Source organism: Danio rerio, chromosome 6 (assembly GCF_049306965.1).
Source record: "Danio rerio strain Tuebingen ecotype United States chromosome 6, GRCz12tu, whole genome shotgun sequence".
Classification (NCBI taxonomy): domain Eukaryota; kingdom Metazoa; phylum Chordata; class Actinopteri; order Cypriniformes; family Danionidae; genus Danio; species Danio rerio.
The window spans coordinates 31,909,056-32,197,413 of NC_133181.1; the positions used below are offsets into that span (position 1 = coordinate 31,909,056).

At 36.6% G+C, this 288,358-nt stretch overlaps 4 protein-coding genes and 1 long non-coding RNA gene across 30 annotated transcripts in view; 3 read left to right on the forward strand and 2 right to left on the reverse strand.

Moving 5' to 3' along the window:
* mrpl47 (mitochondrial ribosomal protein L47) overlaps window positions 1–693 on the reverse strand; it is a 5,026-nt gene extending 4,333 nt beyond the window's left edge. For 2 of the 3 annotated variants that reach the window (XR_012407367.1, XR_012407366.1), the window contains exons 1-3: window positions 520–653; window positions 283–413; window positions 63–123 (exon numbers count right to left, since the gene is read on the reverse strand). Coding sequence is in view for 1 of the 3 variants with exons in the window: in NM_001326393.1 (NP_001313322.1) it covers window positions 63–123; window positions 283–413; window positions 520–644 (317 nt within the window). In the remaining 2 variants the exon portion in view is untranslated. 3 annotated transcript variants of the gene reach the window in all.
* Window positions 1–7,511, forward strand: part of ndufb5 (NADH:ubiquinone oxidoreductase subunit B5) — a 7,570-nt gene extending 59 nt beyond the window's left edge. Inside the window, exons 1-7 of one of the 2 annotated variants that reach the window (XM_073953420.1) lie at window positions 1–226; window positions 1,056–1,253; window positions 1,646–1,731; window positions 1,847–1,913; window positions 2,001–2,062; window positions 2,186–2,292; window positions 7,266–7,511. The exon at window positions 1–226 is cut by the window's left edge and continues 59 nt beyond it. In XM_073953420.1, the coding sequence (XP_073809521.1) occupies window positions 148–226; window positions 1,056–1,253; window positions 1,646–1,731; window positions 1,847–1,913; window positions 2,001–2,062; window positions 2,186–2,292; window positions 7,266–7,386 (720 nt within the window). In that variant the 5' untranslated portion in view covers window positions 1–147 and the 3' untranslated portion in view covers window positions 7,387–7,511. Of the gene's footprint in view, window positions 227–1,055; window positions 1,254–1,645; window positions 1,732–1,846; window positions 1,914–2,000; window positions 2,063–2,185; window positions 2,293–7,265 lie in introns of those variants that run through there. The other variant, NM_001105596.1, reaches the window with a different exon arrangement.
* Window positions 7,512–8,826: 1,315 nt separating this feature from the next.
* On the forward strand, window positions 8,827–66,992 carry usp13 (ubiquitin specific peptidase 13). Of its 4 annotated transcripts, none has more exons than XM_005165930.6 (21): window positions 8,827–8,966; window positions 12,340–12,465; window positions 16,480–16,540; window positions 21,333–21,454; window positions 23,771–23,913; window positions 26,975–27,159; window positions 28,466–28,560; window positions 29,700–29,890; window positions 30,397–30,468; window positions 30,722–30,815; window positions 32,426–32,551; window positions 38,770–38,923; window positions 39,349–39,523; window positions 41,409–41,497; window positions 43,474–43,596; window positions 45,440–45,466; window positions 45,675–45,818; window positions 56,691–56,857; window positions 59,917–60,109; window positions 62,467–62,551; window positions 64,138–66,992. In XM_005165930.6, exons 1-21 carry the CDS (start codon window positions 8,856–8,858, stop codon window positions 64,232–64,234), a joined length of 2,580 nt encoding a protein of 859 aa, XP_005165987.1. In that variant the 5' UTR covers window positions 8,827–8,855; the 3' UTR covers window positions 64,235–66,992.
* Window positions 66,993–70,808: 3,816 nt separating this feature from the next.
* pex5la (peroxisomal biogenesis factor 5-like a) lies at window positions 70,809–210,076 on the reverse strand. Of its 20 annotated transcripts, none has more exons than XM_073954188.1 (17): window positions 209,702–210,076; window positions 165,971–166,050; window positions 145,753–145,857; window positions 133,782–133,893; window positions 117,505–117,699; window positions 117,169–117,286; window positions 115,999–116,092; window positions 115,779–115,808; window positions 111,364–111,459; window positions 95,887–96,003; window positions 95,654–95,797; window positions 92,312–92,382; window positions 86,313–86,519; window positions 82,881–83,046; window positions 78,300–78,457; window positions 75,603–75,800; window positions 70,809–75,504 (listed from the first exon to the last, which is right to left on the reverse strand). In XM_073954188.1, exons 3-17 carry the CDS (start codon window positions 145,819–145,821, stop codon window positions 75,486–75,488), a joined length of 1,794 nt encoding a protein of 597 aa, XP_073810289.1. In that variant the 5' UTR covers window positions 145,822–145,857; window positions 165,971–166,050; window positions 209,702–210,076; the 3' UTR covers window positions 70,809–75,485. The 20 variants fall into 20 exon arrangements, 12 of the variants coding, with proteins under 12 accessions (XP_073810289.1, XP_073810288.1, XP_021332824.2 ...); XM_073954187.1 differs by having other exon boundaries at window positions 117,169–117,289; XM_021477149.2 differs by lacking the exon at window positions 165,971–166,050.
* Window positions 210,069–234,619, forward strand: LOC141386294 (uncharacterized). Its single transcript, XR_012407995.1, has 3 exons — window positions 210,069–210,309; window positions 231,973–232,049; window positions 232,147–234,619. It is a non-coding gene; the product is annotated as an uncharacterized lncRNA (long non-coding RNA).
* The last annotated feature ends 53,739 nt before the right edge of the window (window positions 234,620–288,358 follow it).

Sequence of the window (288,358 nt, forward strand, 5' to 3'; positions counted from 1 at the left end):
GGCCAATAAGCATAACTGTTGTCTGCTTAAGTCTTCAGACTGTAAAAATCCTACTCAATTACCAAAGTTTATGCAAATCTTCGTTACTTTTCACCCTTAGCTGTTTTGCAGTCCATGGAGCACCTATGATAAAACAACAACAAATGTATGACAACATTATTACCACAATCAAGCGATGATGGAAGATTACTACTACTAACGTCACTGTATGTCTCCCAAGTGCAAGGTATGGACCCTGAAGTATGAGAAACAGCTAACTGATAGAAACGTAGGATTTGATACCTGATTTTACGGTTTCTTCACCCCAGTTTTCTGGCAAGTCAAAAAATTCATCCAGCCCTTTTCTGACACACGTTGTGTGGAGAGATCGGCTATTCAAAGAACTTCTGAACCACCACGAGTCAGCCACTTGTCTAAATTGCCAAAAACATGAAAACAGATATTAGTAACGTACTAAATCATGCTCATTTATGCACCGTCAACGACGCACTGATATATACAACCAGCAAAACAAAGTACCTTTGATGACACGGTTGAAATGTGGACGTCGCAAATTGTGGCTTTGCGTGAGCAGACACTGTGACAAAACGCTGAAATTGTCTACAGACAGCAGCAGTCAGGCGGCTTGTTACGGCCGCCGCCATCTTGACAATGTCAAACAAAACGATGAGCGGAAGCGAGCAGCGCCACCCCGTGGACAGAAAGATGTATTCGACATATTTCTTCACATGCACGTAACTTAACTATTTAACATAAAATTAAAAATTGCTTGTAACCATGGACGCTTTACATTTAAATTAATATTTCTTTGGTTTTTTAGTTTTTTATTTGACAAAAAAATCAATGAATACACTTAATTCACCAAGAATAACACAATAAAGTTTAAATCAAAACTCTACTTATTGTTGAAATTCAATAACTGCTCATGTAGATTCTTTATAATAAATGTTATCTTTAAATGTCTCATTCATAACATAAATCATTTAAATCGTTTTATTTTGTAAACCAGCGTTTGAAGAGTCGTCTTTTATTTTGAATTTTTATCTTGCCCTCAGTATCAATGGCGAACATGACTTCACTCTGCGGACAATCAGCCAATCAGAGAAGCCGGTGTTCACGCACTCCCTCAACAGTCATGGTGGGCATGAGCATATTCCGCTCAGCGGCTGCTTTTACAGCCCGATTAAACCCGCTGAAACGAACATCTCAGTCTTCAAATCTGCTTTCCAGGGCCGTTGCACGTTCAGAACAAGGTAAAGAATAGTCACTATTTCTAAACGCAACGATGTGTCCCTCTGTGACTATCATTCCTAGCAGTGACCTTGCTTAGCATGTCAAGAGTACAACAAGCTGGCCTCAAAATAATCCCAACTTTATCCTTTACCGTCGTTTTTAGATAGACATAAAGTTAATATGTTTGTCAAACAAAAGTATTAATATTCTTGTTTGTATAAGTACATGCAACGTAAGAAATCAGACAAGCATAAAACTTGACTATTGTTTTGTATGCAACATTTTTATTTATTTTTTTCATTACAATGCTAATAACTGTACGCGGTTTTAATTCGGGTTAACTGTAAAACTCTGTATAATTGCTCTTTTATTTCATTTGTACATATATTTAACATATTCTATTGTTTTTCAGTGGTTGTCCGTCATGGAAGCCATGGTAAACGGATGTTTATGATCCAGCCCTCATCCTTCTATGATAAAAGGTTTCTTAAACTCCTGGTAAAGCCTTTTAAAATTACTCTACTTTAGTTGCAAATTATTAGGAATGCTGAACATTCTTAGTCAAATAACACATTTCCGTTCTTTTTGTTTATCTCTTGCTTCATTACTGCAGAAGTTTTATGTCCTTCTCACTGGCATCCCCATGGCAGTGTTTGTGACGAGTGTTAATGTTTTCATTGGTAAGTTTCTGATGTTTCTTGACAGTTTTAATTTTTATTGCTTACATGCTGACATAACTTGATTGCTTTATACATTGCATCAAACAGGAGATTGTGAGTTAGCAGAGACTCCTGAAGGCTATGAACCAGAGCACTGGGAATACTACAAGGTACTTTGCTTATACACTGTTAATGCCTGCAAAAATAGCATATTATTAATTGTAAAAATTTGTGTTGCTGTTGTAATGGGCCATGTCTTGTTATTCATTGGTTGTCTGCATTGCCTTTGATAGCATCCAATCACCCGCTGGATTGCTCGTTACGTTTATGACAGCCCAGTAAAGGATTACGAGAAAATGTTGGCACTTATCCAGATGGAAACAGAGAAGGCTGAAATGAGGTAAGATCACATTAACATCTAATTAATTGCAAATTGTTTTAATGTTGTATTTTTGTTAGCATTTTATAAGAAATATTCATTTGATAACTTACAAGGTAACATAAATATGATTTACCTTTTTTTTAAAGGTTTTTTTTTTCACAAAATTTACATATGAAGTGTTCATGTTTGATATCATTTAATGAACTGTCAATGAACGGATAATTTTTTCCTTAAAACAAAGATTAATGCGCACTGTAATAATGTCACCTCTATTGTTAGTTAAAGTTGATGTTAGTAAAGTTATCATAACATAAGGACTCATGTTTTTGGGTCCAAGCCTCTACACCCTCTTTATAGCTGTTATTAGCATTGTTTATTTATTCATATCATGCATTTGATTTAAGCTTTTAAAATGGCCCTGTTTAAACCGGATACTTAGACATATATTTATCAAACCGATTACAATGATGTGCAACACTAAATACTGGTGTAAATGGAGTCTAAATTATTTTGAGCCACTTTTGATCACTTTAAGATGTAATTAAATTTAAACTAGAGCAGGGGTTCTCAACTGGATTGGCCAATGGACCCACATTTTTACATGGACATCAAGCCGTGACCAAATTTTTAGGAACTATAATCCAATTTTGGAAATCATAATTAATTTGTATTTTTGGTTAACATACACAAGTAGTGACAGATAAATCAAAATCACCAAGACTTACAAATAAACAATATTTTTATTGCTGTCATTTAACAAAATGTATCGAAGTATACAAATATTACAAAGTAAAAACAACAAATACTGTAAACAGTGGTTAGGGTAAGGAAAGGTTCAGTTACTATGAACTGTTAATAAAACATGTTGTCTGGTTTCTAAATGTCGTTTTAATGTAGAAGGTTTCATGCTCTCTTATGAGAGCACCTCACTACATATGACTTTTGTCATCAATATATGTAAATCCATACTTTACATATTCGGGGTCGTACTTGTGCTTCGACATATGTTGCTATAATTAAATGAAATTTCACATGTCAAATGGTAGGGTTGTCGCGCACGCATTTCAAAATAACAGTCTAGTAAAAGCAAAATAAGTAAAAAATTAAACTTCTGTTGTTTTTTTGACCACACACTCCACGACCCACTAAAAATGTGGGTCGTGACCCACCAGTTGAGAAACACTGAACTAGAGTCACCTATGCTACTCTTTACCAGTTCATTCACTGAGCTTGTAGTGTGTGGTAAAATAAGAGAAAATGGATTTGGCAATATAAAAACACAAATTATGTATTAAAATGGATTAATGACTGGTGGAAACACCATTGAGTATTGGCTGACCACTTGCGCTTGGATCACCTAAAATTCGTGTTAATACAGTGTTAAAAAAATGCAGGGTCTGAGCTCGTGGTGTCTTGTATATTGATAATGATATTAATGACTCTTGAAAGATTAAAAACTGTTCATCTGAGATGTCTGTTTGAAATATATAGTTGGCATCATGGTTTTCACATTAGTGTACAGTAGTCAACATTTGAAGTGGATCAATAAGCTTTTCATCATTGTCCTACAAAAAGAATGGGTGTTGTTGAATGGTTTTAGGGCAACTTTGATGAAAGGTTTAGATCTACTTTGAATGTTGACTACTGTATATTAGCACTATTAGTTGGTTTGGGTTGATGGAGTGCCTGGATGCAGTAATGCGTTAACAGGAGAATAGAGGTAATTCATGTATGGCCTGGACAAAAAATCGATTTTATCGATTAACCTGAATGTATAGTTTCCATCAGTTTGTTTCAGTGTAAATTGGTTCTCACTCTAACATCCGCCAATGCTCCTCTGGGCTCTCGTAGTTTCCCCCAGTGTCATTCATTTCATGGAGTTGTTTTGGAAACAAACATCCCGCTGCAAAATGCATTTAAAGACTGTTCCTAGAAAAGGTAGCAGTGCGACCTTGGACTTTTGCTCGTTAAACTGTAGAAGCAGGAGACCCGTCGACAGAACTTAAACCCTCTCCTCTTTCAATGAAGTCGCCGGTGTGTAAGCATTTTGGATTTCCAGTGAGTTATGTTGACAACGTTCGTGTTGTCGACAAAAAAAAACACAGTTTTGCAAGCTCTGCTATGTACGTATTACGTACGGTTCGTCCGATAGACAACACCGGCATTGCGATCCTCCGCCCGCCCCCGTTGCAAATCCGCTCGCGAAAAGTACACACTCAGGCCCTGTTTACACTGTCTTTGTTTTTAAATGGCATTTTAGAACGACAACGATTTAACATCCACAGTGGCATGTAGCATTTCTGAGCAGCCCTCCTTCCTCTCTACCTCTGAAAATGCACATCACGTGACCACACAGACACAGACGCACACACAGCGGGTCCAGGCAGTCAGAGGACTGCTTTAATCTTTTACTCATGCCTAGTTCACACTAGAGGATTTTAAGCCTGATTTGAGCCCGATTTGGAAGTTAACGAGCTCGCCGACAGATCGGGCTATGATCGGGAAGAAATCTGCGGGCGCTCGGCGCTCTTTATGTGTGAACTACTGAACAACGCATCAACGAGGCTCGCTGACGCTTCGCTGACACCTCGCAGACGGAAATCCAACATTTAGCATGCTAAATATTCCAGAGCAGTCGGCCGACTCAACCCCACGTGTGGTCAGATGTAGTGACGAGCTGCAGCCAATGAGAGAGCATATCAGCATGAGCTGAATGCCTGTGTGTTCAGGAGCTCAGCAGAAACATCTTTGATTGGTCAGAATGGGCATCGGTGCACTCGCTTCATTCTGTGTTAACACAGACATGAGGGTAGGATATATTAACAGTGGAACTAGAATTCTGTAACTATTAGAATTACCATACTGCTCATTCTGATCGTTCTCATGTGAAACGCCATATTGTCACAACATATTTACATTCAAAGCTATTATTGAGATATTAAAATTAAGCGTTGAATGTCTGGCATCATATTTAATGACACCATTACCCTAAAAATATAATCTTTTTTTGGTAATACAGCCTATAAATATGTAGTTAAGATACTAAAACACTTAAAGGTCTTAGCTTTTATTTTAATTTTCTAACAGGAGCTATTTCACAGCAAAGAATATGCTGTTTTGAAAGATATCTGAAGTAAATTGATGTTTTTGCCATCAGAAAGTTTTGTTTATGTTAGCAGGAAATTGCTAGGCAAGAAAATGCACACATATTTAAAGTCACAGTGAAAAGTATCAGACATGCATGCAGTCATTTTAACCAATATGGTAATTTAAGGCAGAAATGCTCAGTTCTTTACTGTTTTGTAATAAAAAAAAATAACAGTGTCAGAAAGAAATACACTGATAGTTAGAAAACGGCAGGGTGTTATAAATATGTTAGTTTTATTTCAAAGAGTTATACAATTACAAAAATTAAAAACTCTCTGTGTATCTATCCACTGGAACCTTGCAGATGAGTGATTAATCCGCTGATGAATTAGCTGATTTGAGATGTTTTTAAATTCTTTCTCCAAAGCTTGAAACGTTGTCAGTGATGTAATCAGCACACAAGCAGCCAATAGTGTTCAGCTTTTTCTGATGACTCCTCCCTCAAATTTTCATTGGCTGTGGTTTGGTAGCTTGAATGAGCTGATGGGGAATGAGTTGTTGTCAGATCATGTAGTGTGTGACCCCCCCTCTTGTGGATCATTCACAGAGTGTTGCGTAGTGTGAACACCACAGAGATTAAAAGACACAAAGTCAAGTCATGTAGTGTGAACAGTACAGCGATCTGCTGATGTTTAAAATCCTGTAGTGTGAACTAGGCTTCACTTGTACTTAATCATTTTAGCGAACACCTCAGATACTGTTGGCTGGTTCCTGTTAGTTTTGCCTCTTTTTTTACCGAAGCCATTATAACGACACAGATCACTGCCTATTCACGAGTTCCGCAGAAAAAGTGATTGACAGGTGGTAATTATTTGTGTAACTTGCCTTTATTCATTTACTGTATGATTTGTTTATGGGTAAAACAAAGACCATGCAGGTCAGGTAGTTTAAACAGTAGGCTACAAATAATTAATTGGTCATCAATTAATTAATTATTCATAATCAAAAAATCGAATCGAATCGTGCCTTTAGAATCGAAAATGTAATCGAATCGAGGATTTGGAGGATCTTGACACCCTTATTAAAAGTGCAGAAATATTTTGTAAATATATATAAATGAAATAGAAAATGCTTTATTAAAAAACTTTTGAGGCACAATCTACAATATCCGTAAATAAAATTCAAAATCTAAACATTGTATTGCAAGCCTTTTCATCATTTTTTAAATGTATTTTTTCCCCTCACTGAATATTATTAGCTGATGAACATCAATGTAAGAAGAACAAGTCAACTAGTGACTTGGTTCATCCCAGTTCATGTACTTATGCACTATTATTTAATATAGCGGTATAAGACTTCCATGTTGAATGACAAAATAACCATATAAAGCTCAAATATGATTGAGTGGTTAAACGCATTGGGAAAAACATCATCTTTACGAATGGTTGATTGATTCATCGAATTAACAGAAGAAATATCATGGTCACTTTGAGGTGGCTAAAGCAAGGATTTAAATTAATAATACACATGCTATGATCTTCCACCTTTTTACATTTTTTAAATGTGATTTTTGGCATATTTGTGAGTGTATTTGTCCATTAAAGAGAAACATGACATGCAAAAGACAACTTAGTTTGCAGACTGAAGTGATTCACACTATACACAATGCAAGTTGATTCTGAGCGTGAGGTGCCATCAGGTAAAGAAAATATCATCATTTCATTAATAAATCATGTAGAAGGTTAAAAGAAAAGAGAGACCTCTTCTGTAGGGTAAACATATGGAAGAATCAATAAGAAAATGTACAATTACAGAACACTTAAATTGTTGTAGAATGTCAATCTTGTTTTGTTGTAGCATAGTTTGAACTCTTTTTGTTTTTTCTTTCGATATGTTTGTTGCAGGAAAATGCACAATGAAGTTCGCCAACACATGAGAGAAAAAGGAGATGGACCCTGGTTCCAAATTCCTACGATTGATAAGGAGCTCATCGACAACAGCATCAAGTCAACCCCTGATAATTAGGAGGGTTCATGTAGACCTGTCCAAAATATTCAGGCATTATACAATGTATAATGTTATGTTATTATTAGAAATGTCTTTTCCTTTTTCTTTGCCTCGGGCACTAATAAACTAATTATTATAAGTGACTGCTATTGTGTATTGTTTAAGTTGTTGCCGTTTACCCCAAAACGGAAATTCTGTCATCGCTATTCATTTTAATCTGTTCAGTACAGAGTTTATCGCAGTATGGCAGCAGACCAACTGGAAACCTATACAGACATTGTTTATTGATCTTGGATATGGAATGAAATGCTAATGAGTCCACTTATGGTCATTTTTTTTTGTGAAAGAGTAACCTATTTTTAAATATTTAATTAGTTTGCTTTTACAGCCAAGCACACACGAGAAAAAATGGAATCAAAGTATTACTAAAATATTTGTTTTAATACAAATGTTCAAAATTGGAGTAAAAAAAAAATTAAAGCATTCACATGATTGCAAATAAACAAATAGCCACTAAACATTTTGGGATTATTTTCTCTCTCTCTTTTTTTTTTTTTCTTTTGCAGTCAGGTCCCACTAGAATCAGAAGCCACCTTCCATAATACCCATTATTATAGTAATGTGCTCATTCATTGGAATAATTTTGTTTGGTTCATAAACTCTTCCAATCAGTGAAGAAAATAAAACGGCTAACACTTGATGTTGTCTAAAACATCAATTTCAACATGTGTTTTACATAATATGTCACTCATTACCGAATTGTGGGTTTTTTTTAAGCATTATTCATAAATTTTCCTTAAACTGGAAATTTGACAGCAAATGTATAATTTACAATACACTCAATCAATTATTGATTTGAAATTATGCAAAATGATAAATACGAAAAATTGATGTGTCATGCAACTCTTCATATATTTTTTTTGTTTTGGAAAAAGTAGGTTTAACTTGGAGACGCAAAATGTAGGCTACCCTCTCTTTTATAATCACCCATATGTAGGTTATACCATAGCATAGGTTGATAACTAAATATCGTTGACACAAACTGTAAAATTGATCATACAATTAATTTCTTTCATGGAAAACTATAAAAAATAAATTACATCAAAAACAAACAAACAACAAAACAAAACAAGCAATTAAACAGCACTACAGCTTGACGCATGTGGCGCTATTTTGATTTCTAAAATAAACGCATCAAACGCAGTGTGTGCAGTTCTGAAAACGCCACCGTTTGGCGTCAGGGTGAATAATGTCAAATACCGAATATTTCTCGAAGGGGACACCCATTGTTTTCCCACTCCTGCACACCCCCCTCCACCCACCTTCATCTTTGCATGTCCCAATGTTTTCGTCGTCACATCCCAGTGTCGGTCCATGAGGAATGTCGGGTCTGTGTGATTTAAAAATAGCCCGATCTCCTCTTCAGCCTGACACGCTGCTCCGCCGAGGCTGAGGCTCACAGTGGTGCGAGCAGCAGGAATGTGAAGATGGCTACAGATCTGGGAGAGCTGCTGGTCCCGTACATGCCCACCATTAGAGTACCGAGGACAGGAGACAGGGTTTTCAAGAGCGAGTGCGCTTTTTCCTACGACTCTCCTGTGAGTATCGCGTCAAATACTTCCATGCATGAGCGTTAAACAACAACTGGCGTCCCTCAAACACGTGAAAAAACTGCATTATAACGATTAGAAGAGAGAAACTGGGGATCATCAGCCACCATTCTCCCGCTAAACTTATGTGACAGCCTTCAGAATTAAATAAATAACCCACGGGTGTTTACATCTTACAGCGGGAGCAGGTTCGCCTCATATAAATGGCGTTATACCGTACGAGATTCTCATACATAATGGTAATTAGCTACATAAACACTGAAAGTCTGCTAAACCGCTGGATTACGTTATTTTTTGTCATGTTTTGAAGGCGTGTCAGAGCAATAGTTTTGCATTCGACATCCTCCCATCCACATGTAGTCGCCTAGTGTACTTGTTGAGAGATAGTTTACCCAAACAGCAAAATTTTGTCTATCATTTTCTTGTTTCCAACCTTTATGGGCTTTCTTCTGTTAAACACAAGAAATAGCTGGGCTATATTTTGAAGAATGTTTGAAACCTGTAACCACTGACTTCCATTGTATTGTTTCCTACAATAAAAGTCAGTGGTTACACGTTTTCGTCATTAAATATTGTCTTTTGTGTTAAATCCAAGAAAGAAACTCATAAAGGTTTGAAACTACTTGAGGGTGAGTAAATAGTGAGTACATTTTAATTTATCCTATATTTATTTTTATTTTTGAATTTTAATAATCCTTTATGTCTGTACATTATTACACATCATTTTTTTTGTTATTAAGGGACAACGCCAGATAAAGCTTGATTAATAAATGTAAAAACTGAGATTTCCTAAATGTAAATTCAAAAGCACATAAGCATGTCCCACACACAACCTATAAAAAGAATCCAGGTCATCTTGGGTTGTTGTACTGGAGTGAACACACACTGTCCACAAATTATGTGTAATAGCATATAATTTGTAGAACGCTATGAACTTTTTCATAAATGTGTACAACTGTCTCTCAGCTGTAAAAGTTTTAAAGGTGACTCAGCTGTTTGGAGTTCATCATGTCAGACTAAAAGACAGGTTATTTTTACACACTATCTGTTGAAGCTCGTGTGTCACTAGGAGCAAGTGACAGGTTTTTCAGTCTGGTGGCCCCTCAACACCCTAACCAACACACACCGCCACTTTATCACAGTGTTTTGATTCAGAATTTTCTCAGAAAGGTTTGACTATTATTTATGATTGTTTTATATTGTGTAAAAGTAAGATTGTAAAATGAACAAAACTTTCGTTGACTAAGCAAAATAACATAAACAAAACATAACACAAAAAAACAAACCATATGCCGTTATATTATTATGTGAATAATCTTAATAACCACCCAAAAGTGGCTGCATATAACAAGAAAAGCAATGCTGTTGCAATATAGACTACATGTGTAAAGGCTTTTAATGCTTCTGGTCACCAGTGCTCTTTCATTTGATCAAAAATATAATAAAAATGTATATTGTGAACTATATTATAATTTGAAACAATTGTTTCTGTGTAAACTTAGTTTAAAATGTAATTTAATTTCTGTTATTCAATATTGAGCTTTCAGTATCAAAACTCCAGTCTTCAGTGTCATTCTAATATTTTTGCTTGCCGTTATGAATTGTTAAGGTTCTTCTTATTATCTGTTATTGTTTCATAATTTGGTAAAATTATTTTTACTTTTTAGCATTCTTTGATGAATAGAAAGTAAAAAAAATAAAAAAATAACAGGATTTATTTAAAAGAAAATGTTTGGTAATATGTGACATTTACGCACTTTGATTAATATTATGAGTTAATTGTAATTGTATGGCATTATAGCACAGTTTGTATGAAAATATGAAGTAGTAGAACTGTTTTGAACACTGATAATAATCATGAACAAATCATCATATTAATAAGTGAATGCTTTGTGAGCTGAAGAGATTTCTTTCAGAAACAGTTTACCAATCTTTATGTAGGTAGCATAAACCTGATGAAGCATTATTATCATGTCCAACAACAGAATTGGAGAACTTTCAGAAACTTTGTTATTGCAGTAGTAATTTAAAGGCATACTTCCCCCAAAACTGACAATTATTTTATCAGTAACTCAGCATTCACTTATCACAACCTGTTTGAGGTTGAACACAAAACATTTTGATATTTTGAAAAATGTTCTGGAAACCAGAAAATCGTTGACTTCCATATAATTTTTTTTTCTTGACTAACTCTTTGAATCCTTAAGTAAAAGGCACACATGTTTGGACACTGTTGAACACTTTTGTCTTTTTATAACCCATAATTGTATGTTAATGTCCATATTTTGTATTTCCAATACATGTCAGATACATGACAAATTTCAGTGCAGTTTGTGAAAAGAAGGTGTCTTGCTCTTTGAGATTTTGCCCTATAATAGCGGTTATATATTCACACAGTGTGTCTGTTAATGTAACTAAATAATAAAACACTTTGGCACACATTTTGTTGCTTTAGAATTAAAAGGTTCTGTCCTCGTTCTGAATTATTTTAAGATATTGAGCTTCAAAGTTTTTGCATTCCATATAGCAAACAATATGTGTGTAACGGTTCTCTTTCATACAAAAATATGACAGAGACCCCAAAAGTGCACTAAATGTAAATTATCAAAGTTCTCTTAAATTTGCAAGTTGGGGTAAAACAAACAGGTCAAATGCAGGTTGAGTCTTCTAATTCTAAAAAGTCATTCTCTGCTTGGATTTAAAAGGTTCTGTCTGTCAGATAATTAATTGAAGCTTTACTTTTTAAGAAATACAATCAGCCTGCTTATTAATTTAATAATAATAAAAACAAAATTGGTGTTGTAACAATATGTTGATGTTTGAGAGTTGCTCTCTAAAACATTTATTTAATGTTTATTTGTTGTTCAAATTAAGCATATAAGGATGTGTTTAATATGTCATCCAGTGCAGCTGTTAATTTAATTTAATTAAAATGAATGACATAGTTTATATGAATTATTGAATTATATTTATTTATTTGCTCTTCAAAGCTTCAAGGCAAATTTAAAGACTTTAAAAGAAAACAGACAATGAACAAATGAGTTTAATTCATGATTCATGATTGGTCTTCGTGCTTGCATTCGAAATGCTGTTGGCTCACAGAAGTGCTGAATGGTCTCACAGAGAGCTAAAGGCTCTACCCTATAGAGCCAAGCTAGAGTTCGACTTTGTAGATAAAACCTTTTTTATTTTTTAAACAAAAAGTCTTAAAATGTAAACAACATATACAAAAACAGCACGTAAATAAGTTGCCATTTAATAAGAATCTATGAATAACTCAATTTTGACAAAAATGTCAGATAGAACCTGATAATTCTAAACAATTTGACTTAACTTTATTCTGGTTTCATTATTTCTCTAGGAATCAGAAGGTGGTCTGTATGTGTGTATGAACTCATTCCTGGGTTTTGGAAGAGAACACGTGGAGAGACATTACCGTAAAACTGGACAGAGTGTGTACATGCACTTAAAGCGGCATGTGAAAGAGGTAAGAACATCAACATATGGCTTGTTATGCACTATAAAAGGAAGTATACACTCAAGCAAAAGTGGTTTAAGGTTTAATATAGGTCAAATCTTGATGAAGAACTTTTATTGGGCTGTTGTTTACTGTAATTTTGACTCACATCGTTGCTAATTCAGTGCATGCATAATGTTCATTACTGATAACAACAAAACTGGAAACATTAATATAAATTAAAAATCTTATCTTGCAAATTTTCTTTTTTTCAGAACAAGCAAGAGTCTTGTTAGGTCAAGGTTGAAACTGCGGGAAGTAGATTAAAATATTTTGAGCTAAAACAAATCTACAAAACAAAATTTACATTCATAGCATAAAGCGTTTTAAATATTATTGATTTGATTTATTTGACATGGACATTTACACTGTACCATTACACTGGACATCCATATGTATTTGTTTAAGTGCAAACTAATCAAAATTACAGTACATTTAAAAAAAACTTGGGCTGTGTAGGTTGAAAAGCAGCAACTAATGCTTATTTCGATTTTCAATCATTATTTCTTTATTCAGATTTTCTTTAAATATGAATATATATTTTAGTAATATATAAATACATTATTATAAAAATATGATTACACCTGTGTGAGTAGACTTTGTGATTAAACACTATTTCAAATGGGTTTCTTGTTTCTATTTTTATTTGAAAGTCACTGGACTACAAATGAAACTCTAAAAATAAAAGCACAGACAGAATTTTAAACAGCTGTGTTAAATAGGAGGAACACACATTTACTGAATTTATTATATTTATATTGCATAATTTTCATTTGGCCTAATTCAGTTACATGCATCACATGTGCAATGCACCCCCTCCCCCCAACCACAGTGTTTATATGAAAGTCATTGTAGGTTATTATTTAGTTTTTGGTATTACTGATTAGCTGTTGCTGCCTTAAATAGATAGTTCACCCAAAAATGAAAATATCCTGTTAATTTACTCACCCACAAGTCATCCAAGGTGACTTTTTTATTTTCAGTAGAACATTAAAAAAGATTTTAAGCTGAATTTGTGGTCCTTGGTGATTTTTATAATGTTAGTGAATGGTTCAATTAGATAAAAAATAAAAACATTCAAACGACTCCAAATCAATAGCCATGTCTCCTGATGACACGCTGAGGGCTTGTAAAGCGAAATGATTAGTCTTGGTAGGAAACCAAGGACCATGGATTGTTCTAAAAATCTTCTATGATCGTCTACTGAAGAAATAAAGTCAACTGACGGTTGGATGACTTCTGGGTGATTAAATTAAGAGGAAATGATCATTGTGGGGTGAACAATTTCTTTAATATTGACAGTAGCTTATTAAAATCACTTTTTTTTAGATTTGTTTCCCCACACTTCTTTCACAAACTTCCAAAAATGCTGACAAATTCAATTTAGCAGGCTGGGGCTGACTTTTGGATTTGAAAGCAGCTTAGAGTATGGAAGTGACCTGAGAGCAGGTGTAATGTTAAGGTTTAAGGTGTTAGCTGCGGCAGAACAAATTTATATGCTGAAAATGCTTGTTGTGTAAGATGCTGTTTAACGTCCAGCACATTATATTTATATTTTATAAAAAGAAATCACTCTTCATAAAGATATTTCAGAGGTGTTTTTACCTGCATCTTTCTTGAGTTTTAAAGATAAGGTATATTTGTGTACTGGATTGCATCATGATAAAGAAATATTTGGCCATTTACAGGGAATACAGTCAATTTGTTTTGTGCTTTTACAAATTGAGGGAACTATAAGATTTTTTTTCACATATTGATGTTTATAAAATATTTTTTTTGTTAGGGCTGTACAATATATCATTTTAGCATCGATATCACTGTGTAATCATTCACAATAGTCACATCGCAGGATATGCAATGTTGAGTCTATATTATAGTTTATAATTTGTATATGATACTGAGTCCTGTGACCATATTATGACTTAGGCTTAATAAGTTGTGGCATTTGTAAATATAATATTGAATAATTTATTGAATATTTTTTTATTTTATTGTTCAGTTACTGTACCTGAATACTGTTAAAGTCAGAAAAATGATAGAACACTCTTTATTAATTTCTTAATTAATAAAGAACTCTATTTTAGTATATTTATGATTGTTTTATATTGTGTAAATGTAAAATAGATTTTTTTTGTAGAATGAACAAAACTTTCTGATTTAAATAACATAACAAAATAACTTATGCATAAACAAAGCATAATGCAAACAAGCCATATGCCGTTATATGTTTACGTGAATAATCTAACCCAAAAGTGGCTGCTTATAACATTAAAAGCAATGCTGTTGCAATATAGATAATCTATTAATTATTTTTTTTATTTTAATTGTGTTTATATATATACAGTTGATGTCAGAATTGTTGCCCCCCCTCCATATTTGAATTTGTTTTCCTTTTTAAATATTTCCCAAACGATAAGCAAAGAAGCTTTATATGTGATAATATCTTTTCTTCTGAAGAAAGTCTTATTTGTTTTACTTTGGCTAGAATAAAAGCAGTTTTTAATAAAAAAAAACATTTTTAGGTCAAACTTATTAGCCCCTTTAATCGATATTTTTTTCGATAGTCTAGTTTTTGTTTCAATACTTTGCCTAATTACCCTAACCTGTCTAGTTAAGCGTATTCACCTTGTTAAGCCTTTAAATGTCACTTTATGCTGTATTGAAATGTCTTGTAAATATTCTAGTCAAATATTATTTACTGTCATCATAGCAAAGAGAAAATAAATCAGTTATTAGAAATGAGTTATTAAAACTATATGTAGAAATGTGCTAAAAAAGTTCTATCCCTTAAACATAAATTGGGAAAAAAATAACCGGGGGCTAATAATTGAGGGGGGCTAATAAATCTGACTTCAACTGTATAAATAAATAAATGTTGATTGTTTATTTGATTTTATGCAGATGCTCTCCCCTAAAAATCATCATAATCAATTTAAAATGATTGATTCTTTTCAATTTGAGATATTTAAGTCATCTGGTAAAATTGTATTTACATTGCAAATACATCGCATAATAACAAAATACTGCAATGTTAGATTTTTTCCAATATCGTGCAGCCCTATTTATTAAACTCAGAAAACTTGTTAAATAAGAAAAGCATCTGCTTTAATCTTCTAAATAACTTTTGTTGAAATAAAATATGGGTGACAATGTTTCATCATTACTGAGTGAATCAGATATGATCATGTAATAAGAATGAAACAACATGCTTATTCTGACTTGTACGTATTTAAATTTAAAAAAGAATAAAATATCACAACATATTTAGTAATATTATTGTGTTTAAAAGATACCAGCGATTTAAACTTAGCCAAAGATTTAAACTTAACACAAAGTCTCTTTTATTGTCATCAAATGATTTCTGTTCTAAATATGCCAGACCAGATTTTTTTATAAACTTTTATACCAAATGATATCTTAGTGGGTGTCTTTTAAAAAATTACTAAAATGTATCATTACTTTTTTTACTCTGTAAAAATTAAATATTTATAATTATAATGCAATAAAGAAGCTAAAGCTCTTTTTACACTTCTGTTGTTTTGATGCTTAAATTACCCATTTCATCTTTGACCAAAATATATAGCATGGCAAATAAAAACACACACAATTTAAAACATAGTTTTGATTTTGTTTGCCACTAGTTATGTGCTTAATGTAATATGAATTGATTTGAAATCATCATGCTGCTATTTGCATGTCTGGATCTGCAGAAACAGCTGGCCCTGTTCTCCTTCTGTTCTACTTGGGGTTACATGAGTGTGTCAGCATTACCAACGTAGCCCTATTTACTCCACAGTCAACTGATTTTACCATCATAGTCTTTGCACGGAACAATCAGTCTCTCCTCTCTAAAGCTTTCATGTGTGCATGAATTGAATCCAGTCCAATCCCAACATATTTTAGCATTTGTTTGTGCTACATAGAAACGTTTTTAAGGTTGCATATTACTTTATTACCCATGTTGTTTCTTGATGTTCATTACAGAAAGCCACAGGTGCTGCAGGGGGTGCCATACCAAGAAGGAGGAATGGAAAAGTATTTTTAGGTAAGTCTGTTTTAAAGTAAAACACCTAACTCAGTCCTTTTGGTATAAGTCTCAGATTTGTATGTTTAGCAGCCTCAGTCATTACCGTCCGGGGCTATATTAATCTAATTTATTTGTATACGCAGTTAGTAACCATTCTAAATCTAAAGTGCCACATGCTTGCCCTGGCCTAATCTTCTGCTATGGAGGGTTGGTTTACAGTGGCTGGCTGTGCCTGTCAGCTGCTGTGCCCTATCAAGCCCTCATGCTGACACACTTCTGCCATTGGCGGTGTGACGTAGCAGTTAGAGGAACTGACAGCCTTGAATTCTTATGCGTCCAATCAATATAAACGCCTCCTTTCTTTGTTTGAGGACGATACGTCAGAGCAGATGCCAGTCATTTTGTGAACCTGCAATGCTTTGCCAATTGTGTCATTTGGACAACTCTGTCTGAAGGATAGTATGTCTGCCCTGATCACTGTGGCTTGGAGCACAAACAAATATAATTGGATGTTTACTTCATGCAGTCACTTAATTAAACCGGCAATGTTTCACACTAAATGCACAGTTAACAAAAAAAAAAGAAAATTTATAATTGAGGCTGCACAATACTGAAAACGTTTAGTCTGCCTGCGATTATATATTGTGATATGTATTCAATTTCCGCAGATGGCTTAAATAGCTCTATTTTAAAAGACTTACTTCATTTGAATTGATTGGGGTAATTTTGTAGCAGTGGATTGAATCATGCATTAAATAAAATAAACAAACTGCAAGCACAGATAAATACTAATCGAGGGTTTCTGGGAAGTTGAACAGTATTCAGGTACAGAAACCCAGCAATCGAATGTAAAATATTAGTTTTCATTGTATGAGTAATTAATTATTAGTGAATTAAAGTTACGAATAGTAGTTTTTGTACCTAAATGCTTTTGTCATTCTTGAAATTCTAACATATTCACAGCTCTCAACACCACACCACATGCACATGAGAAATGTTTACTCCATTATGGTTAAACTCAGCAGAAACCCCATACATCCATGAACTGTGGCGCTGATCAATAATAAAAAAATTGTGATATATTTTTATATACTCACCCTCTGAAGTGTGTTTGAATTATACGTTGATTATCAGGAGGGTCAGCTTTTTTCGATATTGTTAGTTTGTGTAATACGTACACTACCTGTCAAAAGTTTGGGGTCAGTATGATTTTTAAATGTTTAAAATAAGCTTATCCTGCTCACCAAAGCTGCATTTATTTAACCAAAAATACAGTACAAACTTTGAAATGTTATTGCACTATAAATTAACTGTTCAAAAGTAGTTTATACTTAAATTTAATAACTCTTCCAGGGATTTTAAAGATGATTTTTCAGCTTCATTTCTCTAGTCTTTCGAGTCACATGGTCCTTCAGAAATCACTCTAATATAAATTATTGTTATTATAATAATAATAATTATTATTAATGGTAATATAATAAAAGCAATAATGACTGGACTAATATTTTCATTTGAAATACATACAATAAGTAATAAATAAGTATTTAACCTATCAACAATTTTGTTTTACATTTAATAAATGATTTAAAATAATTGATTTAAAATAATTTTCTTTAAAAATAAACATGAAAAAAAAAAACATGACCCAAAATTTTTGACTGGTAGTATATATATATATATATATATATATATATATATATATATATATATATATATATATATATATATATATATATATATATATATATATATATATATATATATATATATATATATATATATATATATATATATATATATATATATATATATATATATATGTGTGTGTGTACCTATATATATATATATATATATATAGTGTACCTATATATATATATATATATATATATATATATATATATATATATACCTTTCATAATCAAACTTATCTTCGTGTGTTTCAGTGTTTTGAGGAATAGGGAGTGAATAATAAATAAAGGGTGACAAGTTTGCATTTCTGTACCAGTAAATGGTTGATTATGAAAGATTGCACTTTTTGTTTGACTGTTTTACTGTCTTTTTAAATCCAAATCATGAGTCTATATTTAACTTACTTTAAGGCTTTAAACACCTATTTTAAAAGAAAAGTAGCTTATGAACACTTACGTGTCCACCACAGGCTAGATCTGCTGTAATTCACACCTAGCCTCTCAGGCCATCCAAGATGTGGGTGATTTCATTTTTAATCTTCAGCTGATCATTGAAGATGGTTTTTAATTGAAACTTTATTTTTTGGTGATGGTGATTTTTCATTATAATGTTTCTGGCTTTATGCATACTCTATTTATATTATGTATGTACCATTTTGATTCTAGATGATATAGGAGAGGTCAAGCAAGGTCCACTTGTGATTAAAGGACTTTAGAGTTATTTTACAGTATTTACTGAACCATTCATAATGTCATTTAGCAGTAAGTTAATCAAATAATTTCTAATGAAACTGTTATTAAGCCAGTAACACAAGCTGTTGCATTACCGTGGTTAAAAAATTAATTTCTATTACTTCACAAATGCATGTTATTCGAGCAAAATTTGAACAAAACCACAGATAAACAGATTTGTGTGGTGTTAATATTTGTAATGTCTATTTAATATAGTTGCATATGGGCTTGTTCTTTAGGCTTAGTTCATAAATCTTTCAAGTTTGTGTTGTTATTTAAAATGGTCAGATTATTTTCTACCTAAAATATTTGGATTTATTTAGGTTTTGTCATAATTATAATTGTCATCATTTGAATAAGTTGAGGATTGTATTGTAGTAGTAACTGTCACATGGATCTCTGCAATCTTTTATAATTCATACCATTATAATGGTTTTGTTTGTTCCTCTTTCACTCAATTCTGATTCTGTCTAGTTGTTTTGTATTGTGCACTTAAAGAAGAGGTTTACAAATCCATGTAAAAAACAAGGTTACTTGTGGTACAGGACAGATTTCAGATATACAGATTTCCAACATTTGATGAATAAAAGGTAATGATACTGCCAATAATGCTCAGTTTATTGTACAGGCTCATTATTTCATGTCATAAGCCCTCTGTGTATTATCAGGAGCCACACTAATTAATGTTGTATTACCATTATAGGTTTTTTGCTTCTAAAAGTCCTCTTTGGTTTGAGAATATTTGGTGAACTCTTTTCATATGGTGAGGCAACAGCATTCATATAGTATTAGGGGTTGGGATTTTAATATTTGTTTATTTACATTTAGAAGTCTAGTGTATGTTTTTTTTATACAAGTGCAATCATGTGAAACAAATGACCAAAATCAATCAAGGAAATAAAAGACTTGGGGTTCAAAAATGCGATCAAAAGATGTTGTTTGATTAAGACAGTTAGTCTGCATGGTGGATGAAGATGATGTTTTTAATAGCAAGGGCCGCAATGAAAACAAGCCGAGAGCTTTATTGTGTTTTTATCCTCTACGTTTTTTTTTTTTTCAAAACGTATGGGATACTTGTATTTTTGTACGGTTTTTCCAAAATCTGTCAAATAAAAAAATTCGAATCAATCGAAGAAAATTTTAAGAATCACCAATGACCTCATTTTTTTTTTGCTACAAGTTTTCTTTAATGTTCTACTGAAGAAAAACCGTTGCTAAACTTACTTGTCATGGCATCTATATAATGCTGCTCTCTGGTGATTTGAAGTGCTTTTTTAAATTACGATTTGTAAGTCACTTTGGATAAAAGTATCTGGTAAATGTAAAATGTAATGTTAAAATGTACATTCTTGAATGGCCTGAGAGTAAAGGCCGGTTTATACTTCTGCGTCAAGTGATCGTCATGACCCACAGCTTCTGCATGCTGTTTGTGTTGCTCTGCAATAACACTTCTGAATAACTAACTGGCATTTGGCTTTTACGTTCTTCTGTGTCAAGTTTCCTCACGGGTGTTTTGTTTTTTCTGAATGCTGCCTTAATGTAAAAGTAGCTTAAACTCGCTCATTCAGAGGCAGAACCGGCAGACGTGCAACAACTTTAATCATAAGGTAAACACAAAATGTCTGGAGCTTCTTCATGGCACTCAGCACTTTTAAACACTCGCTCAATTGGGCTCACGCTGTCAGCATCGTCCACACTCGTCACAGCTACCAAGCCAACCAATCACAAAGCTTGCGCTATGCGTCGTTGCAACATGTAGTTACATTTTAATAGAGGTGTGCGTCAGCGTTGCCGTCAGGCAAAAAGCTGTGCCGGACCATACATGTGCGCTTGATGCAGAAGTATAAATCAGCCCTAACACACTGTAAAAAGCTATTGGTTGACTTCACTTAAAAAGTTTCTTTAAAATTAAGTAAATCAACTATGTGCAAAATAAAAAAGTTCAGTCAACTTTAAGGGATAGTTCATCAAATAATTTAAATGCCTACAAGTTTGATTATTTTTATTCTGTTGAACACAAAAAAAAAAATATGTTGAAGAAAGCTGGAAACCTGTAAGCCATTGACTAGTAAATTTGCATGATTTCAGTACTCTTCTCCTATACATTTTGTGTCTGAGAGGCTCAAATGCCTTTGTCAGCTGCAAAAAACATCAAATATCCACATCTTTTAATTGCTATTTTGTTCACTGCGTGTCATCAGGAAATCCTAATAGGTGTTTTTAAATGACAAAAAGGGAAATGCTAAGTTTTATTTGATTGTGTACATTTTGTGCAATACCATTATCGGTTTCTTAATACATTTTTTGATCATTCTAAGCACTTGTTGTGAGTGTGGTTATCTCATCAGCTCCATAATACAAATAACTCTCTTTGCCTCCTTTTTCTGAAGATTTAGAGCTTAACCGTGATTTTAACGGGGATGATTATGAGTATGAAGATGAAGCCAAGCTTGTCATATTTCCAGACCACTATGAGATCCCTCTACCAAATATTGAGGAGTTGCCTGCACTGGTTAGTGAAAGTGTGTGCTCATGCACCATTTGTGCCCTGCATGCCAAAGGCCTGATCTGCCATTTCAGTTTCAGTGCTTGCTTGTCATTACATTTTATTCTGTCAGCAGATGACCTTATAGTTTATGTGCTTACTGTTCATCTTTCTCATTGTGTGCTGTGATGTCATGTTGTGTTGCAGTGATTTAAGTTTTCTTTTTTACGCTCACTTCTAATGTGTTGTACACTAGTAAAAACAGCTTTAATTTCAAAACAAGTTTATTTCCAATTAGATCTGAATTACTGTAAGCAGTATAGTTTAAAGGAAAATGTTCAGTTTTATCTGGCTGTTTATGTTGTATTGTGAGAAATGTATGCATTCATTCAATTTATTTTCGGCTTAGTCCCTTTATTAATCTGGGGTCGCCACAGCAGAATGACCCACCAACTTATCCAGCATAGGCTTTGCGCAGCGGATGTCCTTCCAGCCACAACCCATCACTGGAAACATCCATACACACACACACACACACACACACACACACCATGGTCAATTTAACCATACCCAATTCACCTGTACCACATGTCTTTGGACTTGTGGGAGAAACGGGAGCACACGGAGGAAACCCACACGAACATGGTGAAAACATGCAAACTCTACACACAAATGCCAACTGACCCAGCCGAGGTTCGAACCAGCAACCTTCTTGCTGTGAGGCAAACATGCTACCTACTGCACCACCGCGTCGCCATTTTGAGAAATGTTTTTGAAAATAATAAGAGCAATATGAGCTTTTTTTTTGTAAACAGAATTTTGTTATGATTTCTAGAGAGTAAAGTGGGGTAAAAGCTGACATAATACAGATTTAAAATAAAAAAGAATAAATATTACAGAATTAAAACAATTTAAACAAATAATTGTAGAATGTAAATAATTGAAATACACACTACAATTTGAGAAGATTAAAATTTTCTCAAAGTTAGAAAAGTGGCTAATAGCTCACATCAAACGTTTATATTTGTTATAATTGATTGAACATTACAAAATGCAAAGTTATAGAAAATTTACTTGAAATACACACTACAGGTAAGTTTTATAAAAAATAGTGATTTTCTCTAAATAAACAGTACTTTAAAGTCTGCATTATTCATTTTAAATTAAATGTATATTTTTATTCAGCATGGTTACATTATATTAATCAAAAATGCAAAAAATATTTAACAATTTTCTATTGTCTACCAAGTGTTTTTTTCACCATGATTCTATAAACAATATAAATGATCGCTACAAATGATTAAAATAAAATTGTAATTGTTTTCAACAATAATAACAAAATGTGTTTATTTGACAACTAAATCAGAATATTGCAACAATTTTTAAATGAATATGTGACATTTAATCCCCAATAGTAACAGCTGAAAATTCCCCTCTGCCACGCAGGAATCAATTTATTTTTTTAATATATTGCAGTACAAAATTGTTTACAATATTACTTCTTTAATGTATTCATGCTGTACAACTTTACTTATTCCAATTATATACCCAGTATCACACAAATACGCATTTTTGTTTTTGTAGACACTTGTAGTGTATAGTTACATTGCTTCTTTATTATATATTACTTAAATAGTCCGATGATGTATTTGGATGAATCCTGAATCCTGTCTTGTGAATGTAACTGTAAAAAAGTCTTGTTAATGTAGTTACAGTTGCAATCAGAAGTATTAAACTCACTTTGAATTTGTTTATCCTTTTTAAATATTAAATATCTTTTTGAAATATATAAATATAGTTTTTAAATTTTAAAGGTATAATTAATATTACTAAACTTTAAGCAGAATTTTCAAAGTATGTCTGATAATACTTTTTCTTCTGGAGTAAATTTTTAAAAACAATTTTAAGGACAAAATTATTAGCCCCTTCAAGCTATATATTTTTGATAGTCTACAGAACAAACCATCATTATACAATAACTTGCCTAATTACCCTAACAAGCCCAGTTAATCTAAATAACCTAGTTAAGCATTTAAATGTCACTTTAAGCTGTTTAAAAGTGTCTTAAAAATATGTAGTCAAATGTTATCTACTGTCATCATAGCAAAAATAAAATAAATTAGATATTAGAAATTAGTCATTAAAACTATTATGTTTAGAAATGTGCTGGAAAAATCTTCTCTTCGATAAACAGATATTGGGGAAAAAATAAACAGGGGCTAACAATTCAGAGGGGCTAATAATTCTGATTGCAACTGTAACTACATCCCTCATTAAGCTGTAATATCACATTAAGCAATGGATCAGCTGTAATATGATGTTCACATGTGCTTTAACTTTCAGGTGACAATAGCCTGTGACGCCGTCCTCAATGCTCCATCTCCATACAAAAAGCAGGAATCAGATTCATGGGAAGAGGAGATCCAAGTTTCTAGACATGCTAGAAGTCTAAGACAGCTTGATAATGGCGTTCGAATTCCTCCCAGGTTGGTCACAAGGGAACTCATATGAAGTCATATGGACTAACACTTTAGAGTCGAGACTGCTGGTGCTTTCTCCAGGTCACGGTTAAATCTGATATGTCTGCTATCCTCGCCAAGTGGAATAATATCAAAACAAGCTATTGATGTTTGATGAAGTGCTGGAACTTATTAATACACACAGTAAAATGCATTGACATCTATGAGGCAATATGCACTGTTTGTTAACTACATTAAAGAGTAGTATGGATTTAAAACAAAATCCCAGCAGGATACTTTGAATTTTTATTGGTCTGATTGGATATTGTATAATCTGTATGTCTTACTGTTGATCCATTAAAAAAAGAACTTCAAGCTATTAAACCATTGAGAAAGTCTATTTTGATGCCATACAATGTCTTTTTTAATAGTAATACTTTAGACCAGCCTCAAGACCATTTTTTGAATGTCTCTGTCTTATTCAGTCTGTTCAGTCTTGGTATCAGACTTGGAGAACTCAATAGTTTAAGACCAAACAAGACCACAGCTTTAGGCATATTAATGAACTGCAAAAGACTGTGATTTAACAAATAATAATTTGGGATTACATTAATAAATTCATTAAAGTTACTTTAACATATTGCATTACAATAACTTACATCAATAATAATTGTAATCTTGTTTTTATATGACAAAATGTGATCAAATGAAAAAATATCACTCCTTTTTTTTCTCCAACAAATATGTACATGATTGCAAAAGATAAGAAGTTAGACGTAGGGCCCTATCATACACCCGCCGCAATGAGGCACAAGACGTGTTTGGTGCGTTTTTTTGCTATTTTCAGGCCAGCGCAACCCTAATTATCCCATTTTGTGCCACATTGTTTAAATAGCAAATCCATTTGCACCACTATGTGGACTCATGGGTGTTCTGGTCTATGAAGAAGGCGTGTTAAGGCACACTGTTAGCACGTTGCTATTTTGAGGAACTGCCTCGCCATGTAGCTGAAAGCAGGTTTAAAGTCCTGCGCAGAGCACGTTAGTTGTGCGCCTCACTTACGCATTGCTTAATACACGCAGCATGTAGTGCAATACATAAATATCTTAACAAATGAAAAAGAATTAAGGGATTAAAATATTTCAGAAATTATTACTTTCTACATAAATGTAAAAAACACCGCCTCCATGCTTTCTTCGTCTCTGTGTTTTTTTTTTCAGTTTATTCACAACAACTTGCTTTTGTATAAAGTTATTATTATTATTGTTATTATTATTTTTATTTGCATATTTATATTTGTTTTTTAATAAAAACAAGCTGAGATTTATCCACCTGTTTTTGCTGGGATTTAGAACTGAATTTAGAAATAGTTTTGAAACAAATCATTGCCTTTAACAAACAAAATTAAATATGTAGGCTAATGGATGTCTTCAGTGAAGTGCGTACAACACTGTTTCCTTATCCACGAAAGAGAGAAAAAGAAAGAGAAAGTAAAGATGTCGTTTGGAAGAGGCTCGTTCTTTTTCCTCGCGCTGCAGATGGTCTGTTTAACGGTTTTCCTGCAAGTGAAGCATTCAGTTTTTCCAATTACAAAGACTGCCATGTGAACAGCAAATGCGCCATGGCGCGATGCAACTGACTCTTAAAGGGAATGAGAGATGAGACTCTGATTGGTTTATTCTCAAAACACACCCATACCTCATTAAGAAAATAAGCCAAACCCTGTTAGACCATGCGCTGAAGCATAGAGCGTATTTTTCTTTCCTTAAAATAGCAAAAGTGGATTCAGACATGCCCTTAATGCTTTTGCATTATGTGCTTGAGACTTTGCACCTAGATCGTTAAGTTCCTATATAAATCAAATTTGATCAAATAAATAATTTTTATTCGACTCAGATATTAGCTGATTTAATACACTCTTTTCTCTCAGGACAAAATAAAAACCTTGAACTTGTCATAGCATTTATATACTGCAGCTCTCTGTTTATAAGGAGTGCTTTTTTATTCTCATGTGTAAGTTGCTTTGGATAAAAGCATCTACTCAATGAGTAAAGCACTATAGCACTTATTCATTGTTGCTCTTATAGTTGTGTAAATTGCTTCCTTGTCCTCATTTGTAAGTCGCTTTGGATAAAAGCGTCTGCTAAATGACTAAATGTAAATGTAAATGTAAAGGTAAATAGTGGATGCTAATATTGTCAAAATTGTAAAGCTTTTTTCAGTGTCTCATACACATACAGATACAGATGCCAATATCTAAAGAGCAGAGTGTGTAATATAATGATATATAAAAATATTACTGATTAATAAGGCTTATGGATCAGTTAGCAAGATTTGTTAAATAAACACTTGGGTAACACTTTATAATAATGACACTTTATGCATCATTTGTTAAGCATTAGCGAATAGTTAATTAACCATTTATAAAGCATTAATAATAGACATTAGTAAGCAGTTCATTACTACAGCTACAAATGCTGTGTTCTTGACTTAACATCACATGCATAATACTAAGTTAAGTATTGCATTATTTACAAAGCGGTTATTTATTTAGTGTTTTATAAGATAATTTAGAATGAGTAAGTAAATGATTAATAAACTATTGAAATTAACATTTATATATTTTATTTTTCCAACCATAAATTATTAGTTACTTACGTATGTAGGTTAATAAATACTTTATTAACACAACTTTATTAATGCAGCAGTTTTGTGACCTAATCTAAAGTGAGGACTATTCATGCTTTAGAAATATATATATATTTTTGTAAAAAAATCTCATGTTAATGTTTTAATATAATATTTTAACTTTTTTTCATTTACAGCAATCACATTTTTTGCAATAGTTAATAAAAAAGTAAAGGAGATTACATTTTTTAATTATCAAAAAAATAGCAGCCAGTTGATTGGTCTAGCCAATTTATTTGTTGATGTGTTGAGTTAATCAGACATTGTCTGCACGAACGGAATGCAGCATGTAGTCTGTGGATTATAGAGTAACAAAGCCTCACCTGCATCACCTGAACTGCAATACGAGCAGTTTCTGTCCTGTCTCACCATGTCTTCAATATGCTTTATGTCCTATTAGCGGATGGAAGTGTGCCAAGTGTGAAATGAGAGAGAACCTGTGGCTAAACCTGACGGATGGCTCTGTCCTCTGTGGGAAATGGTTCTTTGATGGGAGCGGAGGGAACGGACATGCCCTTGAGCACTACAGAGAAAGCAACTTCCCCCTGGCAGTTAAACTCAACACAATCACCCCAGATGGAGCAGGTAACTGTCTCTTCATGTCTGGTTTGTCTTTTTGGAAATATGTTGACCTACATATATAACACGCACACATATACTCACCGGCCACTTTATTAGGCACACCTTACTAGTACCAGGTTGGATCCCCTTTTGCTTTTAGAACTGCCTTAATATTTTGTGGCATAGATTCAACAGGGTACTGGAAATAATCCTATAGGATTTTGGTCCATATTGACATGATAGCATCACGCAGTTGCTGCAGATTTGTTGGCTGCACATCCATGATGTGAATCTTTTGTTCCACCAAAGGTGCACTAGTAGATTGAGATTTGGTGACTGTGGAGGCCATTTGGGTACAGTGAACTCATTGTCATTTTCAAGAAACCAGTCTTGAAATGCTTCATACTTTATGACACGGCATTTAATCCTTTTGGAAGTAGCCATCAGAAGATGGGCACAATGTTTTCATAAAGCGATGGACTTGGTTTGCAACAATACTCAGGTAGGCTGTGGCGTTGACACGATGCTCAGTTGGTAGTAATGGGCACAAAGTGTGCCAAGAAAATATCCCCCATACCATTACACCACTACCACCAGCCTGAACTGTTGATACAAGGCAGTTTGAAATTCTGACCCTACCATCCAAATGTCGCAGTAGAAATCGAGACTCATCAGACCAGGCAAAATTTTTCCAATCTTCTGTTGACCAATTTTGGTGAGCCTTAGCAAATTGTAGCCTTAGTTTCCTGTTCTTATCTGACAGGAGTGGCACTCGGTGTGGTCTCCTGCTGCTGTAGCCCATCCGCCTTAAGGTTTGACATGTTGTGCTTTTCAGAGATGATTTTCTGCATACCTCGGGAGTGGTTATTTGAGTTACTGTTGCCTTTCTATCAGCTGGAGCTAGTCTGGCCATACTCCTCTGACCTCTGGCATCAACAAGGCGTTTGCGCCCACAGAACTGTCGCTCACTGGATATTTTCTCTTTTTCGGATCATTCTCTGTAAACCCTAAAGAAGGTTGTGCGTGAAGATCTCAGTAGATCAGCAGTTTCTGAAATACTCATCTGGCACCAACAACCATGCCACATTCAAAGTCTCTTAAATCCCTTTTCTGCTCCATTCTGATGCTCAGTTTGAATCACCTTGACCGTGTCTACATGCCTAAATGCATTGAATTGCTGCCATGTGATTGGCTTATTAGACATTTACATTAACAAGCAGTTGGACCTAATAAAGTGGCTGGTGAGTGTATATTAAAAATTAGCAAAAACTGCTAATTCTTTCATCATTTACTCACCTTTTGTTTGTTTCTGTTTTTTTTTTTTTTGCAGATATTTATTCCTTTGATGAAGAAGAAGCAGTACTTGATCCTCACATATCTGAACATTTATTACATTTCGGAATTGATATGCTACAAATGCAAAGGGTATGTTTTATTTTTTTATTTACAAATTGTTCAAAATCAAATGATATTTAAAACTATCTAACTATGTAAAGATACGTAAAGAGTATTAATCACAATTTTTAAAAGTTCTTAAATGTAAATTTTTATTTTAATAACTGGTTATTCTTTTGATCATTCCTTTGCGTAATTGCTTAACTGGATAATAATCCAAGTGGTATTAATTATTAACATTTACACATTTTTTTAAAAACAGTTCATTAAAAGTTCATTTTTAAAATGTTGATCCACAGTCTGTTTACTGTTATCTTTAATACAGTGAAACCTGAAGGCTAAGACTACAAATATGTCAAATGTAACTATGCTATGGTATATATTATGTGTAGAGTTGGGTAGATTACACCTGATTACAAGTACTTTCATTTTAAAATCTTATTACATAATCCGGAATGCATATAATCTGTTACTATCCAGCACTGATTATGAAGCTCTGATAAAATATGAACATAAGCCAGTAAAGTATACTTGCAATGTACTGTTTCCTTTTTTAAAATGATTGTGAACATTTTTACAGACAATCTCACATTTTCACTGAATCACAGGATTTTTATTAACATAGCTCATATTGACATGAGCAGAGTGTATGAGAATGTACAAAATGATATTACAAATTTATAGTTCAGTTATTAACTAGGCACTATTTCAGTAAAAGAGGTTGTGTCAGTTATATTATGTGTGTATTATTTATACACATGTTTTGCAATTAATAAAAAATGGAACTATAATCTAACAAAACAACTTAAGATTAAGGTCCAAAAATTAGTACACCCAGTTAAATAATTTGGGAAAAAATCTTAAATAAAAAATGTATAAACAGAAGAAAAATAACATAAAAATATTACATTTAGTTGTAGTTTGTAAATTTTCATTTGCTTATTCCTAAAGATGACCAAACAATTTTTAATAGAAATAACTGTTTGATAAAATTGATTTATTTAAATGCACCAAAATTACTGACTAAGTATAATAAATTAATACAAATTATACATATTCAAAAATGCATGTTCTCATTTATGCTCAGCAGGTGTGTGTAGTGATAAAGCAAAATCAAGCTACGTTCTCTGTTTTCAACCTTTTGGATTGTTCTTGTGCTTACCTTCCAGACAGAGAATGGCCATCATACAGACAACCACGTTCAACCGCGTATCAGTGACTGGGAAGTGATTCAGGAGGCAGGTCTAAAGTTAAAGCCTGTCTATGGTTCAGGATATACAGGCATCAAAAACCTGGGCAACAGCTGCTACCTGAGCACCACTATGCAAGTGCTTTTCAGTATTCCAGAGTTCCAGAGAGCGTGAGTACATTCAAGCTTCCTACATACTCCTACCATTGTGTTAAGTTTCATTTATGACAAAACCTGCTTTACTACAGTTTGATTTGTGTGTGTGTGTGTGTGTGTGTGTGTGTGTGTGTGCATGTTTGTGTGAAATATCGGGAGACAAATTTGTATAATAAAAAGTTTATGACACTGATAGACAAGGAGAAAGTGACTTATGAGGACATTACCCATGTCTATATTTTTCAATAGGCTTATAAATCATAAACAATGATATTTTTATTTTATTTGAGAAAGTAAAAATGCTCACAGTTTGCTGTGAGGGTTGGGTTTAGGGATAGGGTGATGGAAAATACAGTTCGTACAGAATAAAAATAATGTAAACAGACAGAATGTCCTCACAATTTACAAAAACAAGCATGTGTGTGTGCCAGACTCTAAACCATATTCAATCTATGGTTTTTACACAATGAATTTAGTATGGATGTGCCTTTCTCGACAATATGTTATTGCATTTATTGTAGGTATGCTGGGAACCTACAGAGAATATTTGACTACTCACCCCTCGATCCAACTCAGGATTTCAACACACAGATGTAGGTGTTTTTGTCATGTAATTTTTATTGTCATTTTACATTTATTTATTTATTTATTTATATTTTTTATTTTTAAAACTTCAATTTTTTTAAATTTCGCCTATAGTACTGTATAACATATTGCAATATTATGCCAAACTTTATTACCAGTAATATAAGTTTGATTGATAATATTTTGAAATGTTAACAGCATTTGATATCTATCTTAAGTTTGCGTGATTCATACATGGCATCTAAATTGGTTATTTTCAAGGGCAAAACTTGGGCATGGACTTCTCTCAGGCCAATACTCTAAACCTCCAATGAAATCAGAACTTATTGAACAGGTGATGAAAGAAGAACACAAGGTATTTGACTTGGTCTGTCTTGTTGATATTTGGCTTAATTAAGTTGGCTCGTCTGTGGTTACAATTACAAGATTAGCAGTTGCAGCCTTTGGCATGTTTTTTTTTTTTTTTTTTTGCATTTTTACACATATGACAGTCAGACAATCTTAAGGCCAATTTACACCAGGAATGGGCCGGTATGAGGTTTTGACAGTATGATAACCTTGGATAAAAATATCACGGTTTCACAGTACTGTAATTTCTGCTCAAAAATATATTATTTTAAGTGTCTGGGTAAAAAAATCCTACTTTTTTTCCACGTTGAACACAATATATTTTATTTTGAGAATCATTTAAGATATTTTGGAACAGTAAACATTTCTGGCTAAATAATTCAATTGAATCATTGACTTCTGCTGCTTTTTTTTTTCACAATTTAAAACAACGCCATCTTTGGATTTGTTTTCTGCTGGAGATACTGTTCTACTTAAGCACGGGTGTCAAACTCAGTTCCAAAAGGGCCGCAGCTCTGCACAGTTTAGTTCCAACCCTAATTAAACAAACCTGAGCAAACTAATTAAGTCCTTCAGGCTTGTTTGAAACCTACAGGTAAATGTGTTGGAGCAGGGTTGGAACTAAACTGTGCAGGGCTTCGGCCCTCCAGGAATTGAGTTTGACACCCCTGTACTAAAGATACTGTCCTAAAAAAACTAGAAAAAAAATGGAAATAAAAAATCTTACAAATACCTTGGGAACGGTATGGCAGAAAACTTTTTTTAACCGTAGTATACTTTGAAAACGGTTATTTACACTGCACCCAATAGCAACAGACAAGTGTTTTCACTGATTCAACTGGTTCTTACTGGGTTGTGTTTATGGTGTTTATGGTGTCTGACAGTTCAGTGTAAATTTGCTTTTATGGTTCTTGCATACGGACAATTATTTGAATTAACCTGGATGCCAATCATTAGGAATTTGAAGTGAAAACAGCATACAATAAAGTTGAGTAACGTTTATGGATGTTATGCAAACAAGCAATAACACAATGTGGCACCTACCTATGAAAGCTTTGTACTGCTGGAGATTAAAAAAAAAGCTTTACTCATAAGCTTACATCACACAATTTTCAGTTTATATATCATAGCTGTGAGACATAGGCTAATTGCTAAAAAGCCAAGGCATTTTTTTCCCATGCAATTCTGCATTGAGATATATATGAAGAAAAGAAAGTTCTGTTCTGATTTTATAGTTTGTGGATTTATTTTATAGAATTGTCTGCTTATATGGAATTTGTGTGTTTCTTACAAGTTTGAGTTTATATCTTAAAGTTAAAATTGTTGTAAGTTTATAATTAAACCACAAATTAAAAATTCTGAGGAAAAATCAGGATCGAGAGACCATGTTCACTCACAATTACATATTATGTTTTTGTATCTTGCATTGACTTTTTATTTTATCTTCATGCTGTATTTAAAAACAAAAGTTAGAGTTTTTCCTAAAGTTAGAGTTTTAAGAGTGGCCGTTTAAGAGTGTTTAAGTATGCCACTCAACAGATTTAGTGATGCCATTTTACAGTGCAATTGGTGACCCTGAGCCTAGATGTATCATGTTGTTTTCTTCTTCTGCAGCAGCAGCAGCAAAGGGGGATTTCACCTAAGATGTTCAAAGCGCTGGTCAGTAAAGGACATCCAGAGTTCTCCTCAAATCGACAACAAGATGCCCATGAATTCCTCTTGCACTTAATTAACCTGGTTGAGGTACGAATGCGCTTCTTTTGTTAAAATACAATGTTTTCTTGACCATCGTGATTATTTTGCATTTTTTAAAAATAATTTACCTGAGAAATGAAAAATCCTTCATATTCACCCACATGCCGCTCCAAACCCGTATGATTGTGTGTTAAAAGAGCAGCTTGAACATTTTTTGGTAAACAATTTCTTCTTTTGCTTGTCTCTTTTTGGAGAGACGTTTTCAGAGGGTTTCTAGGGTTTGGTTGGAATTTCCCCAGACATGTTTGTGGACTTTGAGTCTTGTCAGCAGGCTCTGGTTTCAGGAGACACATTCGACTGCACTCTGCTGGCAGACACACACTTGAAGTGACTTTCTCAACTGAGCTAAAATTAGACCCCCCATATCAGTTACACAGGACAGATAATGCTTCCTGTTACCCTCTGACTTGGTCTGTGGCCAGAATGAAAGCCATTGCTTGACACTTTTCCATGCCTGAAAAACAAACAACAGCAGAAGCTATGCCCTTAAACTGTTATATTCTAAGCTATAGTGTTGAAGTTTTCGAGAAACCCAATTCTCAGCATATTTACTGAATGTACACACTGATTAGATTGTTCAAAATGACTGCTGTATGGCAGGTGCTTGGAGAGGAGGGGAGGGGATGGAAAATATAAGTGCTTGATGACATCAGCTCAATAGTAAAGTTTTCTAGGATGTAAGCAACATAGATGATTGTGGATGAAACAGAGTTTAGTAGAAATTATTTTCATACCGAATTTTGGGATTGATAAGTTTTTAAGGTTTCCAAAAGAATTCGTTTTTGATTATTTGTTTCATATTGTGAAAGATTATTATTGTTTTAAAATGCAGTTTATTTTTGTGATATCAAAGCTTAATTTTCAGCATTCGAAAGAAAACAATTCTCTAATTATCAATCTAATGATCTAATAGTGAATCTGATGATTTAGCCCTATATGTTTTTCAGGATTATTTGATGATTAAACGGTCTTCCCCTTGTTAAGTCGTGACATATCGGTGACGGATGGAGTACCAAGCCGTTACTTATTTGAAGTGAGAAAATATTCGTCTATGGCCACTTTTTAGTCCTATCACACATTGCAGTGAATTTTCTATAAAATCATGGTGTACACAACAGTCTCTGGACTTGCTGCATCACAAATACCAAAATTTTAACAATTAAAAAACAATAATTAATCACTTTCTGGCCATCGGATATTAGGCATGAATTTATACATTGTGATCTTGATTTTCGAAAGTATTACATCGCTTTGTAAATGTTTATTATTACCATTTGGTGGGTCTCCCCATACAGTTTGATGTTGCGCTTGGACCCAAAAGTCATTTCGCGTGACGTCACACTTAACAAGCGGATACTTTTTCTGAAGGGGTGTTCATAAGACTATCATGACACCTTTAAAATATGATGTGATAGGTCATGAATGTGAAGCAGATTCTTTGTATGCATGCAACTGTCATTAAGGGTGCTTTTACACTAGCACTTTTGGTCTGCACCCAGGTTCGTTTGACGTCAGAGAACTCGGGTGCATACCCATGAACTGTACCTGAGTCCACCTGAAAGAGGTGGGCTGAAGTACGGTTCATGTAAACTCTAGTCTGGTTTATTTCTGGTATGAATGCAATCGTACCAAATAACAGAAGTGAACCGCCGACAGTGCAACAAACAAATTGTTTTCATAACGTTCGTTTGTGTGTGTGTATGTGTTTGTCTATGTATCACATAATGTACTTTGGTGCCAAGCAGGATAATGTCTGCTTGTCTCCTCCATTAACAGCTTCTGCGGACATCGCGTTATGTTCTGAACATTTATAAAATTTTTGTGCCGGATGGACGCGAGTCACTTTCTGTATGTCCAAAACCAAAAGATACAGTAAAAGCAGAACGACTGCGATGTGTGGAGGTCTTTCCATTTTGGCGCTTTGCTTTTGTGGTTGTCACCTAGCAACAGCTGTACACACAACAGCAGCTCCATGACGCAAACGTACCGGGGTTCAGAAGTAAAAAAACAGTGTGAACACAAACCAGCCGAGAAGGTGGTAAGAGGCGACGATCGAACTTGGGTTTGGACCAGGCAATTGAACCAAGTGTGAAAGCATCCTATTCGCTCAGTTGTCATTTTATATGCAAGGGTGACATTGTTTGAGGTGCTTTGTTATGACACCGTGGCAAATCAAAATACATCACAACCTGTCTTTGTCAAGACAGTTTTGGTGTTTTGATATTATCAAAACACCAAAACTTATCATAAATCTGTCATAAACATAATTGTCATGAGGCCATTATAATTGTGTCATGAATATTTTTCTGATTACTTTTTTCAGAGAAAAAGAATATGTCATCGTTTAAAATTTCTCAGTAAAAGTGTCAATACTAATTTTAGAACAGTGCCATTAATATTTAATTACATTTTAATGCCAAATTCAATTTTTACCACTGTAGTTGAGGTCAACAAAAACTTTAATAACTCTGTTGTAAAATTCATGACTTAATTATAATGGTCTCATGACAGTCAAGTTTATGACAGATTAATACCATTATTTAAGATATAACATGATTCATGTTTTCTTGGTAATGTTGAATTGTGATGAAAAAGACAAAGGCAGGTTATGATGTATTTGTCTATGTCAAGTTATTAAAAAAGCATGTAAAACAATGCACTTAAAATAACTTATGATTATGATATTGATTATAAAGGTTTCATAACAGTCTTATGAACACTTCCATCAAAATAAAGTTTTACCAAATAGGCAATAAATTATTATTATTTTTTAAATATGAATCATTTGTAAACATTTAATTCCTAAAAATATAACTTTTGATCAGTTTAATACATCCTTGCTGAATAAGTGTACTAATTAAAAAAATATTTTATTGACCTAATTAAAAAAAAAAATAGTGATGTGATAATACATCATTCATTACCATTGTAGCTGGATATAGTGTTAGAACAGACACTAGAGACCAAAATTTCAAAGACACAATTGACACTTTTAAGCAAGCACACAGGAATCATTTTTAATAGAACAAACCATTGAAAAAAGACAAAAGAAGAAAAAGTTTCAGTTTAAATTTTTTTTTACTGGTTATACAGAGCTTGACATGTTTATATTTTGTTTTGATGCGATACTACGAATCAAACCCTAATCTTTGGTGACATTTGCTTTGTTCTTGAAAGTACACATAAACTAAGAAGGTCAACTACATAAAACCAAGACAGAGCTATAGTCTCCTGAAATGTTTAGTGCTCAGAAATGTCGACTGGTTTATTTGTAGCAGTGCCTTCTGTGAAATAGCATCAGTCGTGTGAACAGTGAAGGGACCTTACAGTGCATTTCTGCATCCTCAGCAGGTTTGTTCTCTGCTCAGTGGTCTCTGGTGTCTCAGTCTTGGTATATTAAGGCTGGTATATTTCTGTATGAACCCAAAATAGCAAAACTGCTGTTCAATGACCTCGATGATCTTAATTAAATGCCAACTCTGTGTTGTACCTAAATATGTTTAAATGTTAATATATTGTTGAATTAGTTTTGCTATTTGTTTTTGTAGAACTGTTATCTATATGACCGTTATTCCGTTTTTGTATCTTTTTTTTTGCTTATAGCCATTGCAAAACCTGCATTACCGTCTTTGTTCTGAATGTAAGGGAAAATTATGAAGAATTTTGATAATCAAACAGTTTCAGTCTTCAGTGAAAGTGCAACTATACAACTGTATGGTTAGTTAAAATCATTCTTAAAAAGATCTTCAATTAAAAGTTTAATTAAAAGTTCACTTAAAGAAAGAAAGTCAGGTTTGAAACAACATTAGTGTAAGTTGTGACCCAATTTTATTTTATGTGGAAAATTTTGGGCAATTGTGTTTCTGTAATGTCCCAGCAGGCACATAAAGTCAACGTGTTGTCAGATTGATGTTGTACTTGTACCCCAAGATCATAGGGACATTACATTTAGTTTGGAAATGAAAATCAGGTTGACATCAGAACCCATCGTTGTCCAGGCCAACGTCCAACCTAAATTCAACTAAATATCAATGTCTAATGATGTCTCAGCTTAATAAATTTAGGTCAGGGGTCTCAAACTCGCGGCCCGCGGGCCATTTGCGGCCCTCAGTGCAATATTTTGTGGCCCGCGCCGACCACTGTACTCTGACAGAATCAGCGGAGCGGGGAGAGAGAGCGCTCCCCGCTCCGCTGATTCTATCCGTACACAGCGCGCTTGTCACTCAATGCGCGTTGTCGCGCGCGTTCTGATCAGCTGTGTTGTCACGCGCGTACTCAAGAGCGGTGTTATCGCGCACCTACTGAAGGGCGGGACCGAGGGTGTGTCGCGTCGCGGGGGCACTTTTGATCATTTTGGAAGGGCACTTTCTATGCAAGACTAAAAAGGGCATGTGCTCTGCACAGGTTGAGCCCTATGTGTGCACGTGCCTGCCCTGCATCTTGTGTTGATATTATAGGTAGATACAGACTGGTACAGACTGATGTGACTGGAGTGGGGTGGGGGTGTTTTATTTATACATATATACGCCTTTTTTTTAGGCGAGGGAATGGAAGTTTTGAGTGAGTTTCCCCACTTTTTTCCCTAGGACTTCAATAAGTCAAAGTGCAGGTCTAGACTTGATGATCATCTTCAAGCCATATTGAGGGTCTCAACTGCTCCCGCTCTAAAGCCAAATGTGGTTCAGAGTTGTGAGAAGAAGCGCTGTCAAGTCTCTGGCAGCAAGAAGTAGGCAAAAGATGCCATGTTCAGAAGAACTGTTCATAATCTTCACTCAATGTTCTATTAATGTTCAGGACACTTCATGTTCAGAAGAAATAATTAAAACTGTTAATAATGACATTTGAGGACTTTTTTTTGTGAAATCCCTTATGCGGCCCAGCCTCACCCAGACTTTGCCTCCTGCGGCCCCCAGGTAAATTGAGTTTGAGACCCCTGATTTAGGTTGATATTCCTGACAAATAAGTGTCAGTATTTAACGTCAATAGGAGGTTTAAAGAGGGGTGTCAAACTCTGTTCCTGGTTGGCCACAGACCTGCACAGTGTTTTTCCAACCCTGCTTCAACACTAAAGCTGCGGTCACACTGGACTTTTTTCACCCATAGACTTCCATTCATACGCATGCAAATGCGTCAGACCGGAAATGCAAGTTTGTGCGTCAAGTTTCGCAGTTTACTGCGTTGCAAAGTTCAAGCTTGTTGAACTCTGACCTGCGAATTCACATCACTTGACGGCGTGAGACCAATCAAGGATCAAAACATGACCTCTCTGGACAGAAATTTAAAACATAGACAAATCTCTCACTTTTTTAAAAAATCTAATCACCTTGTTTAATCCGGCCCCTTTTCGCAGCGCTGTACAACATGATTTCGCATGCTCAAACTCTAGTGTGACCACAGCTTTAGTTACTTGCAAGTTTCAAACAAGCCTGGAGGACTCAATTAGTTTGATCAGGTGTGTTTAATTAGAGTTAGAGCTAAACCGAGCTGCGACCCTTCAGGAACTGAGTTTGGCACCTGTGGTTTAAGGTGTTGACGTTGAATTATGGTCACTTTCCAACACAACCTAAAATCAACCAAATATCAACATCATTAGACTTCGTTAATGTCAAAATATAATGACGTCCAATAACGTCAAAATAATATACAAAAACGTCAATATAATAAAATATTATCCTTAGACGCTGGCTAGACATTGAGTTTTGGTCACGTGATATCACAACCTAAATCTAACTTAATATTAATGTCTTATGACATTGTGTGCTTGCTAAGGTATTGAGCATTGTCCATCTTTAAATGTTTTTAGAGCTTAATATGTGCCTTTAATGGAGCAGGAAAAATCAAAGGTATACTGTAGTTCACCCAAAAATTTTTTAATTCTGTCATTATTTACCCATTCTCCACTCATTCAAAACCTGTTTGAGTTTACTTTTCTTTTGTTGATCACAAAGGAAGATATAATGAAGAATTCTGGAGAAAAAAAAACACCTATCGACTTGTGTGTTTATTTTATTCCTCTGATTATTTTTCTAAATATCTTGTTTTGTGGTTAACCGAAGAAAGAGATCCATAAAAGTTTAGAACCGCTTGAGGGTAGGGAAGTTTTATTTTTGGGTGAACTATACATTTAAGTGTAATGCTACCCACTTTGTTTCAAAGCCAATAATGGAGAACTTTCTATAGGTGATATTGTGTTTTGCTCTTTCCAGAGGAACAATTCAGGCTCTGAGAACCCCAGCGACGTGTTCAGATTTATTGTGGAGGAGCGAACACAGTGCTGTCAGTCGCAGAAGGTGCGATACACACAGCGAGTGGACTACCTTATGCAGCTTCCTGTGCCTTTAGAGGCAGCCAGCAACAGAGGTAATGACTTCAAAAAATTAAAAGAGCCGTTCCTACCTGATTCAACTGTGAACATTTTAAACCAAATGCAGTTAGGTCATTTATGGAAAATATTATTATTGACTTGAATAAAAACTTTAAAGTTAAAATGAAAGTTTAGCCAAAAATTTAACTTGGGTCATCATTTACTCACCATTGACTTGTTCCAAATCTGTTGTTCAAAAAAATATTTTAAAGAATGTTGCAAACTAATAGATAGTTTTTCTATGGATGTCAATAGTTACAGATATTCTAAAATATCTTATTTTTGTGTTTAACTGATTACAAGTCAAGGGTGACTATATGATGACAGAATTTTTAGGTGAACTATCACTTTTAATATCAATGAATCCAGTGTGAATGTAGACCTGATGGTGTTTTATCAACATATGGTTTTGTTTGTACAGAGGAGCTAATAGCATATGAGGGTAAACGGAAGGAAGCCGAGGAGAACATGCGGCCCCTTCCAGAGGTGGTGAGAGCCAGAGTGCCCTTCACTGCCTGTCTGCAAGCCTTCACTGAGCCGGAGAATGTGCCAGACTTCTGGAGCTCTGCGCTGCAGGCCAAATCAGCCGGAGTGAAGTAAGCAAGGTTCTGGTTTTCAGACCTTCAAATGACTCACAATTAATTCTCTTGAATTTAGAAGAAAATCAAAGTGTTTAGTTCAACAATAATTTTTATGATACTCAATATTTAAATTACATAATGCTATACATTATATGTCCATGATTTGGAGCAGTGGTGTAATGGTACATGTATTGAGATAGAAATAAACTTTTTTATCAATAATAATTTGAACATAAATATAAAATAAATAAATAAAAATAAATAAATGTAATATTTAATAATATTAAATTTATTATTATAATTATATTAATAATTTTGTAGACTAAGAGCCTGATCTTGGGATTTAGTAATTTATGCATGAATAATACAAGACACACCACCTGTCAATAACTGCAAAAAGTTTTGTGTTTCATTCTAATGAGAATTTCAGCTATTTCTAGAAATCTGGATAATTTGACTCAGCTCAGTAAGAAGAAACCGCTTCTTAGTTTAGTATCATCTCTGGCTTTTATACCCAGCAGGCACCTTGATAACAAAACATTATAAAAAAACAGGTAAAAAACAAATTGATTGGATGTCAATTTACTTCCTTGATGTCAAAATTACATCAAATTGACATCTAACATTAATGTCAAAAAACATGTCAAAATCTAGTAAAGGGGTATTATTTTTCCTGACACCATCATTAGATGTCTATTTGATCTCATTTTGACCTCAGGGCAGTTTGCATGCATTATAGGGAAAAATCCAGTATACATTTGTAATTGTAGTTTTCGGATGACTAAATTTTCAATGTGTGGATGTCCAATGGGCATCAAGCTTTTTAAATGTTTTTTGCATTTGCATTTTTGATATCAAGGGTATTCTTTTATCTGGTTTATCAACATAAATAAAAAAATAATAATATTCATAATTACATAAAACACCATGTAAGAAAACTTGTAAGCTTGTAATAATATTTTCTCATTGGAGTGGTATTAGTAGGTTTGTCTTTGCATAATTATGTTGTATGTGTATACATACAGAAGGAGCCCCGTAGTCACACACCTATTGCACATAGAGCTGCAGGTCATTGATCTTTTAATCATAGCAGCTGAAATAAATAGCAGATTGTAAAAGAGAATAAGAGCTACTTAGGAACTTTGTTTTGCTCGTTAAATCAAAAGGACAATTTCCTTATATAAAATTTGATTAATATGACAATTATAAATATTGAAATCTAAATGTAATGCTAATACACACTAAATTGACATCACGCAATACTAATATAAATTTCTGAACCAAGTATAACAATTCGCACAGATCTAAAAATAATTTTTACAGTTTAATGTGATATAAGCTCGATTTGACTATCTTTAAGTTTAATAACATATTTAGCATCATTTATTGTATTTTTCCCCACAAACGAGCTAGATGTAGTTCTTGTTTAAATGACATTTTCCTGTGAAAGTACTTTTTGGGTCTAACTGTCAACATGTAAAATCACAAAGTACAGTATCTACACCAGAACTGTGACTGACAGCCAACACACACAGCAAATATTAGATTCACCCACGCTGCAGAGACATGCTGATGCTCAATCCATAGGAAGAGTGTAATTCCGCAAATAACTGCAATTTCCCATTTCAAAGTCAACAGAGATACTGACAGAGACAAAACTTTCTGACTTCATCTTAAAGAGTTTAAAGAAGTATATGACAGCAATAAAATGTACAGACTGAATGAGGAGGACAGTGACTGCTAATCCATTGAAATATCAATAATATTATATTCAATTAAGTGTATAATTCTTTTACTGTGAGTTGTTAGTTTGTCTATACTTTTTCTTCATCACTTTTAGCCAGTAATGTAAATATGGTGAATACCTGCACTAAAAGATTTTATTTTTCTCTCTCTTCAGGACTTCTCGTTTTGCAACTTTCCCAGAGTACATGATCGTGCAGCTAAAGAAGTTCACATTTGGTGTCGATTGGGTGCCTAAAAAGTTAGGTGTGTGCATAAACATGCTCTTGATTTGCTGTTGTGTTTTAATTTCTCATTGTTGTAGTCAGGGTGCGAATTATAAATTGACCATCGAGGGTAGTTTCTTTGTTAGTGTTAGTTTATGTAAAGCATCCTTCAGTAAACCAAATTTATATACTTAATTTAATAACATATAATTTATTAATCATCTTATCTGTTTTTAGTGTTTTGACTTTGAGTGTATTCTGACTCTGATAGGCTATTTCAGCAGATGTGTGATTCTAAAAGATGGCCTATTTTTGATATAAAACACACAATGACAAGTTTGTAATCCTGCATTAATAAACGCATGACAATGAAGGATTACACTTATTATTTCACTGTTAACATTCATGTGTGAGCAGGTATGTTAAAATAGAAACAATGCATCTAATTTTAGTTTGCTTTTAGGCTATATGTAGATGCAAACACCTGTTTCACAAGAAAAGTGTCTTGTGAATAGGCATAGGACGATAATCGGTTTCAAGGTTTACCGCGGTTTGAAAAAGTTAAGATTTTAAAACCAATAACATTTTCTGTTATACCGTTCCTTCTGTATATATAAGTGTTTGTTGTTGTTTTTTAACATGTTTTTTTGACTATTTTATTTAGTTTTGTTTAGCTTATAAACTACCATCCAAGCATGCTATGGACCTACACAGTGCAGAGGCTTACTTTATATCCAAAGAAAAGAAAGATCTACTTATCACGAGGCCTTTTCAAGTTGTAAAGAAATCTGTTTTTGTAAATAATGAAGACAGCTGAAGTCAATTCATTTAAATTCTTTAGTCTAACATGTTTACTGTTCAAAAATTGTATAAGTATATCCTAAAATAAAATATATTGTGTTTAATAGGGGGAAAAGTAGTTTTTTTTAACCTATACATTTAAAAAGAGCATATTTTAGAGCAGTAATTACAATACCATGAAACCGTGATATTTTTAGCCAAGGTTATCATACTGTCAGAATCTTATACCCTGCATGCCTACTTGTGAACACTTATGGTGTCTATTGGTGCTCTAAATCCAGCAGTTTCAGACTGCTGAATGAACATTTTCTCGCATAGGCTGCCTGGGGTGATTATGTATTCACAATGATATGAACCATTGCAGGGGTGGTCAAAGGTATATTTATAGTATCTGTTATTTGAATTAAATATTTATATAAATATTATTATTATAGGTATAGAGCAGAGCAAAATCAGTTTATCACTATTTAAAGAGCTGTTCTTTTATACATCTTTTGAGTCCTTAGAGGGAATTAAACTTTAATAAGGGAGGTCAACTCCCAACAAACCCCCTGTAATTTGCACCCTAGTTGTAGTTAAATCTACACTTTGTTATACTCATGTATGCACAAAATGTTGGATCAGTAGATGTTTGATTCCATGTGATTCTGGCTCCTGTTGAAGCAGATTTATTGATATGTCATGTTGTCATTTGTCAGCTGTGTCAGCCTATCACATGCCTTGTCTTGTGCAATTCACACCATCACATGTTATGCATGTTGAGCAATGGTCGTGATTGCTTGCATCAAAATAATATCAGTTTGCAAGGTGTGGTTTGCTCAGCAGAAGCTCTTCTGTTGTCCAGCAGAGGGTAGTCTAACACTGCTTTTGAACATGACAAATCTGGAGATTAGAGACCTGATTTCACATTCATTCATTCATTCATTTTCTTTTCGGCTTAGATATTTATTAATTAGGGGTCACCACAGTGGAATGAACTGCCAACTTATCCAGCATATGTTTTACGCAGCGAAAGCTATTCCAGCCGCAACCCATCACTGGGAAACACCCATACACACTCTTTTACACACATACACTGCAGTTAATTGAGCTTATTTAATTCACCCATAGTGCATGTCTTTGGACTGTGGAGGAAACTGGAGCCACATTTCACATCTAGTTATTTTACTATTTCATGCTCTCTTTTTCTTTTCTTGTGTTTTTTTTTTGTTACAGATATGTCAGTAGATGTACCTGATTTCTTGGATCTGAATCGCCTTAGAGCCACAGGTCTACAGGCTGGAGAAGAGGAATTGCCTGATCTTACACCTCCCATTGTCATTCCTGAAGACACCCGAGGTGAGAACCTGTAGACTTGAAGCCTGTGCTTTGGTTACGTTTTGAGCTGAAAAAAAGAAGCAATTTCATTCAGTAAGGATATATTAAATCTATCAAATATGCAAGTAAAGACTTGGCAATATGGCAGAATGTTGGCAAAAATGTGTGTTTTAAATATGATTAATAAATAACATAAGAGATTTGCCTTTCATTTAGTCAGTTGAGAGAAAAGTTTAATTTACCCCATTCACTTTTTTTATTTGCAAGTAAGTTACTATGTGAAATCTAAAATTTTGAATGTATGCGTGATAAACATGAGTTTTTTATGTCTTCTTGAACGCTCCCCAGTCTATTCATCTTATTTCAAATTTTGTTGAATTGTTTAACACCTTTGCCTCAACGTCTAATGAGAAATGTAAACTGGCTTGGGAGGATGAACTTGGAACTGACATATCAGAGAACTATGGTATAAGTGTCTGACTACAGTACAGTCCTGTTCAGTAAACAGTAGGCACCAGTTCTAAGTTCAAAGTTATGCGTCGTCAGCACTATACCAAAACCAAATTACACAAAAATTTTCCCTCTATTTCACCTACAGTATGTGTGACAAGTGTCAAATTACAGAGGACACCACAGCTCTTTTGTTTTGGTTTTGCCTTGATTTGTTCAGTTTTTGGACAAACATTTCTGATTTTTACTCCAAGGCCTATAATATTTCCCTCCAACCAGACACACAGCTTGCTATTTTTGGTGTTTCATAACACTCCTTCACCAACATCTGCAACAAGCTCTTACTCTAGGCTTGACTGTGGCCAGGGGGCTAATACTAAAAAACTGGAAATCTCCTTTACCTCCTTCTTTTCGAACCTGGTTAATGGATATGGCCTCCGTTATCCACTTGGAAAGGCTCAGATTTATCAGGTCCATTTCCCACAAAAAAAATGTTGTGCTACCTGGGAACTCTTTCTTGGATACTTAGACCTGAAATGTGTTCTATCCAAATCCAGCATCTTTCATGGAAACTGACCGGCACACTACCTTATAGGACTTTTTGATGTCTACATACTGTGTAACACTACATTTTGTATCCCCAACAGCTGAACCCTCATGTAGGGCAATTCCTATATTTACCTGCAAATTGTGTATACTCTGAGACAATATTGCTTGTTTTTTCTGTTGTACTTAAAAAAACCTTAAAATAGAAGAATAAAAAAATAAAGAACATAAATATTGAATAGACTTTAAATCAATACATTTTAAATAGAAAAATATATATTCAGAGTAAATATAACAACAACGCAAAATTGACATTAATCAAAAAGGCAGCCTTGGTAAGAAATTTCTTTTTAAAAACAGCACAAAATTACTGAATCCAAATGTCAGAATGTAAAATAAAAACAATAATAATAAGATTACGTTTTATTTTTAAGTATTTTAAATTACAGTTAAAATAATTAGTACAATAAACTTGCTTAAATACACTAAACTTCAACATTTCTATATAAAGTGATTCAGAAAGCAGAGGAATTGTACTATTTGGTTATACAAATATATTTACTTATAAACTCAAGAACACTACATTTATCAAGTCAATTGCAAATGCTTAAGTAAAGCATAGTGTTGAGTCAATTTATTTAGCATTTAGTATTAAGTCAAGTTATTAAATTCCTTATTGCACAACTTTGTTGCTTTTCAGACAACGTAATTAGAAAAGTAATTGATATATAATTTAAATCATGTAATTAGTGATGAATTACTTTTTAAGTTGCTCACCTTACACAGATGTAATGTAATATGGAAACAAAATAGCATATTTAACCTTCCCTTTTCCTTAGTACTAATTCGTTCTTGTTTTTGCATACAGACAGTTCAACAAACAACTCTTTGGAATGTAAGTATCACTCTTTAAATATGCAGAATTCATTACATACGTGTAAATTGTATGAATGTGCTACATACCTATTCCATGAACAATATTAAAAGGATCTCTTAAAAGAGTCAGTTAGGTTCTACAATAATTGACTTTAAACATAATCAGCATCTGCAATGTTAGTTATGAGTTTTTGAGTTGTTAATTTGAATCTTTAATTGTTCTTCAGCTCCAGAAATAGATGAATCATCTGTGATGCAGCTGGCAGAGATGGGCTTTCCTTTGGAAGCCTGTCGGAAGGCTGTGTACTATACTGGGAATATGGGAGCAGAGATGGCCTTTAACTGGATAATAGCACACATGGAGGAGCCAGGTAGGACAGCGTATCTTGACTGAACCGACATGTTTTGAACAAAGGCATATCTTTTTATATTCTTAGCTTATTCCATATTTGAACATTACTTATAGAGAGACACTGTACTAAGTTTTTTCATGCACCTGTTAGTTTAGAAATGTTGGGCTTTTTTTTATATCTGAAAACGTTTTTTTATATCTGAAAAACACTTTGAAGTGTTTCTTTTGTCACACTTTATAGCTTTTTTGTTTGTATAATTCAATTACAATGCACAATTTAAAAAAACATTTTTTTTAAAAGATTTTCCTTCTTGCTTCATCCTTATCATCCTGAACTGAAGCAGCTAACATTTATTTACAATGAGGAAGGGTAGATGGTTGCTGAATAACTGCTCAGAGATTTCTGCTGCTGTCTGGGCTATCACTGCTTTTCTACACCTCCCTTTTTCATGTGTTCAATACTTTTTCTGGGGTGGCATGGTGGCTCAGTGATTATCACTGTCGGTGCGCAGCAAGAAGGTCACTGGTTCCAGCCCCGGCTGGATCAGTTGGCGTTTTTGTGTAGAGTTTGCATGTTCTTCCAGTTTTCGTGTGGGTTTCCTCCGGGTGCTCTGGCTTTCCCCTCAGTTCAAAGACATGTTCTGTAGGTGAATTGAACAAGCTAAATTGACCATAGTGTATGTGTGTGAATCCGAGAGTATGGGTGTTTCCCAGTACTGGGTTGTGGCTGGAACAATGACTGTAAAAAATATGGACGACGCGACAGCCCTTTTTCCCATTGAACGCCTTGAGGGCAAAACGCCTGCTTGACGGGCACAAACTGTCGCAAAAGACTGCTGAAATTGGAGCCAGACATGCGCAGAAGGACTGTCTGATGGAGCCAGAGGAGGAGCCGCGAAAATGAGCAGAGTCGAGCTTCCAATCAAACGCTTTATGTAAAATCAACTACGCCCCCCGAACTTCTCAGCATGCGTTTGCTGTCATATCAACACAAATGGATGTAATAACGTTAACAAATATGAGGGTTTTATATATTCAATCGCGCCAGCTCCAGGCCGCAGCGCACAACTTACTCGCGGCGTCGCGGGCTGATTCCGGCTCGCATGCGGCAGCGCCGGCTCGCTCGGCCGCCGCATCTGGCTCGATTGAGTCGGACTGGAATCGGGCAGTGAGTCCAGGCTTCCGAAGTAGGTCCAGCAGAGGTAACATTAGTCAGTCTGAGCTCTAAGAGATAAGTCTCCGGCAGGCGAGAATCTAGCCGGAACTGTGTTTTGCTATCTGGGTGGCTAGGCGTGTATCAGCAAACTAATAAAGCCCGAAAAAAGCCCTGAACTTAGCGAATAAACAGTGTTCCACCAGGATCATGTATGTCAGAAACTATAGTTTACTGCTGAACTCATTTTGTCATGGTAAAATAACACAGAAATCGAATAATAACACTTCAGTCTCCTGCCGAAGCTCAGACGCGCTGCTTTGAGAAACTGTCAATCACGATGACACGCCCAGCATTAAATTACTGCTAAATCAAACTGTTTACAAAAATGAAGATCTGCACCTATTTCAGCACAATAACCAGTGCCTTAATCGACCAGAACTATCTTTCTGGACATTTTATTGCAAGTGTAATATTTTTTTTTATTTGGGCTCAAGTCTCCTTCATTAACACGGAGGAGGCGGGCTTTATGACTTGTACTGCAGCCAGCCCCCAGGGGGCGATCTAACGGCCGAAACCTTCACTCAAACGTAGGCTTGCGGCACACTTGGGCTGGAAGGGCATCGTTTCGTAAAACATAATCTGGATAAGTTCATTCTACTGTGGTGACCAACGAGACCACAGAAAAATGTTAACGAGTTCAATGCTTATTTTCCCTGCTGTATATATATATATATACACTTACCGGCACTTTATTAGGTACACCTTTCTGGTACCGGGTTGGTCCCCCTTTTGCCTTCAGAACTGCCTTAATCCTTTGTAGCATAGATTCAAAAAGGTACTGGAAATATTCTTCAAGATTTTGATCCTTATTGACATGATATCATCACATAGTTGCTGCACATCCATGATTCAAATCTCCCGTTCCACCACATCCCAAAGGTGCTCTATTGTGTTCAATTATGGTGAGCCTGTGCGAATTGTTGTCTCAATTACCTGTTCTTAGCTGACAGTAGTGGCACCTGCTGCTGCTGTAGCTCATCCGCCTCAAGGTTTAACAGATTGTGTATTTAGAGATGTTCTTCTACATACCTCGGTTGTAATGAGAAGTTATTCAAGTGACTGATCCTTTTCTATAAGCTCGAACTAGTCTGGGCATTCTGTTCTGACCTCCCGCATTAACAAGTCAGTTGATGTCATGTGATTGGCTGATTAGAAATTTATGTTAACGAGCAGTTGGACAGGTGTACCTAATAAAGTGGTCAATGAGCATATATATATATTAAGATCAAATCAAGAATTTTATATGTAATTTATCTAATGTTCTGTTGCTAGAAACATATGCATGTTAGTGCATTTTCTATTAAATAATATCAAATTTTCACATTAAAACATGGGAAAAATGGGAATTTGGAATCCTAAATTATTCAAACTTTTTTTATTTGTATTTTTTCGCTTTTAACTACAGTGTTTTACCTTAATAACAACAACAACAATAATGGTAGTCACTATTTGTATTATCAAAATATACAACCGAGACAGAAATAAATGTATGCTATCTTATTAGTCATTTTTGTAGGAAGTGCAGTGCTGAAGTGAGAGGGAAAGAGTAATTGAGCAGAAGACAGTGTCACCTAATTATATGCTGCCTTGAAAGGAAGACTTTCATTGTAGACATTTTAGAAATTTTAACTCGGATGAACTTGCTGTCCTTTGCATATAGAGCCTTCAAGTTGACAATTTTTCAAAACAATCTAGCATCACTTCAGTATTTGCTAAGGTGTCTCCAAAATGATTTTGCTGTGACCACAGATAATGCATTGAAAATCACTATCCAAAACAACAGCCGAAATCAAGCACTTGGCTAAATATTGCATTTATAGTTTTTATGTCTATGTATTTAGGAGTGCTTATAGGTTCGCCCAAAAATAAAAATTGTAATTATTACTTGCTCTGATGTTGTTTCAATTCTCTGAGACCTTAGTTCTTCTTTGGAGCACAAATGAAGATATTTTAAATGAAATAGGGTTCCTTTGCCATGCATTGAAAGCAAAGGTCCCGAAACATTCAAAGTCCAGAAAAGCAACCAAAACATTCCATGTGACCTCAGTGATTCAACTGTAAGCATTTGAAGCTCTAAGTACTCTTTTGTACATCAAAAAACTGTAAAAACAACTTTGTTTGCCAATGTCTTTTGTATCAGGTTAAGGTGGATGTTTACTATCGACAATACCATGCGTTTTAGAATAATAATGTAATAAAGATGCAAAAGTTGTGTGCTAAAGTTTCATGTACGGTTGTGTAGAGGATTATTCATTTGTGAAAACTACAAAAAAAAAGCTGTATTATGTATGCCAGGCCAGAATGTAGCTCAGTATCTTGAGCATAACTGATTGACTGCTGTATAGTCCACCATTGTTGTTTTGTTTGTTGGCTACTCACGTATGCCTATGAGCTAGGATACATAACAAAGTGCACTTTAAAAACTTTTAAATTAAACCTAATTTATTATTATTATTTTTAACCAACTTTAAGACCCCAAAATATTGTCAGATACATGAATGATCAAAATGTATGCAAACTTTTCTGTTTGAAAATGGCATAATTTTAATCTCACCCTAATATTAGACAATTTTGCAAAAAACTAAATAAATAAGAAATACAGTTTGATTTAAAGTTTTTCACATTGATAACAAGAATTTTCTCCTCCCTTAAAGCAGTGGTCCACTACAAAATCATATTTTAAACTTTAGTTGATGTGTAGTGTAGCTGTGTGAACAACATCTCTGAATGTAATATGCTCAAAGTTCAATGCAAAGGGAGACATTGGCTTTTACAGAGATAGTTTAGCAAAGCCTACTGTGAACAAAGTTTGGAGACTACAAAAAATACATGCGCTTTAATGAGATCACAAGCTTCTCAGGTTTCGCGCATTCAACACACACGTACACACCACTCAGCAAAGGGTCGTGGCCAGAGGCGCTATAATGTTACAGCAGAGAATTTCTGTATTTGGGCTTCCAGTGGACACAACACAGAGAGAAGTGCTTACAATTTAATTTTAATTATGTTTCAGAGAATTAAAAAAAAAGAAATAGCTTGCATTTGACAAAGGGCAGCTTCAAGAATCTTTCCGAGTTCAGTGCTGGATGCGGCAAAAAATTTCTCAAAAAAGGAGCAGCTTCAACCATAATAGAAAAAGCTGTGGATTGTGAGCCACAACCTGTGAGTATTTTTATTTGTTAAAATGTATTTATTACATGCACTGTTTCTAGCGTTAATGGTATGTTGTAGCAAGGATGTAAACAACAGGAAATGCCGTTTGGCTCTGTTAACAATTTAGCTACAAATATTTGTATTCATATTTATATTAGAGGTGTGACACTTTTCCTGGTGACGTGTAGCCGATCTGCAAATCACAGCACATTATGATAGCGGACCAATCAGACCCTCTTGAGGGCGGACCTTTCAGAGGAACTAGGAAGTCGTTTTCATGTTAGCCGAGAAGCTGTATATAATTAAAGTATGATATATGAAAAAAAAAAAATGAAAAAAATAGACCCTGGACCACCCCTTTAAATAAAAGTTCAAGTTTATAATCTCAACTATGTAAAAATAAATAGTTAATTGCATTTTTTTTTCAGAAAAGACCTGACCTTTTATTATAGACCTGTTTAACAGAAACATTCATTTTTTCATTTTCTTTTTCGGCTTAGTCTATTTATTAATCTGGGGTCGCCACAAGGGAATGAACTGCCAATTTATCCACTATATGTTTTAAGCAGCGGATGCCCTTCCAGCTGCAACCCATCACTGGGAAGCACCCATGCACTCTTATTCACACACATACACTATAGACAGTTTTAGCTTACCCCATTCACCTGTACTGCAGGACAGTCTTTGGACTTGTGGGGGAAACCGGAGCACCCGGACGAAACCCACCGGAATGCAGGGAAAACATGCAAACTCTCCAACTGACCCATCCAAGACTCGAACCAGCGACCTTCTTGCTGTGAGGTGACAGCACTACGTACTGCACCACTGCGTCACCCTGAACAGAAACGTATTGTAACATTTCTGCATTCAAATTATATAAACTGCAAAAGTCTAGTGTAATATTTGCTGTCCATTATCTCAAAAAACATTTAGAATTGCATACTTTCATTGACTCCAAAGTATTTGTAAGTAAAGGTAATAAAAGTTCATCCAAAAATTAATATCTGCTAATTATTTACTCACATCACTTCAGTGCTTCGGTTCTGAACAATATATTCTGAAGAAAAATGCAGCCAATGACAGTAGAAACAAGAAAAATCTATTGAAGTCAATGACTTTTTTTTCCAACTTTCTTAAGTATGTCTTCCTTTATGTTTAACAAAAGAAATAAACTTAAACAGTCATGGAATAAGTTTAAGATGAGTAAATAGTGATATTTTCATCCAAATATGCAAATTAGATTTATGCACAAAACTAGAATATTGTATAAAAAAATTGAAAATGAAGCACTTTTTCCACCCAAGAAGTCAAAGAGAACAAAATCGTCACCTCCTGATAAACTGGCATTAAATAACAAAGTTATATATAACAAAATAACAAATTATTCTTATGTAACTTAAGACTTGTGCCCCAGCTGATAAAGAGACTTTCTGAGAGGTAATAATACTCCACAACTTTAATCACAGACTTTGACAGGAATGACAAAAACAACATTTCAGATATTTTACAATGTGTTCGCTCCGCTGGTTTGTGCTGTAATGCCGTGCAATTTTGACTATATTTGTTATCACATGATCTGTTTTTATAATTCTGGGATTGATTCCTGTTTTTGTCATAGATTATGCACATTTTTTCTTATCTTATAAACAGTTCTTACTCAATTGTGCACATATATTTCAAAATGCATGCACATCTTGGCCTTTCTATTTAGCATATTTAATGCAATATTTCAAAATGCACATAAAAAATTATTGAATGGAAAGATATTTTTTCATTTTTGAGCGAACTATCCCTTTAATCCAAATGCAATTTGGATTTAAGCGTTTATGTCATCACACTTAGAATGCTCACGCTGAGCTGAATCAACTTTACACAGGGTTGTTTTTCAAGTCTCTTGCTTGGCACCCTTGTTTATTATTGCGCTTCAGGCTAGTAAACACGGTCCTCGCACTTTAGCGTCACCTGCGAGCTGGGAATTCTGCTTTCCTTTCTTTCCTGGCCCAGTTAAGCAGCCACCTGAGATCCCAAACAGACTCAGACATACACAGAAGCAGAGTCTCTAGTGGGCCAAACACCATTAGCTTCACATCTCCTAGAGTTGTGTGGCTTTACAGCTACAGCTGGCCCTCCTCCTATACAGTCGCCACTGACAGTGGTTATTAATATGGGGTGCGTTATACACAGATCTTTTTTAGTCTTGCATTAATTCTTGAGAACTGTGGAGGTGAAATATGACTGGTCTTAGGAAAACATAAATCCTAACTTCTAGTTGTGTATGTAAAAAGTAGAAGTATATTCATACTTCAAATAGTTTTGTTTGTTTGGTATGACTAATTCATAAAAGTGCATTGTGATACATACTGTTTTGTTGTGTTGTATGTGAATTATTAAGGTGTTTTTAAAATTTCTCTCAAGATCGCTGTGTTTATTTAATCAGAAATGCAGTATGTGCAATTTAAAATGACTTTTTAAAATTAAAAATATTATATAATTTTTTAAATTTAAAAACATTTTTCCTGTTAATTGCAAATCTTAAAAAGCATTATTTGTGGCTATTACTCCATTATTCAGTGTTAAATGAATGCTAATTTATTTCTCAAGGCTTATTATTAGTAGGTTACTTGAAAATGAGTCTACTTAAGTGATTTTTATTATATGTATAATTTATTTAAATTAAACAAATTATTTGATCCAATATTGAATATTTAAGTAGTTTTTTTCAGGATTAATTAATAAATATCCGATTTGACATTTTTAAAGAAAGGAAGCAATCATTTAAATTTACATCTTTATAAATTTGTTACTGTCGCTTTTATGAAATGCTTTCTGAAAGTAATATTTTTTAAAATAATTTTTAATATAACTGAATAATAATATTATTACTGAATATTATTATCATTAGTAGTAGTAGTAGAAGCAATTACTAAATACAAAAAGGTCATATAAAAACATCTCTAAGTCTCTAGTGTCTTAACTATAAAACAGCAGAGATATACAGGCTTATTCGCAAATTGCTTTTGTTTATTATTTTATTTATTTTAAACTTTCCATGGCTCCTAGTATGCCAGTTGAAGCACATTTCTGAATTTTCAATATCATTCTTAGCCAGTCAAAATCGTTTGTTTTAGTTCAATTTTAAATATCCACAACAAGCACTGAGCCACCGGGGATTGGAGAAAGGCTGAGTGACCTACCCAGATCCAATTAACACACATTTTATATGGTATTTTAGAGGTATATTTTTCCCAAATTATTTGTATATATATATGTAACTTTTTTTGCATAATTGTACATTTAAGAATATTTTAAGTGAAATCATGGTCCTTGGTGATTGATAAAAAGTCAGTGTCTAGTGCAATGGTTTTCAAAGTGGGGGTCAAGACCCCCTGGTGGGTCATGGGACAATGGCAAGGTGTCACTTGGTGATTTTCAAAACTCAAAGAAATGTTATTAAACTCTTAGAATAATCATATTTTATTCATAACCCACAAATGACAGATAAAAGTTACATTAAAGAAACAACAACATACAAATAAAAAAATTATCAGCCTTTCAATTTTTTTTTTTTTCCATTGGAATAGCAACACAGCAATAGTGTCAGCTGCAGCAGATTGATGTAACGGGGCCAGGTTAAACTTTCTGACAACCTTTATGGCACTCTAATACATTAAAATACGATATTTGAGGTTAATATTAAATTAAATTAAATGAATAAATAATTATAAAAAAATATATATATGGTTATTAGACTGTTGCATTTATGTGTTGTCAATATGCTCAGGTTTATATACATATGCCTTTTCTATGCAACGTTTGTATATTTATAACTAGCTTCGAGAAAAATGGGGGTCGTGAGTAACTGACATTGTTATTTTGAGGTCGCAGGCTGAAATGTTTGGGAACCCCTGGTCTAGTGTGTGCAAACTGGATTTACTTCATGCTAAAACATCAAACTTTCTCTGAATAAAGCTCTGCATCCTTAGAAAGATTTAAGTGCAGTAATTAAATTAACAGTTATTTTAGTAAAATGAGCCATTTTTATATTTCATGGCACCTTTAATCCTTTTCTAAAAATGTGTTTATCTGTGAAGGTCAGTTTGTTGTAGCTAGTGGTCAAACATGGTGGTGTTATGTGATGTTTTTATATGTGTGAGGACAGCATTTGATCTTGAACATTAAAGGATTAGATTCAGACTATAGGGAATGGATTACATGGCTCTTGTTCATTTGAATTTCCGGTTTATCTGTGTAATCTTAAGAGCAGCCAGTGTGATTTTTCATCCTCTTTGCACATTTGGTGAATAAATCCACATCCTAGACTCAGTATGAAGTCGAGGTACTTTGGTTGTACAGCACTACGTAATGTACTCTGTTCCATCTAGAGATTTGCAGTATTTATTGTCTGCGGTAATACCGTAATTGTTGCTTAAACACAAAATACTTTTCCAGAAGCATGTTCTTCAAGTCCAAAAGCATTCACTGTGTGATGAAGCATATGAAGGCAGCTAGAATTGCCCTGTAATTTATGCTATGAAAGCGACAAATTCCCAGTATGGGTTTTAGATGATATTGTCAAGTTATGTAACATGAGCAAGAGTGGCAGTATTAAATTTAAAACATTTTAACAGAGAAGAGCGAGTTACATTTGGGACACAATATTGTCGTTTTATTTTTCTGTTTTGCCAATGACAGAGCTTTTGTGTGTCTCAGAGCAACACTGCAGTACTTCCTTCCAAAATGAAATGTTTTTGAACAAATTGAGTGAGCCAGTGCATCAGTGATCCGTGTATAAAATATTCACTTGCTTTGTTTCCAAATGAATAATTTATTCTGAATAAATGGTTGAATGACCATGCTATAGTTTGTCAGAATCGCAGCCCTCTATCAATTGTCTGAGTTGTTTGTGTTCTGATATATTAGATGTCATAACTATGGCCATACACACACTGTAAAAAGTGGCAACCACATTTAAATGCAAGAGTCAAATGATTTATACCTGCAAAAAACATTTAAAAAATAGCTTGATGCTTTATACCAGTGGTCACCAAACTTGTTCCTGGAGGGCCTGTGTCCTGCAGATTGTAGCTCCAACCCTAATCAAACACACCTGAACAAGCTAATCAAGGTCTTACTAGGTATACTTGAAACATCCAGGCAGGTGTGTTGAGGCAAGTTGGAGCTAAACCCTGCAGGGACACCGGCCCACCAGGACAGAGATTGGTGACCCCTGCTTTATACAGTCAAAGAACTCTCGTAAAAATTTATTTCTGTTTAATGAGGAGAATATTTTTTTGACAATTATTAATATTTTTAATAACTAATTTCTAACAATAATTTATTTTGTCTTTGCCATTATGAGTTTGCTTTATTTTGTCAAACTGAACATCACAGTAGATGTAAAGCAGAATGAAATTAGGTTACACTCAGCGACACTCAGCAAGAATTAAAAAAAAAAAAAAACAAAAGTAAGTAAATAAAATTTACATAAATTAAATGGAAACACATTAGCAGCAGAAAACACTAACATAAATAAATAAGCTTTGTAATTCATAAATATAAAAAATAAAGATAAAGAAAATGTAAACCAATTAAAGTATTGAGATTATTTTATTTCACTGTAAATGATTATCTAGATTAATTAGTTAATTTGCGGTTTGTTCATAAAATGTTAAGGATATATATATATATATATATATATATATATATATATATATATATATATATATATATATATATATATATATATATAAATGATCTTATATTTTCATTTATTTATTTATTCTTCCAGCCAAACTAAAATAAGACTTTTTACAGAAGAAAAATATCATAGAGAATACTGTAAAAAAATGTAATATGTAAAAATATTTGAATAATAACAAAAATCATATTATTACATTAATATTATCACTAATAATTTAGTTTTTTTGCCATAATCTAAATGTAACTGAAGTTCATTGCGATGTTGAATGCAATTGTCACATATGTAAATGATGAAACCAATGGGCTAAATGCACACTGACTTTTCATTTCCAAGGGCTTCCGGTGAACGGTCTTTTCATTACAAAATTGTCACGTTTAAGATCGTTTACTGGCTGTTAGATATACAATATGAAGTGGGTCTCAGAACAGATAAGAATCACTGCATTAATATCCATTTCCCCCACTATGTCTTTAAAATATGACAGTTGATTTTATCCCCATTATTTACAATGTAATTTCTGCACTAGCCTGTTGCTACTGACGGTGCTGGTGGTTACAACAATCTTTCATCTCGTTTTACGCTTAAACAACTAGATGAATGCTTAAGTATATTTAACTGTAATTACATTACAACATTGATGCTGTAAAACAACCTTGTGAAATTGAAAATAGTCACATTAAGCTTTCACCAGAAGTTTATCGTTGGCTTTAAAACTCTAGCTGTGCATAGAGTCCACTGTTTAAACCACATTTAGCTGTAGAATGACCTACTGATCTGTGATACAACTCTTGTTTTTATGTCTCTTGTTAAATCAACAACAGATTTTGCTGAGCCTCTGGCTGTTCCCACTTACATGGAATCAGATCTGCCCAGTCCGAGTCTTCCTACAACCAGTGCACTGGACAACCAGCCTCCAGAGGAGAGCATCTCCATCCTCACCTCTATGGGCTTTCCCAGGCATCACACAATCCAGGCCCTCAAAGCCTCAGTAGGTGTCCTGCTTCTTCTCCTTCATGTATGCAGTGGCCCAGAAAAATAACCTGGACACTGAAGCCACACATAAAAATGCCTGATGTCAGTGCATTAGAATAAACTACACTTGTGCTTACTCTGTGCTGCATTATGAATTTTTGTGGCTCGGACTGTTCTGAAGTGGCTTGTTCATTTAGTTGATGAATATTTTTTGCCATATTCTAGGTCAACCACATTCTTTCACTGATTCTGTTGTAATTTAAAAAGTTTACTTTTTAAATGACAAAAACTATGATAAAACTGGACTGACGTTTCCATTTACGAATAAAGATAAAATAAAAATGTTTATGGAGGGATGATTACTGTTAAAAGTATATATAGATATATACACAATTGAGTGTCACGGTGGCGCAGTGGAAAGCACGATCACCTCACAAGAAGAAGGTTGCTAGTTTGAGCCCCGGCTGGGTTAGTTGCCGTTTCTGTGTGGAGTTTGCATGTTCTCCCTGTGTTCGCGTGGGTTTTTCTCTGAGTGGTCCGGTTTCTCCCACAAGTCCAAATACATGTGATAGTTGAAATGAATAAACTAAATTGGTCATGGTGCATGTGTGACTGTGATGTTAATAATAACAAAGCCATCAAATGTGCGTAAGCTATTTACAATGTTGCAAAAGAAAAAGAAAAAAGAAACTAGTGGCGCCAAAGCAAAGAATTGAACAAAACCAAAAACCACAATAATCTAGAACCCAAGACCCCTCTAAGCTTGCTAATTAAAAATAAAAATGTGAAAGAGAAACTATTTTCAGCATATTTGACGCCACTAAATATGCTCCCTTATTAGAGGAAAAACAAAAAGCGAAAGGTGGCGTCTACCTAGTGCATCTAACCATTCACTTGCTGTAGCTTACTGTCGCACGCCTTGGTTACCTATTCTTTTTCCCCCCACATGGGAATTATAAGCTCTTTTAAACCATGTTGAAATTTAAGAATGCAATAAACACAGTACTGCATAAAGTACAAGGAATGCAAGCCCACACACACAGCACTAAACAGCAGCATTTTTATAATTCGTCAAATACTTTTTTGGGCCACTGTTACACGCTGGACATATTTAGACTTGATTTATATGGAGGAATATAATTATCACACTGTCATGTTATACAGATGCTGAACATGTCCCAGCATGTCAGGGTCAGTTTTGTCGGTTGTTGATCATTGACAAAGTATGTGAGACAGGAAAAGCTATCTTGTCTGTTTAACTACTTGGCTAATATTTGAGTATTGCCTACTTGGCTATACCTTCATATAATAATTGATGTTTATAAGTTCATACACTTCTACAGTAAATGTGATTTACATTAACTTTAAGCTCTTGATTTGGATTTTGTTCTGTTATTCAATCAAAATGTACTTGTGTTGGCTGAATATAGTTTTTAAGCACAATGCATTGATTTAAAGTGACAGTAACGATATTCATAATATTAGAAAACAATGATAATTAAATGTTGTTCTTTTGCTGTCTTTTAAACAAAAATCCTGATGAACTGCATATTAAAATAGTACAATAAAATTCAATTTAACAGTGAATTACTGAATAGTTTACAGTATATAAAAAATCATTCATATTTAGAACAAGATCCATATGATTAGATATTTAAAAACATTTTTTACTGTGTTTGTTTGTTTGCTATTGTATTCTTATTTATTTTAACTACAGGTCAGAATAGGCGTTTATCTGAATGAAGTTGGAGCACTATTTTACCTAGATTTTGAGATTTTATTCACACAAACACTAACATTTCTTTAGATAGTCATATTCAATGTTTATGTGTATAATATCACTTCTGTAAATTTAACTTCTTTGACCCACATGAATATATTTTGACCTAAATAGAGGTATATATACTCAGCATATATAATTACACCCCTCACAAATCTATCTTTTATATTCATATTTTTATTAGGTAGCTATACAATATTATATTTATGGATATGCTATAGAATAATCAGTACTGAAGCCAAATCTGCAGCTTAACAAATTAACTTACGATAATGGTTCAAAAATGAGTACAGCCAAATTTATGTCATAGAAAAATATTAAATACAAATTTAAAAAAGAGGAAAAATCAAGGGAAGCAAAAAAATGGAAAAATTTAGTTGAAATTTTTCGTAGGTTGTACTTTTGTTTAGCAATATTTTGCTTGAATTCTAAATATGATTGGTGGCAAAAATATTATTTTAATAAATATGTCTGTTTAATAAATCTGTTTTGTTTAAATGCACCAAAATACATTGCTTATATTCACTGAGAAATTGACAAAAATATTAAATATATTTTTAAAATGGTGTTTATTCAATTATGCTGAGCACTATATATATATATATATATATATATATATATATGTTTATATATAGTGAAGATATATGTATATTCTTGAACTGTATACTCTGTCTAACCTTTCAGATCTTCTTGAAAAGTCTTTTTAAAAGTATAACCTGCTTCCTTTTGAATATTTTTTACATAGTTTTTTAAGTCAAGCATTTGTGTTTTTCATGTCTGTTCATGTGTGTGTTTAAAAATAGCCTCTCAAGCAGCCAATAATAGCGCAGTAACAAGTGCACGTCTTCAACCATCGTCGTTCACATTTGTCCAAGAAAAGACGAGGGCGTCAGGCCACATTTGCTTTCAGTGCTGGCATTTGCAGTGAATCACGGCGCTATTTCAGATTAGTGCCTATGCCTAAATGGGTCTTTTGACCACGCTAGAATGACCTCAGTTAAATCAAAGACTTTTGACTGGTCTGAGCAATTTAAAAAACGGCTCTTTGCCTGAGGATATAATTTTGGTGTTCAGTATGTTTTTTTGTAAAATTACCGCTTGACATGCTTTTTTGTCCAGTTAGGCTGTTAATAAATTATAAATAATGGACCGTTTATAAAGTTCTCAACCACTCTAGCACTAATACTGTTTTTTTAGATGCAGTGGTAACAATGAAGTACAGTATAATGATTCCATATTTAGTCTTGATGAGAGTCTTTAAATGTGGTTTTCTTCTTCTTCTTATCTGGTAACAGAACAACAACTTGGAACGAGCTCTTGACTGGATTTTCACACACCCAGACTGTGAGGATGAAAGTGAAGCTATGTCAGACACAGCAGACACAGAGCCGAATGATAACAGCTTCTCAAACGCCAACGCCCACACTGACTCCTCACTGTCTCCAGATCAGGATCTGTCTAGCCCTCGAGTCAGAGACGGACCCGGCCGTAAGTGCTCACTGAATGCTGAATTCCGCAAACATATACTGACGGTGTTTTTACATATTAGCTATGTTTCCAAGTTGCAAAATTAGCTTGTACTAACATTTGAAACAACTTAAATGGAAGTTATGTTTACACAGCAACCTAAAAATGTATTTCATTATTACACTTTTTACACACACAACAATGGTCAAAATGATACCCGTGACTAAAAATGCTGTATCATGCATGCCAGGCCAGTAGATGGTGATGCCACTTTGTAAAGAAACACCACACGTCTGTGCGCATATAATCTTGTAGTTACTTCACAAATGTTTTTTACAGCATTGTTTTCGTAATTCACATTCAAATATTGCCTTAAAGGCATAGTTCACCCAAAAATGAATGATTACAAACTATTTAGTCAATATACCCTTTCACACATACAGACCTCTCTGGAAAATTACCGGCAATTTTGCCGGAAAGGTCTGTAAGTGTAAACAGGCCCTTTGTGAAAATACCGGGAAATTGGCTATTGTCTAGAAAGAGAAGTTGTAACATTACCGATAATTTGCTAGAATGATGCGCTAAGTGAACGCAGAAGGAAGATTGCCGGAAAGAGCGCGTTCATATCTAGAATGCGCTGACGTGTGACATCTGCTTCAGCCAATCAGAACATTCAGATGCATTCACGTCCACACGGTTTCTGAAAATAAAAGCCTTTGAATTTTTTTCTAGACACATTTACCTGGTTAGCTGGTTATGACATTTCTGGTTAACAATGTCATAATTCACCAGTATTTTGGAATGAATGTGTGAATGGTCTTTTCCGGAAAATTCTGTAATGTCTATGCCTGTGATCAGCGCTATTTTAAATTTACCGGTAAAGTCATTCCGGAAATTTTACGGAAATTTACCGGTATCACTGTGTGAAAGGGGCTAAAATCAACTGGTTCCAAACCTTTATGAGTTTCTTTCTTCAGTTGAACAAAAGAAGATATTTTGAATAATGCTGGAAACCTGTAACCATTGACTTTCTTAGTAGGAAAAACAAATACCATGGAAATTAATGGTTGCAGAGCTTGATTTAAAGATTTGAAACAATATTGAATAAATGTTGACAGACCATCCCTTTAAAGGAACAGTTCACCCAAAGATGAACGTTTACCATTTAACTGAGCCACTGACTTCAATAGTAGGAAAAAAAAATCATTGACTACAGGTTTCAGACATTCTTTAAAATGTAGTCTTTTGCATCAAACAGAAGAAAAAACAGTATAAAACAACTTGAAGGAGAATTATGACATTATTTTATATTTTAGGTCAGCTATCCCTAAACGCTGTTTTTATCACATTTGCTCAAGTGACCCAGATTGTCTTTTTTTTCTAGGACATTGGGGTCAGTTGCACCAGCAGTGCACAAGTTAAAACATAGGCTAGTTGTCACTTAAAGGGACACTAAGTTACAATTTACGCACTACTAAGTATTTTTGTGTTGCACCACTGAACTTACAGTAGTTCAAACATAACGCTACATTTCAACTAAATATTTACGGTCCCCCCCATGAATAACGGCAGAAAAGAGATGACAGCGAGATTATTTTCATTGAGGAGCTCCCTGATCTCCCTTTACTCACAGCCTTCCTATCCTCCCAAATCTCACTTTTGTTTCTGTTTGTGAACAAAGAGTTTATTTTCTTTCAAGGAGTGTTTTGTGTTAACTGTATCCATCAATTAAAATGAGAATTTCTTCATGACTGAGTTATTCTCCCTGCTCTTTTTTCTTTGGCCTACTTGTAGGATATAAAAAAATTTAATGTTTTGATAACTTCCTGTGTATTTCGCAAGCATTCACAGCTCACGATGCATACGTATATGTGAATCATCTGTTATTAGTGACTGACTGTTATGTGATGTACTATAAAAATGTCATTTATCATTTAATTTGCATAAGAAAGTTATATATAGATGCATTAGTTGCAGAATTTTAAAGCAGTTTGATGATGTAAATGCTTCTTATTGTACATTACTTCATGCAATGCGACCACACATGACTTTACGGGAAGCTTACGACCTACTAACTATGGTTTGCCCTAAGAACATATGGTGCAACCAAAGTGAGAACAAATTTAGTTACGAACTAGCTAATAGTTACTAAGCCCCTAGTGTGGACTTTACATTGTAGTTTAAGAAAGAACTTACGAACAGCTGGTGCAACCCTACCCTGGTGTGAATTATTCATACTAAAAAGTTGCTTCATCTAGAAAACTACTGCAGCTTTTTTTTGTTATAACTATTGAATTCCTAAATATAACAAAAACAAGAAAAGCCATTGTGTGGAAACATATTTAATTTCTGATGTTGGTTTCTTTTCTTTCTCCAAGGTTACGAACTGTTTGCTTTCATCAGTCACATGGGAACATCCACAATGTCTGGCCATTATGTGTGTCATATCAAAAAAGAGGGCAGGTATGCTGATTACAATGTGTGTTTTTTATTTGCAATCAGGCTGTTATTGGTTACATTCAGATTTCGGACAGATTGATTGCAGAAAACAATTTAAAACAACATGTGATTTGTGCCTGTCAACAGCAAGTGAAGATGTATGCTAGAAAATGTATAAATAAAAATGTTTTTCAAAAGTTGAAATGTTCTTAATATTCGTTAGTGTAGTGAGAGTGTAGTTATTAATTAATAATGCTCTATATTTAAATCCATAACTAAATTGTAACAGGGACACTAAAAACAACATTCAGATGATATAAAACAGAACTGCCATGAAGTAGCAAAGAAAAAACTAATTAAATCAAAATGGAATTTTTTTAGGTGTTAGTATCCAACCCAGGCTCATTCTGAAAACGTAGTCCCGTGGACGTTTCTAGAGACCGCAAAATACATCCCGGGAGGTACGTTTTTTTTTTTGCAGTTTTTGTTTTCGCGAATCCGCTCTAAAATGTCTCTTGCGAGTGACATTCGCGCCCGTGCTGTTCTCGCTTAAACCCACCAGAGGCCGCTGTCGACAGACTGAATAACTGAATGATTGACCCTCCTCCTTCCCTAAACCCAGCCAATTTTACAGATTGACGCTCGCCCACTTACTTTCCCTAAACCCAACCGACGGTTTACAAAAGCCGTCCAGAAAAAAGAAAAGCCCTCATCTTACTTTTACCACGTTTTCGTATTTTAACACATTCTCACCCTGTTGTTCACCCTGTTGTTTTTGTCTTACCTAATTTCTGGAACCGCTCTTCCCCGGAAGTAGATAGTTGCAATCTAAACAATACAATATGTTGCCCAACAGCTGCAGTATTTGTCAAACTTTAGTGAGGTTATTGATCTGCTGTCTCTCTATGTAGGGGAATAAAACACAACAGTGAAGATGTGGTACGAGTGCTGTTATTGCAGAATATAACATGGATATCAGCCAATCAGAATCGAGAACCAGACAGAACTGTTATATGAAAGAAAATAATAAACATTCATCATTATTATTGTTGATCAGAACTTCTTTTTTTGTCATTTTGAAATGTGATGTTGGAATTGCCTGTCTACAGCAAGCTCAGAGGTAGAAAATAGTTTGAAGCTAGGCGATTCTAAATTAAATCTGTTGACCACTGTGTCCATTTTTAATTGGTGAATAGTAATATATATGGATAGAGACAGTGTATAGGATTCTCTTTGGGGTGAATAAAGCCCATGTGCCCAAGTAGGCAAGGACCACAAAACATGTAACATGTAACATTAAATTGTAAATTACATTATATAAACAATAATGAAATTAAAAGTTAATTTAAGAAAAAAATTAATTATTTCTCTAAATAATGTATGTTTTTGAATCCAAAAAGATGAATATAATTTTAGAAAGAATGACTATAAATGTAAAAAATTTAAATAAATGTCATTTAAAAAAAATGTTTAATAATGTCGCAATAAAAGCATTTTAAATGGGGAAAGAACAACAAATGTAGTAAATAACGATTAATATAAATATGTAAATAAGTGTAAATACATTCAACTCAAAATTTGATTTTCATTTTTTTTTTCAACTCTCCTAGATGGCTGATTTACAATGACCATAAAGTATGTTTGTCAGAGAGGCCTCCTAAAGACTTGGGCTACATGTACTTTTACCGGCGCCTGTCAAGCTGCTAAACCTAGACCTTCACAACCATATGCACAGCCTTTCGGCCAGAGAGGTGTGTGTGAAGCTCTACTGACACTGCTGGAAACTAGGAAAGCATTTACACCTGTGAGAAGGAGAGAGGAACCTCACAGTCCCTGCCAAAACCCGCTCAGAGGCGCAAACCACAGCAGCGCTCCAGCGGGAAACCGTGTGCATGTGTGTTTGTGTGTGTTGTCTGTCTGACTTTTGTTTATCCGTTCGTCTTGCGTCTGCTTTAAAGGTACAGTGGGGTGCGTGCAATTTTAGGTATGCAGATTATTTTCCTAATATATTCTCAGATTATTTGTTATATTTCTCTTTAAATACTTTAAGCTCCTGTGCCAGTATTTTCAATACATACATTTTTTTTTAAATATAACGTGTGCCTGCATTTGCAAATATTACTGCCATTTCAGCAGAATGTACTTAAATTGTAATTAATTTAATGTCTGAAAAAACAGAATGGATTTCAAATAAGGTTTTTAAAAACCTAAAGCATTGTTATTGCAGGCATGTATGGTAAAATATTAGATAATAGCCATTATTTGGTTGGTCTTAGTTTGCTGGCATTCAGATCGGTCCGTATTGTGTCATCATGGACTGATTCTTTATTTGAATTTACAGTATATTTCAAGTGTCTTCTCCCCAACAGCAAATGTTTGTCCAGTTTTTATAACTTTAGGCAGAAGAGAACTTTAAATGGACAGTACACCCAAAATTAAAACTTGCTGTTAATTTACAGTACTTAGACTAATAGGTCATTAAAGAGGTAACGTAGGATACTCTTTTCTTTGGTGGAATCCTAAAGATTTGTTCTTGGTCCTTGGTGATTTATAAAATTCAAGTCAATGGACTTGGAAATAAAAAAGAAAGATATATTTATAAATTATGTATACAGGCAAAAAAAAAAAAAAAAAAATGGTACATGTCTTCTGACGGTACATTGGCATCTTATGATATGAAATGATCCATTTTTATGAATCCATGGCCACTGTAGGAAGCTCAAACTACAGACTGAGGTGAATGTGCTCAGGACTGTTTTGCTGAGGTTGTGAATTTAAAGTGAAATAAAAAAAGCTTGCCAAGACTAGTCATTTTGCTTCAAATGGACTCCTTGACTCTATATCAGGAGCCACGGGTATGAGTTAGTTTTGACTGTGTATTTTATTCGGACTCTCAAAGCTCTAGTAGCTGTTAAATTTTTATTTTTCACCAAGGATCAGTGTCGGCTAAAAAAAAAAGTTGTTAATGTTCTGCTGAAGAAGAAAATAATGCCACATACAGATGTTTATTAATGTTTGGGTGAATATCCCTTTAGTGTTTTTGATTATAATTGAAGAACACTGAGCTTCATTTATTGGCATGGCTTTAATGTTACTATTGTACTCATTAGAGTTCATTTCATGTGTATTTGAAAACCCAAACATAATTTTTTTTTTTCATATTTAGAGGATTTTTGATATAACTGCCATCAATCTGTAGCATAATCTGACAAATTCACATACAAAAAAACTTTTTTACAGTCATGTCTACTGAACTATTGGACTGTTGTCCATGGTTTTGCTATTAGATATTTATTCTAAAAATCGGATTTGATCCGTGCACATGCCATTATTTTCCAATCCTTTAAAAGACTTTTATATTTGCAATATGATCACATTCAATTTAAGATTCAATAACAACTTTCAGTCAGTCTATGATAGCTGACCTGAAAATGCATTGATATCACATAATCATGTTCAAGTGCTTTACTTTGCTCATGTTACAGTTTAAAGGCTGTGATGCTTTAAAATCATCCAGTCTTAAAGAATGTAAACCTATTTGTTATCCTGTACCTAAGCAATATGTAATGACTTACTGCGCAGTTCAGAAGAATATGCAGGGTCATACATAAAACGATCTCAGATACGTGTATGTACTGGTGCTCAGTTTTACCAAATCTCAAGCTTTATGACATATCGGACAAACCTGGCTCTGCCTTCATCATTCAAACCCTTTATTTTTCAGATAAAACCTGAATGTGTTCTCGGCAAGTAACTTTTTAAAGGTTTTATAATGCCTTGAGCTTGAGTGTGAAGTTTAGGGCTGAATTAAAGTTTAAACATTTTACATCATGTTCTCGCTCAGGCTGAGGTGGAGCTTGTTCATCTTAATTCTTTTCAACTGGATGTTGCACATGACGTTGTAGATTGTACCCTGTCATGTTTCTTTCTATTGTGCACTACCTGTTATGTTGGGAGTTCAGTGTCTTTGTATCCATCCGAGGTCCTCTCACTCTTTCTCTCCTTCTCTTTCTTACTTTAAATGACTATTCATACCCTTTTTCCTCTTTATTTTCTCGATTTTTCTTCCTGATCTCTTTTTGTTTCCAATATTAGTTGTGAAAGTGGATGCTTTTACCTCACCTTTCTCAAATATGCCTTTTTCAGAATGTGCACTAAACTCGGAGGTTAGTCAGTTGACATTTTGCAATTTTTATGGATCTTTAGCGGGTTCTGTTTTTCATGGAACTGAAGGTCATGTGGTACGTTTTTATTTTTATTTTATTTTTTGCAAAAAAAATATCAATCTGTAGCTACTATACAAATTTGCCCACTTGTTTGTTATAATTTTTTTAAATGGATTTCTGATCCATATATTGTTTAGAAACACATAATCATGGCAAATGTGGGAATCTTCATACAAAATTTGTTCAAACATACTTGTGACTCATATTGTTTGGATTGTTCAATAAAGTCCACAATTGTTCACCTGTGGCATTTTCATAGTTTCAAATACATTGAAGAGATCATTTGGACACAACAGGGAAAAGCCAAATTACACAGTAAAAATGCTGTAAAATTTACATTATTACTGGCAATTTTGAACTAGTACTGTTAACGATTTACAAGTGCACTTACAACTGTACTATAAAACTACAGCTAAAACTTAATTGGCAATTTAAAGTGCACTTACACATTTGACAGTATTACCGCCAAATAAAATTGTGCATTTTACAGCAATTTGCAGTGTACAAACAGAAATCTGAATAAATAAGCTTTTCCTTGCTTTTTGGTTTGTTAAGATATGTGGCATATTTTACAAATATTAAAACAAGGGTGTAGATTTGCTCTTGATATTGGTGGGGAAATACATCCCTAAAGCTCATGCATTGCGCATTGAGCTTTAAAAAACATGAATAAATTACTTAAAAATATAAACAGTTAATAATACCCATAACAATTAACGACTGACGTCCCATACTGCAAAAGCTAATTTACATGATTTTACTGCAATCTGGCTTTGAGGAGGTATGAATGAAGAGAAGTTTAGAGAGGTGTGTAACACAATTGAACTGTTTTAATTCCGATTATTATTTTTCATAATCATGGAGGCCAAAATCGAAACTGAATTTCAATTAATTGCACAGCCTTGGTTATAAGTATTATATTGAACTCATAGCTAGTTTGACTTTAACCCTTTAAGTAGTAGGTTAGTAAGTGTTGACGGAGCATTATTTTCTTTTGAAGTCAATCAAGCTATTAGTAGGGACATTCGGCAACTAGCTTACTGCAACTCTCACTTGGTCACCCACTGAAGCTAATCAGGGCTGCGCCTGATCAGTATCTGGATGGGAGATCACATGGGAAAGCAAGGTTGCTGTTGGAAGTGGTGTTTGTAGACCAACAGGGGATGCTCAACCTGCGGTCTGTGTGGGTCCTAACGCCCCAGTATAGTGAAGCGGACTCTATACGGCTCTGTCAGTGCTGTCTTTCGGATGAGATGTTAAACCGAGTTCCTGATTCTATGTGGCTGTTAAAAATCCCAGGATGTAATTTGAAAATGAGTAGGGGTTTAACTTTGGCTTCCTGCCCAAATTTGCCCACTGGCCTCTGTCCATCATGGCCTCCTAACCACCCCCAAATCATAATTGGCTTCATCACTCAGTCTCCTCTCCAACAATCAGCTGGTGTGTGGAGTGCAGTCTGGTGGAAAATGGTCATCAAGGTGGATGCTGCACACTGGTGGTGGATGAGGAGATTCTTTTGAGTATAAATTTAAGGAATTGTTTCAGTAATTGGTGGATATTGGTGGGGATACATCCCCTCCATCCGTGCCTATTCTAAACCCATGTATTAGAAAATTAGAAAATGCATATTACTAATCAGGAATTGGCAGTATTTATGATACATGTATTTCAGATAAGTTCTGCAAATACAAAATAGTCATTTGTATTTGATAGGATGTAGGAAAATGGCTTCACATTTTGTATCAAAATACTTCAGTGTCTTGTCTTTTACTGTAAAATACTTTGCAGTCTACAGTATATGATGACATAAAAACAAGGTCTCTGGTCTTCCTCAAATATTTGCTTAAGCTTGAGATCAGAACAGAATTTTTTATTATTTTAAAAAAGGTAGTCAATGCTTGGAGTATGGGTAGAAATTATGCTTAATTTCAGTAAAAGTAACAGATGGTTGTCTCTGATATCTGCTGGTGCGCTGTATAGTTCATGAAGACGAAAGCTGTCAGCCTAAAGATGTCCAAATGTCACAATATATGAAACACAAATATTTTATAATACTCCAGTCTGGACAGACCAAAAACTCCAACACAATCTCATGGCAATTTGTAACTTTTTGATTTAGTGGCTAATTCGTATGAATTCGTACGATCTGATTCGTACAAATTAGTACGATTTGCTTATCCCCCAATGACAGGTTGGTTTAAGGGTGGGGTTTGGTGCCACGCCCCCTTTTTAAAATTGTACAATTTCGTACGACCAATTTCGTACTGAACTGGCAAAACGTAAAATACTTACACTTTCTCGTGAGATGAGACTGAAAACTCCAGTAATATATATATATATATATATATATATATATATATATATATATATATATATATATATATATATATATATATATATATATATATATAATGAGTTTATTTGCTAATATTTTCATTTTTTTTCTAATTTTGACACTTCGTTTTTTTATTTTGTAGGGTTTTTGGTAATTTTTAGAAATCATGTTTTTTTCATTGAGAATAGAAGAGATTAATTGCAAAAATATGGATTTATGAAAAAAAATTTGTGAACAAAAAATTACAGTGAACTCTTTTTGTAGGCCTTTTTAAAATCTAATATTGTTAATAGGTTGAAAAAACCCTTTTTACATTTCCAGGTATCTCAGTAGCGGAAGTCATCATGATTGAGAAAACTTAGAGTGCAGTGAATGTAAGAGTACAACAAAATTTTTTTTTACAATCCTATCTGCTGAAATAAAAAAAGAAAAACTCAAGAATGTCGTTATAAAGACTTTCAGAAAAAGGAAATAAATTGTGTGAGATTGACGATGGCAACCAGAGAAGAGAATAACGTCAAATTTATTCTCAGCCCCATAGACGCTGCATTAGAAACAGCTCACACAAGAGGTAATCCGTTTTTTTGTCATTTTATGTAAAGATGATATTATACACATATAAATGCATATAAATGTTCATACGCTTAAAAAATATCTAAATATTAAATACATTCAAGCATTTAAGATTATGCTGACTGTTAAACGCGTCATAACAAGTTATGTTAAAAGGGTTCATAATAATTGAATAGAGATGATGCCAATTTTACTGGCCACACATTGGGCATAAAATAGTTTAAACCATAGGATGTCATCTTCAAGACAGAATGTTTTGTATGAAATTTTTGCTAAATTTACACTAAACTCAAATAGAAACACAAGCTACCTTTGTGGTACAACTCCAACTCACTAACCATTATTCCACAACTTCCCCTTTAAGTAAAAAAAGTGTCAGAGCAAAGTTGTTTACTTCACTGAGTCAGTTTAATGATGAAGGGATTGATCAAATAGGTACTATTTTTAAAATACAAAAGCACAGTATTTTATTTCGATACATTTATGGCTGCTGTGTTTTGTAGTTTATTTTGATACACTTAAAATTGGTGTAATTTTATTTTAAAATACATTTGAATGTATTTTTTGCCCGTCCCTGTTACTAATCAAAAAATTTTAATATATATATACAATAAGAAATTATTTTATGATAAGAAATGTTTGACACACTGTAAATAAATTTTTAAAATTTAAATTTTTAAGTTAAACGAAATGTTTTAGTCATCTCAACTTACATCAAACTGACTCAAATATTAGGTTAAACTTTTCAAAACCTGATTCTAATAAATTGGAGCAACATATAAACGTCGGCTTCCCCCACAGTCCAAAGACGTGTTATAGGTGAATTGAATAAGCTACATTGGCCGTAGTGTATGTGTCTGAATGCAAGAGTGTATGGGTGTTTCCCAGTGCTGGGTGGCGGCTGGAAGGGGATCCACTGCGTAAAACATACGCTGCACAAGTTGGCTGTTTATTCCGCTGTGGTGACTCCTGATTAATAAAGGGATTAAGCAGAAAATAAAATAAATGAATGAACATAAACATTTGTGCCATGACTTCTTGACATATAATTGGTTACAGTGCATCTTCAAGGAATATGATCTTTACTTACTATTTTAATGATTTTTGGCATAAAAGTAAGATTGAAGACATCAAACCAGACATGCAAAAGTCTTATAACAATCTTTTATTTTAAAAGATAACTTTTGTATATGCATCTACCCTTTAAATACAGTGCCAGAGTTATTAAAGCCTTTGGCAAACATTCAGAATGTTTCAGAAGAAGAAATTCAGAAACGCAGCTCTGAATGCTGATGTATTTTCCAGTCTCTAATTCTAAAGACTTTAGTAAATCTGGCTGTTGCAATATTGATATATGACTACAAAGAACGTCTTGTTAAGATTTGTACCCACTGCATTGCAAAAACCGCTTTTAATTTCGGAATATTTTACGGTAATGCCGTATATTCTTCAGATCAATATATATATATTTTGAAATGCAAAATATTGTGGTTACAGTGCTATATAAGTCATAGAAATGAAGGGTATAGATTAAAATAGGCATGTCAAGTTCATGCATATAAATACCTCTACAGCATTCAAAAAAATAAGTATATTCGGCATGCGGTCATACATCAGGAGTTTTTCTGGAGCATAAATTCATCTAGACAATCACACCTGAGATTGTACAAAGTTCTAGAAAAGGGAGGTTTGGCCTCAGGCATGAGAGAATCTACAGTGTCTACTGTAACATTCAGCTACAAAGCACAAGCCTGTTCTAACTGTATTGATAGCATATACAGGACTTTTCAAAGAGTTTCAGATACAGAAGAAGTAAGAAATACATAATAAATAAATGGAACAACAATTCATAAATTAATAACACTTGAAAATGGATGCTTGAACTGCTTTGCATGCTCTTTTCATAAATATTGGAGATCAACTCTTGCAGTTAGTGAGGGAATAATGACGCTACAAATGAAAGCTGGGCTGAATCACAAAGACTTTCGAAGTAAGATACTTAATACGTAAAGTTAAACAGACTTGATCTGAAAGTGCAGATTTTCTACCCTCTACCCACAAGTTTACACCAAAAAGTCACAATGCAGGTAAGCTTTTCTGGTGCTTCAGACTTTTCTTCTACTTCCAGCTGCATGAAGGGGAAAAATAGGTTTTGCATAGCATTTTAAAATCATTAGCCTATGTACTGACTTTTTGTGAGGCGCACAAGCAACATTAAGCACTTGCATGTTCACGCTAATGAGCAAAATGAAAAGTCATGCAAGCTAGAGATCAACTATAGTAACGCTGCCTTCACTTGCTATGGGACATTTCAGGAACACTTTATTTTAAAGTTGCCCTTGTTACGTGTTCTATGCACTTACTATGTTAATTACAATTCATAATTACATAATTCATAAATGCATAATTGCATGCAACTAACCATAGAACTAACTCTCATCCTGATTCTAACCACAGTAAGTACATGTAATCAATATTACTCTGTAGTAGTTACACTGAAACAAGGACATCTTAAAGTAACACTCCACCTTTTTATTTTCAAATAAGAGTTAAACGGTTGAGTTTTACTTTTTTTGAATCCTTTCAGCCGAATCTCCAGGTTTGGCAGGAGCACGTTTAGCATAGCTTAGCATAAATCATTGAATCGGATTAGACCATTAGCATCTCGCTTCAAACAAACTCTTTTTTTTAAAAATAATTTATAAAACGTGACTCTTCTGTAATTACATCGTGTACTAAGACTGATGGAAAATGATTAATACATGGCTAACAATACTTTCATTTCAGCATAATAATCAAGGAACTTTGATGTCATACTATGGCTGCAGTAGGCGCAATGATATTAAGGCAATTATACCATGCTCCCTGGATTTGAAATAATTAAAAAAATGAATTTTTAATCAAAGAATTGTTATTTTCTAATCTGATTTAGATAAACTCTAAACTGATTGAGTGATTTACGGCACAGAAAGCTTTCTTTTTTTTTTAAACCTGTTTTTAATCATTTCTATCTATGATCTGCTGCAAAAAAACATATGCTGAAATAGTTGGCAGTTTATTTTGTTGTGGTGATCCCTAAAAAATATAGGACTAAGGCAAAGGAAAACGAATGAATGAATGAATAATTTTTATCCTTTGTTATTTTTATATCTTATAGATGTTGTATTTTATATCATTTAATCTTGTTTATTTAAAGCACTTTGAATTACCATCATGTATGAAATGTCCTTTGACAGGGTCTTAAAAAGTATTAAAAGTTCATAAATCAATTATGAGAAAATGAAGGCCCTTAAAAGGTATAAAAATTGTTAATCGCGTTTTTAAGAGGTCTTAAATTTTGTTCAAGCGTTGTACAAAGTGTTTGACTCCAAAAAAGCATAAATATATTGATTTTCCTCCTAATATTAAAAACAATGTGCTCGATCCATGCGATTGGATCGGGCCGGGCCACGTGCAGCCAAGCTCCTCTTTTCGGGTGATGTCACGTAATTTTGCGACAAATGTGGGGAGGTGATGTGAAGCCAGTTAAAAAGATGGCAAAATGAGAAAATGTAAGTTTGTGTTTGCGTAAGTGGTTGGAGAAAGACGAGTTTAAACAGTGGCTGAAGCCTGTTGCTTAAAACAACCGTGTGATTTATTCTTTCAAGCTTTGTTTCTTCCAAGCTTATCTTTCTCTGTTGCATGGTTGTGCTCCTTTGATTTATTTAACTACAACTGTTTATTAACAACTGTTTATTAAGTTAAGGTGTGATACTGATTGGAACTTGAAGTGACGATGAGGTCTTAAAATATTCTGAGAATGTCTTTAAAAGGTCTTAAAAAGGTTTTGAAATTACCTTTAGGATCCTGCACAGACCCTGTATAAATAAACTTGCGTTGCTTATATGCTAAGCTAAAAGTGCTCCTGCCAGATCTGAACATAGGCCAAATAGATGGTTTAACTCGGTTAAATTTGTAAAATGAGCCTATTTTTCACCCTTAAAAGTGGAGCGTTTCTTTAAAATAAAGTGTAAATGAAATTGAAATTGAAGTCATGTTGTCATATAAAATTAGGAATCATGGAAGATGCCTTATGGCAAGATGATATAACGTTAAATTCTTTCAATTATATCATTCTTTTTTATAAAAATATGACTTAATGCATAGGTACTGCTTATTCATTAGATAGTGTTAGGTTATGAACTATTCTGCTCTGGATATAATCTAATACTGACTAATATTCAAAGATATTTTGTAATAAGTATTCATTTGATATTTCTACTTAATAATTAAATGTTACATTTAATTCAAATACTTTTTATACTAGATAATATTAGTCATTTGTAAGGTGTGTAGTATAATATAGTATGTAGTAGACACTAATATTTTAAGTATTAGTATGTAACACATAAAAACTAGTACCTAAAGATAAGCACTAGCTAGTGAATTAATATTGGTACTTAATTAAATAAACAGTAGCTAAAAAAATAAGAATTATTACCATGAAAACACACCTTTTTTAAGGGTTAAATGTTATAACAGCTTGCCATATATGCCAGGTCAATATGATTCATGTGTTTATATGGAATCACAAAAGGTTCCCCAAGAAAAAAATATTAGAAACCACATTTAATGTTTCTCATTTTAACATGTGAAGTTCATGTGGTTTATCTTACTCCTAATTTATACAGTTTGCACAGAATGTCAAGATTGCGTAAGTAGGAATAAAGTCTGAAATTTGTGGCGAAAGCAAGCTTCCATATGAATGCAGCTTTAGAGGCTTTTCATGTACAATTCTGTCATATTTATACTAAATTTGATAGCACATGAAGGCAGCATAAATGAGCAACAATGGCAGCATCAGGGTATAAAACTCTTAGGCCCAGTTTCACAAACAGGGCTTGGATTAAGCCAGGACTAGGCCTTGGTTAAATTAGGCTATTTAAGCCAAATTTAATAAAATGGCCTTAGAAAAATATATAAATGGTGTGCACTTGGAGAAAAAAACTGACACTGATGTATTTTAAGACATCTCACTGCAAGTTATTTTGAGTTGAGACAGGTCAAACATGCAACTGAATCTTGACTAGCCTTAAACCTTGTTTGTGAAACCCGGGGTCATAATCACACATATTTGGCTTAGATTTTGGGCAGCATTTTTTTTCAAAAATACAAAAGACACTTGTTTTCCTGTCAAATCTAGATTGATATTGCGGGGCAGTATATGTGAATTCCCTGCTTTGAATTCTGAAAAATAATCAGTAGGCCTACTACACTTCAAAGATGTGGTATGTTTTACAAACAAACAAAAAAAAAAAAGACCTTGATGAAACGCAGACTTCGGTTTCAGTTTTATCAAGAGGTCAAAGTATGGCAAGGAATGGCTTTTATCTGGTATCATCTCAGTAACTTATTTTACATGCACAATAAGTAAGGCTTTTTAAAATCTGGTCTGCAAGCTCCAGGAAATAAAGGGGGAGATGCAGCAGAGATCAGGCGAGGAGTGTCCAGGGTTCAACCAAGTGCCACCAAAATCCAAAAATAAACAAATTAATAAAACAACCTCGCCATCTCAAATAAAGAGTGCAATTCAACCAATGCATGAAGTCTACGTAATACAGTACGTCTAATCAAGTCACTGATCTGGAGTTTTGTTCTTGCGCATTTATAGTCCGCGTTCGTCTCATCAGTCGTAGAATTACAAGTCAAAACAGATTTTCTTCTGTAGCAGGACTAGCTGATATTTTCTCTAAGGCATACTTGTACAATCTTCACCCGGCGTTGTGCTCTTAATCTTAAACTGATGTGCAAATCTATTAAAATAGTACCATCCAGCACTCAGTTCTCAGGAATGTAAAGGTGCTCTGCGGAAAAAAGAAAAGAAACAAAGTTGCTTTTTGACAAAGTTGGTCTCATAAAGGACTTTGGATGTTGGCCATGTTTAAAGGGTTTCCTCTCTCACATGTCCAGGTTGAAAGCTTTCATTAGTAAATCCAGGTCTCCGATGTTAGCAGCTTGAAAGAGCTCCGGCTGGTCCAGCATGGAGAGAGCGATCCGCAGCGCTGCCCAGATGTTTCCAGACATCACCTGGTGGGAAAGCTGACGACTCCTGCTCTTCCTCTGCAGACCAAGGGCCGTCAGGAAATTACTGGCTGCCTCCCTGCAAGTTCAACATGAAAAATAAAAAGTTTTTTCTGAAAGTACAGAAACGTCCAGCATATATTTCCACTTCTTGACTAATTTAAAGGTATGCCTATAGGCATAGCTGAATAATGCGATTTCAGTCCATAGAAATGGCATACCGTGAGAATCTATTGTTTACACTCTCATTTTAATCAAGTCAATGTAAAATCAAGGTGAAAAACAGACCAATCAGAACAAAACTGTTCTCTTACTGTACATTGCAGAATCCATACTACTGTATGGATGCTCCAGGCTGTGTTTGATTGGTCAAAACAATTCATTGGCCGCAGCAATGTGACAATAAAGCAACCCGGGCTTATTTCTGGGAGAATGCCTAATATGTGCCAGGAGCTGTGTTTTTTTGCAGATCTTGTTTTCGCAAATCCACCAGAGGCCGCTGTATATGCTTTTTTTAGATCTCAAAGTTCTCTTGTGAGTGTCATTCATGCCTGCTCTTCTCGCATAAATTCACCGGAGGCCGGTGTTGACTGACTGTTGATTGACTGATTTACTGACTAATCAACCGACTGATACCCTCCACCCTTTCCCTTCCTCAAACCCAACCAATGGTGTTTTCAAAAGCACAGATTGGCCCGCCCTCCCACTTCCCTCAACCTAACCGACACTTTTTTAAAAGCAATCCAGAAAAAGAAAAGCCCTCGCCTGATTTTTACCCTGTTTTACCACATTCTGACTCTGTTATTTACTTGTTTATTTTATTTTTTGGCTTCTGTTTTTCTCATCTGCTTTCTGGAATGTCATCAAGGCCAACTCCTCTCTGCATCTCAAGTTTACCAACACACAAGTATAGCTAACTGGACAAACTGGTAACAGAGGGAAAGCTGTCCATACGGGGGTAAGCAGTCAGCTGGTAAGTGCGAAAATGAATGTAGCATTCGGTTTAAAGTCAAATGCAGCCATACGTACCTCTGGCTACATGATTTACGATCTCAAGAAATGTATATACTGTAGGGCTACGTTTTTAGAATGAGCCTGTATTGCAATAAAGCCAGGCTATTTATAATAAAAGAATTTTAAAAAATTAATAATGCTAAAAATTAGGAGTGTTTCTTTGGTGCACAGCGATGTGGATGCGGACAATTCGATATCGGTTCAGTAATAGATCCTAACCAGGTATTATGTACTGACTTAATTTATCTCATATGCGCTATGTCACAGTAGCTTACTATGGCAAGGGAGGCGAGCGCCACTGTTGCCAACTATTTTCAATGAAAAGGCGCTAAGCTCTGCCTGAAAAGTTGCTAAAAGTCACTAGATTACATCATACATTATTTGCATATTACTGACGTCATCATGTTCTACCATTTCTGTTTATTTAACAGCCTATGGTAAATAAAGGGGTATTTATATTTGCACTACGCTTTATTTGCATGTCAATTTAATAAATTTACTGCTGTTTGAATACAGTATATCAGTATAGATGTGGATTGAATTTGCAGTAATCTCTCAGACGTAATAAACTCAGACAAGTTCTGAAATTCTCACTAAAATTTCTGCAATTGTGTTTCAAGAAAAGAATAAACGGTGAAATTAAATTGCTAAAATAAAGAAGAGGCAGATCGGTTTGACTGCACAAGGAAAATACCTTCACACTGCCGGTGCTAAATCATTTGCCGTCGGTACGCAGAGGAGTGATCTGCTCTCAGGCTGCAGGTGGGAGAAACTGACTGGGCAGCCTGTCAGAGCTTTGAGGCGGGGGAGGGGCTGGCGGCCCAAAGCTCTTTGAGAAAAATAGGGAATATGCAATATGGACACATGAAATTCTATAAAAATCTCCAGTAACACGCAAAAAAAGTCACTAGATTTTTGCTAGACGCTTTTTTGAAAATTTGTCGCTAGGGGGGTCTGAAAAGTAGCCGAATCTAACATTACTGGTAACGCTGGCTAGCGCGAGTAATTAAAACACTGCAACTGCTTAAAAATGCATAAACTCTGCACAATTCACTGCGTGTGTGTTTGCTGGACAGTCTTTCACTGGCACTGAAGTTACAGCATCGGTGAACACTGATGAGTGATGAATACGCTAGAGCCAATCGTAGCCCTTACTGTTGAAGGTGTAACCAATCATAGGGGTGTAAGAACTCACTCAACAGGGCTCATAAAGAGAGCGGGATATTTACATTTGTTTATTTGCTATAAATGCTCATGTTGCTTGTACTTAAGCTTTTAAAGGTCCAGTTCATATATATGGTGTATGGTGTATGGAAAGAATCATCAATGCAACGTGATGCACCGAGATATCGGATTGAACTGAATTGATGGCATGATAATCGTGACCAAACCGAACCGTGAGACCACTGTAGGTTCACACCTCTACTAAAAATGATATTATATTTTATACTGTGGCTCTGTTGGATGCTTGATTCTGTTTGAAAGGTGTGTTATATTATTAAAGTATGTTATATATTTAACAAAAAGTTGGGAATGACACTTTTCTCATGTGTTAATCACAAACCTGTGAGCGCCCATGTTAATGCAGCTGATGCCGAGGTTGTAACGTGAGCGGATGAAGCCAGGCTGGAGCTCCAGGGCTTTGGTATAGGCCTCCACTGCTTCCTCACTGCGATCTCCATTAGCCAGCGTCGCCCCCAGCCGATTCCACAGCAGGTAGTCCTGTACACACCAACGGCACAAAAAATCCCTCCGGCTCAGTGTCACGGATCAAAATAATTATCACATTGCACATGACAGATTACGCCATTACATGTGACTATGTTTAATACCATTAAGCGATGATCTGCTTATTCTTTTAGGGATGAAAATAAGAATTTGACCTTTATGTGCGGTGACGCTGCATAAAACAGTTGTACAAAGAAGTCACAGAGCCTGCTATCAGACTTTCTCTTGCGCAATGCTATTATCTTTCATCGTATTCACGCTCTGAGCCCCCCAGCAGGCAAGCAGACATTACCAAGTCAAGCAGATGGGAAGGATTTTCGATTGAGTGTAAATGCAGTCTACACGGGGGGACAGAATTTGGCTTAGCAAGCATCAATCGTGGACAAGGTGACCCACAGGGTTCTGGAGTCAGCGCTCATGAATGGTAAAGCTCCCCTCAAGTTTCAAATGAACTGTTTCAAAGATTTCGGAGACACTTTAAAAGCCTCCAGTGACTTTTCCCTCCCTCTCTTCTTTGCCCTCTGCCTTCGGGGAGCAATTCTGTATGATTTAGTCCCAGTTTGTCAGCCGAGTACACTGACACATCTTTACACCAAAATGGAACCAGAGCCGGTTCATGACCAGGCGAACTGGAGCTTGTCACAAACTGCTTGCATGCTTCTGCAGTGAACAATGATATAACACTGCTATGTGCAGCTCACCTCTCTACAGTAGTGTAAAGTAACAAATTACAAATACTCAAATTAGTGTAATTGAATCCATTTTTTGTCAGTAATAATACTAAACTAGGTAGTTTTTAAAATCTGTACTTTTACTTGAGTACACTTTCCTTCAACCTACAGTCATTACTTTGTTTTTTTTTCTTTTACAGAAAGTGATAGGACAAGTAGATCCCTATCTGATCAATCAGTGCTTTGAAAAACCTTAAATTGAATTTACAATGCAGTCAATAATATGAAGTAATACTAAATGAATATTTGAATGAAAGCATTGGACCAGTGGATAAACCAGTAAGTGGGTCACCAGGATTGTTTTTTTACTGACTGAAGGGTTACAGGATGTACACATATTAGTGCTGTTTAGGTTCATGTCCAGTCTTTTGCAAATAAATCATTTATTGCATTGGGTTAGTTCAGGCAGGACACATCACTCAACCCTGCGTCAGCTGATGGTCAGCTGTTCATGAGTACCAATCTAGTTCCGACATCAATCATGGTGGCCTATTTAGGTCCATACATCAGGTCTTTTTTGGTTAAAAAGTTCTGCAGTATGCATAGAGGGGTATGTCCATGACAAAATATAAAGCCTAAATCCCAGTGCAAGCAGCAGTCACCATTTAACAGCTTTGTTCACCAAAAGCTGGGTTAATTAAATTTGAATATAATTTAATAACTATGATTTAAATTATAAAGTGATCTCGCTCTCTTATTTTAGCCAAAAAGCCAGATAGGCTAATTGTTGTGCAATAAAATATAGCGTTAATAACAGACAAGAGACACGCCTGGTCAGTGCTTCTACAGAAATCATTCATAGAAAGAACAGCCAGAAAGGGGAAATGCATGGATTTGTGCTGAATACTATCCATCATCGTCTAATAATAATGTACAGTACCTATAATTGTCAGTACATTTGTATGCTTTTTTACAGATTCTATTTTACTTTAAAATTAAGTGCAATTAAAGTATAAACTAAAATGCAAAGTCAAAGCATAAATCGCAGAGGTGAACAAATTTAAGAGAACAGATTTTCTAACCACCAAATATAAAACTAAGCAAAAAAAAAGAAAAAAGAAAAACAACAACAACACCAAATATAAAAGCAGACACTTATGCGCTATATAACACCTTAACTATTGACTAAATTGCTGATGAATATCCACACGACAGATGTAAACATCACAGAGTTGGAGCTCTGACAGGGACATGATGGCTTTCAATGACTAAAAAACAGCTGCAGATGAAGTTTATTGATTGCAAGTACTCACAATTCACAGTTTGTAATCATATATCTGTTTTTATGATTGATGTGTGTGATCCAAATATTTGTAGCTTGAAACAGATGGAAATATGACTGGATTGTGCTGTGTTTACATCCTCCCACACTGCTTGATCCATGCCTGGCATTTCTCCCCTTTGGTTTGAGATTTCGGGAAGGTAAAGAATTCTATCACCCCATCCAAACTTTTACAATACTAGTTCCAGATTTGCACAATCCATATCCACAATGTTTGGCTTGTTTTCCTCGCTTGAAATCTTGACAGACCTCAAGCATCTAGGTATGGTTGCTAAGCCATGATTTGTCTGTGGAGGTTTTTGGGTGGGACTTAGTAAAGGGTCAATTTTAAACTCCCTCCATCCTACCCAATTCCCCCTTGCTCATATCTGATATATGTTTAGGGTACCACCAATAACATGGTCATCAACCTCATGTCTATGGCATTTACATGAACTCCTATTTAATTGTAATTGTTTATGCAAAGTTTCTAGTTTTGTTACTGCACAGATGGGAACCATACTATACCAGAACAGAACCATACCGCCAAAACTCATTCATTCATTCATTCATTCATTTTCTTTTCTGCTTAGTCCCTTTATTAATCTGGGGTCGCCAAAGCGGAATGAACCGCCAACTTATCCAGCATATGTTTTTATGCAGCGGATGCCCTTCCAGCCGCAACCCATCACTGGGAAACATCCACACACACTCATTCACTAGGGTCAATTTTAGCACATTCAATCCACCTGTACCACCTATCTTTGGACTTGTGGGGGAAACCGGAGCACCCAGAGGACACCCACATGAACACGGGGAGAACATGCAAACTCCACACAGAAATGCCAACTGACCTAGCTGAGGCTCGAACCAGTGACCTTCTTGCTGTGAGGTGAACATGCTACCTATTTTTCTTTTTAATTATTAGAATCAAATTGGTCCGGATTTGAAAATCCCATGTTTTACTATCCAGGATTAACTAATCTATCTTACTTTTATAAGTTTTTAAAGGAACATTGGGTGGAATCACTGTGATCAAAATACCAAATTTTAGGATTTGGAACCAACAGTGTAGATGTAACCAACAGTGTAGCCTACTGGCTTAGCAATGAACAACAGGTACAGTAGGCAAAATACCAATGGCCACAAACAGGCATTGTTTGTTTTAACAGAAAGAAACAGAAAAACTGCAATCAACAAACATTGAACACTTTTACTTTGTTCTAATACAATACGGCTTTGATATTGTTTTGTTGTTGTTGTTTACCATAGCTCATTAGATGTGACATGCTTCATATGCTTCAAATATGAAGGAATTTATATAATCAGTAACCATTAAGTTTGTGATCATTCACTTAAAAAATAAAACTTTATTATTTTATTTTGTTTATTTAGTAAAAAATAATCACAACTGAATCCACCCTTCTGGTGGGATTAGGCTAATCCTGTTTTTTGTTTAATCAAATATATCCCAATCTGAGTTCAAAGTTTTGAAAGGACAGGTTTGATTCAAATCAAATATAAGACTGGGCCCAATAAATATCGGAGGCTTCTCCAGTGTAAATGATGCCATACTTGGTAGGTGGAGGGAGTAGACTTTCAGAAAGTACAGTAGGTAAACCTGATAAACCACCAAAATCTTAATAATAGGCAGGTACTTTAATAAGCTACAATTTTATAGTGAAAATTGGTTATTGCCAAAATCCTCTTAAACACCTGATGTGTGCCAGCAGCTATAATGCACCGGAACACCCACCTAACACCAGTTTACTGGTAGAGAGGAGATTGGTGGTTATCCAAAGGACAATCTGGAATATTTTTTATTTATTTCTATATGATTTTATATTATCACGGAAAATCAGGAACTTGGTTTAATGCCTGAGTAGGCAAGACAGTCCTGCTGAGTTTTGACCTAGAGTATTTTTATAAAATCACCTGACTGTAGTTTCTAGTAACCTCTAGACCTTGATGAGCTTATTCACATGTATTTGATTAGCACTGGAGTGCAACTCTGCAAAACCTGCTCATTCACGGTTTAATATCCCATCTAAAGGACAGCGCTTTACGACTGTATAGTGTCCTGATCTCTATATTAGGCTGCTGGGACTCATAGACGACAGCATGAACAGCTCCTGTTGGCCTCTTCCAGCAGAAACTCAGCTTTTCTAGCAGTTGGTTCTCTCATTCAGTTACTAACAAGACTCAACTCTACTTAACTTCAGCAGGTATATAGTGATACTGTGATCAGTAAACTTCTAAGAGTCTAACACAAGAGTGATGTTTTTCAAGAGCAATAAAAAGCAACATTATTAAATTGATTCACAGGACATTGCCTCACAGCTCTGTTTGAGAACACCAAAGGGCTGGATTTTTCCAATCCAGAAAACATCAGAAATAGCCACTGGGATCATTATGGTGGATTTACCTCCGGCCGCACTGACAGCGCTGCATTGAAAGCATCAACTGCTTTGTTGAACTCAGAGCTGAGGTTATACAGCACTCCCAACCCAGTCTGTAGGTCTGGGTCAATGGTGTCCACGTTCTGCTGGGCCGATTCCAGGTAAAGATCCTTCACCTCTGGCAGTAGGGGGCTGGAGATATAGAGACACACAAAGGAAATGCCCTTCAGGGACATCCTAACCAGCAACATCATCAAAATCTGCCATTTAATAGCCAAGAAAAAGGAAAAGAGCTCTCTAGAGAGAGATTTTAAATTGAGGTGCATGTAGGAGGTATCTGAATGTACAACCAAAAACATTTGTGTTGCTTGTTCAAACAACTTGCTCAAAACAAGCTGAATTAACACAATGCACCAGTTTTGAGGAGGACAAACTTAATTGTTTTATGTTTAGTTCACTTAAATTCATAAAAACAATTACGTTAACTTAATTTTTTCTAGGAATAATATGAATGAATTGTGTTGAACCTAGCATTGTTATTGTGTAGGGACAAATAAAAATGGTTCTAACACAAGATCAACTTGTCACTATTTACATGCAAATCACTTAAAATTATGTAGGGGAACTTGCTAAAATGGCGACGCGGTGGCGCAGTAGGTAGTGCAGTCGCCTCACAGCAAGAAGGTTGCTGGTTCGAGCCTTGGCTGGATCAGTTGGCGTTTCTGTGTGGAGTTTGCATGTTCTCCCCGTGTTCGAGTGGGTTTCCTTCGGGTGCTCCGGTTTCCCCCACAGTCCAAAGACATGCACTATAGGTGAATTGGGTAAGCTAAAATTGTCCGTAATGTGTGAGTGTGAATGAGTGTGTATGGATGTTTCCCAGAGATGGGTTGCAGCTGGAAGGATGTCCGCTGCGTAAAACATATGCTGGATAAGTTGGTGGTTCATTCTGCTGTGGCGACCCCGGATTAATAAAAGGACTAAGCCGAAAAGAAAATGAATGAATGAATGAATGAATGAAGTTGGTAAAATGTATTTGTGTATAAATAAATCAGCAGGACATTATTGCAGAAAGTTCAATTTACCAATCTTAAATGCTATAAAGACTTATGAAATCTCTCCATTCCATCTCACACTTTGCAGCGACCTATGACCTTCTCTTGCAGGAGAATAAAATCACCTTTAAATATGTTTTTATTCAGTGATTTGGCCATGACAACATAAAAAAGTTTAATGTACAAAAATAAATGTAAATATTAATTTATTGTACACCTCCAGACATCTAGAGATAACATGTTAAAGATGCAGTAGGTGATTTTCTTCAGATTTTTTTTTTTATTGTGCTGGTTGAAAGTCTCTTTACAGTCAATAGTAATGATTAAAGTAAATTATCTAAATGTATTTTTTTTTTGTATTTTTATGTAATTCTGGGTGAGGCATAAAACCACACAATGTCACATTAGTCACATCACATTAGTTGCTACACAATGGAAAACGTGCTAGATATAATACAGTTTTTGTCTAAAATTGTAGCATTATAAAGTATTATAAAGTTTTCATAATGGCCAATGACATGATCTAGTCATCTTTAAAGTGTGCGCTCGTTATTTCAGGAGGCAAGGTTTTGGATGGCAGGGTGAGGACTGTGTTTTCACAGCTATTTTGCAAATGGTAAGCATTTTGGCAGGTCAGTTACTGCACCTTTAAATTACATAGAGTGGAATTGGGAGAAATGATTAATAAAATGTTTAAAAACAATTCTCATTTAGACAAAAATCTGATATTTAGACAAACCATTTTGGGCTTGTTAAACATTACTGGATCATGTACAGAGTTATGTAATAACTTTGAAGTCCAGGAATAGGCATCACGAGGGCGCAGTGGGTATTACAATCGCCTCACAGCAAGAAGGTTGCTGGTTTGAGTCTTGGCTGGGTCAGTTGGCATTTTAGTGTGGAGTTTGCATGTTCTCATGTTAGCATGGGTTTCCTCCGGGTGCCTCGGTTTCCCCCACAAGTTCAAAGACATGCGGTACAGGTGAATTGAATAAGTTAAATTGTCCGTAGTGTACTTGTGTGAATGGTAGTGTGTGGGTGTTTCCCAGTGTTGGGTTGCGGCTAGAAGAGCATCCGCTGTATAAAACATATGCAGGATAAGTTGGTTCCTTCCACTGTGACTTCCCCTGATTAATAAAGGGAATAAGCCGAAAAGAGAATGAATGAATGAAGTCAAGGTGAACTGGAAGATGCTGAGACTTTTATTTCAGTATGTTGATGTACGTTTAACTGAAACAAAATATTGTGTTGGGACGGGGCTTTTTGTTTGCACATCACTTCTTCATAGCAAACTAAGAGTAGGCCTATAAGAGTGGCGTGGTTAAGAATATTGTGCCTGATGGACTAGAAGTCCACTTTACCACCTACTTTTCGTAAATGGCATACCGAAATGGTTGCTGCTCTTAAGCTTGAAAAAATTAACTTTGCAAGGGCAGATGCTTCTAAAGAGTTCTGGAGCCTCTTCCTTGCTTATCTTTTTAAAAGTTGAAAGTAGGGCGCTTATGATTCATGGACAGTTTTACTCTTTCTTTTCAATGTTTTGAGTTTAATTAAGTTAAACCTAATGGTGTAAATTATTTACTTTATATGGTACATGTTTGAATGTACTGGTGCCCGTTTTTTATTGATTCACTTATGTAAATAATTTGTTTACATTTTTTTTATTAGTATTTTTTTTTCATAATTTGTATAAAACATAATGTAGATTGTAAAAATGTTTTTTTGCTTAGTTTTGTACTTATAAAAAACTGTTATAGATAAAATTTTTTTTGAAAAAAATAATATTGTGCCTGAAGCCTTCAAATCAACATCATTTAAGATCCAAGCATGAAAGCAAATGATTAGACTGCTAATCTAAATGATTAGATAACTAAAACAATTTTTTTCCCAATGCTTTAACTTGCACTGATTAATTGTTCACCTAAATAATAACGAGTACCAGATTAAACAGTCAATTTTGATTTTTACAAAGGCTTTTAAAATGTAGTTGCTGTATAATTCATAGGTCTCAAACTCAAACGAGGTTTTGACTGAAATTGTACCATAGGTCTCAAACTCAATTCCTGGAGGGCCGCAGCTCTGCACAATTTTGCTCCAACCCTATCACTGATCCAAATATTTGAGGTTTTCAAAAGAGTCATGAACACCCTGATTAGTTGGATCAGCTGTGTCTGATTAAGGTTGGAGTAAAACTGTGCAGAGCTGCGGCCCTCCAGGATTTGAGTTTGAGACCTATGGTACAATTTAAGTCAAAACCTCAAGTCAGACTCAAAATAACTCCTGGTTAAAAATAATTACAAGAATAAATGTAAAGTTAGTTGCGAGGTTTAGTTTACACACAATCCAAATAAAGTTTGTAGCCGCTGAATATTCTTCACAATGAACTGCATTGATTTGAAAGCCTACCAGCTGACTGGGCAGGGATAGGAGGGTCTCCGTGATCCAGGTGAGCCCTGCAGGTGCGTGCGGCTCTTCAGAAGATGCTTATATTTGGGGTTGTGTCTTATCCAGCCCAGCAGCGCCTCACACGCTTCCTGCCTCATGCCCGTGTTGGTCAGGCTCACTGCCAGAGCCATAAGGGCCTGGAGGTTGTTGGGGTGGAGCTCCAGACACCTGCACACACATACAACAGGGAAGCATCTAAAGAACCGCTGCTTTTGATGGACACTAATTAGCTGTCTGCCATCATAATGAGAGGCAGATGCTTCCTGATTAGTGCTGCTTTTAATTCATGGGTGAATGCTTGTGTCATGCCGTGGAGTTATATTCCATAAAACTCAGATAAATCACTTGCTTAGTTTAGGATGGAAGCCGCATTTGGTGTTTTACAAGCGTGACAGGGTGACATCTGGAGATTTTTTAGTACAGCACACTGGCTAGACGGATCCATCAAAGATTGAATATGGAGACGTAACGACACCAAAATAAAAGCTTTTACTAGGTTGTTTTTATGAGAGTCAGTAAAAACATTTTCTCTTGTTGTCCATTACAATAAAAGCAGTGCACATTAGATTCACATGAGAATCCATCTGAAATTTTCATTATAATCTAATTTGATTTTACATAATCAGATAAAAAAAGTGGACATTATTTACTTACTCTGATATTGTTCTAATCCTGTATGACTTACTTTCTTTTTCAGTTCACATTTAAATATACATGTAATAATTCTTTTAAAGCTAGTGAACAGTGACCTGTATTAACCTTTTTAAAAAGACACAAAAGTATGTAAGAATAGTCCCTCTCTCTCCTTACTCTCTTATTTCTCTGAGCACTAAGAGTCTCTTTGTATAATTAGCTCTTGTTTTGTGTATTGCCTCTTCATGTTGAATTGCTTAATGCCTCATTTGTAAGTCGATTTGTATAAGAGCAACTGCTAATTGACTAAATGTAATTGTACCCCCAAAATTCTTTGTGTCTTTTTTTATCTCAGTACTGGAACTTTGCCACATGACAGTTTTAAACTTTTATAGTTAATAGCAAAAATTAGCAGCTGCAATGAATACGAGTATTTACTAAAGTAAATAAGATAATTTGATTAAATTTTGTATTGTATTTGAATTCTCACAAATGTGCTTCTTCTGTCCACAGTATAATCCCCTGAACAATGACTAATGACTTTTTTGTTTTGTTACATATTGTCTTTTGTCTTGTTTTCATAAAACTTTATTCCTCAAACACCTATATAATATATTATGTATTATAATTATGTGCAAACATTTTGTACAATAAGTGTGACCATGGCACTTTTGAAAATTCCCCTTTTGAGGTATGAAACAAAAGAAAGTAATACAGCCATCACTAAAAAAATTATTAGTTACTTTATTTAAAACAGTGAGTAGATTGCCTTAAAAGCAACAAATTGACTTTACTTAAAGGCACAATATATAATATTGTTTCATTAATATATATATTAATATACATTATATATCTTGCTAACTTCAATGCATACATAATTTCAATTCTTAAGAAGAATGTTCAAATGCAGAGAAATAACCAATTTTATCTAGAGACCTTTGTTGCTATGATAATGACGTCATATACCCTAGATTTCTTGTTTGGTTTTACAGCAAACATGAAAAAACACCATGGATGCTTTAATATGTTGTGCAGTTTACTAGACTGTATAGAGCAACATTATAACAGAACCTTAATAAAACAGCACTGCTGCTTCATTCCCACGACTTCATTGATCATGACTGGAAGATCCAGAAAAAATCAACTGTGGCATATAAATGTTCAGCTGCTTTTTTGGCCCTTTTGCTTTCCTCTCTTTATGTAGCTCTCTTGTTTCGCTTTGACCACTTTCTGCTTTCACATCAGATGCATAAAGCGTGAATAAATCTCGCTATTCACTTGCAAATAGATGCTGGAACATTTTGAGTGTACTTGCTTCATTCGCACATCAAATTTGCTTCATTTTGCACATCAAATTCACTTTACAATAGACCAGGATTCATCTGTCTGGTCACTCTAGCTTTGTTGCTAAATGGATTTTATTGAGAGAACAGCTGTGTTTATGTGTTTTAGGAAGGCTGAAAAACAATGTATATTCGTTCGGCGCCGTGTCTAAGTGCACTAGATCTTTTTAGCAGTGCACCCAGCTTTGTGAGTTCACCAACTCCTCCAGAATATGTATCTGGATGAAGGAGGCTTTCAGCAGTTCTTCAAACTGAGCCAAGCCCAGTTTGATTAACTGTTGCCTGGTGTTGGCAAGAAGATTTCCCCTTGGGACACCAACAACTGGCACTACGTCATAATTACTCTAATACAAGAACAAGTTCATGATTGGTTAACGAGGCACGAATGTCTGCTGAAACGATCAACTCGCTTCAGTAGTGCTTTATTCATGCGAATCGTGTCATTCGTGCTGCCTCATTTGAGTGAAATGTTACGCAGGATGTCTATTCATATCTTTGCATTGACTTAACATGTAAATCACTCGCGCTTCATGCTTCATCCACGTCTGGTGTAAATGCAGCATTACTCTGCTTCAAATAACCATGATCATATGTTTTGAATGCTGAATCATTAACAGGATTTCTGCAGGAGTGCGATAGAATGTAACAAGACGACATCTTCCATAATTTCACACTCAGTCACGGCATAATATGCCTTTGTTTGTTGTAAATACACATCTTCTAGTGGCAAAAATGACACATTGTGCCTTTAAAAAAGTTAGTAAACCTGTTTAGAACTGTAAAATTGGAACTGTTAAGTTAACAATTTATATATTAATGCACAGTTAATCAACTTAATAATTTAAAGCCAATGGATGTACTTACCTTTTTAAAGAAAAGTCAACTAATTGCTTTTTACAGTTATTTTACATATCCAGTTTAATTTTGAATATACTCCCTCTCCCATTCAAACCATCCAATTCAAATAGGATGCCGACTGTGTCACATTTCACATGTACCATTTACTTTAGGGAGTACTGATACTTTGTAATTGCTAAGTTCTAATTGGCAGTTTCAAATTCTTGGTTGTCAAAAAGGTGGAGATGCAAACAGCATCATACAAAGAAATGTGAGCGACTGAATCTGTTTGTGAATCTTCTTCCAATTTTATTGGAAATAAAGTACAGTACAACTTAGCAGCTCAAGACAAACATCAACATTTTCTGAAGCTTTTATTTCATGCTTTCCTTTTCATATTAAAATCTGAAAGAAAAATGCTAAAATTAACTTGAAGACCGATCAATAGACTAAAGAAAAACATGATTATAATTTGCAACATACTAGTTCAAATTTTGTATACGGTTTAGGACACACAGGATGTGGATTGCGACGTAGCAACAACAGATGACACACCACTTTTAAATTAAGTTAGATAATACCAGAGAAGTGATGCGGATGCACGGTACCAAAACACAGCTTTGAGTGTCACTGGTGATTAACACACATAGATTGGAGTTTTCACCCCGGTCGCTCAGAGGAACACTGTATGAGATTATGGCTGGTCTGTTCTATCCAAAATGACTGTAATCTCCCAAAGGCCTCTGTGCTTATGAAATGCAGTTTTAATTGGATCACCGGGTTATTACAGTAGTGCTTTATCTGGAGCAGGAGAGGGCATGGCAGAGAGCTTTGTCTCATTTGGTGTCGCTGATAACCACATGGAGGTGTTCGATTCAAGGCCTGTCTGACATTCCTCTCTGTGTTAAACACTCACAAAAACATGTGGAAATGTTGCTTTCATTACTCAGCATACCATGTCTGTTCAGAAGGGATTCATTTTTAATTAACCTTAATCTTGACTTGACATTGATGATGATGAGTATTTTAGGTTCATTATCGTTAGGTTACATCTGATTTAGTGCATAACCTTAAGGGTTATAAAAACACATAAAATATATCAGTATTGTTTATAATGTTAAACCTTCAATTTTGACCAGTGACAGAATTTTTCTGTAATCCTCACTTTCACTTTGGTGCATTATCTCTTTTTGAAATATTATAGAATCGCCACTGAAGATGCACAAATAAACAATTTAGAAGCTTTGCTTATGGATTGCTTCACAGAATGCTACTCGGTCTACTCCATTTGATTTTTCAGTTGTTGTTGTACCAACATGCTCATAATAAATGCTTATACATGATCATTATAAAATAAATAAAAATCTTGGAAATAAAATATTTGTGTTATATACTTTATATTCAACTATTCTCATACTCTAAGAACAATATAAATATTTAAACAACAGTTCTATCTGTTTCTTGAATCTGATTGGCTGATAGCCGCAAGATATTATGCAAATAACAGCACTCGTCCAGCCTCTTCACCCTTCACCCTTGAGGATTACTGGACAACATAATGTACTTTCGAGGCTTTTTTAGGCGAGAAAGTAGTTGTTTAGATTGCAACTATGCACTTTATTTATATGAATAGTGCCTATTTTAAAATATCTAGATTCATTACATCGTCCGCCATCAGCCTGGTTAAGCAGACCAAAGAAAGTGATGGTTAACGCTCCGCCACAAGATGGTCTGCATAAAAAGTCCTTATAGAGAATAAAATCTGCATTTTCTTAACATTTTTAATGTTTTACAGCTCAATAAATCATTATAAATCAGGAAAGTGACATTTTAAGTTGATCTCTCTCTTTTGTATTTTGTAGTGCTGTATTTATACAACAGAATCTGGTAGTGTTGGCTCTGCTTTGGCTTTTTCGGGGTTAATTATTGTGATATCCTGATTGCAACAGGAAAATACTGGGAAATCTCTGTAGACTGATGGCTTTTCACATGCGTGCTTACATCTCAAAGGTAACACAAACACAGAAATAGTCGTCTTTAGGGGGGCATTTTATACACAATGCATATTACACATTAAGCGACCGTTACAATATCACAATAATTAACCTAGAAAAAAACAGAGCAATCACTAACTTACCAGACTGCTGTTTTGTTTGCGATAATGAGGAACAAGGTTGAATCCAGATTCTTATTCGAAGCTTCTTATTGACTATCCAGTCTACCTTAAACCATGACGCGTCCGTTTTTCTGCTTGTTATTCGCGCTCAGAAAAACACTCTATGCAAGGGCTTATTATGCAGTCCTGGCGCCATCTTGTGGATAGACAACGTCAACCGTCTTTGGCCGCCGACGAGCTGTCTCTCAGAAATTGTAAATATTTTACAATAGGCAATATTCTTACATATAAACTGCATAGTTGCAATCTAAACAACTACATTCTCGTCTAAAAAAGCCTCAAAAGTACATTTTGTTGTCTAACAACAGTAATATTTGTCAAACTGCAGCGTCTCTGCTTGTTGCTGGCTGTGTGTGGGCAGAGTAATACACAGTGAAGGGTGAAGAGGGCTTTGTGTGATGTTACTGGCAAAATATCGCACGTCTATTAGACAATCAGATTCAAGAACCAGACAGAACTGTTGTGTGTGTATATATAAATATATTAGATTTTAAATTCTTTTCAACTTAACAGGTTTGAAATATTGTAACAAAAATAATTACTGCTCTTGATACTGTTTGCAATAAATTACTGATTATGATTGATCTTAGTGTTGTAGTAGTAATTATATGCAATTTTTTATGATCAACAAAATACACAATTTTTTTCTGAGTTTGGAAAAAAACTTGATTCTTTGTGTGTTTAAAAAAAAAAGGACATCCAAACCATGTCTGGACAAATAAAAGGCTAAAAAAAAAAAAAAAAAAAGACTAGCCACCAAACAGTCATTTGTGTCTAATCTCGTTTAAGCCTTGTTTAAGATGACTATGTTTAAACGCCTATTTGACATCATTTGAACACATTGCTGGGTCTGAAAAGTTACCAACACTCTCAAAGTGTTCACTTAGACTTATTCACTTAGACTTCATAAGTGGTTTGGCTCTATGTAAAAACACCATTTGCATATGATTCATGCGGGCATACTTCGTTACCTCTGGAGGGAGACAATTGCTGCCTGCTCATTCTCATTCTCTGCTTGTGTGGTTCCCAGCACCAGCCAAGCCTGAAAAGAAAACAGGTATTGAACAATGAGCATTGGGGTTATCACCTTGACTCCGGTGAAGAGCTGCTATTGTGCAGGAGCTTCAGTGCTAACCTGGGGGAAATGATTCACTCTTAAAGACCCGTGGCTTAGACAGAGAACACAATGTTAGCGAGGAGCTCAATGGACTAGTGCTGCCACTTCTTGAGATGATGACACATTGCGTGTACTTATACAGTGCCTCTTCACAAATATCTGAAGTTTGGAATGCTGGTTTAAGGTGGGACCATTGCAATTTATTTATTTTACATGGAAAACTGAATAACCCTGTTGCCTTAAAATTATTAAGTAAATAAACTATCAAGTCCATAATCATAAAATAAGCTGAAATCAACATGTCACTTTTTAAAGTAAAGTAACTTAAAAACGTGTCTCTGTTGTTTTTTTTTTTAGCCTGTGTAAGATTTCAATTACAATACAGGGTCTATTTCACAGACAAACTAACAAGTTATTTAAATACTGGACATTAGTTTTCAATAAAATTATTATTAGTTTGTGGATGTTCACAGTATTTTCTGAATTTGCTAAGTGTCAAAAAGAGATACCTGAAGAATCTCTTCATAAAAACAAACATACAAAACAAATAGAAAAGGAACAATAAACTAGTCTTCAATATTTATTAAACAATGTCTCATTTGCACAATATAACATAACAAAGTATAGTGCTAACTATACACGAGCTACACACAACGATACCCTGTCCACAAGCAGTGTCTTGCATTAAGTGTGAGACTGAGTATTTATTCTAAGATGAAACATTTGAAGGGTTATGAACACTGAGCAAGACTAATTATTAGAGGATAGGCTTCTTAACTTTGTGTGGGAGGAAACTGCTTGGCGAAACCCTCATGACAAGGCTACAGTTTGTGAATACAATGGGAAATGTATTAATGAGCCTTATAAATAGAATTTCACAACATGGTTAGTTTGGCTCTTAAAGGTGCCATAGAATGCATTGATACAATATGGTAAATTGCTCTCTTATATCTAAATTGAAGGTTAGTGGCATATAAGCATGTTCAAAAATGATACAGAAATAGTTTAACAGGTCCAGTTTCAACTCTACACCTTTTTGTGGTTCATTTTTTATTTTTATTTTTTTATTTAACCTTTTGAATTGCATTATGGGAGCTTGATCTTTCTTCCAACAACATTTAACCTTACAAAAGTTTAAAACTTTTAGAAACATTTTTAATAATTTAAAGTGGTATATCCTATTTAGACCCTGAGTCCATTACAATGGACATCACATGTCAGCCAATAGTGCCTACAATCTCAAAGCCTACAGTCTATGAGAGTGGAGAATAGTCATCCAAACAAATGGCGGTAAAAAATCCACAACACTGAAACCAGCATGGCGTCACTTCACTCCAGACACAGACATAAGCCATATTTACAATGTTTTTATTCAGATTTATTGATATATTTGCCAATATTTCATAGATTGTATGTAGAAAAGAGGGATTGCACCCACTAATTAAAGTTTAAAATATTTTTAAAAATGCAAGCTTTAGATCAGGATTTTTTCAAATATGTCTGTCCATTAAGAATGTGTTCAAGATCTGTTACAAACATTATATCTCCAGGAATGCTGATTAAAATTTATTCATATATATATATATATATATATATATATATATATATATATATATATATATATATATATATATATATATATTTAAAAAACTATATCAATGTACTAATTCATTGCTGAAACAATTTCATATGCAGAATATACAGATCTTAAAGTTCTTGAGCATATGGCATATGGAAATATCTCAGATGTAGACATTAAGTGGAGTGATGAGGAAGATGAAGATAAAGTTTGTTTTAAACAAGGGGCAACCTATACGACAAAAACCTCAAAATTGAAGTAAAAATGTTATATTGTTCGTGATTTTGAAAATAATTTTCAAGATTATACCAGCAATTATATATGTTTTCTTTTTTGTATTTTATGTTAGTTTAATGTTCAAGATGTACAGCTATTCTGACCTGATATTCATTGAAATGGACAAAAACATATATACTTAAAGATTGTGGAATTTTTGTTGTTATAATTTGGTCTCATTTATAGGAGTCTCAAGAACTATGAAAATATAATTTTACATTTTTTAGATACTTGGAATATAATTCAGGTCTGAAGGGGATATTGTCTGGATTGATATTACAGTACAAAAGCCTTGTAATAAACTTTCAGGACATTTCCTGTTTTTATCATACAATATATTATTTCAAAGTATGAAAACGTCACTAAAAGTCACTTTGTTAAACTGTAGAGTTAAATTTTCAAAATTAAAAGTCAACAGAGCAGAGATCAACATCCCAACATGCAATTCAAAACTATAAATAAACAAAAAATACCAAATACGGAAACTGTTAATTAACAGATATTTTTTTACAGTGTAGGAATTGACCCTAATATGATATACTTGACTTTAACCATATTTGGAAGAGTCATGAATATTAATGAGCTCTACTTAGATGCCCAAGCAGCTCATGTCATTGCCTGACACTCACACTCATACACATTACAAACATACTGTACACATCGACTTATTATAAAAGTACACAGTAAATTTAACAATATATATACTTTAAACTACCAAAATACTCATTTCAAAAGTTAAAATGTTTGAGCCTCACAGTATGTCATTTCCATAAACTGAACTGAATATATTAGTCAGCTATGCATAAGTATATATAGATTTTCATTCTTCAGCACCTTTAACTCAACCAGTGTAGTGTACTCATGATATTTCCGACGCAAAATCTCCCTGCTATTTGCGTTGTAATATCATCTTTTGACATTCAGCTATTTTGGAGACACAATCATTTCGTTGTGAGATAATTCCACGAGAAGAGGGATAATCCTCTCTGGGATGTAACTGAACTATTACATCATTAAATCATCTGAAAAAAAGCAACCATACTCATTTACTGGAGTGTTAATGGTTTGCCATCAGTCACTGTCATGTAGGATGTCTAATCCAGAGCTCTTAGTGAAAACGAGAGAGAACAGAAAGCCCCTGCCTCGGCTAATCATGCCAAGATCTGTAAAATGTTCAATGTGGGCAACAAGCAAACTACCACTTATCACTGTGTGCAGGAAAGGTGTGACGGTGGTCTGATTGGCAGAACATGTAGCTTTCTGTTTTCAAGCTGTGCAGACGCTGATTTGATGGAAGTAGCAGGTTTACTGTTGTTTTCTAAAGCCGCTCGGCTCGCTCACCTCTGAATCCTGAGGGTCCTGCAGAACGGCAGCTTCCAGAAGAAGCACAGCGTTCGGCAGCTCTCCTTCTCTCGACTTGCGCAATCCCTCCTCAAAAGCATTTGGCCAGTCTTTGAAAGGGTTATCTGTGTGGAAGTAATAGCCCTAAGAAGGAAATAGTGAAAAGGTTATTTCACCTTAAAATTTACATTCTATTTATTTTACTAGCTTAACACAATATTAATATTCCTTACCTTTTCGTAAGGAGACACATTGGAGGGAATCTGTGGCTGCTCATTTTCTGTAAGCCAGTTTCTGCGAGCAAGTTCTTCCCATTCTGCCTGCATCTTATCCCAAAACTCTGTGTCTGACTAAAAGAGATTAGAGAAAAAAAGTGTCAGAAATGAAAGTCATACTGTAACAATATTTGGCATTTTGGCATAGTGTAACATTAAACCTTAACCTCTTAAATTAAACACAAAAAATGGATTGTAGCCGAGCAACAGTGTGTATAGTCAGTATAATGAGAGAAACCCAAAACCCACAAAACAAAACAGAACCCACTCATGCAAAATAAAATAAGCTGCAATTTTGTAAAAAAAAATAAAAATTTTAAATTTAAGAGATGCACAATAAACTTTGGGTGATGTTACAATGATGCAGTTAACATACTGTTCAAATGTGGAGATTACAATACCATTTGTCAAAATGAACAATATTGTAAACAAAAACTGCATTTCAACCTCCAGAATCATTAACCTCTTGAGAACCGAATACACCGTTAAAAAACTTTTTTTTTTTTTTTACTTTAATTACTAAATGCAATCCTTCTTTTTTCCATTCATTCTATGAAACATTGTCAAACATCAATAAATTTGAATAAAACCATTGAAAATGGTTTCCTCTGTGTTTGGAACAGTGCTGCCATTCTTCTCTTCAGCGTAATTGATATATTTCAGATTGCAACAGGTGGAGCCATATTATATCATGGACAGCAGGCTTTAAATTAGGTGAAATGCTTCAGAAGCAAAAAAATAAAGAAATAAAAAATGACCTGACATGTGACCAACATTGAAATATACACAGGGTACAAAACGGTTAAAGGTACTGAAATGCCAATAAACCAAATTCGTACATGTACATGATTTTTGTTAAGCTAGCTGCAGTGGTGTAAAGCAGGGGTTCCCAAACTTTTTCAGCCCACGACCCCCAAAATAACAATGCCAGTGACTTGTGACCCCCAATTTCCTCTGAGGTGGTTATAAATATAAAAACATTGCATGAAATGGCGCACACACTCCAATAGACCCAAGTCTATTCTTCATTTAACTTTTTTTGTATGTATTTCAGTGCTGTAAATGTGCCAGAAAGTTCAACCTGGCATTATAAAGTCACTCTGCTGTATCTGACGCTATTGCTGGGTCGCAATCCAGTAGACCTAGTAACTTTAAGCTACAATAGTAACTATATAGTATAAAGTAACAGTAGGTTATGGATAAAATATGGTAATTCTTATGGTTTAATAAAAATAAATAGATTTTTGGAAATCACCAGGCAACCCCCCTTCGTTGTCCCGTGACCCCTCGGGGCTCATGACTCCCATTTTATAAAACCAATGGTGTAAAAGTAATAAATTACAAATACTCCAATTACTGCAATTTGATAAGTAGTTTTACTTTTCCTTGAGTAAATTTTTTTGTGCTGTATCGGTACTTTTACTCCACTATTTTTCTTTAACCTGCAGTCACTACTTTATATCTTTCTTGTCTATGGTGATTGGCTAAAGTAGAGAATTCAGCCCCACGATTCCAGTCCAATCAATTCGCACACAGAAAGTAAATTGCATCATGCTGAACAACCTCAAGACCTCAAGCAATAAAAATGTCCAAGAAGATGTCCAAAATCATCACATGCACTGACCAAGAGACTGTTTATAGACTGCATGTCAATTATGAGAAAAATGAAGGATGTCGCCTATATGATGACTGAAATCACAATAAAGAATGGAAGTAAGGGCGGAACTAGGAATGGAAGGAAAAAACGAATGAAGGAAGGACCAAACTAATGAAGAAAGGAAGGACCAAATAAATGAAGGATTCAAGGAAAGACTGAACAAAGGAAGGAAGGAAGGAACGGAGGAATGAATGAACAAAGGACCAAATGAAGGAACAAAAGAATGAACGAATGAATGAATTAGCAAACAAATGAAGAAAGGAATGAATTAAGGATGAAATGAATGGAGAAACGATTGAACAAATGAATAAAGGACAGAATAAGCAAACAATCAAAGGAAGGAGTGAATATGGTAAGATCACAAAATGCACTACAGAATGTTACGTTTACACTTATCTGCACAAACTGCATGCAAACTTTTCAAAACCTAATACTCACTACTCATCACTCTTGAGTACTTTTAAAAGGGCAACTGTTTACTCATAGTTTGAGTAATATTTACAAAAGAAACTTTTACTCTACTCGCACTACATTTTTGGGCAAGTAATGGTACTTTTACTTGAGTATGATTTTTCAGTACTCTTTCCACCACTGGCAAGCTAGCAATCTTAAACATATATATTTTATTCTAAGATATATTTATGTTGTTTTTATTCCTTTGCTTTCCACAGTGTCCATAAGAGCACTTCATGGCCTCAGCAGCATCAAGTTCTGGTTAAATCTCAGTCTTTAGTGGAGTCCCTGCAGGTGTGCAGCACTTATGAATGTCTCAAATCTGTATCAACATGCCTCTGAACTCTCTGTGCTCAGCAATCTGAATAATGAATCATTGCGCATGAATATTGATGGCAAGAGGAGACTTACACAGCCACGCAAGCAATCATTCGGCTCTCAGCCATCTAGGACATTTGGAAATCTCATTTGGGGCTTTGATTAATCAAACAAAAATTACTTTCTCATTGCATTAGTCATCAAACTGAGTGCACTGAAACACTTTAATTTGACGTAGATTGATTAGATTATTTTTAAACGTTAACACAAAATGCTTTTTTACACAAAAGCCAGAAAATCTCACACATCACTGCTATGTTTTATAAAATCAGAAGTGACGGGAGCATTTACTGAAGTCACCTACCAATCGATTCAGGTCACAAGTCCCCGGCGTCCCTTCATTATGGCTCATATTCAGTTGAATAGCTCTGCTGTAAGAGCGAGATCTGCTTTTCAAAAGCCTTCATGGCATGACTCCCTCAGAGACTGTATTTGTGATGAGGGTTTTCAAAGAATGTTGTGCGACTGAAAGTTGATGAGATGTTATTTTGTTCAATGACACGTCTTTTGTTGAGGAGATAAATGGCCCTCCGTGTTTTATGATGGGCAACAGCTTCACTAAGTGGCCAATTACAGTAATTGGATGAGCCTCCCTCTCTTTCCCCCAGCAACTCCACATACACACACAGAGAGAGAGAGAGAGAGAGAGAGAGAAAGAGAGAGAGAGAGAGAGAGAGAGAGAGAAAGAGAGAGACCAACTAGTCAAAGGTCAAAGTTGAAGACTCATTATCTCCCACTGCTTGACTGAACTTTTTGAGAGCCAGAGCACTTTGTTAAGGACACCCTTCACAGCACACATCTGAGATGCTTTGCTGATCTACAGTAGTATACTGTAATTTTCAGCAGTGTATTTCTAAATTATATAAATGCTTTCTAGTAACTTGCTATTGTGGTTGTCATAAAATAAAAGTGGACACAATTTACTTTCTTTGCTTAGTTTGATATTTTAGTCAGTGGTTGGGTTTAGGTGGGATTAGGGATGTAGAATAAGATCATACTTTATAAATAAAAGCAGTCAATGTCTTATTAATAGTCAGGTAATAAGCCAGTAGTTCATTTATTCATTCATTTTCCTTCGGCTTAGTCCCTTATTTATCAGGGGTCACCACAGCGGAATGAACCACCAACTATGCATATGGTTTACGCCCTTCCAGCCACAGCCCAGTACTGGGGAACAGCCATACATTCTCATATTCACATACAGACTCATACACTATGGCAAGTTTTGTTTACCCAATTCACCTACAGCGCTTGTCTATGGCCTGTGGGGAAAACAGAAGCACCTGATGGAAACCCACACGAACACAGGGAGAATATGCATTCCACACAGAAATGCCAACTGGCCAGCCGGCTAGTAGGAATTGGTCCTTAAACAAAAATGCTACCAGTATTTTAAGGTTAATCAGTAAGGGTTAATTGTTTTAGTAATTTTTATTCAAAATTTGAGAATGTGCTTCCGCTCTGGAATGAAATTCCTTCTCTGACAATAAAAATATCAAGTAGACCAACTAAAACTCAAATAAAAAGAGATATACTGTAAAAACCCTAAATAGCCCAGCAAACTTTAACTAAATATTTAATGAAAACACACACACACACACACACACACACACACACACACACACACACACACACACACACACACACACACACACACACACACACACACACACACACACACACACACACACACACACACACACACACAAAACATAATTACAAGTATTTTTTGCTATTATGGATTGAATGGGTGCCAAGAACACGTGTTCTTCAAAGATATTCTTTTGTGTTCAACGGAAGAAAGAAACTCATAAATATTTAAAACTCTAGGAATACACCACCTGACAAAAGTCTTGTTGTCGATCCCAGTTGTAAGAGCAATAAAGAATAACTTGACTTCTAGTTGATCATTTGAAAATGTGTCAGAAAGCAATTTTTTCCGATGAATCATCTGATGAACTGCTTTCCAATCATCACAAATACCTCAGATGATCAATTGGAACCCGCACGGACCCAAGATTCTCACAGAAATCAGTCAAGTTTGTTAAAGGAAATCATGGTTTGGGGTTACATTCAATATGGGGGCATGCGAGAGATCTGCAAAGTGGATGGCAACATCAACAGCCTGAAGTATCAAGACATTTGTGCTGCCCATTACATTACAAACGACAGGAGAGGGCAGATTATTCAGCAGGATAGTGCTCCTCCTTATATTTCAGCCCCCACATCAAAATTCCTGAAAGCAAAGAAGGTCAAGGTGCTCCAGGATTGGCCATCTCAGTCACCAGATATGAACATTATTGAGTATGTCTGGAGTAGATGAAGAAGGAGGCATGAAGATGAATCCAAAGAATATTGATGAACTCTGGGAGTCGTGCAAGAACGCTTTTTTGCCATCCCAGTTGACTTTATTAATAAGTAAAGAGTCAATAAGAGTCATTGCAGAGATGTATGGATGCAGTATATGTGGATGCATATTAATATGCATATGCATATTAATTCTTTTCCCACTGCAACATGACTTTATATTTTTTACTGTATATTATTTCTGTTAAGTGACAAGACTTTTATCTAAGCAAACTCAGACATTATTTCCTTATTAAATAATTAAAAATCAAGGCATTTTATTTTGTTCAAATAAATGTAATCTAGAGGCCTTTGCCTAGATGTCGTTATTATTTGTTGTTCCTAAAACTTGTATAGGTGACAAGACTTTTATCAGTTAATGTAAATGACGAGGTAATTTTTTTTGTTGAGGGGGTGGGTCGGGGGGTGAACTATCTCTTTAAGAAAAGTCAGGGTACTGAAATTATATGGGTTCTGTTTCAACAAAGTTATTACAAATTTTTAAAATAGTCAAAATTACAACCTTAGAAGTTGTAGTGTTATGGAATGTATTGGTTGATCTGGTTCACAAGACCCAAATGATTGCTTCACCGAGCCTCTTTGAAAGCTTCATTTACCACTCAATGTAATTGCAAATAAAAGTGTGAACTTAAAATTCTCTTTCTTTTTTTTGTGTAGTGCAAGTATTATTATTTTTTTTTGTGTGTGGTTGAACTATTCCTTTAAAACTGGTCACCTATTTATTGCGAAGCACCTGGACTATTTCTAAAAATATCCGCTTCATTGAAATATGTGTCAGAAACACTGGAAAAGATCCATGAAGAATAACGAGAGCTGTGTTATGACATCCCCTGAAGCTGTTACTGTGTAAGGGGCGCAGAAAAAGCATTGCTGAACACCCCTGTGACATTATCTGTCATTCAACACTGGCATCTTTCCTTTAGACTTCTTTTACCTCCACTGCATTTTTCGTCCCTTGAGAGATTGTGAGACACAGCTCTATAAGTGCAAAAAATGTCTGAGATGTTGTCAGGAGCTCAGCAGGCCAAGGCAGAAGCCTTAACGGGGACACCGAGGGCTCCAGAGGGGGTCAGTGCTCAGTCCTCCTCATTCTCAAACAAGAGACACATGATCAAGACCATGCTGTTCCACCAGGGTGAGAAACTATTGTCTAATTGGGCTTTGTTTCTAAAATAGAGTGCCCTTTGGTTCATAAGTCTGAGACCTTTATTTCTGTTTGGACGGTACACAAAAGCCAGGAAGCTAATCGCTACTGACACAATGGAAGAAGCATAGTTCTTAATTGGTTCTTAATTAGAATTTTGTGTAAACATTTTGTGTGAACATCCTTAAAACAAAATGTTTTCATTATAAGCAAAATTGCATGGGACAGTTGGCAAAAAAAATGGTTCTCTATATCTTCGGCCTTAACAACTATGTACTTGCACTAAAAATACAATGTACTTATGCTGTGCTCATAATGTATTGCAGAACACTTCTGGTGCTCTTGAGGTGGGATACAGGTAAGACAAGAGACAGGTTTGGTGGTATGGGTAGGTTTAAGGGTGGGTTCAGATGTAAGGGATGGCCAACAGTGTAATTACATGTATATATTCAATCAAGCATAAGTGTAAAGTAAAAACACAAATTTTACACAACAAGTACACTGCACCAATGATTAATTTCAGTAAGTACATATCAGTTAAGGCCACTTAATATAAAGTCTTACATGTGCCTTATTATGCAGTTTTGAATATTTCTTTTATGTATTGGTGAGTTTAAGCTGTTTGTGAATGAAATATTCTGCAGAGTTTCAAAGACAAATGTACACAACAAAACAATTTATCGAGCCCTAAAATAAAAAGAACAGATTCTCATATGCCAGAAGTAGAAGATTCTCATGTGCCAGAAACAAGCGGTCAGTAATTCCATTGCTGCGTTTCAGACAATTCAGAACTTTTTTATCTACACCTTATAATTAAAATTCGTGTTTGGTAAAACAAATCCCCATTCCCAACTCATTTCATATTTATACCAGGACCATTTGGGCCATTTCTGGTCGCTTTTTAACCACTTTAGACTTGAATTATGTTTCAAGTTTCAGAAAAATGTAAAAGTACATTTTCCCTGTTCTTAAGGCTTCCATAAATGAGCCTATAAGACCCTGATATACTTTAAACACAGTCAAAGAATGAGCTGGAATTATATCATTTAGACCAAAATAAATGATTTTTATTTTTATTTTTAGTTTTGTCAGTTCAAAACAGCTCACCAAAGCAAACTTTTGGGGGGAGCTTGTTTTAGCCCTTTGAGCTACCATTGGTCCGTGATGAAAATTCAATCAGTGAGTGTGTTGCAATTCAATCTCCTGCTAAAACAACAGTAGTTACATGAATAGACTAGAGAGTCAAGAAGCAGAGCTGGTACAGTTGTATCTTCATCTGTATGATCACTTACGGAGAGATTTAAAGACACAGAGAGGGTCCCTCAGGAGATGAGAAGCCCACCTCATTGCTCCACATCTTTTCTAGAAGTTTGCGCACAGAGATGGTGACATTTGTTGTTTGTCCGTGGCAAAAAATACAATAAAATAAATAAATTTAAGATGTGACATGACCAAGGTGGCACATCTCTAGGAGAAGGCTGTTAATAAATTTGTCCTTTCCATCATTGTGTTTAGGGGTTCATGCAAGCAGCGTGACACATTTACAACCCAACCTACTTGAGTGTTGAAGAGTTCAAACTTCCTTTTGGTCTCAAATTAAAAATGAAAAAGAACTTTGTTTGAAGTTTGAAGAGCCATTGTGAATGGAAGGTAGTGTCTGACTTTGTCTCAAATGTGAACAATGCACAGATCTATGTGGGTTTGTAACAAATCTGCATAATTAACTTCCTGTAATGCCTGTAAACATGAATCAAAAAACTGCAAAAACTGAAGTTATGAAAAAGAAGTTTACCTCATGTATTCTGTTTTAGGTGCCTTGAAAGTATACAATTAAAAGGATGAGAACTCAAGCACTAATTAAAGTAGGGTAAAGCCACCATCAAAGATAAATAAATAAACAGAGTAGGTTATCACAAAGAGTTTAGAGAGAGACTAGATCCTTGAGTGAATCAGACCAGACATGGTAAGAAAAGATCTGATGCTGCAAAATAATTATTAAGAAAATTAAAGTGTCTTTTTTTTTTACCATGAATGAATTTATATATTTTGTTATATATATTATATATTTTTATAACTCCAAAACGATTTAAGAACTTATAATCATAAAAAATCATAAATAATTTCAAGCAAATAATTTTCATCGTTGTATTGCTGATTTAGGAATCAATCTAACAGGTTAAAATGGAAAAATCACTTCATTAATAGAAAAAAGTCAAAGTGGTGGACGTGAAGAACGATCTGAACCCCTCTCAGCTGCTAACTCTTTAAATGAAGAGCATGCGAATATATTCATCTCATAATTACAAACTAATGAGACCAAGGGTCAGCTCATGATTAGAATTAGAAAACCACAAAGACAGACGTGACAAACAATTAAAAGGCTTAAGTGTGACAGTCATACACACAGTTAAGTCCTAATTCCTATGCAGCTTTTACACTAACTTTTGAAAAAGAACTTCCTGTGGAGTTTTTTGTATTTATAAAGTCAACAACATATTCAGGAAACTATTTTAAACATCTTCTAATCTATATAACTTAATACATTCATATCCTCAGTATCCTTAACAATTCTTAATGACAGTTTTAACTCTTACAAATACGTTTACAAAATGACTCCATTAGTTTTTAAATGCTTTAACTAATATTAAACAATGGTATTAATATTAATTAAGATTTCACCCAAATTTCTAGTACATAATTGAGTCTATTTATTTACTTAGGTGTGTGTAAAAATATATATTTATTTACTTTTTATATGAATTTCAGTAATATTACTGACTAATATGCAAATGTCTTATGCTTTAATTACAATACAGTTTTATTCATTCTTTTTCTTTTTAGCTTAGTTGCTTTATTAATCTGGGCTGCCACAGTGGAACGAACCGCCAACTTATCCAGAACAAATTTCCCGCAGCAGATGCCCTTCCATCAGCAACCCATCACTCGCAAAAATCCATACACAATCATTCACGCACATACACATCACACACATTCTGAAAATGTACCTCTATTTCTGGAGACCGTCAAATATGTCTCAGGAGCTAGGTTTTTTGCATTTTTTGTTTTTGCTAATCCACGAGAGGCCACTGTCTACGCTTTCTGAAATCTCAATTGTCTCTCGCGAGTGCCATTCATTCCTGCTGTTCTCTCGTAAATCCATCAGAGGCCGCTGTCGACTGACTGTTTGACTGACTAAACAGACTGACTGACCTATCGACTGACCCACCCTCCTTCTACCCTGAACCCAACCAATAGTATTTTAAAAAGCACAGATTGACCCACCCACTTCCCTAAACACAACCGACAAATTTAAAAAGCATTTCAGAAAAAGAAAAGCTCTCGTCTGATTTTTACCACGTTTTACCACATTCTCACCATTATTTACTTGGTTATTTTATTTTATAGCTTCTGTTTTTGTCTTACCCGCTTTCTGTAACTGTTCTTAACCAGACTCAAACCCCATCATTGTGGTCGACTCCTCTCTGGTAACAGCCAGAAAGCTGTCCATACTGAGGTAAGTGGTCAGCTGGTAAATGTGAAAAGGGACGTCACACCACACAATAGCGTTCATTAAAAAAAAAAGAAATGCAGCCATACGTACTACTGGCTCCATAATTCACGATCTCCAGAAATGTATAAAAGGCTACATTTTCAGAATGAGCCTATATTGTATTTATCTGTGTTAATGCTAGTTAAAAATACAAAAATACAAATTTTCAATGTGTTTTTAACCAATTAAATAATATATATAGAAGCAACCTTTGATATAAACAATGTATAATAAAAGCTAAAAATTCTATTATTTAAAAATGTTTACTCTTTACACTTCTATTAGTTAATGTCATCTTCATTTACCTTTGTTAATGAAAATAAAGTTGTTCCTTGTTGGTTCTTGTTAATTCACAGAGCAACTAGTGGTACCAAGCAATGCATTAGTAAATATTGTAACCTTATTGTAAATTGCAACCAGAAATGATCCTAAAACTGGATGAGTGTATTGCTCCTGCAGCTGTAATTTCCTTCTTTTTTTCCAAAAACACACATTTTTCGGGGGTCTAAGAGTTTGGTTTGTTGAGCATATCAAAATCCAAATTGACAAGCTGTCAAGTCCTGCTGTTAAAACCGATCCCTGTCATTTTGCATCAACTGAAACATCTTCTCCATCTTCTGAAAAGGATAATAAGACACATTTAAGCACTGGACATGTGCTACAGAAAAAAAACATTTTTTTTTTTGCCACAGTGAAATTAATCCTATTATTGTTCCAAAATGCCAATTCTCAAAAGGGTTCCTTGGAGGCACATTGTATTTATACGCCTTTATATTCATGAATCCAGAAATGCACTGTTATTTTCAGCATAAATTCTTACATTTAACACACCTTTGTGTTATATTTGGCCCTGACCAGCAGAGAGTCAGCCAGCAAGCCCGCGTTCACCTCTCACTGTCTGCCTGTTTCTAAATAGAGCAGCATAATTTCAGTTGTATTCTGTTTCCTGCATCTCAGCGTCCTCCCCTAAGACTGCGGGGCGTAAAATGCATTTCCCATCTATCTCGCATCTTTATTCACCGCTCAGTAAGCAGCCCGGCCTGACTCTTCCTCATTTCAATTCATTTTTAGGCTCCAAGATATTTCTTCATTCAGAGCATCAACAAATGAGATGATTGGAAACCGGTCTCAATGTCCCAGAGAGTATCTTTCTGGATAATTCAGGACTCCGCTCAGCTAATAATCATATTAAATATATGCCGGTTCTTATAGGGGGACTGGAGGCAGAAGGACAGCTCTCAGTGTGTTCTCATAATGATCGTAACTCAAGGATGGTGCAATCGATCAATCCTCCATTTGTTCCCATTGGAGCCCTGAGAATCACTACTTACACACTGTACTTCAAGTTCTCTCAACTCTCTACAAACTGAACATTATCTTACATAAAAACAATGTCTTGAAGGCTAACCAATGATTTTCTGCACAATAAAATTTCTCCATTGCATAATTCTTTGTACTGTACGCACTGCTTTCACTTTAAGATGTGCCCTTCCTCGTTCTCCTCCATTATTCATCTGTTCTTACAGATGTCCATGTTTTTGCCCTTAGCACTCTACCTCTGCAACACATGTAATGCAATAGCAGACACTCATCAGAACATCAACTATTAAGCAGTGAGGACTTGTAACACTGTACTAAGTAGTCTTATCACACTTTGAGGAAATATTTTATTCATGTTCTGGTTACTATTCCTTTGTGTCCAGGACCAAAAATACAAATAAAATATAAATAGTAACACTTTACTTGAAGGTGATGTGCATAAGCCTGTCATGAAGACTTTATAATCATGATATATGACATTTGAGATTGTATGCATGCTTATGACTGTCAATAAATGTCATTCACAGTTGTCCTTTTAAATGTAAAGATGACATTGTTTGAGATGTCTTTAGTATGACAACTTTACATGAACAAATAAATTATAAGTCTTTGTCATGACAACATGATTTGTCATAAATCTATCATAAACATGATTGTCATTAATTTTCATGAATCAATCACTTTTTTGGAGTAGAGCAAACTGAATTAGTTAACTCACACTCCTTCTGAAAATGTACCGCTTTTTGTTTTCGCAAATTCAGCAGAGGTTGTTGTGTAAGCTTTTTCAGACCTCTAATTTTTCTTGCCAGTGCCATTCGTGCCTGCTGTTCACATGTAAATTCACCAGAGGCCGCTGTCGACTGACTGTTGACTGACTCACTGACTGACTGATTGACCCACCCTAAATCCAACCAATAGTGTTTTCAAAAGCACCGATTTACTGATACACCCACTTCCCTAAACCCGATTAACAATTTTCAAAACCATTTGAAGAAAAGAAAAGCCCTCATCAGATTTTCAAATTTTACCACATTACCACATTTTCAGCCTGTTATTTACTTGTTTATTTTATTATTTGTGTTGAAATTTGCCATTAAAATTTCCCATTAAAAGTGGAAAAATGTATTGTATACTATAATTCTACAACAGTATAAATACATTTTATTACAGCGCCAACAATATTTTTCTTGTGCAATTTTATTCAACTACAGTGGTACAAATTGTATTTATCATTAAAATGTCATGAAGGCCGTACTCACACTAGGTACAGTTGCCTCGAACCGGGCCAAAGCACGCTTGTCCCCCCTCCCGTCTCCCCCGACGGCCCGCGCTCACACCACAAACGGGCTTCGGCACGCTTACGTCATCGCTGCTGCGCTGTTCAGTGAGAAGCGCTCTCTCACTCAGCAGCACAGTGGAGATTTCTCTAGTTATATCGTTTCAGTCATTTGATATGCCGTCAAATAATTCGCCAAACAGTACTTAGGAATGCGGGGACATGCAGTCAGACATTTCGCCGAACAGATCCACCACTTTTGGCGCTCATAAACAATCATAAAGCCCTCATGCTGCAGGAATGAGGAGGTCTGCTGAAGGCGCGCAGCTGTCGTGCAGTGAAGGTTTTGCGTCTTTAATAAACTACGGCAGTTTGCGTTCACTGAACAGTAAGAATTATTAATAAATCCATATGAAACAGTGCCTTAAAAGTCACGTCTCGCTTTCAGTTTCGGGCTTTGGTGCGTTTTGCACTCACACACAAGCGTACCGCGCCAAAGCCCAAGTGAACCGGGCCCAGGCACACCTCTTCCAACCGGGCTAGGGCCGGCCAAGTGAACCGTGCTTGAGCCCGATTCAGCGCACTCACACTTCTCAAACGATCCCGGAAACGGGCCTGGGCATGGTACGGATGGCATAGTGTGAGTAGGCCCTAAGTGTCAAGATACTCTGTCAAATATTTTTATTTCAGTGTCACAAAGCTTATTTTTTAGTTTTAGGCATAGTTTTTTACTTTCTTTCAGCAGAAAGTCAGGTAATAGACAGGTACAGTAATATTTCCAGTGTCTTCGAAGTATTGAAGATATTACTTCGTTTTTGTAAATTTTTGTGCAGTCAGCACTGCAAAGTATATACTAAAACATATTTTATATATTTGTAAGTTTTTTATTTTTATTTTTGATTAAGTTACCTTTTTGTAATACCGTTTGAACAATATGATTATAATATACCTATGGTTAATGATAATATAATATAATATAATATAATATAATATAATATAATATAATATAATATAATATAATATAATATAATATAATATAATATAATATAATATAATATTGTCAGTCTAGAATAAAAAAACAACTCTTTTATCTGAGCAGTACTACTGAAAATATTAAAACCAAAATATTACTATCCGTTTTTTCACCATTTATTTTTTTCTGAGTGACAGGCCATAGAGTAATTTCTTCCAATGCATCAGCGGTTGTGATCACTGAAGCAGAGGAACTGATGTTGGATAGCAGGGTCTCCAGCTGAATCAGCCCATATCTAGTTTCTGTAAGCACAATACACTCTACTCTGCCACCTGATGCTGCACGACTGGCCTATTTCTTCCTCTCATTGAGCAATGGAAAGTTATTATATGGTCCAACTTATTCCCTGAGTGATGGCGATGACATTATAATCAATCAATTATTGAGTAAGGCTAATTAGCATCACATTGTACTTGTGACAGCAGGTGGTTTCCAACTCTTCCAAAGGCGAGGTCTTATTAATTTTTATTAATTTATTTATGTTTTAGCAGCAGCAGAAGGCACACCTTTACGTAACTTCAAGACGATTTTTTTCAACATTAAAACGATTTCCCTCAATAATGATATTTCTAAATAATAATAAATCCATGAAAGTTTACATTTGGCACTTTTGGTTAAATTACTCTACAACTGGTCTGTTTTATGTAGTTCATTTGAATGATTGTGAAACTGTGGTTTAAACCTTGTTACACACCAAACAAGCTAAAATGATGGAATTAAAATGTTCTCTATTTGGGTTGAGATAAAAACATAAATGCAACACATCTAAACAAACCAAAACAAGCAACCTAGGCTCATTTCGATTATGTACCCTTATATACATTTCTGGAGAGAACAAAATATGTCTCAGGAGCTACGTTTTTTTCATCGGAGACCGCTATGTACGCTTTTTCATATCTCAATTTTTTCTCGCGAGTGCCATTCGCGAGCTGTTCTCATGTAAGTCTACAAGAAGCTGCTGTCGACTGACTACATGACTAACTGACAACCTGACCGATAACCCCCTTTCCCTAAACCCAACCAATAGTATTTTAAAAAGCACCAACTGAACCAACACGCCCTCCCCTAAACCCTACCAATAGTGTTTTAAAAAGCACTGATTGACCAACACAATCTCACGGCAATTCGTAACTTTTTCATTTAGTGGCTAATTCGTATGAATTCGTATGATCTAATTTGTACAATTTAGTACGATTTGCTCATCCCCCAATGACGGTTGGGGTTAGGGGTGGGCCAGGTGCCACGCCTCCTTTTTAAAATCGTATTATTTCGTACGACTGAACTCGTACGAATTCGTACGAATTAGCCACTAAACTGGCAAAACGTAAAATACTTACATTTTCTCATGAGATCAGGCTGGATTGACCCACCACCCCCTTCCTTAACCCCTTCAGACCCTGCGTTCATTACAATGGACATCACATGACATCCCATTTTTCTGAAATTTGGAACATAATTCAGGTCTGAAGGGGCTAAACCCAACCGCAGTGTTTGTGATTGTTTTGAAAAGCAATCCAGAAAAAGAAAAGCCCATTGTGATTATTACGTTTTTAGATTTTACCACATTCTCACCCTGTTATTTACATGTGTATTTTACTTTTTTAACTTTTGTTTTTGGCTTACCTACTTTCTGGAACCGTTCTCCACTGGACTTGAACTCTGCACTGCATCTCAAGTCAACCGCCGTACGCGTCAAGCCACCAGATAAACTGGCAACAGCAGAAAAGCTGTCCACATGCAGGTAAGCAGTCAGCTGGCAAGTGCAAACAGGAACTGCATCATACCGCCCCGTAGCTTTTGTTTTAAAGACGAAATGCAGCCATATGTAGCTGCAGCTACATAATTTGCGGTTTCCAGAAACGTATATAGGGCTATATTTTTAGAATGAGCCTGTGTTGCAAATTAAACATGATGTCAAAATCTGTAACTAGCATAGTGTTCAATCATATACTAGGCTTTTCTCTTCATAGTTTTTTCAGAGACATTTCACAAATTATCTTCATTTAAATTTCAAGTCATTTGGGACTAAAATCACATTTACTATTGTAAATTTACTAATAGTTTGTAAATTAAATTTGCTTTAAAAGAAGTTCTTTTTACTTTTAATGTTTACAGTAAGTGCATTTAAATTTAGTGAAAGAGTCATTTTATTGGGCTATCTATACGCTTTAGATTTGTGCACTTTATCCAGCACTGATTATGAGGGACTGTTTTTCATGATTGTCAATATAAAAACAGTGTAGGACACTTCTCTTACCTCCACTGCTGCCTTCGCTCTCTCAAACTCCTCCTCCAGAGACTGGTTTCTGGACAGCAGTGTGCTGCCCCACCTCTGCTCTTTGCTCAATCGGCCCTGTCAAACACACGCAAACAGAGTAGCAGTCAGAGAGAACGTGTCCAGCCATCTCTCAGTCACTCTGACAGGAGAAAAGGCCCTGCCCTTGCCAACTTCTGATGCCAGAGGCAAGGAGAAATGCCATCATTACAGCACAAGGTCTTCTTTCGTTCTCTCTTTCTTTCTCTCTCTCTTTCTCTCTCTCTCTCTTTCTCACGTTCACTCCCTTTTGAGGTCCTGCTGTCCACACTTAATGTTCTCACACTCATAATGGCTCTGGACTGGCTTGTCATGCACAGTGCACTGCCCTCACACATTTTTCTCAGTATGCAAATCTGAAAATAGCATGGCAGGAGACCTTTGCTCAGCAGAAATCGTCAAATTTGCACCATTTTCAACACTGTACACCTGAAGACATGCTTGACATGCGGCAAAGCCATTCATTTCCACTACACTGCTGTGTGTGTGTGTGTGTGTTTATTAAGCACACAGCAACAGAAATCAAGCTTACTGCAAAATAAAATACAAGAGTAAGACCTCAACGGTTTTGTTTGTCATAAATGCTTCATATGGAGATGTTTCAAATTTAGAGGGTGACATATGGGCATAAACAACAGGAGCCTGTATACCTCTGCCGATAGCTTAACAACATGATTAAAACACTGTGTTATATTTTGTTAACTAGGTTACTGCAAGGACTAGAAATCCATTAAAATTGTTAAAAGAACACTCCACTTAAAAAAAAAAATGGCTCATTTAACAAGTCCTATTGAGCTAAACAATTGAGTTTTACAGTTTTTAATCCACACAGCATATCTCCAGGTTTGACGGGAGCATTTTTAGCTTAGCTTCGCATAGATCGTTGAATCGAATTAGACCATTAGTATCTCACTCAAAATATTCCAAAAGATTTGATAATTTTACTATTTAAAGCTTGTCTTATCAGTAGTTACATCATGTAGCCACTAAGACCAACAGAAGATGATAAGTTGCTATTTTCTAGGTCTCATTTTCATACTCTCATTCTGACGTAATAATCAAGGGATTTTGCTGCAGGATTATGGCTGACGCAGGGACAACAGAGCTTTCTTACCTAGCTGGTGACTTGTAAAATGAGACTATTTCCAAAAGTGAAGGGTTTCTTTAAATAAATTAATTACATGATATGACAAACTTTATTGGTAAGGCTTTACAATTAGGAACCATTAGTTAATGATATTTCAACTATTTACTTATTTATAAATATGAACAAGCAATGAACAATACAATTATTATAGTATTTATTTATATTTTTACTGTTAGTTAATCAAAATAAAGTCATTCATTGTTAATTCATTATTCATTGACCAATATATCTTCCATCTAGCAGTTTCAAATTCTTCCAGTGATTGACAGATAAATAAATAAACAAATAAATAAATATTTATTTATTCATTCATTCATTTTCTTGTTGGCTTAGTCCCTTTATTAATCCGAGGTTACCACAGCGGAATGAACCGCCAATTTATCCAGCAAGTTTTTTACACAGCGGATGCCCTTCCAGCCGCAACCCATCTCAGGGAAACATCCACACACACATTCACACACACACACACACACACACACTCATAGACTACAGACAATTTAGCCTACTCAATTCACCTGTACCGCATGTCTTTGGACTGTGGGGGAAACCGGAGCACCTGGAGGAAACCCACGTGAACGCAGGGAGAACATGCAAACTCCACACAGAAACGCCAACTGAGCCTAGGCTCGAACCAGCGACCCAGCGACCTTCTTGCTTTGAGGTGACAGCACTACCTACTGCGCCACTGCTTCGCCCCAATATTTATTTAATAAATAATAAATAAAAATTGACGAATAAATAAACAGGGAGTCTTATAATTCTGGGGGTTCTAATAATTCTGACTTCAACTGTATATACCAGATGGCATAATTAATTATGCTACTTTTTAATTGCATTGAATCAAATTAATCATGCTAAATTAAAATGGCTGCTTTCTGTGTTGAATTTTCATTAATAATAGTGTTATGTTTTCGGTGTCCCTTAATCTTTAAAGTTGCTTGTCATTTTAATGAATAACATAATCATAGAGTTACCCTTTAAAAATTCACCCTCTGTATGTAGCGTTGTGTCTTGTTCTTAGGTCAGTCTAAATGTCAAGTGCTGAGCTATCACTGAAAAACTTCCATTTCCGCCAATTCAATTCTCGGCATAACAAAGCCTTCCAGGCAGGCTGAATCAAAGGAATAGGATGAAGTATTTGCCACCTGCCTCATTGGAGATTAATCAATTACCAAGGTTACCAAGTTAAATGGATTTCATACAGGAGGTTATAATGGGGGCCTCAAAAAGGACAATTGGTCGTGCTTCATTGTGCTGGTGCAGCTCTGTATAATTACATTAAATGTGGCCTGTTAGGCCCTATGTCAGTGCAACAATTGCCTTTAACATTACACATTTCATTTCCACTGCACCTCATGGGCCAAAGATAGTCTGAGCTCGATGTTTTTAGAACCATGCAGCTCACATGTACTGATTGCTCTATCATGACTAGTCTCGACAAATCCATGACAGCTTTATCTTAACTTCTTACTGTACATCATGCAGGGATTAAGGTTCAATGGTGCAAAGTTCTGTCTAGGGATGTCCCGATCTTTTTTTTTGCCCTCGAGTCCAAAGCATTTGATTTTGAGTATCTACCGATACCAAATCCCGATCTGATACTTTTATAATACATGAAAAAAAGAATGAATAAAAGCAAAAAAAAAAAAAAAACAACAACAAAAAAACAATCCAAGCTGTTCCTTATTTTCTATTTAATTCACCCTTTTTAAAATTTTACAACTCTGTTACCAAACAAAGCCCTTCTGTAAGATAGCTTGAACAATCAAGCAATAAATAACATAAATACTTCATTTTTGGACTTTAGTGCAACAGTAAATAAAAAGAGACTTATATATAAACAAATAGCACCTCAACTTAGAATACCCGGCAGGCAATCCTAAGTTTACATATCTCACAGTTTGCTATGGCAGTGTTGTCGTCATCAACTTTATAATACCTCCAGACTGTAGACATACTTGTATTTTCCACTTCAAGGTGCTTTTTACCGCATAACTATAGATAGGTTAAAAAAAGAGAATATATGTATATACTGTATACATATATATTTGAGTTCTGATCGAGAGGTAACGTCAAATTCCAATCAAGACTAAAACCACGAGATCGGGGCCAATTTCCATTCATGTGAACAGCTCTGGACATCCCTAGTTCTGTTGTTAAACAAACATGTATAATTATAATTTATTCAATCAAGATAAATAAATAAATAAAGCAGTACATGCATGCTTGCAGTAAAAAATACTTCTTGAAACATCCAAATCTGCATATGAGAATTACTGATCATATACAGTATACTATTAAAGTATACTATAAGTATATAAGTATACTATATATAAGTATACTATTAAAATCAATATAATCAATATAAAATGTATATAAATATAATTACTGATCATGTGACACTGACAATGAAAAACCAGCAACTGAAAATTCAGCTTAGCAATCACATGAATAAATGACATTTTCATTTTCATATGACTATATGAGGGGTCACCACAGCGGAATGAACCACCAACTTAGGTGGTAGGCTAAGGTGGTAGTTTTAGATTTGTCAAATAATTTTATAAAATGACCTTTTTTACTCTAATAATTACTCTAATAATTTGATCAAATAAAGGGAAATTTTGTGAGCATGGGAGAAATTATACAAACAAACAAACAAAACAAACAAAAAGACAAGTAAACACTTACATTTTACTGACCCAAACTTTTCAACAGTACAGTGGAATTATACGTTTTTGTGTATTTACACCAATCTACAAGCCAGTCACACAAATCAAATGCACTAGAGAAGGCATCCATTGCTTAACACAATATATTTGGTCTAATTTCATGTTATATAATTTTTTCAATAGCAGCCTTGGGATTTATTGTACAACCTCCAGTGGTGATATTGGCCAGTGGCTAGTCAATAATTAATTTGCTAAATGATCTAATCATGATAGATGGCAATACAGCAGACCTGCATGCTTCAATGAGGCAAGAAGCGTGTAACATTTGTACCTTGTAGCACCACAACAAATTTATAAATCCTTGTACACTGTAACCTTCCCTGAGGATGCAACCTCAGTTCATTAGCTGAATGTAGCTCAAATAGTGCCAGAATAGTTTAGCCGTTTTTTTGCATTGAATTTGGTGGTGATGCTGTTTCCATGGTGCAAATGCATAGACCATTCAGCGATTCATACAAAGAGTGCACAGAAAGGCTTACATGTCTTCCACTAACATATTGCCTGTTGAGCTGAAAATGAAGAATTCTAGATGTTAGCACAGACTCTTCCACAATGTGTTGTCATTCACACTTGTAAACAGACGTATAGGTTTGGTGGCACTACAAACAATGGGACATGTGGGAAATAACATGTGAAAGTCACTGGCACGTGTACAGATGATTATGTCTTATAAAAAGTGTTGCTTGGTGTTGCACTTACTTGGGTTACTGGCCCGGCTTCTGCCTCTACTTTATTGTTTACCTCCAGGGAGTTCCTGTGGCTAGTGTCTAGCTGTGGCTTGCAATCCATAGACCTAGAATCATGTTAGAAGAAATTAATGTTCAAAATAGGTGTTAACTTCAGAATTAGAGGTCAATTCATCAAACTCTATCATGCAGTGTTTTAAATAACTACAACAACAACAACAACAACAACAATAATAATAATAATAATGAGCAAAGCACTTCAAAAACCTTTTATTTTGTTTTAAACTCAGTGGTTAAAAATAAACAACAGCAATGACTGTAGCAAGAAGAAAGATTAAAACTAAAATTTCTGAGTATTTTCACAATGTCAGGCATATGAAAAGCAAAAAATGCCACTAAATTGAACAAAACTAGGATTTTTAGCTGATTATTGCTGCTAAACTCGTTTAATAGGCGACGCAGTGGCGCAGTGGGTAGCATGTTCGTCTCACAGCAAGAAGGTCGCTGGGTCGCTGGTTCGATTCTTGACTCAGTTGACGTTTCTGTGTGGAGTTTGCATGTTCTAACTGCGTTCGCGTGGGTTTCCTCTGGGTACTCCGGTTTCCCCCACAGTCCAAAGGCATGCGGATAAGGCTGAATCGGGTAGGCTAAATTGTCTGTAGTGTATGAGTGTGTGTGTGTATGTGTGGATGTTTCCCAGAGATGGGTTGCGGGTGGAAGGGCATCCGCTGCGTAAAAAATTGCTGGATAAGTTGGCAGTTCATTCTGCTGTGGTGACCCTGGATTAATAAAGGGACTAAGCCGACAACAAAATGAATGAATCAATGAACTCGTTTAATTTTTGCCATATTTTTACCTACTAATCAGTCATTCATTCATTCATTTTCTTTTCAGCTTAGTCCCTTTATTAATCCGGGATCGCCACAGCAGAATGAACCACCAACTTATCCAGCACATGTTTTACGCGGCAGATGCCCTTCCAGCTGTAACCCATCTCTGGGAAAACTAATCAGTCATTACCAGAAAAAATAAAATAAATTTTAGGGTCAAACAATTTCTTCAAATAGGGCTAAGCAGAGACCTCAACATATAGGACATCATAGGTCGTTCTCTGTATTTGATCTCCATTGTCTAAAAATCGTCCAAATTATATTAAACTTTGTTTTCTAGTGCAAAAACTTACCACACAAATTCACCAGAATTCTTTGATGAACGTCTTCTCTCAAGTTTCCACTTTCTGCTACCAGTTCGCTCTGGGTGTGGGTTGAGCTCTTCCCATTTGTCCAATGAAGATGGAACTGCTGCTGTAAACAAAATGAGACCATGTCCTCAGACAGAGATATACTATCATAATATAGCCCAAATAAAATGCAACCTATGTTTGTGGCATCTGCATCACGCACATTTTAAAAAGAGCAACAACATAAACATATGTCCTGTAATTTTCTTCTCTCTGTAAAGTACTGTCTATTACAGAACCTACAGTTTTAATAAAATAATTCTCTGAAACTTATAATACCTGAGTCCAATGAGATTTTTTCAGGTGTGCGGGAACAGGGAATGCTCTGTTCAATGTCCACTTGGATCAGCTCTGTTTCATCTGGCTTCTTCCTATACGGTGTGCTTTTAGAAGAAAGAGGGCTCTTTCTGTCTTTGCTGTGTCTTCTCTCACCAGGCTCACTCAGATCCAGCAGGTCCAGAGAGGAGGACAGTACTGGACACAAGATACAAAATGAAAATAAAAATCTTGCACTATTGTGTCTTCTTGGCCTGCTCTAGAAACTTCATTTCTGAAAGGGCGAATCCACTGACCTATAGTAAGTTTCAAGTTAAGTGCACAAAGTGAAAAGTTAGTACACACACTAGGGGAAATGTGAGAAAAAAGAAGCAAAAGTAACTTTTTTAAAAAGTTGTGATGGTATCAGTGAATTTAATGAAGGTTGTTTCACCACAGAGGAACCAAGAGCAGTGGCGGTTCTAGGCCAGAATAACTGGCTGGGCAAGGGCTACTTGTACTTTTAGGGTGCATACTTTAACATACTGTACATTACAAACTACTTAAACAATTGTTCAGTCTTTTTTATGCATCACTCTGCAGTCTTCATAAACACGCTAATTATATAACTTGGATGACAAATTCTTAACATTCAAGTACATCAAGGCACATTTTTGAACTTGTAAACTTTAACAGATACAGTTGAAGTCAATTTTCTGCCCTCCCATTAATTTAAAGTAGTTATAAGTAGTAAAAAATTAGTTTAAAGTAATGTTTAAAGTGATCTTTAAGAAGTGAAGTTTTTACACTAATTTCAAGAGGAGCACGTGATATAATTGACAGCAGCTGGCCACCTATCTACACTCATTAGTTAGCCAATCAGATCTATCCTAACCCACTATAAGTAGCCTAGCTAGACATTACTCCCTTATCTACGTTTTCCGAAGAAACCCCCCATCCAACCCCTTCTCCTCCTTTTCTCCTTTACAAAAAGGGGAGCTCTCGAGAACCACCTGATCTCGTACTCCCCTCACATGCTCTATGGATCTGGCGGGAGCCCTGGGCTCAACTATCTCCGAGCTCAGGGTTCTCTCCCGGGACAGCATGCCAAACCTGCTTACAGCTGTCAAGCAATATCTAAGTGTGAACTCTTGAAACCAAGAAAATTTTCACAGTATTTCTTATAAAACAAAAATAAATCTTCTGGAGACATAATATTTCTTATTTCTTTTCCATTTGTCTTCAATAAAAGCTGTTTAAAAATAAATAAATAAATAAATAAATAAATAAATATTTTAAGGACAGTAATATTAGCCTCCTCAAGAAATATTTACTGTATTTTTTTGATTGTCTACACAACAAACCAGTTATACAATCACTTGACTAATTATTCTAACTTTCCTAGTTAACATAACCTAGTCAAGTCTTTAAATGACACTTTACTCTGATTACAAATAGTAGTTATTAGAAATTAATTAGTTAAACTATTGTTTAAAAATGTGTTGTAAAAAAATCATGTGTTTGAAGACTCGAGTTTTATGTCATCACTAAAAAAAAAATGAATGAAGACAAAACTAAACGAGTTGAATATTACTTTCAGGGATGGGCAAAAATACATTGAAATATATTTTAAAATAAAATACAAAATACTTCAGTTTACATTTATTAAAATAAACTACAAAATACAGCAGTCACAAAATATTAAAATGCTGTATTTTGATAATACTACAAATTATTGTACAAGGGAGCATGACATTTCTTTGCCCACCTTCTACCAATAGGCATATTTGATCAATCCCTTTACCATTACACTGAATTTATCTTTCATTTTACCATAATTTTTGTGCAAATTTCATACAGAAAGTTCTGTCTTAAAGATGACTTCTTTAATCACTGTAAAAACCATGTAATGCAGATAAGGAGTTGGAATTTAGTACTATATCTCTTCATTGTGTTTCCATCCATTGCCTAGCCAGTGAAACTGCAACAATCTTATATAGTCTTATAGTCTTATATTTTAAAGGGTGATGTATGAAGAGGTTTTTTTTTGTTTGTTTAATGAATGTAGATTTTTTTTTGCAATTTAAATCTTTAATACATAATGTAAAAACATGATGTCTGAAAACTACTCAAACCTCAAAAAACTTTTAGTCGTTTTTATAAATCATGTTTATGACAGTGTACTCTTCTATACACAACAAACATAATATGTAAAAATTGAGTTATCTCTTGCAAATAAACTCTTCATATACATTCTGCTGCTGCAGTATAGACTGGAGTATTGTTAAATATTTGTGTCTCATTTACTGTATTGTGCCCCTTTGACATCTCTTCATTAACTGTACAGTGCACATGCAGATCAGCCACTGGCATTTGAAACAGCCTATGAAGTATTGTAGGAATTGCCACTATAAGGCTTATTTGTATGTTGTTTGTCTTAAACTGGAAGAGTCTTGTTTTACCCCCTTAGTGAACACCAGTACACATTCTTTAGGTGTTTTATATTTCTAAAGTTCCTCTGCAGTTCCACATGCAGCACTGAGACTGAGAATGATCATGTGCTGATTATCCATATCCTGTTCTTAAGGACTAATATTTTATTCCATCTTATTTCTTAAGCAAAGATGCTGATGCCAAATTGTACACTAAACTGCTATTACATATTACTGGTCTTAGCACTGTGCAGTATACTATTTTCAATGATTGTGGACTTGTTCCAAATCTACCCTTGCCATTTGTCAGTTATTTTCTTTGGACCCTATCACACACCTGGCGCAATAAAGCGCAAGACGTGTTTGGCGTGATTTGTTGCTATTTTCAGACCAATGCAATTCTAATTTTCCTGTTTTGCGTTATGTTGTTTAAATAGTAAATCCATTTGCGCCACTGTGTGGACTCATGGGTGTTCCGGTCAAGAAAGGAGGTGTGTTAAGGCGCATTGTTGGCACATTGCTATTTTGAGGAACTGAAATAGACTGCGCAATTGACCAGCTGAAAGCAGGTCTAAAGTCTAGTGCAGAGCACATTAGTTTTGCGCCATAAAAGCAGGCACATCGCTTAATACACACAGGATGTACAACAATACGCAAATATCTTTCAAATGAAAAAGAATCAAAAAGTTACAAAAATGATTATTTTCTACATAAAAATAAAAACCAGTACCTTCATCTTGAGGGGCTTTTTAAAAGTTTATTCATTTGTTTCTCATTCATTCATTTTCTTTTTAGCTTAGTCCCTTTATTAATCTGGGTTCACCACATCAAAATGAATCACCAACTTAACCAGCATATGTTTTTTTCACAGCGAATGCTCTTCCAGCTGCAACCCATTACTGGGAAACATCCTTACACACTCATTCATATTCATACACCACAGACAATTTAGCCTACCGAATTCACCTGTACCGCATTTCTTTGAACTTATAATACTGGGGGAAACCAGAGCACCCGGAGGAAATCCACACCAACAAGGGGAGAACATGCACTCCACACAGAAACACCAACTGACCCAGCCGAGGCTCGAACCAGCAACCTTCTTGCTGTGAGGCGAACGTGCTACATACTGTGCGGCTGGAATTTATTATATTTAATATTAAATACAAAAACAAAGGATTTGTACTGCTAGTGTAAAATGTAAATATATTACAGTAAAAATACTGTAAAAATTGTCATACTGTAAAATTAAAATGTGCTAAAAGGCATTTTACTCTAAAAAAAAGTTGCGGAAAGGCTATTTTATTGTAAGGTTAATTTGCGGTGCTGCTACCGCCTAAAACACATTTACAGGCAAGTTCCTGTAAGGGGGCAGTTGCGGTAACTTGTTGGTTACAGTGTTTCAGTAAGTTACTGCAAAAGTGCAATAAAATGTTTAAGAGTGTTCCCAGCAAGTGTTTTGTGCTTACAAGATAATCTAATAGTTATCCAAAAATCTATTACCTAATGACCATTAGAGTTTCACGGACAGTCTAAATTTAGCTTTGTTTAAGCCCCAAAGTGTTTGGACATCTATTAGATGTCTTTTGAACACAAAAAAAATCTTGGTGGCTGTGAGGTTCAACAACTCGTTCCATTATGTTAAAAAATTAGGTCAGTAAGCAGAGAGCAGGTGGTGTTTTGTGATTATTCAAAACACATTCAATCAAATACGATTTTGAGTGGACAAGCTTAAAATATTTCAGACCCTGTTTACACTAGTATTTAGCCTTGTCCGCTTATGATTCAACTGAAAAAAAACAAAAAACGAAACACCTCTTACAGCAAAACCAGATGTAAAAAGGGCCTGATTGTCAATAACAGTAGGGAATTAACATGTGAAAGAGTCCTTTATCCCTTTATACCCTGAGAAAAATGTGTTATTGTCATTTATGCACTATAAATAAATTGTGAACTAGCACGTTTTTATCACTTTAAAATTAGCACATCATCCAAAAGTTTGAAGGAAAAAAAGCATTCAATACACATCCAGACTTGGTTATTGCTCTAGGCACTGATCTACCTGCATGGTCACAGCAATAAAAGACAGCAGGCAGTTCCGACAGCTCTGGGGCCTGTGTCAAATAATCTTTGATGTTGCATGTTCCTCTGCAAGAGAACAAAGAGCGTTTGATATAGTGTATATATACACACTTTAGCAAGAACCCGCTCCACAGAACACTGCGCTCTGCTGCGAAGATGAAGGTTTGAGACAAATTCATACTCATTCAATATTCAGAGGGATTGTAGTCAGCTTTTGTGATTAGGTGAGATTAAAGCATAAAACTTTCAGATGGTTGAACCCTCCATTATACACTACGTGAACATTAAGAACAGACGCTCCTGACATATTTTACAGTTTGTACCCCTTCCTGTTCCCCTTCTGGCTCGCCGAACAGAGAACTTCATTGCCAGGTGGCTAAATGTCAATGCGGGTCACTGCTGCATATACCATAGATGCCAACACTGAGGATACATGATCCAAGCCTTGAGGGCTCGGTGGCACACTTTCTAAAATCTGGCACAAACCTGAAACCAGGTTAACACCACATCCTTTTGTCTTGTATGATTTCAAAATGATCCACCTGGACACCAAAAACGTGTCAAGACTCTTTTAAAGGTCTTCGAACCAAGGTCAGGGGGCACCATTAGCTGTCAAGAAGATATTACACAATGATTGCCTTTATCTGTGCACTTATGATGGTTTCAGGAGAATTTAGATATAAAAGAACCGAATGTCATTGGGGCAAATATCAAAAACCTCATTATGAATCAAATTCAAAAGCTTATAAGAAGCTGGAAAACAGAACAATGTGTTGAGATGACTTACTGACATTTCATCCAATATTTCACTGCACTGTAAAAGTTCCAACTTGAAAATGTTGAAATTACTACAACTACATAAAACACTTTTACATAAAATAAATCAAAACATTTTTATGAAGTTAAAATGATTAGCTCTGTGAGCAAAACTTTGCATATTCACCAAAAAAAGCTTCTGCCAAATAGTTTTTTTTGTTCACTTATCTTCAGGCATTCCAGTTCCCCTTCGATTGGGGAACTTCAGTGCTATACAGTGGATTTGATTTTGAAAATCCATGTATGGGAGGTTTCGGTTCAGAAGCCGCTTGTCTGAAAGAGTATTGAACTAGCCAATGAATGCAATGAATTGGCAGCGTAAGCTTGCACAGGTGTGCTTCATTGCCAATTATCCCAGCATATAAGCACACCTGGAGCGAGCAACCGCCTTCCTTTTCGCTTCAGAGACTTTCTGATCGAGTCGATGAGGGTTCCTCCTGCTGTGATCCAGCAATTCCGAGCGAATGAGAGCATTCTTCCGGTCCAGAGTGTGTACACGCAGCGGCAGACGGTCGAGCTGGGTTTCTCCCTTGCCTGGCGTTCTTTAGGTCCGGTCTTCCAGAGCGGTACGTATAAAGTTGCAACTTCACAAAGATAGCAACACAGTCGTGCAGCACGTCCTTTTCAGGATGGCGCTCCGACTGTGCGTTTCTGGACGCGGTGGTTTCCTGTCCTCGGATGATGGGCACGGGCACTGCGTTGCATGCCTGGGGGGTCCAGCATGTTAATGCGCTGCTTGCGGGCAGTTCATGTCATCATTGCGATGCCATGACTGTTGCGCAGTAAAGATCGCGGCTAGCCTTTGCAAAAGGGCAAACCACCCCAGTTGTCCCCTGCTCTGCAGCGGGCACTCGGGCAGATCCTAGGGTTTCAGCGAGAGATAATCCGTCGCCCACGGGCCCGCGGACCTCCCGCTCCTCCTCGCCAAAGGCGCCCGCCTACGAGAACTGCACTGCCCCCGCACACGCCTCTGGCAAAGCGAGCGTGTCGAGCACCTCGGAAGCAGGCAGCCCCCCCTGCCCAGAACGCCGCTAAGTCCGGCAACGGACCGCGAAGCGTCCCTGGGACAGGCCATCTGGAGAAGAGGGAACTTGCTCTTTCCCTGCTGGAGGGCGGGGCCCCATTTCCAACAGCACTTTTTACTGCCATAAAAACATCATGAAAGAGCACTTTTCCACTTCCCCGGATGTGACAGCCCGAAATCTGCCAGTCTGGGATGCTATGCTTTCTAGCTTGCAGATTCGGTGCGTTTCGCCAGTGGCTCCCGAGCGCTGGTAGGACGGTCTCCTTTCTCCCACCCCTCGAGCCTCCCCTCCGGAGCTCGAGTGCGGAGTGAGAGCAAATCTCTCACCTCCAGCTCTTCCGTGGGACCCGCGTGCTTCCTGGATCAGCACACCCACTCCGCGCTGCCCCACTGCTGGTACGTCAGCGATTGTAGCGATGAGTCCATTAGCGAGAGCTCTGCCTGCCTGGTTAGCGCGGGCCAGCTCTTCGCGGTGGCTCATACGCACAATCAGACTCGGCTATGCGATTCAGTTCGCGAAACGGCCCCCCAAGTCACGGGTGTGTATTCACCAGGGTCAGCCCCCTGTCCGCCCCTGTCTTGCGAGAGGAGATTGCTGTCCTCCTGGCGAAGGATGCAATCGAGCCGCTTCCTCCAGCCGAGATGGAGAGCGGGTTTTACAGCCCACACTTCATCGTGCCCAAAAGAGCGGTGGGTCACGGCCAATCCTAGATCTGCGCGTTTTGAACCGCTGTCTGCACAAGCTGTCGTTCAGATTGCTCGCGCAGAAGCGCATCCTCCGGTGCGTTCGTCCTCTGGGTTGGACTGCAGCATTAGACATGATGGACGCGTATTTCCATGTCTCCACTCCTCCTCGCCACTGTCAGTTTCTGCGGTTTGCGTTTGAAGGTCGAGCTTGGAAATACAAAGCCCTCCCCTTCGGGCTCTCTCTGTCTCCGCGCCCCTTCGGCTCGCGGGCATCCGCATACTCAATTTTCTTAACAACTGGCTGATTTTTGCCCACTCTCGGAGCAATTGATTATACACAGAGACAAAGTGCTCCGGCACTTCCACCTGTTGGGGTTTCAGGTCAACAGAGAAAAGAGCAAACTCGCCCCCGTGCAGAGGATCTCTTCTCTCGGGCTGGAGCTGGACTCGGTCACCATGGCAGCGCGCCTCTCCGGAGAGTGCGCTCAGCTGATGTTAAACTGTCTGAGAGAGCTCGACAGTAAAATAGTGGTCCCACTGAAACTATTTCAGAGGCTCCTGGGGCATATGGCATCCGCAGCCGCTTCACGCCGCTCTGATTACTTTATATGAGACCACATCAGCACAGGCTTCACGATCGAGTCCCCAGACGCGCATGGCAAGCGCACACACTGAGTCACTGTTACTGCGCTGTGTCGCCGCGCCCTCAGCCCTTGGAGCAACCCCTTGTTCCTACAGGCCTGAGTGCCTCTAGGACAGGCTTCCAGTCTTATTATCGTTTCAACAGACGCTTCCAACACGGGCTGGGGGGCTGTGCGTTGCGGGCATGCGGCTGCGGACCTGGAAAGGTACCCAGTTGCATTGGCATATCGCCTGGAGCTGTTGGCAATGTTCCTCGCTCTCCACCATTTTTTCTTGTCATGTAGCGGCAACACGTGCTGGTCAGGACGGACAGTACGGCGGCGGCGTATATCAACCGTATGAGAGGTATGCACTCTCGCCGCATGTCTCAGCTCGCCCGCCATCTGCTCCTCAGGAGTCATCCGCGGCTGAAATCGCTGCACGCCATTCATATTCAGGCAAGCTCAACCGTGCAGCCGAAACGCTCTCACGGCAGCCTTACGTCCTGGAGAATGGAGACTCCACCCCGAGTCTGTTCAGCTGATATGGGTGCGATTCGGGGAAGCCCACTCTGAGAGCACCTACTCTCTCAGGGACAGGGCACCATCTAGCACCCACGCCGATCTTAGGAGGTCCTTAGACGCTAGGAAGACTTAGGTAACCTCCGATTGCGGTGGCTATTACCGTTGCTCGGGCTAGAGCCCCCTCCCCGAGCGCGCCTATGCCCTGAAGTGGAGTCTATTCACTGAATGGTGCGTCTCTCGCAGAGAAGACCCCCGTAATTTGCCAGATCAGTGTTGTGCTTTCTTTACGCAGAGAGAAGCTGGAGAGCAGGCTGTCGCCCTCCACACTCAAGGTTACGTGGCTGCCATCTCTGCTCTCATGACGCGGTGGCTGGCAGCACCGTGGAAACGCATAACCTCATCATCCGGTTCCTCAGGGGTGCTAGGCGAATTAATCCACCCCGCCCCCTCTCATGCCCTCTTAGGATCTCGCCCTCGTTACACGAGCCGCGTCAGATCCCTTCGATCCTCGACTCAGTATCTTTCTGTCCCTGAAGACAGCTCTGCTGGTCGCGTTGATATCAATTAGAGGGTCGGGGACCCGGAGGCATTTTTTCGGTCAGTGACTCGTGCCTGTAATTGGCCTGGCTTTCTCTCACGTCCTGAGACCCCGCCCGCGATATGTGCCCAAGGTTCCTACCACTCCGTTTTAATACCAGGTAGTGAGCCTGCAAGCACTGCCCCCGGAGGAGGCAGACCAAGCCTTTTCTTTATTGTCCAGTTCGCGTCTTGCGTATTATCCGGACCGCACTCAGAGTTTAGATCAGCTGAGCAGCTCTTCGTCTGTTATGGCGGTCGGCAGCGGGGAAGTGCCGTATCGAAATTAATTTTCCCACTGGATTGTGGATGCCATTCTCTCGCTTATCAGAGCCGAGGTGAGCTGCGTCCCCCGAGAGTGCGTGCGCACTCCACTCAGAGCTTTGCATCCTCTCTAACAGACATCTGTAGAACTGCGGGCTGGGCGACACCCAACACATTTGCAAGGTTTTACAATCTGCGAGTGGAGCCGGTTTCCTCAAGGGTATTAGGTAACCCTTTGGTGATTGAGGAAACAACTCAGTAGGGTGTTGAAACACGCTTGCTGCGCCATTCTCCCTAACACCGAGGTACGTGCGCCTTTTTATCTGTCAGTAAAGTTCCCCGTCAGGTGAGCCCTGCAGATTCCTCCGTGGCCCCCAGCACTGACTCAGCGGAGAAGTCACCTGCTGGCCCACTACGTTGTAGGTCTGCCCGCTGGTCAGCCCGCGTTTTGGGTATAGGTGCCTGCTATGCGTGATCTCCACTAGGCGATCCCAAATTAACACAGTTAAGCCCCGTATTTTCCTAGAATTATCTAGACGCTCACGACTTCCCAAAAAATATATCTAAATCTGTACTTCTGTTGAAGTAGGATAAATTAGGGCCAGGGACACGTTTGAGGACCGCGCCTCCCATGATGTGGGTGCGTCACGCTTGCTTGACTATCTCCTCATCGGGGGCGTTGGTAAGGTGCAGTCATTATGGCGCTTTTCATAGTTCTCCCATACGTGGATTTTCAAAATCAAATCCACTGTATAGCACTGAAGTTCCCCAACCGAAGGGGAACGTTCGAGTTTACAGAAGTAACCCTTCGTTCCCAGAGGAGGGGAATGGAAGTGCTATACTCCGTCGCCATAATGACTGTCCCTTAGCTGTTTGAAAGTCTCTTCAGCTTAAAAGGGTGGCGTTTGCTTGCTCCAGGTGTGCTTATATGCTGGGATAATTGGCAATGAAGCACACCTGTGCAAGCTTACGCTGCCAATTCATTGCATTCATTGGCCCGTTCAATACTCTTTCAGACAAGCAGCTTCTGAACGGAAACCTCCCATACCTGGATTTTCAAAATCAAATCCACTGTATAGCACTTCCGTTCCCCTCCTCGGAGAATGAAGGGTTACTTCTTTAACCTCGAACATTCTGCAGACAAAAAATGTTCAGTTGGCACAACTTAAAAAGATTTGTTACAGAGTAGTTGACCTCTAAAACGAATAGTCTTATCTTAATCCAACTAAATGTTTTTTTTTTCTGTTTGTTTTTGTTTTTGTATTACTGACAAATAGATGTAGGTCAGTTCAGCTGATGGTTTCAAAAGTTGAGTGAACAAGAAAAAGCAAAAAAAAATAAGGATTCAGTTTTTTTTTTCACACTGTAAAAAAATACAGTGTGGTTTTGATGTTAAAAAATAAAGTAGATTAATATGCATTAATTAATACTTAAACTTGTTAATGAAATTGGTGCAATGAGTAGAAAATCGTTCTATAGCTTTTGTATTATCTGATTCATTGTTGGTTAAATATAATTATTATAGTTATTGTTATTTAATAAAACAATGTCACTATTTGTTTTTATTTGAACATTGTAAAATGGGTCCCACTTTATGTCAAAGAGCTTAGAATCATCAAGAGGCGACACTCAATAAACGGTTCCATTGCAACAGCAGTGCCCAGCAATAGCCCCGCGATTCAGCCATTTTGGAGTGAAAGCGATCGGCCGTTCATTGGATCGTATTGCTGTCGCGATGGCTGGCAGCTGCTTTGTTTTTTATTTATTCATTTAAAAAGCGCATTAAAGCTGAGATACAGCCTGAAAGACGACAATACAACACTTTCTATCACAATCATCAGCACTTTTAGTAGTTTATTTTACAGACTTATAAAATGCTGTTGTTCTATTGGAATTTTCATTCCAAAATGGCCGTCTCGTGACACTAGCGGCATGTAGTGGCTGTTTCCCAAATCGCACTGGAGTGTCACCTCTTGGTGATTCTGCTCTTTGTTTATATTAAGTGTTCTTAACAACTTACATTTAAAATACAATTGTTGGCACCAATAGCCTAGTGGTACTGTGCACTGAAATATAGCACTGACATGCTCACAGCAACCTGAGTTTAACTCCTGCCTCATGGTGCTTTGCCAAACTTTCTCCTCTCTCTGCTCCCAATGCTTTCCTGTTTGTACTGTAATAATAAAATATTGCAGAACACTTTTGGTGTTACTTGTGGTAAGGTCAGGGACAGGATTGGTGGTATGAATAGCTTTAGGGATGTTTAAGATGTATGGGATGGTGAACAGAGTAATTATAAATGTATTACAGAAAGTAACTACATGCATGTATTTAAGCAAATAAAAATACAATGTAAAACTATGTATTTATGTTTTTTTAGTACACATTAGTTAAGACCAATATAAAATGTGACCATAAAAAGCAATTAGTTTATTTACTCCAAAAAGAGAGTAAACATGTTGCCTTAAAAGTACTAAGTAAATGTAAAAAATTAAATGAAAATAAAAAAGTCAACTTACTGTCGCAGTACCAAGTTACAATGAGTTCACTCACTTTTTGAAGTAGCTTATAACTTAGATACCTAAATGGGATAGTTGAAATTCATTGAGGGTTAATGTAATAGGGCTTTAAAGAAAGTACTCCAGGAGTTCTGACGCCTTGATGTTATGATAGTCTGAGAAATCTGAACCTTTATTTCAGGGCTAAAATTAAATATATATCAAAACCTCACTCATGAGAATCTGGCTGAGAATAATAATTGAATTCAGAGGGTTTCCTCTGAAAGATTACAAGAGATTCCATTAAAGACCTGAATATAAATGACTATAATCAGCTGCATTCTTGTTATAGAGAGAGACACTGCTTGAAAAGCCTACGATGTATCTCTAATCGTTTAAATTCTTCTTACATTTCAGTCCAAGAATTTAGTTTAATTAGGCATAAAAAGTATGCGGTAATATTAATAAGCATTATGCAAATTTATTTTGAGTGCTACCAACACAAGACTGTGACTTCAATGCAGTGTTTACTTAGCAGTTGACTCTGGTTTCACATTTCAAGTTATGCATTTATATGTTCTTACACACATAAATCAATCACTTGACACTGTTTGTTTGACACGCTGAATATCTTGCATACTGTGAAGTAAGTACCTTGTGACATTTTGATTGCAGAAAGTTCTGCCTGGTAATTTCTGTACCTTTAAATGCATTACATTCAGAAGCCGAGTAATTAACAGACAGCTGCTTTAATACAAGTAAATCGAAAGATCCTCCAAATGCAATCAGTTGGTAAATAGAATTTGTTGTTTTCACAATCAGAAAGTAAACAAGATATTCTATAGGGAGTAGGAATGGTTGTCTTAATTGCTTTGTGTTGTAGGCAAGTCAGGACGCAAGTGAAATAAATACAGTTTTAGCCGCTCAGCCTCTCACTTCAAGTAATACAGCTGTCATGAAGTAAGAGGGTACTTATGTCCTCATTTAGTAATGCGTCTGTATGATCTGCTAATCAGTGCTGAAGTTGTACTGTATTTAATGCAGAAGACATCTGTAAAGGAATTACTCTGCAAACAAAGAATGAGCAATATGTGGTGTTAGCAGGCACCACTGATGGGACTAGTTTAACTTTGTTGCCTTGTTAAAATATCTTTTGTTCATTAATATACTTCAGTAAACCCTGTTCAGATTGCACATTTTCCCTACAATTTCAGCATGATATTCTTGATGTAGGGGATTTGTAAATAACAAATGAACATTGGAACACAAGATTCAATTATTTATTTGCTATAGCGTGTTATAGTGCAAGGGCATGCCACATTGACACAGAGGCTGATTTGCAATATAAGTTCTTAAGCGATTTTGCATCTTAGCAATATCATGTTATGTCATAGTCAACCACCAAAGTTTAGTTCTAATAGTCAAGATCGCAAAAACAGGAGATGCATAAATAGACCCGGATGTGTTCTTGATGTTGCAAAAAAACAATGGACACTCAGAAATCAATGAGTCCCAGAAATCATTGCAGCTAAATAAAGGAGGAGGAAAGCGCAATGTTTTATATTCACTATTGGTTACTCTTCAGAGATATAACTTCTTTTTCTCTGTAAAATGAGATGGTAAAAGTAAGCATTTACACAACAAAATTCAGTAAAGGCACAAATACCTTGAAATATGTTCTTTGGATAAATTCATTCAATTATTTTCTGGTAAAACTTGTGGAGATCAAGTGATCAACAGGAAGATCACAGCATTTCATTTCTCACAGGACCCGTTCTTTGTTCGATATTCCCTGGTAACTTGGGCACGGTCCGTACTCCATGAGAATGCTAGTCCATTCTCTGCATTCTTGTTATTGAGAAACTTGGTCTCGTGAACACGGAAGTGTACCACAGGTGCCGTGAGGGCACAATTGGTAAAGTAAGTTCAACTCATGGGCGAGGCAGTAGCGCAGTAGTTAGTGCTGTCGCCTCACAGCAAAAAGGTCGCTGGGTCGCTGGTTCGAACCTCGGCTCAGTTGGGTTTTCTGTGTGGAGATTGCATGTTCTCCCTGCCTTCGCGTGGGTTTCCTCCGGGTGCTCTGGCTTCTACCACAGTCCAAAGACATGCAGTACAGGTGAATTGGGTAGGCTAAATTGTCCGTAGTGTATGAGTGTGTGTGAATGTGTGTGTGGATGTTTCCCAGAGATGGGTTGCGGCTGGAATAAATACTTGCTGGATAAGTTGGCGGTTCATTCCGCTGTGCCGACCCCGGGTTAATAAAGGGACTAAGCCGACAAGAAAATGAATGAATGAATGAGTTCAACTCATTTGATTCATAGTTGGGGCGTCATGATGACACAGTGGGTAGCACAATCACCTCACAGCAAGAAGGTTGCTGGTTCGAGCCCTGGCTGGGTCAGTTGGCATTTCTGTGTGGAGTTTGCATGTTCTCCCCATGCTGGCGTGGGTTTCCTCTTGGTGCTCCAGTTTCCCCCACAAGTCCAAAAACATGTGGTATAGGTGAATTGGGTTAGCTAAAATTGTCTGAAGTATATGAGTGTGAATAGGTGTGTATGGATGTTTCCCAGTGATGGGTTACAGCTGGAAGGGCGTCAGTTGCGTAAAACATGTGCTGGATAAGTTGGTAGTTCATTCCACTGTGGCGACCCGAGATTAATAAAGGAACTAAGCCGAAAAGAAAATGAATGAATGGTTCATAGTCCTGATTCAACTGGGTTGACCAAAATTTCTGACATGTCATCATCTGATTGCCAGTAGGTACAGTATAGATTAATTGTCTCTCTGTTCTCCTGCACACAGCACAGAATGACAAAAGACCAACAACAAAACTAAAATTTGGCCCGATTCAAAGAAGAGTCACACAAGTCAGAATTTGACCTAAAATTGGACCAAAATCTCACAATCTATGCCAAGCTGAACCACCCTAATCTAACACAATAACTGTTGTCTCAATGGGGCAATTTATTGGCTTCATTTAAAATGATTTATTTAGATTAATAAACAAAGTCCCTTTTAAAATCATTCACGTTGGCAGTCATCTTGGAAATGCCACCATGCAACTATTTTCACTAATGTGAGAATATCATGAAATTTCATGAAACAAAAAGTCTGTCACAATTCTGGTGTATCTACGTTGCATTTAATCATGTGATTCCCTTTGTGCCGTGCTCCATGTGTTTTATGTTTGCGTCATATCATTCCTTTGTTCTGTTTTCCCGCCGTGTGTTAGTGTTCAGCATTTCCACCTGTGTCTCACCCCTGTTTGTATTCAGTTCATTATGTTTTGTGTATTCATACCTCTGTATTTTGTTCAGTTCTTCATTTGGTTTTGAATTGTTAACCCTCCTTGTGATTCCTGTGTGCCGATTTTCTGTTTTTGTTGTAAGTGCGTTTTTGTAAATAAATAGTGTGTTTTTGACATCTCAGAGTCTCGATCATCTGTGAGTGAGCGACACCTGTGACAAAGTCAACAGTGGTGTTTTCTGAGCTCAAATGCCTTTTAGTTTGGTTTCACTCTAGAGTGTCACTCTTTCTCCTATTCATGTTTATAGAAATGTGCATTTCTGAAAAGGAATAGACAACAAAATAATTGTTTCTATTCAAAAGTGGGGTTGGCAAGACCTTGTCAAGTTCTGTTTGTTTCCGTTGCATTGATGTTTAATTTATGTTTCCTTGGTTACCTGTCATCTTTTGTTCCATTTTCAAACCAGTCAATCATTATTAATCATTTGAGTCATATTTTCTATTACTTCGCAGTTATTAACTTTTGATTAGTTCAAAGAATCCATGTGAAAAAAATTATTTCTTGACCAACAACAACAATAATAGTGTGTGTGTATATATATATATATATATATATATATATATATATATATATATATATATATATATATATATATATATATATTCATTCATTCATTCATTCATTCATTCATTTTCTTTTCGGCTTAGTCCCTCTATAAATCCGGGGTCGGAAAGAACCGCCTACTTATTCAGCATGTTTTTACGCAACAGATGCCCTTCCAGCCCCAACCCGTCTCTAGGAAACATCCACACACACTCATACACTACGGACAATTTTAGCTTACCCAATCAAAAATCAACCAGTCCTTTATTATCCTTGATTAGTTTCAGTTGTTCAAATTCAGCCTATACAGTAAGTGAAATGTTCCAATCTATAGTACACACTGTATTTTATGACCGTGTCAATCAGACTGATTTGATAGGAAGAGATTAACAAGGAAACAAGAAACCACAGTGTTTCTGGGAAATATGCAACTGTGGATTTGTTCTATATTATTTTTCTTGGTGGTCAGAACGAATACTTTACAGCATGTCACAAAGCTGTATGCCACATAATATTAACTTCTTGGTTATTGAACTGTTGCATAAGATCTTACAGTTGCATTTGTGCTGATATTTGGTAAAACAACACTCATGTATTGCTAACTAAATGCTAAATTTCTAAATTGTATATACTTTACAGTATAAAAAAATGGAAACAAAAGTTCATGCAGGGACATTCAGTATCCTGCCCACATTAAATCTGAGGGTAACATGTATTGTAATAACTTTCAACCCCTAAATATTTCATACCCTGATGTATCTGTTTTTGTGTAGTGGCACGATAATGGTTGATGGGCATCTTTTTCAAGCAGATTGGCCAGTTCAAGTGAAACAAAGCTAAGGCAGGCTGTACTGAATGAACTGGAGTACATTATAGTGGATAAGCAGAATTGCTGAGGAAGAACCGAATGGTCAGTGTCTCTGGTACCTGCTGTGTTTGAGGTTACTGGTCGGGCAGCACCATCACACTTGGTCTCGCAGAGGAAATCATCGATGGAAGGGCTCAGCAAGGGACGACTCTCTTGTTGCTCGCTCACCAGCTGAAAAACCAAGTAGAAGAGTGTGATGAGATCTACATTCATTCACTTGGCCTCCTGTACTCCGTTTTCCTGAGCTGAAGCCAGCCTCTATTTGCACCCTGACTATTTGTGTGTGATTGGTAACACTGGACTGAAGTGAAAATTCTCACCTTGCCCCCCTCTGACAATCATCCTAATCCTAAGTATATTTCTCTCTCCAGTTCTCACTTAAACAGAGGTAAGGAAGGCCGGTACAAATAGTGCACGTGCCATGCTTGTTTTTCTATTTGAGAGCACAGAGTAATTGTGTATGCATATAATTATGACAAGGTGTGAGGCTGTCTTTATAAAGCCCCTCATCAGTGCATGGTGTGTGTACCGTGTGACAGAATGAGTGTATGTACTCTTGAGAGACTGGCGTAGAGGTGGCCCTGTGTCTAACAAAATGGAAAAAACACATCAATCATCATCTGCTTGTTCTCATGGTGTTCATTCAGCCATGCCACAGTCTCGTCAGAGGAGAGCACTTTTGTGGGCAGCGCATGAGTACAGCAAATCTACATTTTCAGCCATAACTAGCTCTTATTCCAAAATGCAATATCTTTGTCTGGAGACAGAGACTTTAAAGAGATTTACAATGCTTAATCTGTGTCCTCAGTGTGGATAAATTCATTATTTTTCTTACCACAATTATATTAACTATATGAAATATAGTTTAAAAAAAAAGCTTAGTAAAAGTATGTGTCTGTGTTTGCATCAGAGGCTCTGTTAGACTCTTTCGGGAATTCTAGCAAAATTCTGCTGTGCCAAAGCAAAAATATTTCAAATAAATCCTTGTCTAAAGAAGGAGATTACCCTATAGTGACCCGAGAAACAGACTAATCTGTTAATTGGTTTTGATAATCTTTATTGTTGTCATCATTTAAGACATGAAGGCTGAACAAACCAGCCGAGGTGAACATTTCTAATTATATACATCTTCATCCTCTTGCACTCCTCTTCCCTTCTTTAAATTTGCTTAAGGTGTAGATATGGAAGTCAGCTAGCGGCAAAGCTAAGGCTTAATGTTAATGTGTAAATCTATTTACATATAGATTTTGAGGAATGAGTTTTTGCATGTAATTTAGATACATATTTTATTATATTCAACATTTTAATAAAAACGGGGCAAAGCAGTGGCGCAGTAGGTAGTGCTGTCGGCTCACAGCAAGAAGATCGCTGGGTCGCTGGTTCGAGCCTCGGCTCAGTTGGCATTTCTGTGAGGAGTTTGCATGTTCTCCCTGCATTCGGAGTGGGTTTCCTCTGGGTGCTCCAGTTTCCCCCACAGTCCAAAGACATGCGATACAGGTGAATTGGGTAGGCTACGGGTATTGCCCGTTTTGTATAAGTGTGTGTGTGAATGTGTGTGTGGATGTTTCCCAGAGATGGGTTGCGGCTGGAAAGGCATAAAAACGCGTAAAAACTTGCTGGATAAGTTAGCGGTTCATTACGCTGTGGCGACCCCGGATTAATAAAGGGACTAAGCCAACAAAATAAAATTAATGAATTATAATATAAACCAGTTATGATGCAAATAGGGGCGGCACTGTGGTGCAGTGTGTAAAACTGTCACCTTACAGCAAGAAGGTTGCTCGTTCGGGTCTCGGCTGGGTCAGTTGGCATTTCTGTGGAATGTTTGCATGTTTTTTCCATGTTCGCATGGGTTTCCTCTGGGTGCTCTGGTTTCTCCCACAAGTCCAAAGACATGCGCTATAGGTGATTTGGGTAAGCTAAATTGTCCATGTATGTGTGTATGTCCTGGTCCTCTAGGTTGGGGGCTGAGTATTGGGCTAACAACCCACATCGTAAAAATTAGATGTTATGGAACACCATTATGGTGCAGCTAAATATCAACTTTGATATAAACTTCGTAATAACTTTGATATAAACAAAGTTAGATACAAATATATATTTGATATAATCAGAGCAGGTAAGTATTGTGTAAATACAACATTTGCATTAAGAGTGTTAAAGTATAGAGTGTTCAAGCCCCTGTGAAAATGAGAAAAAAAAAGGATAGAACTGTACATGATTCATGTACATGATTATGGGTTTGGTGCTTGAAAATATACAAGTTTCCAAGTTAGAGTTCATGTAAATTCTAACATTTTCTAACATTTTGTGGAAATGCCATATCTGAATGTGTATTATGTGACATGCACAAGTAGCCAATATTTGACTAGGAAAACAATTAGGACAATATACAGTAGGCCTATATAGGCAAGCTTGTGTATGCATGTGTGAACGAAGTGCAGGGATGGAAGGTAAATATGAAATATAACTATTCGTGTTACTGTATTTTAGTAAAGTTTTGTATCATTTGTGCCATTTTGAGTAATTTTTTTATACTTTTACTTTTTCAGTTCAGAAAAAGTTCAGATATTTGAACCGGGAAAAGCAAAACGTTTCGACAGCTTCATTTAAAGAACTAAACATAATAATCAACATTCACACAATGAATGAGCTCAGACTGAACATATGGAGAACTACATAGTAGTGTTACCAAACTACCCATATTTGAATACATATCAATACTGAAATAAGTTTCCAATTATAATTTTCCACATACTGTATTTACAAACAGACACATCTTGCTCTTTCCTCCACAACAACGTCCTGCCTCATGTCACTCATGTCACTTAAACTGAATTTGAGTGTGGGATTGCAGGCATTGTGCAAGATGACTTTAAAATCTTATTAGCAGTCTTTGCTGTTAATATTGCTTAATATTGTTTTAATATAAAACATTAATCAGTTAGGTTAGGTTTCAGATAAGAAACTGATTAAAAATACTGTAACCCATTGTCGTATTAATGCTCCAAAACTGTACTCAAATGTAAATAGCAGCTGATCCTAAAGTCACCTCAATTAAATGATTTTTTATGGTGTTTTTGCAAACACATTACTCTGAGTGAGAAAATAAGGGGACATTTTTAATACTTAATGGGGACTGTTTCCCAGTATGAATCAATGGCTAGAAACTGCTGTGTGTTTTCTGAAAATAGTGCAAGGATACTTATTTTAGGAAAACTGCAGGCTGTATAAAAAGCACTGATGTAATTTCATGTCACATTCATATATCCTACACACAGGCTTAACAACAACAGACTCTTCAAGCAACACTGCCTAAATTAATGGACAGTTGTGTGTTTATCACACAAATTGGAATAAACTATAAATTGATTAAAACGTCGGACCTTATCTAGACTGGCTTAATTGAGGGCTGCCTTACAGTATTTTCCCTCGGATGTCTTTGTAATTGGTCCAAAGCTAAGGTTAGGTCATAGAGACAAAAACCAATAAGAATCAGTTTTTAGAATTGAGAAGAATCAAGATTTAAGAAAAATTAATCATTCATCCAATTAATAATATTCCTTCGACCCCCAACGAATACCCTTCCAGCTGCAACCTAGTATTGGGAAAAATCCGTATACACTCATTCACACACATATACTTTTTTTTATCCAATTTACCTACACCACATGTCTTTGGACTGTAGGGGAAACCGGAGCACCCGGAGGAAACCCACACGGGTAGAACATGCAAACACTTCACACCAGCTGTGGAGATGTGGAAATGCCAACTGACCCAGTGAGGACTCGAACCAGTGACCTTCTTGCTGGGAGGCGACAGTGCTAAGCACTGAGCCACCATGTTGCCCAAAAATAAACCATTAGCAACAAAAAAAAAATTGATGTAGTGCTTGACAACTCTATATTTTGTATTTTTAGGCTGTGTAAGCAACTGTATGAAGAATTGTTATCACTACATACAATAACGTAACAGAAGCTTTGAAACAAATACTGAATATTCATGAATGCTGCGTATGTTGGCCAGAGCGCTTGGGAGAACATTCCTGTTGTAAGAGTGTGTGCCAGAACGCTGACCCAGCAGTCTTAATTGGGTTGCACAGACATCTCTGGCTCTGCTGGTGTCAGGGAGGAGATTTATTCCTTCACTGGCTGGAATGCCTGATGTTACCCAGGCTGAACTCTTACTCTAACAACACCTTGTACATGTTTGACAGAAGTATAATAAATAATGCCACTGCAACTGTTGTCTTCACATCTTATGCAACAAAAACAAAATATGTGCTTTTATTTAAGAGCTCAGATTTGCTGATTAGCAAGCATTTGAAGTGTCAGGCTGTGTTATGTAACAGCATTTCCCGGTCGGATGTTTCATTACTATAGGTGAGCCGAATTTGGAGCACACTTTTAATTTAAAACACTTCAAGTCTAATAATAAAAGCGTAACTTCCTCCCTTGTGAATGCCAGCAGAACAAGGGCCGTAATTTTGAAAATGTTTTGGCTCCACTGCTTAATTAGTTTCCTCTGTATTCTGTTTAAAACTGTTTTTTTACTTCAGGCACAAATGAGTTGCTGACATTAATAGGAATTATTAAGAGGACAAAACTCATTCTTGTAATTAGAGAAGATAATGTAGTGACAACAGTTGATTTATTTTATTAACTCACTTTGCTTATTTCAAATGGCAGCGCGGTTGATTGATGATTTTTCTGTCTGAGGGAAGAAAACACATTAGGTGGATCTTCATTTAAATGTGCATTCAGAAGTTTGGTGCTAATTAAAATTAAGTATTTTGTGAAGAGTCATCTGAAAGTTGTGCACAGACATGAGAGGAAGAATGTAATAATAATAGTTTTACAATAGAAATAGAAAACCATTATGTGATCATATAAATATGAGGTGGCATCTTGGTGGTGCAGTGGGTAGCATGATCCCCTCACAGCAAGAAAGTCGCTTGTTTGAGCCACAGTTGGATTAGTTGGCGTTTCTGTGTGGAGTTTGCATCTTCTCCCAGTATTCACAGTGGTTCACATTGGTTTAATCTGTGTGCTCTCCCCCTCCCCCACAGTACAAATACATGCGCTGTAGGTGAATTGAGTATGCTAAATTGTCTGTAGTGTATGAGTGTGAATGAGTGTGTATGGATGTTTCCAAGTGATGGGTTGCAGCTGGAAGGGCATTCGCTGTGTAAAACATGCTGGATAAGTAGGCGGTTCATTCTGCTGTGGCGACCCCAGATCAATAAAGGGACTAAGCTAAAAAGAAAATGAATTAATAAATAAACATGATATCATATAAAGACACTGTACTTTTCTCTTTAGATAACATTAATCTATAAAGCATTTGGGGCCAATGTCTTAAAATGAAATGTGAAATTTGATTGTAAACACACACAGCCATGGATATAATGGTTAATAAGTTGGACTTGTGATTGAAAGGTTGCAGGTTAAAATCCTGGCACTAGTAAGTATAGTTGGTGGTATCGGAACAACCAGCACTCTTTCCACCCTTAATACCACAACTAAGGTGAGTCCCTTGAGTAAGACACCTGTCGCCCAATTGCTCCCCGACACCACAGCAATGGCTGCCCACTGCTCTGTTGTGTGTGTGTGCACTTGGACGGGTTAAATGCAGAGCACAAAATCTAAGTATGGGATACCATATTTGACCATGTCGCAACTTTTGTTCCCCTTTTTTCTTTTCACATATTTTCCTATGTTAATACAAACATTTTTGAATATTTTTCTATGAAACTTATAAACACACAGCAGTTCGAGAAGTATTTTCTACGGATGTCATTATGATATCTTAAACAAATAAACATGATGTGATATTTGTACATGTACTGTATATCTCAATATACCATTTAATTACATTTGCAGATATTGCCTCAAATTAAGCAATTTAACTTGTTGTTCAGCTTTTTTATGCATTGACACAATTAAATAGTGTGTTGCTACAATCCTACTTCAAGGATTTCTGACTTTTGGACTCTGTATAACTTCTGTGTGGTTATAACAAAGGCTGCATTTAACACTGCATGGTTCAAGTGACTCAATTCCGATTTTTTTCTCCCATGTGGCACAGATTGCATATGGCCATGTACGTGTACGCAGGAAGAAATCACATGGATTCCAATTTACTCATATCAGACTCAGGCCTTGTTCATATGTAAAAGTTTATCCGATGTGAATCAGTTCTGTGCCCTTGTGTTTGCAGTTTGAGCAGGTAGATCGAATTTTCACCAATATAAACTAATATAAAACAATTGCATACATCACATGCATAAATTAAGCCATGGACATTACACTAAGATGTCTACTGGTTTAAAAAGGCCTAGATTAAAAGAAGAGAGAATGAGAACTTTTTCTGTCATAAACTATAATAAAACAACTTGTCAAAAAGAATAATAAAAAAAAAATTAAACCCTGCAAACAGATTAAATACAGGAATGGAGAAAAGGGCGCTCTTTTATTATTAGCTGTCAGTCAGTGTACACTCTATTTTTTTCTGGTCATTGTGCCTGTGCCATGTGCAGTGTAAATGCAGACAATTGGACGCGAGTCACTTTTAAAAGATGATGTAAGCGGGTCAACAAAAAAAAACGGATATACTCAAAAAAACGGTACGGACCATCAAGATCTGCAGTGTAAATGCAGCCAAAGTGTAGTGATGCAAAGAGTAAAAATCAGTCAATGAAATGCACTTGGAACCATACTTCCATGCAGACAATTATTACCTCATATATTATATCACATTGCCAGAAGCCAGATAATAGACAGCCCAAAATAAAAGCTAACATCAATATACAAGGAGGGCTGATTTGATGACTATTTTGCTAGAAAAGGAGATCATTATAACTTCTGTATTAAAAAATCAGTTGAAAAAGTAGTTGAAAACAGATTTGAATTGTATTTCTTTAGTAGTGTAAAGATTTACAGACCACCTACTAACACTTGAAGATATGAAGTTGCAAGAAATTGTACCAAAACAGGAATTGATGTCTATTCATATCTGCAACGATTTTACACACCATCAGCTAAAAATAGGAAAAAAATCTAAAAGCTTTTTGCCTATCCATTTACACAACTTACACAGCTTTGGAGTGCTTGAAAATGCTAACTCTTGAAAACAAATTCCCAAGTGGAAGTGTTTGTAGGGACTTTGCATATTTGTGTCGTGTCTCTTTACAAAGTGATATCAGTGTGAACAGGGATTTATTGCACGTACTGCTTATATTATATTTGCATGATTGATAAATCTTATTACAAAAACTTACTAATGTCAGTGCAAATAGTTCAAAACTGGTTTAACTAGATTGCTTTTGTAGTGGCGGTTCATTCCGCTGTGGTGACTATGTGAGTAAGACAAGACATTGTACTTTTCTCTTTAGATAACACTACTATAAAAAGCAAATGGGGCCAATGTCTTAAAATGAAATGTGAAATTTGATTGTAAACACACACAGTCATGGGTTTAATTGTTAAGGAGTTGGACTTGTGATTGAAAGGTTGCAGGTTCAAATCCTGGCACTAGTAAGTATTGTTGGTGGTATCGGAACAACCAGCACTTTTTCCACCCTTAATACCATGACTGAGACACCTGTCCCCCCAATTGCTCACCGACACCACAGCAATGGCTGCCCACTGCTTTGTACACTTGTAGTTCTCAATGAGCATTTCTTCAAAAGTAATGTAGAAGGTAGTCTCATGTAGCCATACCTCAGACTGAAAGACAAAAGGTCTGAGAAATTTGGTCACTTTGAATGGTCAAGACTAACTGACAGGTTAACCAACCAATCTCCTTATGTTTTGTGTCACATTATGTTTAGGGGTGTAAAATGTCCACAGAATAAAAGTGAGACTGGCACACAACCGTGCATCTTGCTTTCACAAACGTCTTTAAAAGTTTACACCAACGACACATTAATATCCTTAATGATCTGTTAGCAAAACATGTAGGCAATCAGTAGGACGTGGATGTAGACATAGTATTTTTTTATTTGATCAGACTTGTTTTCAGGTGGACTGGTACACTAGACTCGCAAAGGTTCAGTATATTTAAACTTATCAGAGGACGACTGAGAATCTGCTTAAGTGTTTCCAGTAAAAGTGTGACATATGGATCAGAAGTTTTGTCAGAATTCATGTGGTTAAAATATATAATATAACGGCAAATGTATATGTGTCCCAATTTATGTAATCAAATAATGTTTAACATTTATTGAATAAGTGTGTACATAAATCAAGAAAACATGTTATTGGATTCAGACATAAACATACAGAGGAATCTTAATGCTAATCAGAACTTTAATGTTAATTAGGACCAAAGACTGCAGAATTAACAGCTGTCATTAACTGCTGTTATCATTGTGTGAGCAACACACAATAGTGATGTTGTATTTACAGAATGTATGATTCTCATTGTCACCACCTACTGGCAAAAACTTAACTCACAGAAATAGTCAATAGCTATGTTTCCATCCACCTATTTTATGCGCATTTTGCAAATGCGCATAAAAAAACAGTTGATGGAAACGCCCATGATGCGCATAAATTTTGAAAATGCGCATAAAAAACTTATGCACCTAACTGGGTAGGATAAACTTTTTATTCGATAAGAAAAGATGTGCATAAACTGCGATGGAAACACTTTTACCGCACAAACTCCAGCATGCGCATTAAAAAAGGTCATGTGATTTTGTTAAAAGAGATCATGTGATGCTTAAAATGTGTGTGAATGGACAAAACGTCAGGCTGAGCACATTGTAAAACATCTGAAATGTTGTTTTGGTCATTATAAAACGCCTTACCATTTCAGTATTAGTGTTATTATATTATTAATGACCTCCAGAATCAAGAGCGCCTGTGCTCCGCGTCTGACACCTTCAAACGCCACTGCGCGCTTACTGCTTGTCAGGATTGTCTTCTGAGGCGCATTCAGTTAGAAAAGATAGATCCAGCTTCTCCTACTGCAGCAAATGCAGTTTTTACTGTTGATATTTGGCGCCAGTTAATCAGGAAGTGACGATTTTGTTCACTTTGACTCGTTGGATGGAAACGCTGCTTCATTCGCACAACTTTTATGCGATAATCCAGTTTTGCTCATAAAGTTTATTCGCATTTTTGGATGGAAACATAGCTAATGAATAATCGAAGTCAATAGAAATGAATTTGTCTTTTGAGTGCTTTGCTGTTATTTAATTCAAACATTGTTATCTTGCAATATTTCTGCGTACATTTTGAACTCTCGTTTGCATTAAAATTGTGAACGCGTTAGGTTTGCTTTGCAGTCATTCTTTTTATGTTCTTTTGCCATTTGAAAGAAACCATGCATTTACAATTGTCCCTCAGAAGATACAACATAAAAGCATTATTAATGGAATACACTGTCTGACAGCATGATATATAGTTATGAGGCTCTCTATAAACTCAAACAATAAATATTGCAGAGTCATATTCAGCCAAGACTTGAACATCAAGGCCACACAGTTTGGCTTTAATTATGATTTGATTATTCATGTAGTGCATAATGTACTATTCTGAGAATCATTGTGCTTCTGATGTCCCATCTCGCTGTTATACTTTCTGTCATTTATAGCAACTACATTTAGCCCTGTAAAGCCGATTACCTCTTCCAAAGACTCTGAATTTTACAGTTATTGCAAAGGAGAAAACTCACTCATTGGTAATGTAAGGGAAAACAAATTCTCAGGAATTTCTTATCAATACTCTTATAAAAAAGGATTTTTCCCTCAGTTGTTCTCAGCTATTTTTATCACAACACAGGCAATTTGTTCCCTTACTTATGTCTTTGTTTTGTAGCCGGAGGGCAAATCCTGAATTATGTCATGGAAAACTTGAACTAATTGTGTCACGTGTGGTTCCCTACTCACGGTAACTCTAAGATATTGTTGTCAAGGGAACCTGGAAGCAGTTTAGCTAGTCTTAGGGGGCACAGTTATGGAGGGAGGTATAGCCTCATGTGAGGCACTTATTAGTGTTATAAATAACAGTATGAACATACATAGCTTTATTTAGTTTGAAAAAATAAATTGTAAAGATTCTGGCAATGTAAAACTAACTACAGAGGCAGTCGCTTTGACCACTTTACTATAACCTTAACTATAGTACCCTAACTTTTTATAAATGTTTGTATATTTAATTCTTAACATTGTTTTTTTATTACTACCTTGAGTGGTCATAATGGTCAAACTGAACATTTCAGCATCTCTTATATTTTCAGTAAATCCTGAAACAAAACTGTGGTCTCACACTTTTCTTAAGTTTAGTTTTAAGTATATTGGGGCCATAAGCTTTTTTTTTATAAATTAAAAAAAATTAATAATTTCTATGTCACCATACAGTAGTATTCCTGGGTTATTATACAGTCTGTCTCCTCAGTCGAAGAGTTTATCTGTTAAGTTCTGCAATTATCCTGAAGTGATGGCAGGTGTTTAAACTTCCACAGTATTAAATTGTTTAGGGACAAAGAGACTGAAGTGTTAATTTCTCAACAGAACCTTTTCAGGCTTTTAATAGATATTCTAATATCCATAAATATCCTAACATAAACTGAATGACATCCAAATAAACATTGCCAGTAAATCAACTTCAGTCCATTAGTTGTTTATTAAGACTGAAGAACCTACAGGTTGTGGTAAAGGGGTAAGTATTGAAAATGAACTAACCTTCCCGTTATTTTAGACAAAACAAAAGAGAGGAGTTGGCTTCGAGTCATAGATCTATTGATTTGACTGATTACAAATCTAACATATTGAAGCATCTGTCATTTAAAATAGTTCAGCAAGTGTTTAAACTTTTCAATACAACACAGAGACTTAAAAAAAAGAACAATCCACACAAACAAGATGAGCTCCTGTAAAGCCATGACTATATACATGAATTAATGCAAGTTGTAAATTGATTGTACTGATTGATTGTATAGATTAATTGATTAATTTATGAAATAATATAATGTACTGTATTTTTGTTGCATGTATCATTTGAGTATGTGTTTAATTGTAAAATCACCTTATTAATTTTAAGATATTGTTGTTTCTACCTTGTTTGTGCATTAAAATTATTAAAGGTTTATTAAATGGCATTTTGTGATATTTTTAAATATTTTGTTCAATAAATTATTATAAATATGAATAATTATAAATAAACATAACTTATTGAATTTTACACTTTATTTTGATTGTCTGTATGTTGAATTTAGGTTGCATTGCATCTACATGCCAACTATTTCTCATAGGATTAAAAGTAGACTGTTAGATTGGGGTTAGGGTTAGGGTTCTTATAGTCAATTAAACGTCTGTTGTAGGAGCAGTATCAACAGATATTAAGCAGACAAATCTACTAATATTCAAATGGACCAACAAAATAAAGTGTTATCTTGCATTTTATAAGATAAAACAGAGGGCATTTTCAATAAAGAACATTTAGAACCATTTAAAACACTAAATGAAGTAAAAGTGAAGTGAATTTACACATGAAAACATTACAAAATGCAATACTAAAATTTTACATTTAACAGTGCTCATTTTTTAACCAGTAGTTAATGGCATTAATCATTGGTAAACCGATCTTATACTGTTATATATTTATTGAAAATAAATGCAAAATAATGCTAAATTCATAAACCTGAGAAAAATATGTTTTGCTTCTAATATGGTATCTGTTGTGTAAAATTCTGCTCCATTACTAAACACAGAGCTATGGCTTAAATCCATGTGTGTGCCTAAAGCAGCCATTTCTTTTGTCCCCATTGTATTGCCTGTGACAACCCTCACCCAGTGTTAAAAGCTCAATTTTACACTGCTCTGAATGAAATGGAAAAAGCCTGTGTGAGCTGTTGTGATGTCAGTCAGACATTTATGACAGCAAAGACACACAGATTCTTTCTGTTGTTCTTTAGTTCTATCTTTAGGCTAAAAGATAGAGCTCAGACATGTGATGGTCAAAGCCTTGCCATTGGTTCTCATCAGCATGTCCTCTGTCACGCCGCTGCAGTCGTTCTGCCCACCTTGTTTGTCACCGTGAGGAGGGGTTTGCCTTCAGAGGACGCCTTATTGGGAATCTCCTTCAGGACCATGGCAACGGTCTTATCTGCAGCCCTAGAGTCTTTCCCCTACAACAGTGAAATCAACAATGACTTGTGTCAGGACAGAACATTTACATATTCCAAAAATTATTGGTCCTACGGTGACTAAAGGCTCATAGATGTATATGCTAAAAGATTGATATGTTTACACTGAGCGTCAACGACACACAGCAAAATTAAACACTGCCTAAAACCACACATGACAACAGACGTATGGAGGGTCAGTATGTGTTTTTTGTGTGTCTGATGGAGTTTTGTATCACAGTAGTCATGTGAGTGATAGTGTGGCTGTCATCAGTGGTCGGCTGTTATCTAAGTGACAGAGACGTATGACCAGTCCGAGAAGTCCATTTCTGGAGGATTTAAACACTGCCTCCCTTGGGAAAAACTGCATCCTATTGCTCCACGGTCCTGTTAGATAACAGGTTAAAGAAAAACTCCACTTGACGGCCAACAGACAACCAATGTAGTCTATTTTTCTAACTGTCCTTTCTATTAGTCCATACTTCTATCTGATAATTTTTTTTCCAAAAGGCCACTAAATCTACAATCTTTAAAGCTTTCATTTCTTTACTGTTTTAACCAACAAGCATGGTTTTGTCTTGACAGATAAAGTTTTTATAATACTCTATTTCACCTTCAAACAAACAAACCATGGACTGCAAACAAAACTTTTGTATTTGTTTTGTGGTTTGTAAATAACATGTTAGTGGCCTGTATTTTGATGTGACAAAATACAGTCACATCGCACTGCTACGACTGTGATATTACATTTATACAACAGTTCTATGGCATTATCATGTATATAAAAAAGAAAATCAAACACAGAGTCAAAAAACCCTTTTGTATGAGGAACTACTTTCTTTCACCATTCAAACAAATCTGCAGCTGACGTCAGAACAGCAGAAACCGTTGCTACTTCACCAACCTCGCTTTAGAGCTAGTATTTGAATGATTCTCTAACGTAATGTCTAAAGTGATGACAAACAGGTTATTTTGCTCACATTTTAAGATTATAAGGCTGAACGGTAAGAAATGCCATCAGTCTTGAGAGATTTCCTAGTATTTCTCTGTTGCAATTGGCGGATCACAAAAATGAACTCCTAAAAAGCCAAAGCAGAACTAACACTACCAGATTACTGTTGTGTTTGCGAAAAACGCTAAACACATGCAGGCTTTTATTCTTTCTTTCTTTTTACTGCACTAAACTGCAGTAATGAAAATACGAGACTTATTAGAAACAAACAGAAAAAGTAACTCTTATAAATACTATTATGCTGTCGAAGTGTTGTATAAATGCAATTTCCCACTCATAGCAGTGCGATATAGCTGTATATCATCACTGGTGGAACACTAAGGCACTCGGCCTGTGGACCACTTAGACTGCTACTCATGTCATATTGCTCATATACTCACACAACATACAAAACAAACCATTCTATAGCTTTTTTTCCATCCATAAGGCCTGCAAATCATAATCAAACTTTTTAGGGCTTTATAAAGTTGCTTTGATGCTTTTCACCAAGGGTGTCAAACTAGCAAAAATGATAAATGAATAAATATATTATAATTATAATTAATGAATAATACAGGATGGGTTTGGAATTCAATAAAGGTAATTATACTTATTTATATTTCATGTGAACAGCTGATATGGTCTACCTCATAATCACATAATCAGTAGAGAAACATTTATTGCTTACATCTCATTCATGGCTAATGAATCTGATGATCTGTCCATATGAAATTGTTTTTAAAACACTTAAACACAGCTCTACTCCACTCTCTAGTTTTGAAATGTGACATCAGCCTGAGATTTCATAAAGATGAAATACTGCATCTTTGCAAAATCTTGTTCCACTAAAAAAAAAAGAACTCAACCAATTTACAGCTTAAAACTTTCCAGTCATCTGTTTTTTTTTTCTCAACAAATGTATTCCCTGACTGTCCAATCTAGCATGGCTCTGCCATTAGAGATAAGAAAAGTAATCTCTCTCTCTGAATCGCTCTGTCGTCATTCTTAAAACGAGAAGTGCTCAATTCATTCACTCCAGCCTGTGATTGTGTCTTACTGGTCTAGTGGCATTGTGTAGACGTGACCCAAGAAACGACTCTCCAGAGACCTTAATGCTATTAATGAAGACCAAGACACTGTCTGCTGACAAACTTCTGCTTCTTACTAGACTGAAATAAAGCGTGAGTGTTCTTTGATTAAAAATGTAAAAAGTCTTTTCTACTTGTTTTTGTCTTCTTTGTCCTTGTCTTTTGCTTTCTGTTGACCATGGTTTAACATTTAAACTTTTGCTTTTTATCTACAGTAAATAATCATAGTTTATTTATTTATATTATTATTTTTACATAATAATCCATTTAAGTGTCTAGCAGACAGGTTTGGAAGATAAGGTTCCATAGTGGTAGTTCATCTATTTACTAATACAAACAAACAAAAAGCAATACATGTATTTCAGTTTTTATTCATTTTATTCAATTTATTATTCTTTATCATTAGTTAATGGGGAAAATGTGTTCGTTAATTGATTCCTTAAGCCCCAGTCAGATCAAACAATTTTTATTGTCAGTTTTAAAATGATTTTGTCTTGACAAAATCTTGACTTGTCATGAGTGACAAATGTGCCAGACTACATGTTCCTTCGCGATCAGTCATCCTGTGATGTCTACGACAATCGCTATAACCCAAAGCAGTCCCAAATTTTTCTATAACAATATTTCTTATCTTATTAATTTCAATGTTTTTTTTTTAAAATCGTATTTCAATGTCAGTGAACTTTGATGCTTGCTGATAACTAGGCTACACTATTTAAGGGCATTTGTTATGGCATTGGTAGGATCAAACGTGTATTTCTTTTTAATATAAATATATTTTCTTTTAAATCTAAATGTACATTTTTCTGCCCAGGGTTCTGCACAGGGTTGTTTATTAAACACTCTGAAATTTGTCTGAACTTGCTGTAAGTAAAAAAAAGCAAATGATAGAGGTTTGTGATACAACAATTACAGTCAAGCATTAATGAAATCCTCATTTTCTACAGAGCAGAACAAATCAAGACCGCAGAGTTGAGTAGTGGACGGGCACAAACAAAAATATTATTTGTAATTTTGAAGCAAATTTTGTTTGGTATTCATACATTTATTAATTTTCTTGTCGGCTTAGTCCCTTTATTAACCCAGGGTTGCCACAGCGGAATTAACCGCCAACTTATCCAGCATATTTTTACGCAGCGGATGCCCTTCCAGCCGCAACCCATCTCTAGGAATCGTTTGGTATAATTTGTATATAATTTGTATATAACTTTAATGTATTTTTTGATGATCTGTTATCTACTAGATAAACAAGAACAACAAATAACAGAGGTGAAGTGCTTCAAAACAAGTCCGCTATATGCTTGAGTGCCAAAAAATTAACTAGTTTGTTAAATAAAATAAAATCTAGTCTAAATAAAATGACAGTAAAAAAATCACAGTTTCAGGGAAGACTATATTAAACTGTTTTCCTTGTTAATGACATAATCATCCATTGCTGATGAGTTTAAATTTAATTAGTTTAATCAAGTAATTTGAATAAGCAGGACATCCTTTTACAATGTATTAGCAGCACTGAAGTATTTCCAGATTACTTTGGAAGAGCGAACTCGATCGGAAGGCTAAGAGAACTCAGAAACTCGTGAAAATGGAGATGTCTGCATATTTGTGCCAGTCTGTCAAATAAACTAATTAACATTTTCCAGTAGAATTTACAGTAACTTACTGACAGCAGTTTGCCAGTAACTTACTGTAAATCAATTACAGAAGTACTGTATTTACATTTACAGCACATTTTTTACAGAGTTGTATGTATATCTTTACTGTAATCTTTTACAATGCAACTTTAAAATACAGTAACATACTGCATAAATTTTCTACAGTAAAACACAGTTCATTTTACAGTTAAATACTGTCTAATTTACAAAAATCCTTAACAGTACATTCTTTATTCATGTTAGTAAATACCATTATTAATAAAACCTTATTGCAAAATGTGACTTAATATTTAATTATGGGAATTAAACTGTTGGTGTCTCTTTGTAATCAGTTCAGTTGTGAAACTGTTCAGTTGAGTTATACATTGGTTGTAGGAACAAATAAGCTGCATGCACATTTATCTGTTAAGGTAATTGTACATATGTAATTTATTATAATTTTTTTATTTAACTTGATGCCTTTAAAAAAACTCAGGGTGAGCACATTTACAACAAATCTGTTGCATAATTATATATATATATATATATATATATATATATATATATATATATATATATATATATATATATATATATATATATATATATATATATATATATATATATATATATATATACATATATTGGGAATTCTTTGATATATAGAGCATTCAAAATGTTTAAAAAACTTTTATAACATCATAAATGTCTTTTCTGACACTTTAATCAATGCAATGCATCACTGAAACATTGAAACCACTGTGTCTGAAACATTTTAAAACTATCAATCCTGCATTGCATTGAACTCAGGTGACAGAAAAAAAAGGTTTTTGAAAACTACTACAGGTGTTTGAAGTCATTATTTGGGAGGCAGGTGTGTCAATGAGTTATGGAAATAAACAGGTTATGAATGTTATGCTGCTATTGCCACAGCTTTCTGTGTAAATAATCTCACAAGTGTCTGGTATCAGCTGCTATCAGTGGTGCTGAACTAATAGATTCATTGGTGAGTAAAAATACACCTTATACTGCCTCGTAACACTTTGATCCTACTATATTATTTATTTGCAATTATCAGCACTCAGTTAATTTGCTACCTTTTATATGTAAAATTATATCTGCACACAAAATGCATCACCTTTCTAAATTGCTGCAATATTCTGTAAGCTATTCTTACTTACTGTATCATTCCCTCACAATTTTGACGTTTAATCTATTATTTTAATTTGCTTATCAAGCTGCAATTAGGAAAAATCTGAATTTCAGTTGATTCCTTAGAAAGACTGTCAGTTGGAAATTCTGCAACAACCGGTAATCCTCCACAGCAGGAGGCATTTCATTTTTCCGGCACAAGTTTTGAGACTAAAAAAAAGTTAATGATGTTGCATGTTGTAAGCAGCTTAATGCTGTTTTGCTCCATTTTGCAGATTTAGGCGTATTAGATCATTCTGAGAAGTGTGTTCTTACATTATGGTCATGAAATAAATATGAATGATCTAAAAATAAACTCTACTTCAATTCAATTACAGCATCTAAATATAAAAGGCAATCTCTTGTCAAAAATCTGAGTAGGGCACAACCTGGTGAACTCGTCCGGAGCTGGTGTTTGCTCCTTATAGTCTGTGGATTACATAACAGGAGTGTGTGGATAATGCATGGCTGTTTGATGCATCTCTCGTTGGGCTCCTGGCAGGGCTCTGTCCATTTACCAGATCTGCCCTCGGCTTCAAAAAGCACATTCATGTTGAATTGATTTGACTGGACACAATTTGAGAATCATCTAGACTCAGGACCAATAGCTATTATGTCTGAACAAAACACAGGGCTGCACCTAATATTACATGTCCATACAAACAGGGACCGTTAAGAAGGCCCTGTAACAAAAATAAACTGTGGCTGTAAAACGAAGAGACACATGTTTGGAGACGTCCTCACTGGGATTTAAAACCTTTTTAACACCCAATAAACTTGATTTATAAAATAAATACATCAAATAAATAAATTGATAACACATTAAGTCAAGTTAATCAAAGTGATGATGTGATGATTTGCAAACTTACATTAAACAAGAATATCGTTTGAATTATTACTTATATACCGGTGACTTGATACAGTTTAATTATGCACAAAGGTATTTGTTTAATATTTATTAACATTATATTAATAACTTACTGTGTAATTAAGATAAAGGTGTGTAACATATTAGATGTGTAAAAAGGACACTTTAAAATAAAGTGTTTACAATTTGGTTGATGTTAATTTATACATTTAACATCAATTAATGCATATTTAATTACATAAACTATAGTTTGTTTCTAAATGATCATGAACCAAGTTTAATAAAGAATGAGAACATACAATGCCTAATGTTAAGGTAACAATAAAAAAGGTTTGACTGTTGTTAAGAGAATTTGTTATAAATTGTATAAAGGATTATTTTGAACACCTAAATTAGCAAATTGGATTGAATGTTTCTATACGTCTACTCTTTATATTTAGTCACATTGGATAAAAGCTTCATGATAATGTATAATGTTTAATTATACATTATTTACATAATTTAAAAACTTTATTAAATTATTTATTTATATAAAAATGAATTATGTATAATTGTAATTCAAATATGGGGTCCCACTTTATATTAAGTGTCCTTAACTACTTTGTACTTAGATCAAAAAATAAATACAATGTACTTAGTGTGTTTATAATGTATTTGAGAACACTTGTGGTGATTTTGAGTTCGGATAGAGGTTTGGTTATGGACAGGTTTGGTGGCATTGGTAGGTTTAAGGGTGGGTTAAGGTATAAGGGATGGTCAACAGTGTATTTACAAATGTAATTACAAAAGTTAATTATAAATGTAATTACATACATGTATTTAATCAAGTATAAGTACACAGTAAATACGTGTATTTACACAATAAGTACATTGTAACAAACTATTAATTCCTGTGTAAGTACATATTAGTTAAGGCCACTTAATATAAAGTGGGACCAAATATGGTTTCCTTCTTTGAGTTATATCTGAATAGAAAATTCATGAAAACCAGTGTTTTACTGCAATTTACTCTTTCAAAAGTTATATATTATATTCTTCAGTTTCTTTTTTGAAAGTAACTTAATGGGTTACTCAGTTACTCTGGCTTACAAAAAAACATCAGGAATTTATTTTTAAAAGTAATATATTGCAATCTTTTAAAAAGTGCAACTTGGTTACTTTTAAAGAAAACACTATTGAGAACATACTTAGTAATTTAATATTGAATTAATAATTAACTATTGCACTATTGTAATGGATTTAATTACAGCGGTTCAACCTATTTCTGCCAAATGACTAAAAGATTATTAGTATGATGGTGAAAAACTTTACATTTCTAGTCAAACTATTCTACAATCTTATTACAAAAATGTAAGTAAGGGCATTAATACCTAAAAATGTGGGAGAGTGTTGCTATTTTTGGATTGTATTGTATTGCAATATGGAACAATTAAGTGTTGATATTAAATCAAAAGTAATTCAAAAATACTTGAAAATTAAATAATTTAATGACAATAGTCATTACAACTAAATTAGTTACAAATTAACTGTATAAAATGATAAAACATGAAATGATAAAAACATATGATATTAATTGTACTCAGCTTAAATGTAAAATAAAGTTATCTGAGTGAGAGGGAGAGACAGACAAAGAACAGAAAGTTATATAAATATATATTTTTTACTTGTTTAAACTATTTAATTAAAATGAGCTGGAACAACACAATTCTTGAGATTGTATAGGGACAACTTAATTTTTTTATGTTTAATCCACATCAATTTGTTAAAAGTGTTAAGTTAACTAAATCAATTTGTGTTGGGACAACATGAATGAATTGTGTGGAACTCATTTTTTACAGTGTAGGCCCCAAAGAGAGCCTGATAGCAGTAGATTCAGAGAAGATAGACTCCAGAGCAGGGGTCACCAACCCTGTTCCTGGAGAGCTACCTTCCTGCACATTTCAGTTGCAACCCTGACCAAACACACTTGTTTGTAGGGCTGGGCGATTTTTCAGATTTTTTGATTAATTCGAATTTACGTTTTAAGAAGATTTAATTTTGAATCAAATCGAGAAATCGCAATTTTTAAAAAATATATATATTTAATACATTATAATGGCACCAATGCGTTTTGGTTCACTCTCTGTATGAAGCAGGAAGCACACCAGAAGCGCCACTCGGTGACGTGCCGCACAGCACCACGCCATGGATTTTAGAATTCTAAACAGGTTTCTGTACACACACCGACGCCGCCCAGCCACGATTCACGAAGCAGTTCTCATTCCAGCCAGCCCACAGAGCGCCATCTGATTAGTTTCATGTTAAATATCATGCGAATGTGCGCGTCTGGTGTGTGATATTTTAAACTATCATGTGCGCGCCGTGTCGCGGCGTTTCTAGTGTGCGACCTGCTTGACTGCCTGTTAAAGCGTGAAGTCATGTAGGATTTTCTTGTTGCACGTCTGTGTGAATTGTCAAGACATTCCCTCATCAAGTCGATAAACTCGATCTCAACATGTATGAAGGACGTAAAAGCCTGCCATGTGAAAAACCGCGCTGATCTTTTGGTTTGAACACGAGCAGAGGTGAGGGACTGTAGCAGTCAAAATGAAAGTACCCGCCCCCATGACGTCATTTAGCCGACCTAGTTGAAAACCAGACAGATCAGGCAGCATAACACAGAGAGTGAAGCAAAGCTCATCAAATGATCAGTATTTAAAAGGGGGAATAAATGAAAATAGCATTAGCAAAACTTGCAAAAATACCTCTGTATTCCTGCAAGTGCAATATTTACACAAATGTTTCTTATTCAAATCTTCAGCAACGCTATTTAACTCGTGAATTTGTTTTACATTTATTTACACCTTGACCGATTTTTGTATGACATGGCCAAAAATACAATGTTGCTTAACCAGATGGTTTTTCAAGTTACTTTTTAAGAGAATGTTACTTCAGTCATGTTGTTGTAATGTTTTGAGAAGACTAGTAACACAATAAAAAAAAAATCAAAATCGAAATCGTGAATCGATCAAACTTTACAAAAAACCTAGATTTTTTTTTTTGCTAAATCGCCCAGCCCTATCTGTTTGTAATTATCAAGTGCTGCTTTAGGTGCTATTAATTGGTTCAGGTGTGTTCGATCAGGGTTGGGACTGAATTCTGCAGGAAGGTAGCTCTCCAGGAACAGGGTTGGTGACCCCTGCTCCAGAGCAAGAGAGGAGCACAGCAGGAAAAGATCAGTATTGGAAAAGAGACCAGAGTAAAGTTTCCCAACTATTTTGTATCTTTCTTGACCATGTGACCAAATACTGAGACATACAAACTGACCAATCAACATGTGACCACATCGTAAAAGTCCACACACATATTAATCAGGCCCTGATCTTATTAGTATTTGTATGAACCTTCTTGGTGAAAAAGACATGCAATATAAACTAAGCAAATATTATTAATTTTCATACAATATTTATTTTTAAATAGGAATTATAGCTGTTGCCTTGCATGACTAGACCAACGCTGAGCAAAACCTTTCAAAAGTAATTCCTCTTCAGTGCAGCTTGAAGATCGTGAATCTGATGCATAGCCATATTTTATAACTGTCTGACACCTTTAAATGTTCAAGACTGATGTATCAGCACACGTTCCAATCACCTAACAGAGCTGAAACTGCCTTGACACTCTCTGAGGTGCGTTTATATTACCCAGTGTGTCCTGATCCAACCCTCTGACCCCAACATGCCAATCCACTTGGCTCTACAGTCACAGCTGCCTCCAACAAAGGGTATTAAAAGGAAACGCTGTGAGAGATTGCATGTCACGTTTCATAAATATAAACAATTCTTCAAGCTGGTCATTTATGCCAATTTGCAGCTGCAGCAGTACGTCATGCAGCACACAGAATAATGCCCTAAATATGCTGCGAACTCCCGCTCATTTAATGATTTTAATTTTCCCCCTGTGCTGGGAGCACTTTGTGCTGCTGATCTAATTAGAGCGTTTCAGGGACTAAACAGAAATGGAATGCGTTCTTTTGCTAATCTGGGATAATTTCTGACCAACTTTATACAGACTGAGAGCTCACTTATAGAGATACTACAGGCAGATATAAGTTAGTAAACCTGGAAAGTACACTACAAGTTTTAGAGATGATAATGGGAAATTGGTTTCATTGATTTAGACACAAATCAATCTAAGGAGAGCCTTATTTCATTATCATTACATTATAGAACAGAATCTCAACAGCAGCTTTGGATGGAGGTCAATGTTTTATAGCTTAACTAATTAGGTTCTCAAAAAACAGAGTGACATTAATTTGACAGCACATGTGCAACACCAACGCAATCTCACGGCAATTCGTAACTTTTTAATTTAGTGGCTTATTCGTATGTATTCGTGTGATCTAATTTGTACAATTTAGTACGATTTGCTCTTCACCCAATGACGATTAGGGTTAGGGGTGGGGTTAGGTGTCGCGCCTCCTTTTTAAAATCGTACATTCTCATATGACTCAACTTATACGAATTTGTACGAATTAGACACTAAACTGACAAAACGCAAAATACTTACATTTCCTAGTGAGATCAGGCTGGCATCACACAATATATGCAAACACAGACACAAGCTGCAAAATGTGCAAACCATTTTTTATTTCAATATCCTGGCCGTATGGTGCATATTATTAGCGTTAAAAATATACAAGCTACAAGAAATCGACTTTTGAACCGAAGAGCTACTCTAAATATAAAGCAGTTAGGTTCGCCACTTTACAAGGTCCCCAGACACATTTTTGCTTATCTGTACTATTTGCATTATTATTTTATATATTATTTATATTATTTATCTGCACCAAAATTCCTGCTAACAAATTCATGAGGCCGTCTAAATTAGTAAGACCTTTGCAGAAGACTCATACCCAATAATGCGACAAGCCCAGAGCATTTTTTGAGCGCAAGGCAAAATAATTGACACACACCTGAAATGAGATGAGGGACGTCCCAGCTACTGACAAGAAACTTTTTTTAAAAAAATGGTAACTAATTGGCAACTAATATAGGGGCAATTTAAAGGCCAAAGGCTTATGTTTTTAAGCTACAAATGGCTTTATATTTTACATTAGGCTATTATTTGTGCATAAACATATCTAGGTATTGTAATAAACATACAGTTTGTTTGAAATGTTTTTTTTTTTAAATTGACCCTTTTTTGTCATCCTTACTGCAAACTTATACGAGCAATGATATCATTAAATGTTGAGGTGGGCCTTACAATATTTTCTGTGGGAAAAAGGGGTCTCAGGCAAAAACGGTTGGGAACCACTGCTCTAGGCCACTGTATGAATATGTGAAATTAATAAATTGGTTAAGTAACTAATTCAATCTCTAACACTATCGGAAACGGCTTATCGAATTTCCAACATCCAGACTTACATTATATCAACCAAAAAGTTTTTTTTTCCTTTTAACACCAGTTGCAGCACTAACAATTACATTTAAAGTAGAATTACTCTGTGATCTCATAAGATATAAAAACAGCCATGATGCACTGTGGAGATCACCAAAGTAAGAATTTTATGTATTTTTATCTAATTTTTAATGAACACTATGCATTTAGACGGGCTGTTCGTACTATTCTAGGCATGTGCTATTTAGTAGGGAGGCGGAAAGACCTTTCTACATAAACATTTTCAATACCGCAGTTTTTTATGTGGTTTGGCTGTTTTTTTTAAACAGAAATGTATTATCGGGTTACTAAAAGTGACACTTTCTGAAAACTTTTAAAAGTGGAAAGATTTTCAGAAACTTTGGGAACAGGGTGGTTGTGTGGACACTAAGGTTGGAATTTTTGCCTCATGATGTTAAAATGGGCTCTGTTTTATCCTTTCTGACTGGCATCACAGTGGGGTGACATCAAACGACAAAGGTGCGATTGAGGCAAATTTTGCATGTATTTAGTGTCGTTCACTGCTAGATGGTAACCCACCACTGTTTTTTTAATTGAATGTGCTCCTGCAAATACTTAAAAGGTGCAGTATGTAAGTTTGATACCCAGTGGTTGAACTAAGCATTGCATTCCTAAATGAAAACAAACGCAAGCGCAGGTTGCCAGATTGAGAACCAACAAGATTAAAAGGCACATCTGCTCTGTACTGCCCACTCACACTGACCCTCTGCAATTTGAATACAGGAATAACCGGTCCACTGATGATGCAATTGCTTTCACCTTACACACTCCTCTATCTCACCTAGAAAACAAAAACACAAATGTGAGAATGCGGTTTGTGGACTACAGCTCAGCATTCAACACCATAGTGCCTGCCAAGCTGGTGGTGAAGCTCCAGGATCTGGGTACACACTCCCTGTACACACATGACTGTACAGCCAAACACAGCTTCAACGTCATCGTTAAATTTACTGATGACACAACGGTGGTGGGCCTAATCACCGATAGTGATAAGACGGTCAACAAAGTGGAGGTGCACACTTTGACGCAGTGGTGTGAGGAAAACCACCTCTCACTCAACATCAGCAAAACCAAGGAGCTGGTGGTGGATTTCCGGTGAGAAAAGAGAGAACACACCCCCATCACCATCAACAGGACACCAGTGCGGGGAGTCAGCACTTTCAAGTTTCTTGGAGTACACATCGCTGAGGATTTGACATGGACTGCTCACACAGACGCAGTGCTGAGGAAGACACAACGCCTCTTCTTCCTCGGGCGTCTCAGGATGTTTGGAATGAGCCCCTACATCCTCCGCTCGTTCTACACCTGCATTGTGGAGAGCATCCTGTCTGGCTGTATCACCACCTGGTATGGAAACAGCACCAGCAGCAATGGCAAAGGCCTACATAGGATTGTGCGAACTGCTGGGCGCGTAGTAGGAGGTGAGCTTCCCTCCCTCCAGGACATCTATACCAGGCGGTGCATGAGGAAAGCCAAAAGAATCATCAGCGACTGCAGCCAACAAGCCATAGAATTTTCTCTCTGCTACCCTCAGGCAGACGGTTCCCCAGCATTCGGTCACACACTAGCCAACTGAAGGAAAGTTTCTTTCTTCAGACCATCAGGCTGATGAACACTTAAGACACCACACAAAGACTCTTCCATACCCATCACTGCACACCATCAATATGTAGCATGCACTGCACTTTAACCAATCCATACTTGAAACAATACTGCCTACAACTATGTGGATACCATTTCATTGTACATATCGCTGTCAATTTTACAATGTCCTGTTTTTTTATTTTATTTTAATATTTTTTAACACCGTCTGTATTTTGCACAGTCATTTTTATCTGCACTGTCTTTATTTTGTACTGTCTGGAGCCAGCACCTAAGCTTTTTACTCATCATAGCACACATGCTGCTGATGATGTGACAATAAAAGGGATTTGATTTGAATTAATGACCACCTCATGTGGAATTCTGAATCTGCATCTCATTTCAGAATCTGCTACTGTCCTCTGGAGGTCGCATTTCGGTCACAGACACATGCTTTGAGAGCCTTTCTGAATGAATGAATGAGATATGTGATTTTCCATTAAGGCAACCCGGGGTGCTGAAATATAATTGGCTAAAGTGGCATTGGGAAGCTTAAAAAAGAGAATGCATTCGAAAAACACTTTTTAAAACCAGAATAACTGACTTCATGTCATGCCAACTGACTTGGCATGTTTCTTAAATATCTACAAACATATTATGTTTTTTTTTTCTTTAGAAGAGTCTAAAAATTACATACAGCACCTTTAATTTCACACACATTAGACGGCTTCTATTGCTGCCTGTTGGTTTGGCATGCCCTTAACATGCATCATAGTCTATTTTGACATTCTCATGTGGACAATGATTTTTTATAATTGAAGATGGGAAAACTCTGTATAAAAAATACTCATGCATGTGTGGACATAGCCTTAGATACAATCTGTGTAAGTGGCCCCATAGGATGCATGGATTTATTTGTTTATTTTTTTATGAATCATCTATTTTGGACAAATTGTATTGTATGCTTGACTCAAAGGCTATTCATATACTGAATAGTCATTCGATAGAAAACATTTCACTTACATGTCAAAATAGAATTCTCTTTTCTATATTCGTCTAATCAAAAGTCAGTGTTGTTTTAATAGCGTAATAAAAGGCTGAAACAGAATTGCCATCATATTAGACAGATCTATTCAATTTAGCCTAATGTAAACCTGATCTGTTGTCAGACATCTGAAGTATTTACATGACATGCAACATTCAAGATCTGACCATCAGACGTTGCAGTTCACATTCACATGAGTTTCCTTGCTGGAGGAAGAGACTGAGTTCCTGTAATCAGCGGGCATCTAGATGTCCTTGTGCTGACGTTTGTTGTGGACGGTAAAGAGTTCTCCCAACTGCCTACAGCCATTCTCCTGTATGTGACTCACAGAGCTCTTATTATGTGGCATCATTGTCCATTCCACGAGTCTCTTTGGACTACAGTTTTACTGTATAGCTCTAGTAATCTTAGTAATGAGCAACTCTCTACTACAGCACAGACACCATTGCCACTTGCAAAGCCATGGAAGAACAATTTAAAGGTCAGATTTCGTGTAAAAGCCTTTTTTCTTAATTTTCCTTTGTTCTTTGGTGACATGTTAAATGCTAATTCTAAACTCAGAGAGCCCCAGCTGAGCACTTTAAGGTGCACAAAAGCACCTTCGACATCTGACAGAGTTGAGAGCAGTACATGTCAGCCAATTAAAGACTTGTTAACTGAAGTTCAATAACTTTTTTCTGCCTAACATTCTAAAAATGAGAAGAAATCAGGCATGAGACAACATACAGTACCTAAGAATTGTAGACTACTTTTAATAAATAGGGTGTGAAGCTTTTGGGGGTATAGAGCAAGTGTATTTTGTACATTATGGTCTTGATTTTGATATTTTATGTACAATTGGGATATTTAATTCAATTTTAATTGGCATTATTTAAACACTTTACTGTAACAGCGATATATGAATACCAAAACAAATCTTAAAAAATTAAACAAGTAAATAATAATAAAAATACTTGTATACTTGTAGATTAGAGAGTCTTAATTTCATTTAGGTTGGACAGGGATTTAATAATTTAACTAAATAAAAAACATAAACAGGTCAATATTTAGTTGCTTAATCAATTAAAGATATTTTGAAGGAAGAACAATTGCATAAAATTTACACATAAAACCAGCCTAATCTAACAAAGAAATGAAAATATTTTACATTTTGTCAGTTTAGTGGCTAATTCGTATGAATTTGTACGAGTTGTGCTTTTTTAAAAAGGAGGCATGGCTCCCGACCCCACCCCTAACCCTAATCGTCATTGGGTGATGAGCAAATCGTAAATTGTACAAATTAGATTGTACGAATTCATACGAATTAGCCACTAAACCAATAAGTTACGAAATGCTATGAGATTGCATAAAACACAATCGAATTTATTTAAGGATTTTTTACACAATTATCATTGAAAGTTCTTTGTACTTAATAGAATTAAGTTATGTGAACTCAATGACTGGTCATACTAAACAAAACTCAAAACAGAAAGGTTTACATCTAGAAGTACATAAGTAAAATGTAAAATGTTTTTGGTAAAAATTTATTGTAATAAAATTTTGCATTTAAAGGATCAGGAAACACCAAAACACATTTTTTTTTTCAAATATGTGTCCCACATTGCGAAAAACACTATTAAGACACAAATTTAAAAAAAAAAAAAAAGATGAAAATTGATTGTTTTTGCATAGTTTCAGGCAAATTTGTTCTTCCAGTTTGAAAAGAAAATTTTAATCTACTGTACGTCACGGCCATGAGATCCTTATGTAAATTCCAGTGTGGAGACTGAATGTCTGATCCGGTCGATACATTGTGACACCTTTGAGTTTTCAGCATTAATTCAAGAGAAAGACTTGGTCAAAAACTGTTTTTACCTATTACAATGTTCAGACAGCAGAAAGACGCCACGTTGTGTTGCCAACTGTAATTAAAACAAGTGGAAGAAAAAGAATAGTTTGGGGACATGGGTCATCAGTGTTGTGTTTATAAACGTGCTTCAATGAAGAATCATCATCTGAATTTGTTGATTAGTTGTACTCATTTATAGAACACAGGATCATTGGACATACTTCTTCAGCCAACATTTTTGTCAAAACTGCAAAAAACGTACTTAAGCATGCATTTGATTACAGTTTTTCTGTAAAATAAAAAACAATTACAAATCACAAAACAACTTAATGGTGTCTATGATTTGTAACCATACATGTTGGCCTCACCAATCTACAGTTCCAAAAATAAAATAAATAAAAGCAATATACAATACGGGAAAAACTATGTGTAACATTAGCAACACATTTTGTGTTTTGTAAGAATGTAAGCTGAGGCATGTATTTTCAATGAGTCTAGCTACTATAAATGAGTACAACCATTCTACAAATACATAGGCTATATATTTTATACATTATGCAAAAATCAGATAACAGCATTTTTATTTAGTTCTTTAATAAATGCTTAAAATAAATGCTAGTAAAACATAGGATGAGCTACCGTCATTCTGAACTTATATCATTCTAAATATTTCACTAAATTGCGTTTTGTCCTTATACACCCTCCTCTACATGGGCCAGATGCTGATTTCATTGTAGAGGGAGCCCTGTACCTTCCAGCAACGCCACGGGTGCCCTTGAGACTCGTTATGGCTGTAATATTTTAGAGTAATTGCATGGTGGTGCGAATGCGAAGTAATTTAAGATTTTCATCTTTGTGTTTTGATTTGCGCATGGAGATATAAGTCTGTTTTTTTTAATTACCCCCGTTGATAGCTGTAGAGTGGCTTCATGTGCCATCTTATCAAAAAATGAAATGAGAGCAATGAAAATATTACATGGAGAAATAATTATGGAGACACAAACAAATTTACTAACCCAGAATGATAAACAACATGCGGATGGGAACCAATCTATTTATGTGAAATAATTGGTTCATGCCTCAGCATGCAAAAACTGTGGTGGGGTGAGAAGGAGAGGGAGAGGAAGGTAAAGGGAGATTGCATTGAATTGCATTGCCTCTTTCCTGAGGGGCGTATGCATGTTCGTATGTGTTATACGAAACCACAAGGGCATTCAATTCAGTGTAAATGGTCATTGAAAAGGCACCGCTCGTTTCTCAGAGCCGATGGTACATTACTGAGAATATACATTACAGAAAACCTGTAATTGACCCCTTAAAGAAATTCCATATACAATCTACAATATGCAAACTGCACATTTCCTGTCTAAACGTATCAGTGAAAGTCAAAGAGACCACTTATTTCTGCAGGGTGACCTGATCATCTCCTTATGATTTGTTGTTGGGTGTTTAATGAGAAAATAATGATTGGGCGGAGAGCAGGTAATGATCCAACACCCTATTTATGCATGACCAGTTTTTGGTGATCAGAAGCCTTCAGAATGTATTATGGGACTCTGCGAATGCCCTGAACAGTCAGTTGTTTTCAAATCCCCTGTTCTGTAGCAGCAAAGCCTATTATCGTCATTGTTTAGCCAGCCCAAGTCTTAAGGTCTCCAATTAATGGGTGTCCTAACTTTCTCCTCTGGCTTTTGGGAGGATACTCTCTAGTGGTGCCTCACAGGAGTAGTCGTAGGATGAATCTTCTTTGGTCTCCAAGGGAAAGTGCACTTCTGGATAGAAAAGCTGTCCTCAAATGTGAAACCTGAGGTCAGAACATTTCCTACAAACTGTGTCTCACGAGACCAAATTTTTTCGCTGGATCTTAAAGGTGTAAAGGTATAGGATAGGGAGTTGTCTAAATGATGGCACTGTTCACGTGGAAGAGACTGAGGCTTAGCCTCTTATAGGCTTTTGGATGTTCTTTGATGCTCTTGATGGTGTAAATTACATACAATTTCCAGAACAGACATGAAATTCCTCTCAATTCTCTCTGTACATCAGGGATATGACATAAAAGTACATCTCTAAAAAAAGCATCTGAGTTACCATTTGAATTCCTGCTTAAAGCAAATGAGACAGTTTTTGAAATAATTTATAAATATGAGATTTGCACAGGTACTGTAGGTATTAATCAAATGTCATCAATAAGTGAATGAAATAGATATAAATAAAACATTTGTGTTTGTTATAACCTTTATTTTTGGGGATCAAGTGTAATTAATAATTTAATTAATAAAATTAGCTTTTTCACCTGGAAAACAGCTTATTTGAACATAAAAATAGGCCACACTTTATATTAAGGTACAGTTCTTGCTATTAATAAACCATTAACCATGACTTTAGCCTAATTAAAATCATGATTAAGTCCATACGGAATCTGTGCATGCAGAAATCTGCTGATTTCCACAGATTTTTAGCCCATCATTGAGTATTTATTTACTTGCGTAAAAGTGTGTACATTTATATTTATTCAGTATTTGAATTAATTCAATATTATTGACTAATATAAAAATGTTCATATGATTTATTTACAATACAGTTTGTAAAGTAATATTTTCTGTCTTTTAGTAGATCTATTATTATATGAGAGAATTGCTTTGTTTACCAAATACATTCATTTATTCATTTTTTTTTCAGCTTAGTCTCTTTATTAATCTGGGGTCGTCACAGCGAAATGAACCGCCAACTTATCCAGCACATGTTTTATGCAGCGGATGCCCTTCCAGCTGTAACCCATCGCTGGGAAACACCATACAAACTCATTTACACAAATACACTATAGACAATGAAGCTCACCCAATTCACCTCTAGCGCATGTATTTGGACTTGTGGGGGAAACCGGAGCACCCAGAGGAATCCCATGTGAACAATTTGAGAACATACAAACTCCACACAGAAATGCCAACTGGCCCAGCCATGACTTGAAAAAGTGACCTTCTTGCTGTGAGGTGAAATCGCTACCCACTGCGTCATTACGCTGCCCTGTTTTCCAAATTAGTGGATCTAATTGCATTTGCATTGTAAACATGCAAGTTCTGCGCAGAAAATAGCAAAAAAAAAGTCAGCAGATTCTATCTGGCCCTACTCATGAGTTGCTGCTTTTTAATAGTTCTTAAAGTAGTAGGTTTAGATATTAGATAAGATTAGGGATGTGGAATAAGATCATGCTGAATATATACTTTATAAGTAACAATAAATACCCAATATCTTAATAATATGCAAATAATAAGCCACTATAGTTAATAGTGAGAGTTGCTACTTAAACTTAAGTTTTACCAAATAAATATATTGATTTTATTTTATGAATGATTGTAGATATAATCTATCAAATCGTCAAATCATCATGTGCTTAGAATATTTCATCTTGATTGTCACTATAGTAAATCCTTATATATTATACAGTTTATGTTCTATATACAATTTGGGAAATATATTTTATTTACTTGAAGAGATGGAGATGAGCACAATAAACAATTTTAAGACCTGAATATTCATTTTTGAAAAACAAACAAACAAACAAACAAACAAACAAACAAACAAACAAACAAACAAACACATGTAGTCTCTTTAGTCGTGTCTGTGTGTGTTGTAAAAGACCAGAGAAACCAAAAGTTTCCAAATGACTGTTAATCTCTGGATTTGGCAAGCTGTGTTGTCTGGCACTGCCATGTGTCTGTCCAGAGCAGGAACAGCTTACATGGATATCTTCTTGCTGCTGAGAACACTTATGGGATTCTGTTATTAGAAATGGGATTTTGCGGTGTAATCATTTCTAACAGATTGAAAAAGCTGTCAATTTCATTCCACATTACATTTTGAAAGTTTGCAAAGAAAACGTGAGTGGTGCTTCACTGTAGAAAATCACCACCATCATCGCCTAGCACAGGACATTAGAAAATGGTTGCTAGGGCATTGTGGGTGGTTGCTAGGTGGCTCTATTATATTGTGGAAAGAGCTGGTGCTGTCTCCAGTGAAGCTGTTAATACCTGTCAAAGCCACCCGCACATCAACTTTGCAAGAATCTATTTCAGAATTGATTTTTTTAAACAATAAACAACAACTGCTATTATACCAAAGCAATTAAGGAAAAACATAAGTATGTCTTTTATTGAATTACACCAGAGTAAATGAATTAGTCAAAGAGCTGGTGAAGTGTTTGAATCTCATATGGATTTTGAGGTATATATTAACTACAGGTCTAACATTGAATTTACACATATAAAGAATGTGTCCCAGAGCAATGCGATTCATGCTTCTACATCCCCATTTTAACTCACAAATCTTTACGTTTAGCTTGTCATTTAGTGTCAGTCTATACATCATTTTCCATCTGTGCAGGTTTTCTTTTTTCAATTCTGTGCTCTTTGAAAAATATATAGGCCATTCTGAGGTGCGATGAACCAAATTACCTTACAAGTCTTGTGTTTCCTTTCCGGCAATGTAGAGATCAATGAATCATTCTCATTCTGATCCTGCTTCTCATGTATCACTGCGAGACAACAAAACATGTCTTTCAGGTCTTCCTGATGATGTGCATGAATCATCTTTTTCATGAGAAACCTGTGGTAGCTTTAAAGCTTAAATGTGTCGTTTGTTGATGCTAAAATACTCCTCATATCATAGCCAAGCAACTATAAACAAGCCTTAGTATGAGCATTTTATTATTGACAAACACAGTTCAAGTTCATGGTCATCTGAAATGCACACACACTACTGTTCATGGAGTTTAGAGTAGATAAGCAGTCTCTTATGCTTAGCGATGGTCCATTTATTTAATCAAAAAACAATGTAGGCACAATAATAAAGTCAATTTTAAAGTTGCCATAGAATACAGATACAATAAACATAAGCTGAACTGAATACTAAAAGTTTAAAATACAGTTTTAATGTGTATATATTGTACTGTCATATCACTCAGCTCTTACTGAGGTTTATCTGGATATATAGTTAACCTATCAACTACAAAACCTACAGAGGTTGATATTAATTCCTGTCTGTGTATTTATACACCACAACTCCAAGTACATCTTTGTCTGTCCCTTTGTTGAGTATAAAAAACACAAGCTCATTGAGAAAATGTACTCCATGCACATTTCTGGGGAGCGTGAATTATGTAGTCAGAGCTACGTATGGCTGCATTTCGTCTTTAAAATGAACGCTATTGGCGGTATGACATATAAAGTAAACAAGTAAATAACATGGTGAGAACATGGATCTGAAAATGTAGTAAAAATCAGGCAGCCGCAAGAGCTTTTCATTTTCTGGATTGCATTTGAAAACAACGTCAGTTGGGTTTAGGGAAGGGGATGATCAGGTCAATCAGTGCTTTTGAAAACATTATTGGTTGGGTTTAGAGAAGAGGGTTACTGGGCAAATCAGTCGGTCAGTCAGTCAGTCAGTAGGTCAAAAGCAGCCTCTGGTGGATTTACACAAAAACAGCAGGCATGAATGACACTTTACACGGATGGAAATTTGAGGTCTGAAAAAGCATACACAGCAGCCTGTGGTGGATTGGTAAAAAATAAAAAATGCAAAAAAACATACATCTGTGGACATATTTCACGGTTTCCAGAAATTTAAATAGGGGTACAAATCAATAATGAGCCTGGGTTGGTATTAATATAATGAAGACTATATTTTAGGTGTCACCTGGAGCCCTGGAAGTTTCAAGTATACCTAGTAAGTCCTTCACAACACAAATCATGAGCAAACTAGGTTACTCTGGTGGCATAAAGATATCTCATTCATTAGTAATCTGTAATATAAATATAAAGAAATATTATTATTTGCATGTATGTATTTTTAGGGCCAATTCTCTTAAAACAACTTCTGGAGAATTTTTGCCTTTACCTAAGCTACATAGCTTCTATTTATATTAAAGAACAGTTAACAGATTGTATCAATGCATTCTAACAATACATTAAAGTATTTTTTCACCTTTGCTAATTTTAGTTAATGAAAACACAGCATTAATTAATGTTAACAAGAATGAATTTGGATTTTAATAATGCATTAGTATGTGTAAACTATGAGTAATAAATGTTGTGTAAGCGTTGTTCATTTTAGTAAATACTCCACCTAACATAAACTAATGGAACCTTTTTGTATAGTGGGAACATAATGTTACCATGCTGAATAAATTATTAATTTCTTACTTTGTGCAGCACTGAGTTTATTGATGCACGGATAAACAGAAGTTCTAATAAACTATAAATTACTGTTGTTCCATTTCTGTTGATTGACTGAGCAACCATTTTAGATGCTGGTTGTGGGGTTGATAGGGTTATTTCTAACTCAGAAGTCTTGTTGAGGGATTATTTTGGTTAGATTTCCCTAACACATGATGCTTAATCAATGGTGTGGCTTTCAAGCAAGACTGTTTGTCAGACTGCTTAAAAAGCAATGATTTTCGCAAGTTTGTTTGGTGATAGAAATGGCACACTTTGTCTCACATTAATAACCTTAGTATAAACTGAAATGCTCTGTTTTACTCAGCTCATTACCGAAAGGCTAGACTCACAATGTCATGACAAACGCTTCCTCTGGTTTACAACAAAGAGAAACTGGGCCTCACCGTCCCATGGTTAACACTGTTAACGTCAGCATAGTGCTAGTCACAGATTTGCTCTCATTGGCTGCTAGATGGGAAAAAAATCATTGTGCCACTAAACCACAATCTTGTCTCTGGGGGCCGTGAGCCAGGCAGGTGCGCTGTTGAAAATAAAATTCACCAGAGGAGCATGGCATTATTCTTTCTAAATCTGGTGCGGGAGGGGTTGAGGTCGTTGCATCCACTTGCACATTAGCAAGACAGATGAGCAAAGCCTTTCTGCAAGCTTACAGTCTTTGACTTTCACAGATGGCCAGTGTATTTATGGGGTCTCCCTGAATTTAACAAAGGCAGAGTAGTGAAAGAGTGCACAGTCACCAAAAAAGTTGCAGAGCTGCACATTGTCAAACTTTTCCCGGGCTTGACAGTTCTCATTGAGCGCCTTATTACTACAATGATCTGATGCTGTGGAATTGCTAGGGGCACATTCTTCTGAACAGAAACTGAGCTTTGCACAATTACATCATGCATATATCTCTACCTGAATAAGGGTACCTAGCCTGAGCAATATACAGCAAATTGTCATACCACTGCTATAGCACGGTGTTGTGCGTTTACGTTGGTATTTATTTGGTACTAAGAAATTATGTTTACTGTTGATATTTGGCTCCAGATAATCAGGAAGTTTCGCTTTTACTCGACTCGTTGGATCGTCATTTATGCAATATTCAAGTTTTGCACATAAAGTTAATTCGCATTTTTGGATGGAAACATAGCTATTGTAGTACATCAAAAGGTAATGCAATACTGATATAGTACAGACACCCAATAAATATTGTAATAATAATTCTGATAAAATTTTATATTTATTTTATATTGTTATATTGTATACTTTTTTACTGAACACATTATAGGGCACATTGGAGTTTTAAGTGTTGCTGTTTTTACAAGTTTTTACAAGCCTTTTGTACAAGATAGGCTCATTCTGAAAACGTAGCCCTATATACGTTTCTGGAGATCATGAATAATGCAACCCATGCTCATTCTAAAAACGTGTCCCATGGACGTTTCTGGAGACCGCAAAATACGTCCTGGGAGGTACGTATGGCTGCATTAAATTTTTTTAAGCGGACGCTACGGGGAGATGTGATGCCGTTCCCTTTCGCGCTTGCTGGCTGACCGCTTACCTCCGTGTGGAGGGCTTTCCCACCGCAATCAGTTTGTTCGGTCAGCTCATTGTGTCCATCGGCGGACTTCAGATGCAGAGAGGAGGAGTTGACAAAGGCGTCCGGGTTCAAGTCCAGGGAAGAGCGGTTCCAGAAATCAGGTAAGACAAAAACAGAATCCAAAAAATAAAGCGAACGAGTTCATAACAGGGTGAGAACGAGGTAAAATCCGAAAAACAGATGAGGGCTTTTCTTTTTCTAGACGGCTTTTCTAAACTGTTGCTCGGGTTTAGGGAATCAGGCGGGCAGGCGGGTCAATCGGTAAAACTGGTTGGGTTAGGGAAGGAGGAGGGTGGGTCAGCCGATTGGCCGGTCGTGCAGTCAATCGTTCGGTCAGTCAGACAGCGGCCTCTGGTGGGTTGACGTGAGAACAGCACGGGCGCGAACGGCACTCGCAAGAGACGTTCGAGATACAAAAAAGCGCACACAGCAGCCTCTCGCGGATTCTTGAAAACAAAAACTGCACAAATACGTACCTCCTAAGACGTATTTCGCGGTCTCCAGAAACGTCCGCTGGACTACACTTTCAGAATGAGCCTGGGTTGGGATTGTAGCCAGATATACGTATGGTTGCATTTCATTTTTAAAATGAATACTACGGGGCGATATGATGTCATTCCTTTTCAGGCTAGCAGCTGACCGCTTGCCTCCGTATGGATAGCTTTCCACTGTTACCAGTTTGTCCAGTTCTTGCAGTGCACATTGGTGAACTTGAGACTCAGACAGGTTCCAGAAAGCAAGTAAGACAAAAACAAAAAACAAAAAATATAATAAAAAAGTAAATATTAGGGTGTGGTAAAATCTTAAAATATGGTAAAAATAAGTTGCATTTTAAAACACAATCAGTTGGGTATAGGGAAAGGGGTGGGTGGGAGTATCTGATGGTTGGTCAGTCAGTCAGGCGATTAGTCAGTCGACATTGGCCTTTGGTAGATTAATGCAAGAAGAGCAAGCGCTTATTTATTCAGCTTTCAGATGATGTATAATTTTATAGTTTTGAGGTCCACGATCAGATATTTACTTTTGAAACATCAAGATTGTCATCAATTAAAGCTACAGTGAATTATAACCACAACAAATACTGGCTCTTAACTAACTGTGAAATTGTATGTTCTAGAAATAAGGTGTTTTAACGGGAGAATGCTTTGAAATCTAATGTGTCTGGAGGGTCAGACTAAACAGGTAACATCCCTTTATGTCTATTTTAAATGCCAACTGTCTTTTTCTATTTAAAACTGTAAAAGCATTCAGCGGAGCAGGGGACAGCTAATTTATATAATTACCTCAGAGTAAGACATTTTATAAGTTCTCTACAGGGTCTTTTTTCAGGGCATTTAGCACACTTCCAGGTAGACAGATTAGTCATAGCCAACGAAAATGTACCATGCAGCACAAACACACACACAAGCACACAACATAACTTCTGTTCCAAAATATAGTGATCCACCAATAAGGAAAATTTCAAGAATATTTCAAAAGGATGACTTTAGTTTTCTATTTTAACTAATTGCAGTGCTTAGCTAACATTTTGGCCAGATTTGCAGACATTATCACATGCACACAGTGTATTATCAGTATCCAAACGTCTGGTCTGTGTGAACAGATGCATTAACAATTGTTTATTCAAATGAGCATGTTTGTCACACTAAACATTTGTCGAGGTTTCAGCCCTTTAAAATATAGATTAATAAGCTTAACTGCAAGCTAGCTTCTCATGCTAACTATTGGGACAAGCAAAACACCAGCTTACAATATGTATGCAATAGTCAGTAAGGCAGGTTCTGGAACAAAGCTAATGTCTAAATTTAGCACACTCTCACCTCAGAGTCAGTTCTGATTAGGGTGATTCCGATACGAACTGTTGCCCTGTTATTGGGCTTGTGTGGACAATAATTCACCTTACTGTAGTTCCTATTCTGTGTCGCTTTTGGATTTCTCTCACTGTCTTGCCTCCACTAGATCTAGCCTGACTATCTTGACTTATTAAAGGCAGGAAAGCCAATTCATTCTCACGAGAGAACTCTACCGGCTGATGTCCTAGATCTATGATGCTATACCAAGCGTCTCTAATGCTCATGACCATTGCTGCTTTGAGGTTCTGTAGCACAGAAAAGCCCATTCAAGCGTGTAACATCTGTTGGTACTTTTCAACCTTGGCTTATTGAATCAATGAATGCATATACCTGCACACATATGAACACTTGGGTCATTATAACATCTACATTTTTTATATCTGTTCATAGAAATGATGAAACACACTGGCAGATTATTGATTAATAATGATTTTTTTTGGTGTAGTTCCAGTTAGAAACTGAAAACACTTTTATTATAAATACAACATAACTCCATATTTCTGATCTTCCAATAAGTAAACTTGCTTAGTAGCACATCATTTGTCACACTCAGGTACAAGTCCCATGAGTAGGCCCACACGAAATCCGCAGATTTTCCGCAGATTTTAAGCCCATCATTAATTCTGTTTATTTACTTGCGTAAATGTGTGTAAATCAATATTTATTCAGTTTTTAAATTAATTACAGTAATATTATAAACTAATATGAAAATGTTCATTTAATTTATGCAGTCTGTACAGTAATATTTTCTAACTATTAGTAGATATATATTATATGAGAGACTTGCTTTGTTTACCAAATAAAGTGAATCTAGTTGGATTTTCATTTTAAACATTAAATAAAAGTAAAAATATATATAATTTTTTTTTATTTCACATATTAAGGTTTGTTATGATGCTCCCAAAAAAAATGTAAGTTTTTATTTATTTTTTTTAAGATTTTAATTAAAAAGAATTTTAAAGGCTGTGCTAAACATAACTTGAAGGTGCAGTAGGTGATCAGCCAAAATGCTAACCGCTTAGCATATTATCTTTGGACGGCAGGGAGGGGCTGTGATTCAAAGCCATACCCCTTGAAATCGCGAGCACGCGCACCGCGTCACAACAGTAGACAGACAACCCACTAGCTCATGTCATTCGCCATTATAATGCCAGCGCCATGCAGGAATTACAATAATTATTTAGTCACACTTTCATGCTATTTCAAAGCGAATATTTAGAGTAGCATGGTAAACACTATAGGAAGGCTGTCATTGTTCAGCAGAGGGGCACGCCCAAATGGCGGATCTGTGTGAAAAGATGTGCTGAAGTCCGAATCTACATTTGCTGACCGACAGACTGAGCTGCTTATAGGAATTATGGGAGATGTCGGTCTGACTCTATTTAATTGGATGAACATTTTTTTGTTTTATGCCTTACCCAGAATATAAAAATACATTTATATAATTTAATGTAATCATTACTATTGGACTGTGAAGAGACTTTCAACCAGCACAACAAAAAAACCTACTGCACCTTTAACAATACAGTACATTGAGATTTTGCTCCATATCAGGGGTGGCCAAACTTTTTCCTATAAAGGGACAAAAAGCAAACTTGACTGAGGGTTGTGGGCCGAATATATGTCAAGCTTTATATATAAAATTTGCCATGAGTAATTTTCTTATTTATTCATTAATATTTAAAAATGGTCACACTTTATTTTGATGATCCGTTTGTTGAATTTAAGTTACATTGCATCTACATGCCAACTCATTTTCATTAGATTATAAGTAGACTGTTACAGTAGGTTGGGGTTAGAGTTAAGATTAGTGCTCAGCCATTAAGTTGACATATACTTGCAAAGTTTCTTTTAGTCAGTTAAATGTCTGTTGATGGAACTGTAACAACAGATATTAAGCAGATAGTCTACTAATATTCAAATGGACCATCAAAATAAAGTGTTACCTTAAAAATAACTAAAAAACATTGTTTTGAATCATATTGACTAATGCAGTATCATTTTTAACATTTTATAATGAACTTATTGCAGTAAAAAATTTATAACATTTATATTTATATATCATTTATAACACAAGTTCAATGCTGAATATTTTATTCAAGCTTATTTGATTTATTCGCAGATGTCTTGTGAAGTTTGCTAACAGTATTTAAATTTCAAAAGTCTGATTGATTTACAGTATTTATGAATCATTTAATTTCAGCTGGCTTTTTTGTAGCTCAGCAATAAAACAAAGAAACTAAAGGTTCCATTCAATTCGAAATGGTAATCACTGTCAAAGACATTTGCCCCAACCACCATATACATTCATATCGAAAATATAAAAATATGTGTATTATATTATATGTGTGTTTTATAAAACATACACTTTCAAGAAGTCACTAGAAAAGTCTTTGGGTTTGTGCAGTTTTGTTCTTGAAGAACAAAATGTTAAAGTTATGCTTACCACAGACATTATTTTACTCATTAACTGAAAAATCCAATTATAAAACCCCATATGAAAATCTTTAGGGAAATCAAGGGTGAATCATTCTTCCAGGTTCTGGTGTCTTTTCTGTACCACTCTATAAAACTGAACGTGTTTTTTGCAGCACTCACTGCTGGACATTTCACTTTGAAAATCCAATGTAACATTATTTATCAGAATTTTTGTTTTTGGATTTCCTTTGGGACTGGACTGTACACTACATGAACAATACAATCTTCAGTGCAAATGATTCCTTCTGTTTTGACCAGATGTTATATGATGGATTGTAAGTTTTTTTAGTTACTGTAGAATAACAGATGGCCAATGAATGCCCACATGTCCACAAGGTACAGCCTTACATGTTTTCTTTCCTTAGTGGTGTAGATGCTTTTATTCGCCAAACAGCTTCCTTTGATTGGTGGACAAGGTCAAAGGTGTTTTATATTTCAAGGTAGCAGGTGTTGATCTCATGACCCCTCCTGCACATCTCTACATGTGTATGTGTGTAAAAGAGGACATGTTTGGGCATGTTCAGCGTGTGTCATAGTGATTGTGGAGGTGCACAAACAGGTTCATAAAAGCTGCTGTATCTCTTGGAATGTGAAAATAAAATAAAAATTTGTAGGATAAATCATTCGCACAGGCAGTAGGAAGAAGTATAGGATGTAAATGCATGACAAATAACAAAATGTAATATGGCACAGTTGGCACAAAACATAAGAGAATGTAGCACATGATAGTACAGCGTTCCTGAGGTCAATGCTGTAAGTTTACACACTACAGTAGATTAATAAATTTTAACAGTCTGTGCAGGTAATTTCAACAAGAGACCCTGCAGGCACAGGACGTCAACATGACATCATATTTATGTTGTACCCCAACGCACCCCAACGTCTATGGAACGTTGCATTTTGTTTGGAAATGAAAATTGGGTTGACTTCAGAACTTTATGTCAGATCGACGTTAATATCCAATGTCTAACCTAAAATTAACCTAAAATCAACCAAATATCAATGTCTAATCATGTTACACTTTGACATTGTGTGGATGTTACCACCATGACATCTATCAGGCGTTGGGTTTTGGTCACTTTCCAACACAACCTAAAATTAACCAAATATCAATGTAATTTGACGTCGTTATTGGACGTCAAAAAACTTTGTCCTTAGACGCTGGCTAGAAATTGAATTTTGTTCATCTGACGTCATGATCTAAATCTAACCTAATAATAACGTGTTATGATGTTGTGTGCCTGCTGGGGAAGCAATCAAAATCATCCAAATAGTATTGCTTAACTAAACAGCTTTTGAAATGGGATGAGGCATTGTGCACATTAAAACATAAAAACAGGCAAAGCCACAAATTAATATATTGTGTGTGTGTGTGTGTGTGTGTGTGTGTGTACATAGCATCAAATCTTCATATATATATATATACATACACATACATACATATATACATACACATACATACACACACACACACATTTTTATTCTGATATGTATCCTTGCATTTGTTTGACAGTAATAAATTATTTAGTTTGTTACAATTTATTGTTCTGCAAAGGCATACTGTACTGCTGCAACATACACTTTTCTGTTTTAGAAAAGATGACCACATTTAAACACTGAAAAGTCTTCTTCGATTTCACCAATTCTGACTATTAATAACTAGTGGTGTATTACATGCCTATAATTATGATAATGGCTGTTCTTTAGTTCTTACAACATACATATTCTGCATAATGTCATTCCACATCCCTAATCCTACTTAATACATAAACAACTACCTTAATAACTATTAATAAGCTGCAAATTAGAAGTTAATTGTGGCAAAAGTCATAGTTAATGGTTTATTAGCGAGGAGTTTACCTTAAAATAAAGTATGACCAGAAGAATTTGTGTAGACAAAACCACTCACTCCGGAAATTGCTATTGGCACAATATTACACTAGCCAGAGCCTTGTTCCGTTGTCTCTCATTAGAGCAACTAAACACTCTGCTTGCTCAGCCATTATAGCAAAACCATCATCCACAAAGGCGTTTTGTTTTGTTTATGGTTTAATATCTACTTCATAGTGCATTTTGAAATTTGCATTATTATACGTAATGCTTATTATGCAATTTTGGTCTCAAGCAATCTAGTTTGTAAAGTTAATACAGTAGGCACGAGTTGCGCTGTTTTTGTTTATATCTGTTGGGCTAAGTTTTTGGGTTGTTTTGCTGTTCTTCTTATTTGCTGTTTTTCTAGAAAGATCTGGCAGCACTGATGAGTCAACAGGGACCTTGATCCATGTGATTTCTTAGACCACAAATAAGAGAGAGAGAGAGAGCTCTGATACTGTACAGTACATGTTTAAATCCACCAGCAACATCTAGTTGTTCAGTTTGAGTCTGCACACACTTCATGAATATTTATTAATGCAACAGTTATTTTAGGGGAGTTAATTTTCATGGCGTTAATGAACTCTAGTTTGCCACCTCATTTTAAAACACATATGGTTCAGCAAAAAATAAAATAAATAAATAAAATTCCCATTTACCTTAGCCAAAGCAGAGAATGGCATATGCAATTATCATTAATCATTAAAAAAAAAAACACTTGCAACTTCCCTGGCACTGCATAAAGAATAAAAAATTGATCATTTGACTTAAAAAATTATGAATTGCGTGAATTGCATGGCAATTCCTTATGACACAATAAAGTAAATATATATATATATATATATATATATATATATATATATATATATATATATATATATATATATTACCCTTTTAGTAGATTTCATTATTTGAATAATTTGTAACAGTATACAGTTTTGTATTACATACACATTACTTTGGCACGAAAAGCAAAAGTGGCAGTGATACGTGTTATAATAGCAGCATTTAACATTTAAGTAAATATTCTTTCCTTCTTTTCAGCTTGGTGCAGCTTTCTATTTGAGGTCCTCAAGCATGCAATAATCATAAGGGGTGCAATAAAGTTTAAGTCATGTGGGAGATGCCATGATTGCTTGATTACCCAGTAATCATCCGCTATCATGTTTCGAACTGGTCTGTAATCAGCTTAGATTGGTTAAACCTGGAGGATTTGGTTGGTTAGCCCTTGGCAGTTTGCCCCTGCTGGTAGATTACACCATATATACGGGCAAAATGTTTCGCCATTGACAGCCATTCAAAAGTAGTTGTACATTCTGATTGAAATAAAACTCCCTGCAATCAACTATAATTCAAAACTTGTCCTGTTTCAAGAGGTTTTCTAACATCTCGAAATGGATTAGGATTTTTGTTTTAAACATTTGCAGTGATTTGCTTAGAAAAAGGAACCACTTAATGTTAAGAGTTTAGTACCCACCCTGCTTCAACATGACCTGTTGATTTCTAACAAGCCTTAATTAGTTTGATCAGGTGTGTTTAATTAGAGTTACAGCCTAAAGTCCAGGTCACACTGCACTTTTCTTTCTATAGACTTCCATTCATACGCATGTGAGTACTGCAGACCTGGAATGATAGCTCATGCGACAAATTTCATAATTCGTATCATTGGAAAGATCAAGCATGGAGAACGCTGACATGCGAAATCACATCATGTGATTGCTTGAGACCAATCAAAGATCAAAACATGACTTCTCTGGCTTACTTTTTCAATCTCTAATTATTTTGTTTAATTCCACTACTCGCTGTGTTTAATTCCACTTCGCAGTGCAGTATGACAGAATTTTGCATGCTCAAACGTTAATGTGACCGCAGCCTTTCTGTGCAGACCTGCAATATGCAAGACAATATTTATATCTGCTGATTTCTTAATTTTGTTATACTTTTTCTGTTATTTATTTGTTTGGTGCCAAAACAATAAAATAAATTTGTCTGAAAAATTTTATGCCTTCTATTTTTAAATAACAGCTAAGAATACTGATTAATTTTAGTAACACTACAATAACTATATATGACATACTATTAATGTGTATGCAGTATAATGCTGTGATTTGTAAAACTACAATACAGTAATTAACTCTACACAGTTTCCAGTTAGTTACCACTGCTGCTCTATTACAGTAATTAACTGGCAACACTGTTGCCAGCTACTCACTGTATCGGTTCAGTTACAGTAAAAAACTGGCAACACTGTTGCCAGCCACTCACTGTAATGGTTCAGTTACAGTAATTAACTGGCAACACCGTTGCCAGTTGCTTACTGTAACCGAACTTTTACAGTGAGTGGCTGGCAACAGTGTTGCCAGTATTCTACTGTAAAAAAAACCCGGTAAGGTCTAACAGTGTACACTGCATCTAGTTTGATAGCTACAGAACTTGCATTAAAGATACATAAAAGATTTAAGATGCCATGGTTAAATATCTGTTTTAGCTCTGGGCCAGTGAGGGGGAAAACATAGTGCTTAAGGGCAACACACTCAGTTTTGATGATCTACTTTAGTTGTTTGATTCCCTCATGAGGGGCAACCAAGAGTTGTACAACTCATACTGGCTCAAACTTAGACAAAAACAGTGCAGTGCGTGCCTTTTCATTCAGCATCTGTGCATCACAGATCACAGTAGTGTTTCTGTACAACTATTGGCAGTAGAAAGTCCATATTTGCTCTGTAGCTGCAAAATATTTAACGAGTTCTGGTAGAAAAATAACCCCTTAAGATAACAAATACACAATTCATACCGCACATTGTATGAATTATAATAGGCTTTGCAAACGTTCTAATCAATATGGAGTATGAGAGTTGCACACAGATATCTCACAACAACACCTTTAGGGCTCTAAATATTACTTGCTTTTGGCATTGTGAGGGATAGCTGGGAATATTCACTTTTTTTCCAATTTCAAAAGGATGTTTGTGTGTGTGTACTGCATGCATGAGTGTGTGTGTGTGTGTGTGTGTAACTTGTATTCCTCATGTAGTGGGGACCAAATGTCTTAAAGTATAGAAATGCTTGTCAATTTGGACTTTTTTTGTTGATCCTCAAACGGCTCACAAATCACACAAAAATGCACATTGTTTCATGTGAGTATTGGGTTTAAGAGAAATGTTGGGGTAGGAAGTTAGACGGTTGCTCTATTAGGTGAGTAAGTGAGGTTTACCTTCACAGCACTTCATTAGCTGACCTCTACACTTACCCCCCAAAACCTTACTCCCATCCGGGTCACGTCACCAATATAACCATACAGGTCCTACACCACCTGACGCGATCTGACCTGGGATTGAACCGTCGACTTTTGGCATGGGAGTGGGTCGGAGTGAGGTTTACCTGCACAGCACTTCACTAGCTGACCTCTGCTACACTTACCCTACTAAACCTTACTCCCATTCGTTCACGGCATCAATGTAACCATACCAGTCCTACACCACCCGACCCAATCTGAGCTGGGATCGAACCAGCGACTTTTTGCATAGGAATGGGTCGGACTGAGGGTTACCTGCACAGCACTTCACTAGCTGGCCTCTGCTACACTCACCCCCTAAACCTTACTCCCATCCGGGTCATGGCACTAATGTAACCCCACCGGTCCTACACCACCCAACCCAATCTTAGCTGGAATCGAACCGGCGACTTTTTGCATGGGAGTGGGTCCGAGTGAGGGTTACCTGCACAGCACTTCACTAGCGGGCCTCTGTTACATGAGGTCCCCTTAAAGAGCGTTGTAGTAGTGCCTTTTTCTGTTAATCAGGTTTTGCTTACATTATACAAGGACAGTATCCATTATAAAAGACTACATAAAGGCCAATGGTCCACATGGGAAACATAGCAAAACAAATCTAAAAATTTTGTGAAGGCTTGCAAGAAATATGATTAGCTCAGCACAAAAAAAAAGTTTAAAGTTAATATAAAATCTGCACCATGAGAGAAAAACAACCATGTATCTCATGTGACCCCTTTGGTTCCTACAGTTACTCCATGTCTCATGAACACATACAGCCTGTTAGACATGAAATATGCTCAGGATTAGAATCCATACGACAGTCAGTACATGCTATCACAAACATGCTGGCCTCAATCTCATTATAATCCCCTCTGACATCTGTAACAAAGTGGCCTGAACCCTTCCACATTTGTAATGGGAAGACAGCTTTGATTGGGTGTTATGCTTTGCCTGAGACACCGGCATTAACCAGCTGGGCGCTTTCTAGTCATAACCCCTGCTGAATGGCTTGGCCTTGGCTGGCAGCAGGGCAGCTTTGTCTGGAAGCTTGATGTCCTGATATGGCAGCTCTAAGCCACACATCTGGAAAACAGATTAGGAGAGCAGAAACCATTCACACGTAATGCTGAGAGGGCCAGATACCGGTGCTGGCTTTATCCCCTCTGTTTTCATGGGCACCACGTCAGATTGCTTTGAAATCATTTGGATGTATTCACAGCTGCACACGAGACCACCAGTGCCATTCTCCGCCAGGAAAGCGACACCACAGACTCATTAAAGCTATTTCACATGCCCACCAATGCACCGGGAGCAAGGACAACTCACCTGGACATTGATTTATGGAAAGAACACTGAACGGTCATTTCAATTGCTATCATTTTCTAATTGTAATACACTTTTAGCCATTTATGTTATATGTTTGAATGATAGTTTACTCAAGAACAGAATAATTCTGCCATCATTTACTTATTTTAAAACTGAATGTCTTTTTTTTCTGTAAAACAAACAGAAGATCATTTGAAAAGTATAATGATGCCAACAAATTTGCATCGCACTGACCTTTATTTTAAAAATGTTTGACAAATAAATTAAATAAATTGTTTTAAATTAAAACATTAGAGCTGACACAAAAATTAAACTTACTTCACTCATAATTCAGTGAGTTCAAGTTTTAAGTCAAAATAATGTCTACAATCATGCTTTTTCCATTTAATGATTTTTCACTGTTGGGTTTAAAGTGTATTTTAGGCTTTACTTCCAGAATATCTTCTTTTTTTGTTCTTATAGTTTTTATTATTATTATTTAAAAAAAATTTCACTACACCTCTATGCCTCCTGTTGTTTTGGTCAATTGCCTTGAATTTCATCAGTTGCTGCCTGGTCTCAACTCAGACACTAGTGTAGCAGGCAATTTCTCTGCCATGTGTCTTTGAGAAATGATAGTTGGTTGTGACAGCCCATCAACATTTGTTTAGAAAATTGCATGGAAAATGTGAAAACTGTTGCTCTTATTTTGTTCTCAGTTTTAGACAAGCTAAAATTGACTCTAAACTGTGTAATAAATAAAGTATAGATATATTTGTAATATATCTGTAATACATTGTTGTATTGTTATACTGCATCTAAAGTTTTTTGAGCACTACCAAATTTCAAGGCAACATTCAAAGTTGGTCTTAACCAGTGTTATTTATACTAAAATCTGATACATCACAAATAATTAATTAAACTTAAAATTGTTAGAACTAAAATCAAACCTTATTCAACATTAAAAGCTATTAGTAATTCTTTCTTACAGCTGTCCCACTCTTTAAAACAATAACTTCAAAATTACGAAAAAGATTTAAAAGATTTAGAGCCAAATAAACAGGGGAGTAAAAAATGATTTCAGGATAACGATTGCATCATTACATTGTTGCGACATAGAGCTTGGTACTGTAGGTTTCCTCAATAAATCCTGTTGACTTCAGCTATTTTTGTGCATTACGGCAATATAATAGTTAACAAATTAAAAGGTGGAGGTTTCAATGCCTGTAACTCAAGATATTTGAAAAATACTCTTAAAATATTGCTTTTGCAAAGTTTACATGATAGACATACTTAATATGTTTGAATGTACTTTCACACTTTTAGTGTTGATCTATTTTTAAAGCCCTCTCAGGGTATTGGGATCTCAATGTGGATGAAGTTGTTAAATTTTTGTTGAATTTCATAAACCATAAGTGGGTCATTTTGAGTACAGTTGATATGAACTGAATTTAAAGGAACATGTCTGGAAAACAAATAAATTTGAAGCTAAAAAATGCATATTGTTTCCCTCTATTAAAATTACTGCACGGAACACAGCTCTCTGAGCGCACTTGAAAAGTGCTTTTCTTTCCATTCTTAGTGTCCTCATTGGCATACATAATGCAACACAGCTTGCTAAAGTCAACAGATTTTACTTATAGACCTGTCTCTGTGTAAAAATAACACAAAGTTGCCATTTTCCTTGTTTTATGGTCCTGTAATATCACGCCAAACCTCAGGCAAAAATTGTCATTTAGAAAACCCTTTACTAAACAGTGGATAACTCCACAAATATACACCCAGGGCATTTCATATTTTAATTTGACTGTTGTTTGTTTGTATTTCTTTAGAGAACATCTAAAAAAAAGCAAAAAGGACATAAGGACATTTTTAAAAAATGCTTGATATAACAAAGAATGGCTCAAATCTAAATAAGTTTATCACATGTTTGATGCCACCCACTGGGGGAGCATATTAGCAATTTGATTGAAATATTGTGCACGTTTTACTGTGAATACTACAAATGATGTTAAATTACTTCCATTACAAACCCAAACACTGTCTGAAGCACATATAGGCCGAATGAGGTCTACTATAGGAGCCTCGCCACTACTAAATATAGCACAGTGATTGGAAACAAGAGCTCTTGTGTGCCAGAAAACTGTGAAAGTGTTTAGTTTAGTGCGTAAGCCCAACAGCCCAGATCAATATGGGGTACTCAGGGATTGTTTTGCAGGGGCATCTCAGTAATGTGATATTTACTGAATGCCCCATTCACTAGAAGCCCCTGGCGTCCCCCACCAGAAGCACATGGCTGGACGGATTTAGACCAGAAGCCCAGACCATTGGGCAACTTCCACTCATTGATCCAAAAGGATGGAGTTTCAAACCTGTACAAGAGCTCATCCTCCCTTTTTCACTTTGCCTCAAGGTTCTTCTCTATCCATGGGCGATTTTACTTTTTTTTTTCTTTTTTTTTTTAAAGAGGTGATCCACTACTATATAATATTTTAAACTTTAGTTGATGTGTAATGTAGCTGTGTGAACATAAACAGCATCTCTGTATGTTATATGCTCAAAGCAAAAAGAGACATTGGCTTTTACAGAGTTAGCTTAGCAAAGCCTACAGCAAATGAAGTTTAGGCACTACAAAAAAAAACATACAGACTAGTGAGATCACAAACACTTTAGGTTATGTGCATTCACCACACGCATACACCCTGCACATCGAAGGGGAGTGGCCAGAGGCACCGTAATGTTATAGCAGAAGGCTAAAATGGCTGCTTTTCCACAAAGCTAGTTCAGTTTCTGTATTTGGACTTCCGATGGACACAACACAAAGAGAGAAGCTTACAATTTCATTTTAATTATGTTCCAGAGAATGAATAAAACTATATAGCTAGCATTTGACAAAGGACAGCTTAAAGAATCTCTCCCAGCTCAGTGCTGGATTTGGCTAATATATGTGAAAGACACTTGTTAGATTTCATTTTAAAGAGCAGGCGTGAAGTTCAGCTGTGTCCTCTTCATTATCTGTCTGATTCAAAACTCAAAAGCGCGTGACGTGGTGACGTGAAGCCAATCCTGGAATCACAGCACATTATGTTAGATGACCAATCAGAGCCACCTTTCGGAGGAACTAGGAAATATGATAGGATTGTATATGTCATTTTCATGTAAGCGGAGTAGTAGTATATAATTAAAGTAAGATATATGAAAAAAACATGATTTTCTACAAATTAAGCATAAGCACAGATTGCTTTGCATCTTATAACACTACCAAGCCTTAAAAATACACTGTGGACCACCCTTCATGCCCGTAGCCAGCGAGGGGGTTCGGGTGGTTCGTTCGAACCACCCCCCATGGCCAAAAGGTCCAGAATTTGTCCTTTTAATTATTTTATGTAATTTAATATTATATCATATTATTATATCATATATATTTGCATTCAATATATATTGTAATAAAGTGTAATTTTTCAATAATTCTGGCCAGTAATTCGAATCCCATAGAGTAGGGGTCACCAATCCTAGTCCTGAAGGGCCGGTGTCCCTGCAGGGTTTAGCTCCATCTTCCCTCAACACACCTGCCTGCATGTTTCAAGTATACCTAGTAAGACCTTGATTAGCTTGTTCAGGTGTGTTTGATTAGGGTTGGAGCTAAAATCTGCAGGACACCGGCCCTCCAGGAACAAGTTTGGTGACCACTGCCATAGAGCCTCAAAGCCACAATAATGTGACGCGAGACACGTGACATTGTCACATTTGAATCTTTGATGCGACATCCATGGTGAGTTTCGCTGTTGGTCGAAAAGAGCAAGGAGGCAGAAAAGGCAGGCAGCGACGTCATTATCGCAAAATATTGAACATATGTTCATAAAGACTGCCAAACAGGTAACGTTAAGTGACTTATGTCCTACCAGATGAAAATCTGCCCCTGAGGTTCTAGGCTAACTGGCCGCATTAGCGTGGACATCCTGTATATGTATTGACTTTTTTGGTTTATTGGTTTTAATGGCATGCGGAGTCCTCAGCCGTCAGATGTCACTTAACAGCAAACGGCGCTAATCCTGTCAAGTCTGTGTTTTTGAGGCTGTTTGCTCACTTATTCTGATCGGATATAAACCCAATCGCTGAGACCACTTCAGAGGGTGATTTGGGATGCATTCCAGATGAAGCTGGATAGGTATTATCATTTTTTGACAAAATTAATATAAACTAAATAAATTATGACCTGGAGAAAATCTGACCTGCGCCTGAAACACCAGTAGGTGCGCATTTACAGCCAAAATTATATTAAAACATGTTTACTATAAGCATAAAACATGTTTTAACTTTTCAGACCTGTAGCCAAGGGGGGTTCGGGTGGTTTGGAAGACCCACCCCTCACTGACAGATGTCCAGAATTTCTCCCAAATTAGCTCATTTGTCCTATTTTCATCCTATTTTGACTGGTATGCCATCATAAATAGGAATTAATTATTATTGTATTATTATTATTGTTTTAATTAATGGTTTTTTTTTTTTAACTGGCCAAACTGTGACTGAGGACAGTTGAATGTGCTGGCCAGTTTGTTTTTTGTCTAATAAATGATATTTTTTTTACTTTAAATCTTTAACAGATTGCTATTTTTCCTAATGACATATGGTGCAATAAATTTGTATTTTAAAAATTAGTCTTGTTTGAAATTTTTTTAACTGCAATTTTTAGGAAATATTTTTAGTACATATATAATATTTAGTACATTTAGGGGGGGGGGGGGGGCAGTCAGGGGGGCCATTGGAAAAAAAACATTTTTAAAATATTTGATAGGAATATTCTCATCTGGCTAAAGACAAAATCATATAAATGTGATAAACAAACATTTTAGCATTTACTATGTTACTGCAGATTATTAAAGAAAGTCAGTGTGACTTTTTTTTAAACAACATGAAAAAAATGTAACAATTTATATTTTGAGAAGTCCTGGTTCATCACGTCTAAATAACTATAAGCTTAAAATGAAAGGTACATGAATGTAAAAAAAAAAAAACATTTAAAAACATTGATGTCTTTTAATGTTTATAGATCTATAGGTTGTTTCACAACGAGCACTTTTCACCCTTTACAAAAATAAATAAATAATAATGTAGACTTTGCGTCCACACTTTTGTATGCTTTTATCTGTTATTTTGTGATGTCTGGAAAATGTCTGCATGGCGGAAAAAACTATAGTAATTTATAATAAACATGTTTTTGAACCACAAGTGTATAATGTGTACAACTATTTGCTAATGAATGCTACAGAATACTGTAGCACAGTAAACTGATAAACTGAAATAAATACTGTAACGTTAGTGTAAATTGTGGTGCATGTGATGGTGTTTAATTATAGCGTAGAAAACTGAATAAACTATATTTAAAATAAACTATTTATCACTACAGTTGTGTTGTACCACAGCAACAATATAATTGCTATGACAGTTTAATTCAAGTAATTATTCATAGTATGCTTCCAAACCCTATAGTTTTTTTTTTAAAAGTATGTAAATGTAAAGTAATAGCTTATACAGTATCTACCACCTTGATGAAAGGCAAATATATTTTAGTTCAGTAAAAAACTCGGCCTTCTTATTATGTTAAGGATCATGCACAACATACAGTATGTGGTTATTTTCTATTTATATCTCCTTTGAAATGGTATAAATCACAAAAATATGGACTTTACTCTCTGTCTCCCATTCAGTTTTTTACTTCCTGCCCTTCCTGCCCAAATTATAATTGTCATGTCACCAGAACCATGTGATTAAAAAAACTTATATAATGTTCATTGCTTGCAATGAACTACAGTAAAAGGTGGTCTGCAACTTGCAAAATGTGCTTCTCCTATATTTGAGCTGTGAAATTGGCAGTGCTTTAATCCAGTGGCATTGTACCGTAAATCTAAACAGGAAGTAAAGGTCAGTGAGTTGGTGAGTAGTAACTTCATGTGGCGCTGTTATTAAATGCACCTAAATTGCTTCCGCACCACAGATACACTGTGATCAGACTGCGCCTGGGCTGCTGGTGGGGAAACAAGGGGGGCCAAGCATAATTTGGGGGGAACCGCCCCTCTCTCCATCAGTTTAAATGAAAAATGTGCACGGCATGATTTCGTCTGTTCATCAGCAATATTCTTCCAAGTGAGAGGAAAAAAGCATGAAGTGCTGGTGGCAATCAGTCTCAGGAGGTTGGGATGAGGGGCATACAGTACATTTTGGGACTGACAAATGATAGAGGCAAGAGCTACGAGGCTGTGTTTTTCACTCGAGTGCCTTTTTGATAGAGAGCGTAAGAAGCGAGCTCTACCGTGGCCATGTAAATGTCAATCTGCATAAGCTAATCACTGAAACTGCCGAGGACTTGAGATCGGAGGGCCATTTCGTCAGACTTGTCTTCAAGGCTGCACTGGAGCGCAAGTTCTCGGTGTGAGATTAGACAAGTACCATGGTCTTGATTACATGAGATCCGAATAATCATCCCATCCATCCCCATTTCCTAAAACAACGCGGCGGGTCACAAATGTGATGCAAGGCAATTCTGAACTACAGTGAATGAAGCTGGAATGTGATTGGGCATAAACGTATTTCCCCTGAAGTAGCAATTATAGAGCGTGCTCATCACCAGCTGTTTTATTTATTAACAATACAATATATGGCTAGAGTGTCAGTCTGCAATCCATGGGTACAGTACATCCATGTCTAAGCCACTGCAAACATACTCTCATTTCTAAACTGACATTTAGTAATTGTTTTTAATCCTCTTTCTTCTTTTCAGTCGCACAGCTTTATTGTTAAGCTCCTGGCATGTTGCTGGTCTGGCAGTAGCCACTGTTTTATAGTCGCTAAATTAATCAACTACACCAACGTGCTAGAAAAAAACGAACTGATTTTACATTTATGTTCCTTTGACTTTATTTCAGAGGTCGCCACAGTGGAATGAACCACCAACAATTGTTTTAAGCATATGTTTTAAGCAGCGGATGCCCTTCCAGGCGCAACCCAGTACTGGGAAACAACCATACACATTACTTAACACACACACTTGCACACTACGGACAATTTAGCTTATTCACCTATAGAGCATGTCTTTGGACTGTGGGAGAAACCGGAGCACCCGGAGGAAACCCATGCCAACAGAGGGAGAACATACAAACTCCACACAGAAATGCCAACTGGCCCAGCCAGGACTCGATCTAGCAACCTTCTTGCTGTGAGGCGATAGTGTTAACCACTGTGCCACCAGATTTTGCAGAGAAATGTAGATCTTTTTAATATTGCCTTTCCTATTGTGATGTATACTGTTTCTAAGTGAAGTAGTTGCTTGAGTGAGACAAAAATGCATGTCATCAGAAATTGAATTGGTGGTTGGATGATTGTGGCTGGCTGTAGGTTAATATCATGTGAGTGACAGATTGTCCAGCCCTTACGTCAATAAATACATAATCTAAGAAGGGCACACATGTTGTTCAAAATGCTGGGGAAGTTATTTTGATTAAAGATAACAAAGGGACGAAAGCCGTTTTGGACAGTGCGTCGTCATGTAGTGCCATTGCACTTTGGGTTTCCCGAGTTTAAGTCTCAGTTAGCAGACATTTCCTGAAAATAGTTATAAAAGACCCGCACATTTAGCCCATTATCTGCTGTGTTACACTAGTGGTATAGAGCTATTTTTTTTTTTGAGTATTTATTTGAGTAATCATGCTAAATTTAATTAATCTTAGGCCTGGGCGATTTGGCCTCAAAATCAAAATCTAGATTAATTTAACATTTTAACTCGATTACGATTAATAAACAATTATTTTATTTTATTTATGTAGTTTTTTTTTTTTTGCTCTCATAATTCTCAGATAAGTTTTGTACAGTAAATATGTTTTTTTAATAAGATACTATGTATGATTATTTATTGAACGTTAGTGTTTAAGAACTAAATTTATAGTTTTTTAATAAAAAAGTGAAAATAAATAAGTTTATTCATAAACTAATTTTGAGAGGATCACATGCTTATGATTTAACTTTTTTTTTTCCATTCTGGTATTACTATTGCTACTATTACTAGTACTACTAATAATTGAATAGTATGTCTATGTAAATAAATAACATGCAATTTTCAAAATTATTAAAAATACTTTATTTTCATTACATTTTAAGTTCTAGACACCTTTTATTCATTTAATATAAATCGCCTATGAAGTGCACGTTTGTATCATTAATAATTAAGAATGCTGATGAAACAGATTTAAAAAACACGACGCGGAGAGGTAATTTAAAAAATACTAACAATATTATTACAGCAATGTTACAGCTTGAATAAACTTTACAATGCAAAAACAACATTACGTATGCATTTTAATACAGCCGTTTCTGTGTCAGTTGAATCAGTTGACTGTTGAAATTCAAAAAATTTAACCCAACTGGTTGAGTTATTAAAAATATAACCAAATAAAGGTTAAAAAATTACCCAACAAAGCACCAAAAAGTTTGAACTCAACCATTGGGTTAAAAAAAAATTCCTCCCACCATCCAAATATATACATAACACATAACAGATTAAGCAAAACAGGAACTTGTCTTGTTCCCTTCCTCCTCAAGTAGTTCCCTTAGCAGCCAGGGAGTTTTAAGATCTTTAAGATCTACCTGAGCTCAAGCTTTCCTCTCGCTCTGTGAACGGGAGCGATCCCCGGGCTCGAGGATCCCTTGAGCTCAGTGCTCTCTCCCGAGACAACATGCCAAACAAGCTTATGATAACTCATCAGCTAAGTGTGAACTCCTGAACTTGCACTTTTAGAAACAAAATAAATAATTTTCAATGTTTTTCATCTTTAAATTAGAAAAGTAGTATATCTTCTAAATAAACTCTTGCATAACCTGTAAATAATATTTTAAACAGTGCATTTCTTGAATCTTCTGTAAACAAATATTTAAATGTCAATAATAATTTTATCGTAATGGAAAATATGCCGTCTTAAGGCAACTCTGGTGCAGCTTCCATTCATCGTCAATGTAGTGCAAACATGTGCATGTATGTGTTCAGCACACAGAAGTTTAAATCAGCCTTAACAGAACAGGGTCACATAACCCCACACATGGTAAGGAAAGTTATTGAATAAATTGACCTGAAAAAAATTAGATCGATAGGTTCTGAATGTTAGATGCTCAATTACTTTTCGAATAATTGCCCAGCTCTAACTAATCTTTGAAAAAAAATGTACATAATGTACAAATGGTACTTTAAATCCTTTTAACAAGCTCCTTCCCTGAGTGGCGGTGTCATTTTACAAAATTTAATTTGCATTTTTATAATGATTTCCGCCTTAATTTGACAAATCCCATATTGTGATCTTGATGGTTTGTGACAGATGAAAAGTGAAAGAAATGTACTGTAAAAGAAGATTTTGAAGATGCAAAATATTAATGTGAAGACTGAATAAATGATGCAGTGGAACTCTTGCTTTGCAGACTTGATCATTTCATGCCAGGACTTGGTCACGACTGACCTTTGCCTTGGCAGACCAGGCTGGATAGGATCTGTGCCTGAGGATGGGATATAATTGACATGGTCTGCTGCTTGAGGGTTTGCTAGTTGGACTGGTATACCATGACAGAGAGAGATCATCTGGGTTAAAAATATAGACAGTCTGTTCAAAAAACGTGGCTGACATTAAAATGGAAGTGACACTGAATTAAAGAAAGCAGTTTTTGAATGTAAAGTATACCGTCTAAAATGACTGATATGTCATCCTCTAAGATTACAGATTCAATTTTCAGCTTGTCAATAATGGTGAGTAATTTATGTCCACTGCCACAGACGCTACTGTGGAATGCAATACAGATGCTGGAGATTCTTTAACAATTATTATATATATCTTTAACAATATATATATATATATATATATATATATATATATATATTCTAAAGAAAAAATCTGAATTTGAAGCAGCCATTTCTTGAGTTGTCAGTGTGACATGAACCTTTAGAAATCCTTTTAATCATTAATAAGTGTTGACAACAGCAGTTTTACCTTATATTATATATCTTATGTGTGTGTGTTTTATATATTATGTGGGTGTTTGTGTGTTTATCTTTTTACTTTCTTTATTTGAATAAACAGTAAGGACATTATGCCATTTACCCAAAAAATGGACAATAAAATATAAACAAACAAACTAATATGCATATATATTTTTAGTAAATGTTATTTTCTAAGATTACAGCGTCTTCACTTTCACCTTTGTTGCATCTCAGTTTATTGTATCCTTGGGACTAAAACTATATATACAGTATATATACAGTATATATATATATATATATATATATATATATATATATATATATATGGAATGTTAGCATAAAAGTAGTATGATAAAACTGGTAATAACAGATTAGCTTATGAAATGTGTTACTGGTAAATGGGTGCAAATATAATTTGTCTCACTTCATAACTTTGAGTAAATAGCCTCTGCCTTAATTATTTTAGACAGTTTATTCTAACGCTTTTCTCATTGGGATGTGAGTTATTTTCTTTTTATCTGTTACCACTCAATTTGTTCCACTAAGCAAACAATAATGTACTGGTTCCACACTGGCGGCAAGAATCCACTTTAGTCTATTTGCTGACAAACAGCTTGCTGCCACCAGAGGAATTATCTGCCATGCTCAACTGCTCTCTGTATAAGAAGCTATTTCTATAGATGCACTCACATCATCCAATTTATAGTCGGATGTCTTTAGAGTAATGGAAACTGATTGTGAAACTAAGACATGAACTTTCAAATTGGTTTTAAGATTATAATTGTCTTCGGCTTTGCCTTGCCTGGAAATGTATTTGACAGAAGTGCTTGTCATAAATGCTGACACAGCAAAGTATTAAGTAACTAAATGGGGAAGATGTCTAGACCACTGGGTCAAATTATTCTGAATTAACCGGTTAGCATTGATTACTAGAAATACTTTTATATGAAATTTGTTTTTAATTGATTTATCTTTTATTCCGCTGAAACAGAGCAGACCAGACAGAAAATAGAAGACTCAAATGCCATATAAAGGTTATTGTTTAACAAAAATACTTATCATAACCAAAAAAAGTATGCATTAATAGTTTATTTTTTATTATGAAATTTTAAAAATTTTCAAAGGACTTTTTTTGAAATAAAATACAATGCTGGCTGTTTTTTGTAATTAAAGATGAAAATAAAAAAACATGTACTCTTACAACCTATACAACACATTAAAAACGAGTATAAATAAATAGCCCAACCCTGCTTACAACAATAGATTTATGATGAATCCATAATTAATAGCACACTATTTTGCTATTATTTAATTAACAATTATTAAATAGCAAAAGGTCATAATAATTTTTTTTGTGGGTAATTGCATCCATATCCAGCTGCCAAAAAAGTGACATAGACAGCTAACTGGAATCAATTGATTTTTAATTGAATCATGAACCTCATAAATAAATTTTATTGTGAGCTGCCAAGACATTCCTACTGCCATATCAGCTCATCTCATCTCATTAGCTGTCCAAACAGTCAATTCTAAGGTGTTTATCTGTGGAATGTTTAGTTCCATTTCATCTGCCCAGAATCAATATTAATTTGTAACTTTATTAATTTAAAAACATCACTATTTCCAATACTCAGAACAACATATAAAACACCGTAACTAAACAACACAAAACATGACATGATTCCAGTGGCATACAATTTTGCACAAGACACATGACAGAAACATTTAAAGCCTTAAGAAGTACAGAATAGTGCACTGCACGTGCTATGAAATGGACAGGTTTAATAAACATTATTTTTCTTGTCGGCTTTATTAATCCGGGGTCGCCACAGCGGAATGAACCGCCAACTTATCCAACATACAAACTCCACACAGAAACACCAGCGACCTTCTTGCTGTGAGGCGACAGCACTACCTACTGCGCCTCTGCTTCGCCCAGGATTAATATATAATCAATTAAACTTCATGTTTGCTACTAGTTATTTTATTTTCAAGATCTGACTGAGGTAAACTTTCTTTTGATATTTTGAAATATATGCACAGTGCTACATTTTTGAAAACTGACAAATATGTAATGTGTACTACGTCTTCTTACAGTTTATGTTATCACAAATCCACTAGGGTGGCCAGAAATCCAGAGGGTGTCTTGTACAGTTATGACAAATGCATTATCTCAAATATGTTACTGGGGCATGTTTACTCAGACCTGCCATTAAATTCACCAGGGACCACTGTGGACATTTATGGAAATCTCAACATACTTCTCGCATCTATCTATGGGAGAAGGTGGTCATTTTGTCAATGCGCATAATGTATCAGCTTGATATAAACTGACCAACCCTCCCCCTCCCCTAAACCCAACCAATGGTGTTTTCAAAAGCAAACTACAAAAAAATATATATAAATAAAATAAATCACAAACTTCTAACACACTGCTTTTGTAGTTTTTTTTTTTTACCTGGTTTCTAGAACCATCCCTGGTGTCAGATATATGGTGAGCTAATAAACAAACTAGTGATGTGAGAAAAGTCATCCACACAAGCAGTCAGTGGTTTTATTTTATTTTACACACAAAACGCAGCTATATGCATACCTGTCAACCCTACCATTTTTCCCGAGATACTCCCGTAATTTACAATTCCTCTATTATCCCATAAAGGTAATTTCCCTTTTTTCTACAATGTATTATATAATCTTTGAAGGGTGGCAATAAACATTAAATAAATACATGATTTGAAGTCGAGCAAAAGTGGACAGATCAGTGGGATTTGGGAAGAACATACATATACACATAATAATAATAATAATAATAATAATAATAATAATAATAATAGTATCTAAACATGTAAATCTTGGTGGGTCTTCTTTAAAATACAACAAATTTTATCATAAAACATAAAATGTTAGCAAAGCAGTCGAATTCATTCATTATGGATCTGACATCTGAAATTTAAACAAAATATTAATTTGCTGCTCTTTAATCAGAATGTTTAAATTATGCAGTGAAGAAAAGGGTGGGGGTTATCCCTTTTTTTACATTCCAGTGTTGACAGGTATGACCATATGTACCAGCGAGCACATATTTGACCGATCTCAAAAATGTAACCCTGAGAACACAAAAAAGCACATAATCAGTACCTGAGGTAAACATTGTCAAACGTTGCGTGTTGCTGTTTGCATGTAGCAGTATCTTGTATTATTTATTTATAAAATTTCAAAGTGTACATTAATGCTTGTAATGCCTATTAATGCCCAATGCACAACCAAAAAAAGTGTCTAATGCAGTTTTTGAAAAATGCTTTTGAATCTTAGTGTCAGTCCGATCTCCAAAACACACCTGCAGCCAATCAGCCAACACAATCTCATGGAAATTTGTAACTTTGATTTAGTGGCTAATTCATTTGAATCGTACTATCTAATTTGTACAATTTAGTACGATTTGCTCATCATCCAATGATGGTTGGGGTTAGTGGGGAGGGGTTGGGTGCCACGCCTCCTTTTTAAAATCGTACAATTTCGTACAACTGACCTCGTACGAATTCATATGAATTAGCCACTAAACTGACAAAACAAAATCCTTTTACATTTCCTTAAGAGATCAGACTGAATCAGCAGTAAGGGCCGTGACTATGGGTCTATGGTCATTGCTTACATTAGGTAGTGCTGTCGCCTCACAGCAAGAAGGTCGCTGGGTCGAGCCTCTGCGTTTCTATGTAGAGCTTGCATGTTCTCTCTGCATTCATGTGGGTTTCCTCTGGGTGCTCCGGTTTCCCCCACAGTCCAAAGATATGCGGTACAGGTGAATTGGGTAGGCTAAATTGTCCGTAGTGTATAAGTGTGTCTGTGTGTGAATGAGAGTGTGTGGATATTTCCCAGGGATGGGTTGCGGCTGGAAAGTCATCCGCTGCGTAAAAACTTGCTGGATGGGTTGGCGGTTCCTTCCACTTGGCAACCTCGGATTAATAAAACGACTAAGCCGAAAAGAAAATGAATCAATGAATGATATCAAACAATCCCCCAGCTAATATTTAAGGAAGAAAATGAGTTCTGGGGCATCTGCAGATTTATGGTGTTGTACATTTGCTTAGTGTGTGTGTTTTAAAAAGATGTGAGTTTGTCTGGGAAAACAAGCTGTTTCAGCAGTAGGAAATCCACAGAGAAAGTCCTCATATATACTACACATCAGCTACCTGAGAGACCCATCTGTGTCTGGACTAGTCGAGCCCCATGCCAGTAAAGGCAGACTGTGGTTAGAGGTCAGTGTACACACACACACACACACACACACACACACACACACACACACACACACACACACACACACACACACACACACACACACACACACAGACACAGAAACACACATGCTCCATACCTGAGCTCCTGCTGGAAGCATGCATGTAGGCCAGTGTCTCACATCTGTGTTTGTAATACAACTGTGTTCCCAAACTCTCATATGTGTGTGCAGTCCAAGTCTGTCAGTGGTCTGTTTGTGGAGGATTACCAGTGGTTGGTACAAACACAACTACCTGGCTGTGCGTGAACCTTTGGTATTTGAGGACCATGAGTGATTTAAGAGGATAAGCTGTTCTGAGGTGCATGGGCACACGATGGGCTGTGTTTTTCAGACCAAAATAGAAACATATGCTACTATTTGCAATGCTCAAAAACATCCTGGCCATGTTTTTTTAACAGACCTCAATAGATTTTTAGGGAGTGACTTGTATGATATGTATGATAATTTAATGTGCAACTCAGACAAGGCATTATCAAATAGGTATCGTCTATGGAACACATTTAGAATGAGTAAAAAAATGTCAATCATTTTGGAAGAATTAAAACTATACTGATGCTGCACATTTAAAAAATTGTACTGACTTGCAATTGATTTTTACAGTTCAATGTCAGCTATTCAGTAATACTCTTATTCTGCTAAGACACATAAAAATTTTTACAAACTAATCACTTGTTCATCAAAAAACCTTAAAAAAATGTATTACATTGTTAATTGCAGTTATCTTAACTGACATGAAATCTATGATAACATTTTCTTAAAACATGAGTGATTAAATAAGTGCAGCACTGGAGTATGTTTCCCAAAACCATCGTTAGTCAACTAAAGCTGCAAGATCCATCATTACAAAGATAGTTTAATGATTCTGTGTCTCCAAAATCATTTCTATGAACATTAGGAAGCATCATTGCAAACTTGTGTGGTAGGAAGTACACCTGTAGAGCTGTGGTCTAGAAACATGGTCCTGGCTGTTATCTATTCAACTTTCTAAATCAAATAGCTTTTCAGTAGCGAAGCTACTTTATTAGTCAAGTTAGCGCAGTAGCGTCCACACTAGCTACATTTACCGATTGCGGATCAATAAGTGATGGTACCGACATTCAAGGAGCTGTGAGGCCAGTGTCTAGCCAATGAAAGTAAATTCATATGATGGCGAGACTGGTGATTTCTTCTTCCTCTTGTTTTACGGTGTTCGACAACAAAGTTTTCGGTGCGTTACTGCCACCTTTGGTGAAACTTGCTTGATGGAAAGATGACTGAGGCAGAGGAGTTATTTCTGAAGCAAGATTCCTCGTGACCATAGCTCGAGAAGTACATGTTACGATCTAATAACTTAATTTCTGATGCTGTGCTCAAAAAATAAAAATACTTTAGTATATAAATACACTATAATGCTTATTCCAAAATATTTCCCTTTACTATAAATTACTATAGCATTTTAAACACCTGGTTTTATTGGATTTTTTGTTTTAGCTTTTATATACTAAAATGTGTTTCTGTTTAGTACAGCATATTATTTACAGTAATAACTAAACCAAACTATTATGCCTCATATGTTTCACTGGCAGTTCTATTGATCATTTAAATATGATTGACTTGGATATAAATTGCTTCGATTTAAAAATGAAAATTTTAAAAATAGCTTAGATGTAGCTAAGCTACTTTTGCCATGTACTGTAGCTTTTAGCTTAGCTTGCTACATTTCCCAGGGGGTCGCTTTTAGTGTAGTTCAGCTACATTTTAAGAAGAGTTTCTAATAGCTTAGCTCACTTCGTTTTTCAAGTAGCTTGCCCAAAACTGCAGTGTATATTACTGTTTCAGGATTATATAATGTTCTTAGGATTGGCATCTCCATGAAGGACACATGTGATGCCTTATAATTTGAAAACATTTTAGTAAGCAAAATACTTCAGATGCCAAAGTTTTGCAACAGCCTTTGCATCAGCAGGCCGCCTAAACACTGCATCTGTAGGCAGCTGATTGGGTTTTAAAGGCTTTGGTTTCAACACTTCATCCTAGTTTGCTGTGCCATGTGACATTGTTTTCCTGGTTTTTTTTTTCTTATCTAATCATCTACTCCTCCTACACCATGAACTCTCTCCTATCTCTTTCTCTGTCCTTCCTGTTTGCCATACAGTCCTGTCAAAAGTGGTCACATCCATCATTTTTTTCATAAAGAAGCCAGTAAAGTATGGGTTGTATGGTGCCCTTTGCCCTATTCTACAGCATGTAGAATGATCTCCTCTGTCTGTGAGAAGGGAATTCATCATGCCAGCTCCACTTGACCTCAGCACATGTGGGTTTGTGTGGAACAGATGGGACCAGGCGAGGGTTTGGGTCACAGCTGCCCCCTGCTGATATATCCTTGAGTGTCTTTAAAAATCCCTCTATTCAGGTAAATCCCAACCTAGCAAACAGTGCTGATGTTGCATTCTGTATCAAATGCCCCTTGTTATAGCAGTGCAGAACATTGTTTTGGTCGGGATATTAGGGTTAATATGCATATTTATGGAGGTCTAATTCTCCATGCGCTGCTCTGTTTAACAGGAAGTGACATGAAGTGCCAGCTTACAGCATAATATCCTAAAACACTGTCCAAAGATCTGTCCCATGCATTTGATGATGCCAAAAGTCAGATTTAGTTTTTCTGATGTCCTTTTTTTTCTGGAAGATAATGCGACTCATTGCTTCTTTAGCAGTTTTGGAGGAGTAAAAGGTTTTAATGCATATTTAAAAGTATTGGTATTATATAATTACTGTAATAGCGAAAAACAGCCCATTTTCATACAATGAAGAAGAATAATGATGATGAATGAAGTCAATTTTTTTCTATTTATTTTTTGCACAAAGCTTTGCTTTTTAAACTGTGAAAAATAGTAAAATATGTAGCTCATGCTGAATACAATCATGACTGACGAATTAATGCTTATAAATCATATATGTGTTATGAACATGTGCATTATAAAAATGAAATGCATCACTATTAAGTATTTATAACACTATTATTATACGTAGCTATAACTGTCATTATAATACAATATTGTTTGTCGTGTTTTAAGAAGTAGATTCATTTATAGAATTGATTTGATTTGTCATAAATAATTCAACCCAGGCTCATTCTGAAAACATACTTCTACTTACATTTCTGGAGACTGCCAAATACGTCCCAGGGGTTATGTTTTTTTTTATTTTTGTTATCGTGAATCCACCAAAGGCCGCTGTGTACACTTCTTGATATCTCAATTTTCTCTCGCGAGTGCCATAAGCACCTGCTGTTCTCACATAACCCATCAGCTACCTGATGGTTTACATGCTGTTGACAGATTGTTTTACCACATTCTCACCCTGTTATCTACTTGTTTATTTTTAATTTTTTGGATTCTGTTTTTGTTTCATCTGCTTTCTAGAACCGTTCTTCACTGGACTCGAACCCTGCTGTCGTGGTCAACTCTGTGTCTCAAGTCCTGGTAACTGGTAATAGTGAGAAAGCCATCCATAAGGAGGTAAGCGCGAAAAGGAACGGCGTCATACCGCGCAGTATCATTCGTTTTAAAAATGAAATAAAGCCATAAGTACTTTTCTCTTCATAATTCATGATTTCCAGAAACGTATATAGGGCTACGTTTTCAGAATGATCATTGGGGTTTTTTTTATTTACAAATAATCCCAAAGTAAATGGAAATATTTAGATTTTTGCATAAGAAGATTAAAGTACTATTTAACTATTTAACTACTAATTTTCTATTTCCCAGTAAAATGTATGCCTTGTAAAGGTTAGGGTGAGGGTGATTTCACAATTTTTAGATGAAGTATCCCTTTCATGTCTTGTGTTTAAAAAAAAAAAAAGAACCAAAAAGTATGAACCTCTACAACATACTGTACAGGCTTGTGTAAGTATTCATTTTTTATTCAATTACAGCTGAAGACTGCCTGCTGAGTGATGAATAAAATTTCCGTCTCCACCATAAATCTTCAGACATCAAAAAGAAGAAATCTGACTACATCCACACCCTCAGTTACGCTGCTCTCACTTCATGCAATTAAGCGTACCTTCTACTCTAGCAATTATCTTGATTGTCTGTATCAAGATTCTCTCAGATGCTGTTGATTTCGACCAGATGTTACGTAATAGTGTTTTAAGACAATTTTGTGTCACACGAAGCCTTAAACATTCATTTGAAAAATCAGAGCAGTCTCTGTTTGTTTTCTTTTCTACTCTCTGTGGATTAGTTTCCAGAACGGCTTGGTTCAGCTAATTAGTAATGAGAGAGAGAGAGAAAAAGAGAGAGAATAGATGGAGGAAATATGAATGGCTACTGTATCTTTTTTACAGCCTGATCTCATACAGTAAGTTAATGTAATGTAATTTTTTTATAATTTATCAGTTTAGTGGCTAATTCATACAAATTCATACAAAGTTGTATAATTTTAATTGTACTATTTTAAATAGGAGGCGTGGCACCCAACCCCACTCCTAAACCCAACCGTCATTAGGGGATAAGCAAATCGGAAATTGTTTGAATGAGATTGAAAGAATTTATACAAAAATAAACCACTAAATCTAAAAATTACGAATTGCCATGAGATTGTGTTGGCAGGCCATAAAATATTAATTCTTTCATCCATTTTTCCTCAGCTTTGTCTCTATTTAAGGGGACAACAGTGCTAACCACTAAGCCACCATGCCGCCGCCTTAAAATATGATGAGGGCAAAACAAATTTTACATGATTTATTTATTATATCATATTTATTATTATTATATATTTTTGTTGTCATCTCAGTAGTTAATAATGTATATAATAAAATATTTTTAAAGCTAGTATGAACGTGGGACAGTTAGGAGGGACATTTTTGGTATTTGATTTAATGTAAGGGAAAATTAATTTTACAAAATAACACACTACTACATTCATTTAGAAATAAGAAAAGTACAATTTTTGTTTTACACAAAAAAATCTGACCTGTTAACACCAAGACTTTACTTTTTATTACTATAACCATACTCTGTGTATTGCAAAACTAGAAGACTGTGACTGCTCAAAAATATTAAATGTTTTTGTTCTATAGTCATTCTGTAAATCTAATCTGATTTCTTTTGTAACTATCAGTTTCAAATGGGTAAACATAAAAGTACATTTACTCACTCTTACATACTTCTTTATGGAAATCCAACTATCTATTTTAATTAATAAAGATATTAATTAACATGAGGCAAAATAAGTTGGTATACAACATGTACAAATGAACTAGCATAAACCGATATGGTATGCTAGGTTAAATAAACAACTATGCTAACATGCTAACTGTATTTGACCAGTATTTGATTTTTTGGATAATACATAATGGAAACACATCCAAAATAAACAAAGAATAAACCAAATTAAACAAAAAACTAAAACAACAAAGACAAAAACAGAAACAAGTGGGGGATGGGGGGTGGGGTCACGTTTGCCTGGCTGGTACACCCCTGCAAGCACTGATGCCACTTCAAAGAGATTAGATGTGGGGCCATATTTGTCTGTCCAATTTATCCAGTGCCAAAGCACATCCTGTCTTCCCTGATGCCGAGCCTCATATGACGCCTATAGCTGATGAGTACAGCAAACACCCTGATGAATGTACAAGGATCGTATCTATAGGCTTCTGAGGCACACTGAAGGGGCGGTGGAAACTGTTCTACTTCCAGCAATGAGTTTAAATTTGAAGCTCAAAGGAACTGTTCTGCTCTGACCTGCTCATAAACGATACTATACGCGATTCTTGTCAATTATAATGTGCAAAACTTCTATTCCCTCAACATCAGCCTTGTTGGTTTTATAATACCTCATGTATTAAAATATATTTATATTCATGGCTCTTACAAAAATAGCACAATAATCGGATGCTCTCTTTAAATTCATCAACAGTGAACAACATGAATAACATTGCACCCTGGGTTCATGGTTTTCCAATATTTGCAAAAGCATTGGCTGTGCTCTGAGCACATCAGAAGATGCTCCTTGATGAAAGTCTTTCACTGGCCTTGCAATTTTTCCTCCGTCCATGAAATTTGAACATTTCTAATTTATTATATATTAATTATCCTCTTATTTATGCATTACATAACAGCTTACGTGTAAGACCCTCATCTTTTATTTACAAAAGTGATAGAGTCAGACGGACCATCATGAGCTGAAACGAGACAAAAAAACGCTTGCATATTCTCTTGGGGTAAAGTGAATGCTATCACTTTTTCCACAGACTCTTTTCCTCCTAAGTATCTCCTGCTGATTGTTTTCCTTGTCGGCCTTGAGTTTTGTCCTCTCTGATAAGTGTCCAAAAGAGACGTGACACACTCAACCTAATCAGCCCTAACAGGTAAAGGACAAAATAGTCCCTCGTCCTTTTTTTGTTGATCTCCACAAGAGTTTAGCTCGAATAGTTGAGCTAGAAAAGCAAAACTCAAAGAGCAGCAGCGCAAACCTCCTCATCGGTGATGTAAAAATACCCCCTGTCAAGAAGAAGCACACCTTGAGTGAGACAGATGGTGTATTGATTTTATTTGAAAGCCTGCCACATGTCCCTCTCTATTACACTGTCCTTCTTCCGGACTTTATCAACAGAATTGTAGTATTATTGTGTTGAATACAAGAGCGACATATGCATTCAAAACAGCTAGACAAACTGATTGCGTAAGCTCTAGAAATACAACATTATTGTAGTCATAACACACAAGGTGTCACACAACCCCTTTACAGCATTACATTTATGCATTTGGCAGATGCTAAAACTTATGCTGCACTCAAGCTATACATTTTTTATCAACACACGTTCACTAAGAACTGAACTCATGACCTTGGCTTTGCATGCATCAAGCTGTATCACTTGAGCTATATGCAAACATGTTTCATTAACATTTATGTCCATGTGTCTTTGAATAAAATAAATACACAGTAGCTTACCTGTTACTCTACTTTAAAAATGGTGTGCAGTGAGCAGTTAAAATCTTAAAATGTACGATTTTTTGATGTATTAAGCTCTTTTTTAAAGCCTGTCCTGCATTCTGACAGGGGAAACAGTTCTTATGAAGTGTTTAAATAACATATTTGCTTCATTATGACCTGATACTTTCCTAACAGTTGTTTTCCTATTGCTCTCTGTTTTCCTATGTGCTTCTTTTGTTATTGACACATATTTATTCAGCTTAAATTCAATTTCAGCATATAGGTGGCGTCTTGATGTCTATTAACAATATACAGTATTTGCAACTTTGTAATTTTTTAAACTTAAATTAATAGTTCATTCAAAAATATAAGTTACTTCCTTAATTTTCTTTGTGTAGTTTTAAACATTTCTGAGTTTGTTTCTTCTGTTGAATCCAAAATATTATTTTGAAAAATGCTGGTTGCTGGCACCCATCAACTTCCATAATGGGAAAAAATACTATTGAACTCAATGGGTCCTAGCAAGCAGATTTAAAACAAAAATATCTTATTTTGTGATCAACAGAAGAAACAAACTCAAAAAGGTTTCAAACAAGTAAATGGTGAGTAAGTGATGATGTAATTTTCAATTTTGTGGGTAAACTCTCCTCTTAAATCAAAAGTTTTCCTATGAAGTCTCATTCACCTATTACTTTGTTGTTTGCCATTCTAAAATTGACTCTAACATTATGGAGATTAATATAGCATGAAAATACTCCATAAAACTCGACTATATTGCAATTCTGCTATTTAAAGATATAGCTCATCCAAATATGAAAATTTACTCACTCTTAATTGATTCCAAACCTTTATAAGTTTCTTTTTTTCTGTTGAACACAAAAGAAAATACTTTGAAAAAAAAAAAAAAGATTGTAGCAACCCAGCAGGCACAGGACGTCAACATGACGTCAGATAGACGTTGTACCCCAACGTCGTGGAGCATTACAATTTTTTTGGAAATTAAAATAGGGTTGATGTGAGAACCCAACGTCAGGCCGACATAGATGTCCAAGGTCAAATAGACTTGCATTTTGGTTACTTTCCAATGCAACCTAAAAACAACAAAATATCAACGTCTACAGTGTTACAGCTTGATGTTGTGTGGACGTTACCAATATGACGTCTATCAGATACTGGATTTTGGTTGCCATATCTGATGGATAAATGTAAGTATTTGACATCAATATGATGCTGGTTTAAGATGTTGGCTCGATGTTGGAATTTGGTCATTTTCCAACACAATTTAAAATCAACAAAGTATGAATGTCATTTCATAACATTATTGGACGTAAAATAACATTGTCCATTAACAATACTATATCGAATCGCAATAAGCTTTGTCAATAACATTGATAACCTCTGGAACTGTTTACTCTATAATGATCTACAGTGCATGCGGAAAGTATTCATAGCGCTTCTTTTTTCCACTATTTTTATGTTACAGCCTTATTGCAAAATGGATTAAATTCATTTATTTGCTCAAAATTCTACACACAATAACCCCATAATGACAATGTAAAGAAATATTTTAAAAAAATTTTTTTAGATCTGGACTCTGGCAGGGCCACTTAAAGACAATCACCAAGTTGTTGTGAAGCCACTCCATTAATATTTTGACGGTGTGCTTTGTATCCTTGTCCTGTTGGAAGATGAACAGTCACCCCAGTCTAAGTTAAAGAGCACTTTGAAGGTTTTCATTTAGGATGTCTCTGAACATTGCTGCATTCAACTTACCCTCTATCCTGACTAATCTTTCAATTCCTGCTGCTGAAAGAACATCCCCACAGCATGATGCTGCCACCGCCATGCTTTACTGTAGGGATGGTATTAGCCTGGTAATGAGTGGTGCCTGGTTTTCTCCTAATGTAACACCTGGCATTAACTCAGAAGTGTGCAATTTTAGTCTCATCAGACCAGAGAATTTTGTTTCTGATGGTCTGAGAATCCTTCATATGCCTTTTGGCAAATTTTTAGGTGGGCAGTGGTTTCCGTCTAGCCACTCTACCATACAGGCCTGATTGGTGGATTGGATTTTTACAACTAATAAATTTGCAAGAATTTAAAAAAAATCTTTTCTCACAATGTCATTATGGGGTATTATATGTAGAGTTTTGAGGAAATAAATTATTTTAATCCATTTTGGAATAAGGTTGCAACATAAAAAAATGTGGAAAAAGTGAAGCGCTTTAAATACTTTCTGGATGCACTGTAAGTGCCAATCACACAGCAGAAATGTACAACAATGTGAATCTGAAAATGTGCTGATAATAGAGATGCACCAAATTTTTGGCCGAATTTATCCCTGAAAATGTTTTGCCATTTAATGGACCCTCTAATTTTTCTGGTTTCAGTCATTGTTGGGGTACTTTTTTATATTTGGAAGCATTAACAGCGTATATCAAAATATATATTGTTATTCAATATGGAAAATAATTAATGAGATTGCATTTTTGCCATATTGCCCTGCCCTATGGTGGTGACCTAAATCTAATAAATAATATTAACGTCTTATGACATTATGTGTCTGCTGGGTATTGACATCCATAGTATGAAAAAAAATATCAGAGGCTATCAATTTCTAAAACAACAACAAGGTTGTGTGTGCATAGTGTTTCTTTACAGCCAATAAATAGCCAGATGTGCATAATACAGTGTTTTTAGTTTAGATCTGTATGGATGGGATTTGTTTTGATAACTTTGTCTAATAGTATATTATTGTACACCAACCAAAAGTCTATAAGTGGAAAAAACTTTGCTCCATTATGTATTGAATCTGCCATCTATTTATTTAGCAAAAATCTAAATCTTTAAGAGATGCCTGAGTAGCTGAAATGAATCGATTTTACTAGCTTACACTATATTCTCCTGACATTTTTACAATATGCTGAGAGCTGTTATACATCTTTAAAGCATGCAGCAGTTTCCGGCAGGGCACTATTATAATTAGCTTGTAATTTTATCACATGCTTAGTAGCATTGCTTGTAACCCTATTTATCTAATCTTCATTAGCCCATGAAGGATTAATCTATGCGCATTACATTAATATTCAGAGGATACTGACTCTCTAAATCTATTTGTCTTTTTCTTTCCCAGGCTTCTCTTTGGGGAAAGGCCCTAAAAGGTCACACTGAGACCCTCTCACATAAATCAATAGCTGTCACAAATGTAGGTTCTCTGAGAGTCTCCGTCTTTCTTCAACATGCTATGGTTTGGGCCTGCATATTTCACACTCACAGAGGTGTCACACAAGCACATCTCAATCTCTTTTTCAGAGAGGCGAGAGCCCAAGATGAACTACTGCTCACCTCCTTACCAAAAGCACCATCACTGTCAAACCCTGAGATGAAACATGAAAAACCAACAGATCCCATTCCTGTCAGCCTATATGGCAGGAAAACATCTGACAGGACTGTATCTGCACACCTGTGGGAAATCAGAGTCTCTATTCACACGGAAAAGCCACGCCAAGGGATTATCCACAACACAACAGCTCCACAATGTGCACATTAGGTAGGCAATTTAAAAAATGAGAGGATAACATTGCATTCAAATAATTTAAATCATTCTATATGTTTGAAGAAAGAGGTGAGGGAGCCCAGTAAATAGTAGAGGCTCTGTTGAGGGTAATGGCCAATTGTTAGCCATGCACATTACTTTAACTTACCTTACTCACTAAGTGCACTGCATATTATAGATATAAATTAAAATAGACATTTAAAATATAGTACCATGCTTGTTTTGCAAAAAAAAGTTATAATAATAATTCTATTGATTTGTTATTTCTTGAAGACATTTTATATGCTTCATACTATTTCAATTAGCTATATAAACAACCCAAGATTGAGTAAATTACATTTGCCACACAATTTATTAACTTTTCTTCTCTAAGTTTAATCCTTAAATAAAAGTTTTACAAATTAGACTGCAATTCATTCATGATGACAGACTGGAACATCTCAGAACATGGAGTAATAGAAACAGTGGAGTGTTTTGATGTCTTCAAAATTCAGGAATTTACACAATTAATCTGCACTCATTTAAAAAAGGTTCCAAAAAGTGTGGTTTCCAAGAAGCCATTTCAATATAATGTAAATCATTTAGGGTTCAATGTATTGGTGGCTTGTTCATAATAATTTGTACGGAAATGTTTGACTACTAGAAATGAGTAAGCATCAGTGAGTAAGCATATAGTTCATCAGTAAGCATTAGAAATGAGTAAGCATATTGTTTAACATAACCATCACTGTTGTGTGAGCAGATTGAATGAAAATGTTTGAATGAAATCATACAATTTAGGCATTACTTCACCAAAATGTAAAATACAACTGCGATGGGGTTTTAGAACATGCCATTGAGGACCTTCCTTGCTTCCCAAATAATGTTTGAGTGACCAGTTCCTAAAATATAACGGTAACACTTTATTTTGAATGTCCATTTGAATATTAGTAGACTGTCTGCTTAATATCTGCTGCTACTGCTCCTTCAACAGACATTTAACTGACTATAAGAAACTGCAAATGCATGTCAACTTACACTAATCCTAACCCCAACCCAGAGGTCGCGTTAGACTTTCTCATTGTCCGTCATTTTGACAGAGAGGGTTGTAAAAATTCTGTCATAACCTATTATTATTGCTATTATTAACCTACTATTATAATAATGAACTTGCACGACGATCATATAGGCTAAATTATTCATTTATTTATTTGACAAATGAACAAAAACTGTTATCTGCCTTAACTCATATCTTCCTCCTGCGTTGACCTGAACTGGGTGCTTGCCTGTGCATAAGTAAACGCATCAAGGGAGACTGATGCAGAGGCAGTTGTCATTAAATTCTGTGTCTTTGCCTCGGAAAGTCGACTTCTCGTGACCAAAGACCGGATTTACTAGCGCCACTTCAGCCAGCGTTTTGTAGTGAGGAAACATTTCTCCTAAGGCTGTGATCAGAACTAAGTTTGCTGTATTCTCTAAATGTGGGATTTCCCGATCCTGCAAGCACTCGTTTCACCAGAAAAAAAAATACTACAGCATGCGCTCCTTCTGCACCAGGGGCGCGGCTGAACCCCTCTGCGTTTGGTAGTGCTCACAACGCACTCCAAAGCACCTGACCTCCTTGGTTGGCTCATAACAGCTGTCGGCGACTGAGGATTTTTGTCTATTTGTTCTTCATCGTCCACTGCATCACTTACTCTTTTTTCAACATTATTATTAATATCACAACTATTTGGCCGTTTAAAGAAACTTCTCACACTCAGCTGCTGTAAAATTTTTGCAACTATACGCAGCGGTGACAAACAGGAGACAAAACAAGGACAATTGCCATCCACTGGACAAGAGTGGGAGGTACAATTAGCTACAAATTACAATAGATCACCCTCAGCATAATCCGTCAAAATAACGGATCACCTTCAGATTTTTCCATCACTGCTGAAAAAAAATCTGTCAATGACGGAAAATAATTCAGTTAACGCGATCTCTGCCCCAACCTAACAGTCTACTCATAATCTAATGAGAATTAGTTGGCATGTAGATGCAATGTAACTTAAATTCAACAAACAGACCATCAAAATAAAGTGTGACCAATATAACTAGTAAACAAATATATTTGAAGAGTTCAGATGCAAAAACGTCATCTGAAATGTCCATAGAAAATGAGCATTATTCTCAGCCTCCTTTATTTATGTTGAGTTATTTCACTTTGAAGACCCTAAAAAGAACTTATTCTTTGCCATGAAAGAGAAACTATTGAACCTACACACAGTAGACTGAAATAAATTATATTTTTTGAAGAAAATCTCAAATGGCACTTAAAGGTTTTTGCATCTGAACTCTTCATTTTCTCTCTCTATATATTTTTTCAATTACATTCATTACAATTTATGCACAAATAATAATAAATAAAGTGTCTTATCCTATAGGGTTTCATCCCATAGAAAACATAAATGAACAGGAGACAAGTCAGGTTTTCGAGAAACAAGAATTACAACCAACCAAAAGATGTTCTATTTAATTCTGAATACGCAGAAGATGCCTCAGCTAATTAAAGGAATATGAAAGTAAAAAGCTTTTCTGTCATGAGGTGCTTTATCTTGGCCAGACAGCATGGTGCTTTCCAGCGATAGCAAAGGGAAGCTAGACACATAACGCACACGGATAGCTGCACTTGGACAATTTGTGATGCCCATGTTTGATAGAGAACGCAACACACTGCTTTGCAAATTAATCTCAAACAGCAGTATGGCTCTAAAGGGCAGGAATCACCCAAGCAACTGGAGTTATTTTTAGTAATTATAACAAGTTGTTATATTTAAGGTAAGGTGTGAGCTGACATTTAGTTTAAATAGGTCACATAACCCTTAAAATAAACTGCTTTGGAGTTCATGTATCTGCAAGTACTACAATAAATGCACTGATTGTTCCAGAAGAAACACAGACTTTGTGTCGTTGAGTTCGTACAGTATGAGATATCAATACTAAATGTTATACTATAGGATGATGATGAATATTGTTATGAATGTTAAGTTGTTTGATCTAAAAATAGCCTGAAATAGGAAACATAATAAGCTGTTATGGTGAAAGTTCATGATTATAGCTGTTCTAAACATCAAAATATAAATATTGTGGAAAATATACAATCTTGTATTGGTCAATATGAAACTCACACTCCACCAATCGGAAAGAAATATGGTTTATGAAAATGATTAAAGGGAAATATTGATTTCCAATGCCCCCTAGTGTGGTAAGAGGCTGATGTTTAATACAGCAAAGCTGCTCGCAAACATTCCACCACATACAACTTTAAAAACCTAGTTTTATATTAATGGCAAAAATCAGAAAAGAATATTCATCTGTTAGTGGCTGATGCTATAGCTTTGAACAACTCTGTCTTTCCTGCATCCTGCTATGAAATATACCATTTGATAAGAAGTTTTCATGGGATCACTATATGTATCTTAATGTACATAATGCAAACTCTAGTGCAGAATAGACACTAGTGCAGAATAGCCATACTCATTCCACACAAACTATGTAAACAATATATACGCTGAGACAGTTTCAAGAGAGAATGAGCCATCACTGTCAAGATAAGTGTGTCTGTTTAGGGAGGAGGAGCTGCAGAGAGCCCAGTGAAGGACAGATAAAACATCTGCTTTGAACAGAGAGAACATTTCCTCTTAAATTACCTCCCTACCTGACAGAGAAAATGTGATATCTTACTCTCCCTAACTCCCAAAAGCCTGAAATAAAAGCCTTTAACACGCTGAGAACAGTTATGAATAGGACCATATGAGACTCTTATCAAGTGTCCGATTACCTTTGTGCTGAAAACACATCTATATTCTATCTCCTGGAACATTAATAACACACCGGAACAATTATTTTTGTACAAAGTTGCAGGAAGAACATTGTTTCAAATTTAATTGGACACATATGTTTTATATACATGAAAACATGAGTGTCTATTCATTTAGTGATTTCCCGTTTTAAGAATTATTCTCATTATAATACATGTGAAGCAATCACTATATGAGTGATATGATGTAACTGAAGACACATCAGTGGACATAAGGACAAAGAGTATCAAAATACTACTCTGGTTTCCCATGAAGCAGTTATAGAAGTCATAAAATATTCAGCTGGTAAATTACTTAGAAGTTGTAAGACTTGGTAGACAAAGCGCTGCAAGCTTTATTGTTGTGGTTACATAATTAAGAGATCTTAATCAAACATAACACAATCAAACGCCATTGTGGCTGTTGAAAGCATATAGAGGTTCAAAAGACCCTGGTGGGTCTTATTTTCCACATAATGTGATTTATGGATTGCTTCTTGAAGTTCAACTGTGTAGGCCTATTTATTATTTCCAGAGTGATACAAAAAGTGTTGGGAAATTCACTATTGGTGGTGATATTACACAATGTACGAGTAAAAAAAAACAGACTTGTTTTCAGAACACAAGTGTTTTAAAAAAGAAAACAGTTTTTATGTTTGCCTTTTACTTATCTTGGTCATCTGCATCCTTTAGCTACACTGACACTAGAACTTAGATTTTTTGTAAAATTATCAGACAATAAGTATTCATAACTTATCATTTCAACTAGATATTAACATATCTAATATCCTAGAATGAACACAATACACATCAACAGCAAACAAGCCTCTTCAGGAGAAGGATAAAATCCAACTTATCTCATACAGCACGTGCTTTTATGCACTGATCACATGCAATTCGGTGGAACTGAAACAATACAAAATAACAGCAAACACAAAATGTAAAATAAAAAGTGCTGATATGAACAGAGTCTTACCTGCAAATGCCCCTGGTACATATTTAGTGGAGAATAAAAAAGGTCCCAGATCACAGTTAGATGAACACAAGAAATATGAGGAGACTTCTACTGTTCATGCGCGCAAGAGTGTTCTGAAAGTACTGAAAGTCCAGTTTGGGGAGTCGTCGCACTGGAGCTGTCTCGTGGACTAAGTGCTGAATTTGCTTTCGTCACCGACGCACTTTATAGGGTGAGGAGGCTTGAGTGCAGCCGCTCCGAGCTTCACGCGCGCCGGCGAGTCTCTTCACCAACTTGCTGAGGCGCGCGACGGATGCGCTGAACGCTCGAGAATCTTGCCTACGTCATAATCAAAGCCTCAGTGTGGCTCTGAGGGGTTTTTATCGTAGTTGGTCTGATTCTTCAGCAATTCCTCCCTCCTTTATCAGACTCTCTCTCTCTCTCTCTCTCTCTCTCTCTCTCTCTCTCTCTCTCTCTCTCTCTCTCTCCTTACCGACTGTCTCCTCCTCTCTCCAGCCAAGAGAATTTAGGCGGAGTCGGTTCCGTCATTCACGGGAGCGTCGCTGCACGCGCAGATGCTCAGTCCAGGTGTTCTCGTGGTTATTTTGTTCAACCAGACACTAAATCAGGTGAATGTCTCGATTTTTCTCTTCGTGTGCTGTTCTTCTCTGCCTCGGAGCAAGGAGGCGCCACTTCCATTTGTTTTATTACATAATAGTGTGTTGATGGGAAGAAATACTTATTATAAACAAGCTTATTAACAACATGCCAATTAATAAATGCTTGTTTCTAATGTTTGTTTTAAAATAATAAAATGCATTTCTGGCTTACATCATTAGTGCAAAAAGGAAAATAATGTTTTCACAATATAAAACTGTGTACTGGAAATAATCAGCTAAACTTACAATGTTTTTATTGTACTGTATTATGTGCTAATGAATGATATCACAGGACAAATGTCAGTTCTATTAGTAAACATTTAGTATATAACCATAAAATTATAAAATTCCTTTATAAAGTATGAATCTCTTCTACAGAATAGAGCAGCTCCTTTATTGTCAGTGAAAAATATGCCCTCTGTTCAGTTAATAAAGAATGGTGATTAGATTAATGAAATATGTATAAGAGTGGGCAAGAATAGATTTCTTCATTTATTCAAATAAATTGTCAGCAGCAGGATTTTTTTTACAACACTCTGAGTATGATAAATGTGATCCCTAGCTGTTAAAAAAAGTAAGACCCGGCTATATTTTTTTCCATTCCAGAGCCTTTACATATACAGTACTGCTATAATATAGTACAACTGAATCTATTGAGAGGTTTCATGGGTTTGGTGAGTATTGTGCTCTTGATCAGTCTGCAGCTGTCTAAGAGGGGTTTTTTTTTTCTGTCAACAAAACAGCATCATCATTAATCCCTTATGAGAGTTAAAGATCCACCTGTGTTTGCTGTCTGTGTTTGTTTGGCCTGCTGTTGGTTATACGGACATGTGATGTCAGTGACAGATCTATGGTTTATGGCTGAGAGGAGTTTAGCTCCAAGTAAGGGTTTTCCAGGCTTGGATGGGAATACTGATGTCACTCAGTGACACTCCAAGCTTGCAAACAAACCAGGACAAATGGAAAAAGTGAATGCTGTTACATCAATAGGTCTGAGTGAGCTCTGGGGAAAACAAAAACAGAGAACACGGATGTGACATCATTGTGAGCATAAACAGTTTTTAAAATACATTTTTAAATTAGTTTAAAATGTATGCTTTTATATCAAGTTTATTAAATTATGGTTTTAGGTCTTAATGAATTTGATTTCAGTATTCTGCTTTTAATTTCCTGCCACTTGAATTGCATAAATAAAACGAAGAATAAGGTTATTTTTGCGCAAATATTTATTTATCTACAAAAAGTGCTAGTGCTAAACTGAGATAACACTACTCATTCCTTCACCCCCAACAGCCAACACCACCAAGTCTGTCAAAAAGAACGAATTATGTACTGTAATACTAATTAGATTTGACTACATGTATTCATTGAGTCAGTCAGTCAGTCAGTCAGTCGGTAATTTTTATAATCTGATTAAAGCTACATTTTATGGACTACTTAATTTTTTTAAATAAATAAATAAGGAATAAAACATACAATGTATAATGAAATAGAGATAAAAAATAGAATAGAGATAAAATATTAGGTGCTAGTTATTGGTGGAACCTTAAGGATTTGTGCAACAAGGACAGGCCCAATATTTCTAATACTACACTAGGCAAATTTTAAGGACTGGTCAGTTTTAAGGGTGGTCTTAAAAGTTTCTGATTGTCTTGAAAGAAGCCAAACTTGATGGAGAAGGTGCGATTAAGCTTTTGATAGGCTAAAATCTAAAGATGTTTTGATTTGGCAGGGTTGAATTGAAGGTGACGGTCCTTCATCTAACAAGATATGTATTTTGTTAGAAAGGTAGAGTTGGGTATCATAAGCATAGCAGTGATATGAAAATGCATTTTTCTAAATGATATATTCCAGTGATAGTATGAAGATGGGGACTAAAGGGGGTCCATGAACTGAGCCCTGAGGCACCCCAGTATTTGTGTTGAGATGCTTCACTCCTCCAAGAACTCAAAGATACCCTCAAGAATCTATAAAATAATGACGCTAATGGCAGTTATAAAGTAAACGAATGTTATTTGGTCTAAAGCAAGGATAGGCAAGATCAGGCAAGTTCAAGGTCTGAGTGTTAAGGTCTTGAATGCTTGGGTTTTTATCAAACTGGATCAAAACTCTCTAGGACAGTGGTTCTCCAGAACCGATATTGTCTACCGCTGCTCTTAAGTAATTCAAAAGTAGTCAGATTAGGTTACTTAAAATACAACTGACATAGAATTACAGTTTAAATCATATAGTAGAATAATCACTATCAGGCTACAATTTGTAAGTAATCTACTCAGCACCGCTCGTCAGGAACTTTCCCTGAACAATATCAAGTTTAGACTCCACAATATTTTATTTATTTTTGATATTCAATGTGTCAGATATGATTAAACTAATCAGGAGGAACTCCCATAATTGTCAGTCTAATTGTCAGTTGTAACTCAGTACACTGCAGGGATTTCGTAGACATCCTGTACTCATTAAAAAAAGAGAGCTTGGTTTCATATTGTCTATAATTGCACTACTAAATCAAAAATGATTCTTCAGTGCTTGTGGAGGTTTAATCTGAGTGATCTTTTGTCCTGTTTCCAGTTGTGTACTACTGTCTGTGTAACGTAAGACAAATGATCTTGCTAGATTATTGATCGTAAAAAAACAAACAAACAGTGAAAGCATCAACCCAATACAAATTGTCCCTGAGTCAAAATTTACGTAACTAAGCGAAAAAAGGAAGAGAGATTCTTGGACTATATATCATTGTAATGAATACTGTCTGCCTACCAGACCAAAGTTTGAAAGCTAATTTCATTCGCCATTGATGCTTTAAATGAATAGTTATGACAAGAGCAACAGCAGGTCTTGCTTTTAGTGCTTGTTACTTCTTTATGTATTGTGTGAGACTCTGTGAAATCCCTCAACCAGCTTTCATCAGTATTTAAACATTAAGACACTACAAGGGGAGCCATTAATAGCACTTTGTTCTTTTAACAGAGTTTTTTAAAACCTAAACTGCAGCTATACGTATATTTAAGGCGCAGCTTATCATAAAATGCAATTATTTTTTAGTTCCAAACTTTAGGAAGCTACATTTACTTTTATGTTCTGAACTTAAATTTATTTTATAAGTTAGCTTATTCAATTCACCTACACCGCAGGTCTTTGTTTGGGCTTGTGGGGAACACCGGAGCTCCTGGAGGAAACCTACGCCAACACAGGGAGAACATGCAAACTCCACACAGAAATGCCAACTGACCCAGCCGGAGCTCGAACCAGCAACCTTCTGCTGTGAGGCGATCTTGCTACCCACTGCGCCACCATGATGCCCATATATAATACTTATTAATGAAAATTTGCACAAAAATATTTAGCTTTTCTGCGCCATTAATATTTCCAACTGCTAACTAATTAACATTTATTTTATTTATTAAGTCTTTTACAGTAACATTAATCTAAATTTTACATTTTTTACAACAGTTGTGTTCTTTTCCACAGACTTCCACTTGATTTTTTGCAATTTTTTAGCATTCGTTACTATAGTTAGAGATTTTGTTGCACACCCATTTCATGTTCTGTGCTCATTTACTTGTAAATATCTTAAGCTCAGTTTTTTTATCCAATAAAATAAATAAATAAGTAGACAGATAGCTGATGCCTGTCACAATCTGTGTCGCACTACAGACTCGTAGATTACCAAAAACACTTATTTTATTTACAAAACTGTTCTAACTACAGAAACAGGAACACAAAAACTCATTGAACATAGAGCGTTCACACTACCAGACAGTAAACTAAAGCAAGGATATAAATACACAGGACATGTTTAGTCAAATAACAATCAGGGGTGATACAGCAACTAGAACTCATGATCCTTAAAAAATAGCGAGAAACAGAATAAAGAGGACACTGACAAACACAAGCAAAGGGATTACGGCACAACATACAGTAACATCACATGATACAATACAACACAGACACACCAGACATATGACAATGACTTAATGTTTTATCAGGGAATGATTTCATAGGCACATTTTGAAGGTACATTTTATCGTTGTCTATATTATCTGCTAACACTTTGTCTTAGTGGTTCCCCACAGACATTCAACTGTACAAACAATTTTGCAAGTACATGTCAGCTTATTCGGTAATCCCTAGCAGCTAACCCTTGTCTTGTAGTTTAAATTTACATACAGTTTAGTGAACAGAATGCCTGAAAGGGACATAAAATAGAAGTAACCGATTTCTTTGGGGTGAGCTTTAAATAGAAACTTAGAGACTCCATAAAAACTGACTCTATTTGTAAATTTCAGCCACAATTGGCTTCATCCACAGTACTGTCAGTCAGATGTTGGCCCGTGACCTCCCCACTAGCACACCGGCATAGCCATAATTAACTGTCTGTAATTCCTCACACTCACCTCAGCACAGTAAGGCATTGTGTATACTGTACATATAGGGTGTTAACACATACCCCTGCCATAATTTGCTTCAAGTCTTTGCATGTGATGAAGCAATGTTAACAATGTCACTGTTTTTAAATGACAATTTATTATTATCTTTCTGCTCCATTTAATGCGTTTGAAGTATTTTTGTATTTCTCTGGGGGTAAATGGCAGCTTTGCTTCATTTCAAAGTAATGATAGTAAAACAAAATGGAAGTTGGACTGAGAGGGATCTGGATCTGGAGGGATTTAGAGCCCATGATCTCATTTCCTAGTGTATTTTTAAAGCCCTGATGATCCATCTTGGGTCCATAAATCTCTCTTGCATTGAAGAGAACCATGAAGCCACCTTGCGAATGCTTGACGTGCGGAGTGCAGCGCTGCTAATGAACTTTGAAATAGGAGTGAGCGGCAAAGGCTATCAATTATAATAACAGCCTCCCCTCTTCCAGACAGAGCAGCATCCGTCCCCATTATGACCCAACACCTCCACCATGTTTAGCCTCATTAAGCAAGTCTCCTCAATAAAAACGAGGGCCAAAGGCCTCATCACGCGGTTGCACTGCTTCAAGTCAATAGATTCACATTTTGGCAAAGTCACATATTTATATACCCTTGCATATTTTAACATCATTATGACAAATGTCCTTAAAACTCCTGGAATGTCAATTGCAACACACACTGGGCTGTATGTGTGATCTATAAACTTTAATATTCAACATGATGCAAATGCGGTCATTTGTAACCTAAATGGGTACAGATTGTAGTGTCATTCACCATGTCTTATGTTGAATTGGTATTTTTATTATATTTTTATTCATTAAATACACTTTAAAAAAGCCACCAATGCTGGTATGATTACAAGTCAGTATTGGTGATATCATTTTGTTAAAAAAAAAAAATGTTTACCATTGCTGCTGTTTTAAATATTTGCATGTCATATGAATGTGCATGATGTCTTGTTTTCACAAAATCATGCTTTTATATTTTACACAGAGCTTTTTGCTTTGGTTACAACTGGGTGGTACTCTGGAAAAAAAATTCAAAGATGATTCCTTGGATTTACTACATTTTTAAGGTACTGTAAGTGATTGTAAACAATTTATTTGGTCTAAATTTAAACAAGTTAGGTTAAACATTACTAAATTAAATGTTTTTTTTTATTCAAACCATATAAATTGTTTGTAACAATTTTGTTAAAATAATTTGTTCAGTGTATAAGCACCCCCTATTTGTTATTTTTTATTTATAGGTAAACAGTATTCAACTAGTGGCTATTTGAATTAAATAAAAAAATATATATATATTTTTAAATTCAAAACTGCATGAATGAAAACAGTGTTTAAGAAAGTTTTGAATAAATTTAACAAAGTGTAATAAACAAATAATAATAAAAAAACAATACCACATTCTCCTAACTCCAATCTCTTAATCTTATTTTTTCGCACAAAAAAAAAAAAAATTCCCACCAAAAAAATGGTATGATCAAATGTCACTAAAACTACACTAAACATCCTGAACTAACATAATCTTTATATATATAAAAAAATAATCATTTAACATTGCAATAGTATAACACATGAATTTTAAAAAGGATCACATCATCATTTTGTTTTAAACACTAAAAATCTAAAGTCACTAAACTTGGTTAAAATACTTAACTGACAAAATATTTGGACCAAAAAAAGCAAACTAGTTTATAATAGAAACTGCGCACAAGAATCGCTGGTAATCAAATACAAGAGACAAACATTGAAAAATTAAAAAGATAGATTATGAGTTAATCCTGAGTTTACTTTTTCTGTTGAACACAAAAGAAGATTTATTAAAGAAAGCTGAAAACTGGAAGCATTGACATTAAAATTAGAGAAAATAAATACTGTGGAAATCAATGTGAATAAAGTGAATTTAAAGCAAAAGTTCACAAGAAATAAGATATACACAATGCAGTCAACCTGCGGTCTGTGTGAGTCCTAATGCCCCAGTACAGTGAAGGGGACGCTATACTGTCAGTGAGGGCAGTGTTTCAGATGAGAAGTTAAAACATGGTCCTGACACTTTGTGGTCATAAAAATTCCATGACACTTTAAAAAAAAGAGTAGGGGTGTAACCCTGGTGTCCTGGCCAAATTTCCATCCATCGGCCCTTACTGATCATGGCCTCCCGAACATCCCCGTCCATTAAATTGGCTCTATCTCTGTCCCTCAACTCCACCTATAGCTGGTGTGTGTTGAGCGCACTAGCGCCATCGTATCATCCAAGTAAATGCATAATTGTGAAGCTATTTGGGTGTATTACATAATTACTTTCTCTCTTGTATTATATTAGCAGACATTCTTATGCACATTTCATAGCAAGAAGGTTTCCTTGGTTATAGAAAAGAAACAGTGGAAGCATAGAGCACATATTTTCCAAGCACAACTATTTTAATAATGGACAAAATATGATTTTTTTTCTTGGCTGGACATCACTGTTTTCTTTTGAATTTCTACATATATGGTGGATGTGCATTCATAAGCATCAATCTGGCTTTTTCATTATGAAAGCAGTACAATTGCATCAATTTTACAGCACATCCAGTATAAGTGTTACACTTAAAAAATATATCTGTAAAAAAACGGGAAAATGTACTGGCAGCTCATTACACAGAGTTTTTACCTAAAATTAAAAAAACAGAAAACTTCCATTAATTGACAGTGTGTCCACAAAAATAAATAAATAAATAAATAAATAAATAAATAAATCACATTTTTGATGGTTAAACATCTGTTAAAAAACACTAAACATTTTATATTAATTTAAGGGTTTTTATATTAAAAACATTTGTTTTCTGTGTTTTTAGGAGAATACCAACAAAAGTGGAAATGTTCTGTGTTTTAATAATATACCTGCAGTAAAACAATGGACAGATTCTGTGTTTTAATGGCATACCTACAGCAAAAAAATGTTCTTTTTTATGTTTATAGCACATACTATAACAGTATAGTACATATTAATATATCTAAAGTAAAAAATAGTCTATCTATCTATCTATCTATCTATCTATCTATCTATCTATCTATCTATCTATCTATCTATCTATCTATCTATCTATCTATCTATCTATCTATCTATCTATCTATCTATCTATCTATCTATATATATAGTCAATGTAAGTTAGAATGTGTATTTTTAAAATAAATGAAAAGATAGGGTAAGAAAAACAGCATCACTGACCTTTCTGCATCAACAACTTTCATCCAACTAGAAGCACAAAGAGGAAAATCCCATCATTGGTTCATTCTGATAGCCGACGGCTTCTGTTCTGTCCCCTAAGACTCACAAGCCTGTACATGTTGCTGTGATAGAGAGACAAAATTGGACAGGCAATTAGTCATGATTAGTCCTTAGCAACCGGCAATTAATTATGGGGTGACACGTTTGTTGGCCTGCTTCAAGAGGTAAGAAAACTTTTTAAGACCAGAGCGAACAATATTTGACATTGCACTGGAAGCACAAATACATGTTGGCTGCTGTACGCTCTGCTCACAAGCTGAAAAACGCAGATACTTTAAACACGAGCAACAGGAACACCCTGATATACAGTCCAATCTACATGATGAATTATCATGTCGGGACAACATTCTTTATTACAGCAGCTGAGGTACAAAAGCCCAGCGCTAAGGTGAAAGGGATCTGAAAGGAAGATATTACAAGAGACACATGAAATATATTACAAACAGCACTGAAAAGTGCAAGACAATAAATGAGGCTACTTTATAATTTGCAAATGCTGGCATGTTGCCAGCTGTGGGATTAATTTCGGAGTGTTTTCTATAGAGTGTTCCAGTGTTATGACTACAAAGCAATGGCTAGGCCTTAAGGGACAAAGCTTTTCGCTTAGCCTATGGTTCAGCAAATCTGTAACTGGTTCGTTCTCAAAATCTTGTCAAAATTTGTTTCCCGGAAATCATTGGTGTGTTTTTTTTTTTTTTTTTTTTTTGCTTCGGACAAGTGTTTGTTTACAAAGACTGAGGTTATGTCAACATAAGCAAAGTTGCTTTAAGGAGAGGCAGACGAACGGGCCCATGGGAAGCCTTCAGAACACGGTGACAAAAAATAGCTGTTCTCTGGGGCCACACTTACACTGAAGTAACAGGACATGATCTCCCGATTTACAAAATATAAGATCAGCTGCTTTCTTGAGCCAGATCTTTATCTCCACCATCTGCCAGCAAGATTCAGTTAATCCAAAATAAATGTGTAGTATTAAAGATTCAATTTTCCAAAGAGCAGACTTTTTTGTTTTTGGTTTTAGGGTTTGGGTTATTATTTTCCTGTGCTTAAATACAAAAGGAACTACTTGTATGTATATACAGTATGAGTATATATACTTTAAGCAATAAGGGCTATATACACATACTGGTAGTAAGTGAAAAAAAATGGATGCTTTTCTTTGTCTTAATGAAACTGAAGGAAGACTAAAGACTTTTTGAAGAATATCCTGATCAATCCCATAAAATAAAAACCATTGAAAATTGAGATGATAAAGCGCCAACATTTACTACAAAAATCATGAAATTAAATCATATGACACTATCCAAAGGTCAATATCTTAATATCTACTGTAGCCTGGTGATCTTTAGCACACAAGCAGCAGTGTTACAACCTTATGTTTGTTATGTTGGAGTTATCTGTCTCTCTGCTGTGTCTTGGGAAATCATCTGGCTGCTTTATACAGGCTGATTGTTGCTCAGGCCTATAAAACTTTAAGTGTGCATTTGTGTGTGTGTGTGGGGGGGGGGGGGTGGATGATTGATCGATTGATTGATTGATTGATTGATTTTTTGATTGATTGATTGATTCTGTTTGATTGATTGATGATTTTGTTTAGGTGTTATGGCCTGTTTCTATTGAGTGGTACGGTACAGTTCAGTTCAGTACCCTTTTATGGCTGTTTCCACTGTCAAAAGGTACAGTACCCTACCACTTTTGAGTACCCTTTGCAAAGGGTACCTAGCACAACAATAGGGTACCAAAATAGGTAGTTAGACACGCAACTGGATGCTATTGGTTTACAAAGATACATCACTCGCTCCTGCAACAAGCCAGGAGAATGAAAACGAAGAAACTGGCAATTTTTAAAACATGACAAGACATTACACCGTAATAATATATACATATAATAATGAGCCATGGTTGAACTGAGCTCAATCAAACCTTGTCATCGTCTTGATGAACAGCCACAAAGCCAAGAAGAACAAAATCTGCTGCCTCCTGTTTTTGTTTTACGAGGCCGTCTAAAAGTGCCTAGAGAGCTCACATGCACTTACCACATGTCTATATTTGAAATAACAAACTACTTGACGCGCACATTGAAGTGTTTCTGAAACAAGATCCTTTCAGAAACAGACCAACGCAAGAGGGAAGCACAAAAAAACTAAAGAGAAGTCAGAAAAAACAAAGGAGCAAATGATTCTTTCAGCAATCTAAAACATGAACAAACTATTATCATCACCTTTTAAACTATTATGAACTCTGAAAGACGAAATTACTTTCTAACAAGAGGTTTTATGTGCTAGTGAAGATTAAAGATAAAGATGAGAGGTTCACACGTCTGTGGGTTATATGTTGCCTGTTTTTGAAGCCAAATAAGGCCTAAATGTATGCTGTGTTTTCTGAAATTGGTAGACTCTCAGACGTTGTACCAAGGAAGGTACAAACCCTTGTCACTGGGGCAGTACCTTTTTATGGAACAGCATTGTACTTTCAAGAGTTTACACTTGATGATTGATAATAAAGATTGTTTGGCATGCTGTCCCAGGGCTCCCTGTCATTTGTAGGGCGAGAGGGGAGTTTGAGCTCAGGTAGATCTCGACGAAGATATTGCGATAAGAAAACTCTGGTTATTTATAGTGAGTTAGGAGTCATCTGATTGGATAATCGATCATGAGCTGATGCTGGAACAGCTGAGAACAATCATAAGCAAGTGATTTGTTTATTAATAAACTTCACTTAAAATAAAAAAAAAAAAACTAATTTGTACCACTGTAGTTTGTATCTTTAAGAACATTATTTGTGCCTTGGACAACCAGAATGTACCGCTGACTTTTGTAGCTTGCTGATACAATTTTGTACCTTCATCACAGGTACAAATCTGTTCCTTAGGGTACGTTATTTGTACTACCATGGACTAAGTTGAAAGGTTAAACATAGTATTTTTTTGTTTGTTACAGTACTCTTCTTTACTTTAGTCTTAGACCTCCCAATCTCAACTCCAAATAAATTAGTTATTTCAAATTTTATTTGACTTTCCACATCCTTTAATTTTCTTTTCCTTCGCTATGTGGTGCATTAAAACAGTAATAATTTTCAATTTTCGTAAAAGTGTGAATTGGTTGGCTGGAAATTAAAAGTAAAAAAAAAAAAACTGGTTGCAATGTGAAAGTTTCTGAAAACTACAATTATTGTCTTCGTGTAAAAATGGTGATTTTGTGAAAACAGTGATGTCATGCGCTTACATACAGTATCATGTATAATATACATATAATATAATATATACTAAGCAGCACGAGTGGTCTTCAATGAACCTAAACGAGCACATGTCACTCCGCTGCTAGTCCGTTTGCACTGGCTGCCAGTTGCTGCTCGCATCAAATTCAAAGCTCTGATGTTTGGCTACAAAGTGACTTCTGGCCTTGCTCCTTCTTATCTGCGCTCACTTCTGAAGATCTGTGTGCCCTCCAGAAACTTGCGTTCTGTGAATGAACGTCGCCTCGTGGTTCCATCCCAAAGAGGGAAGAAATCACTTTCGCGAACGCTCACGCTCAATCTGCCCTGTTGGTGGAATGAACTCCCTAACTGCATCAGAACAGCAGAGTCACTCGCTACTTTCAAGAAACGACTAAAAACTCAACTATTTAATCTCAACTACACTTCCTAATCTGCAATTGCCTCTCTGAATATCACACTAACTGTACCAAAAAAAAAAAAAAAAAAAAAAAAAAACACTAATACTACTAATATTTCCCTTCTTAGACTTTACAGACCTAAAACTTGCCTATAGCACTTATTCATTGTTGCTCTTAGTTGTGTAAATTGCTTCCTTGTCCTCATTTGTAAGTCGCTTTGGATAAAAGCGTCTGCTAAATGACTAAATGTAAATGTAAATGTAAATAATATACATGTTAACATAGATGAACAATAAAAGTACTTTTAACTGACAAAGCAATATATAAATACTTTTTTAATTGTTTATTGAATTATTTTAACAAACAAAATGAAAGGAGGTGATCATTGCGATGATTCAAGCCATGTACTTTTACTGCTCATTATGCTGTCTTGAACAGCTGTATGCTGTCCATGCAAATTAAGACAGGATTTGTTCAAGTGTTACTCCATCATCTTGAATTTTAAGTGTTTGAATGCAGATGTATGTTACACAATCACACCATAGTTTGGGGCAGAAAATAACAAGGGAATGTTCTCATTAGTAAAGAGGGGGACAGAAGGTGGCTCATCTGGAATACCTGAAACTGCTACAAAGGGAAGAAAGAAGAGACAACATCATTATGTAAACTCGAACTGGCCAAAGCTGGTAGATTTGACAGCCTCTTAATCTCCCTCTGTTTCTGTGACAATGCCTTGCCCTTCATTTTCATGGCTTTGGCTTCCCCAAGAGTGCTGAATGTTTCTCCCTGTGATGCAGCGTAAAGGCATGCATGTAACACTGACTGTTATGTAAAGTAGCCTCTGAGCAATTAGGACTTTATTACTGCTTTATGCAGTGTAAAATATACTTGCTGAAAAATTTAGCTATTCACAGAACAATTATATTGCAATAAACATCAAATAATACAAGCAAACAAATAAAACTAACAGCATAGCAATAAAGCTCTGCCTAATAATACTCCTGTTTCTTTCATTATCTGATATCAGTGTGTATAAATGGAAGGAAAATGTGCTTGTACAGCCATTGATAAACATTACGGTGGCTGAGAGAGATCAAATGTGCTGTAAGTTAAGAAAACAAATTCAAACAGAAAAACACAATCAAACTGAGAAAACATCATCAATTTGGTCACACACCTGCAAATTTGTTATATGTCACAAAAAGTCATTACGAAGAGTGATGAACCCGGCACCTTCCTGTTTAGAGTTGGTTAATTTTAATGTGCAATATCTCAGATTATTTGGGCTAAAAATATACAAGCATCAAGGAATCATATGACCAGGAAATAAAAAATATATAATAAAATAAAATAAAATAAAAAAAACACCTATCGCATCTCTTAGACCTGACTGTTAACAGGAAGCAGCCATGTTCATCACTTTTTGGCATCTCCAAACACATTTCTATTTTGGTCTGCACAATTGGCACGGTTCACGTGGGTTTCCTCCGGGTGCTCCGGTTGCCCCCACAGTCCAAAGACATGTAGTACAGGTGAATTGGGTAGGTTAAATTGTCCGTAGTGTATGAGTGTAAATGAGTGTGTATAGATGTTTCCAAGAGATGGGTTGCGGCTGGAAGGGCATCCGCTGCTTAAAACATATTCTGGATAAGTTGGCTTTTCATTCCGCTGTGGCGACCCCAGATTACAGTTTTTTCCAATTGTTTACACACAATTACTTGTACTTCACACACAATGACTACAACATGTAACTGATGCACCAACCCCCTGAACCAATTCTGCTAAACTACAAGCACAATTCCTGCTTTACACTCAAATTGCAGGTTTAAAACACACTTTTTTCAAAACACTACACACAATTCTCTGCATTCTGCGCAATTTTCATGCAGAATATCTCTTGTTTTCACAAGGAACACACTGTTATTCACAATTGTAAAGTCAGTTGCCCTACTTTACATACTATCTCATCACATGAGTAAACACCTGTCACACAGAATTTCAATTTAGAAATCAGATTCTATCTGGTTTATAACTGGTTCACTGCCCACCCACAATTTTTAGTTGTTTATCTCCCTCCATATTCTCCATTCCTCAAACCTATTGAGGAATTGTTTTTCTGCCTGGAGATGGAAAGTGTATGACCGAAATCCACACACACATATAACCCTTCTCTAAGCCATAGCAGTTGATGCTTTTCATGGCTGAATTCGCCATGCAAGGTGACATTTCCCCCGCTGCTTGGACAGACCAAAAAAGAAAAGAGGATACAGTATACCTTATATATTTTTTTATTGTTTTTTAAAATAATTATTTTTACTGTAACTGTATTCAGTAAACTTATGTTGATGGTATATGTAGACCATGTTATGTGCAACTTTGTGTTGGTTGATGAACACTGTGTACACAGTTTTTGTAAGAAAAAGACAATAAAATATATTTGGTACTGTGTATTTCTGTGTTTTATATATAAATATTACTCTGAAACATTTTACAATGCACTTCTGTAGGCCTACTGTCTGTAGTAAGTGTAACACTGAACAAAAAAGGCTGACATAAGTTATTATGATCAATGGAGAAGAAGTGGTCATAGTGTTTTACATAAAGCACATCAGTGTTCAAATGTTCCTATAATTGTCTATTGAAGTGATGGCTTGTGTGTGTCATTTGAAAACAAAATACCATTTTGAAAAGAAATCACATAGTTTTGAACGTAGAGTTTCATTTTGCAGAAGAATTGAAGGGTTTTGCCCAATGTATGAGTGTTTTGTGATTTGTGTGTAGAGTTCTGACAATATGAGACCAGCTTACAGAAAATGTGTGAAAACAATTGGAAAAAACTGTAATAAAAGGACTAAGCTGAAAAGAAAATGAATGAATAAATGAATAATAATAAGAATGTATTATAATTGTTTTATTTTATTTTTCTAAACATTCAATTCACACTCTAGTTGAGAATAATAAACATTAAAAAAGTTTATGAGAATGTATTTATCGTCGGTGGTACAATAACAGCTCTACCGTCATGAACAAACCTTACATTCATTATTTTACAGTTTTTTCTCAACTGCTTACACCTAAAATCTTTACATGTCACATGATTTCTGAAAGCTCTCACTCAAAATGCAAAACTACACAGCAAATCTCCAAAATCAGAAGCTATTTCTCAGCCTTGAACTCTATTTTGCATACGTTTTCAATTGCGTTTAACACTTTTTTCAAAACTGTACACACAATGCTCTACTTCAAACAAGTGACTTGCTATGCTTTTCGAAACACAACTAATCAAAATGTTACACTTATTCACCAGATCTCACACACTGCTCAAATATGGAAACACTAATTTATTAAAGTTTTTCATGATTGCTAACACACTAAAATTAAACTTTTCCCACAATAAGCAAAACCGTAGAATCAAGGAGCAAAACACAAGGCTAAATCTGCACAACTGTAAGCACATTGTCAGCTTCACACTTTTTGCTAAACATAACACACAGTGATATGCAAATCACTAAATACAATTGGATGCTTTTGACACGGGCTATTTTTTATGATGGAGTTCCCTTGCCATTTTAAAGTTTTTTTGGATTGCTTAAGCACGATTTTCAAAACAGGGCCCGTGTTTTCAAAACAGTACACACAATTAGCCCAACCACACAATTAGCAAAACATTACAGATCCTTTGCATAATTAAACACTCTTATAAAAACTATAGACTTCTGTTTAAAAACCACACTTTTTTACCATAAGAAACACACATTTTCACATTTACTATACACTGTTTGCACGAGTTACACACTGCTGTGATAAACCTAAAACACTTTTAGCACTTCTACTTCCCTATGATTAGAGTAAGCTACCATCAACAAAGTACAAATATAAAGTAAATTCACCAAACACTACTCAAGAACAATGCTGCACACTGAAGAAACTCATTTATTCCTCAACATGTCCAACATGTTGGCATGAAGATTCAAAGTACTGTAACATGTCACTTTACGTATTGAACTGTAAGATAGATCTGGCATGAGAATTATCAATTGCAATGTTGTCCTTAGCAAGACACCTTGGAAAGAAGTGTCTTGAATGTAAAATCTTGTATTGCTGCTACCTCCATCTGGTCACAGGCCTCCTCCATGGCTTGGATGAGGGGTAACTCAGCTTGGAGACGAAGATCATATACTTTCCACCACCATGCTGAGAAAAACTCTTCTATAGGGTTGAGGAATGGAGAGTATGGTGGAAGATATAAGACGGTAAAATGTGGATGTTGCTAAAACCAGTTCTGAACCAGAGCAGAACGGTGGAAAGACACATTGTCCCAGATAACAATGTATTGCGTATGATCGATTTGATTTGCTGCTGTTATGTTGTGCAATTGGTCCAAGAATGTAAGTATATGTGCTGTGTTGTTAGGGCCCATATGGTCATGGCAGTGGAGGACCCCATTCTTTGTAATGGCTGCACAGAGTGTTACTGTATATTTCCCCCATGTTGCCCTGGGACATTGACTATAGCCCTGTGGCCAATGATGTTTCTTCTACTCCGTGTTCACGTCAGGTTGAACACACCATCATCTACGTAATCAAACTCATGCTATATCTCCTCTCTATCTATTCGTAAAACTACCTGAAGAACAGTGTCAGGCAAAATTGTGTAGTTCAGTGGAGATCTAGTATTACAGTACAGTAAAAGATTATGAGACAGTATGCAAGATCACACTGCTAAAGTGAATACATACCTCTGCATAATCATGCCACAATCTTTTCACCCTTTCAAAATTGTGCTCGAAAGGCACTCCATAAATTTGCTTCATTTGAATATATATATATATATATATATATATATATATATATATATATATATATATATATATATATATATATATATATATATATATATATATATTATGGTGTGTGACAGTGTTGATATTGAGACCTGATGGTTTTCATTGAAACTGGCATTTTATAGTGCTTAAACACCTGATTTGTGTGTCTACAATAAATCAAACAAGTGTTTGCACACCTGACGACTGTGTTGAACAAGTTGGTTGGACGGTGCAGTAATTTGACAGTCTGTGCTTTGGTATTGCAAGGAAGTGACTTCATGATAGATTTTAGTGTGTAATGTATGCTAAGTGTGTTTAGTGTTTTGCAAATCACTGTGTGTAGAGTTTTGCAACAAGTGTTAAGTTGACAATGTGCTTATAGTTGTGCAAATATGGGCTGATGTTTTGATACTTGTGTGTAATATTTTGCTAATAGTGTACTACTTTTAATTTTAGTGTGTAAGCAATCCTAAAAAACTGTAAAGCAAAGGCTTTCAAATGAACACACACATGAACCATGGGTTAAACACAGCCATCGGGTGTGCACACACACTGCTGCAAAACTGCAGACACACCAGTCAGCTGGAACCACAATAAAAAAGCAATAGGTATAAACTATTAGTCTTCAATAAACATGTTTACAGTAGTATAGCTAAAAATAGTAGTCTTTAATAAATGTTTTACAGGAGCTATAAATATTAATCTTACAATAAGTAAGCCAATGCTTCAGTATGGAAGAGGAAGCACGAAAGTGAGGAAGATTGGTAAACAGGAGACAGGGGATGACTTTTTCTTTACACTGAAATGTATACATCACCAGAGAACTCAATAAATAAGCTTTACATTGTTTTATGGTTTGTTAGCATAATGCAATATTTAGCTATCAGACTATCACTTTTTGGTGAATACAGTACTTTATAGCAATACCTCTGAAACCCAGATTATATCAGTATTAGTCTGTTAAAAATTATACAAGTTATTAAGATTGATAACAGCAGTGTGTAAATGAAGCAAACAGATTCATATTGAATGAGGCGTGTGTTTCTGTAAGGTGTCAAAATTGTGTTTTGTTATAATGTTGTAAAGTTTTGAAGGAAGTGTTTCATTTTGCAAAATTTCTAATGTGTTCTGCTGTTTGTGTGTGTGGATGTGTAAATTAGTGTTTTGACAAAATGAGCCTTAATTTCAAAATTGTGCTTAAGCACTCAGAAACAATTGTAACTGATCACTAACAATTACTGCTTTACTGTAGTATAGTAATATTATAAATAGGTCAACAACAGTTCTGGTCCAAAAAAAAAAAAAAAAAAACTTGTTCATCACCCATCCACAATTTGTAGTTTTGTACCTACCCCTCTAAAAAAGAACAGAGAAAGTCTTCTCTGTAAAGTGTATGAGGGCCAACCTTTTGCCCACATGACTTGATGGCAATTGTGACACAACTGTGTCATTTACTGTATTATAAAGAACACACTTTTGCTTTACATGTTTTCTACATTTTTGCATACAGTGTGTTTATGGTTTTGTTGTATGCTACTGTATAGACCAGTAATGTTTGGCCTAATACAGTTTTTTTCAATTGTTTACACACAATTTTGAAAACCATGTTCTTTTTTTCTAAATATAATCATAATTATTCAAACACCACACTCAATTTGCAGAATTCCTAGATTTTTTTTGCAAAATGACACACTTCAGTCAAAACATACACATTTCAGTTAAAAGATACACATTTCAATCAAAACATATATACATATTTGTGTAAATGCTATTATTTTTCATTTAACCAACACAGTCCACAAACTATTGTAGACAGTTTCACACTGCTGTGATAAATAAAAAACACATTTTTAAAAAAAAAAAAACAAATTTTAGGAAATAGCATGTGCTACATTTTTGGGCAGACATTGTTATGTAAGGGATCATTTCGATGACAAAACAAAATAGTGACAAACCCACCACATTCTTCAAGATTAGTTTGAGATATAGAGAGAATGTACACAAATAGGCCCACTATAAACTTGTCGAGCACTGCACAACACTGATGATGCAGACTGAATTTTTCAAGTATTTATTTCAATTCTAGAAATACAGTAATTCGGCTGAGATTTGGTTGAATTCTTTGTCCAGCTTCCATCAGTGTCAGTCCATGGTTGATAACATGGTCAATAAGTGTAGCACGGATTTCTTAAGTCAAATTTGGTCCTCGTCTTCTTTGTTCAGGATCTGTCAACTCTTCAAGTCCTTCTCTACCTCTTCCTTTACCTAGGCCTCTTCCTCTACCTCCTTTTCCTCTTCCTCTACCTCCTTCTTTTCCTCTTTGAGCTCCACCTTTCATTTTCACTCTTTTTCTAGCTCCTTCCATATTTGATGAATACAGGTGAACTCACTTGCTGCCTTTTATAGCACACCTGAGTGCTGCATTTTCAAATTAGCACATGTGTGCTTCCACACCTTGTGGATGTGTTTATCTAATTTGTTCATTATCGTGGTCATTGGCAATCCGGGGATTTGTAATGACAAGGAAGTAGGGGTTCCCAAACTTTTCAGCCCGCGACCCCCAAAATAACAATGCCAGTGACTCGCGACCCCCAATATCCTCTGAGGTGGTTATAAATACAAAAACCTTGCATGCAATGACGCAGACACACCAATTAAATTTGTGTCAGTGCTTTAAATGTGCCAGAAAGTATAACCTGATGTTATAAAATCAAAATGCATCGGACGCTATTGCTGCCTTTAATATAATGTTATTACCCCAGGGGTCGCAATCAAATAGAACTAGTAACTATAAGCTACTATAGTAACTATAAAGTATATAGTAACTATAAACGACTATTTTAATTTTCAGTATAGTTATGGATAAAATATGTTAATTCTTATGGTTTAATAAAAATAAATAGATTTTTGGAAATCACCAGGCGACCCCCCTTCATTGCCCCGCGACCCCTCGGGGGGTCCCGACCCCCACTTTGAGAACCACTGGTCTAAGGTGTCGAAATGTGTGTAGTTTTTTACAAATCACTGTGTGTAATGTCTTACAAAAAGAGTCAATCAGACATTGTGTGTAATGTTGTGCAAATATGTGGCGGTGTTTTGCTCCTTGGAGTACAATTTTGCAAATTATGTGGAAATTTTTATTTTAGAGTTTTAACAATCGTAAAAAAAACTGTAAATATTTTCTGTTTCTATGTCATTGGTGTTTACAGCTCCTTTCAGCTGATTATTTTCACTGCAGAACATTGCATTGAATTGTAGATATAAGCCTATGAAAAAGCAAAAAGCTTTAGACTTAGAACAACAGTGTTTACATGACATATTATGATAGTATTATTTGCCATTTGATGCAGTTTTGAGAAGCAGTTGGAAAAAACTGTAATTAGTAATTGTGTTATTGTGACATAAATACCTTATTGTGTTGTTATGACAGTGTGTAATTTATAAATATATTTCATTTAGAGAAGACATGGACCATAATTAAAATCAATTAGGCCTAAACAAAAATGAAGAAAGAACAAACAAACAGCAACACTGTCATGGTTAAAAACTTTTAATAGTTGCCAGTGCCACGCAGTAAAAAACTTTTTATGTGTGTGTGTGTGTGTGTGTGTGTGAGTGTGTTTGTGTGTGTGCGTGCGTGCATACGTGTTACTCTTGTTAAAGCAAGCATTCTTTGATGTATTGGCAATTTACAGTATGTCTGTTCATCTCACCCTGAGGATATTATCAGAAAAGAAATGACACAGTGAGGAACGATGTTTTAGTCTCTATAATGTTGTTTAAACAGATTCTGTTGTAACCTTCTTTGAGAAAACATTTCATTCCACAAATATGATGTAAAAAAGAAACTCATGAAAATCAAAACTTTTTGTACTTGCAATATTTGGCCCTGACAAAAAACGAGACTCTAAAGCCAAAGCACTGGATAAATTATTTATATCTACAATGTCAATATACAGAGCATCTAAAAGTTTTTAGTTTCATTTTTATATTTAAGATGTGATTTAATGTTCAATGTTTTGAATAACAAAATGAGAATCCAAACAAGAGGAAATGGTGACAATTTCGTCTTGTGGCACATCAACTCTCTGCGGCCTAGGTTCCTTATCTTTTTCACTTGGAAAGTATATATCAGATCATTCTTCAGTGTTTCATGCATTACTGAAGGTTTCTGCACTGCCAACTATAAAAGTTAACCCACTTAACCTCCACAAATTGAATAAGCAGTGAATTATTGAAGTCTTCCTTCACACCTTCTCCTGTTATGTGCTTTAATGTACTGTGTGCATTACTGTACTCATGGAGCAGATGGTTTCCCATTATTCTTCTTCAGTGACTCAGCATTACAAGCGTAATTGGAATTATTGCACAACCAGTTGATCCTTTATTGCACAATCCATAAATTAGAATGTTGTACGGGGTGAATGAGCATTCGCTTAATGCTAATTATGGTCAAGTTATGCCCGGCCAACTGTCTAGTGCTTATCAGTCACCATTCCAGATGACCGCACTGAACCATTCAATCAAACCACTTGGATGAAACAGAGGGCTTTACTTGGTGTTGCGGAATAACACGGAGATTAAACTGATTGCATTTTGATTGCCTTTACTTGGTTTCCAATTTAAATTGATCTGGTTCAGATGGTTTTGAGAAACAGATTTAGAAGCTCTAGAGTTGGGAAAAAAAGAGAAAAATAAATCAAAGCTTTGTTGTTTTTATGAAGAGAACAATATAAATCAACAATTATAAAGCCATTCAATGATTTAATAAATTAATATATAAATACACTCAATAAAAATATAAACGAAACACTTGTTTTTGCTCCCATTTCTCATGAGCTGAACTCAAAAATCTAGAACCTTTTCCATGCAGACAAAGGCCCTATTTATTTCAATTTCAATTTATTTTAATTTTGTTAAATTTATAAATAAAAACTGTGTTGGCAATTTTGCTCACAGAATTCCACTATAATAAACAATAAAAAACAGTTTTGACATTTCTCTGTGATGGTCTGAAGTCTCGCTGATTGCAACATCATATTTAAACATATCACATAAATGATCTCCAATTTTAGCCTAGGATTTCAAGATTTTTTTTTAGGATTTCTGAAATCTCACTGTGCAGTTCCATTTCACACTGCATGAATTTCATAATTGTTGGATCACATGACTATCTAGAGTAGCATTCAGTTGCTGCTGTGTTCATACTGCAGGATGGTCAGCGAAAACTGAGCAGTGTGAACTTGGCATTAGTGAGCAGTTCTCCTTTGCCAAGATAATCCATCCCACTCACAGGTGTGGCATATTAAGATGCTGATTAGACAACATGATCATTGCCTATGGGTGCTTTAGGCAGGCCACAATAAATGTGCATTTTATCACACAGCACAATGCCACAGATGTTGAAAGTTGAGGATGTGTGCAATTGTCATGCTGACTGACGGAATGTCGACCAGAACTGTTGCTTGTGAATTGAATGTGCATTTCTCTACCATAGGTCATTTCCAACCCAGGCTTATTATGGATACGTAGCTAGGTCTAAATTTCTGGGGACAGTGAAATACGTAACTGGAGGTAAGTCTGCTTGCAGTTTTGTTTTGTAAATCTACCAGAGGCCGATGTGTATGCTTTTTTTTTTACAATTTATTTTTGCCCTTTTTGCCTTTATTAGATAGGACAGTATTGAGACAAGAAGCAAAGTTGGAGAGAGAGAGAGGGGGGTCTTTGAGCCGGCATTTGAACTTGGGACGCACTGATGTGCTAGTGCACTATATTTCAGCATGCTAACCACAAGGCTATTACGCCAACAATGCTTTCTGATTATCTCAAATTTCTCTCGCACATCCTTCTTGCATAAATCCACCAGAAGGCGCAATATACACTTCAGCCAACCAGGCCAATTTGCTGTCGACTAACTGTCTGACAGACTGAACCACACAACTATCCACCCTCATCCCAAAACCCAACCGATAGTATTTTCAAAAGCAATCTAGAAAAAGAAAAGCAGTCGATTGATTTTACCACATTTTCAGCCTGTTCTTTATATATTTATTTTTACTTTTGTTTTTCCTGGTTCCTGGAACCCTTCTTCACTGGACTTGAACCCTGTTGTTGCGGTCAGCTGAGCTTCCAAGTCCATCGGCATATGTGGCGAGTTAATGGGCAAACACTAGAAAAGCTGTCCATACAGAAGTAAGTGGCCAGCTGGTAGCGCTAAAAGGAATATATGCTGTCAGCGTCATCATACTGACTCGTAGCTTCATTTCAAAGATGAAATGCAGCCATACTTACCTCAGGCTACATAATTTGCACTCTCCAGGAATGTAGATGGGGTACGTATCCATAATGAGCCTGTGTTGGCTGTTTCCAAACGTCTTTCAGAGAATTTGGCAGTACATTCTGCACAACCGGCCTCAAAACTGTACATGTCTGAACACATGTAACCACACCATCCCAGGACCTTCACATTCAGCATTTTCAACCCTAAGGCTCACCAGACATATCACCCCAATGAGCATGTTTGGGATGCTCTGGATCAGCATATACACGAATGTGTTCAATATTAAGAAACCTCCCAAAGCCACTGAAGAAGAGTGGATCAAAATTCCACATGCCAAAATCAACAACCAGATCAACTCAATGCAAAGAAGATGTGATGGTTAATTAGTAGGTATTTAGTTAATTGGTTATTTCACTTTTCTGAACTATCCTCTACATATGTTGAACTAAGTCTCAACATATGCTTAAATGTGTTGCACAGCCTTGAAAGAAACTGCAGAGCAATAAAAACAGTTGAGATGGTGTTTTCTGTAAAAGTGTCAATTTAAAAGAAATGTGGATTACATTATTCATTTATTCTCTCTCTAGATTTTCAGTTTATTCACAAATAATCCCCCGACTGTTGTGCTTTAGTGGAACTTCTCACAGCTCCCAAAAGGCAAAAAATATTAGATTCTCTCTGCTGCTAGAGAACGTCAGGTTTGAAGTGCATGTCCTATTACGCTCCTTCAAATCTAATTGCATGTATTCAGCTCTCTCAGAAGGCATTCAAAGTGCCAGGAAGCATTTATGCACACGGGAGCTGTCTATTATGAATATCCAAATGAAATCTTAAGGTAGCAAATGTAAGCACAGAGGATAACTTAACTCGAGTGTCTTTCATCTCTAACTCTTGTGAACCTGATGTACAAGTTCTGATACAAATGTGTATACACAACCCAGAGATGCTTGGATGAACACTTGCACAAGTATATATAAATATTTTAATGTGCTTTAAATGCCTCATGTATTTTCATCATGGATATAATTATTTAATTTTAGGTCACATCCAAAGTGCAGTTAGATCCGTTTTCTGAGACTGCTCTTTGTATGAACTTTTAGAGTTGTAATACTTCCAAAAGCAATAAGCCATAATGTGAAAAAGAGAGAGAGAGTTGGTTATAAGCCCACTGTCTATAAACCCTTTTCTAAAGACTTATAATTATATCGGGCAAAGCAGGCTCATGATTATTGTGTATAATAAAATTAGCTTCAATCGGGAGATCAAATCAGGTATACAAAGCAGCAATCACATCAATGTGCGCGACATTTCATTGCCATAAGATATCATAATAGAAGCCATAAATCTGAAATAATCATATTGTCAACTGTGTTGTGTTTTTTATTTTCACATGTAATAGGACTGAGTAATTGTTTCCATCTTTACCAGTCTCTAAGTTGAAGTATCTTATTTACATTTATATTGCCACTTATAGTAATACTGCTCGCTGGGTCAACCCTGAGTTGATAATGTGTGGTGGTTACTGCCTCAATGGCTTTCTGTGCCAATATGCTTCTCGGCTCTCATCCGTTCACCTCCATTAAAGCTCAAGGCCTACAGTTGAAGCTCATGACCTAAGGTAAAATCATTTGGTGTAGATCTGAGCTTTTATTGTGACGTGCTTGCAAAGTTACTTAAGCTTTTGTTGTCTAATTTATATACAGTGTTTATATTAGTGAATATGGGGTCATGCTAATATGTAGCTTTACTGATTGCTCAAGTTGTTTCTATAACAACAACAACAAAAATTCCTAATTGAGTAACTGTTGTTGTGTCACAATAAAATAGACAAATTAACTCAGCATAATAAATTATAATTATTGCTAATACAAATTATAGTGATTGTCATTTTACACGTCACATTATACAGCACACAACTGACGTACAGTTATAACGTTGGGTCATATGAAGAAGGATCCATTGGCAGAGTCTTTATTAAAGTGACGACAGATAATGTTGATTAACAGCAGACAGTAATAAATGACAGCACTCACTTAAAGTCGAATGCAAGCGGGGTCGTAGGCAGGCGGCAACAATCCATAAACGATGAGACAGGCGATGGTTAAGGCAGGCAGCATTGAATCACATCGGTAAACAGTACAGACTCGAGGCAGGCAGCAGAGAATCAAAAGTCAGGCAAACAGTACAAGTTGGCAACAAATTAACAGTCCAGAGAGTGTGGGAGTTTTGCAGAGACTAAAGAAGAGGGCTTATATGTGTGTGTATATAAGCTTCAGGTGACCAGCAAACAGAGTACCAAGAGGGCTTGTGGGGAATGGATTTCGTACAGTTCAGAATTCTGGTGAGAGGGACCTCTGCTGGTCGGTGAGGGGATTACCTGTGACCAAGTAATAGGACCTTTTTCTTATTTGACTCAGTTGTTTACACTAGTTTTTTCCTCCGTTCCTTATGTCTAAATACACTCAAATTTTTTTTTTACTTGTTTAAACTACCTAATTAAATTGAGCTGAAACAACACAGTTCTTGAGAATTTATTAGGATAACTTATTTTTTTATGTTAAATCCACATAAATTTGTTAAAAGATTAACTTAATCAATTTGTGTTGGGACAACATGAATGAATTGTGTGGAACTCTGCATTTTCACAGCGTAGACCGAAAATAAGAGCTTTAAGAGTTTACACTTCGCTGATGATTGATTATAAAGCTTCTTTGGCATGGTGTCCCAGGAGAGAGCCCTTAGGTCATAAAATCCTTGAGTCCGGGGCTCCCTCCCATTTGCAAGGCAAGAGGGGTGTTTAAGCACAGGTAGATCTCGAGAACTCCACTGCTGTAGTACTGTAGCTAATAAACAGATAGTGATTGCTCTTAAGAGATAACTACTTACTAGTAGCATGTTTATAGTGCCGATTTGGTACAGTCAATTAACTTAAGTTGGATGTTTTTGGATGGTGGGAGGAAACCAGGAAAACCAGAGGAGACCCATATGAACATGGGGAGAACGTGTAAACTCCACACAGAAATGTCGGCTGGCTTGGTATCCCATCTAGGAAATGAGGAGGAGTAAGCGGGGGAAGGGGGGATTCTTCAAAATGAAGATGGCTGTTATATGGAACTTAAAGTATTTATAGTGGTGTGAATTGGTATGATTGGTGAATCATAATAATAAAAATAATAATAATAATAATAATGAATAATGCGGGGTGGGCTGCAAGCAATCATAAGCACGTGGTCCTCTAGAAATTAGTTTACAAATAAACTTCACTTCTCCTCCTCAACCTCCCGCTGGCCTGCACATACCCATATTAGTGTATGGCAGCCTGATCTCACATAGAAACGTATTTTACATTTGTCAGTTTAGTGGCTTATTTCAGTCATACGAAAATGTACAATTTTAAAAGGGAGGCATGGCACCCAACCCCACCCCTAAGCCCAACCATCAATGAATGATGAGCAAATTGTACTAAATTGTACGAATTAGATTGTACAAATTTATATGAATTAGCCACTAAATCAAAAAGTTAGGAATTGCCATGAGATTGCGCTGTGTATGCTGCTCTCTCTTTGTCTGTAGGTAATTGCTGATGTTATTTTCAATCAGAACACATTTTACACGGCATGATTTGAATCGCCAACAGCTCCAGATATTAAGCATGTCAAATATCTGACAGGTGTCAGCGACTCATCTGTGATTCTCTCAAAACGTGTCTTTAATAGTTCACACGGTGTGATTGTTACATGAACGAGCACTGATTAGCTTGTGAATTCAGGCATTTGTCAGCGATTTCTCAAAACCTGTCGGCGAGTCAAAATCGAGGCTAAAATCATGCAGTCTGAACTCAGCATAACTATTTACAACAATAAATAGTTTGTGATGATATAATCGAATAAAATTTATAAACAATGTCTGCAAATGATGCAACATAACGTTCAAGGTTACAGAAGTAACCCTTCGTTCCCCGTGGAGGGGAACGTTCGAGGTTACAGAAGTAACCCTTCGTTCCCCGAGGAGGGGAACGGAAGTGCCATAGAGTCGATTGATTGAATCCACGAAAAGGGAGGATTCGGTTCAGAAGCCGCTTGTCTGAAAGAGTATTGAACGGGCCAATGAATGCAATGAATTGGCAGCGTAAGCTTGCACAGGTGTACTTCATTGCCAATTATCCCAGCATATAAGCACACCTGGAGCGAGCAGACGCCATCCTTTTAAGCTGAAGAGACTTTCAAACAGCTAAGGGACAGTCATTATGGCGACGGAGTATGGCACTTCCGTTCCCCTCCTCGGGGAACGAAGGGTTACTTCTGTAACCTCGAACGTTCCCCTTCGGTTGGGGAACTTCAGTGCCATAGAGTGGATTGATTGAATCCACGAAATGGGAGAAGTATGGAAAGCGCCATAATGACTGCACCTTACCAACGCCCCCGATGAGGGGATTGTCAAGCAAGCGTGACGTACCCACATCATGGGAGGCTCGGTCCTCCAACGTGTCCCTGGCCCTAATTTATCCTACTTCAACAGAAGTTTTACGGATTTAGATATATTTTTGGGAAGTCGTGAGCATCTAGATAATTCTAGGAAAATACGACAGTACGTTGGGAAGCGTGCAATCCCGATAGGGAGGACGCTGCGGAGGCCATCCGTTACCCAAGGGGGGATAGATGGCAGAATTTACATATGGACTAGCCCTAAAAAGGGGGAGTACGCATAGCAAAAGAGTGGTTAGCGGGGAGGGAAGACACGGGTCCGCCCAGGGGGGGGGACTTAACCGTGGCGGAATAAGCATATGGGATCGCCTAGTGGGGATCACGCATAGCAGGCACCTTTACCCAAAACGCGGGCTGACCAGCGGGCAGACCTACAACGTAGTGGGCCAGCAAGTGACTCCTCCGCTGAGTCAGTGCTGGGGACCACGGAGGAATCTGCAGGGCTCACCTGATGGGGAACTTTACTGACAGATAAAAAGGCGCACGTATCTCCGTGTTAGGGAAAATGGCGCAGCAAGCGTGTTTCAACACCCTACCGAATTGTTTCCTCAATCACCAAGGGTTACCTAATACCCTTGAGGAAACCGGCTCCACTCGCAGATTGTAAAACCTTGCAAATGTGTTGGGTGTCACCCAGCCCGCAGCTCTACAGATGTCTGTTAGAGGGGCGCCGCGTGCGCGCGCTCGAGAGGATGCGAAGCTCCGAGTGGAGTGCGCACGCGCTCTCGGGGGACGCGGCTCATCTCGGCTCTGATAGTGAAAGAAAGGCATCCACAATCTAGTGGGAACTTATTTCGGTACGGCACTTCCCTGCTGCCGACCGCTATAACAGACGAAGAGCTGCTCAGATGATCTAAACTCTGAGTGCGGTCCGGATAATACGCAAAACGCGAACTGGACAATAAAGAAGGGCTGGGTCTGCCTCCTCCGAGGGCAGCGCTTGCAGGCTCACTACCTCGTATTAAAATGGAGTGGTAGGAATCTTGGGCACATATCGCGGGCGGGGTCTCAGGACGTGAGAGAAAGCCAGCCCAATTACAGGCACGAGTCACTGACCGAAAAATGCCTCCGGGTCCCCGACCCTCTAATTGATATCAACGCGACCAGCAGAGCTGTCTTCAGGGACAGAAAGAAGTGTGGGCTGTAAAACCCGCTCTCCATCTCGGCTGGAGGGAGCGGCTCGATTGCATCCTTCGCCAGGAGGACAGCAATCTCCTCTCGCAAGACAGGGGCAGACAGGGGGCTGACCCTGGTGAATACACACCCGCGACTTGGGGGGCCGTTTCGCGAACTGAATCGCATAGCCGAGTCTGATTGTGCGTATGAGCCACCGCGAAGAGCTGGCCCGCGCTAACCAGGCAGGCAGAGCTCCCGCTAATGGACTCATCGCTACAATCGCTAACGTACCAGCAGTGGAGCAGCGCGGAGTGGGTGTGCTGATCCGGGAAGCTCGCGGGTCCCACGGAAAAGCTGGAGGTGAGATATTTGCTCTCACTCCGAACCCGAGCTCCGGAGGGGAGGCTCGAGGGGTGGGAGAAAGGAGACCGTCCTCCCAGCGCTCGTGAGCCACTGGCGAAACGCACCGAATCTGCAAGCTAGAAAGCATAGCATCCCAGACTGGCAGATTTCGGGCTGTCACATCTGGGGAAGTGAAAAGTGCCCTTTCATAATGTTTTCATGGCAGTAAAAAGTGCCGTTGGAAATGGGGCCCCGCCCTCCAGCGGGGAAAGAGCAAGTTCCCTCTTCTCCAGATGGCCTGTCCCAAGGACGCTTCGCGGTCCGTTGCCAGACTTAGCGGCGTTCTGGGCAGGGGGGCTGCCTGCTTCCGAGGTGCCCGACGCGCTCGCTTCGCCAGAGGCGTGTGCGGGGGCGGAGCAGCTCTCGTAGGCGGGCGCCTTCAGCGAGGAGCAGGTATGAATGGCACGGCGGGCGGAGCGGGCTACGGACCGCCGATAAGACATCACCCACCAACTGCTCTCTCACCGCCTTGAATTCTGGGTGAATGTCGCCGAACATGGCTTGGGATATGGGGAAAGTCAAGAAAGCGGACTTTGTCGACTTCGCGCATATCAGCCAGGGGTGGCGCTCCTGGATCACTAATGTGGACATCGTCCTCCCCAACGCACACGCAGCGGACTCAGTAGTCCGAAGAGCTAAGTCGGCGGCGGTGCGAAGCTTGTAAGCCTGGGTTGGACCCACCCTCGTGCAGCTTGGCCAGCGCCGGCGCTAGGTAGCGCTGGTAGGTTGCTATCGCATGCAAGGCGGAAGCAGCCTGGCCCGCAGCTACGTAAGCTCTAGCTCCGAGGGAGGTAGATAACTTACAGGCTTTGGATGGGAGACGAGGCGGACCCCGCCAAGAAGAGGCGCCGCGCGTATTTACCGCCATCGCACACTCAACCTGAGGAATCGCCACATACCCCCTGGCTGTTCCACCGTCAAGAGTGGTTAGGGTGGAGGGACACGCAGCACGAGCAGAAAAAAGTGCTTTACAAGACCGCGTGAGCCTACTGTGCACCTCCGGGAAGAAGGGAACGCCCCTCTAGTCAGTCCGGGAAAGCACGGCTAACATGTCCGTTTCAGGATCCGTAGTGACAGCGCTCACCAGCCCGAAGGGGGCGAGCGGGTCTGGATCATCATCGGACAATAAAAGCCCACCCTCCGATGCCGCGGTGGACGTCTGGTCTCCGGTGTCATCGGGCGTAAGGGCTACCATCTGTTAGACGGATCGCTTCCCCCGCCCGAAGCTTGGATGGAGCGCTTAGAGGAGCGGGAGGTTTGCGGGCCCGTGGGCGACGGATTATCTCTCGCTGAAACCCTCAGATCTGCCCGAGTGCCCACTGCAGAACAGGGGACAACTGGGGTGGTTCGCCCTTTTGCAAAGGCTAGCCGCGATCTTTACTGCGCAACAGTCATGGCATCGCAATGACGACATGAACTGCCCGCGAGCAGCGCATTAACATGCTGGACCCCCCAGACATGCAACGCAGTGCTCGTGCCCATCATCCGAGGACAGGAAACCACCGCATCCAGAAACGCACAGTCGGAGCGCCGTCCTGAAAAGGACGTGCTGCACGACTGTGTTGCTCTTTCTGTGAAGTTTGCAACTTTATACGCACCGCTCTGGAGGACCGGACCCAAAGAACGCCAGGCAAGGGAGAAACCCAGCTCGACCGTCTGCCGCTGCGTGTACACACTCTGGACCGGGAGAATGCTCTCGTTCGCTCGGAATCGCTGGTCACAGCAGGAGGAACCCTCATCGACTCGATCAGAAAGTCTCTGAAGCGAAAAGGATGGCGTCTGCTTTCTCCAGGTGTGCTTATATGCTGGGATAATTGGCAATGAAGTACACCTGTGCAAGCTTACGCTGCCAATTCATTGCATTCATTGGCCCGTTCAATACTCTTTCAGACAAGCGGCTTCTGAACCGAATCCTCCCATTTCGTGGATTCAATCAATCCACTCTATGGCACTGAAGTTCCCCAATCGAAGGGGAACGGAAGTGCTATACAGTGGATTTGATCTTGGGAAAATCCACATATGGGAGGATTCGGTTTAGAAGCCGCTTGTCTGAAAGAGTATTGAACGGGCCAATGAATTCAATGAATTGGCAGCGTAAGCTTGCACTGGTGTGCTTCATTGCCAATTATCCCAGCATATAAGCAAACCTGGAGCGAGCAAACGCCATCCTTTTAAGCTGAAGAGACTTTCAAACAGCTAAGGGACAGTCATTATGGCGACTGAGTATCGAACTTCCGTTTCCCTCCTCGGGGAACGAATGGTTACTTCTGCAACCTCCAACGTTTCCCTTCGGTTGGGGAACTTCAGTGCTATACAGTGGATTTGATCTTGGGAAAATCCACGTACGGGAGAACTATGGAAAACGCCAGAATGACTGCACCTTACCAACGCCCCCGATGAGGGAATAGTCAAGCAAGCGTTATTTTATATTTTTAGATATATTTTTTTGGGAAGTCTTGAGCTTCTAGATAATTCTAGGAAAATACGACAGTACGTTGGGAAGCGTGCAATCCCGATAGGGAGGACGCTACGGAGGCCATCCGCTACCCAAGGGGAGAAAGATGGCAGAATTTACATATGGACTAGCCCTAAGAAGGGGGAGTACGCATAGAAAACAAGTGGTTAGCGAAGAGGGAAGACACGGGTCCACCCAGGGTGGGGACTTAACCGTGGCAGAATAAGCAACCGGAAACCGGCTCCACTCGCAGATTGTAAAACCTTGCAAATGTGTTGGGTGTCGCCCAGCCCGCAGCTCTACAAATGTCTGTTAGAGATGCGCCACGTCCACACGCCCAAAAGGAAACAACGCTCTGAGTGGAGTGTGCACGCATTCCCGGGGGACGTGGCTAATAGCGAGTAAAATGGCATCCACAATCCAGTGGGAAAATCTTTGTTTCGATACGGCACTTCCCTGCTGCCGACCGCCATAACAGACAAAGAGCTGCTCAGATGATCTAAAGTTCTGAGTATGGTCACATAAATGCGCAGGGCGTGAACTGGACAAAGTAAGGAAAGGGCTGGGTCTGCCTCCTCCGGGGGCAGCGCTTGCAGGTTCACTACCTGATCTCTAAAGGGGGTGGTAGGAACCTTGAGCACATATCCCGGGCGGGGTCTCAGGATAACGTGAGAGTAGTCTGGCCCAAATTCCAGGCACGAGTCACTGACCGAAAATGCCTCCAGGTCCCGACCCTCTTGATGGAGGCCATCGCGACCAGCAGAGCTGTCTTCAGGGACAGAAATCTTAGAGATACTGAATCGAGTGGCTCAAAGGGATCTGCGCGTAAACTCGTGAGAACGAGGGCGAGATCCCAAGAGGGCATGAGAGGGGGGCGGGATGGATTAATTCGCCTAGCACCCCTGCGGAACCGGATGATGAGGTTGTGCTTTCCCACGGTGCCGCCAGCCACCACGTTATGATAAGCGGAGATGACTTCCATGTAAACCTTGAGAGTGGAGGGCGACAGCCTGCTGTCCAGCTTCTCTTGGAGGAAAGAGAGCACAATACGGATCTGGCAATTTCGGGGGTGTTCTCTACGAGAGACGCACCATTCAGTGAATAGACTCCACTTCAGGGCGTAGGCGCGCCTCGCTGAGGGGGCTCTAGCCTGAGTGATGGTATTAACCACCGCACTCGGTATGTTACCTAAGTCTTCCTCGCGTCTAAGGACCACATGTGGAGGTTCCAAAGATTGGGGCGAGGGTGCCAGATGGTGCCCTGTCCCTGAGAGAGTAGGTCCTCTCTCAAAGGGATCTGCCAGTGGAGGGCCGTCGCGAGGAGGGAGAGCTCTGATGTCCAGGTCCGGTTGGGCCAGAGGGGCGCAACTAGCAGAACCTGTTCCTCGTCCTCCCTGACCTTGCACAGAAACTGTGCGAGCAGGCTCACTGGGGGAAACGCTCACTTGCGCATGCCCCGAGGCCATCCGGCATCCGTGCCGAGAGAGCCCTCGGTCAGGGAAAAAAACAACTGGCATAGAGCGTTCTCGGGGGAAGCAACAGATCGATCGTATCAGCTGCCATAAAAGCGCATCGGCTGCACGGTTGAGCGTGCCTGGAACGTGAATGGCGCGCAGCGATTACAGCCGCGGGTGACTCCAGAGGAGCAGACGGCGGGCGAGCTGAGACATGCGGCGAGAGCGCATACCCCCCGTGCGGTTGATATAGGAACACTGCCAACAGCTCTAGGCGATTGATATGCCAATGCAACTGGGCACCCTTCCACAGGCCCGCAGCTGCATGCCCGCGACACACGGCCCCCCAACCCGTGTTGGAAGCATCTGTTGAACAAAAACATGGCTGGATGCCTTTCCTAGAGGTACACCGGCCTGTAGGAATGAAGGGTCGTTCCAAGTTGCTGAGGCACCGTCCTGAAAAAGACGTGCTGCACGACTGTGTTGCTCTTTCTGTGAAGTTTGCAACTTTATACTCACCGCTCTGGAGGACCGGACCCAAAGAACGCCAGGCAAGGGAGAAACCCAGCTCGACCGTCTGTCGCTGCGTGTACACACTCTGGACCGGGAGAATGCTCTCATTCGCTCGGAATCGCTGGATCACAGCAGGAGGAACCTTCATCGACTCGATCAGAAATTCTCTGAAGCGAAAAGGATGGCGTTTGCTCGCTCCAGGTGTGCTTATATGCTGGGATAATTGGCAATGAAGCACACCTGTGCAAGTTTACGCTGCCAATTCATTTTATTCATTGGCCCGTTCAATACTCTTTCACACAAGCGGCTTCTGAACCGTATCCTCCCATACGTGGATTTTCCCAAGATCAAATCCACTGTATAGCACTGAAGTTCCCCAACCGAAGGGGAACTAACAATTTAAATAACTCAGTTTACTTTGTCCGTCACCCATACAGTCTTCCAAAAATGTTGGCAGTCAAACAAACTCTTCTGTCAGAATGGCCAATGCAATAGTTTCTGACTATTTGATTTAGTGGCTAATTCATTTTAATTTGCTTGATCTCATTTGTACATTTTAGTAGAATTTTTCCATTCCTCAATGAAGGGTAGCGTTGGGGTTTGGGTGCAGACCTCCTTTTAAAATCACACATTTTATATGAATGAAATTGTATGAATTTGCTACTTATAATGCACTTTTCAGACAATACATAAAATAATTAGGTTTCCTTGTGAGATTGAGCTGGAAGGCTGATGGAACACGAGTGCAATGCTTATAATCAGTTTTCTCAATGTCTATGTTGGGCAAGTTGTATATAATAGTACAATAGTTGCAATATTTTGTATAGCAATGAAGTCTTTTTTTTTTTTAATTTGTTCAGCCATAAAGATGTTCACTTCCTATATGGGACACAGTTAAATGAGTTTATTGGATGTGAAATGGAAAGAAGCATTAGATTGAACTTCACAATTTAGATGAGGTCATAACTGGGATTATAGACCTATAAACTGGAATTACACCATGAAGCACCTCAAATGTCCAAATTAATAGATCTTTCACACAATGGTCTTTCATTTTTCTTATGAATTTCCAAGCATTGCTTCGACAATCACAGAATATATTTGCTGAAGGTATGTTCATTGCACGTCTTTGAAATTTTTGTGTCAATGTAATTCATTAAACAGTTTCACTGCTGTTGCATTTGTCTATAAACCTGTTAACTCTTTTTTTTTTTTATTTACTGTCATAAGTAGAGGATATTGTGTATATATAGCTAGCTTATTTTGCACAATAAACATTGACAAGGTTATAAGGACTTCAATAAGAAGAGAAGCAGTCTTTTATCATTTTCACATCTTTAATATGTAATAATTGTATCAGATGAGCCTCTTATATTCTCATCTGTAATTTTGTTCAGCACTCTTTTTCAGATTTCTCACATTAGTTTTTCTATTTTGAGTTTCTGAATATATGAAATATAGTTAATTAATTAAGTTCCAAACACTTCAAAGAACGCTTCACTAGAGGGGAAACAGATCTGTTTGTGCATGAGACTAAAATGTTTGATCCGACCAAAGCCCCCTGATGTGAATAAGGTCTGAACGGATGTAGCATTTTTATGTTTATGTATTATAACAATCTTTTACATTTTAATCCTTTAATTTTCATTCAGCGATTTCTCCTTTGTCTTAGTCTCTGATTTTTTTAGGGGTGAATCCCCAACTACACTGCCATATGTTTTACACAGACGATGCCCTATCCAGCCACAACCCATCACTGAGAAACAAACACACACACATACACACACTCATATACTATGGCCAAGTTAGTTAATCCAATTCACCTATACCACATTTAAACCTATTTAAACAATGTGGTGTCTGTTGTGATAGGGCCCTTAGTGTTACAACATCTGCATGCACAATGTTGTGAAATTTTGTAAAACTTAGTAATGTTTAAGTGATAACATATTGACCATTACAAAATGGTGGACAATATATCAGGAGTAACTGAATGTACCATTTGTGTAAACATTCTATGGCTAAAACTGCAAACAAATGGCAAATTCGGAAGGCATTTTAATCTTATAGAGAATTGTCTTTCTCAGATTCAAACAAACCTTCTTTTGGTAACTACAATCAATTAAAAAAATTGTGTGAAATGGCTCTCCTTCTCGCCTTCATGCACGGCTGTAATGATTTGTAGGTTCTAAAGGATATTCAGGACAAATACAACATAATGTATTGATTATAACTTTGTCTCCTCTAGAAACCTGTGGTTTCCAGTTTGATTTTCAGTTACACAAAGATCAGTGAAAAACACTGTGCTTGATGCACATTATCACAGCTGTGGATGTATGTTCTTATAAAACTCCTGCTGAAGCTCTCAAGGCCTCTTGAGCCTTGGTAATAGTTCTATTATTGTGACTAGAGCTATTCTATTCCAAAAGAGAGAGTTTGCCAATTGAGCTCTGGTTAAATCGGTGAAGAGGTATGCTGTTGAAATATTTAATATAATGTCATCTAAAGGCAAATATTACAGTCTGATTTCTGGAACCATTTTCATGAAAAACTAACAAAGTAAACACTGAAATGTCAAGCAAATAAAATGTTTAAAAGTGAAAGCCTCTTTCCTTTTTCATTACACTACCTTCCAAACTGACTACCAGCAGCAAAAAAGCACAAATGTGTGCATGCAAAACCTGGCTTGTCAGCGGGAAACGAAAGCAGGAGTAAAATAAACACATTTGCACGGGTGGGCTGTCAGAAGACTGTGTTTTGCTTCAGTGGTGTAAAAAGAATGACCTCCTTCACTCAGCCCAGAATATTTCATCTCAAAGTGCAGCAAGGATAAACTTGGATTATTATGTCTGACAACAGTGAGATTAAAATAGCACCGGAGAGGACACAAACAAACAAATCTGCTGTTCTTGGGAAATTGTTTTATAGTTTGATTGAAAATTATGTTTTAGTACTGATGTTACTTCCTTGTAAACATTTTTTTTCTTTTTTTCCAAGACTTATCTACAAGAAATGAGAGAAAGAAAAGATTCCCAATGACATGCCCACACCAAGCCCAATATCTTGTTTATTTTATTCTAAGCTGTTTCTAAGTTTTGTTATCTACCAATTAAAATTTTTAAGGAAGCATAGATTATGATTAAAAACAATCCTTTTGACAGTGATTTCAGTAAATGTGTAAATATCACTCATATCACTCAACTACTTATTAGATAAACTGCTAATTTTACATAACTAAATGGTATTTAAAATAGTCTTTATTATTAAAGTTATTGTCCTTGTCTGTGAAGTGGCCTTAAATCTATTTAGATTTTTTTTAAGTACAAAAATGAAAAGGAAATGACTATTCTTGGCCATTTTCTGATAAATCTGATACTATTATTAACTAAATATTTACTTTTTTCCCACACTTTATCATTTTAAACTTATGACAAAGTGACTTGATATCTCGCATATACAGTTTTAGAAATAGCAGTTAAACTATTTCTTATTTAAAACATGCATTAGCTAATCAAAATGAATGTATTTATTATTATTATTACTATTATTAGTATTATCATTATTTTAATTTAATTTTTTAATTATTAGATTTAAACAGGATTGTATAGTTTGAAAAAAAAATGTAAGTGGCCTTAACTACTTAATGCAGTTAACTTTATTGTCTACTCTAATGTAACCCAAACTGCAACCGCAAACCTTATTTTAACTTTTACGTTTTCTCTAAAATCCCTCTATTAATCATTAACCATGACAATACTCATGCACCTAACATTACTCATTTGCTAACCCATTTGCAATAGTTGTTCGAGTTTTGTAGAACCACGTGTGGTTACACAAACATACAGTTAATACTTTTGTATTTAACATTGTTTTGAGCATTATTACATACAGTGCATTAAAGGTCAACTAATACACAATATGACTGAAAAGTATTAGAACAAAGTCTGAGAAGGTGAGCCAAAAAATGACTCAAGAGGTCTTTCTGGTGTTAATGAATCATTGTCACTTTTAAGTTTCTCAGTAGGGCCAGTTTATGAATTATGTTCCTGTAGGTGGACTGCTGCCATCTCATCTTTATTTCAGTTTTGACTGTTAAACCTGACATGACATATATTCAATGTTCAAACTTTGATTTCAGAAGATATTGATCAGTGTACTAAATGTGTGGTTAGTGCCTTTGAAGTCAAAACATTTTGGCCTCTCACAAGGCATTTATGAAAACACCTGGCTTTATTTGTCTGGTACTTTTCTCTAGTATGTTTTGTTAAGGCAGAGGTAGCCTAATGAATAGTTCAGTTTAGAAAGAATGAGTCAGTGTGGTCATGCAGAACAGCATACTCAGAGACTGATGGGGATTTTAAAGAATTGTCAGAGGGACAGACAGTGTCACACCCCCCATTTATTTATTTATTTATTTATTATTGCCAAGGTGGATATGTGAGCAAAGATTGCTTGTCTGTAATGTTGAATCTTTGCTCTAAGTGCCATTTGACACAAATGAAAGTAGGAAATGTAATAAATGACTCATCCAGTTAAAGCTTAACAATATTACTGAATAACATACAGCCTGATTAAAACCGTGAGGGCTTAAATGTATGCATGCAAATAAAAATAAAAATAAAATAAATAAAATAAATAAATAAATAATAATAATAATAAAAATAATATGGTTTTGTAGCTGAGTCAGTTTTCATGGCTGCATTTCAATTTTGCTCACTCATGGAAGTAAAAAAAAATATATATATATATGGGAAACATTCTTTTTTTTTTTTTTACTCCTGTTACAGATATGAGAATTCATTTCATCTTTCTATGTAAGCCAAAAATATATATTTGTTTTTCTTACATATACTAGACCTTGCTGTGAATTTAATGTAATGTTCTCAGTATTGGCACACAAATATATTAATATTGTATATAGCAATCCCTCATCAGTACAACTGGACTTTGAGAAAAACTTCATAACCCTTGGTGTCAGGGCTCTGCCACTTCAGTCTTGTTTATTCTTGTTTTTGGTGGCAAAGTCTTGACATTAGTCCTGTCTTATCATGAATGATGTGCTTGGCTCAAGTTCTCTGTAGCCATACACTCATTTCTTCTTTCTTTGTCTGTGTCTTTGTGATAAGTGACACACTATAGTGTGAATGACTTAACATAATTTAGCATTTATAGAAAACAGCTGGTTGGTTGAGTGCACAATGAACATTATTGAACTTACAAAATATATTTTTTTTGCATCAATCAGTATCATAATTAAGGTGTTATAGGTTCTAAACTCTCAGAAATAATAAAGGTACGAGACCTGTTACTAGGGTGGTACCTTTATAAAAGGTACAAGTTTGTAACTAAAGGGTTCTTATTAATACCTCAAGGGTACATACTAGTACCTAAAAATGACAAATATATACCTATTGAAAATTGTAGGTACTAATATACACCTGTACCAATATAAACCATGTAAGTACAAATGTGTACTTTTTGAAAAGGAACCACCTACTGACAGCTCCAACACAATCTTACGGCAATTCGTAACTTTTTCATTTAGTGGCTAATTCGTATGAATTCGTATGATCTAATTCGTACAATTTAGTAAGATTTGCTTATCCCCCAATGATGGTTGGGGTTAGGGGTGTGGTCTGGTGCCACGCCTCCTTTTTAAAATCGTACCATTTCGTACGACTGAACTCGTACTAATTCGTACGTATTAGCCACTGAACTGTCAAATCGTAAAATATTTACGTTTTCTTGTGAGATCAGGCTGGACAGCTTATGTACCTTTATTTTTGAGAGTGTAGTTAGTTACTAAATGTCATGTGGAAAAAGTAAACAAAAGCAGCAGTCCCAAAAAAATAGCAAAATTTAAAAAATACTATTTTCCCACTAATGAAAAATATTTTATATACCTGTAGTTGGAAGATGAAGAGGAGACACACTTGTGTGATGGGGTGATATGGAATATGCTTGTCGAGGTGAAATATCACTGAATTGTATAGCACCTGTGTATTATGTGCAGAATGTCTTGCACAAATTTGAATAATCGTTTATTTGTTTTGATTTTTAAAAAAGGTCCTTCATGGTACAAATAAATCAAAGCTTAGCTGGTAAGTGTGGCAAGAGTACAATATAGGTATAGTCAGGGCTTGAGATTTACTTTTTTAATTACCAGCCACTGTGGCTTGTAGTTTTCCAACATTACTAGGACCTGTCCATTTTCAGTAGCCGCTTTGTTGTCCATATGACTCCTTATTCAGTTAACTTAAATTTAAATTGGTTAATTTAAAATGAACTTTTGATTGCTCTGCGAGTGTGTTTGATTTGAATAAGCCTAAACGCTGGCAATCAACCCTGGTGTGCAGGCAGCTGAGCAGACAGAGACTTCTAAAAAGTTGGTTTCAGCCCATGTTTAGATCTCTAGTGCAGTTCAACTGATAAAAGTAGATAACTGACCTAAGGCATCTAAATGAAGCAAAAATAAGACCTTTGGTCAGCGGATGTAAGGTTTAGTTTTTTTTTTTGCAGTTGCGATGTTGCCCATCACAATTGAATACAACTATTGAAAATGTGTCTCCCTACAGAGGATCTTTGTTTTTATGTGATGAATGAAATCTTGGTAATGTTTAGACTGTTATACGCACGTTTTCTTAAATGTTCTGAGCAGATAAGAAATATCACAAGTAGACACGAGCACATTTAGCTCAGCACACAGCATTGTTTTGAAGTTCTGTAGCAAAATATTCTTAACTCACTCACTCACTTACTCACTGGCATATGTTTTTTTTATGTAGCGGATTCCTTTTCAGCCACAATATTCTTCACATCAACCTCTTTTTTTTATTATTATTTAGTTTATTTTCAGTTTTTTGATGACACACTTTGGCTAAGCATTTTAGAATGACAAAAAGCTAATTTTAGCCAACTATTTTTATCACATGATCTGACTTTTTTATTATGTGCTGGAATTTATTTGGTAAATGTTACTGTAACCTTAATATGTAAAACTTTGGATTTGTAAATTATGTGCATTTTCAAACTATATGCACATCTTGGCATTTCCATTAATAATTAATTAATTAATACCCCAAAATGCGCATAAAAGAGTCCAGACAAATCAACAGAACAGGGTTGGTAGTGTGAATATTGAGAGTGCATATATTGGAATACTCATGCAGCACTGGGATCTCTGGAATCCTACTTAAAAACTGTGAAGAGTAATGAGCGTAAAATGTCCTACAGCTTACACCATCTCTTTCTGTGCAACGTTGCAAAAAAGGCTGTCTCGGCAGCCCTGAGCAGCATAAGCTTTGACCAGATGTTGACCCATAAGTAGAAAATTCAACCTAAGTACAAAATTCATTTGGGATGACACTTTAGCCAAACTACAGACTCTTTTTAATCTTGCATGAGTGCTGTACCTGCTGGAGAGTGACGAGACTGCATTGCATAAACTCTTGTGTAATGCCTCAAGAGGTTGAACCCTGCATGTCTTCTTGTGATCCCTTTTTAAGGGCAAAGAGCTCATTTACTATATCTGAAGGTTTGTGCTTTGTCTAAAACACATCTCATGTTCTTCTCTCTTAAGTGTCTATTGAATATGCGCAGACTCTCAAAAATACTGAGTAATGGGCTCTTTAGGTTTGAACCCAAGGCAAATTTGAACCATGTAAACCTACTGTTAGACATGTTTTCCACACTGTTTGTACTTTAACCTAGTGGCCTAAGACTAACATAAAAGTCAGTGTTCAAGATGTTCTAATATTTGTAATCTTTACGAAATAACTTCAATAGCAATATCCCATTTAAAATGTATTATTTGCAATATTATATGCTATTTTGCAAAAATAATTCCTTTAAGGTTAATGTGAGCCTTTCTTGCTGATCTGTGTGGAACATCTTGATAATATTGTGCCAAAAATAATTAATGTCCATTAAGATAAATGTCCATTAAGATGTTTTGCAGGAAGGAGTCACGTCAGCAGTTCACCATTTGAGTGTGGGTGGTTCTGAATGAAAACACAGACACATACACAAACAGAGAGAAACACACACACACACACACACACACACACACACATTAAAAGAGAAATACTAGAGAGTGTGTAAAAGCACCAGCAGCAATTATCAGATTCCACTTGAATCTTTGTGTTTTGCACTCTGCCCTTCTCAAATTTAAATTAAAAGGAACTAAAAACCACTCGCACTATACTGGTGCAGTTATTTAAGCCATCACCACTTCAGCCTACATACTATTAGGGGCCTCTTCCAAGAGCTTGGTTTTAAAAGGACCATTTCAAGACAATTCCACCAAAGACAAATCAGCTGAGGCTGTTCAGGGAGATCTCTCAGCTCACACAAACAAGGGATTTGCACCTGTTGCATTTGTCTCCATGGATACATTTAATGTACCCTCAACAGGCACTGAATGTGTGCAGACTGAAAAATGTTAATGCTAGAAATTATTCACATCTGCACCTAATGATTTGCCTCTGTGAATCCATAGAAACACAGTACTGAGGAAATGCGACTGAACTGCATGAAAGCAGAACATGAAACTTCTGTGATATGTGGTAATTCAATATGGCTTAACCTGTTAAATTACAGTGAGAGAGATTATTCTGTTGTAAAAAACAAAATCCAAGACCGATGTGGACACTTTAGCTTTTATTATAAATGGGGTTAACTTGTTAACTGAAGTTTGAGAGGAAGACCATGCCTCTCTCTGCCATCTTATCCAGTGCCCAAATCAACATACCATCACTTCCATTGTTCACTTTCCCACCGATTCCTTCATTCCATCTTTCTCTAACCATTCCTCTTTTTCTACCCCTTTTCACCCCTACATCCATGCAATAAAGATTGCTTTCAACGTGTGTCATGGAAGTGAATAAAATATGAATAAACGTAATATCCTTTGGCTGGATCTATAACACCATATGGGTTAAAATAACATGTCAAAAACATAAAAAAACAACAATCATATAAACAAAAGCATCAATAAAATAACAGTTAAGATGTAGCACAGTGTTGAAGATATATGTATATCAACATGTAAGGTAAGGTAAGGCAAGTTTATTTATAAAACACATTTCATACACGGTGGCAATTCAAAGTGATTTACGTAAAAATGATTAAAAGAGACAATAAGAAAATAAAAACAAATAATAAAAGTGATTCAAAACAGATTAAAATGTGTTAAAACAAGTTATAAAAGAATGAAAAAGAGAAGAATAAAAATAATAGTGTGATCTGTTGGACGTAGCACAGTGCTCATTCAGTAAAAGCACAGCTAAACAGATGCGTTTTCAGTCTTGATTTAAATGTGCCTAATGTTGGAGCACATCTGATCATTTCTGGAAGCTGATTCCAGCAGCGGGGGGGCATAGTGGCTAAAGGCGGATTCACCCTGCTTTGACTAAACTCTTGAAATATCTAGTTTATATGATATTAAAGATGAAAAAAGATTAAAGATTAAAGTGATCTGTTAGGTTTGTGTTCAGTGAGCATGTCTGTAATGTATTGAGGTTCTAGGCTATTTAGTAATTTAAAGACAAGTAATAAAACTTTAAAATCTACTCTAAATGTAAATGATTTTTACATCATTTACATTTAGCTGCAACTGTCTTACTGTCTTTTTGGGAAGGCCAGTGAGGAGTCCATTACAGTAATCCACCCTGCTGCTGATAAAAGCATGAACAAGTTTCTCTAAGTCTTCACTGGAAACAAAGCATTTCATTCTTGCAATGTTTTTGAGATGATAGTATGCTGATTTTGTCACTGCTTTGACTTGACTACTGAAACTCATTTCTGACTCTAGAATAACACCAAGATTCTTGACCTTATTTTTTATTGTTTGACCTTTAGAGCCAAGTTATGTATTCACCCTGAGAACCTCATCTCTGTTCCCACTTGCGATGATGTCAATTTTCTCTTTGTTTAACTGAAGAAAGTTTTGGCACATCCAGCTGTTAACTTCATTAATGCATTGGCAGGGGGTGTCAATGGGATTGAAGTCATTTGGCAGTAGGCTAAAGTATGAAGATCTGAGTGTCATCAGCATTGAATCCTTTCCATGGAAAAACAAAGACTGGAAGAATGACATTTCCCAGTGCATGTAGAGTACAAAATTTCCGGATGTCATCGCTTCAACTTGCTTAGTACTACAGCATGATATTACACAATCAAGTGTCTGGAAAATGTCATACATATTCTAAATACATTGTGAGTTCCATCAGAGCTGTTCTTCTTAGACACATTTCCAGGTTTCATGGAGAATATTTCTACATTTGGACAATTGAAGTCTGCGTCATGAAAAAAACTAAAAGTGCATTTCTAATAGACAGATTTGAATGGTATAACCTGACAACCACTCGGATCTTGCCATGGATTTCCAAGTCCATTAAAGGAGATGTTTAAAGTTGTTTTTCAATGCCAGCTGATATGCAAACTTCTTGACCTGAAAGCAAGTTAACAGTAAACATGTTATTCCCCATAAATAATGCATTGGGCAATCAGTGGTGAACAAGCCACAAAAACAATCACAGAAATGCTTTTAAACAATGGAGTCTTATTCATGGGGACAGCAATTGTGGAATAAAATATTTACTATAAAAAACAAGTGCAGCCTCTCTGGGGAAAACACATAGCACAGATCAGTTGCCCCCATCAAATACTCCATCAAGAGTTCCCCCTGTTCCTTATCGGGACTCTCTGATTATGGCACTCTACATGGGGGTTCTCAGTTGATTCTTCATCTCTAAGCTTCTGTAAGGCTTTTACAATATCTGCACAGTGCAATGTCACAGAGGGAATGGGCCTTGGCAACTGATCTCTCTGATTTTCCATGCCTGACTTCAACTGCAGCTTTTCTCAGAATTTTTGCAGGGACATTTCTGTCTTACACTTGCACGGTCTAGGCATGCTGTAAAAGGAAAATATGAATCAACATAAAAGGCTGGTTGAATCATTTTTAATAAACCATTTCAGTTATCCCCACTCCAAGCAGCTGTGACAGTTAACTTGTTTAGCATGTTGATTTGAAGTTAGCATGAATGCCTGGCATCACACACATGCTCATCTCCTGTTTCCAAATTGCATCACAAACTGCTTGAGAAACTGTTCTACTATGATAATTGGTGATGAAAATAATGTATGTTAAATAAGATGTAGTTGTGTTGACTAACTATTTATTTAGTTAAACATGCATTTTAAACTGTAGGCCTACATAAGCTCCAAACAGCGATTTGATCACATTAATCCAACAAGTCATAACTGAACTTAACAGAAATGGAATTAAGACATGTGGAGTATGCATATATTAGTGGAATTATTGAAGTAAACACCGTGATCAAACTATTACCGTCATGTAGGACTTTTGCCATATTTTCCGACAAGATCCACACATGCGGCTGTCAGTAAAGGGCCGCACACACGCACAAACACACACATCATGAAATGCAGCAGTTTTTTTTCTTTTCAATTGGCTCCTTATTTGCATCTAATACCCCAGTTTGTCACGGGGGCATGAATGAAATGTTCATGAGTTAAAGTGAAACTGCCAAACTGCAGTTAAATTTAGGCATCCTGCTAAATTGATTAAGAAGGGCACTTTTTTTTAAGAAGGTATACACCCCCACTAAAATATCAAGGTGAAAATCATCATAGCTTGTGTGCAATAGACCCAGCTCCCAACCCAACTTTGAGAATAGATTAACGGCGATATTTTTTTTATCTGTCTCATGTTAACGCAGCATATTGTTCACATTGTTTCAAATACAATATCACTTTTTATAAAAGTATCTCTATCTCCATATGAAGAATTTATTTCTAGTGTAGTCTGGTTTGGTCAGGTTTCTGGTGTTTGCTTAGTAGCTCACTTTTTATGGTGTTGTACTTCTGATGCAGCACGATTGGGTTTGAATCTGGTGAAGCACAGTCCCATAACAGAGATTAAAGCAATGTAAAATCAAGGTAATCTATGAGGTCACAGTGCAGTTTTCTCTTAATTTTGTTTTTAAAAGCACTATTGCTTGGATTTAGGGGAGGGTTCCGGTCGGTGGTTTGCTTGATGATTTGTCTGTCCTCAAACCTAGTGTTCTTGCGGATGTGTTGAAGAAGGATGCATCGAAAACATAATAAGGTGTACCCTAACTAGCATATTTCAGATTTTTAAAAATGTAGACAGGTGAACTGTGTTGTCATCTCAAACGTCCAATGAAACGTACCTGGTGCAACTTATTTGATGTTTTGCAAAAAATGTAGGCTGAGGCATGTATTTTCAGTTAGCCTGGGTTGCCCTGTTCCCACTATATCCCCTTAAGGAAGCATTTACTGTATGCCTGTCTTATCCTACAGAAAAAATAAACATGTTCTGTCCAGTTCACAACAGGAAGTGCCTGTCCCTTCTAGAACCATAGTAAAGCTAAGCCTAATAGGCCATCACAAGAAGCACTTGTGACTCTCTTGTTCTTGTACCTAACATATCATGTCTACTTCATATGACTGGAGGAAGCAACTCTCTTGGACAAGTTCACTCTATCATTTTCTATCCCTTTAAATAAAGTATTAAATAAATTTATTGACTCCCTTAAAATGTCATTACCTTATAATAGATGCCCTTTTAACTCCTTTGAACTGAAATTACCTCTTATACCTTCCATAAAATGCAAATGGAGAACTGCTTCCAGCCAGGTACTTTGAGAGAGAACCCCTTATTCTGGGCAGGTCCCCTGAGGGGAGGCCTATGCCCATCACATCCCCTAAAGACCCAACTCTTTTGGCCAGAATTCCTTAAGTGCCTTCACCCCATCCCCTAATGCCTAGTTCACACTAGAGGATTTTAAGCCTGATTTGAGCCCGATTTGGAAGTTAACGAGCTCGCCGACAGATCGGGCTGTGATCGGGAAGAAATCTGCGGGTGCTCGGCGCTCGCCGCTTTTTATGTGTGAACTACTGAACAACGCATCAACGAGGCTCGCTGACGCGTCGCCGACACCTCACAGACGGAAATCCAACATTCAGCATGCTAAATATTCCAGAGCAGTAGGCCGACTCAACCCCACGTGTGGTCAGATGTAGTGACGAGCTGCAGCCAATGAGAGAGCATATCAGCATGAGCTGAATGCCTGTGTGTTCAGGAGCTCAGCAGAAACATCTGTGATTGGTCAGAATGGGCATCGGTGCACTCGCTTCATTCTGCGTTAGCACAGACATGAGAGTTGGATATATTAACAGTGGAACTAGAATTCTGTAACTATTAGAATTACCATACGGCTCATTCTGACCGTTCTCACATAAAACGCCATATTGTCACAACATATTTACATTCAAAGCTATTATTGAGATATTAAAATTAAGCTTTGAATGTTTGGCATCATATTTAATGACACCATTACCCTAAAAATATAATATTTTTTTGGTGATACAGCCTATAAATATGTAGTTAAGATACTAAAACACTTAAAGGTCTTGGCTTTCATTTTCACTTTCAAACAGGAGCTATTTCACAGCACATAATATGCTGTTTTTAAAGATATCTAAAGTAAATTGATGTTTTTGCCATCAGAAAGTTTTGTTTATATTAGCAGGAAGTTGCCAGGCAAGAAAATGCACACATATTTAAAGTCACAGCGAAAAGTATTAGACATGCATGCAGTCATTTTGACCACTATGGTAATTTAAGGCAGAAATGCTCAGTTCTTTACTGTTTTGTAATAAAAAAAAATAACAATGTCAGAAAGAAATACACTGATAGTTAGAAAATGGCAGGGTGTTATAAATATGTTAGTTTTATTTCAAAGAGTTATAAAATTACAAAAATTAAAAACTCTCTGTGTATCTATCCACTGGAACCTTGCAGATGAGTGATTAATCCGCTCATAAATCAGCTGATTTGACGATGTTTTTAAATGCTTTCTCTAAAGCTTGAAACGTTGTCAGTGATGTAATCAGCACACAAGCAGCCAATAGTGTTCAGCTGTTTCTGACGACTCCTCCCTCAAAATTTCATTGGCTGTGGTTTGGTAGCTTGAATGAGCTGATGGGGAATGAGTTGTTGTCAGATCATGTAGTGTGTGACCCCCCTCTTGTGGATCGTTCACGGAGTGTTGCGTAGTGTGAACACCACAGAGATTAAAAGACACAAAGTCAAGTCATGTAGTGTGAACAGCACAGCGATCTGCTGATGTTTAAAATCCTGTAGTGTGAACTAGGCTTAAGGGGAACACTTGATTTCATTACTTCCACAGGAAAATTACCTTTTCCTACCAGGTTCTCTGTTAAAGAACCCAGCCTTCTGTATCCCCCAAAGATGCACCTCCTCCAGCGGGAGTATTTGTTCTCACCCCATCATCTGAGGGGATACCTGTTGATGCTGCTGCCTCACAGGAAGCGTCTGTTCCCTCTAGGTGCCCTGAGGCAACATCTGTTCCCAAAGGGTCCCTTGAGGAACCCTGTAATACCACTGCATCATCTGATGGAGTATCCATGCTTGCCATGTTACCCAAGGAACCACCTATTCTGCCTAGGTCCTCTGAGGGAGCATCTGTTCCTACAGCTTCTAGAGAGAAAGCAGCTGAATCTGCCTAATCCAGGGAGGAATCATCTCTTCTGACTCAGCCCGCACAGTTTTTCCAGAGTGAGCATTGGTGACAACACAGCTGTTTCACAATTGACCAGATTCATCACATGACAACATCAGTGTGTTTCAGAATTTATTGACAACTTCAGTCCCACTATTTTTCATAAACAGAGTTTCACAACAAAACTATTAACTTTTCATGTCATACAAGTCCTGTGTAAATCCAGTGTTTACCAAGACATTACAATTAATTTTTACTGCATCATGTTTTTGTTAATTAATTTGTTTATTAGTTGTTTGCATTGGGTCGTTTTATGACATTTTTCATACAGACCCTTTATTGTAATCAGGTGCACATTAGGATAAGAATTAATCAGGCCAAGCGATCTGCCATAACTGCATGTGTCAATCTTCTTGGTTCTATGTTTAACTCTGTCCTTAACATCATTCAAATCTATTCTTCATTCTATTTGCCTATACTGGATATCTTTGTACTGTGAAGGAAGCCTGAGCACCAGTGCTGCATGTTGAGTTTTTTTTTTTTTTTTTTCATTGTAAAGATATTAATCAATTAAATATTTCATGTATCTATTTAAATATATTTAACATAATAAGTAAATAAACAGCTATAAACAAATCAGTTTTTTTTTCTTCTAGGTTCAAAAATGTATGTATGTGTGTGTATATATATATATATATATATACACTGTTAGACCTTACCGGGGTTTTTTACAGTAGAATACTGGCAACACTGTTGCCAGCTACTCACTGTAAAAGTTCGGTTACAGTAAGTAACTGGCAACAGTGTTGCCAGTTAATTACTGTAACTGAACCATTACAGTGAGTGGCTGGCAACAGTGTTGCCAGTTATTTACTGTAACTGAACCAATACAGTGAGTAGCTGGCAACAGTGTTGCCAGTTAATTACTGTAATAGAGCAGCAGTGGTAACTAACTGGAAACTGTTGTAGCATGAAATTAGCTCATTTTATGCATATTAATAATCAACAATAACGGTTTATTCTTAATTATTAATATTCCGGCTTAAGCTTCAGTCAGTTTGGTCAAACAAACATATGATTGTAAATGATCATGCTCGCGCGACCGAGCGGATTCCCAGATTATGAATATTCATTATCAACAATAACGAATTATTATTAATAATTAATATTCCGGATCAATTTATTGTTAATTTGACCAAACGAACACAAGCAGAGCCGCCGCTCTTCCGAGCGGACACGATAATCTATTCATTTAGAAAAAGGGAATTTAATTGCTACTTCTTGTGAAGTAGATTAATCATTCAAAATTTTAAACAACTTATAATAGCTAGGCAGGGGAATCTGTATTTCAGTGACATTTTCTCGTGAGGCAAACAATACAATTCATTTGATTATAATGGAATTTATTGACTAGTCAGACGTAACGAACAAACAAACGCACAAACATACATTAAACACAAAACAAAAGGTAAACCACGTGGAGATATCGGGTCTATAGAACATGTAACAGCAAAGACAAATAGTAAAGCTAGGAAATAGATTTCAGAATAAAGAGTGACAAAACTTTCAGTTCCACACGCACCATTAAGGACCACCAAGGTTATAAAAAACACCTTTTTGATAAAAGGGGCACAGCTTAATCGCATAACTAAAATCACCTGGTTTTTCATGTCTGGAGGTCTCTTTTATGCGTCTCTCTTCCGTCGTGATGAAAACTACTCTTGATGTCCTTTGATGCGTGGAGTTTGTAATGCAGTTCGGACGAACACGATCGCAAACTTTAAACTGAATTTACTTTGCCGGAAAATAAAGAAAGCGTGGCGGGAAAAAGTCCATGCGGCTATGAAGAGCCGTGTGGCCCTTAAAGGGACCACCGTCAATGATGTTCCTTTTTGGGACGTTCTCTTTCTGCCCAGATGTTTGGGGGAAAGTGTGCTTATACCTGCAGGTCACGTGACAACCCGTACAGCATTCTGACCAATGATTTCAGGGGAAAGTTTGCGCGCGAACCCTTTCTTTGTCTCAAGGCTCCTCGTATGCAAATTTGAGCGTCCGCCTAAAGCATGCGGACAGGCATTTAATACAGGGCTTTAAAGAATAAAGCAATGCGAGTTATGGTCTCGATCTATGCATCATGTGTTGTAAAATGTCAGCAGAAACCCATCGGTACCAAACATGGGGGGGGTTGAAAGTACATTAACATAATTTTTCATATCCTTACAATATTTATGCTTTACAAAGGCCTAAATAGAACATGCATACAGGTTATAAGAGAGAGTTACACAGGTAAGAAAAGTCAGAAATGAGATACAAAGTTTACAAAACATAACACATTGGTTTTGTGCTGGTTCTGGATTTGATGAGTTCATTTTCTTTCTGTCGGAACAGCCTCGTGGGGGTGTATGTGTGTGTGTGAGGGTATTTGGGCAGGAATGTCTTTGAAGTTTTCCTGCTTATCTATCCAGGCCCCCAGAACAACTTAAGCTGTCACGAAAATCCAGACTTCTTGGAGCCAGGAGTCGTAAAACCGTTCTGTCGGACCGTGGTAAAATCAATAAGAAATTTTATCTGTGGACTGTACGCTACATATATCCCCCCTTTGCAACGAAGAAGGTTCGGAGAAAACCTTGTTGGTTGGAATCTAACTTGACGTACAGGATGGGTTGGAGGTGAGTTTCCTTCGACCTCCGTTGCTGGGTCGACGAGTCGTGGCTTAGACTCAAGCAGTTTTGACTTAGTTTCTTCATGCTCTTTCCCCCCTTTCCTGGTTTCACGCAGGAAAGCTTTGAGGGGGAGGTCAGGGGTGCACTTGTCCACTGGTGCTTGCATCCTATTGAATGGCGAGGCCCTTGTTAATGTGTGCTTCCCTGTTGTCGGGAGGCACGGAGTGGTAGTTGTTCCGCAGTTTTCCAGAGATGAGTGATAGAGGAGTATAGTTGTGAGGTTGCAGTGGTCTTCTGGTGAGACTGAGGTACAGGATCGTGGCTGTATCCTGTGTAGAAAAGGGAGAGAGAGAGAGAGAGGGAACAGGGGAGAGAGTAGGTGGTGTCTGTGATGACTGTGCTTGGCTGGGCATTCCACTGTGACACCGGTTGCAGGGTCTCTACCCCCTTTCCTGGCTTGTGGCCCAGTGTTTGTTACTCTGGTTGTGATACGTAGGTTTGAGGGTTGGCTGCTATGCAGCTGAGCGTATACAACTAGGAGTCTTTGCCCTTCCAGTGTGATGTTGGTAGTGCGGGGTGGGTGCCTCTGTCCAAGTTGTTTACATCATCAGAAGATATGCCATGGTCTGGGCTGTGTCGTCGGTGCTGAGAGACACTCTACCCATTTGGTGTACTGGCATATGAGTTCAAGGGGAAGAGAAAGCGAAGGAGAGGAAAACACAAAAAAAAAAAAATTGTTGCTCCTTGTGAGCCCATGGAAGTGTCCCGCCCGATCCATCTGGGTGTCTGATCATGAGAGGATGGTTTCTCTGTTGCTGTGCTGCTCGGTGAATCAGCGCCCTGGGCATGTTTTGCTGTGTGCAGGGTCAGTACATTAGCATTACCCCCCTCTGGCTCTGAGGCAGCACGAACTGTGGTGTCGTGGGGTCTTCAGGGACAACCCAAAAAGGATTCACACGCACCTGTTTTTTTTAAGATGTAGGAGGTGTTGAGTGACATCTGTGTTGAGGCTGAGGTCAGACAGAAGGATCGGGTGGTAGGTGGGGTGAGTGGTGGAAAACCAACAAAACAAGAGACAAAGTAAAAGTAAAAAAATAAAACTGGTCTGACGTGAGGAGTCAGATGCCTACGTGGTCGCAATGTCGTTTGCGACATTTGTCGGGCTGGTGAGATTTGATGTGGCAGCTAGGCTAGGCAGGGTTGTTGGCTGCCAGTTACAGCTGCCAGATCTCGGGGTTTTGGTTGGGTGGTGACCATGGTCCACCGTGTGATGCACCTTCTTGGTAAGGGCATCGGTCCAGTCATTCAGGTCCTTGTCAGTGCCTGAAAGTTTGAACTGTTCTTATCTTCTTCTGTAGACGACCATGATGTGGTTGTCAGTGTTGTGGTCGCCTACTTGGGAAGAAGAAAAAATGTTGACGTTTCACGGGCTTGTGGTGGGCAGTTCTGAAGCCTTTTGTTTCCACCCTGGGTGGTGGAACGTGAAACAGAGTCTAGCAAGTTGGAGTCTGCAGCTATTTCACTCTGATGTCATGGGCTGCTGTGCTTTGAAGGGTTGCAGGGTTGACTGCCATTTCTCCATACTGCGATGTTTGTGGGAGCATCCATCGACACAGGTTGTGGGCATACCTTGGCACGCATTCTCATCCCAGTACTTGGGAGTACTAGAATGACAGGTTGGCAGAGGTGGCTGGGGTTCCTCCTCTACAGCGTTGCCAATTGTCTGTCAGTTGTACAGTCTTATTAAACAGCTATGCTGTTGTCCAGCGTGGGTTTGTGGCTTAAGGTGTAACGCGGGTCAATACAGTGGCCCTGGGGGGCCCTCGGCCGCATGGCCGTACTGGCGTTAGTCTTTATGCCATCCCGGATGTGCTGACTGTTCAGTAACATGACAGGTTGGTGGCAGGTGTCTATGATGGCTTCTGTGCTCCAAAGAAGTTGGAGAGTAGTTGTTGAAATGGCACCCACCGTGCAGAGAGATGTTATTACACAGTCTTAGTATTTGCCTTCTGGCGCAAGGAGTGTCTTACTTGCATATGCCCAGACATTGTCTCAATTCAGTCGTGGCCAGCTGTTGACCTTCCGTCAAACAGAAGGACAGCCCTTTTTGAACAGGGTGGTCACGGGTCTAGAAGTCTTTGAAAAATTCTTAATAATGTGTCTCTGGAGTAGTTTCACCCACTTAGGGAGCTGCTCAGTTCGGAGACCTTGCTAGGCGGTAGTCTTTGCGCTAGCCACAGTCAACTGTTGTAGGCCATGGTCTATCTCCTTTGAGTGGCCAGACACGGTGGTACATTCATTAAGGATGTCATCAACGTAGATGAGGTTGCCTCTAATATAAGCATCGGCATATGCTTTGTTCAGGAGGGTGTTGCTTGCGGCTGGTGAGTTGGCCTAGCCGACGGGGCAACTCATGATCGTTTAGTGTCTGTTGTTCAAGGTGAAAGCTAGCTTATGCTGGTCATTTGGATGTACAGGTATCGTCCAAAAGGCGGGGACCACATCAAGCGTTGAGGAGATGGTTGGTCCTTGAATTCTGGGCACTTCCTGTTCCAGTGGTGTCGTTGGCCCTCGTGACAATGGCATTTGCTGATTTAGCTTTCTATGGTCAGGCACCCTTCGACCCTGGGCTTGAGGACGGGCCAGATGGGTGCCGAGCAGGTTTTGTTGCATAGCCCAATGTCCTTTTTCCAGCGTGGAGTTGGATATTTCCATGTGAAGGTCAGTGGGACTTGCAGTCTAAAGAGTCTTTAGTGAGGGCACCGTGGTAGTTATACAGGATGTGCTGACGTTTGTCGGTTGGCCTCATCCTGCGTGGCCTCAGTATGTCTGTTCTGTTGAGGAAAGTGCCCTGTCTTCATCCATGTTAGTGATGGGGTGACGAGTGGCTGGGCACACGGCAAGGAGTTAGTCCTCTGTGAGCTCACTTCTGCCTACCGGTTCTTTGTTTACTGGTAAGACAGACGTGAGTGTGGCGAGCTGGAATGGAAGTCTGTGTTTTCTAAGCTCCCCTCTGGTGTCGTTGCATGTAGGGTGAGGCCACTAATTGGCCCAAGAGTTCAAAGTCATGGAACTCGTAGCTGACCAATCGTCCCAGTAGGTAGTCTTTGGGGATTTTTATGTCAGTTGCCATGCAGCTATTACACAAGACATATACTGTTCATGAGGACAGTTCAATTTAGGGTATGGCTTCCAGGTTGAGGCCCAGTTTTATGCCCCTTCTGTTGTTGGTTGAAAGAAAACCCAATGTATGGTTTAGAGTTCGGCCTTTCGTATGGAGAGCCATATAGAGCACCCGTTTGTATAGGCTGGCACCACAGAGTCTTGTTTGATGATGACAGAGCAGGCATCTGGCATGGTCTGGCCTGATTGGGGCTTCTTGAGGGTGACAGCCATCGTTGTTGGCTGTGAGAAGTGTTGGTGCCTATCACCGGTCATTAAAGGTGTCTATATATATGCCTGAAGATGTATCAGGCTATTAGCTCTGATGTAAACATCGTGCGGCGGGGCCGTGAGAGTTAGGACGGAATGGGTCAACCATCCGCCATTCCGATTTAAGTTCAATGTGCAAATGCTGTTGGCAGTTGTCATGTGTGAGAGTTCAGCATTTGGACAGTAGTGTGTATGCTTGTTAGTTGAACACAGGTCTGGGGTTGTGTTCAGGCGGAGTGTCGCACAGTGCGAGGCTGATGGCTGCTGGGTTGTCTGCTCACAGTGCAAGTACAATGTCATTCACAGTCCGGTTATTCAACATTAAGCCCTTTGAGGCCTGGGGCAGCAAGCGTTGGGGTTGCTTGCTGGTTTGAAGGCTGCAGAGTAGCGACCTTGACCCCGTCTATGTTGTTGAGTTTGGGTTCTCGCGGGTTCCAGCAGTTTCCCGCGACCTCGGTGACCTGACTGTCTGTTGGGGTTGACCTGACGGCTGTGAGCGAGTTCTCGCACTAGGGCCCAGATTTTAAAGGGGTTCAAAGTTCGAAAGAGGTTCAAACATATCCAGCAGATCTTTACCATTCAGCAGCAGGTATGTGCCCATTGGCGACGGGTACACGGGGTGCACTGCAGTCATGGGACAGTAGTTACTTGAATGGGAGCGATGTATGTGAGTTGAACCTCAGTTGGGCTGTATGATTTGCACAATCAGCCTGCCTGGTTGGCAATTAAGTGTTCGTTTTAGTCTCTGAGTTCTTGCTTTGAGTTACTCAAACAGGAAAGATGACATTATTGTGAGGTCTGCTCCCGTGCTGACGCGCGTTTTTCATCTTTCTTTCATCTCCACTGTTACAGCCAAGTAGCGCGTTGTTGCCACGCCATTTTGGTCAGGTTCCCCAAGAGTTGAAGTGCAGGGGCCTGAGCAGTTGTTTGTACGCAGGTGTGGCTGGTTGGTGGGCTGTGGCTCAGGAGGTAAACAGACAACCAGACCAGTGTTTTCTGGTGCCTGAGGTTGCAAGCACGGTGGCACTGGCTGCTTCTTGGGGTAAGCGTGATGCTGCAGTTAGGTACACAGTCTTTAGCTTGTGTTGGACTCGCAGTACTCTGCGGGGATGGAGCAGAAAGCAGGTGTTCAGGGGGGGTAAATGGTTTTGGACCCCCCTCAAGTCATAAGGAGTCTGGCTTGACTTCCTGTAGGGCCCCTTCAAGCTTTTTAGCAGTTCTGCTGCTCATGACGCCACTGTGCCGTTGTTTGGTGTCAGGTTTTCACTTTTGGCTTTCTCTGGCGTGACTAGCTGGATGCTGGTTGCTTGAGCTCCTAGCTGCTGCAGGTTGGTCATTCCTTGGTTGCTGTTAGGCTCCTTTTGGGCTGCTTGTGGTGAGTGGTTTGTCCTAGTGTGTCTTTGAGCATCCTGTCTGGTGTTGGGACATGCGCCTTCCTGGCGGTGCTGTCCTCTGCTGGCGGAGAAAGGCTTTAACTCACTGTTTGGAAGTCTTGCGGCTGGGAAACAGTAACGTGCCTTTTAAAGTCAGCTCCGGATGAGATTCTGAGACAGGGTAGCTCGTAGGTGTTTGACAGTCTTTCAAAGCAGTCTTTGTTTTACACAGATTTTATGAGCTAAACTCTGCCGCTGTTGGGTGGTCAGGGCGTGAGGGCAGGGCATTGCCCAAGTGCGGACTCACCACAGAAAGCAGGTTTTTGGGAGAGAGAGGATCTGGAAGTTGAAATCCTCCTCCGTCCGTGGCTCATTTCCTGTCTTGAAGTAGGGTTGGTGTAGTCGACTGCAGTATGCTTGTGAGGTCTCGTGGCTGTTCTGAGACCCATGGCGACAATCAGTCCTTACTCTGACTCAGGGTCAGGTAAAACACTCTTGTAGGAGCTTTTGGATCAGCTCGTAATCTGCTTTGATGGCACGGGGCTGTTGATTCAGAAAACTTCTTGCCTCACGGCTCGAAGTAATTCTTAGCAGATATAAGTTGTCACAGAGAGTGGCACTTGGCCTCTGTGTAAAAGTGTAAAAGTCAATGTCTTAAAATTAGGAGTGCGTGTCGTCGCCTTCAGCAAGGTTTGGGGTGAAAGTTGGCATTTCCCTGGCCAGCTGGTTCAAAGTCTTTGGCTGACAGATGGTGTCTGTCGTGGGGGACCCCATTGGAGGGAGTCCTGGCCCTGTGTTGCTGATGGGCGTTGCTGGAATGCTGGCTGGCGGGGCGGTATGAGTTGGATTCACCCCCCTCTGCTGGTCTATCCAGTCTTGGCCTTTGGGCTGACTGCGGCACTTCCCCTTTCGGATAGTCACATGGGTTGTAGAAATGTGACAGTTCTGGGTGAACTCTGGTAGGTTCATGCTTAAAAGTCTCTTCGTTGGGTTCCGTGTTGGAATTTTGCTCGGGCCCTCAGCCGTTGACTTTAGAGGCTTTGACCCGAGCTTCACTGTCTTTAGTTCTGCTCTTTACAATAGTGTTTCAGCTTGTAGCTTTACACTCAGTTCATCTTTGGCTTTCTCCTCTCGTCGCTCCTTGTGTCTGTTGTCCGCTTGTAGCTCCATCGGGGCGCGCTGTATACCATCCATTTGCTCCAGAAGTTTGGCGTCCTTTTCCCTCGTCGTCTTGCAGGCGTCCTGGGCTCGATGCTCCAGCTGGTTGAGACCCTCTCCTATGGGTCTGGCCGGTGCAAGGGTGAGGTGTGTCAGGGCCCTGGAGAGTTGAGTCTGGGCTTGGCTGTCATGGCTCCGGGCTAGGTCGTTCGCCCTCAGCGGATTAATGCAGACATCCAGCTGTTCTCTGCTTGGCCGCTGCAGCTCCATGGCGTCGTTGAGCAGGAGGTTGTGGGTTAAGCACTTAACCAGGCCTCCAGTTGGTCCCAGTGAGCAGCGGGCTGGGCGCACTTGACATGCTGGTCTGTTGGGTGAGACAGAGATCACAAGGGAGAGAGAGAGAGAGACCCACATGGCCAAATCGAGTGGATGTAAGCATTGTGCTATATTATGAGTCTGACAGGGTTGTCAGCTAGGGGGTATGTGCCGGCTAGACGTTGGTCCTTCTAAGGATCCTCTGGGGGCCGGACAATTCGGATGTCGAATTTGGGTGGCTAGATAACAGTTGATATCTACGTACTGGCCTCAAGGCTTTTAGTCATGCGCCAGGCTGTGCAAATTGTCAATCAATTATTTAAATCACCCTGGTAGTTCTCAATAGCGTGGTCTCTGAGCAGGTCAAAGTAACTAAAAATAATTAAGTAAATAAAAATAACAGTAACCCAAGAACAAAAATGAATAATACTAACGATAAGTTAGACAAAATGGCACCTCGCTCGGATGAACGAGTGTACAGGGAAAGAAAAATGAAAGAAAATACTAATATGGATATCAGTAAATATGAATAAAAATAAAACTGAAAGACAGACAAGGATGAGAAACGAGGGAGAGAGAGAGAGAGAGCGAGAGAGAGAGAGAGAAAGAAAATAGCAAAACCTATGGGCATGTCTAAAACGTTCGTTTTATAGTCCTGTAGTGGGCTAAGTTTAGACTAGGTTTTACATGCTATTTACACTTGGTGGGGAGTGAAAGGCATTCAGATGAAGGTCGCAAGAGCGTGCTATCTGGCTAGACTTTCCCCAACTCCTACTGCAGTCGCTTTCAGATCACTTGCCTATAATGTAACTCAGTTGTGAACTCACACAGCGTAGGCTTCTAGCACAATACGTAGCACTCAAGGAAGTCACTGACCGCCTGGCATGATTCAAAATTGGGTTTTGCCTGATGATTCCGGTGCCGCACTAGGCCTGTAGAATGAGGTGGCCAATCTCACTCAGGCGGGCACGTGTGTGGAATCATGACAGGGTAATTAACCAAGATTGATCGTATGCCAGTTGACACAGACGGTGCTTCTTGGAGTACGATTGCTGATGCCACTGTGATCCACACAAGCCGGAGAGACAAAACGCCAAGGTATCTAACGCATCCTTCAGCAGGGGTCAGTTATGTCAGACAGATGAACCCAATCTTTTGATCTGTAACCTGAATAACCTGTACGCTTAACCACACAAGCACAGAGGACTCGGGTCCGGATACGTGCAGTACTATGGATCTACTATCCTGGGCGGGCCAGTTGGAGTAGGAATCTTAGTATGCTGTAGTATCTGATGGATAGAGAAGGTTATCACCCTGTGATGGAGAGAGGCTACAGGAAAATTAAATCGGCATAAAAGAATCTAAAAGAATAATCATAATAATCCCCTATAGGTAAAAGCAGTACAGGACGGCTTAGAAAAAGTAGAAAGAGTGCCTTAGTATTCAGGGGCATCTACAACATTAATGAGTTAGCCCAACATGTGATGTGGGATCTATAGATTGATAGCTCTGAATTTAGCTTCAGACTAATACTTGCCCTAATATAGTTATACTTTCCCTATAACCTAAGAGGTGAGAGAATAAATAAGGCATGAGGAAAAGATGGAGTAAAGAAAATCAAAAGGGAAGAAAAATTATGCCTATTAATGATAATAATAGAGAGATTAAAGGCTATTTCCCAAATAGCAAAACCAACAAAATTAAAATTAAACATGACCTAAGTGTAGAATAGATTATTGGGAACTTGATTAAAAATCAAGTAATAACAAAATAAACTGGACAACGGTATTCAAATGAAAAAGACAGAAGGCAGAAAATTAATTTAAAAAAAAATTGAAAGTAACAAAATAATTCATAATACCAAAAGAAATAAAAACAGACCAATAATCTATACTTAGGTAACTAAACTATTGTTTGGATAAAATGATAACAGGGAAAATAAAATGCTTAATCGAAATTAAAACAAATTAACTCCAAACTGTTTGACCATTTCAGACCACTTGAGACACAATGGTGGGCGGAACTGATGTGAGGAGAGCAGAAGGAGACAGGGGGAGATGTTTCCGAGTTGCACTTCACATTCGGTTAGCCTTGTGCTAAAGTTTGTTAACGTTACAAAATGTGAAGGGTTGGTTTGCTTAAGCATTAGCTGGCGTTGGCCGCTGGCAAGTTGTTACGCTTCGCATCCGGTTAGCCTTGTGCTAACAGTTTGGTAATATTAAGACGCGAAGGGTTAGTTTACTTTAAGGCTAGTCGTTAGAAGCTAGCGAGTGGTTTTGCCCTGTGAAGTAAACCGCGTCACCAACTCTGCCTCCTGAAAGGCGGATCTTATGCTTTGGGGTGGTGACTACGTCATTCACGCATGCGTGCGCGCGCACGAGTTACGTGGACGAGGAGTCAATGAGCGCTCGAAGAGCCGATTTATGAATGGGAGGAGTTCTCATTCATAACTTGGTATGCGGCTGACTTCACGAAGGCAAAGCGCGAACCACTAAGATTCGCACAAGCGGTCATTATATATCATGTTGCCGTAACATTGATAATAATATTCGACCATTACAATTAGACAAACAAACATAAAATGCGAGACGTCTCTCGAGGCGGTGCACGTTTGTACACAGATTTGGTCCGGACGAACATAACTGAAATATGGGAATTCACATCCATATCAGATTTTGGTACCATTTGGTTCTGAGAATTCCTTTCGTCAGAAAGCGGTTAACAGGCAAGCTTGCAGCTCCCAAATACATTAATTTAGAACCGTCCAGCAGTTCTGAAATTAATTTCGCACGGCGGCGAAGCAAAGAGGTTAAACGTTAGGCAGCTAATCTAACAGTTTGAAACCACGGGAGAAATAGTCTAGAGGTTTTCTAGCTATAAAGGCCTTTTAAACGGACAGGTTTGGGGTTTCAAATCTTACAAGCGCTGAGAGAGGTGTCTTTTCCTCCGACGGGCACACTAGTACACTCTACACGGGCAGCTCTCTGCTGTGTTTAGTGAACAGAATAGCTGGAGCAGGCTTTCCGTCCTCCCAGCTTTGAAGAAAAGGAAATGCTTCTCGCGGTCCTTTTTTTTCTATAGCGCTTAATAAATCACAATGAATTGGAAAGTTTGTTTCACAGAAAATGTTTGGAAAACTGCCCGCATCCTCCACCAATATATGTAGCATGAAATTAGCTCATTTTATGCATATTAATAATCAACAATAACGGTTTATTCTTAATTATTAATATTCCGGCTTAAGCTTCAGTCAGTTTGGTCAAACAAACATATGATTGTAAATGATCATGCTCGCGCGACCGAGCGGATTCCCAGATTATGAATATTCATTATCAACAATAACGAATTATTATTAATAATTAATATTCCGGATCAATTTATTGTTAATTTGACCAAACGAACACAAGCAGAGCCGCCGCTCTTCCGAGCGGACACGATAATCTATTCATTTAGAAAAAGGGAATTTAATTGCTACTTCTTGTGAAGTAGATTAATCATTCAAAATTTTAAACAACTTATAATAGCTAGGCAGGGGAATCTGTATTTCAGTGACATTTTCTCGTGAGGCAAACAATACAATTCATTTGATTATAATGGAATTTATTGACTAGTCAGACGTAACGAACAAACAAACGCACAAACATACATTAAACACAAAACAAAAGGTAAACCACGTGGAGATATCGGGTCTATAGAACATGTAACAGCAAAGACAAATAGTAAAGCTAGGAAATAGATTTCAGAATAAAGAGTGACAAAACTTTCAGTTCCACACGCACCATTAAGGACCACCAAGGTTATAAAAAACACCTTTTTGATAAAAGGGGCACAGCTTAATCGCATAACTAAAATCACCTGGTTTTTCATGTCTGGAGGTCTCTTTTATGCGTCTCTCTTCCGTCGTGATGAAAACTACTCTTGATGTCCTTTGATGCGTGGAGTTTGTAATGCAGTTCGGACGAACACGATCGCAAACTTTAAACTGAATTTACTTTGCCGGAAAATAAAGAAAGCGTGGCGGGAAAAAGTCCATGCGGCTATGAAGAGCCGTGTGGCCCTTAAAGGGACCACCGTCAATGATGTTCCTTTTTGGGACGTTCTCTTTCTGCCCACATGTTTGGGGGAAAGTGTGCTTATACCTGCAGGTCACGTGACAACCCGTACAGCATTCTGACCAATGATTTCAGGGGAAAGTTTGCGCGCGAACCCTTTCTTTGTCTCAAGGCTCCTCGTATGCAAATTTGAGCGTCCGCCTAAAGCAAGCGGACAGGCATTTAATACAGGGCTTTAAAGAATAAAGCAATGCGAGTTATGGTCTCGATCTATGCATCATGTGTTGTAAAATGTCAGCAGAAACCCATCGGTACCAAACATGGGGGGGGTTGAAAGTACATTAACATAATTTTTCATATCCTTACAATATTTATGCTTTACAAAGGCCTAAATAGAACATGCATACAGGTTATAAGAGAGAGTTACACAGGTAAGAAAAGTCAGAAATGAGATACAAAGTTTACAAAACATAACACATTGGTTTTGTGCTGGTTCTGGATTTGATGAGTTCATTTTCTTTCTGTCGGAACAGCCTCGTGGGGGTGTATGTGTGTGTGTGAGGGTATTTGGGCAGGAATGTCTTTGAAGTTTTCCTGCTTATCTATCCAGGCCCCCAGAACAACTTAAGCTGTCACGAAAATCCAGACTTCTTGGAGCCAGGAGTCGTAAAACCGTTCTGTCGGACCGTGATAAAATCAATAAGAAATTTTATCTGTGGACTGTACGCTACACTGTGTAGAGTTAATTACTGTATTGTAGTGTTACAAATCACAGCATTATACTGCATACACATTAATAGTATGTCATATATAGTTATTGTAGTGTTACTAAAATTAATCAGTATTCTTAGCTGTTATTTAAAAACAGAAGGCATAACATTTTTTCAGACAAATTAATTTTATTGTTTTGGCACCAAACAAATAAATAACAGAAAATGTTTAACAAAATTAAAAAATCAGCAGATATAAATATTGTCTTACATATTACAGGTCTGCACAGTAAGGCTGCGGTCAAACTAATGTTTAAGCATGCTATATTCTGCACTGCGAAGTGGAATTAAACAAAGCAAGTAGTGGAATTAAACAAAATAATTAGAGATTGAAAAAGCAAGCCAGAGAGGTCATGTTTTGATCTTTGATTGGTCTCAAGCAATCACATGATGTGATTTCGCATTCAGCGTTCTCCAAGCTTGAACTTTCCAATGCTGCGAATTATGAAATTTGTCTCGTGAGCTTTCATTCCAGGTCTGCAGTACTCACATGCGTATGAATGGAAGTCTATAGGGAGAAAAGTGCAGTGTGACCGGGACTTTAAGCTGTAACTCTAATTAAACACACCTGATCAAACTAATTAAGGCTTGTTAGAATTCTACAGGTAATGTTGAAGCAGGGTGGGTACTAAACTCTGCTGCTGCAGTTCTCCAGGAACTTGGAGTTTGACCCCCATGGTATATAGCAGGGGTGCTCAATCCTGTTCCTGGAGATCTACGTTCCTGCAGATTTCAGTTGCTACCCATATCAAACACACCTGCCTGTAATTATCAAGTGGTGTTCAGGTCCTAATTAATTGGTTTAGGTGTGTTTGATATGGATAGCAACTGAAATCTGCAGGAAGGTAGATCTCCAGGAACAGGATTAAGAACCCCTGGTATTAGAAATACTTTTAAAGCAACTGCCAACATTGATCACAATCACATATCAAATAAACACACACACACACACAAAGTGCTGCAGTGAAATGTGTTACTCTCTCCTCAATGCTGACCATGCAAAAAAAAAAATGAACAGCAAAAAAACACAAAATAAATATTTTAAATTTTAAAGTTTTAAATAATTAAAAACTGTGTCAAATCTCAATAAAAAGTTTAAAATAATTGTAGAAAACAAAAATAAAGTTGGCAACAATGAAAAACCAAAGGATAAAATCTTTTACTATTATAATTATCTCATGACAACAAACTTTTTTATTGTTTCAAATATAAATTCATAGGTGGAAACACAGCTCGGAAAAATACTTTTGCAACAAACTCACAACCTGGGACCGGACAGGGGAGCTTTTGTGTGTGGATGGCTATGTGTATCATGTTTTTGTGATTCCCTGTGATTATGTGCACATGTTACCTTACTGAGATAATGGAATTTAATTTTGGCTTAGTTGCCAGAAAGATACATACAACTGTTAGCATCTGTACATTATGGCAGTATGCAATATCCAATAAATACATATACTGTACTTAAACAAAAGTAATGTAAGAAGTTATATGAGGAGAGGCTAACTAGCTAACAATGTAGCTTTTTTTAAGTACACAGTTCAAGATAACAACAGTATAACTTAAAACACAGCCTTATTTTAGAAACCCTCAAAAACATTTGAACACATTTTACTTACTCATTGTAGATTCTTATTTAAAGCCTAAAACATAACAGACTCTACATCTGAATTGATGGACATAGCATAGAGCACACTCAGCAGTAAACAAATCAAACACCTGGCTCCCTTAAAGGGCCGGCATTTTCTGAAAACTCTTTCTAACACCTTTGTGTTTAGAATAAGACGGACAGCCTGTGGGAGTGTGTGGTGATGCCTAAATCATTGTTTTTTACAGTTATTTACTACACAATCTACAGAGTAACAGTGCAGTTATACTAATTAAACACACCTGATCAAACTAAATCTAAAGGTAGTGTGTTGAAGCAGGGCTGGAACTAAATTCTGCTGGGCTGCGGCCCTTCAGGAGTTTGACATCCCTGGTACATAGCATATTTTCAAAGGAATTGCCTACATTTATCACAATCATGCACATATCATTGAATAAAAACAATAAAAATATAAAAACTTCATCCAAAGCAAAAAATAAATAAATAAATAAATAATAATAATAATAATAAATAATCTGATCCACATGTTGTTCCAAACCTGTAGTAATAAAAATAAATAAATAAATAAAATAACCTGATTAATACATTTATTTAGGAAAGCCTTTATACTATACTGTTAATGCCACTTTTACCTACTTCATTTGAAGTTTTCCAGACAAATTAATTAAGTCTCTGCAAAACTGTATGTACGTGCTGTTTAAGATATTTTTTAAATAACACATTTTTACTAGTTATTTAGCAAAATACTAATATTCAGCTTAAAGTGCAATTTAAAAGCTAAACTATAGGCTAAACTAGGCAAATTAGATTAATTATAGAAAAGTAAACAAAGTTATAAAAATGATTGTGATAATTTGGTTGCTCTGTGTGAATATTTTTGCCTTTAAATGCATCTCGTCGATCTTTACCTTTTAATTAGCTCTGTGACATTGACATTGGTTGACTCCTGATACTCAATGTTAAAAACATAAAAGGAAACAAAGAAAACACAAAGATGTCTGCAGAGAAATTTAGCTTATCATTAATGCATTGTCTCACTTTCTCCTAAATACTGACCATACATATACCAAAACTGAAAAGTATATATATATATATATAAATATATATATAAATATATATATATATATATATATATATATATATATATATATATATATATATATATATATATATATATATATATATATATATATATATAGCAACATAAAGCATCAGAGTACATGGGGTAATAATGGTTGAGCAGTAATTTACCATTTATTATCACAGTAACTATCTGTAATGGATACATAAAGTAAATTACTGTAATTTATTCTTTGCACTACAAAATTTCATACAATATAAATAAAATACTGTTTCCTTTTATTACAGCAAAACACTGGCTATTTTACAGTTATTTACTGCATAATCTACAGTAAGGGTTAACAGTGTGTATATATATATATATATATATATATATATATATATATATATATATATATATATATATATATATATATATATATATATATATATAAATATATTATGAAAATTGAATCTAATTAAATTATATATAAAATTTTGATATATTTAGATGATTTAGCCGGTTCATTATATACAAAAAAAAACGAATGCAATCTTTCCCATTATAACAAGAAAACCAGTCCAGCTCATGGTTCATATATGCACTTTAAGTTTAAAACTATCTGATTCATTTACTGGGATTTCAAACCACTATAGGATTTGTGTCTCATTGGGTCCAGTTCTCTCAGCTTTTACCTCAGCAGGAGTGAGTCACTGTTTCCATCTTTCTCAATGCTGATTTCACAGCAACAAAAAATCTACAAAACTTTTGGGAGGTTATTACAGGCTAAAATTGATACCTGTTCCGCTACACGAGTGGAGAAAAATCAACATGATTGTTTTCTCAAATCAAATTACCATTTATGCTGCAGTCACATTTTTGACGGTTATTACACAGTAATGGATCAGGAATGTTGAGCTGATTTGTTCTCCTCTGTTCTCATTTTCTTCATCTGCATAACAGCATGAACTCTTGCCAGTCAAAGACAGGTGGATGTGCTTGAGGCGCAAGCAATTCTCCAAAGAGACTAATTTAACTGTGATTATTCTTATTTCTATCGTGACACTAACTAATTACACAACACAAACTGACAGCCATTTGTTAAAGAACACATTACTGCAATATATTCATTAAGTGGGAAATAGTTTCTGTTTTTAAAAAAAATACATAATTTTGTGTATTTTTAGTGTTTTTTTTTCAGCATTTTCAATGTGTTGATTTATTTTGTTTAACCCACAACTGGCCAACAACAAAAAAGTAAAGTAAGAAATACTGGGTTAACCTATTATACTTTTTTTGTGACAGTTTCTTCAGTGTTACACACCTCAAAAGTAAGCAGTTATTTTTTGTGTGGAGTTTGCATGATTTTGCTCCCCAAATTGGCGTGGGTTTCCTTCAAATGCTCTGGCTTTCTCCACAGTCCAAAGATATGCGGTATATCAACACAATCTCACGGCAATTCGTAACTTTTTCATTTAGTGGCTAATTCGTATGAATTCGTACGATCTAATTCGTACAATTTAGTACGATTTGCTTATCCCCCAATGACGGTTGGGGTTAGGGGTGGGGTCAGGTGCCACGCCTCCTTTTAAAAATCGTACCATTTCGTACGACTGAACTCGTACGAATTCGTACGAACTAGCCACTAAACTGGCAAAACGTAAAATACTTACGTTTTCTCGTGAGATCAGGCTGGGTATATAGAGTCAGCCTGATCCCACAAGGAAACGTAAATATAAGTTTAGTGGCTAATTCGTTCAGTACGAATTCGCCACTAAATCAAAAAGTTACAAATTGCCGTAAGATTGTGTTGATACAGTAGGTGAATTGGATCACTAAATTGGCTGTAATGTATGTGTGTGAATGAGTGTGTATGGATGTTTCCCAATACTGGGTTGCAGCTGGAAGGGCATTTGCTGCGTGAACAAATTCTGGATAAGTTGGCTGTTCGCTCCGCTGTGGCGACCCCTGAATGGGAACTAAGACGAAGGAAAATGAATGAATGAATTTATGCATTTTTGTTTGTTTGTTTCTTTGCTTTTTAAAGAAATATTCTCAGTTCAAACATGCTAATTTTGCTCTGGCTTGAACTTCTCAAAGGCATATAAAAATATTAAATATAAAACAAATATCTTAGTCAAGAAATAATAAATATAAAAATAAATAATGTTTTTGCCACAATATTTTTATTTTATTTTGTTATCAGTTTTTACACACTGAAATATTTCATTGTACAATCATACAAATTTTTAACAAGCACAACATTGCTGTGTTTACTAAATAAACAAATAAAAAGATATTTCGATAAAAAAAAAATAAAGTAAAATATGCTCCTACTGTTTCAGGTTTGTGGTATTTTATTCAAAAGTGGCTTTTATGATCATACTGAGTACTGAGTTAAATAATACAGAATTACCAGATAGGAACTGCATTGTCCGCAAAAAATAAATAAATAAATAAATAAATAAATAAATAAATAAAAAATTAACCACTTCTTCCTCAATTCTGTAATTTTTAATCATATGATATTATATTATTTATTTTCTTTTTTTTATTATGTGGGTAAAATATGATCAGTTAAAAAGCATCAAGAAAAACCGTTATATGACAATCACAAACAAATCAATAATAATTAGTTATAAAAAAATTAAGGTGATAACATCATAAATTAAATAGAATTCTCTATGCCTACTTAGTTCCACATCATACTGTTTAAATATTATTTGTTCACAATCCTAAATGAGAAAAGAGAGAGGGGAGAACTTTATATTTTCATCTAATTAATGTCAGAAGGTTTCCCTTTTTACTTTCATTTTAACATGTTAAATAGTCCTTGTATAAGTGTAAGCTGTAGTAAGAGAAGCTCTCTATGCACACAAATAACATGCAAAGAGTCAATCTGAATAACTTACACACCAGCTATAATGTGTGCATGATCTCAATGACATCATGAGAGGTAATGATAAGCGTCTCTTTGAAATGAATGAGCACTTCTTCCATTATTGTTCCATTACAGGAAATTATACATACTTCAAGTGGATTGCACCTTTATCAAACTAAGTGTGGCTGGATGAGGCAAAGCTGAATGAGAATGTAAAATAATTTAGTAAATGACCCTTAAAATGAGCCATTGCATTGACAATGAGAGATGTACAAAGGCTTTCATGGTTAAGATTGCCTTCACAAGGCCAAGGCTTTCTAGTGTCAGTATAAAAAAAAACTGAGAAGGGTGTTAGCATTGCAAATAAATAAATAATACAAATACATTTGTGTCTATATTTAAATTATTACACTTGTGCTTAATTAAGATACATTAATAGATACCAGATAAATGATATTTTAAAATGTTATTTTCATTGTTGGGTGTGTGACAGGGTGAAAACAGTGATTATGATGCCTAAAATGAGGTTGAATAAAATAGAAAGGTATAATTTTTTAAAGTAGGTTTTATTGTTAGTTTGACAAAGGAAGAGGAATTTGAACAAAATTATATATATTTTTGGATATATGATCAAAGGACATAAAAGTGCCCATAGTTAAAGAATTACCCTGAAACTAGATTTTGGATGAGTGGTGAATAAAGGTCGGGTTATTGCTTTGAAACAACATCCTAAGCTATATTTCTAATGAATTTGCCCCATAATTTGTGGAAAGTGGTGAAAAACTACAAAATAAAACGACTTTTTTTTTTTTTTTTTTTTTTTTGCTCAGCATGTCCGCTGTCACGTTCAAATGATTTTCTTTTGCTTCTGCATTGAAAATGTTGTGAGAATTGATCTCCATACATACATAACATATGTAAAACATTCAGAAATGAATTGCAAAATGTCGTTCAGCTGTGGCCTTCTTCTGATGTTTTACATGCATGTCTGAATTTATGCTACTGCTATGTTAAGAATGGCAGGTTGCGGTTTTATAAATCACACCAGTTGGATGCTTCCAGAAGGATTTTGTGATTACAACAGTCAAACATGAAACATGAAGCGTGTTTGTTGTTTGCTTTGAATACTAAAAAAAGACAAACATCTTAACTTTTCTAGGATGTAGGGCCTTAATAATACTAATTTGAAACTTCTTTATACCTTGTTTTGTTCAAATTTTCCGTAAATTAATCTAGTAAACCCCAATAAAATAAATCAAAGCACATCAATGGAGCTAGTAGCAACGCAAATTATGTCAAAATATGTTACTATATATAAAAGTAATATACAACAAGATCTTAAAAGAACACATATCAGCATTTTTTTAAAATCATGTTCAAATATGAAGCATCTTTGTAAAATAAATAGAAATATAAAACCTACCCTTGTGATAAAACAAATTGTATCGAATGTGCACTTGCGGTTTACTTCAAAACTGTATTTAATATAATTTTAACTAAAATAAAGGCTGGTTAACTGTATAAAAATATTTGAGATGTATAAAATACAGTCATTGATCTTTTGTCGGGCTTATGAAAGTTCTCATTTTCATGTAACATAGCAATAATACTGTTTTAAAAATACAATAAATGCAATAAAACTTTGTAATTAAATTTTGTAAAACTTTAAAATTATAACTGTATTGTATTAAATTTAAGTGTAACATAATAAATCAAATAAACTGTCATTTTATACAACTTTCATGACACATTTCAGTAAAAATGTTTCTAAAGTACATGTGTGTTTACCATGTTTGTAAGCACATTCAATAACACACTTTCACACTTTTCTTAAATTTCAAAGACAAAAAGAATGTGAATGTTATAAATTCAAAATATAAATTTATATATGACAAAAACTTTAGTTAGATAAAGATCAATTAATATAATATAATATAATATAATATAATATAATATAATATAATATAATATAATATAATATAATATAATATAATATAATATAGGCAGCACGGTTGCGCAGTGTGTAGCACAATCGCCTTACAACAAGAAGGTCGCTGGTTCGAGCCCAGGATGGGTCAATTGGCATTTCTGTGTGGAGTTTGCATGTTCTCCCCATGTTGGTGTGGGTCTTCCCCCTGATTAATAAAGGGACTAAGCCAAAAAGGAAACGAATGAATAATATAATATAATTTAGGCATCATGATGGCTCAGTAGTTAGCACTGTCACCTCACAGTAAAGAAGGTCATTGGTGAATGGAATAAACTAAATTGGCTGTAGTGTATGTGTGTGTGGATGAGTGTGTATGGGTGTTTCTCAGTTCTGGGTTGCAGCTTAAAGAGTTAATAAAGGAACTGAAGGAAAATGAATGAATGAATAATATAATATAAAACTATCAACATATTAATTTGAATTATATATTAGTACTTATATATTTTTTTTCCTTTTTCTGCATCCCTATTCCAAGCCAATACATATACCCAACTGCAACCTTTACATTGTCACTAATAAAAAGCTGCTAAATAGAATTTTCAGGCTAAATTGTAGTTATTGGTTCATTAATAGCCACAATTGTATATTAAACTAAGATGTTACTGGTGCTGTACACTATATAGCATGCATTTAGGATTAAATTAAAGAGAAAGTTTACACAAAAATTAAAATTCAGGATTTATTCAGCCTTTACTTGTTCAAAATCTCTTTGGGTTTCTTTCCTCTGTCGAACATGAAATAACATATTGTGAAAAATGCTGATAGCTGACTTGCATAAACCTTTTTACACACCATGGAAGTTAATGGGTCAGAGCAACCAGCATTCTTCAAAATATTTGTTAACACTTTATTTTGATGGTCCATTTGAATATAAGTAGTCTGTCTGCTTAATATCTGTTGCTTCAACAGGCATTTAACTGACTACTTTGCACGTACATTTCAACTAACCCTAACCCCAACCTAACAGTCTACTTATAATCTAATGAGAATTAGTTTGCATGTAGATGCAATGTAACTTAAATTCAACAAACGGACCATCAAAATAAAGTGTGAACAAATATCTTCCTTTGTAATGAACAGAAGAAAGAAACCCAGTTTAAAACCATACGAGGGGGGAGTAAATATTGAGATATTTTTTTTTATTTTGTTGGTGAACTCTTCCTTTAAGTTCATGCTTAAGTATTTCTTTTTAAAGTACATCATTTCCACAATGAATACTTTTAAAAAGTATGTCAAAGTGTACTTTTCCAGAAGGCCCATTCATTTAAATGAGAATTATTCATGCGGCCCCAGTACAAATTACAAAGAGTTTTCCACACAATAGAACTGAGTCATGACCAAATATTTGTTGCAAGAAGCAAAACCATTTTTGTGTTAACGTGACTGTGATGTATGAAAACGTATTAAAGCCCGCTGAATTCCTTTTCATCCTTCGCCCATTACAGATGAGAAACTCCTAGATACTCATTTTCACAGAGGCTTTCTGCTGACCTTTATCAAAGCTACTGCTGAGAGTCTGAAGACATATGTTAAATACAGCGCTTCTCAAAGCTCAGTCCTGACTCTGCTGACCTTTTAATAAGAATGTGTTTGAAAACCCTCCAGCTCTCATTCCTAAATGGCCTGTTCACCCATATTTGACAATAGCTTTGACTGGGAAATACTGCCCTTGTTCGTATGATTAGGTCCTTAAAATAACCTCAAATTAACCCAGATGTGAGGGTGTCTGCCAGACAGTGCTCTTGTGTTCCTGGCCTGTCAAAGTAATGTTCAGAGCCATACCTCTCATTCACGGCTGATAAATTACCATGGCTGCGTTTGAAGTATAAAGGCATCAAAAGCGATCTGGGTGATTAAATCGCAAGGCTTAGAGGATGCAAAACACACAAACAAAACGTCTGAATGCTGATGATATGATCCAGAGCTGTATCTGTAATTCACACTGGCACCGTGCATCTGTTTCTGTTATTTCCCACCAGGAGCGGAGAGAGGACCGGCAGCTTGAACATGAAGAAAAAGCAGACATTAGGTGGATTTTGCTGATAAAGCAGATTTGTGGATGCTTTTCTCGCCCAATCTTTCCACAGAAACAGCAGTGAACACATGCAGTCATTAAGAAGGCCGTATTTGGGTCAGTTTTTTTCCTTGTGGAGAAATTAGGAAACAATGAATGTTGGCATATTTTCTTTGTACCAAAATGAAATTTATTCAGATGATTTGCTTATATTCTGGTCATATTCTTTCATGCAGAATTGGGTTTCCATTTTTATAACTTCCTGGATGCCTATTGAGACTTCTGTCTCTGCTGCAAGAGCTTGAAAAGGAAGCTAAATGTGGATTCCTGTCTGATTTAAACAGGCATCCACTTTGTGTAACATTAATTATAGATGTTAATTATTTTTGCATGATAACAACTATATGGCTGGCTGTCTCTCTAGCTGGCTAAAAAGGCTATTTGCCAATATCTAGAAATGTATCTATAATATCAGTTTTTTCTCTCTCAGTATTTTTAACATTCTCTAAATTGTTCAAGAATTGTATGATATAGAAATATGACTATTACAAAAATACTGTCAACACATACACACAATAGAGTGCGAAACTCTAACATAAACAATAATCTGTGTTTATTTTATCAGTAAACCTGTTTGTTTGATAGCATCGTGTTTTTTACCAGTTCATCATCATCATCATCATCATTATCATCATTATTATTATTATTGTTATTATTGCAGCTTTGTTAATATTGAGTGCTAATCTGTGGTGGAAAGAGTACTGCAAAATCATGCTCAAGTAAAAGTACCATTGTTTGCCTAAAAATGTAGTTCAAGTACAGTAAAAGTATCTGTTGTAAATATTACTCAAAATATGAGTAAAATTAGATCTTTCAAAAGTACTTAATAGTAGTCAGTAATCGACAGAATTACGCTATAAAAACCTGATGTATTTACATGTTATTTGTATGTGTTAGTAAACGTATTATTCTGTAGTAGATTTAGTTATTGCCCTGCAGGAACACAATGTCATAAGACGTTAATATTAGGTTCGATTTAGGTTGTGACGTCAGGTGAAAATTCAATGCAAGATACAGCACCCTTTATATCGAAGTTGATATTTAGTCACACCATGTTGGGTTTCGTAACATCTAATTTTTAGGAGGTGGGTCATTAGCCCAACGTTTAAGCACCAATCTGGAGGACCAGGACATATACACTACGGACAGTTTAGCTTACCCAATTCACCTACAGTGAATGGCTTTGGACTTGTAAAGGAAACCCACACGAACACAGGGAGAGCATGCAAACTCCACACAGAAATGCCAACTGACCCACCCGGGGCTCGAACCAGCCACTTTCTAGCTGTGAGATGACAGCGTACCCACTGCTTCACTGTGCCGCCCACTAGTCAAAAACGGAATATGTGAATTTGCAGGTTAACACATGTCAAAATTCTGCAGTTTGGTTGAATTTTTCAAATCTAAAAGAAAAATAATTGTTTAGACATTTGAGCTTACTGTTGTGATGAAAAATAAATAACTTGTCATTTGAGAAGCGAACCAAAGCAATTGAGAAATAAATGTATCTTAAAATAGAATTATACATGATTTTACTTGAATATATATATATATATATATATATATATATATATATATATATATATATATATATATATATATATATATATATATATTTAAAATCACCTATTTGACAGTCAACAGTGTGATGTATAAAGGCAAAAAAACAAATCTTTATGAGTTTGTTGGATTAGTGTGTTTCTCCTATTGTTGCTGTCGGCCAGAGTTTGTTTTCACTTTACTGAATGTGTTAAATTGGCTTTGATTGGAGTGAAACATCTAAGCATGTGATATGATTTTCCAACAAACGGCAAAAACCTGATGTAATCTAACCAGGGACCAGATAATCCTCACATAAAATGTCTTTTTAGCCATGAGAATTATTAATTACTTAATTAATTATTGTTCATGCCAATAGTTGCGGCAGTGTGAACATGACACAATACAACAGCCAACATGTTTTTTTGGCATTTGAGTGTTGGCAAGAATCGACCTTAAAGAAATTAATACAAATAAAGTGTTACTTTTTTCTGCTTGAAGTGGAAGTTGCTGAGACTTTTATTTTAGCATGTTGAAACTTACAACTTAAAAAAAAAATTATTGAGTGAGCTAGGTTGAGCTTTCTTTTTGTGCTTAATTTCCTCATAGCATATTAACAGTAAGAGGGACGTGGTTAAGAATATTGTGGCTGAAGCCATCATACTGATGTCAACAGAGAAGGACTGCCAATTCAATAGTAGGAGCAAATGATCTTTTTTAATAAAAAAATTTCCAAAAAAAACTATTTTTTTATCAATAGATAAACTTGCCCAGATTGTCTTAAAGAATAACTTTTAGTTAGTTCAAGTTAGACTTGGAGAAGAATAACAATGTGTGCAACCAAAATAAACAGTACATTTAAATATTGCTGCAGACTTTCATTCCAGGAACACAAAGTCACTATAGTGCTCATTGAATACTGAACTAAAAATATCTTTCCATTGGCAGAATGAGGACTGAAATATCATCTAATTTAGTCTGATGAGAGACTGGAAACAAGACAATAATTATAACTGTAGTGATGGATGGGGAAGGAGGACAAAAATGGTTGTGATGAAAAATCAATGTGCCTGTTTTGATGAAAAAGCTTTCTGTTCTGATTAGTTACAGTTAGCTGGCTGGCAAATGGGGGTTTTTATCAATATTACCGTGATCACAGTAGACAGATTCAAATGTGAAGCGTTTCAAAGATTTGCAGATCAGGTACAATGTGTCATAGTGGCAAATATTCCTTGATGAAGTCCAGTTGTAAAATCATATAGCTTTCTGAATCCCTCATGTGCATTATCCACACAAAGACGCTTTAACGGTTTCTCTGTTTCAAAGTCTCTGTGGACAATAATCCATCTTCTTTTTAGACTATAACCGCATGCAATATGATTGGTCTTTGCTGCTCGATAACTCCAGGTAACGAGCTGTCTAATAGAGAAGTCACAGTCTGCTTATCTTCCAGCTGCAACACTCTCTTTTAATGAGCTTTACCTAATTTCCTGCTCTTTTTTATGCGCTCTCCCATTTAGCCACTGCAAGCCTTTTTCACACACTCTTTTTTCCTATTCAGCTCCATTTCCAGACAACATTAGAGCTAATTCTGGCATCATTTTGCCATGGAAGAGAGAAGTTTAAATGATAATGGATAATCTGGTCATTTTGTTGATGATAACTAACCCAAATTGATATAATAATCATGCGCTAAGCTCAATACATACAGTTGAGTTGCCTTGGATGGATGTGGCACCTGGACTTTCTGACAGTCACAATGAACTCATGCTGGTCGTAAGCTAAAGTGAGAGCTGTTATTCAGCTTTCCCTCATACAGTATGAATAGTCTTTATTCTCCATTGCCTCAAAAAGAAAATGACTCCATGGGGCGAATAGCAAAAAGGCACACGTGTGGCCAAAAGCACTGAGCGCAGTCGAATGAGTGATTTTTTTCTTAGAATGTCCATGTTTTTGCTGTTTCTTTTGAAAGCCAGTCAAAGACTGCAGTTATGTTTAACTATGTTTAAAAATGTTTGCAAAGACAAGCTTTGATGCTGGCTGGAGACAGTCTGCCAGAATGTTGGTCGTTCTAAAAGTTTGAGTTTTTGATGTTTGAACTAGTATTAAAAGCTCAAAGTTTTATGGCATTAAAGTCAGTCTGTCACACTTGCTATGCTATGCTTTGTGAGGACATTGCTAGGATGTCCTGAGTGGTTGCAATAAATTTACTAGGGGGTTCTGCATTTGTAGCTAAGGGCATATTTGCATGATAAGCATGTACTAATAAATGAATGTTTTATACATCTATCTATCAGTTCCACTTGCAGATAACAACAATTCTGTCAAACCAATCCCCATCCACATGTATCCATTAAAATGACTTCTATTACAGTTTTTTTCTGTCATTTTGGAGCATTTCTTCAGAATTTAAATTCTCAAAACTTTGTTCAATCGTCACATCATTGTGTTACTTGAGCACATAAAGAAAACAATTTCTCATTTCTTTGAATACGTTACAAAAGCTTTTGTACATTGTTACATTTCTCTGACGTTTTCTACATTATCAATTGCTTATATCATGATAATCAAAATGGATAATAATGGACTCTGTTTGAATAGTCTCACCCCTCACAACATTTAGGTATAAGTTCATAACATACATACAAAATGGCTAAACACGTTGTCATCATACAGTATTGTCATAATGGATTTTTCTACATGTTTAAATTTTATTCCATTTTTCCTAAATCTGTCCTAAATTGGTAAATTGCTCCCCAATGATTATTGATGATTTGGTGGCTCAGTAGTTAGCTCTGTCTCTTCGCAGTAGAGTCACTGTGGTTTGCTTCACAGTTAAAAAAAACATGCAATACAGATTAATAGAATTTAAAAATGGGTGCATTATGTGCATGTGACTGACAAAGGTTACCTCTCGACCGGACAACATGGTGCCAGCCAGCCCACGAGGTAAAGCAATAATCCCCATTACATGGTAATACAAAATATGTTCCTTCACAACAGGTCACAATAGCAGTCAGCCCAGTCACAGTGGTAGTAGGGTGGTAACGATCTCCCTGTACCCCTCCTCCTTGGACGAGACTGGCGAGGCTTTACAGCCCTACTTACCCGGCCATCAATGGCAAGAAAAAGGAAACCACCTTGCCCTCCCCGGCCTCGATCATCACGGGACCACCAACCAGCGCTGATGGTCACCGAGAGTGACACAGGGGTTGAGTCAGCACATTCCTCAACTAACCTGTACCATGTTCTGTTCCAACAGGTGACAGCTGGGGGTTTCTTTGCTAAAGCACAGAGAGATGGCAACTCTCTAAACAACTGTTGGTCTCAAGTGAGAGTGATAGACAACAAGGACAGATTACCAGCACTTTACCCCCTCCCCTACTTCACCATAGAGTACGGTCTGCTGTACTGTGTTGCAGAGCAGTGGGGGGAGAAAAAGTTGCTCCTGGTAGTACCGAAATCCAAAGTTCCCATAATTTTGGTGTTGGTACACTCCCACCCTATGGACTGGAAGCAGAAGTAAAACGATACTGCCAGACATGCCCAGTCTGCCAGAAAGCATCACCACACTGGCCTCCCCCCAGCCCTCTGATCCCACTGCCCATTATCGAGGTACATTTAGATTAGATTGAATTGAACCTAGTATGGTCACTGCCGCAGTCCGCTTGGGGACACAAACACATCCTCGTCATCATGGATTTCGCAACATGCTACCCTAAGACGATGAGGGGGGACCCATCAACCAAGTGGGAAAACAGCTGTCCCTTCTGGAGAAAAAAGAACTCCAGACCCTGTCCCTTCATCCTCCAGACCGACACTTCTAACTCCGGACTGGGTGCGGTGCTTTCACAAGTCCTTGAGGGAGAGGAGCACCCTGTCTTTTACCTGAGTCAAAATTTGTCCCCTGCAAAGTTAAGATACGGGGTCGTCGAGAAGGAGGCTCTGGCTATAAAGTTGGCAGTCCTGGAGCTGAGGTACTCTCTCCTAGGACGATCCTTCACCCTGGTGACAGACCACGCACCCCTGCAGTGGATAGCATCAACTAAGCACACAAATGCTAAGTCACCAGGTGGTTCCAACCACCAGCACCTGCAAGCAATCAGAGGGAGAGGATAAAAGTGAAAGCCAACAAAGACTCAGTGAGCTACAACTCCAGACCTACGCAGACAATAATAGCTCTCTCCCCCTCACTCAAGATTCAAGCAGCTAGAACGGCATCTTCACCTTCACCAGACTGCACCGAGCACACCCCGGAAAACGCCCCATCTCACCATCCATAAACCTCCCTGAGTCCTACTTACCTTTACATTGCACTTACCTTCTGGATGCTGTAAATCAAGGGTGCTTAAACTCAGTCCTAGAGGGCTAGTGTCCTGGAGAGTTTAGCTCCAACCCTAATCAAACACACCAGAACCAGCTAATCCAGCTCTTACTAAATATAGTAGAAACTTCCTGGCAAGTATATTGAAGCAAGTTGGAACTAAACTCAGCGGGACATTGGCCCTCCAGGACTGAGTTTGGAGACCCCTGCTGACAATAAATCACCTTCAGGGCTTTTGCTTGACAGTCTGCACTTTGTATTGCAGGTCTAAAGGACAGGAAAGGATGTATATTTACAAGTGAAGTTTATTTATAAACTAATGTCAAGAGGATTACATGCTTAGGATTGCTTGCATCCAGTCCAGCATTTTTTAATTTATGATTCACCCATCAGACGATTCCTAAGCCACTATAAATTCCCAAAGTTCCATTAAACAGCCATATTCATTTTGAAGAATCCCCCCTTCCACCCCTAGATGGGTGGCACGGTGGCCCAGTGGTTAGCAATGTCGTCTCACAGCAAGAAAGTCACTGGTTCTAGTCCTTATCAAGCCAGCCGACAATTCTGTGCAAAGTTTACATGTTCTCCCCGTGCTCACGTAGGTTTCCCCCGGGTTCCCCGGTTTCCTCCCACCATCCAAAAACAAGGAACTTAAGTAAAATTACTAATCCAAATTAGCACCATAGACATGCTCCTAGTAAGTAATTATCTCCTAAGAGCAATCACCATCTGTTTATTAGCTACTACAGCAGGGGAGTTCTCGAGTTCTACCTGAGCTCAAACTCCCCTCTCGCATTGCAAACGGGAGGAAGCCCCGAGCTCGAGGATCTTATGAGCTCAGGGCTCTCTCCCGGGACAGCATGCCAAAGAAGCTTTATAATCAGCCATCAGCTAAGTGTGAACTCTTGAAACGAAATGAAGTTGACTAGACAAATTATGAAATATTTTGTGTTCATATTGTCTGCAATAAAATTCAAGACGAAATAAATTTGGAAATCACTACTTTCTTTTTTTATTTGTGTTTTCCATACTGTCCCGACTTTTTCTGATTTCGGATGTAAAAACTCAATTTGCTAGCATAAATGCTAAGAGCACATAACCCTAATAAAGTGTGATCAGTGATTTTTATTTTGATATTGTGGTGGCAAGTTATGTTTTGCTTAAAATAATTTCTAAATATTGTCTCAGAGAGTACACACATACCTTTCAATACTTTAAATCACAGAGGAAAGGTGACAATTTCTTGTATATTTTCCTGTTTGCCATGTAATGATTATAAAGGTGTCATGACAGTTTTATGTCCAAATTCCTTGGTGAATAGTGGTCCCCACACTACTCTAAAAAAGTTTTTTTTGGTTTGTTTGTTT

What these genes read in the sequence shown, in the direction of transcription:
- usp13 (XM_005165930.6), top strand. Translation starts at nt 8,856, where the DNA reads ATGGCTACAGATCTGGGAGAGCTGCTGGTCCCGTACATGCCCACCATT. An exon ending in CATTCCTGAAGACACCCGAG is followed by an intron (nt 43,597 to 45,439) that starts GTGAGAACCTGT and finishes TTTTGCATACAG; the next exon opens with ACAGTTCAACAAACAACTCT. An exon ending in AGTCAGAGACGGACCCGGCC is followed by an intron (nt 60,110 to 62,466) that starts GTAAGTGCTCAC and finishes TCTTTCTCCAAG; the next exon opens with GTTACGAACTGTTTGCTTTC.
- pex5la (XM_068221985.1), bottom strand. Translation starts at nt 209,722, where the DNA reads ATGTACCAGGGGCATTTGCAG. An exon ending in AAGCCGGGCCAGTAACCCAA is followed by an intron (nt 115,809 to 115,998) that starts GTAAGTGCAACA and finishes CTTCATTTTCAG; the next exon opens with CTCAACAGGCAATATGTTAG. An exon ending in ATTAACATGGGCGCTCACAG is followed by an intron (nt 75,801 to 78,299) that starts GTTTGTGATTAA and finishes TTGAACTTGCAG; the next exon opens with GGAGGCAGCCAGTAATTTCC.